The sequence below is a fragment of the Chiloscyllium plagiosum genome, unplaced genomic scaffold (assembly GCF_037043375.1).
Source record: "Chiloscyllium plagiosum isolate Xiang-an unplaced genomic scaffold, Cpla_swu_hap1 HiC_scaffold_4, whole genome shotgun sequence".
NCBI classification, from domain to species: Eukaryota; Metazoa; Chordata; class Chondrichthyes; order Orectolobiformes; family Hemiscylliidae; genus Chiloscyllium; species Chiloscyllium plagiosum.
The window spans coordinates 52,497,732-52,752,324 of record NW_028270142.1 but is presented as its reverse complement, the minus strand read 5'-3'; the positions used below and the strand labels follow the sequence as shown (position 1 = coordinate 52,752,324).

Sequence of the window (254,593 nt, the reverse complement as noted above, 5' to 3'; positions counted from 1 at the left end):
CAAAGGTAACATTTATTGTCCATTCCTAATTGTCTTCATGGAGATAGTGGTCAGCTGCCTCCTTAAACTGCTGTAATCCATGTGCAAATTATTCATTTCTATATGTCATTAATGTGATCTGTCACTTCGCCTGAGCCTAAATAATTTTCAGGTCCTGCAGTAAGCTTTTGTGACCTTATTGGCGACGTTATTGTAGAGATGCCTTACTGCTTCCCTCCCTGTTAGGAAGGAGTCAAGATAGTTAATGCAATTGCTGTTTCTTACAATTAATCTATATAGTGTGTCTTTGCTCAATGTCATACACTGCAAAAAGGTCACAATGATGCTGGGATAGAATTTTTCTCTTCGTGTTTCATTTCAGAAATTAAGGCCTGAAGAACGTTGTGGCACCCTATTTAAAATTCCAAAAAATAATTTGGAGGATGTTTAGGCAGTTTTAAGTTTTATTCTTTGTGCATGTCATGTACTGCACACAGGTAAACCGATTCAAACCATATATAAATAAATAATAACGTCACTGAAGGCATATTTGGAGTCATTGTGGAAATTTACTGTCACAAAGAAAACTAGCGTAATTATGAATGAAGGTTATTCATTTGGCTGAATATGAATAAAAGATGAGGTGAGATTAAGGTAAAAGATTTTCTCATTATTATGGGGCTGGATACCTTTAATAAAGTGTTTAACCAATGATGGCTGAGAAGCACTATAACTGGAATATTCTGAAGCAAATAATATAATGGCCCCTCATTTTGATGCAACAAAGAATGGAATTGCACTGAGAGTTGCAATTTGGTGCTAGTTTAGAAATCACCCTTGGGAACGATTTAGTAGGAAGCCCAAAGAATAATGAATTTCAGGTCAATCTTTTGAGTAATGGCAAAAAAAGGGCCCATGGCAGGAGCCTGTGATAAGGACAGAAAGAAATATTTGCTATTGAGAGGAAGTTCTTTTCCTAAGATGGCAGGGGTGGTTCACTAGATTTCACTGAGATCCAGGTCACCACAATGAAATTCACAGTCCCAGAGTTAGGAATTTAGATGGTACCATTTCTGCAGTTACCATCAACCATTTAAATGCCTCCCTTTCCAGTCAAAGTGCAGTACTTGTGGGAAAGTTAGTCAAATCCAGATAGCATGTAGGATGCAGGAAACAGGACATGGAAAAGTTCCAGGTCACAGCTATGTACCAGGTCAAAGTCATGGTCAATTGAAAGTTGGATCAGGAGTTTGGAAGTCATCAAAAGTATATACATCAGATTTGGAGATAGTAGTTGATGCTACTGAGCAGGAAGAACAGAGTTTTTAGATTAGATTCCCTACAGTGTGGAAACAGGCCCTTCGGCCCAACCAGTCCACACCGACCCTCCGAAGAGTAACCCACCCAGACACACTTCCCTCTGACTAATGCACCTGGCACTATGGGCAATTTAGCATGGCCAATTCATCTGACCTGCACATCTTTGGACTGTGGGAGGAACTGGAGCACCCGGAGGAAACCCACACAGACACGGGGAGAATGTGCAAACTCCACACAGACAGTCGCCCAAGGCTGGAATCGAACCTGGGACCCTGCTGCTGTGAGGCAGCAATGCTAACCACTGAGCCACCATGCCATCCATGAGTTATAGCACCAAAAATAGTATGGAGCCAAATGATCCCCTACTTCTGCTCCAACATCTTATGGTCACATGGAAGATGAAAGTAAGAGGGCTGAAAATGTAATTTGAGTGCCTGCAGCAGAAATTAATGTTAACTACTTTCATCATTTACAGCTGCAGCAGTATCTGTAATTTCAGAAAGAAAGTCTCTAAGTCCCAACACAAAACTGATGGGTAATGTACTAGTCATTCTAATAACATTATTCTGTTATTAAGTGAAGTTAGGGTTAGAGTGAAATACGAAGTTGGCTTCAGAATATATGATTGTTGGTCCGAGTTATCATAAGGATCAGTAATGGTATGTCTGATATTGGGAAAGTGATCAGAAAGCACAAAGTGGACCCTGAACAGGGAGGACCAAATGACAAAAGTAGGCATCACAAGGTCTAAAGCAAGATAAAGGACAACTTTTAGCCAATGTCTTAGGAAGACTAGGCCAGTCCCACCATCCAACTGAACAAAGCGTTGGACCAGTATGAAATGTTATCATTTGGGATACCTACCTCTCCCATGGTGTTCTGGAGCATTGTGGATCAGGCTGTAAGTGAGAGAGGCATAATCTGCTTGTTGTATGACATTGTAATTAGCAAATAGTAAGGCAGAGAGAGAAAGTACATTGCAAACTTGAGCAAAGTACCAGATCAACTTCAAGAGAATAGCATCCAAGGTAAAAGCATAACAGCTGCTTCCAGGTGTCAAATGTAACACCTGGTAAAAAGATGGTGTGACGGTACCTAATATCTACTCACTGCAGGAAAATATTGAGGGGATTTTGAAAGCACAGAGAACAAACAAGTACATTGAACATTCAAAGGGTTGGTAATGTATGATTCTCAGTTTATCCTCAATTTCGCTAACAGATCTGTTCCTGTGTATCACTGTTCAGAGATTAAATAGAATGGGAGTTGTCAGAAAAACAAATTTGAAGACGTGAAGAAAATACTAATGAATGGTGTCGTTTTGACCTACTGAAATCCCAAGAAACAGTGAGTTTTGGCTTGTGATCCCTCATCACAGGGAGTAGGGGTGATGCTATCTCACAAAATGGATGGCAATGAGAAGGCTCATAGTCTTCACAAACTTTAACAAAGTCAGAACAAAAGTTCAAAAGTGGCAATAACGGTCACATGTGGGTTACAAAGTTGCAACAAATCCCTGGAAGATAGGAAGTTCACTTCGTTAACTAAAGCCCTTGCAGTGCTGAAGAAGAGTTACTGGACCTAAAACTCTGCCTTCTCTCCAAAGGTGCTGCAGGACCTGTTGCATTTCTCCATTAATTTCTGTTTTTGTTTTGCCTTACAATCATATTAGGATCAAAGGAGGAAGTACCATCCCTTACAGCAGCATGGCTTCAGAAATTTTATTTTCAATTGAAACATAAGAAATAGGAATAGAGTAAGTCATTTGGCCCCTCAACTCTACCACTGATTAAGATTATGGCTGATCTGCCCCAGAACTGATCTCCTCTTTCATGCCAGTTCCTAACAGTCCTCAATTTCATGATATTTCAAAAATCTATCTCTCTCTGAATATTTGTAGTGATCGAACCTCCACAACTCTCTGAAATAGACAATTGCAAACCTCTGGGAGAAGAAATTCTTGCTCATCTAGGTTTTAAATGGGGGGGTACCATTTATGTCTGCGAGTTTGCTATTTTCCCACTAGTGGAAACACCTAAAACTATACCCTATCAAGCTGCCTCAGAATCTGTTACATTTCAATAAGATTACACCTCATTCTTGTAAATGTTAATGAATAAAGGTAGGTAAAAACAATGACTGCAGATGCTGGAAACCAGATTCTGGATTAGTGGTGCTGGAAGAGCACAGCAGTTCAGGCAGCATCCGAGGAGCAGTAAAATCGACGTTTCGGGCAAAAGCCCTTCATCAGGAATAAAGGCAGAGAGCCTGAAGGGTGGAGAGATAAATGAGAGGAGGGTGGGGGTGGGGAGAAAGTAGCATAGAGTGACAATAGGTGAATGGGGGAGGCGATGAAGGTGATAGGTCAGGGAGGAGGGTGGAGTGGATAGGTGTAAACGAAGATAGGCAGGTAGGACAAGTCATGGGGAGAGTGCTGAGCTGGAAGTTTGGAACTAGGGTGAGGTGGGGGAAGGGGAAATGAGGAAACTGTTGAAGTCCACATTGATGCCCTGGGGTTGAAGTGTTCCGAGGTGGAAGATGAGACATTCTTTCTCCAGGCGTCTGGTGGTGAGGGAGCGGCAGTGAAGGAGGCCCAGGACCTCCATGTCCTCGGCAGAGTGCGAGGGAGAGTTGAAATGTTGGGCCACAGGGCGGTGTGGTTGATTGGTGCGGGTGTCCCGGAGATGTTCCCTAAAGTGCTCTGCTAGGAGGCGTCCAGTCTCCCCAATATAGAGGAGACCGCATCTGGAGCAACGGATACAATAAATGATATTAGTGGATGTGCAGGTAAACCTTTGATGGATGTGGAAGGCTCCTTTAGGGCCTTAGATGGAGATGAGGGAGGAGGTGTGGGTGCAGGTTTTGCAATTCCTGCGGTGATAGGGGAAGGTGCCAGAATGGGAGGGTGGGTTGTAGGGGGGCGTGGACCTGACCAGGTAGTCACGGAGGGAACGGTCTTTGAGGAAGGCGGAAAGGGGTGGGGAGGGAAATATATCCCTGGTGGTGGGGTCTGTTTGGAGGTGGCGGCAAATGTCGGCGGATGATTTGGTTTATGCGAAGGTTTGTAGGGTGGAAGGTGAGCACCAGGGGTATTCTGTCCTTGTTACGGTTGGAGGGGTGGGGTCTGAGGGCGGAGTTGCAGGATGTGGACGAGATGCGTTGGAGGGCATCTTTAACCACGTGGGAAGGGAAATTGCGGTTTCTAAAGAAGGAGGTCATCTGATGTGTTCTGTGGTGGAACTGCTCCTCCTGGGAGCAGATACGGCGGAGGTGGAGATGTTGGGAATACGGGATGGCATTTTTGCAAGAGATAGGGTGGGAAGAGGTGTAATCCAGGTAGCTGTGGGAGTCGGTGGGTTTGTAAAAAATGTCAGTGTCAAGTCGGTCGTCACTAATGGAGATGGAGGTGTCCAGGAAGGGGAGGGAGGTGTCAGAGATGGTCCAGTAAATTTTAGGTCAGGGTGGAATGTGTTGATGAAATTGATGAATTGCTCAACCTCCTCGCGGGAGCACGAGGTGGCGCCAATGCAGTCATCAATGTAGCGGAGGAAGAGGTGGGGAGTGGTGCTGGTGTAATTACGGAAGATCGACTGTTCTACGTAGCCAACAAAGAGACAGGCATAGCTGGGGCCCATACGTGTGCCCATGGCTACCCCTTTGGTCTGGAGGAAGTGGGAGGATTCGAAGGAGAAATTGTTAAGGGTGAGGACCAGTTCGAGGAGAAAGTGAGGTCTGCAGACGCTGGAGATCAAAGCTGAAACTTTATTGCTGGAACAGCACAGCAGGTCAGGCAGCATCTAGGGAACAGAAGATTCGACGTTTCGGGCACATGCCCTTCTTCAGGAATGAGCAGAGAGTGTTCAGCAGGAGAAGATAAAAGGTAGGGAGGAGGGACTTGGAGGAGGGGCGTTGGAAATGTGATAGGTGGAAAGAGGTCAAGGTGAGGGTGATAGGTCGGAGTAGGGTGGAGGCGGAGAGGTCAAGAAGAAGACTGCAGGTCAGGAAGGCGGTGCCGGGCTGGAGGGATTCGGCTGAGACAAGGTGGGGGGAGGGGGGATGAAGAAACTAGTGAAGTCCAAGTTCATCCCCTGTGGTTGGAGGGTTCCCAGTCGGAAGATAAGACGCTCCTCCTCCGACCGTCGCGTTGTTGTGGTTTGGCGGTGGATGAGTCCAATGACCTGCATATCCTCGGTGGAGTGGGAGGGGGAGTTGAAATGCTGTGCTACAGGGTGATTGGGTTGGTTCGTCCGGGTGGCCCAGAGGTGCTCTCTGAATCGCTCCGCAAGTAGGCGGCCTGTCTCCCCAATATAGAGGAGGCCACACCGGCTGCAGCGGATGCAGTAGATAATGTGGGTGGAGGTGCAGGTGAATCTGTGGCGGATATGGAAGTTTCCTTTGGGGCCTTGGAGAGAAGTGAGGGGGGAGGTGTGGGCGCAAGTGTTGCACCTCCTGCGGTTGCAAGGGAAGGTGCCGGGAGTGGAGGTTGAGTTGGTGGGGGGTATGGATCTGACAAGGGAGTCGCGGAGGGAGTGGTCTCTACGGAAAGCTGATAGAGGAGGGGAGGGAAATATATCCTTGGTGGTGGGGTCCGTTTGGAGGTGGCGGAAGTGACGGCGGATGATGCGCTGTACATGGAGATTGGTGGGGTGGTAGGTGAGGACCAGTGGGGTTCTGTCCTGGTGGCGGTTGGAGGGGCGGGGCTCAAGGGCGGAGGAGCGGGAAGTGGAGGAGATGCGGTGGAGGGCATCGTCGATCACGTCGGGGGGGAAATTGCGGTCCTTGAAGAAGGAGGCCGTCTGTGTTGTGCGTATTTTGAACTGGTCCTCCTGGGAGCAGATGCGGCGGAGACGAAGGAATTGGGAGAATGGGATGGCGTTTTTACAGGGGGCGGGGTGGGAGGAGGTGTAGTCCAGGTAGCTGTGGGAGTCGGTCGGTTTGTAGTAGATGTCCGTGTTGATTCGGTCGTCTGAGATAGAAACAGAAAGGTCTAGGAAGGGGAGGGAGGAGTCCGAGACTGTCCAGGTGAATTTGAGGTCGGGGTGGAAGGTGTTAGTGTAGTGGATGAACTGTTCAACCTCCTCGTGGGAGCACGAGGTAGCGCCGATACAGTCATCAATGTAGCGGAGGAAAAGATGGGGGGTGGGGCCAGTGTAGTTGCGGAAGATGGATTGTTCCACATACCCTACTAAGAGGCAGGCATAGCTGGGGCCCATGCGGGTGCCCATGGCTACTCCTTTTGTTTGGAGAAAGTGGGAGGATTGGAAAGAAAAGTTGTTCAGGGTGAGGACCAGTTCGGTCAGTCGAAGGAGGGTGTCGGTGGAAGGGTACTGGGTGGTACGGCGGGAAAGGAAGAAGCGGAGTGCTTTGAGTCCTTCGTGATGGGGGATGGAGGTGTACAGGGACTGGATGTCCATGGTGAAGATGAGGCGTTGGGGACCGGGGAAGCGGAAATCCTGGAGGAGGTGGAGGGCGTGGGTGGTGTCACGAACGTAGGTGGGGAGTCTGGGAGATGATGGTTTGGTGATTGGGGGTGGGGTCATGGTCGAGGGGGCGGTCGGAAGAGGTGTCCTCGAGTTGGCGTTTGGCTTCAGCGGTGTAGAGGTCAGTGCGCCAGACTACCACTGCGCCCCCTTTATCCGCTGGCTTGATGGTGAGGTTGGGATTGGAGCAGAGGGATTGGAGGGCTGCTCATTGTGAGGGTGAGAGGTTGGAATGGGGGAGGGAGGTAGACAGGTTGAGGCTGTTAATGTCCCAGCGGCAGTTGGACATGAAGAGGTCGAGGGCAGGTAATAGGCCAGCGCGGGGTGTCCAGGTGGATGCAGTGTATTGGAGGTGGGCCAAGGGGTCCTCGGAAGGTGGGCGGGAGTCCTGATTGTGAAAGTAAGCTCGGAGGCAGAGGCGGCAGAAGAAGTGTTCAACGTCACGGCGTGTATTAAATTCATTGATGCGTGGACGGAGGGGGATGAAAGTGAGTCCTTTGCTGAGGACTGATCGTTCGTCCTCAGTGAGGGGGAGGTCTGGAGGGATGGTGAAAACTCGGCAGGGCTGGGAACTGGGATCTGGTGTGGGTGTGGAGCTGGGAGTGGGGGTAGAGCCAGTAACCGGAGTGGGTGTGATGGTGGGGGGAATGGGGGTGGAGTCATGAGCAGGGGTGGTGTTCCCTTCAGGGTTTTGAGGGCCAGGAATGGTGACAGTGGGATCTGTGGGGAGGCGTGTCAGCAGAATGCAGGTGAGTGGCGTTGGTGGGGGCAGAAGTGGTGGCCAACACGGCAGTAGGGGTGGCGGAAGTCACTGAGCGTGTGACATCAGCGATGATGTGAGGGGGCGGAAGTGATGTCACATGTGATGCATGAGGAATTGTGAGGGGCAGAAGTGGCTGTGGGAGTGGCCATGATGGGGGCAGAAGTGACATCATCAATCAGCGTGGGGGTGGCAGCTGCACCAGCTGCATGGCTAATGGCGTCTGAGCAGTTCCAGAGGCCGGGGGAATCTTCTGGAATGTTTGCGGAGCGCTGGTTATGGAGGTGGGTAGATAAAAGTTTAGTGTACTTACAGTTTTTGCTGTTTGAGATGGAGTTGAAATACTGTTTGTTGAGAGTATGAATTCTCCTAAGGATGTAGTACAGGAGGGGTCCTTTGCAATTCTGAGAGAGTGTGGCCCTCAGCTAAGGCAGGGAAGACTGTAGAGAGGTTAGGTGCCGGCGCATTGCTGCAAGCGTGGAGCAGAGGATCTTGAAGGAGAACCGTTGCTGGTGTTTTTGAACCTGTAGTCTATACTGTTTGTCCTGTTCCGGTCCGAACTCTGCTGGTTTAACGGTGGTCCGGAGTCCGTGTGGGATGAGTTGGTTGCGGAGGCAGGCACTGAGGAAGCAAATGTGGCTGTGGTAGCGAGTCTGTTTCAGGACATGGTTGAAGAGCTTCAGGGCAGAGGAAATGACCTGGGAGTTGCAGTGGGAGAGGGACTCCCTGAGATTCTTGTAGAGAGAGGAGGAAAACTTCTTCAAGGCAGGCATCCTTGCAAGAGGATTCGCAGTAGGGTTAAAATCAACGAGGTAAAAACGAGTTCAGGCAGCATCCGAGGAGCAGTAAAATCGACGTTGCGGGCAAAAGCCCTTCATCAGGAATAAAGGCAGAGAGCCTGAAGGGTGGAGAGATAAGCTAGAGGAGGGCGGGGATGGGGAGAAAGTAGCATAGAGTACAATAGGTGAATGGGGGAGGGGATGAAGGTGCTAGGTCAGGGAGGAGGGTGGAGTGGATAGGTGGAAAAGAAGATAAGCAGGTCAGCTTTATTAATGCTCCTTCATCCCAGGAATCAATTGAGTGAATCTCTTTTGTCCTGTCTCCAATGTCAGTATATAATGTTGTAAAATACAAAGACCAAACCTGTGCACAGTACTCCAGGTGCTGCCTCACCAAAACCTTGTACTGCACATTTGTTTAAAGATTTCCCTATTTTTAACCGAACAAAACCAGAAACAGTTCTGAGGAATGTTCACTCGACCCAAAATGTTAACTCTGATTTCTTTCCACAGATTCTGTCAGACCTGCTGAGCTTTTCTAGCAATTTCTGTTTTTGTTCCCTATTTTTAAACTCCAATACTTTAGCAATAAAAGCCAAAACTCCATTTACCTTTTTTGAATCCTTCGTGCACCTACATGTTCACATTTTGTGTTTCATGCACAAGAACACCCAGATCTTGGCATTTTTCCCTATTTAAATAATAATCTGCCTTTTGATTCTTTATACTAAAGTCCATGACCTCACACTTTCATATGTTAAACTCCATCTGACAGCTTTTTGCCCTCTCACTCAAACAATTTATAGTTTAATCAACAATGTGAACTCCCTATCTTGCAGCTTCATTATGTCTTCACAACATGCCTTCCCACCCATTTTTGTATCCTCAACAAATTTGGATGCATTGGGCTTTGTCTCCTCCTCTGCTCTTTGTGGCACTCCACAAGTAATGACTTTTCCAACCAGAAAAATACACTTTAATTCACAATTCTTTGTTTTGTGAGTGTTAACTAAACCTCTAATGTATTACCTTCAATACCATGTACTCCTATCTTGTGGAATAACCAGTTGCTGTATATGCCTCCTTATCAATTGCCTTCTGGAAATCCACGACCTATGTGTAAAAGTGAGCATGATGAAATATCTGCTCAAATGTCTGCCACTGGTCATCCACTGACTTCCTCCTTACTCTATTTTCTCAGCTTGCATTGGGCAACTCTTTCTTCACGCTTCTGTAACTATCTTTATTTACGTTGAGGACATTGATTTGAGACCTGAATTGTTCTCCCTCAAACTGAACTCGAAATTTCACCACGTTGTGATTGCCACCCACTAGAGGAGCCTTATCTATGTGATTTCTTACTAATCATATTTCATTAAACATTAACAGACTAAAATAACCTGTTTCTGGGTAGGTTCTGCAATGCACTGCTCTAAGAAATAATCCCTGATCCTCTCTGCAAATTCACCTTCCATGTTGCCATTGCACAATGGACTTGCCCAATTGATGTGCAGATTAAAATCACCCATGACAATTGTAGCAACTTTCTTACACACCTCCATTATTTCCCAATTTATACTTCATCCTAAGGCGAGGCAATTCTTTGGGGGTCTATAGTCGACTCCCATTGTGACTTTATTTGCTTGTTATTCCTTATTTCCACCCAAACTAATTCCACATCATGAGCTACTGTGCCTATTTCACCATTCACCACTGAACTAATACCTTCCTTTACGAACAAAGCTACCTTGCTTCCATTTCCTTTTTTTGCATACTCTTCTGGAACCTCATTTACCCTTGAATAATGAATTCCCAGTTTTGGTCATATTATGTTGTGGAGAAAGTGTACAGAACCACCAGGAGATGCAGAGAGTTCTTCAAGAAGTAGGCCTTTTATTTGCAAACAAAAAACCATACACTGAGAAAGCTGATTCTCAAATGTCCACGAACCTCGGGGTCCGTGGATTTTTATATTTTTTTTTTATTATGTTTTTGTTGGACAGCATGTCCAACTATATTAATCAAAGTACCTCACTCTAGCTACACAATAAACCAGTGATATTAGTTCCCATTATCTCTTTAGTTGTACATTCTACTTGATGTTATTCTAATGTCAGGGTTAGACATTTATTGCTAACTGTGCTACAGTGATCTTCAATTGCAGACTAACCTGTCATGATAGACATTTAGCTATTCCATCTGTTACAATAGTCTCCTGTCTCAAGCTGACTCGACTAACTATTAATTAGATATTTTAATGTTATGTCCCAGATATTTATTGTCCCAATCCTGTCATAATAACGCTTAACAGAGAAACTTGCTTTATTACTTGTGTTATCTCATCTCGCCATAGTGACCTTTCAGCCTTAACCTTACTCTGCTAATTGGTGTAAGAATGTTCCACTATGGTTCTCCCATCCTGCCCCTGCCTTCCACAAAACACAGGTTGCTCGTGGTCTTCATGCTTTAACCCTTTCATGCTTTTTATTTTCCATAATTGCATCTATGTCTCCACAATAACTATCAAATCATTTATTTCTAACTCATCTATCTTGTTACAAATTCAGATAAAAAGTCTTAAACTTTGACTTCTTTTACCATTATTACCTTACTCTGGTTCTAATTTCTGCTGAACTCTTCTCTGTATATTTTTTACCTATCCCAGTCACACTTTGATTATCCGTCGCCTTTTCATTATCCAGCACCTCTGCTCTCTTGCTTATTTTTGATTTTTTAAAGTAACTTGCACTTGAACACTCCTCTCCATTATTTACTTTAAAGGCCTTTCTTAAAGGCCCCATTTATATGATTTACTGGAATGCTGGTCCCAGCAGGTTAAAATGAAGCTCACTCCCATGGTACAGCTCTCTCTTTTCCCAGTATTGATGCCAATCCCTGATAAATCGGAATTCATTTCTCCCACACCAATCTTTGAGCCAAGTATTTACCTTTCTAATCATAATTACACTATGCCAATTTTCAGTGGCTCAGGTAGAAATCTCGAGATTATTATCTTTGTGGTTTATAATTTAGCCCTGAGCTGCTCATATTCCCTCAGCTGAAACTCTTTCCTAGTCCTAACTGTGTTGTTGCTCCCTATATGGATGACAATTGGATTGTTTAACTCTCACTCCAAGTTTCTCCCAGCCCAGAAGAGATGGCATCAATGCAGACAGCTTCAGGACTGTGTTGCAAAGAACAATACCTACTCCCCTTTCTATGCCATCCCCAATTAAAATCACATTTCTCTTTTCTCTCCCTCATCTAAATGGTGCTCTGCCCCACAAGTTATACAGTCATAGTTGTACAGCACAGAAACATAACACTTTGTTCCAACTCATCTATGCTGACCAGATATCCTAAATTAATGTAGTCCCATTTGCCAGCATTTGGCCCATATTCCTCTAAACCCTTCCTATTCATATACCCTCCCCAGATATCTTTTAAATATTGCAATTGTACTTCTGGCACTTCTTCTGGCAGCTCGTTCCATACACAGATCGCACTCCAGGTGAAAAAGTTGCCCCTCAGGTCCCTTTTAAATCTTTCCCCTCTTACCTTAGCCTATGCCCTCCAGTTTTGGACTACTCTATCCTGGAAAAAAGACCTTGGCAATTCACCCTATTCATGCCCCTCATAATTTTACAAACTTCTATAAGGTCACCCCTCAGCCTCTGATGCTCCAGGGAAAATAGCCCCAACATATTCAGCCTCTCGTTATAGTTCAAGACCCTCCAACCCCAGCAACATCCTTGTAAATTTTTTCTGCACCCTTTCAAATTTCACAACATCTTTCCTATAGCAGAGAGACCAGAATTAAAAGTGGCCTAACCAATATCCTGTACAACTGCCAACATGGCATCCCAACTCCTATGCACGATGCATTGACCAATAAAGGCAAGCATGCCAAATGCCTTCTTCATTACCCCAACTACCTGCAATTCCACCTTCAAGGAACTATGAACCTGCACTCCAACGTTTCTTTGTTTGGCAACACTGCCCAGACCCTACCAAGTTCTGTAGTCAGTTCGTTCCTTAAACCTCCTTAAACCTGTGTGCTCATTGATACTGACAGCAAGAACCTCATACATATTGGACAAGGACATTAGCTGAGGATCCACCAGAGCTAAATTCTGGATCTTCATATTAGTCTCATTTACAGTCACACCCTCCAGTTCCCAACCAAGAACTAAAATTAACAGAACTAACTTAAGGGAGAGTGCCTGCCTCCTGAAACACAGCAAGCAAGTATCTCTCCCCCTCCCTGATGTAGTGTTCACAGCTTGGACTTCAGCTCAGTTCCGAGTTGAAGTTTGTCAAGCAGCAAACATTTGCTGCTACGTTTGCTGGTCACTATGGTTTGTACCAGCATTAACCAGAACCCAAATGCTACAGCTGCAACACATCACCTGCCCAGTCACTTCTGTTCTATTTATTTCATTAATTTGGATGTTAAATATTTTCAAAGTGCATTTTATAACTGTACTCTTCAGCTATAATAATATCTCCTCATTTAAACAACTTAGACAATCAAAAGAGACATGGAGGAAATACTCATCAATCACTTACCTGTTTTCCTGCAACATCATCCTTTTCTCCTTCTGTTTCACCCCCTCAGCTTTTCAACATCTGTTTCTCACCTCTGATTCCCTTCCTCTCCTACTCCCCCTCTCTTTGTTCCCATCTCTTTCTCAGTTTCTGATTCCACCCTGTTTCTCCCCCTCTGTTTCTTCCCCTCTGATTTCCACCCTCTCTTTCTCCCCCTCTGAGACTGAGAAAGGGAGTGTGAGAAACACAGAGGGAGAAAAAGGGGAATGGAATCAGAGACTGAGAAAAATGTTGGGTTGAGAAATGGGGTGGGGTGAGAAATGGGTTGGGGAGAAAGTGGGGGTGGGGGGTGGGGAGATATGGGTGGAGAGAAATGGCAGGGGGGACCCAGCCAGGATGAGAAATGGTGGTAGAGAAACCAGAGGCATTTTGGAGGGGGACAAACAGGGAGATTGGTTGTCAGGGCCAATTTCTCTGCTGTTCCTGGAATACAGGTTAAATGTGAGGCAACTTGCCCAGTAATAATATGTAAATAAACAACCCACAACCTGTTTATGGGTTCTTCTATAAAATTAATGCTAGAGGCACTACATAAATATAAAGTTGTTACTGATGACTGTCTATCCCTTGTATCTTCCTGTGTTAAACAAAGAAGTGAATGGATTGGGTTTAGGTTTAAGACTTTTAAAATGATAATCTCTCAACTCATCCTAACTCACCCAATGTTTAGAGATTAAAATTAACCTGTTGCCCGATTATTTTAAACTCATGGCCAAGAAACTCATTGGTGCCGTGCCTATTTTACAGCAGAATAACAGACACCAAAGTGCCCCATAGTCTTCAAGTGATTTTCCAGCATACATTCCATGATTTACATTGCAATTAGATTTGTAATTCTGTAGATCTGGCAAAGATTAAACAGAAGTTTGATTTCCTTTTTTGGCCCTCAATTTCTTTAGACCATCATTTCAAATCTGATACTGTTCAGAACTACAGCTCACTTTTCGCAACAACTCCAAATTTTCGCAACAATTTGGAACATTAACAAATTCTTTAATTGTTTTGAGAAATCCCATCGTTATTTATTTTTGTTAATGGCTTTGTTTATCCTCCCCAATATACATGACTCCTTGCAGTTCTATGGCCTTCAGTATCTTAGTTAAATGGCACTTATACAAGGTTGAACCTTAAAAATGTAAGTGTCCATGTGTCAATCACAGTGAAGGTGCAATGTCTGATGATTCTATAATAGAAAGATTAATACAGATTCAGAGCTGCCTTCACAAGGGAAATGGATAAATACCTGTGCATCTCAACTTTTCAAGATAATTAGCAAGGTGCCTGTACAGACAACATCCTGAAAATTAAAATGACAATTGTTGTGGTTGATTTGAATTACTTGACCTTTTCAAAGGGGAGAAAAGTTTTCGCCATCTTCTGACTCTTCTTGTTAATCTCCAGCTCAATTTTCCTAAGTTGCAGAAAAGTTTATAATACTCATCAAATACGCTTTTGGTTAATATCTTATAAAACTTATGAATTTTCTGCTTCAATCATACTTTCAATGTTACATGTGTACAAAAGTATCTGTAAGTTGCCTGAAAGGCACCTTTGATATTCTTAATGGCAATGTCTGGAAACTATTTAGTCAGAAGTCACATGACACCAGGTTATGGTCCAACAGGTTTGTTTGAAATCACAATCTTTTGGAGAGCTGCTCCTTTATCAGGCGAAGTCTTTACCTGATGAAGGAGTAATGCTCCTTCTGACTTAGTCCACACCAGTCCAACACTGGCACCTCCATATCATGGAAACCATCTAAGTTAGGGTATAAAGGAATATGAACCGTGTGCAGTCAGAAGGAATTTGTTTAGAATAGAACCATGGTTGGTGCAGACATGGTGGGCCGAAGGGCCTGTGCCTGTCCTGTACTTATTGATGTTCTATATACACCTATATAGAGGTCAGCTTTTGGTTTTGAAGGCTTTTAGTTAACATAAACACACAGTCAGGTTGAACTGAGTGAGGTCCCAAGCAATTAAGCCTTAAAGCCTCTAAGTGAATTTCACGAGGAGATCTGTGTGTATATATAAGGGAATCCTTTATGGCGTTGTAAAATTGTTTCAAAAGAACTCACATTATTTAAGAAAAGCACTGAGATAAAGATGTCACATCTCCCCATTTGTGTGGAATAATTTGAAAAATGAAAGACGAATGAAGCCGAGCCAGTGCATATGTCATTCTGCTTCATTTAAATGTAGGAGAATATAGTAGAGCTACTTTTACACAAGTCCAGTCTGTATTATAATCAGTTAGCAAGAGCAGAAGTTTTTTGTGTTTATTAAAGGAAGCCTTGGGCTGATGATGGTTTTAGTTTGGAGGCAGTCTTTTTGTGTTTGTTTGGTTTAACACAACAGATTTAAAAAAGGGTACTTTCGCAAGTCTTTTTTTGGGGGAAGTTGGTGGGCAGTCAATAGATTGCTAGTTATTAAAGATAGATTTTATTCCTTAGCATATATCTGTTCGGACAATGCAACAAAGTATTCTATTAAGTGGAGCCTCAGCTTTCTAACTCAGTTGTCACAGCACAGAAACAGATAAATGAATAGTTTTAATTATAGCCTTGCTGCAAATCTGCAATAGTGAGTAGAGTGGGTTCTTTATTGATTACATGTTTTATTCAGATATGTCTCTGAAGTCATAAGTATTAAGTTAGCCTGGAGCAGTGTTTTGTAGAGGAATAAGACGGTGCTATTTTCTGGGTTTGTAGATTGGAAGATGCAAAAATGGCCTTGAGCAGTGATAGGCTCTTCTTGTTGGATGTGGGAGTTCAGGGAGAGTTTACATGTTACTGAGGATTATATCTGTAATAAATGCCGTTGGTTGAGAATCCTATCAGATCGAATGGATCAGTTAGAGGCAATGAGGAATTTACAAGAGCAAGGGGCGTATTGGATGGCAGTTATAGGAAGGGAGAAAAGCTGCAGATATAGTCACATAAATGGTAACTCCAGGAAAGGTAAGAGAGGTAGGCAGGTTGTGCAGGAGTCTTCTGTGGCTATCCCCATTTCAAACAAGTATGCTGCTTTGGAAAATATAAGGGGTGATGAATTCTCAGGGGAACGTAGCATGAAAAGCCAAGTTTCTGGTACCGGGAATGGACCTAATGTAATGAGGAGTACGTCAGGTTCCAAGCAACCAATTGTGTTAGGGGACTCTCTGCTCAGAGGCACCGACGGACGTTTCTGTAGTCAGCAGCAAAAAATCAAAATGGTGTGTTGCCTCCCTAGTGCCAGGGTCAAGAATGTCTCAGAGAGGGTGCAGAATGTTCTCAAAAGGGAGAGGGAGCAGCAGAACCAATGACATAGGAAGGGAAAAGGATGAGATTCCAAAGGGAGAATATAGAAAATTAGGCAGAAATTTGAAAAGGAGGTCCTCTAGGGTAGTAATATCTGGATTACTTCTAGTCCTACGAGCTAGAGAGGGTAGGAATAGGAGGAAAGAGCAGATGAATGCATGGCTGAGGAGCTGGTGTATGGGAGAAGGATTCACATTTTTGGACTATTGGGAGCTCTTCTGGGGTAGTTGTGACCTATATAAGAAGGATGGATTGCACCTGAATTGGAAGGGGACTAATATATTGGCAGGGAAATTTGCTAGAGCTGCGCAGGAGGATTTAAACTAGCAAGGTGGGGGAAGGGAGATAGTGAGGAAAGAGATCAATCTGAGACTGAGTTAAAAATCACATAACACCAGGTTATAGTCCAACAGGTTTAATTGGAAGCACTAGCTTTCGGAGTGCTGCTTCTTCATCAGGTGGTTGTGGAGTACACAATTGTAAGACACAAAATCTATAGCAAAAGTTTACAGTGTGATGCAACTGAAATTATACATTGAAAAATACCTTGACTGTTTGCTAAGTCTCTCATCTGTTAGAATGACCATGGTAGTTTCGCTTTCATATGTAAATCACAAAACCTTTTTAAAAAGTTACATTCTCAGGTTAACTGTAACAATTGCTGTCAGCCCAGATAAGATGTTGAAGGTGTTAGCCCCCTGTGTTCTGTTGTCTGTGCCATAATGTTTAGACTGATTCTAATCTAAAAAGTGAGTTAACAGAGTCTTACATGGATTCATGCAGTTTTTGAGCGAAGTACAATGTAACTCTGCAAGTACAAATTCACCCCACAAATGCATATGTGTATGTGTGCATGTGGGTTTGTGTGTGTGGGTGTCTGTGTGTGTGAGAGTGTAAAGAGGTCAAAGTCTGTGACAGGGTTCATGTGTGAGTGTGGGAGTGTGTGTGAGAGTGTCTGTGTGTGTGTCTGTATATAGGTGTGTCTGCCTGTGTAAAGGAGTGCCTGTGTGTGTGTGTATATAGTGCAATGGTGGTCACTTGTAATGTGACATGAACCCAAGGTCCCGGTTGAGGCCCTCCCTATGGGTACCGAACTTAGCTATCAGCCTCTACTCGGCCACTTTTCTCTGCTGCATGTCCCGAAGTCCGCCTTGGAGGTTGGTCACCCGAAGGTCCGAGGTCGAATGTCCTGGACCACTGAAGTGTTCCCCAACTGGGAAGGAACACTCCTGTCTGTTGATTGTTGTGTGGTGCCCATTCATCCAGTGCCATAGCCTCTGCTCAGTTTCACCAATGTACCATGCCTTATGGCATCCTTCCCTGCAGCGTATGAGATAGACAACGTTGGCTGAGTTGCACGAGTACCTGCCACGTACATAGTGGAAGATGTCCCCACGCACAAAGATGGTGTCCATGTCCACACTCTGACACGTCTTGTAGTGCCTACCATGACAGGGTTGTGTGGAATTGTCCTGAAAGCCGGGCAGTTTGCTACAAACAATGATCTGTTTGAGGTTTGGCAGTTGTTTAAAGGTGAGCAGTGGAGGTGTGGGGAAGGTCTTTGCAAGGTGCTCATCCTCATTGATAATGTGTTCCAGGTTGTGAAGAACATGGCGTAGTTTTTCAGCTCCTGGGAAGTACTGGACAACAAAGGGTACCCTGTCAGTGGCAGCTCGTGTCTGTCTCCTGAGGAGGTCATTACGGTTCCTCGCTGTGGCACGTCAGAACTGGCAGTTGATGAGTTGAGCATCGTACCCTGTTCTTATGAGGGCATCCCTGAGTACTTCCAGATACCTGTCACATTCCTCCTGATCTGAACAGATCCGTTGTATGTGTTGGGCTTGTCCTTAGGGAATGGCTGTTTTAATATGTTTTGAGTGGAAGCTGGAGAAGTGTAGCATTGTGAGGTTGTCTGTGGGTTTGCGGTAGAGTGTGGTGCTGAGGTGTCCATCCTTGATGGCGATGCATGTGTCCAAGAATGAGACAGATAGTCGAGAGTAGTCCATGGTGAGTTTGATGGTGGGATGAAACTTGTTGATATCACTGTGTAGTTTTATCAGTGACTCCTCACCATGGGTCCAGAGGAAGAAAATGTTGTCAATGTACCTGGTGTATAATGTTGGTTGGAGGTCCTGCACAAAGAAGAAGTCTTGTTCAAACCTATGCATGAAGATGTTGGCATATTTGGGTGCAGATTTGGTCTCCATGGCTGTTCCATGTGTCTGGATGAAGAACTGGTTGTCAAAGGTGAAGAGGATAAAGCAGATAAGCTGTAGGACGGTGTTCGGAGATTGGCAGTTGTTGGTGTTGAGTACTTGAGGCTGTTACCGCGATGCCATCATTGTGGGGGATGCTGGTGTAGCGTGCTGAAACGTCCATTGTGACAAGGAATGTTCCCGGTTTGACTAGTCCGTGGGTGCTGAGTTTCCGTAAGAAATCTGTAGTGTTGTGACAGAAGCTGGGGATCCCCTGTACAATGAATTTCAAGATGCCTTCAACATAGCCGAAGAGATCCTCACACAGGGTCCCATTGCCTGGTACGATAGGATGTTCTGTTGTATTGGCTTTGTGTATCTTTAGAAGGCAGTAGAAGTCGCCGGCGCAAGAAGTACATGGGATGAGGGCGCGTAGGGAACTCTGAAGGACTGGATCCAAAGTCCTGATCAATGTGGTTAGTTCACGGGTGTGTTCTTTGGTCGGATCAGCTGGTAGTTGTCTACAGTGTTCCTGGTTGTTCAGTTGTCAGTACACTTCCTTGCAGTAATCTGTTCTCTTCTGAATGATGATGGCTCCTCCTTTATCTGCTGGTTTGATGACAATGTTGTGATTGGTTTTGAGAGCATGGATGGTGTTGCGTTGTGAACGGATGATGTTTTGCTCTACCTTGTAGGTACGGCTGATGAACCTGGCATTTATATATTCCCTGACGGTTTGAGCATACATGTCAAGCACAGGGCTGCGGCCCTCAGGTGGGGTCCAAACTGACTCCTTCTTTAGTTGCACCTCTACAGATCCCTGTAATGACTGTTCCAGTTCATCAATGGGCTCGTTGGGATCACTGTTGGCACCTTGAAAGAATTCCTGGAGTCTCGTTCATCTGATGAACTCCTCTGTGTCTGCTGCAAGAACCAAGCGGTCCATTTTGGTTGTGGGGCAGAAATTGAGACCCCTGCTCAGGACTTCAATCTCTTCTGGTTGAAGGGTGTGGTCCGATAAGTTGATCATCGACCTCCCCGCAGTGACAATGTTATCCACTGTGGCCAGGGTGGGCTTTGTGACTACTGGTGACAGATGAGAGACTTAACAAACAATTCAGGTATTTTTCAATGTATAATGTCAGTTACATCAGACTGTAAACTTTTGCTACAAATTCTGTGTCTTGCAATTATGTACTCCAGAACCACCTGATGAAGGAGCGGCGCTCTGAAAGCTAGTGCTTCCAATTAAACCTGTTGGACTATAACCTGGTGTTGTGTGATTTTAAACTTTGTACACTCCAGTCCAACACCGGCATCTCCAAATCAATCTGAGACTGATACAGTTGAAGAAAGAAGCGAGTCAAGCAGTCAGGGCAGGCAGGGACAAAGCAGAGAACAAGGTAGGACTGATAAACAGCATTCAATTCAATGCAAGAGGCCAAACAGGGAAGGCAGGTGAACTAAGGGCACAGTTAGGAACATGGGACTGGGATATCATAGCAATTACAGAAACATGGCTCAGGGATAGACAGGACTGGCAGCTTAATGTTCCAGGATACAAATGCTACAGGAAGGACAGAAAGGGAGGCAAGAGAGGTGGGGGAGTGGCATTTTTGATAAGGGATAGCATTATAGCTGTACTTAGGGAGGATATTCCTAGAAATACATCCACGGAAGTTATTTGTGTAGACTTCAGAAATGAGAAAGGGATGATCACTTTATTGGGATTACATTATAGATCCCTGAATAGTCAGTGGGAAATTGAGAAACAAATCTGTAAGGAGTTTTCAATTAACTGTAAGAATAATACGGTGGTTATGGTAGGGGATTTTAACTTTCCAAACCTAGACTGGGACTGCCATAGTTTTAAGTGTTTAAATGAAGAGGAATTTGTTATTTGTACAAGAAAATTTTCTGGTTCAGTATTTGGATGTGCCTACTAGAGAAGGTGCAAAACCTGACCTACTCTTGGGAATAAGGCAGGGCAGGTGACTGAGGTGTCAGTGGGGGAGCACTTTGGGGCCAGCGACCATAATTCTATTCGTTTTAAAATAGTGATGGAAAAAGGTTAGATCAGATCTAAAAATTGAAGTTCTAAGTTGGAGGAAGGCTAATTTTGACGGTATTAGGCAAGAACTTTCAAAAGCTGATTAGGGCAGATGTTCACAGGTAAAGGGAAGGCTGGAAAATGGGAAGCCTTCAGAACTGAGATAATGAGATTCCAGAGACAGTATATTCCTGTGAGGGTAAAAGGAAAGGCTGGTAGGTATAGGGAATGCTGGATAACTGGAGAAATTGATGGATTGTTTAAGAAAAAGAAGGAAGCATATGTCCGGTATAGACAAGATAGATCAAGTGAATCCTTAGAAGAGTATAAGGGCAGTAGGAGTATACTGAAGAGGGAAATCAGGAGGGCAAAAAGGGGACATGAGATAGCTTTGGCAAATAGGGTTAAGGAGAATCCAAAGGGTTTTTACAAATACATTAAGAACAAAAGGGTAACTAGGGAGAGAGTAGGGCCCCTCAAAGATCAGCAAGACAGCCTTTGTGTGAGCTGCAGGAGATGGGGGAGATACTAATTGAGTATTTTGCATCAGTATTTACTGTGGAGAAGGACAGGGAAGATATAAAATGTAGAGAAAAAGATGGTGACATCTTGAAAAATATCCACATACAGCGGAGGAAGTGCTGGATGTCTTGAAATGCAAAAAGGTGAATAAATCACTAGGACCTGATCAGGTGTACCCCCAGAACTCTTTGGGAAGGTAGGGAAATGATTGTTGGGCCCCTTGCTGAGATATGTGTATCATCGATAGTCACAGGTGTGGTGCCGGAAGACTGTACATTGGATAACGTGGTGCCACTATTTAACATAGATGGTAAGGAAAAGCCAGGGAACTATAGACCAGTGAGCTTGACATCAGTGATGGGCAAATTGTTGGAGGGAATCCTGAGGGACAGGATTTACACGTATTTGGAAAGGCAAGGACTAATTTGGGCTAGTCAACATGGCTTTGTGGATGGGAAATCATGTCACACGAACTTGATTGAGTTTTTTGAAGAAGTAACAAAGCGGATTGATGACAGCAGAGTGGTGGAGATCTATATGGACTTCAGTAAGGCATTTGACAAGGTTCCTCATGGGAGACTGGTTAGCAAGGTTAGATCTCATGGAATACAGGGAAAACTAGCCATTTGGATACAAAACTGGCTCGAAGGTACAAGACAGAGGGTAATGGTGGAGGGTTGTTTTTCAGACTGGAGGCATGTGACCAGTGGAGTGCCACAAGGATCGGTGCTGGGTCCACTACTTTTCGTCATTTACATAAATGATTTGGATGTGAACATAGGAGATATAGTTAGTAAGTTTACAGATGACACCAAAATTGGAGGTGTAGTGGACAGCGAAGAGGGTTACCTCAGATTACAATGGGATCTTGATCAGACGTGCCAATGGGCTGAGGAGTGGCAGATGGAGTTTAATTTAGATAAATGTGAGGTGCTGCATTTTGGGAAAGCAAATCTTAGCACAACGTATACACTTAATGGTAAGGTCCTAGAGAGTGTTGCTGAACAAAGAGATGTTGGAGTGCAGGTTCATAGCTCCTTGAAAGTGGAGTCGCAGGTTGATAGGATAGTGAAGAATGTGTTTGGTATGCTTTCCTTTATTGGTCAGAGTAGTGAGTATAGGAGTTGAGAGGTCATGTTGCGGCTGTACAGGACGTTAGTTAGGCCACTTTTGAAATATTGCGTGCAATTCTGGTCTCCTTCCTGTTGGAAGGATGTTGTGAAACTTGAAATGGTTCGGAAAAGATTTTCAAGGATATTGCCAGGGTTGGAGGATTTGAGCTATGGGGAGTGACTGAACAGGCTGGAGCTGTTTTCCCTGGAGCGTCTGAGGCTGAGGGGTGACCTTATGGAGGTTTATAAAATCATGAGGGGCATGGATAGGATAAATAGACAAAGTCTTTTTCATGGGGTGGGGGAGTCCAGAACTAGAGGGAATAGGTTCAGGGTGAGAGGGGAAAGATATAAAAGAGACCTAAGGGGCAACTTTTTCATGGAGAGGGTGGTGAGTATATGGAATGAGCTGCCTGAGGAAGTAGTGGAGGCTGGTACAGTTGCAACATTTAAAAGGCATCTGGATGGGTATATGAATAGGAAGGGCTTGGAGGATATGGGCCGGGTGCTGGCAGGTAGGACTAGATGAGTTAGCATGGATGAGTTGGATAGAAGGGTCTGTTTCCATGCTGTAGATCTCTATCACTCTGTGACAGCTCATGTCTAAGACAAAAATTCTAATAATCCAGGGGCTGCGTCTTTCAAGAATGAGAAAGCAACAAAATTGTAATATATTTGTTGGCATACCTTTCATTGTCATTCTCATCTGGTGTCCATACTCCAGAATAGGCACTAAGTAGTAAATGAAAACTGGTTTTTTACCCTTCTAACCGAAGATACTTGACGCTAAGTTTGGTGACCTAACTAAATCAACATGAACCACAATCAAACCTGCGCTGTCTGATCAATACGGTATAGCATTTACACATTAAGCTACATACTGGATAGTCTTGAAAGGCAAAAGCTTCACAGTAAAATGCAAATGCTTGAGATCTTGAGTAATCTGATTTCTTAGTCCTGTAACATGTAATATCTAATAGCAGAATCTTTTGATTTTGACATGTAATTTCTACAATGAGGCATACATTGAAGGTACTGTTATGAAGTTATGGGAGTACTTTAAGAGAATTAAAAGCAGCAGAACTACCGGACACAGCACCAAGTGTTCTCAATAAGGTAACAATGTAACACTTGGTCGAACAACTCAATAAGCTTGTTGCCTGGTGACAAAAACAAATTCAAATTCAGCCAATCAGTTTAAATTATACCCTGAAAAATACCAAACTCCAATCCAGTTTGAATTGAGTATATTGACAACCACAAGCCTGACCACCCTGGCCGACCCATTGTCCCTCATCACCTCAGGAGATCTCCCACCCACAGCTTCCAATCTCATAGTCCGGGAACCCCGCACTGCCCGGTTCTACCTCCTTCCCAAGATCCACAAGCCTGACCACCCTGGCCGACCCATTGTCTCAGCATGCTCCTGCCCCACTGAACTTATCTCTACCTACCTCGACACTGTCCTATCCCCCCAGTCCAGGAACTCCCCACATACGTTCAAGACACCACCCACGCCCTCCACCTCCTCCAAGACTTCCGTTTCCCCGGCCCCCAACGCCTCATCTTCACCATGGATATCCAATCCCTCTACACCTCCATCCGCCATGACCAGGGCCTCCAAGCCCTCCGTTTTTTCCTCTCCAGACATCCCCAACAGTACCCTTCCACTGACACTCTCATTCGTTTGGCCGAACTGGTCCTCACCCTTAACAATTTCTCCTTTGAATCCTCCCACTTCCTCCAGACCAAAGGGGTAGCCATGGGCACACGTATGGGCCCCAGCTATGTTGGCTACGTAGAACAGTTGATCTTCCGTAATTACACCGGCACCACTCCCCACCTCTTCTTCCGCTACATTGATGACTGCATTGGCGCCACCTCGTGCTCCCGCGAGGAGGTTGAGCAATTCATCAACTTCACCAACACATTCCACCCTGACCTAAAATTTACCTGGACCATCTCTGACACCTCCCTCCCCTTCCTGGACGTCTCCATCTCCATTAGTGACGACCGACTTGACACTGACATTTTTTACAAACCCACCGACTCCCACAGCTACCTGGATTACACCTCTTCCCACCCTATCTCTTGCAAAAATGCCATCCCGTATTCCCAATTCCTCCGCCTCCGCCGTATCTGCTCCCAGGAGGATCAGTTCCACCACAGAACACACCAGATGGCCTCCTTCTTTAGAGACCGCAATTTCCCTTCCCACACGGTTAAAGATGCCCTCCAACGCATCTCGTCCACATCCCGCACCTCCGCCCTCAGACCCCACCTCTCCAACCGTAACAAGGACAGAACGCCCCTGGTGCTCACCTTCCACCCTACAAACCTCCGCATAAACCAAATCATCCGTCGACATTTCCGCCACCTCCAAAAAGACCCTACCACCCTCCCCACCCCTTTCCGCCTTCCGCAAAGACCGTTCCCTCCGTGACTACCTGGTCAGGTCCACGCCCCCCTACGACCCACCCTCACATCCTGGCACTTTCCGCAGCCACCGCAAGAACTGTAAAACCTGTGCCCACACCTCCTCCCTCACCTCTATCCAAGGCCCTAAAGGAGCCTTCCATATCCATCAAAATTTTACCTGCACATCCACTAATATCATTTATTGTATCCGTTGCTCCCGATGCGGTCTCCTCTACATTAGGGAGACTGGGCGCATCCTAGCAGAGCGCTTTAGGGAACATCTCCGAGATACCCGCACCAATCAACCAAACCGCCCCGTGGCCCAACATTTCAACTCCCCCTCCCACTCTGCCGAGGACATGGAGGTCCTGGGCTTCCTTCACCGCCGCTCCCTCACCACCAGACGCCTGGAGGAAGAATGCCTCATCTTCCGCCTCGGAACACTTCAACCCCAGGGCATCAATGTGGACTTCAACAGCTTCCTCATTTCCCCTTCCCCCACCTCATCCTAGTTTCAAACTTCCAGTCCCCTTGACTTGTCCGGACTTGTCCGACCTGCCTATCTCCTTTTCCACCTATCCACTCCACCCTCTCCTCCCTGACCTATCACCTTCATCTCCTCCCCCACTCACACATTATACTCTATGCTACTCTCTTCCCTCCCCTAGCTTATCTCTCCACGCTTCAGGCTCTCTGCCTTTATTCCTGATGAAGGGCTTTTGCCCGAAATGTCGATTTTGCTGAAGCTCCTCGATGCTGCCTGAACTGCTGTGCTCTTCCAGCACCATTGATCCAGAATCTGGTTTCCAGCATCTGCAGTCATTGTTTTTAACCTTAAAAGCCAATGACACAATCCGATGCTTTGGGGTGTATAAGAGCAGGAAAAAATTGAACAGTTGGGAGGAAAAATGCCAATCCCAGCGGGTAAAAGACTGCCTGAAAAATAGCCCTCCTAAAAGTACCTTTATCATTCAGTAACCTGGGAAGCAGAATCCCTAAGAAGAAGAAAATAAGACACAGGGAGATACAAATAGAAGAACCAAAAGCTGCTTGGTTTTGAGATGAGAAGTTTTGTTTTGTAAATCTTTATTGGGAGTTTTATTGGGCTAGTATTATACAAGGGAAGGTAAAAGATAGGTTAGAGTAAATACTTGTACCTAGTGGTTAGTTAATTATCCTCTGTTATAATTTTAGAAATAAAGTTGTTAATTTTTACTTTAAATAGTTCTTGCTCTCTTGAATTTTTACAGATTACTGAACGAAATAACTTTTTTCTGTTTTGCTGGTTTTAAATTAATCATGTCGTAATAGTACATGCAGTCAGATAAGTCCCAAAAAAAACAGACTTGATTTGAGTGAAGTGTCATCCAGCCCACTTTATATTTTGGATTCTTCACCTTAATCAAACCTTCTCTCTAGCACCAAATCTGTCTTTAAACCACACATTGGAATGCATGAATAGCCAAATAGGGAAGTACGTCTATATGTACTGCAGTTCTTGTTCCTTTTCTGGCTTTCCCAGTAGGTCATTTTTGTGTTGGTTATGATGCAAAGAGGTTGATGCAGTGTCAAGGAGTCTTGACCAGGTTGTCACTAAGGACCCAGGTCCTCTGGTAAGTATTGGTAAATAGAATTGCACTTTAAACGCTATTACCAATTGACCTTCTGTTACAATCATGACCCGAGTTAACTCGCAGAAACATTATCTGCTGGAGACAAACACCAAATTTCCATACCAACAAAAGCTTGCATTAATATGGTACCTTTAATACGGTAAAGCACAAATCATCGGAACATTATCAGTCAAAATTTGACACTGACACACATGATGATAGATGGGAACAGTTGCTTGGTCATAGAGAGAGGAAATAAGAATTGACCTAAAGGAGGAAACATAGTAGATTTATAAACACTTGGGGAAAGAATTTCCGAGCTTATGGTCTTGGCCAAAATGCTGGAGCAATTCACTTGGTGGAGCACAAGAGGTTAGAATTAGAAAGTGTAGATGTCTCAGAGTGTTCTGGGGCTTGAGGAGATTATAAAGAGGCCATGAAAGGATTATCACATTGTCATTCATGGTTACCATAGCAAACAAGATGAAAAGCAAATTATAAACAAAACTAGTCTGGTTCTGCAAAACCCTTGCAGCACATTTTAAAGTCCGACTCCTGTTTAGAGTTTTGATTTGCTTTAAATTTCCTTTTTATTTGCTTTCAAATAAAATGCTCAAGGTTGAAAAAGAGATTGAGTTTCAGCTGTACTCCAGTGCCAGGAAACCAATCTATTCACTGCAATAATAAAATAGAAATGTGCATATTTTACATAGAATTTACAGCATTGAAACAGGCCACTCATCCTAACAGGTTTATACCAATATTTATGGTCTTCCCCCAAGTCTTCTCACCACTTCATCACATGGTTTCCACCCTCTTTGTCAAACTCTGTTTAAGACAGATGCTGCAACCTGTAAAGGACACAAAGCTGAAAATGGAGGCAATGCTCAGTGGGTCAGTTGCAGATAAGATGGGAACAGGGCAAGTTAATGTTTCAGGTGGACCACATCAAACATTAACTCGTCTGTATTCTTCTCCATTGCTGACTAACTTTGCGTCTTTGTAGACTTCTGTTTTTCTTTTACTTCAAGTTTCTGTTCTTTGCTGTTTTTTAAAAGAAATGTTTTTTATTACTGAAAAGGATACATTACAGGGAGAAAGCAGGGGAATAGCATGGAGTAAAATACACATTTGGAGAGCAGGTGCAGACATTTTGGACTAAATGATATCTCTCGCCGTGCTGTCATTGTTTCTATGGTTAAACAGTATGAAGACATATGGAATTGTTGGATCATTGAAGTTGAGATGCAGGTCAGTCATAACCTTATTGGAAGGGTTCGTCGAGTTCCAATGTTCCTAAAGCTAGCAAGTGGATTGCTTTTTACAATCATCAGATCTTCTCCACATACTGGAACATGTTGAGTGGTGACAAGATAAAGTTGGCAAGTTGTAGGTATTGTGCTGTAAAGTGAAGACATCCAGGCAGAATTATTATCGAAAGCTGATGAATATTTTTCTAAAACTTTGATGCCAGCTCTGATGAAGAGTTCGTATTAACCCAGCTTCTTTTCTTCAGAAGGTATTGGTGTTACTGTGCACCACCAACATTTCTGAATCTATGTTTTATTGATTTCCAAGCCTTTGCCAGGTTCTATTTGTCTCCATTTTCAGTTGGAAGTGCACATCATGCCAAGTGGTCATTAGTAACCCTCAACTTTAAGAAGAGACATCTTGACAATTCAAAGTGAAAAAAATGAGTAAAATTTGAGACAAGACTTGAAACCCTGCAATGTTTGGAATTTAAAATTGCTGTAGTTCCAGAGTAGAATGTACACATGAAATACTTAGACAGAATTTGGCTTCCTTTCAAATTGTCCAGAGGGCAGTTAAGAATCAAAAAGTGTGGCGCTGGAAAAGCACAGCCCTTCAGGCAGTATCCGAGGAACAGGAGAGTCGATGTTTCGGGCATAAGCCCTTCATCAGGAACGTGGGGTGGGGGAAAGGGGGCTACGAAATAATATGAGTGAGGTGGGACTGGGGTAAGAAAGCTGGGAAGGCGATGGGTAGGTGCAGTTTGGGAGGAAGGCACGAGGTCAGATAGGTGGAGCGGATAGGTGGGAAGGAAGCTGGGCAGGTAGCACAGTACAAGATCTGGATCAGTGGTGCTGGAAGAGCTCAGCAATTCAGGCAGCATCCGAGGACAGGCAAAATCGACGTTTCGGGCAAAAGCCCTTCATCAGGAATAAAGGCAGAGAGCCTGAAGCATGGAGAGATAAGCTAGAGGAGGGTGGGGGTGGGAGAGAGTGGCATAGAGTACAATAGGTCAGTGGGGAAGGAGATGAAGGTGATAGGTCAGGGAGGAGAGGGTGGAGTGGATAGGTGGAAAAGGAGCTGGGCAGGTCGGACAAGTCCGGACAGGTCAGGGGATCGAGTTTCTGGAGGTTAGAAGCTAGGATGAGGTGGGGGAAGGGGAAATGAGGAAACTGTTAAAATCCACATTGATGCCCTGGGGTTGAAGTGTTCCGAGGCGGAAGATGAGGCGTTCTTCCTCCAGGCGTCTGGTGGTGAGGGAGCGGCGGTGGAGGAGGCCCAGCACCTCCATATCCTCGGCAGAGTGGGAGGGGGAGTTGAAATGTTGAGCCACTGGGCGATGTGGTTGATTGGTGCGGGTGTCTCGGAGATGTTCCCTAAAGCGCTCTGCTAGGAGGCGTCCAGTCTCCCCAATGTAGAGGAGACCGCATCGGGAGCAACGGATACAATAGATGATATTAGTGGATGTGCAAGTAAAACTTTGATGGATGTGGAAAGCTCCTTTGGGGCCTTGGATGGAGGTGAGGGAGGAGGTGTGGGCGCAGGTTTTACAGTTCCTGCGGTGGCAGGGGAAAGTGCCAGGATGGGAGGGTGGGTCGTAGGGGGGCGTGGACCTGACCAGGTAGTCACGGAGGGAACGGTCTTTGCGGAAGGCGGAGAGGGGTGGGGAGGGAAATATATCCCTGGTGGTGGGGTCTGTTTGGAGGTGGCGGAAATGTCGGCGGATGATTTGGTTTATGCGAAGGTTGGTAGGGTGGAAGGTGAGCACCAGGGGCGTTCTGTCCTTGTTGCGGTTGGAAGGGTTGGGTCTGAGGGCGGAGGTGCGGGATGTGGATGAGATGCGTTGGAGGGAACCTACCAACCTTCGCATAAACCAAATCATCCGCCGACATTTCCGCCACCTCCAAACAGACCCCACCACCAGGGATATATTTCCCTCCCCACCCCTCTCCGCCTTCCGCAAAGACCGTTCCCTCCGTGACTACCTGGTCAGGTCCACGCCCCCCTACGACCCACCCTCCCATCCTGGCACTTTCCCCTGCCACCGCAGGAACTGTAAAACCTGCGCCCACACCTCCTCCCTCACCTCCATCCAAGGCCCCAAAGGAGCTTTCCACATCCATCAAAGTTTTACTTGCACATCCACTAATATCATCTATTGTATCCGTTGCTCCCGATGCGGTCTCCTCTACATTGGGGAGACTGGACGCCTCCTAGCAGAGCGCTTTAGGGAACATCTCCGAGACACCCGCACCAATCAACCACATCGCCCAGTGGCTCAACATTTCAACTCCCCCTCCCACTCTGCCGAGGATATGGAGGTGCTGGGCCTCCTCCACCGCCGCTCCCTCACCACCAGACGCCTGGAGGAAGAACGCCTCATCTTCCGCCTCGGAACACTTCAACCCCAGGGCATCAATGTGGATTTTAACAGTTTCCTCATTTCCCCTTCCCCCACCTCATCCTAGCTTCTAACCTCCAGAAACTCGATCCCCTGACCTGTCCGGACTTGTCCGACCTGCCCAGCTCCTTTTCCACCTATCCACTCCACCCTCTCCTCCCTGACCTATCACCTTCATCTCCTTCCCCACTGACCTATTGTACTCTATGCCACTCTCTCCCACCCCCACCCTCCTCTAGCTTATCTCTCCATGCTTCAGGCTCTCTGCCTTTATTCCTGATGAAGGGCTTTTGCCCGAAACGTCGATTTTGCCTGTCCTCGGATGCTGCCTGAATTGCTGTGCTCTTCCAGCACCACTGATCCAGATCTGGTTTCCAGCATCTGCAGTCATTGTTTTTACCCAGCACAGTACAAGATGGCAGTGCCGAGTTGGAGGATTGGATCTAGGATGAAGTGGAGGGAGGGGAGATCAGGAAACTGGTGAAGTCGACGTTGATGCCATGTGGTTGGAGGGTCCTAAGGCAGAAGATGAGGATTTCTTCCTCCAGGCACTGGGTGGCCAGGATATGGCAGTGGAGGAAGCCCAGGACTTGCATGTCCTTGGCGGAGTGGTAGGGGGATTTGAAGTGGTCAGCCACAGGGTGGTGGGGTTGTTCGTTGCATGTGTCCCAGAGATGTTCTCTGAAATATTCTGTGAGTTGGTGTCCTGTCTCCCCAACATAGAGAACATCACATCGAGAGCAACGGACACAGCAAATGAGGAGTTTGGAAGTGCAGGAAAATCTCTGCTAGATGTGGAAGGATCCTTTGGGGCCTTGGATGGAGGTGAGGGGGGAACGTGTGGGCGCAGGTCTTACACCTCATGCAGTGGCAGAGAAAGTGCCGGGAGTGGAGGGTGAGTTGGTGGAGAGCAGTTAAAAGTCAACTACATTGCTGTGGGTTTGGAGCCAGTGTAGGCCAGAACAGGTAGGATAGCAGATTTCCTTCACTAAAAAACATTAGCTTTGACAATCAACATGAGTACGTGGTCACATTGGGCTAGTATTCTTTTTAAATTCCAGATTTTTATTGAATCCAAATTTTACAACTGCCATGCTGTGATTCAAACCCAAGTCCACAGAATATTAGCCTGAGACTCTGGATTACTAGTGCAGTGACATTGCCATTAAACTAATGCCTCTTCCCCCACCCCTCACCCAAGTGGCAGGGATACATGTTTATGAATGCACTCATTCCCTAAGAAATGTATGAATATAAGTAACAGAATAATAGAGACAGAGCTTGCTATTCCAGATATTACAACAATTGTGCTCTAATCAAACTTGATGAAGCTTAATTCTATTTTTAAAAAGGGTCACACACCCTTGAATGCACATTGGCTGCACGATTCCTTGCATTACAATAGTGATGACTCTTCGAAGGTGCTATTAGCCGCAAAGTGCTTTGGGACATCCTGAGGTTATTCAAGGGATAATGTGAATTAAAACCTGTTCATCAGTATCAATGTGACAAGTAGTTGAGGCGTTGACTATTCATATTCTTCATTTGAATTACCATCATTGACGGGAGTGATTAGAAAATTCTTGATGCAGTTTTGCTGTAAGGGAAATTTTCTGTACGTGCCTTTCTGCAGGTTCAGCTTTCTTTCACAGATCTGTTTGCATATGGTTCACTCGAGCCATTTCCATTTGTCTTTATAATGGGGCCAGAAACAGGAAAGGGTGAAGAAGATAAAGGAGTCACACACAATAGTGTTGATTTGGATTGGGTCGGGTTACGTTGTGACAGGGACTGCAAGAAAACGTCGGGCAGCATGGGCCCTCCCCTAATTGCTCTAGAGTTATCTTCTTGCAGCATCAAAAGTGAATCCTATGTTGCTGCTGTAGACACCTGTTTACACAAAGTGCCGTTTCCTTATTCATATTTGTAATGTGGCTTGGCACTGGCAAGTGTAGCATTTATTCCCCTTCCTAATTGCCCCTGAGAAGGCAATTGTGCGCCACCTTCTTGGACCGCTGCATTTCATCTGGTACAGGGAGATGCCATCAGGGAGAGGGTTCCAGGAATTTTGACCCAGCGACGTCAAAGGAGCACCCAGACAGTGGTGCGTGGCTTACGGGAGAGCTCACAGATCACTCTCCAGTCTAATCCAGCAGCTCAATAATTCCACTTGGAAGACAAAACATTCCAGTTCCCTGAGATTTGCTGCTCAGTTCCTTAGCCTGGTAGCCATCCTTATATCTTACTTCCAACTCAACATTGCCTTCAAGCATTGCCAACTGTCTTCCTACTCATATTTTCACTGCTGTTGCAGCAGATTTCCACCCAACTTAATTTTATCTGATTCCCTCTGCTCATGGCTGAACTGACATGACCTGCAATTTACAGAAGAATCGATGCCATCATTCTATGGTAGGCAGAATTTCTGTCCTGCCTCAACTCCAGTGGCGCCACCAGTACTTCAGACTGATCATTTTATTTAATTTTAATGCAAAATCTGTCTTGTTTCTGATATTATTTTCTTTATATGATCTCAACATGTGTGTCGAGGAAACTGGATTACAAGCTGTCATTTAAAACATATTCTAGGTAGAACATGGTCACAAACAAGCAAAAAACAATTTGCAAACAATAAAATACAAAATGTTGCAAAAACAGAGATCAACAAGTGTTTGAAAAGAGAAGGAAATTGATTAATAATTTTGGTGCAGTTCACTCATTGGATTTACCAGAATACTGTCACGTAGCTAAAGCTTTGACCTCATTACAATCATTTCTCCTGCATATTGGAACTAACTACTTTGACCAACCAATTATATTGCCTTTAAAGGATATTTGACTGGAAATGCCTCTCAGGTGGCAGGGCAAAATGGGTGATATTGGGTCAGCTGCACGCTAAACAAAGCATAGTCCATTCTTTCGACATAATAGGATTAAATTCTAGGCATCATATCTATTAAACAGCTTATTTGCTCCTGTCTGTTTTCACCACTGTTTGTGATGTATTTCTACCACTTTATTTTCAATATAGAGGAACCTCGAATATCCAAACAACATCGGCGGGCACTATTTCGTTCAGATAATTGATTATTTGGATAATCGATTTTAGCTTGAACAGGAGGAGCCATACTGATCTAGTACTGCATTCGACTGGAGAATTTGCTTATATCTATAATTTTAATCAGTCTGCCATTTAAACAAACTAATCTTTGCAGGATGCAAATTACAGGTTAAAATGAGAGGAACTAAACCCTCACCATGAAATCCCAGCATTAAACAAGGTCCCGAACAGCTTCCATGATCACAAGACCATTTCCAGGATCAGTTTCTGGGAACTCAGTCTCGCAATAGAAAAACAGAACCACCGCCTCACGCATGTGTTTACGTTCTCGGCCATTTTATTTTTAAATGAACGGCCCCGTAAAGTGACTTTTGCAAATGGCTGTGTCACAACCCTTACCTCAAAAATATCCAGTCACTGATGTTTGAGGTGCTTGTGTTTCTTTGTTTTTGCCAGCATTTTCACACCTTCTTCAGTACAGTACACTTACCTCTTGATCAGGACCTTGAAATCTTCTTCAAATAATCCAATATTTGGATAATTGAGATTTGGATAATCAAGATTCATCTGTACATTCCTTCTATTTTCAGAGTTTTGGAATGACACAGCATGTAAAGAGGCCATTTGGCCTGTTTTGCCTCAGCCTGTTCTCTGACAGCATTATTCATAGTCTAATTTCCTTACTGCTTTCCCATAATTCTGTGATCCTTTTCGTTTCATTCATAGGATGTGGGTGTCACTGGCTAGATGATGAGCATTTATAGGAGAAAGTGAAGACTGCAGATGCTGGACATCAGAGTTGAGAGTGTGGTGCTGGAAAAGCACAGCAGGTCAGGCAGCATCCAAGGGGCAGGGGAATCGATGTTTTGGGCAAAAGCCCTTCATCAGGAATAAGGCTTATGAGCCAAGGGGGTGGAGAGATAAATGGGAGTGGGGTGAATGCCTCATCTTCCGCCTTGGGACCCTTCAACCACATGGGATCAGTGGATTTCACCAGTTTCCTCATTTCCCCTGCCCCCATCTTATCCCAGATCCAATCCTCCAAATTGGCACCGCCCACATGACCTGTCCCACATGTCAATCTTCCTTCCTACCTATCTGCTCCACCCTCCTCTCTGACCTATCACCATTGCCCCTACCTCCATCCACCAATCGCACTCTTAGCTACCTTCACCCCCCAGCCCCACCTCCCTCCCATTTATCTCACCACCTGCTTGGCTCACAAGCCTCATTCCTGATGAAGGGCTTTTTTATGAAACGTCAATTCTCCTACTCCACAGATGCTGCCTGATCTGCTGTGCTTTTCCAGCACCACACTCCCGACACTAGCATTTATAGCCCACTTCTTCTTGTCCTTGAGAAGGTATTGCTGAGCTGTCTACTTAAACTACCACAGTCCGGGGGATCTAAGATGGTGGCAATCTGAGAAGATCACACTGCAGAGCTTTGCATCACAGCAGAAGCAGGACTGTCCTTTAATCCGCCCAACCCAGATCATCGGGATTTCTTGGGACTCTGGAAAGATTGTGGAGTCCTAAGAAACATCCAAAAATTAACTTATCTTTATTTTCAGCCATCCAGAGATGTCGAAAAAAGGAGGAGGAGCATCTGAGGCCGGGTCTGCAGTTCAGCCTGCAGCAGCCTCGGAGCCAATTACTCTCCAGGATCTAGTGAATTAGCTCTCGAAGACTTGTGAGATGCTGGGGAAGCAAATTGAAGAAAAGTTGGCTCCAATCTCTCTCATGCTGCAGAAGCATGAGCAGCAGCTGGGAGACCTGGAGAAGAGGACGGATGAGGTGGAGCACAGGGTCACAGTGGTGGAAGTTGATGCCAGTTCATCCAAGGATGAGATCCAAGCCCTGAAGATGCAGGTCCGTAATTTGCGTGACCAAGTGGATGATCTTGAAAACAGGGGCAGGAGAAAAAACATTCGGATCATTGGTCTGCCTGAGGGTAAGGAAGGTGACCAGCCTGTGGAATTTGTTGAGGATTGGATTCTGAAATTCCTTGACTTGGAGGCTGGCATGAGAGGATTAAAGATAGAGAGGGCTTACCCTGGGTCGAAGCACGGAGGTCGGGTCTAGGTCAACGTCCTCGTCCTCTCCTGGTGCGGTTCCATCATTACCGGGATAAGGAGAGAGTCACGGAGGCTTTCAGAGTCCAAGGGAAGGATCCGAAGGCCCTAATTTACGAGGGCTCTAAGATCATGTTTTTTCAGGACTTTTCAGCGGCGGTGATCCAGAAATGAAAATCTTACGACGGTGTCAAGAGGAGATTGAGGGAGCTTGGGATTCAGTATTCTCTGAGATATCGAGCAGTGCTCTGGATCACCTTAGATGGATCCTTGAATCTTTTTGACACATCGAAGAAGGCAAGAGACTTTGTGGACAAACTAATCTAATTTGAACAATTGTAGTATGTATAAATAGTGTTGTTTGAGTATGTGTTTATCACTTTGTAAAAGAAATGGAGGGAATCCAGTTGGAGCTTTATTTTTCCTTATTTTTTCCCTCTATTGATAATAATTTGGTTTAAACTATGTCTGGCAGTGGTTAAGATGTACATTTTCAATTTCTAAGTTAAAATATACCAAGGGTTGCGTGGGGTATTTATTTCCCCCTCTTTTTATATATATAAAAGAACGTTTTTTATTCATATCGAAATTCTATGGGGTGTTTATTCTTTTCTGCTTGCATTTGCGGTGCGGCTCTAGCTGGGAGAAGTGAAGGTGGTTGGGGTGGTTAGCTGCCTATTTATGGGCAGTTTAGGATGGGTACTTGCCCCCTCTGGGCAGAGGGTGAGTTCCCCCACTCAGTGCTGTTGGCGTTTTATCTGTTGGTCTGTTTTTTTGGTTTTTGTTGTTTTTTATTTTTAATAATTTTGTAGGTTTGTTAAATGTAGTGGTTTTATTTTATGTAGTTTTTATATTTGGTGGATCATGTGACATTAAGGCTCAGCAGTTTGTGGTTCGGGTTCCTCCTCTTTGGAATTTAAATGTAATTGCAGAAAATTATGGCCAATGATTTGATTAAATGGTGCTGAAAATGTGTTGCTGGAAAAGCGCAGCAGGTCAGGCAGCATCTAGGGAACAGGAGAATCGACGTTTCGGGCATAAGCCCTTCCTGAAGAAGGGCTTATGCCCGAAACGTCGATTCTCCTGTTCCCTGGATGCTGCCTGACCTGCTGCGCTTTTCCAGCAACACATTTTCAGCTCTGATCTCCAGCATCTGCAGACCTCACTTTCTCCTCCTGATTAAATGGTGTACCTGGAATATCAAGGGAAGTCACTCACCAATTAAAAGGAAGAAGGTACTCTTGAGTCTTAGAAAGGAGAAGGTGGATATTGCTTTGTTACAGGAAACACATTTGGATGACAAGGAGCATCTGAAATTATAGCAGAATGGCTTTGACCGAGTTTATTTTTCAGAATTTAATACCAGAAGTAGGGGAGTGGCCATATTGGTTAGGAAGTATCTCCCATTTAAATTGTTGGAATGTGTTAAAGACACATCTGGGAGGTTTGTAATTCTTAAAGCCTTGATGAATGGGGAAGAATACGGTGTTTTAAATGTTTATTGTCCCCCAGCTCATCCCCCTAAATTTTTGGTAGATGCTTTTTCTAAATTGATAAGTCTCGAATCCCGGCACACCATTATAGGGGGAGATTTTAACTGCCTCATGGATCCCACAATAGACAGGTTGCCCAAACATCCCTCAACACCCTCTGTACAAACTAAACAGTTAGTGGGTCTGTGTGTGGAGTTAGGGTTGGTGGAACATCTGGAGACGTCTCCACCCTACAGGTAGGGATTTCACATTTTTCTCCAATTCGCACGATGTCACACCAGGATTGATTTTTTTTTTCTGACTCCTGCGGTAACCCTGGATCTGGTGGCATCTTGTACGATTGGTAATATTACCATCTCTGATCATGATCCATTGTACCTTATGGTTAAGACTAAGGACGTTACAGTGGATTCAAGGTACTGGCGAATGGATCCCTTTATTCTCAAGGATAGTAAGTTTGTGAAGCATTTCTCTAGGGAATTTCGGGATTTCCTCGACATCAACATAGGCTTGGTTGATAGCTCATCCGTTCTCTGGGAAACTGCCAAAGCCTATGCTGGAGGGTTAGTTATTTCATATTCCGCCAGTAGGAAGGGGTAGAAGGATGAGCAGCAACACCTCCTTAAAGCATGGTTGAAGGCAGCCGAGAAGGCTTTCTTTGACAGACCCTCATTGGTCAAACTACAGAGATTACAGCACTGCGGTCTGCACTAAATTCCGTGCTCACGCAGACGGTAAAGAAGGAGCTGGCTTTTGCAAAGCAAAGGTTATACGAGCATGGTGACAAGCCAGGCAAATACTTAGCATACCTTGCCAGAAAGAGGAGTGGCTCTCAAACAATTACAGTGATTAGGGAGGGCTCTGGGAACCTAACGTGATTCTAAAAAGATTAATGTGGCGTTCCAGAGATTTTACTTGAGATTATACCAATCTGAGAATTGTGAGGAGGGGCAGGCCAAAATGGAATCCTTTTTTAGAGATCTGAAGCTCCCGGGTGTGACACCTGAACAACAGTCCTTTCTCAATGCCCCATTATCAGAGCAAGAAGTGCAGGAAGTTGAGAGGCAGCTTCAGAGTGGAAAGACGCCCAGTCCTGATGGACTTCCCAGTGAAATCTAGAAGGAATTTATAAGTATACTGTCAGGCCTGATGCTGAATATGTTTAATGACTCATACATTCATGATTGTCTCCCACCATCTCTGAGAGAGGCCAATATTTCACTTATCCTTAAAAAAGGGAAGGACCCAGAAGACTGTGCTTCATACAGGCCCACCTCGCTCCTAAATATGGACTTTAAAATCCTCTCTAAGGCTGGAGACTGTGCTACCTTCTATTATTAAAGAGGATCAGACGGGCTTTATAAAGGATTGTAGATCCTCCAATAATGTTTAACGTAATTCAAGGACTGGTGATTTCTTTAGATGCAGAGAAGGCATTTGACCGAGTTGAGTGGCCGTAGCTTTTCTATACTCTAGAGCGGTTTGGTTTGGGCGAAGTCTTCATAAGAGGGGTAAAGGTTCTCTACAGTTTACCTCTCGCGGCAGTCATTACCAACAGGATACGATCAAGCAATTTTAACATTTTTAGGGGCAACCAGCAGAGCTGTCCCCTTTCACCACTGTTTTTCATGTTGGTGATTGAACCATTGGCGGTAGCCATTCGTGGGGATGGCTCAGCTCCAGAAGTGGGATCAGAAGTGAGATCAATGTATCAGCTCCAGAAGTGGGATCAAACTTACATAAGATTTCATTGTATGTGGACGTTGTCCTAATTTTTTTTGACAAATCCAGCAATTTCAGTGCCTCGCCTGATACAATGCATTCGTGCGTTTGGTGCTTTTTCAGGGTATAAGATTAATTTTGCAAAATCAGAGGCTATGATAATGGATGGCTTTATGAAGGAGCTAGTTCTTGAGGGTGACTATAGATTCCCATTTAGGTGGTCACAGAGGGTTTTGTGTATTTGGGCATATTCATCACTCCAGTTCTGGATTGGCTGTTTAAAGCCAATTTTATTCAATTATTTGGAAAAATTAAACAAGATCTTCAAAGATGGGAGGCACTTCCAGGCTCACGGTAGGGTCAAACAGTGCTTAATAAGATGAATATTCTCCCTCATTTGCTAAACCCTATACGGATGCTCACATTTTCAGTAAACAAACACTTAGGAGACTGAACAGCTGGTTCAGTTCCTTTATTTGGCATTATAAGCCGCCCCTCATTAAATTAACCAAACTGCAGTTGCCTCACAGATTGTGGGTGGGAATCCTTCCAGACATTAGAAATTACCAATTAAGTTCACTTTTGATCTACGTGAGTGATTGGGTTTGTGGGGATCCTCTTTCAATATGGCTATATCGAAGCCTCCTAGGCAAGGTGCCCCCTTACCAGTTTGCTGTTTTTGGACAAGATGAGGACAGTTAGGGAATATTGCCATAACCCAATAGTCATCAATACTGTTAAAGCATGGAGGGCAATTTGGCAGAGGGAAGGCAATATTGGCAAAACATCTTTATTTACACCTTTAGTGGATATGCCGGGTTTTCAACTGGGGATGATAGATTCAGGATTTAAACATTGGGCAGCTAGGGGTGTGCCTTGCATGGGCGATTTTTTTGAGGGAGACGTAATGATGTCCTTCGACCTGTTAGTACGGAAGTACGAGTTATCTAATAGAGACCTCTTTTGTTTTTTTCAAGTTAGAGATTTTATTTTTTAAAAAAACTACACTTTTGAATGATCCCTGCAAATCTGATATAGAGAGGGGGATGCCAAGGGCTAAGAGTACACTCTCTGTCAGTACTTTATATCATCAATTGGGGGGTGCCGCCTCAGATGAGTCTGAGCGACTCTGCAAGATGTGGGAAAGAGAGCTGGGTATTGAAGTTTCCTCAGAGGCATGGGAGGATATTTGGGAGAATTCACGGAAGATATCAATTTGCAATTGGACCCATGCTTTACAGTTGAAGATTCTCCATAGGGTCCACTTGGCTCCAGAGCATTTGTCAAAATTTAAGCCAGAGGTATCTTCAGCATGTCCGAAGTGCAAGGTCTGTACGGGCACTCTTACCCATTTACTTTGGTCTTGCAATAGGTTTCAAACATATTGGAGCGCTGTGGCGGGTGCAATGGAGAGGATTTTGGGTGTAAGGGTGGAGAAGGCTCCTATCTCTCTCCTTTTGGGCCTATCCACTGTATTTCCTGCGGACGTGAATAAGAAACAATCTTTTCAATATTCTCATGATCTATGCAAGAATGAATATCTTGCTAGGTTGGATATCCAAAAAAACCCCAGGCCTTTCGGGTTGGCAGAAGATCGTTATGGAGCATATTTCCCTGGATTTTCTCACAAATATGGTACACCACAAAACTGAGAATTTTTAGAAGACATGGCAGCCCTTTTTGGAATACCTTGACACAGATTTATCTGCCACACTAACAAGGGCTTTTTTATAGCCGTAACAATTGTGTTTCACGAGTCCAATATCCAAGGAGGATAAACTGTGAATGTGTGAGCATTTTGTTTGACTGGGCTGAGTTATTACTATTTATTTGTTTGTTGTTGGTTATTTATTTATTTAGTTAGTTAAATAGTTTAGGTTTTTTTTTAATTTTATATTTTTCTATATATGTTTCTACATTTGTACAGGAGGATGGGTTGGGGATTTTGTTTATTTTTATTTGGGTTTATTTTTGTACTGTTTTGAATTGCATTGTTTTGTACTTGTTACAGTGTTAAAAAAATCTATTTTTTCTCAATAAAAATATATTATAAAAAAAACTACCACAGTCCAACTGGTATAAGCACTCCCACAGTGCTGTCAGGAAAGGAGTTGCAGAATTTTGAACCAGTAACAGTGAAGGAATGATGATATAATTCCATTTCAGGATGATGCGGAACTTGGACACATGCAGGTTATGGTCTTTCCATTTATTTGGTTCCCTTGTCCTTCTAAGTGGCAGAGGTTACAGATTTGGAACAAACTGTTGAAGGAACCAAGGTGAGTTACTGCAGTGCACCTGTGGATGCGATATACTGCTGCTAATGTGCGTTAGCGGTGAACGGAATACCAATCAAGTGGGCTGCTTTGTCCTCGATAGTGTCAAGCTTCTTGAGTGTTGTTGGAGCTGCACTTATCCAGGCATGTGAAGAGTATTCCACGATGATTTGTGTCTTTTAATGGTGGACAGATTTTGAGAAGCCAGCCAGGGAACTATAGACCAGTGAGCCTGACGTCGGTGGTGGGCAAGTTGTTGGAAGGAATTCTGAGGGACAGGATGTACATGTATTTGGAAAGGCAAGGACTGATTAGGGATAGTCAACATGGCTTTGTGTGTGGGAAATCATGTCTCACAAACTTGATTGAGTTTTTTGAAGAAGTAACAAAGAGGAATGATGAGGGCAGAGTGGTAGATATGATCTATATGGGCTTCAGTAAGGCGTTTGACAAGGTTCCCCATGGGAGACTGGTTAGCAAGATTAGATCTCATGAATTACGGGGTGAACTCGCCATTTAGATACAGAACTGGCTCAAAGGTAGAAGACAGAGAGAGAGGTGGTGGAGGGTTGTTTTTCAGACTGGAGGCCTATGACCAGTGGAGTGCCACAAGGATCGGTGCTGGGTCCACTATTTTTCAACACTTTTATATAAATGATTTTGATGTGAGCATAAGAGGTATAGTTAATAAGTTTGCAGATGACACCAAAATTGGAGGTATAGTGGACAGCGAAGAAGGTTACCTCAGATTACAACAGGATCTTGATTAGATGGAGAAAGTGAGGTCTGCAGATGCTGGAGATCAAAGATGAAACTTTATTGCTGGAACAGCACAGCAGGTCAGGCAGCATCCAGGGAACAGGAGATTCGACGTTTCGGGCACAGGCCCTTCTTCAGGAATCTTGATTAGATGGGCCAATGGGCTGAGAAGTGGCCGATGGAGTTTAATTTAGATAAATATGAGGTGCTGCATTTTGGGAGAGCAAATCTTAGCAGGACTTATACACTAAATGGTAAGGTCCTCAGGAATGTTGCTGAACAAAGAGACCTTGGAGTGCAGGTTCATAGCTCCTTGAAAGTGGAGTCACAGGTAGATAGGATAGTGAAGAAGGCGCTTGGTATGCTTTCCTTTATTGGTCAGAGTATTGAGTACAGGAGTTGGGAGGTCATGTTGTGGCTGTACAGGACATTGCTTAGGCTACTGTTGGAATATTACGTGCAATTCTGGTCTCCTTCCTATCGGAAAGATGTTGTGAAACTTGAAAGGGTTCAGAAAAGGTTGACAAGGATGTTGCCAGGGTTGGAGGAGTTGAGCTATAGGGAGAGGTTGAATAGACTAAGGCTGTTTTCCCTGGAGCATCAGAGGCTGAGGGGTGACCTTATAGAGGTTTATAAAATCATGAGGGACATGGATAGGATAAATAGAAAAAGATATTTTCCCTGGGGTGGGGGAGTCCAGAACTAGAGGGCATAGGTTTAGGGTGAGAGGGGAAAGATATAAAAGAGACCTAAGGGGTAAGTTTTTCACGCAAAGCTGGTACATGTGAGCTGCCAGAGTAAGTGGTGGAGGCTAGTTACAATTACATAATTGAAAAGGCATTTGGATGGGTATATGAATAGGAAGGGTTTGGACAGATATGCATCAGGTGCTGGCAGGTATAATTCATGAGATCTAATCTTGCTAACCAGTCTCCCATGGGGAACCTTGTCAAACGCCTTACTGAAGCCCATATAGATCATATCTACCACTCTGCCCTCATCATTCCTCTTTGTTACTTCTTCAAAAAACTCAATCAAGTTTGTGAGACATGATTTCCCACACACATAGCCATGTTGACTGGTCGGCATGGACGGATTGGACCGAAGGGTCTGTTTCCGTGCTGTACATGTCAATGACTCTAAGTCAGGAGATGAATTACTTGCTGCAGGATTCTCAACCACCGACCTGAAAATTATTGTTGAATCTGCTGCTGCTACACTTTCATGCACCTTTTTCCAACTCACTGGAAAAGAATCTCCTCATTTTGGCTTTTTGCCAATTGTTTAAATTTTGTATTCCCTATTCTAGACCTTCCTGTCAGTGGAATAAGTTTCTCTCTGCCTATTCTAACACATAATTTTCAACTCCCCTGTTAAATCTCCCTCTCCTCAATAAGGAGAATTAAATTTCTCTATTTTCACAATGTAACTAAAACCCCTCACCACTGACATTATTCTAATAAACCTTCCTTTCATGTTCTCCTTGGGCTGATGTCATTTCCAATTATAGTTTAAAACAAAGTAATATTTCTTTCTGTGATACAGCCTTCAGCCAACACACGACGTAACCTGGAATTTTTATTTCAAACCTCTTTGCCTTATTCGCTCTGTCCCATTATGCATAAGCATCATCAATATGTAGCTTCATTGACTGTGCCTTCAACAATTTTCCTTATCTTCTCATTCCTGCTTTGTGGATCCTACTGTATAATAAGTTCAATCTTTTATGTGCAGCATCACCCAACTCAGCCTCAGCTTATTTGTTCTTGCTGCATTCAATCATGCCCTTTTTTTTAACCCACTTACATGATTGTACTTCCATTCAGCTTCCTATTTTTCACCATTGACCATGGTTGAGCAAGGCCTCAATTTTAAAATTCAAGCCTTGTTTTCATATTCCTTCATGGTTCCACAACTTCCAGTGTCTGCAGCCTCTTCCTATCCTCCCATCTGCAATCCTCCAATTCTCACTTTCCCAGTTTTATTTATTGCACCAGTAGTCATTGTGCTCTCAACTACTCCTGCGCTGAGCTCTGGAGTTCCCTCTCGGAACCTCTGTACCTCTTTTTCTTCCTTTAACAGAGGCTGAGACTTTAATCACTTATCCTAACACAGGGCTTACCCTGCGAACAGTTTTCAAAACTAGTGATTGCTGCTGTGAGTAGATATGCAGTAATTGGCGTACTAGAGCCGAATGTTGGCTGATTTATATATAATGGAACAAAGTGATATCGTGGGAGTATTCTGCAGATGCTTTGGTGAGCTTGGATGCTGAACATAGATGGTAGGTAGTTAATGAGGCATGTTTGATGTGGCAAGAAAACTCACTACGTCTCACAGCAGAAATCCCTCCACAAACCTGACGCACCATGGAATTAGTCAAAAAAATCAAGATTTAGCCCTGGATGCCACAACTATCATTGTCTCATTTAGGAAAAAAAAAGTCATGTCCAGATTAAAACAGCACTGGAGAGAAGAACAAGACTTGATTAGTATTTGACTGAATGCCATTTGGTTGTAATGTTAAAACACAATCAAATTTAGCATTTAGTAAAACATAATTTAGCATTTAGTTAAATTGGAATGAAAGGTGTGTGAAATTCTCATACTTAAACTAAAAACACCTGGAAGTACAATTACTCTGTCCATACAGCCTTGAGGTTTAACTTGTTGTGAACTCTGTAATTTGATCATACTCTATACCTGCATTTTGTGTGACCTGGGTTTCAGTGTGTACTAAACATTCTGCATTATTTTTAGACCTTAAAAGTAAAAATTGCAGTGCTGGTAACACTGCCTCGTTTCTATAGGGTTTTAACTTTTACATTCACCACCACTTTATAGTTATTTTAATCCAGATGCTTTGTCATTCCCCAGTCCTGGAGGGAATTACCAGCTGGAATAGCATAACAATTTACACTTTGCTGGAAGCTAATGTGACACAGTTAACATGTACTCTACTCACACTACAATATAAACCAAGGAGATTTAATGTGGTGTCTAACAGAACATGTTGACTTTATAACTAGCTATTTACCTTAACTGCAGTATTTATAATTATCAGGAGAACCAGGTATCAGCACTAAACATACACTCCTTAAGTGTAATGGAGCAGTGAAACTGACAGAAAGCACTGGAATTTAAGTGGGCAGAAGTAGAGACAGACCATTAATATGTGCGATCAGTTTCACAACACTCCAGGGTGGAGTAGTTCATACCAATTGGAGAGATTTGAGTTCGTGAGTCGAGATTATCACATGCATGCCATTTTAGCACATGCCAAAAACATTTTGGTTTAATTTTTTTCCTATGGTGCAATACATTATATACTCAGAGTAATAAGTATTGTAATTCATCTGGCAAAGATATGATGTGAAGAGTTACTCACAGATCATTATCACATGATGGAAAATTCCTTTAGGATCAGTTCAGATGCCAGGATTCACGTTGTAAATTCAGATTTCAAGAAACTCAAAGTAAGATCATCACTAAAACATGCTTGTGCAAATGATGTTTCTCTTTCCCCAGTACTTTTAACGTGATATTCTTTCCTACTCTCACTATAATCATTGTGGTTAAAGTTACATAGGACTTGACATGCCAGCCTCTTGCCACACTAGTTAGACTGCATTGGTGAGAACAGACAGGCACTTTGCTGAGACTTTCACATAGATTGTTGCACTGCTTCTATTCAAATTCGGTGTGAAAGATATGCTTCGCAATAGCTTATAATCTTAGCAGAGCTTTAGATCCTGCACTAAAATCATTGGCCTTGAAAAGATACGATTCTAATAATGTGAGCATTAGGCAGATTTTGCAGAACTTCCATTGATATGAATTGGTATTTGAAGGGAAGCAGTAATGAGTGTAAAGTTAATATGATTAGATTCCCTACAGTGTGGAAACAGGCCCTTCAGCCCAACAAGTCCACACCGACCCTCCGAAGAGTAACCCACCCAGACCCACTTCCCTCTGACTAATGCACCTATCACTATGGGCAATTTAGCATAGCTGATTCACCTGACCTGCACATCTTTGGACTGTGGGTGGAAACCCAAGCACCTGGAGGAAACCCACGCAGACACTGGGAGAATGTGCAAACTCCACAGTCGCCTGAGGCTGGAATTGAACCTGGGACCCTGGTGCTATGAGGCAGCAGTGCTAACCACTGAGCCACCATGCTGCCCCTTTATGACCAAGAGATTAAAAGGGTGAGAAGTTCATGGTGAAGTATTTATTTTTGTGTGTATTTACACAGAATAATTTCAAGGCCACTGTGTAATTCTAATCTACATCGTCACATGTTTGCGTTGCTGTTTAAAGTGTCTGGAAAGTATTGCAGTGTCACCAGGTTATGGATTGGTTGGCTTGTTTGTGCAACCAAATGTTTGCTCAAAGCACAGAGATGAAAATACCTAAACATCCACAAAGAACTGCAAGTGCCAGCAAGTCACAGTAATCCTATGATGATTCTTCTTTTCCGCTCCCAAAGTATTTTCTATTAAAAACTAATTTGTTGATTAGGGTTTGCTAGTATAAACTGTGGCCTGGCTCAATGTTGACAATACTGGGGGTGCCAATCTCCACAAATTAAAGATAAAGAATACATCTTATTTTAGTTACTTTTGTCCACACCCTTTTTTCTATCATTGGCTGCTGGTCAGTGAAGATGACCAAAACCAAATCTTTGCCAATCCTGTGCTCTAACTGGGAGTGCATATGAGGCCCAAGTTATCATCATATTTTTCCAAACATTTCAGGATTTATGGAATTATAGGGCTGACCTTTTGGCATCCTCTGTGGTGGAGAATTAGACATGTGTGGGAGCTAAATATACTTCTGCCCACCAGTGTGCTAGTCCCAGGATGCATCCCATTTCCAGGCTATTTTTACAGACACTAGATTAGGTGTCAGCAGGGCTTTTCATCTACACAAGACAGGTAGCCAACAGGCTCATTAGAAACCTAACTGAGGCCAATTCAAGGAGGTTGATTTGGAATTTTCCAGTCAACCTCCAGGTTCCTGAAACCAAGGGGGGGGGGGGGGGCAGTTTAGGAGTGGTGACCTTCAACGGTAAACCAGGAGCCACTAATCCAGGAAGGCCCTCGTACTCTGATGGGATTCAAGAGCAGCTCAGGCTTCCCAATAGAGGGGATCTCTTCCCTCCCAACACCATCTGACTCCCCCCTCCACGTTCCCCTCACACCCAGAAATGTGCGCTGGCTACAAACGCCATTTTCTCATCAAAGTTTCAGAGGTTAGAGCAACAGCAAGAAAAAGAAAACTGCTCATTCTTGAATTGTCCTCTCTCTTAATCACTTTCTATTGTATCTTGTTGCTGCTTTCGAGATAGTAGACAACTGATTGGCCTTCCAGCTTCGACAGCCCATTCACCAGCATTAATTAGATGGAGAATATGTTTGTGTGCCAATGAAGAAAGTGCCCTTTCAAATTGACTCCTCTGCACCCCCACCATCAGTTCTCAAGCTTTCTCCATCACTCTACAATCTTTTCCATTTCAAGTACATGTCTAATTCCATTTTAAAAGTTACTATTGAATCTACTTGCACCAGCATCCAAGGCAGTGTATCCTAGGGTGTAACAAGTTGTACGATAAAAAGAAAGTCCTTATTTATGGAATTATAGGACTGAACTTTTGGCATCCTTGATTTTCTTGGCAGTTCTCAAATCTGTGGCTACTGACCCTCCCAGCAGTAAAAGCATTTTGTCCTTAGTTACTCTACCAATCCACTCAAATTTTAGAATACTTCTATTAGCTTTCTCCTTAATGTTCACTGTTCTAAGCAGAACAATATTAACTTGCCAAGACTTTATTACCAAACTGAAACCCCTGGTACATTAATTCATTTCTTCTATGGCCTCTTGAAGGATGTGACATCCTTTTCAAAATGTGGTGCCTGCAATTAGACAAAATATACTGAGGCTGGGGTGTAAGATGTAATTTGTAAAAGTATAGAATAACTTCTGTGCTTTTGTCTTCTCTGCCAACTGAATTTTAGACATTAGGCTAAAACATTAGATGCCTGAGCTGGTGCTGCAACACTGTCGATAATAAGTTCTTTCCATGGAGTTTTCATGAAGAGGTTTACACAAGGATTTTATGATGTTTTCAGTTAGCAATTGATATGGAAGGGAAACATTTGTAGTTCCACTTTCACCTATGCATTGAATATTGAATTCCATTATATATTCCTACGTGTCCCAGTCTCCTGAGGAGACCAAAAGATATAGGAGACGTGTAGGCCGTTCAGTCCATCAAGTCTGCTTCACCGTTCAATTACATCATGGTTGATTTAATAATTCTCAATCCCACTTTCCTGGCTTTTCCCCATGACCCTTGATTCCCTTACTGATTAAAAATGTGTCCATCTCAGCCTAGGATATAGTTAATGAGTCAAAAAGTGTGGCACTGGAAAAGCCCAGCAGGTCAGGCAGCTTCCAAGGAACAGGAGAATCGATGTTTCAGGTTTAAGCCCTTCATCAGGAATGTGGGGTGGGGACGAAGAGGGCTGAGAGGTAAATAGGAGGTGGGGGGTTGGCTGGGGGCAAAATAGCTTGGAAGGCGATAGGTGGGGGGGGGGGGGTGGTGATAGTGATGGGTCAGAGAGGAGGGTGGAGTGGATAGGTGGGAAGGAAGATGGACGGGTAGGACAGTTCAAGAGGGTGATGCCGAGTTAGAGGGTTGGATCTGGGATAAGGTGAAAAAAGGAAGACAGGAAACTGGTGAAATTGACATTGATGCCATGTGGTTAGAGGGTCCCAAGGTGGAGGAGGCGTTCTTCCTCCAGATGTCAGATGACTAGGACTTGGAGGTAGTGGAGGTCCAGAACTTCCATGTCCTTGGCTGAGTGGGAGGGGGAGTTAAAGTGGTTGGCCACAGAGTAGTGGGGTTGTTTGGTGTGTGTGTCCCAAAGACACTCCCTGAAATGTTCCATGAGTTGGCATCCAGTCTCCCCAAGAGGATGCCACAATCGACAGCAACGGATACAGTAGATGAGGTGCTTGGATGTGCAAGAAAATCTCTGCCAGTGTGGAAGGATCCATTGGGGCCTGGGATGGAGGTGAGGGGGAATGTGTGGGCGCAGGTTTTACATTCTTGCCATGGCAAGGGGGGTGCCGGAGTGGAGGGTGGATTGGTCTGGTGCGTAGATCTAACGAGGGAGTTGTGAAGGGAATGGTCTCTGCGGAATGCTGGTAGGGGTGGGGAGGGAAATATATCTCTGGTGGTGAGGTCTGACTGTAGACGGAGGAAATGGTGGAGGATGATGCGCTGTATCCAGAGATTGGTGGGGTGAGAGGTGTCGACAGGGGGCGTTCTATCCTTGTTGCGGTTGGAGGGATAAGGTTCAAAGGCAGAGGTGTGGAAAGTGGAGGAGATGCGCTGGAGGGCATCATTGACCATGTGAAAGGGGTAAATGAGACATGACTTTATTGAAACACATAAGATTCTGAAGGGATTTAACAGTGTAGATGTGAAAAGATTGTTTCTTTGGTCCTTGAAATAGGAGGCCACCTGTGATGTTCTGGAGTGGATTTGCTCCGCCTGGGAGCAGATACGGTGAATGCAGAGGAATTGGGAATAAGTGATAGCAGTTTTACAGGAGGTGGGGTGTGAGTAGGTGTAGTCCAGGGAGCTGAGGGAGTCAATGGGTTTGAAGTAGATGTCCGTGTTGAGTCAGTCACCGGAGATGGAGACAGAGAGGTCCAGGAAGGGGAGGGAGGTGTCTGAGATGATCCAGGTGAACTTGAGGTCAGGGTGGAAGGAGTTCATGAAGTTGATGAACAGTTCAACTCCTCATGGGAGCATGAGGTGGTGCCGATACAGTCATCAATGTAACGGAGGAAATGGTTGGGAATGGTGCCAGTGTAACTACGAAAGTTGGACTGTTCCACGTATCTGACGAAGAGGCAGGCATAGCTAGGGCCTATGCTGGTGCCCATGGTTACCCCTTTGGTCTAAAGAAAGTGGGAGGATTTGAAGTAGAAGTTCTTGAGGTGAGGACCAATCAAATGAGTGTGATGGTGGAGGGGTAGTAGTTGGGTTGGCAGGAGAGGAAGATATGGAGGGCTTGGACGCCTTCACCATGGTTGATGGACATATATAGGGACTGGAAACAAAAGTCACGGAGGAGGTGGAGGGTGTGGGTTGTGTCCCAAATGTATGTGGGAAGTTCCTGGACCAAGGGGTCAGGATGGTGTCAAGGTATAGGGAGATATTTTTGGTGGGGCAGAAGCAGATGGAAACAATGGGTCAACCCAATCTCCACAGCCCTCTGTAGTAAAGATACACCATCCTCTAAGAAAATAAGTTTCCCATTTTTGTCTTAAATAGGTAAGCCCTTGCTCTCAGATTATGCCCTCTGGTCTTAGACTCTCCCACAAGGGGAAACAATCTTTTCACATCTACACTGTTCAGTCCCTTCAGAATCTTTTATGTTTCAATAAAGTCACCTCTCATTTTCTGAACCCCAATGAGTAAAGATCGAATCTACTCAAAGTCTCCTCATAAGGTTGTTCCGTTGGGATCAGGCGAGTGAACCTTCTCTGGACTAACTCCAATGCCAATATATATTTCCTTAATATGGGGATCAAAACTCTTCATTTATTGCAGGTGTGGTCTAACTAGTGCCTTGTATAATTTTAGTTTTAACAAGACTTCTCAATTGTTATACTGCATTTTCTTTGACGTAAAGACCAACATTCCATTCCGATTTTTAATAACACTGAACTTGTACACTACTTTTTGTGCTTTATCCACGAGGACTCCCAAATCCCTCTGTGCTGTAGCTTTCCTCAGTCTTTCTCCATTTGCATAATATTCAGCTCCTCTATTCTTCCTTCTAAAGTGTATAACCTCACATTTTGCCAAAACATATTCGATCTGTCAAGATGTTTTTACCAATTCACCAACCTGTCTATATCTCTCTGCAAACTCATTGCGTGATCTTCACCACTTGTCTTGCCACCTACTTTTGTGTCATCCACAAACCTGGCTATAGTGCTTCCACATCCTTCTCCTTTATCCCTTCCTTTGCATTTGTTAACTCTTTTGTTAAGCTGATTTGTCCTTTATGTGGAGGTTATGTCCAAAATGCAACAATTGAATAAGCAGCCTGAATGAAGACACATGATATTTACCATGACTTGTCACCACATGGTCTACATCTAAGTTGCCATTTCCCAGATGTTGGAAGTAATAATGGGCACAGTCTTCTGTTGTGTTCCCTGTGATTCACCATTCATAGGGTTCTTCAAAAATTTGAGAGGCTTGATGAAGGGAGATGGTCAGTTACCACAGATTTGATAATTGCCAAGAAAGTCAAGGGACTATAAGGAGACATATTTGTCACATAGCAAGTTAGTACAGCCTGATATACAACACTCTTAAGAACAGAGTTGGATGACAAATCTCAGTGGATGAGGAAAACTTTTCAAACACCATGTTAAGATATTAAAGAGCATCTCAATCCAAGATCAAGTATCAAATAGGAGAAAGTAAGGACTGCAGATGCTGGAGATCAGAGTCAAGAGTGTATTGCTGGAAAAGCACAGCAGATCAGGCAGCATCTGAGGAGCTGAAGAATCAATGTTTTGGGCATAAGCCCTTCATCAGGAATGAGGTTTATGGGCCGGAAGTCTGAGAGATAAATAGGAGGGTGTGGGGCAGAGGGGAACGTAGCTCAGAATGTGAAAGGTAGATTAAAGTTAGGGGGAAGGGTGATATGTTAGAGGTACAAACAGACACCATCACTAGGGATATATTTCCCTCCCCACCCCTATCTGTGTTTCGGAGAGACCATTCCCTCAGCGACTCCCTTGTCATGTTCACGTCCAACATCAGCCCACACCCCTTGCACGGCACCTTCCTCTGCCAACACAAGAAGTGCAAAATCTGTGCCCAAACTTCCCCCCTCACCTCCGTCCAACACCCCAAAGGATCCTTCCACATCCAACAGAAATTTACCTGTACTTCAACACACGTCATCTACTGTACGCGTTGCACCCGATGTGGTCTCCTCTACATCGGGGAGACAGGAAGCCGTCTTGCAGATCATTTCAGAGAATACCTCTGGGACACGCACACCAACTAACCCCACTGTCCCGCGGCCGAACACTTTAACTCTCTCTCCCACTCCACCAAGGACACGCACGTCCTGGGCCTCTTCCATCACCAAACCCTAATCACCTGACGTCTGGAGGAAGAACACCTCATCTTCCACCTTGGGACACTGCAACCTCATGGGATCAATATGGATTTCACCAGTTTCCTCATTACCCCTCCCCTAATCTTATCGCAGTCCCAAGCCTTTAACTTGGCACCGCCATCTTGACCTATCCATCTTGCTTCCTACCTAACTGCTCCACCCTCCTCTCCGACCTATCACCGGCTTCCCCCCTCCACTCATCTACTTATCACATCCTCAGTTAACTTCCCCCAAACACACCTCCCCCCCAATTTATCTCTCAGCCCCTGGCCCACAAGCCTCATTCCTGCTGAAGGGCTTATGCCCAAAACGATGAGTTTTCAGCTCCTTGAATGCTGCCTGACCTGCTGTGATTTTCCAGCACCACATTCTTGACTCAAGTATCAAACAATCCTGTTCCCCTATTCTGTGGAATGGGAATAAGATATTTTAGTGCAAGATGCACTATGAGTTTAGGTTCAAGACAGACTGGTTTGAGAGAAGACAAAGCCAAGTATTCTCTTCAGGCTGAGACTTCAAAGTAAAACTACTTATTGTACAATCATAAAGGGGGTCCACAATTCACAAATGTCTTACTTATAAATGCTTGTACTTATAAACGCTTGTACTTATGTGATCCCACACGGGTGTAACTTTAAAGATCCAACGTGTGAAATTTTCCTGCACTTACAAACAACTGTTTTATATTATCCTGCACTATGTTCCAACTTGGGTACAAATCGACTTGCAAACATAAAAGAAATCTGCTCACAACCTAGGGACTATCTGTACTTCACACTGCTATGCAAATTAACCATAGATATACCAGGCTCTGATCTTATAGTAACATTAGGTGAGGACTAATTTATCTTGTTCATATCCATTTGCTCACACGTGTCTTCCAGACAGGGTGTTGTAGACAAGTGTAGTTTAGTGTAATATATTAGTGCAGACTAGGCTGTTCCAACACCACCCACTTTGTACTATTTATGCTCAGTTGTATGCAGCTCTCTGACATTATCATAAGGTTGCTGCAGGGTCCTTACACAGCAAGGAACAGTAATTTTCCTTGGAAAGGTTATTCACTAAATAAAATATATTTTTTCTGTGATCACAGATGTTTATCTTTGTCAAACATCAACTGCAGCCATCTTTCAAATTCATCTTGTCGATTGCTACTGATTCCAATGTTGTGGAAAACAGTAAACCTTTTACTACAACAGAGGAAGGATCAAAATTTGCCTGTTGCTTAGAAGCCAGAACACAAGTTCTCTATCCTGCTAAATGGCATAGAAAAAATGAGAAGCTCCTCAATTGATCATAAACTAAGATTTAGAATAAATTCCTATTTGTAATGTTATGCTTTGGGTCCTAGAAAAGGTGTAGTCCTTGTATGAAAATCAGAACTTTAACAGGGTCAAGCATTTTCAGTTCAATTGAAAAGAATATTTTTCAGTTATTTAGTGAAGTAATTCACTGTGATGGATTGAAGTTGTATAAACACACCTTAAAAATCAATTCTATGCATGTAAAATCAGTCCTGTCAAGTAAGTAGAGGCTGTACTCTTAGCATTTGGATGATGTGTTAGACTGGGGTGGACAAAGTCAGAGGTCACACGACACCAGGTCTAGTCCAACAGGTTTATTTGAAATCACAAGCTTTTTGAGCGCTGCTCCTTCATCAGGTAAACTGGAGGCACAGAATTTATAGGCAAAGAGGTAATTGCAAGATAATTCCAGGTAGTTTGCAGAATAAATTTGTCTCTAGCACCATCTTATTTTTGATCTATTATAATTATCTCTCAACCTTAATTAATTAGATCATAGGTCATTCCTTCACTTGCTATTCAGCTGTTGATACTTTACTCACACCATCTGACACTTTTGATCATCAGTAAAGACTTGTTATTCAGCCTGTCGACACTCCACTCACACCAGTTTTACCATATTCTGACACTCCTAATTACCTGGAATTATCTCTACGCTTATAAATTCTGAGCCTGTGCACTTTCCTCCATTTCACCTGACAAAGGAGTAGCATTCTGAAAGTTTGTGATTTCAAATAAACCTTTTGCACTAAAACCCGGTGCCATGTGAATTCTGCATTTAGATAACCAAAATCTGTAAAAGTTGAGCTTTTAAAGAGGTAACTGTTAAAACTACGCAATAGGGTTGATTGCCATCCCATTGTGAATTAGTATGCAGATATAAGATAGGCTTCACTTGTAATTCATTACAAAAAAAGCAGACACATTGGAGGTGATGAGTCATTTTTCAGAAAGTAGTCATGCCCATGTTAGGACCAACCAATACTATTACCATGTGAGCTCATACAACGACACTCTCGAATATAAAGGAAATCACCTCAAGGTCCAAAGTGTTGCAATCCAAAACTTTTTGTGGGTCCTATGATCCTGTTCTTGTGAAGCCGGCCGCGTATATACGTGCATGTTTGCAAAGTAATGTATAGCAACTTCACATTTGTAATTTGTCTAGACACAACTCAGCAGCAGTTTCAAAATTGTGCTCCCCACCCTCAGGCTATATATCTTTAACATTACTTTAGTCACTGAGTGGTATGAGTGGGAAGTTTTGCTTTCCAATATTTTTGGATTTATTTTACCCCTGTATCTTCCAAGCATGCTCAGCAAAATGGAATTCCAGCTTACAAGAAACTATGGTGTTAGACTCCATCAGACGGCCACATAAATCAGTAAAGAGGGGCATCTATAGGTCCTTTGAACATTGCTATCCTGGGACACCCAATTGAAAACATAAGATTGCCTGAACAGCGAAGAAACACAAAGATCCTCCAAACCTGCTTTAACCTTTCCCCAAGATACCTCAGCAGGATCCAGTAAGCTTCTGTTGATGGATGAGTTGTTGATGAGACTGATAGAGAATCTCTTGTGGTTGAAAATAAAGCATTCAAGCCTGATTGTAGAAAAAAAAGGGAAATTGTCAAGAATTCCTGGCATGCAAGCCAGATAATCCACCCATAACAAAATAGAGTTTGCTTTATCTTTCATTGGTTTCAGGAAAGAACAATTTAATTTCTAATATACCAAGTTTGTTCCTGACAACAAGCAGAAAGTCTGGCCTAAGAATACCAAATAAAGTGAATTTATAAACATCCCAGTTGTTGGGGGTCAACTTCATGTAGCATCTCCGTTCTACCACTGTAAATTTGACAGAAGTTATTTTTTACCTGTTTAAGTGGGGTTTGTCCATTACCCCGACCTAAGTTACAGCAATGGAGCAGTACATTTCTTTGAACCATTTTCTTCAGTGACCATTGGAAAGCTTTTTGATTGGGAGGCACACATTTTGACACATTATTATTTTGCTTCTATGGACAAATGCTTCCTTCCATTGAGAAGCAAGTTTATTGTTCATTCAGGCAATGTGGGCATCGTTGGCTGAGCCAACAGTTATTGCCCATCTCTATTGGTCCTTGACAAGATGGTAGTGAGCTGTCTACTTGAACCACCGTAGTCCATTTGGTGTAGGTACACCGTCAATGCCATTGCATAGGGAGTTCCAGGATTTTGACCCAAACCCAGTGAAGGGGTGGCGATATATTTTCAAACCAAGATGGTGAGTGGCTGGGAAAGGAACTTACAGATGATAGTGCTCCCATATATTGGCTGTCCTTGTCCTTTCAGATGGAACTGCTCACGGTTTTGGAAGGTGCTGCCGAAGGAATATTGGTAAATTGCTGCTGTGCAATCTGTACATGGGTACACACTGCTGCTACTGAGAGAGAGTGAGTGTTTGAAGCTGTGGCATCAATCAAGTGAGCTGCTTTGTCCTGGATAGTGTCAAGCTTCTTGAGTGCTGTTGGAGCAAGTAGAGACAATTTCATGACACTTCTAAGTGTGTCTTGTTCTCCCGCTCCTTGGGTGCTGTCTGACCTGCTGTACTTTTCCCGCACCACACTCTCGACTCTGATCTCCAGCATCTGCAGTCCTCACTTTCTCTTTTATGGCAGAAATGGGTGAGATTGATGAAGGGATGACCAATAAGTTCTTCTAATTTGCCCTTATCCAGAAAACACTTATATTCCAATGAATGGTAAACATCCAGTGTTAAATTAACGTACAAGATTTAAGCAATGCACATTTCAACTTAAGGTGATTTGTACACCATGTAGTCTGTAGAGGGAACATTCCTCGGTAAGGTGCTGCATTGGTTTTGTCTCTCTACAAGTGCACATGGGGTTGCAGTAAGGTGTCGATGCTGCAGGTTGGCCTGAACATATTTAGCAATGACACCATGGTTGATCAAAGCCTGCCATTCAACAGATAGGATTTGTCACAAGAGAATTGTTAGTGACTTCCCATGCTTCCCACTCCAAATGATGTCTGCTTGATAGACCTTGCTCAGAAAGGTTGCTTTCTATGGCGTGCTCTAACGGAAATCAGGCTGTTGGTGGATTGAACATAGAATAGGTTATTAATTGTAGCACAGATGAGTTCAACCAGCTTGTGGGTTTTTATCAGTCAGCAAAAGTGTGGGGAAGTGATGTTTTTGACGTCAGGAAGCCATTGGAAAGATGTTGAGCATTGGGTTCCAGTTATGGCGCACCTTGATGCTTTCAATGGTATGTTGAAATGATGAGTGCGTGTAGTGAACCTATGTCAGACAGGTGTATGGTACTCTGCTGTGGAGTGTGCTAGAGCAAGTGCCAAAGTCCAGAATGCTGTGGCAGTAGTACCCCACAGAGATGCAGCAAATTGGTTTGTAAGTTCTTGTTTTTGACCTTTCCTGTTTTCTTCAGATGTTCCCAGAAGGACAAAGTCCCATGTAGAGTTACTTCCAAAAATGTGGGATTGGACTCATGCTATGTCGGGTTGGTTTGCAATTCACCTTTGGTACTGATGTTAGGGAAGTGGATATAGTTTGAGAGGGTTTCATTGTGAGACACTATAGGCTATAGGGGACCATCAAGGTTGTAATTCCTTCATTGAGGTTCTGATACTCTGGTCCACTGTGCAGAAAAATGGAACTTGTGTTGCAACAGATATCATCAGCATAGATAAACTTGCAAGCCATGGTTAGTGACAGGTCATTTGAAAATATATTGAACAGAATTTGCACTAACACTGAGCCCCCTGATAATTTATTGACCTGTCTTCTCTGTGCATGTCTCCCTGTCCAGGATAGACTCTGAATCATCTGTTGTGAAGAAATGTAGAAATGTTTCAACAGCTGTCCCATCTCAGATTGGACTCACTCTGGACAGCTTTAGGAGCAGTATAATATCACAGTTTATCTCAGGTACAGTACTACTGGACCTCATAGCTGCCTGTTTCAGGTTCTTTTGGAATCCACTTTTAACGAAGGTGGTGAATGCCAGAACTTGATCACCCCTAGGGAAACCAGGTTGGTCAGCATTCAGGATGGTCTCTACTTTTGGAGCTATGTATTTCACGATAAGATGCAGAAAGCACTTGAAGGCAGCAGGTAATAGTGAAATGGTCAATAACTGGTTGCCGGTGCAGGATCTTTTCCAGCTATTAGAACTCCAAAGATTTTTCCCATATGCCACACTTTCAGGAACGAGTCTTGTCGAGAACTGAGTCAGTCAGGTATGAGCATGGGGACCAATTGTTGGTGACCAGGAAGTTTAGTGCTATGTTGTCGTATCTCACTGATTTACCACATCTCAAGCCCCATGACATTTTCTCCAGTTCTATGACTTTGAAGGGATAGGGACTGCTACGCCTGACATGGTGCTGGCATTGTTTTTCAGTTTATTTCAGATGATGCATTGCATTTTCATTTCCAATGGTGTCCTCACAATGTGGAACAGATGACTAGCAACTTGATTCAGAGTGACTGATGGGCAATTTCCTAGATGTGAATATTGGATTGTTCCAAAATAGCCCATCAGGCTCCAAACCTTCTGACTAGAACAAGTGAATCACATCTTTTAATTTCCTCTCATCCTGCACAGTGGGCAGCATTAAGATTTCTGGATGAGGTGTCTGCTACATTAAAGTCCCCTGATAATTAATTTTCCTTTTGGAATGTTGTGCACTCTATATAAAGGCATGGGGATGGAACTCAGAAGGGATGGCAAGTGCAAGGAACTTTAAGTGCCATGACAAAAGCATTGAGATCATTCATTCGTAGGAAATAGGCATGGGTACATTGATGAGATCCAAGGTCTTGCTATATTTTTGCCAACTTGCTACAAAAGATCCATCACACCACCCTTGAACTTTTAGTGACTGGAAGGCAAAGGCCAAAGTGGATTACCAATGGCCTACACTGACTGTTTTGGTTGAGCATGACCACCAAAGGAATTGACTGAGCACACGTGAGTATTTCCTATCCCCTGTAGCTAAATGAAATGTTGCCTGTTGCTTGGGTTGAATATCAGAGTGTGGTTGCTTCTGAAGGTCTATTCTAGGAGCTTTTCACCATCACTGCCTGTCAGTGATGGTGCCTGTTGAAGTCTCCCAGGTGGCTGGGTATGGCAGAACTTGCTGTTTCCGGCTGGCATTTGTAGGTTTGTGCACATTTGCAATGTGGAAACTGCCAACCTCAACTGCAGCATTGAACGTGGTTCTGCTAAAATGGTATACCTCAACAGTTTGTTCAATCAGCAGCTAGATGGAGCTGTGGTCTGACTATATGTACTTCTTGCAACTCTTCCATGTGCCATAGATTTGGGAGAACAGATAATCTGTTTTCTTCGGTGCTGCATTCACACCAACAGAGACTCTGCTTATCATGGTGTGTTTGCAGCCTTTTCCTGTACTGAATCCATGAAGAATGCATGTGACAATGCTAACAATATAATTCCAAAGGAATCTGTACCTGATGCAAACAAGTTGATCTCAGCAATTGAATGACCAGGAAAATTCTCTCAGCTTTTGAATAATATGAAGATATTTGAATATCTGTGAGTATTTTGTTTTGTTGGGTGAGAGTTAGTAGGGGGACTAGATATTGGTTAGAGTCCTGGTTAGTTGTTGGATGGATGAGTGGTTTGAAATGCAGAAAGATGCCAGCAGTACAGGTTCAATTCCAACACCACCTAAAGTCACTAGTGATTGTAAAAAGGTCAGCAGCTCAACTCATAGAATATGAGTTCTCTGTTTAGGGCTGTTAATCTGATCCAATCAGAGAACCCTGGCTGACAGCTAAGAACAGGAGGCTCCATTCACTGTGAGAGCTGGCTGCAAGGAAGCCAGACCAGTGTCAAGGACTCTGTAAATAAAGGTTGACTTTGTGACGGGAAACTTGCCTCTGTGGAATTACTTCAGTCACCATGAAGGTCCTGCCTTCTCTACTTTGCCTCTCACCTGAGGTGTGGTGACCATCAAGTTAAATCACCACCAGTCATCTCTCTCTCTCTGTAATGAGAGATCAGTCCTGTGGTCCTTTTGGGATTTTTTTTAAATTAGATCCTGACAGTGTGCAAACAGAAACAGGCCTTTCGGCCCAACAAGTCCACACCAACTATCCGAAGAGTAACCTACCCAGCTCCATTTCCCAGCCCTATATTTACTGCTGACCAATGCACCTAACCGACACATCCCTATGGACAATCTGGCATAGCCAATTCACTTAACCTGAGGGAGGAAACCAGAGCACTTGGAGGAAACCCATGAAGACACGGGGAGAATGTGCAAACCCCATACAGATAGTCGCCCCAGGCTGGAATCGAACCCAGGTCACTTGCGCTGTGAGATAGCAGTGCTAACCACTGAGCCACCATGCCACCCTTTGAAGACTCCACCTTTACAGATTCAGTTCTTTTATCTAACTTCCTAACTTAAAATATTAATTTCTTCCTGCGTTGAGAAAGGTTCAATGTTAGTGACAAATAGACCCCCTTAAGGAGAATCCAAAGGGTTTTTACAAATACATTAAGGACAAAAGGGTAACTAGGGAGAGAATACGGCCTCTCAAAGATCAGCAAGGTGGCCTTTGTGTGGAGCCGCAGGTGATGGGGGAGATACTAAGCAAGTATTTTGCATCAGTGTTTACTGTGGAGAAGGACAAGGAAGATGTAGAATGTAGGGAAATAGATGGTGACATCTTGAAAACTGTCCATATTACAGAGGAGGAATTGCTGGATGTCTTAAAACGCATAAAAATGGATAAATCCCCAAGATCTGATCAAGTATACTCTAGATCTCTGTGGAAAGCTAGTGGAGTGATTGCTGAGATATTTGCATCATTGAGAGTCACAGGTGAGATGCCAGAAGACTGGAGGTTGGCAAACGTGGTGCCATTATTTAAGAAAGTTGGTAAGGACAAGCCAGGGAACTATAGACCGGTGAGCCTGATATCAGTGGTGGGCAAGTTGTTGGAAGGAATCCTGAGGGACAGGATGTACACGTATTTGGAAAGGCAACATGGCTTTGTGCGTGGGGCATCATGTCTCGTGAACTTGATTGATTTTTTTGAACAAGTAACAAAGAGGATTGATGACGGCAGATGATCTATATGGATTTCAGTAAGACTTTCAACAAGGGTCCCCATGGGAAATTGATTAGCAAGGTTAGGTCTCATGGAATATAGGGAGAACTAGTCATTTGGATACAGAACTGGCTTGAAGGTAGAAGACAGAGGGTGATGGTGGAGGGTTGTTTTTCAGACTGGAGGCCTGTGACCAGTGGAGTGCCACAAGGATCAATGCTGGATCCACTACTTTTCATCATTTATATAAAGGGTTTGGATGTGAGCATAAGAGGTATAGTTAGTAAGTTTGCAGATGACACCAAAATTGGAGGTGTAGTGGACAGCGAAGAAGATTACCTCAGATTACAACAGGATCTTGACCAGATGGGCCAATGGGCTGAGAAGTGGCAGACGGAGTTTAATTTAGATAAATATGTGGTGCTGCATTTTGGGAGAGCAAATCTTAGCAGGACTTATACACTTAATGGTAAGGTCATAGGGAGTGTTGCTGAACAAAGAAACCTTGGAGTTCAGGTTCATAGCTCCTTCAAAGTGGAGTCGCGGGTAGATAGGATAGTGAAGAAGGTGTTTGGTATGCTTTCCTTTATTGGTCAGAGTATTGAGTATAGGAGTTGGGAGGTCATATTGTAGCTGTATAGGACATTGGTTAGGCCTCTTTTGGAATATTGCATGTGATTCTGGTCTCCTTCCTATCAGAAAGATGTTGTGAAACTTGAAAGGGTTCAAAAAAGATTTACAAGGATGTTGCCAGGGTTGGAGGATTTGAGCTATAGGGAGAGGTTGAAGAGGCTGAGTTGTTTTCCCGGGAGTGTCAGAGGCTGAGGGGTGACCTTATAGAGGTTTATGAAATCATGAGGGACATGGACAGGAAAAATAGATAAAGTCTTTTTCCTGAGGTGGGGCAGTCCAGAACTAGAGGGCATAGGTTTAAGGTAAGAAGGGAAAGATATAAAAGAGACCTGAGGGGAAACGTTTTCAAACAGAGGGTGGTGCCTGTATGGAATGAGCTGCCAGAGAAATTAGTGGAGGCTGGTACAATTGCAACATTTAAAAGGCATGTGGATGGGTATATGAATAGGAAGGGGTTGGAGGAATATGGGCCGGATGCTGGCAGGTGGGACTAGGTTAGGTTGGGATATCTGGTCAGCATGAATAAGTTGGACCGAAGGGTTGTTTCCATGCTGTACATCTCTATGACTAACAAAAATGACAAAAGAATGCTGCATTTTTCAAAAATCAGTAGCTTTTACAGAGGAGGAATGTCTCCTAAATCACAGTGGGCAAAACGTTGTCGGGAAGTAAAAGGGAATAAAATTAGAGGAAAATCCTTTTAAATTAAGTTTAATCAAATTAAGTTTAAGAAACATTTCTCACAAAGGATAGTAGAAATTTTAAGTCTCTTTTGCAGGCAGCAATTGATGCTCAACTGATTATTAGTTTTAACTCAGAGATTGATACTTTTTTTGTTCACCAAAGGTATTGAGGATATATAGCTCACACCATCAGTCTTGATCTAATGAATGACCATTTAAGGTCAAGCGACTAAATGGCTTACTTTCATTTCCATGTTCTTAATTCTTATCTTTCTATGTAGATCAGCCAACAATTGTAGACAAAGAAGCAAAATTAAACTTTCTATGAATTTTGCTTATTTTCTGCAGATACTGCCAGGCCTTGAGTGATTCTAGCATTTGGTGTTTTTATATCAGGTTTCCAGATCTGCACTTCTTATTTTTGTTTCAGGATATAACTGAAACAACTGTTGTAAGGATATGCTGATAATAAATTTGTTCTAGATTAAGCCTTATTCGTTGTTCTTACTTGATGCTAAGCGCACAATTATTTTTGGACATGGTATTTTCAATATTAATTTAATGCAAGCTGATGCTTGCTTCTCTAAGGATGATTGCCCACAATACTGACTATAGTCCCAACATTCCTTCTCTCAACCAGTGTCCATATAAAATATTCCAAGTGGCCACAGACCAGATAGAAAGTAAAGCTTTTCTACTCAACGTAAACAATGTGCCTTAAGAAAGCATATTTTATGTGTCAGCATTAATCTCTGAATCTTGGCTAATTCTAAACTGCTGGAAGATAAATCTTTGAAACCTGGTAAAATGCTTCTTTCTAGAATTTGTCTTTTCTAAAAGTCAGGTTGAGAGTCTCAGGAGTGAAATCACCAAATCCATGCCAAATGTTGAACAATTTTGTGCTGTGAGTTTTACCCAGTAATATTTGACTCATCACAGCCAAAAGCATTTTATGTGTGGTGCTTCCAGGTGGCAGAAAGGCAGACATTGCTCATTCTACAGTTTCATTTGAAACTGAGTCTTAGATACAAAAAAGGATATATTAAATCAGTTTGAAACACAATATTTTCTCCTCACATTGTATAACTCCCTGTAATTCCCTGTTTTCTCACTCCCTCCTAATTTGAAAAGTGGAATTACATTTAATACCATCCAATCAAAATCAGATAAAGTGAATAGCCAAGGTCTTTCTCCCAGGGTAGAGGAGTCCAAAACTAGAGGGCATAGATTTAAGATGACAGGGGAAAGATATAAAAGGGGGGAACTTTTTCACACAGAGAATGATGCGTATATGGAATGAACTGCCAGAGGAAATGGTGGAGTCTGGTACAATTACAATATTTAAAAGGCATCTGGATGGATACCTGAATAGGGAGAGTTTTGAGGGATATGGGCCAAATGCTGGCAAATGGGACTAGAATAATTTAGGATATCTGGTCAGCACAGATGAGTTGGACCGAAGGGTCTGTTTCCGTGCTGTATAATGTTATGACTCTATGACTGTTCTAGAATTTAAGGAACTTTGAAAATCATAATCAATGCATCTACTATCTCTGAAGCAGCTTCTTTTAAAACCTAAGATGTACGGTATCAAGTCATGATTATTTGTCAGATTTTAGTCTCTCAAGATTGTCCAATAAATTTTCTCTGACGACATTAATTCCCTGAAGTTCCTGACCCATTTTGGATTCTTAGTTCACCTCTGTTTCTGGTATGTAATTTATGTCTGAAGATAGACACAAAAATATTTGTTTGATGCCTCTGCCATTTCCTTATTCTCTGTAATAATCCTTCCTTTCTTTGCTTCTATGAGAGCAAAACCTACTTCAACTACTCTTCTCTTTACAAATATTTGTAACAGATCTTACAGTCTGTTTGTATATTCCTGCCCTGTTTACTCACATTTGACTTTTTCTTCTTTATATCAAATTTTTGGATAGCATTTTCAAAAACACTCCCACTTCTGAGGAATACTATTATTCTTTGCCATGTTATAGTCATAGCAGTATTACAGTGCAAGCGGCCTTTTGGCCTATCATCTTTGTACCAGTTCTTTAAATGAGCATCATTACCTAATGCCAATCTTCCACTTTTCCTTATTCATTATTGCTGTCTAAATAATCATCCAATGCTCTCTTGAATGCATCAATTGAACCTGCCTCCACCACACATCCAGGCATTATAAACCTATCCTTTTAATGTAACACTTGTTTCATCTTCTTTAGTAAGCCAGAGATGGATCTTGATGAACATTTGTTTTTCAATTGAAATGCATTTTTATTGAGCATTTTACACATTGAATTCAGTATTAAACTATCGTTTAATATGAGGTCCTAGAATTATTCTTCAATCTATGATACATTGGCTCTGCAAATATTTATGGAATCCTATTGGCTGGGATCTTACTGTACTCATCCCTCTGAAATCAGTGAGGTCAGGCGAAGTGGCCGGAGGAGGCAGCTTTTCGTGGTTTGGAGCTCAGTTGTTGCATATGGCCAATGGGAATGTCAGGAACACCAGCGGATTTGTTTCTGTGGGAGGGAGGAGTGGGGAGTGCAAGACTGCTTCTCCCAAGAAGGCAAGCATCTCTGACCTTTATCAAGAAACCACTTCAAGATTAAAAATTTGTAGCAGCTGATATTTCAGGGTCCAAGCTCTAATCCTTGTTGTGACAAAGCTGTGACTTTAAGAGGTGCGTTTTGTCCTGGTTTCTTTTAGAGTGAGATTAGGGGACCGGTGTGCTGAGCAGTCTATGAGAAGATAAACAACTTGTGAGGCCTTTTTTTTAAAAGTTGGAACAAGAGAAGCAGCCTGAATGGGAGTGATCAAGCACCCAGAGATCAAAGATTTTTAGTTATCTTTCAGCAGTTGCTGTTGTGGGCTAGAAGAGGTGGAAGATATTTTTTCCTCTATCAATTACAGCTAAAAGCTGAGTATTCTCTTCCGGAGCTGCTAGATTGCCTGTGAGATGACCTTTGTTTTCTGAATTTGCCTTTTTGCCAAAGGGTTTGTCTATGGAATGTTACAATATTGAAACAGTTAATTAGTAATAGTTACTGTATTTATTATTCTAAGTTTTCCAATAGAGTTACATTATTCTAAGTTTTTCTTTCTTTTGTTGTATTTTAACCATAGTGTTTGAGTAAATCGTGTTTTGCTTACATCAAGTAGGTTGACCAGTCAAACTGCATCTGGAACACCGCATCTTACACTTGCCTTTTAAAAAGAAAAGGTTAGGATGTAGGCTACCTTCTTACAATATTTCGAGGGGGTCTGATCTTGTCCATAACACTGCCTAATCTCAAGGTGGGGCCTGTACCAGTTGTGTTGGTGAGTTTGCCTGCACAGACCTGGTGCTGAGCTGTTTTGCAACTTTGGGCTCACATCCAGAAACTCCTGCCTCAAGGAGGCCCCATCGCTCCAGCAAGACCTTCTTAGAAACTTTGCCAACAACTAACCAGCTACAAAATTGCTTTTCAGTGAACTTCCTTTCTTTTCAGACACACTTCTCTCAAAGGGTCATGAATCTGAGGAATTCACCGCCCCAAAGTTTGGTAGATGCTGTGACACTGAGTACATTTAAGGTGGAAAAAGCATGATGATACTGTGCCTTTATGAGATATTATCTGTCCTGTTTCTCTTGCAGAGGGGTGTTGTCGCAGTGGTGCTGAAATGTCTCCTTCAAACAGACAGTGAGTTCTCCCTGAGTATTTTTTAAAAGAATGGATGGGGTTAGGCTCACACAGACCCAAAAGGACTTTAGTGTTGCTTTCAGTTAGTTGGTAGTTTTTGCTGACTGTTGGAACATAGAACATAGATCATTACAGCGCAGTACAGGCCCTAAAGCCCTCGATGGTGTATGTTACAATCTGAAGCCCATCTAACCCACACTATTCCATTCTTGTCCATGTGCTTATCCAATGATCATTTTATTGCCCTTAAAGTTGGCAATTCTACTACCGTTGCAGGTAGTGCTTTCCATGCCCCTACTACTCTCGGAATAAACGACCTCTGACATTTGTCCTATATCTATCACCCCTCAATTTAAAGCTATGTCCCCTCGTGCTAGCCATTGCCATGCGAGGAAAAAGGCTCTCATTGTCCAACCTATCTAACCCTCTGATTATCTTATGTATCTCAATTAAGTCACCTCTCAACCTTCTTCTCTCAAATGAAAACAGCGTCCTCAAGTCCTTCCTGATGAAGGGCTTTTGACTGAAACGTCGATTTTCCTGCTCCTCGGATGCTGCCTGACCTGCTGTGCTTTTCCAGCACCACTCTAATCTTGTCAAAGATCTCTCTGCTCATCTACACTACCAAGAATCTTACCATTAGTCCAGTACTCTGCGTCCTGTTACTCCTTTCAGAGTGAATCATCTCACACTTTTTCACATTAAACTCCATTTGCCACCTCTCAGCCCAGCTTTGCAACTTACCTATGTCTCTCTGTTACCTACAACATTCTTCATCATTATCCACAACTGTAATGACCTTCGTGTCATCCACAAATTTATTAACCCATCCTTTATGCCCTCATCCAGGTCATTTATAAAAATGACAAACAACAGTGGACCCAAAATAGATCCTTGCGGTACCCACGAATAACTGAACTCCAGGATGAAATTTTCCCATCAACCACCGCCCTCTGTCTTCTTTCAACTCGCCAATTTCTGATCCAAATCGCTAAATCACCCTCAATCCCATGCCTCCATATTTTGTGCAATTTTCTCCAACTGTGGGGAACTATACTGATCAAATGCTATACTGAAATCCACATATACCATATCAAGTGCTTTACCCTCATCCACCTGTTTGGTCACCTTCTCAAAGAACTCCATAACGTTTGTAAGGCATGACCTACCATTCACAAAACCACGCTGGCTATCCCTAATCAACTTATTCCTCTCTAGATGATTATATATCCAATCTCTTATAGCCTGCACTTTACCTGCAACTGAAATAAGGCTCACAGGTCTATAATTTCCAGAGTTGTCACTACTCCCCTTCTTGAACAAGGGAACAACATTTGCTATCCTCCACTCTTCTGGAAGTACTCCTGGGGCTGAAAGCTTTAGTTTTCTGCTGCTAGAGTGGAATCTTAGACAGAGGGGCTTCCTCTTAAAAAATCAAAAGGGTCAATCTGTTTCTTTCAATGCTTCTTTCCAATAGACTGAAGAAAGATCCAGCACGTGAGAATAATAGCTATGCTGCTGAACTGCCTTTGCCAAGGGTGTGTTAATGAGATGTTGCCTATATTAGAACAATTAATGATTAGTGGTTAAATAATACATTATCTTGGTTAGTATTTCAATGGTGTAAAATTATGCCAATTCTTCTTTTTGTTGTATTTTAACTGTGTTATAAGAATAAAGTGTATTTGACTAAAGATTAATGGTAGACCAATTAAACCATATCTGGAACACAGTGACTTACACTTGCCTTTTTAAAAACATAAAGATTAGGATCTAGGCTATCCCCATAAAATACTTTGGGGGTCTGATCTGGTCCATAACTACTAATTGATTTTTATTTAACAATAGATTGAATGGTTATGGAGAGCGGGCAGCAAGTGAAGTTGCGGCCGAGCTGAGATCAGCAATGATTATATTGAATGGTGGAGCAGGCTCAAGGGGCTGAATTGCCTAAACCTGCTCCAAGTTCTTATGTTCTTCCATTGACATTGCAGTGGGAATTTTCAAGTGGAACATGCAAGGAATTCTGCTCCCAATATTGTTCTATTTTGAACAGACTGACCTTACTCCGAAGAGCCAGTAACTGGGGTGTTTTCATTTCAGTTTCTCTATTCAGCAAATTGAAACAACCAAGGCTCGTGCAGAACCCTTCAGTGTGACAAATTCTGTTTAAAAGCTAATATTAATTGTGTTAACGTGGAACTTTTCATGCAACTCAGTGCTGTCAGGCAGCAAATGATAAGTGGAAATAAGCCACATTGGCCCAGCTAGGAAAGATTCTGGGGCAACCCATGGGAGAAAGTCTTGTGCAATTCACAATAGCCACCTGAAAATCAATATAGGCAACACTTGGAGAATGGGTAATTTTGTTTCCTGGTCATGGGCATGACTTGGGGACACTTGAGAAAAGAAATCTAAAATGAAAATGTAAAATGGAAATAAATATGCAATATAATCTTTTTCTTAAAGAATAACTTTGTTTGCACTTTCTTGATAAAATGTATATAGTTCTAAAGATTGTACTGCAAGAATTTTGACAATCCAATGAATTACTGGAATTCTTACAAAGCTAAGTTGATAATTGACACATCCTTACTTCTGACCTAAATTGTGGCAGTTTAATATTTTCTGAAATCAAAATGTACTAGTGAATTTAAAGTACTCTACTGTGTAAAAGTGTGTCAACATGAAATAATTAATCTTATACGTAATTGTTTTCATATAACGATGTGTACATGCAGCTGCACTTTGTTCAGCTGTTAGATATGATGTAAGTGTCTTCTTTTCATTATTGCCAGCAATTGAACTTAATGAAACAATAATACATGGATTAATTGTGCTTCACACCTCATTCTAATATGCTTAGCATTCTGCAGCAGAGTGGTGAAAGTGGAAAAAACTATTTCTATGGGTTTGCATGCTGTTTCGCAGTGTTGTAGTAAGGATAAAATGTCATGAGCCTGTCTGCAACCAAGAGTGGCCATACATTACTTACAGAAAAATAGGCAATATTAATGAAGAAATTATAAAGAAGTTGCATAGAAACACTAATACTTACAAGTTCCCCTTCAAACCATACATCATCCTGACTTGGAAACTACATCAATGTTCCTTTGCTGTTGCCAGTCAAATTTATGGAAATCCTTCCCAAATAGTACTGTGGGTGAATCTAGCTGTCATGGACTACAGTGATTCAAGAACGTGGCTCACCACTACTTTCTTCAGGGCAATTGGGGATGGGCAATAGCTACCACTTAGTCAGTGATGCCAAAGTCCCATGAAAACATTTTTCAAAATTACAACATTGTTGTAGAAATTATAAGAAGTCATAAAACATGAGAAAATAAAATCTGTGTTCATCAACCAAGATCAAAATTGCTCAGTTTTAAAGCATTAAGTGCTGTTGCGCAGGACTCTACATGTTTGTAGTCACAGTGTAGTCCTACCACAACCACTTCATTTTCCATTAATGTCTCTTCTCCACTAATGTCCCCAATTCCAGCTGTCCCAGTGCAATCACTCACTTTTCTTAAACTGCTTTTTCTCCTGTGCTAGTGAGTCACTCTTGTTCCCCTACTATTTCTCAACAACTGTCTGTGTCTCAGCAACATTAGCTCCCTCCCATTTATCTCTCAGCCCTGACCCACAAGCCTCATTCTTGATGAAGGGCTTATGCCTGAAACGTCAATTCTCCTGCTCCTTGAATGCTGCCTGGCCTGCTGTGCTTTTCCAGCACCACACTCTCGACTCTGATCTCCAGCATCTGCAGATCTCACTTTCTCCTAGTTGATTTCAACCTTACTGCAAAGCCTCTTCCAAGGATGCCTACCTTGAAGAAGTTCTCTTCCTCTCTCCACAAAGATCTCAGTGAGTCCCTCTCTCATTGTACCCCCCAAGCCCTCTCCTCTGCCCTGAAGCTCTTCAGCCATGTCCTCAAGCAGACTCGCTACCACCACCACATCTCCTTCCTCAGCACCTGCGTACAGAACCGTCTGATCCCACATGGACTCCAGACCACAATCAGCCCAACCCAGTGCTGAACAGGATACCCTGTAGACACTACAAATCCGACCCCTATCAGCGTTCCGAAAAGACCATTCCCTCCGCGACTACCTCATCAGGTCCACACCCCCCACCAGTCCACTCCCCACTCCTGGCACCTTTCTCTGCCACCACTGGAACTGCAAAACCTGTGCCCACACCACTCCCCTCACCTCTGTCCAAGGCCCCAAGGGATCCTTTCACATCCGTCAGAAACCTGTACCTCTACCAATGTCATCTACTGCATCCATTGCACCCGATGTGGTCTCTGCTACATCGGGGAGACAGGATGCCTTCTTTCAGATTGTTTCAGAGAACATCTCTGGGATGCCCACACCCAACAACCCCACCGCCCTGTGGCTGTACACTTCAACTCCACCTCCCACTCTGTCAAGGACATACAGGTCCTGGGCCTCCTCCACCACCAAACCGTTACCACCCGATGCCTGGAGGAGGAACGCCTCATTTTTAAAAAAAATTTAACCCCCACACTACCACCTAAGTGCGGTAGTGCTTATTTTTTTCCCCAGCACCCATGGTGTGTGTGTGCAGGTGTGAGACACAGTGAAAGACACAAAGTGCACGAATCTTTATTCAATTCCACCACCAGGAAGATAGGAAAACACCCGGGTGGCCAGTGACAAACACTGCCCTTCACATCAAAGGGCAGTGCTGTGTGATCAAACCAGTGAAGGGGAGGGTAGGGACTAAATCAAAATAGAGTTGGAGGGAGAAATAATGCACTCCACTCCCTGCGGCGCCCGCCTCTCCCTGAACAACTCCAGAGTGTTGGTGGACACCGCGTGCTCCTTCTCCAAGGACACCTGGGCTCTAACGTAACCGCGGAAGAGGGGCAGGCAGTCGGCCCTAACCACCCCCTCCACGGCCCGCTGCCTCGACCTGTTAATGGCCAGTTTGGCCAGGCCCAGGAGCAGACCCACGAGGAGGTCTTCAGACCTGCCCTCCTTCCTCCGTACCGGGTGCCCGAAGTTCAGGAGCGTGGGACTGAAGTGCAACCAAAAGCAGAGGAGGAGGTTTTTCAGGAAATCAAAAAGGGAGTGCAAACGCCCACACCCAATATACTTGTGGTCCACGGACTCCACAGCGCCACAGAACAAGCAGTTGGGCTGGTAGCGGAACACCTCATATTCTGCCTTGGGAGCCTGCAACCACATGGGATAAATATGGATTTCAACAGCTTCCTCATTTCCCCTCTGCACACATTATCCCAGTCCCAAGCCTCCAACTCGGCTCTGCCCTCTAGACCTGTCCATCACTCCCCCCTGACCTATCACCTTCTCCCTCACCTTCATCCACCTATCGCTTTCTCAGCTACCTTTCCCCAAACCCCACCCCCTCCCATTTATGTCTCAGTCCCTGCCCACTAGCCTCATTCCTGATGGAAGGCTTATGCTTGAAATGTTGATTCTCTTGTTCCTTTGATGTTGCCTGATCTGCTGTGCTTTTCCAGCACTAGACTCTTGAGTCTGTAATGGATATAAGCCTAGCCTGACCAACCTTCCCTCATAAGACAATCACCCATTCCAGGTATAGTCTGGTAAATCTTACAGTAGCTGGGCTAACAGTGAGATTTAATAGATTTTCAAAATTATGAAGTGTTTGAGTAAAGTTAAACAACAGCTTATTGGTATTGGGTGGGTTATTAATAACCTAAATGGGCAGATTGCAGGATCCATTCAAAACATTTTAACTGAAAGAAGGCATCTGGGACAGTGCAGCTCTTGGTCAAACTTGGTATGTTTTGTGCTCATGTCATGCAGTGAGTCTTGAGCCTAGATTTTTAGATTCAAAAGGCTGGAGGGCTACTAATTGAACCAGGTTTTGTTTTAGTTTTGTGCAGATGGTGAAACAGAAATTGTTAGAGAAGCTCAGCAGGTCTGGTAGCACCTGTAGAGAGAAATCAGTGACCCTTCCTCAGAATTGATGAACTTGAATTTAGTTTAAGTTGGTATATTAATTAATTTTAAGTACGCTCAACTTGTGGAAGAATCAAGACAAAAGTGAGTGTGCCAACAGGCGAAATATTAAGATAATGCCGTGACAAACTTAACAGGGTTTTTTCAAACCGTTGTGTTGCCTTCTCAATCTGACTGGTTTCAGTGGCACTAGACTGCTTTTCCAGACTGAATCACTAGGTGGCGAGCACAAAACGGGAATGTCCATCCGAAACCACAGCCTGAACAAAAACCAAGTGTGAAACGGGGTGATCGATTAATTTTATTTAAAATGAAACAAAGTGAAGAGTCACGTCGGACTCGAACCATTAACTGCTCTTCTCTCTACAGATGCTACCAGATCTGCTGAGTTATCTCAGCACTTTCTGTTTTTACTTCAAATTTCCAGCATCCGCAATATTTACTGTTCTTTGACCAGTTTTACTGAATGGACAATGTCGTTTTCTATTTTAGAAATAGTAATTTCAGCTTTTGATCGTGCGCTCCGGTCATGTCAATAGAAATCACCAACATGAAAACGAAAATGTTGCCCGTGTTGGAAAGCTGAATTACAGATTAAAAAAGCAAGTGTTGGGCAGAGTTAATCAAAAATGACTTTTCTTCACATACTATTTTCATTTTTGAGTTTGCCCAACGCTTTTATATCGTAGCCAGTTCAATTTCAGATTTTTGATTTAGTCAAATAATTTGTGGGCTGACCGTGCTGAATTGGAATGCTGGAGAATCTCGATAGGTCTGGCAGCATCTGTGGAAAGGGACAGGCCCTGCTGAGTTTTTCCAGCACTCTTTTTATAATACATAATATAAACTTTTATGTATTAATTTAATCAAAACTGTTTTAATCCAGAATTGTATGACGACACATGCAGAGGCACGCAATCGTTTAATAAACTGAATCGTATAAAACGCTGGTGATGTATCGCTCGATGTGCAATAAATTGATACATCTCTAGTATGTTTGTATCAAGTCCAAGGGCATCGAACAACTTCAGAGCTGAACGATGACAGGGAAAAATACGCGTATTACCTGTTTCTGCAAAAGTCGGTTCACCGGCCAGTGGATTCGAGAGAGAAAATAAAACCCAAAATTTCACCCCCGCCCCCTGCAGACATAAACACTGCTCGACTGAACATTTCCGGTTAAACACTGTCCCATTATCAAGGAGCAAGGAATGCAGCAGATAACCGCTAGAACAACATTGAGTTAATAGCCAACTCGGAAAGCTGCGCCCTGGTTCGAATATTTGATTTGAAACGGATGTAATGACTCCCAAAGACAATATAACTCCGCGTCTAAAGCATCTTAAACGCATGTATCCGAAATTTTAGAATTAAAATAGAGTGGTTCATGAACTTCGAGGGAGAAAACAAAACTTCAGCGCCGTAGCGGAGTTCTTTTAGCTCTGTCACAAAGAGCAAGGGGGACAAAAACGATTCAAGCAACGAATCTAAACATTTATTTTCCCTTGGAAATGTGCCACCGCCACATGCATACACAGAGCAGCCAGACTGATGAATGGGGAGGAGTGGAGAGTGCAGCAAAAATCCCCGCCTCCGCTGTGCGCAAATGGAACGTTGTGTCGGTCGTCTGGGTTGTCAATCAGGTGATGTAACAAAGGGTTTGGAGTGTTACCTGCTGTGAGGTTCCAATCGTTCATTCACAAGATTTGAGGAGCAGGGACCGTGTGTAAGAGAGCGCGCGCCGTACACGAGCTCACTGGAGAGCTACAACCTTGGAGCTCGTGTCTATTTATTTATTATATATGTAAACCATATTTATATTCAATACAAAAGCTTTGTTTTTGTTTCTGCCCCTGTATCAAAGTTTTGCATTCTATCGGTTCACTATGCGCTGGACAATGGGAGCATTTTCAATGGAGCAGGGAGTGGGATTGCTGTGGAGTGGCTGCTTGCTGCTGGAGTGGCTGGCGGTGGCGGGAGCGGCGGGCAGTCTGCTGCTGGACACTGGCGACATGCACTCGAGCTTCGTACACCGGCGCCTGAAGCAGCACGAGAAGAGGGACATGCAGCGGGAGATCCTCTCCATCCTGGGGCTGCCCCATCGGCCACGGCCGCATTCACACGGCAAGCAGGACTCGGCGCCGCTCTTCATGCTCGACCTGTACAACGCCATGTCCAGTGGCGGCAGCGGCGGCGAAGAGGAGGAGGAAGAGGAGGACGGCGAGGGCTTCTCGCACCGCTACAGAGCCGTGTTCACTACGCAGAGCCCGCCGCTGGCCAGCTTGCAGGACAGCACCTTCCTCAACCAGGCCGACATGGTCATGAGCTTTGTGAACTTGGGTAAGGCGAAACTTTCTTTAACCCCGCATACTCGTAGTAAAGGTCATTTTGCAATTGTCTCCCTCCCTTATCACCCTTTCTTGTGGTAAATGCAATGATTAAGGGTGTAGGGCTGCATTCTTTCTCTTCCTCTCCCCCCCTTCCTTAAAATGGGGGTGGGGGGTGCAGGAGAAAGATTGATTTATTTCACCTTTTCTTCCCCATCTCTCTCTCTCTCTCCTTCTCTCTCTTTCTCCCCCTTTCTCCCCCCCCCCCCCCCAAATCAGCAACCAAGTGCGCCCCAGTGCCAGGCACTTAAACCTCTGGGACTGTATATACCCGAAGCAATATAGCAAACGTGCCCCCCACGAACACACTCACGCCTAGCACTTGTATTATACGCGCGCAGTAGTTAAAGACGGGTTTCCAAGAGTTTAGTTGTTAGCCTTGGGAGTTCAGTTGCCCATCCTGTTAATCGGTTTTGGGAATTAAGTGAATGCAATTACAAGACCGCATCTAACATATTATCAAGTGATTTTCGCGTTTTCTTTTTTTTAAAAAAACGCATATATATGAAACCTACTACTTTCATGATTTAAAAAAAAATAATTTTGAGCTTGTTTGGTCAGAAAAACGCCTATTCTGTATCACTAAGCGTTGTACTGAAAACTTGGGATGGGGTCATTAAAATCTTATTGTAATTTTTGCAGCAAGTTCAGAAGATTTTTTTATCCTTCTCAGTGCTGTGCACCTGTCGCCCGTGTATATTTCAGGCAAAAAGTGCAATTCTCTTTTTTTAAAGTAAGTGTTGGAATTCGTTCATTGGATTTAAACCGATGGCACATAATGCAACAATGTTAAATCCCCATAGTGTTGCATATCTGCACCTGCGATATTTTAAGGGCTGGTGCGTTTCTTTGAAGGTACAGTACTGTGTAATTACCTGTAAACATGTTAACCCAGTGTCCAGCCCGGGGATATTGTTAATTCCCTCTTCTCCTGCTCTAATATGAACCTCCCTCTGACTTGCACTTATTCTTTTCTTTAACACAAGCGACTGGAAATAATTTAGTCAGGAGTTTTCAAACCAAATATTGACAGCAGATTCTTCTGAGTCGAATGTTTATTTTCCATAAATCTTTGGCTAACGAATGGGTCCGCAGTCGAGCCAGTCACTGGATTCCGAGGAGGAGAAGTTTTTTTTTGAAAGGAGCCTTTTTCATTATGGTGGAGCTAATAATCTGCGTGTTAAAACAGGTTCCTGTGAGGTTGGTAGTATTTATTTGCGGTCAAAACATCCCTTGCTCAAGAAAGTTAAAGTATTTGCGGTTTGAAGAAAAGGTAGAAGACCTGTTAGTTGCAGAAGCCAAAATAATAGCCTTATATTTTAGCCATTGCAAGTGAATTCCAGTAGCCGGCTGATTTGAATGGGCAGGGAAGGTTCGTTGCTAATTAAGGACACTATTCTATTCGATCCTTAACCCCACTCGGACCCCAAGAGTCTGAAAATTGAGTCAAATTGATGCGATGAATACATATGTGTAACTGATTTTATCGCAGCTTTACAGTTGGAAAGTCTTGCATTGTTGTTCCACTTATGAAGGACATAGGATTTGCCCGTCATTGTAGTTAAGAAAAAAATTATTGCATTTCCATAAAGCCTTTATCACCACGAGGCATCTTGGGGCACTCACCAGCCAATTAAATTCATTTTTGAGCTGTAGTCACTGTTCACTGTAGGTAACATGGTGCCCAATTTGCCCAGAGCAAGCGCACACAAGCAGTCAGGTGGTAATGACCAGGGTAACCTGTATTGTGAAATAAATATTAGTCAAGTTATTTGGGACAACTTCAAGACTCTTGAAATGTGGGATCTTTTACAGTTACCCAAGAGGGTGGATAGGGAGTCAATTTTAAAGTCTGATTTGAAAGCCTATTAGATGCCATTTGGATTTTGTGGCTCCCCTGCTATGGTGCAACATTTAAGTAGTACTTGCTGCCTTTTAATTACCCTGAAACGTATGTATGATGCAAGGCTGTAGAAAGCCAACATCAAATTGGTCATAAAAAAACCCTGGTATTTTTGAAGAAGTATGGGCAGGGAGAAAGTGAGGACTGCAGATGCTGGAGATCAGAGCTGAAAAAGGTGTTGCTGGAAAAGCGCAGCAGGTCAGGCAGCATCAAAGGAGCAGGAGAATCGACATTTTGGGCATAAGCCCTTCAGGTATGGGCACCCAATTTACTGAAGGAAACCGGTTAAGATCTCTTGTTACAGCTAGGGATGGTACAAATGAATCTTTTCCATTCAAACCAGCACTAAATGCATTTTTGTCAAGCAATGGGTATCCTGTGTAAAGTTAATAGTGGACTGGGGGTGTTGAAGCTATCTCCCTTGTGCAGGTTTATCCTCACTTTTTGTTCCAATTGGCTGGAATTAAGTTGTTGAGTTTCGTTCATGTGTTGTACAAATGGGATCCTCGCAGCCTTTTTTAATACATCAACATTAAATGTTAACACCTGGGAGATTTAAGATGTTGGGGACAGTTACAAAGTAATATTAGACCCCTGGGCTCCTAAATTAAGGGTGTGAAACATGACCAAGCAATTTGTGTTGGAGCAGGAAGCATTATGTTTTTAATGTACATTCTTCTCTTATTTATAATTCTGACATTTCAGGGGACAGGAAATTCATTATCTTAACCAATAGAGTTAGTATCTTGTGTTGGCAGTTTTTAGCAATTGATTTAATGCGAATGACTGGGAATGCTAAAGTAAATAAAACTTGACATTTAATGTTTCATATCTAGCTGTTGAAGGGAAGTCTGATTTTACTACCATTCATAAAGAGTGGCAATACAGTTTGTTCGATACAAATATTCCCGGCATGAGCACAGCAGTGTAATGGTCAGAAGCCCAAGTTTGTTGGGTATGTGAGTTAGTTGTGCTTTAAGAAGGAGTTTGAGCTCTGTATGTGGGAAGGAGCAGGGCAGGGATCTTTAGGATTAGAAATTATTTTCAATTTTGTAGTGCTTCTCAACCATCACCAGATGTCTCAAAGTGATTTACAGCCAAAGGAGTACTTTTGAAGTTTAGCCAGTCATTGTAATGGAAATGATGTGACAAAGGATCTGCACACACAGGTTCTCACAAACAGTAAATCAGATATTCTGGCCAGGGCACCCAAGATAATCTGGTCTGTTCTATTTCAAAGCAGCGCCATGGGAATCTTCTATATTTATCTGAGCTGGTAGATGGGACGTTGGTTCTGCACTCCCTCAGTATTATACAAGAGTGCCTGCTGAGATATTTTTGTATTTAGCCTTTTTTATAAGCAACCTGTTCAAAGATGTTATTACATATATCTGGAGCATGCTTCTTGTTCAGGGCTAGAGACGTGACAACTGTACTACAAGAGGGGTCCCAGCTGAGATATTTTACTTAATTCCTGGGGTAGGATTTGATTGTGACTAAGCTAACACAATTGAGGAAAACCATGATAGTTGAATGCTTTATCAAAGATGCAATAGAGTTCAGTACTCATAGGGATGGCCTCAACTGGGATCTTGGATTCATGTCACACTACACCATTGCACTACGCACAGAGACACTCCTATGTGCGCACAGACTTTTATACCCTTTTATATACATATACGCACACACACACACACACACAAGTTTGTGGGGTGAATTTGTACTTGCAGAGTTACATTGTACTTTGCTCAAAAACTGAATGAATCCATGTAAGATTCTGTCGATTCATCTTTTAGATTAGAATCAGTCTAAATATTATGGCGCACACAGCAGCACACAGGGCTGACACCAATTGTTAAAGTCCACTTGAGAATGTAACTTTTTCACTGTGATTTACACGTGAAAGAAGTGAAACTATCTTGGTCATTCTAACAGATGAGAGACTTAACAAACAATCAAGGTATTTTTCAATGTATAATTTCAGTTACATCGCACTGTAAACTTTTGCTATAAATTCTGTGTCTTACAATCATGTACTCAACAACCACCTGATGGAGCAGTGCTCCGAAAGCTAGTGCTTCCAATTAAACCTGTTGGACTATAACCTGGTGTTTGATTTTTTTTAGCAATAGAGTGGGTTAGGGAGATACAGAGGAGTTTCAGAGAAAAGAGGTCTGAAGAGAAAAAAAACTTGCATTTGCATAGCACGTTTCACATACCAAAGGGCTTTAGAACCAATACAATCACTGTTATAATGTTGGAAGGTTACACAGAAAGGGATACTGAGATTGTAAGGGATTCTTCACTGGAGGGCAGTATAGATCAGTGAGGTAAAGGGGATCATTAGGTAATGTGTTTGAGGACTGGATGTGAAGAGTAAAATCTTAGGTGATTTGAATTTTTAGAAGGAACCGAGCCTAAAAAGCTAACCAGGGTAGTGTAGGAAATGCCAATTGTATAGACATTAGAGTTTTAGCAGTGGGAGAATTATACAACCTGTAAAGTGTGGTAACAGGCTATTTGGCCCAACAAGTCCACACTGACCTTCTGAAGAGTATCCCACCCAGATCCATTCCTCTACTGTATTACTCTAAGTTTCCCATGACTAATGCACCTAAACTACACATCCCTGAACACTAAGGTGAATTGGCTATGCTAAATTCCCAAACTTCACATCTTTGGACTGTGGGGAAAAAAACGGAGCACTCTGAAGAAGCAGATACAGGGAGAATGTACAAACTCCACATAGGTGGTTGCCCGAGGCTGGAATCGAACCCAGGTCCCTGGCGTTGTAAGGCAGCAATGCTAACCACTAAGCCAGTGTGCCGCCGCCCAATGTAACATCTAATTTAGCAGCAGCCCATTCGGACTGAGGTTGGATGCGGGTGGGGTTAAAAGGTCTTGGTGGATGAAATGGGATATTTCAAGTGTGGTCCTAACTGGAACAGAATGGTTGCATATCCTCTGTTCAATCTGTGCAAGTGACTTGGATAATTAAAGAATGGATGGAAAAGATGAAGAGTCTTTAATGGGATTAGAAAGCAGCGTTTAGGGTGCTAAAATCTTAGGTGATTTAGTATCATCCACTATTAGCACTGACATAATCTAAGAAAGCATTGGAGAGGTTGACACTCGTGGAAGTTGACCCCATGTTACAAAAGAAAAACTATTGAAATGGACCACCGAGTTAGTATGATTGATCTTCTCAATGCTTTCTGGGTGAATGATCAGGATGTTGAGTTTAGACCTGGAGGAGGAACTTTATGGATGTTGAACCATCTATCAGATGTCCGGTCTTAGTGAACAATAATTCCATTCTCTTGGATTGGAAGGACAAAACTATCATCTGTGATTTCCACCACAAGCTGTTTGCCATCATCTGAATCCCACTCACCAGCACTGTTTAGATGGTAGATGAAGATTCAACCACACAAGTTGAGGATCTGACTCAATATTATTTAGCACAAAGACAACTTCTATTTGCATCTCCATTATTAAACTATCTCTACCCAATCTTCAGCCCATTGAAACATACCTTTATCACTTCGTGTGTAATTTCATCTATTGCTTTCCTTGCTAGCTTCCCCACTTAAACTTCAACTTATCCAAAACTCTGCAGAACTTCCTCTTGCTAATTACCCCACCCTGTAGTGATTCACATTTGCCTTCCGTTGGCTCAACAGTTCAAATAAAAAATTAAAATCATATATGGCTTTGGCCTTCCCTATCCTTGTAGTATATGTCAATCTCTCAGACCGTACTCTGAATTCAGCGCAATCTCTAACTCTATCATTGAGTCTATTATCTCCACTTCACCATTAATAGTTGAAGTTAAGCACTCTCTCTCTCTCTCTCTCTCTCTCTCTCTCTTTTTCTTCTCTCTCTTTCAGACCTTCTTTAAAACCTGAGGCATTTTTTGAACTGTATTTAATAAAGACATTTAAGTTGATAAGAGAGGGAGATGGCCATCGTTGTACTTTGTGTTACCTGAACATAATACATGCCAACAAATTTTAAGCTACCTTATCAGTTGATATCACCCTGAAGTTAGCAGTTTTAATTTTAACACAGTGATGGTTTATTTTTCCTACTCTTAAAAATTAATGGGCAAATTTTTAAAATTAGTTTTGGAGTCACAGATGAGAAGGTGTTTCAAGGCTGTGAAATGAGAATAGTGTTTTAAGGCTGATGAGATGCAGAAAGGGTCGATTATGAATCTAATTACAATTGATTGTTGCTTTGGGTTTTAAAACTATTTGAAACTGAGAAATGTGGAGTTCAGTTATGTACATTTTAAAAGTAGGTGTTGCCCAGTTAAGCTGTACAGAGATGCAAATCGCAGCACTGACCTCCAATCAGCCTTGGTTGCTATGCAACATGGCTATTTTACATTGAATCCAAATTTAACCTTCATGTACAGGATTGTAGTTACAAAGTGTTTGTAGGTGTGTCCAACAATTTTCACTTTTTTTCTGAAAGACCTACTTTTAAGGCAAGGTTTTAAGAGTGTTGAAATTCGATATTTAAAAGCAAATTGCATTTAAATAGTGTTTTTTGTGTACTCAACATTGTGAAGTAATTCATGCAATTAGTACTTTAAAACAGAAAAACAAAATATTCCAGATGGCTGGAATGAAAACAGAAATGCTGGAAATGCTCAGCATGCCTGGCAGTATCTGTGGAGAGATAAAACATAGTTGCTGTTTGAGGTTGATCTTTTAGTGAATTTAATAGTATTGACTGTTTATGGAGGGATTCCACAAGTCCATTTTCGGACCAGTCTGCATTAAAGGGCAATATTGGTCAGAGATTCAGATGTGTATAGCCTTATTCCTGAATCCACGAAGCACAAGAGCATGACACCCTACCAGGATCAGGTTTGTTCCTTGGTTAAAGAGTGGACAATATCCTATTTCTCGTTGTTTGGAATACTCCAGGTAAATGTATAAATAACTACTTGACTGAAGAAACAAAGGTAGAATTTGGACTTGCTGAGAAGAGTTGTGTGTTTTGTCATTGAGCAGTTTCTCAGATATAAATGTGGCACTGAACATAGCTTGCAGGACATTCCTGAGTTTGAGAAATACTGGTTGCCTTTTTATGCCCCAGAGGCAAGTTCTATTGGATTTATCAGCACTAAACACTTGATCATTGCTTTTGCTGTGGGGTTTTGTTTTGTTCCTTTGGAATTCCATCTGTGTCGCAGAAATGCTTGATTGGTGCATTGTGTGTATGTGTGGGGGGGGGGTGGCAGTTGGTGGGGGGTTGGGGAGAGTCAGTGTAAAAGGGAGAGGAAGAAGAGGAAGCAATTTAAAATAAAAGCTGTTGTCGAGTGCTTTGAAAAGCACTGGCCTTTTTCGCAGCAATGGAATATGTTTGGCCTGAAAGAGTTTGATCTCCACAAAGTGCAGCCTTGACTGTCATCTGTCATCAAGTATGATAGGAAGCAGCCATTTACTGGAAAACTGATGGATGGGTATGCGTCACACTTTTGTTCATTTTAAAAGAGATTTTCATTAATGCAGCATGTTTCATGACAGCTGGATGTCTCTGAGCACTTTACAAACATTGAAATAATTTTTAGTGCGGTCACCTGGAGGAAATGTGGCAGTCAAGATGTGCACAGCAAGCTCCTAAAAAAAACCTGAAGCTTTGACTAAGTTAACTCCCCTTTCCTCCTTTGAAACAATGTCTTGGGATCTTTACAGCCATCTGTGTAATTTAACATTTTGCCCAAAGCACCTCTGACAATGCTACTCTCCCTCAGTACTGCACCGGGCCCAAGCCCTTAAGTGAGACTTTTATCTATACCCCCAAGGTTCCAGGTTTGAAAGTGCTGTTAACAGAGCCACAGGCCAGCTGTTACATAGACTATTGTTGCAGTTGGCTATTGATGTGCCATATATCCCTTAAAGTACTTTTTACCTTTCCGGGGAACAACAGAAACACATCAGTACATAGTCACTGAGAATTTTAGCAGTGTTCTTTAACCAAGTATTATGGAAATCTGGACTACAATTATGATTAGATTAGATTAGGTTCCCTAGAGTGTGGAAACTGGCCCTTTGGCCCAACAAGTCCACACCAACCCTCCAAAGAGTAACTCACTTCCCTCTGACTAATGCACCTAACACTAGGTAATTTAGCATGGCCAATCCACCTGACCTGCACATCTTTGGACTGTGGGAGGAAACCGGCGCACCCGGAGGAAACCCACGCAGACACAGGGACAATGTGCAAACTCCACACAGACAGTCGTTCGAGGCTGGAATCGAACCTGGGTCCCTGGCGCTGAGACTGCAGTGCTAACCACTGTGACGCTCTTCACTTTATATTTTATAAGATAGCAGGGGACTGAGGGATTTTGGGTTTAAATACATTTTAGCTGAAAATGTGTTGCTGGAAAAGCGCAGGAGGTCAGGCAGCATCCAAGGAACAGGAGAATTGACGTTTTGGGCATAAGCCCTTCTTCAGGAAGAAGGGCTTATGCCCGAAACGTCAATTCTCCTGTTCCTTGGATGCTGCCTGACCTCCTGCGTTTTTCCAGCAAACATTTTCAGCTCTGATCTCCAGCATCTGCAGTCCTCACTTTCTCCTTTGAATACATTTTACCCTGGGGAAAGTCACCATATGGAATGGTGTGGCTCAACATCCTTCACTTGATGCACTGTACTGCACACCACTGAATCAACTCCCTTCAATTTATTGTTTCTTTTTTTTAAGAATCCCTACAGTGTGGAAACAGGCCCTTTGGCCCAACAGGTCCACACTGACCCTCTCTCCCACCCAAACCCATTACTCTACTCTATATTTACCCCTGACTAATGCACCTAATTTACACATCCCTGAACGCTATGGGTAATTTAGCATGGCCAATTCACCGAGCCTGCACAGCTTTGGATTGTGGGAGGAAACCAGAGCACCCGGAGGAAACCCACACAGACATGGTGAGAATCTGCAAACTCCACACAATTCTAGCCCGAGGCTAGAATTGAACCCGGGTCCCTGGCGCTGTGAGGCAGCAGTGCTATCCGTGCTGCCCCTTCCATTGTAGATGATAAGAGAATTTGGTCATTTTTGAATTTGGGATGGTGCTTTTTGAGAGTAACTCCCCTCTTATCCTATTGAATAACGTATCAGTTTAGCAAATTAGCCTTATGATTTGATACTCTGAATATTGAATAGTGTGAAATTTCCTTACAACCGAAGTACAGCCTACCTGCAGGTACAACCAGCATGTATATCAGTAACACTGACTGTGGGTGGTCTGCACTCCTGGGTCCAACAATTCAAATTGCTGGTCTGTACATGCATGTTCAGTGGGCTTGATGTCATGGGTACATGGAATTACTGCACTGATATGAATTGTGCACAAGCACCTTCACTTGTTTTACTGGATGTTTGGTGCATAATAATCGAAGTAGCCCTTTCTAAGAACCAACGTTGCTAGCATTGAACAAAACTTTGCTATGACAGTCAGTGGCATTTAAATTCAATGAATCAAATCTCTGGAATTGAAAGCATGTTGTAGTAGCCTAATGTCCCTTTTGTTTCTTGACCATTCTACACCCCTGATCAAAAGTTGTTGTGGGGTTAATTTGTGCACCAGTGTACTTGAATCATTATTTAGGTGCAGTGTAACTGTTTATTTCTCTGAATTGAAAATATAATAATTCAACTATAGTATGTTGCAGAGGGAAAGCTTGCCAAGTACATATTTTGGAATTGAAGACTAAGCAGCCTTCTGGCAACAATTGAAGGTCAAACAAGGTAATAACAAGAGGAAGAGGAAAAATGGGTTGTGTTCATAATACTGCAATGTGGACTGAGGGAAGCTTGAAGGAATCTAGAGAAGAAGCAAAGTGATGCCAGTAGCCCCATAATGCTACCGTGAAGAGACACAAAAGATGATTGTGTTTCAAGAAAAACAAATTTGCATAGCCCAGTGAATAAAAGATTGGCTATTGGCCCTCCTAGAGTTTAATATCCCCTCACATTTGACATAATTAATCGTTGTTTTGCAAGACACGTGAACCTGCTTATGGAAATTCCATAGGCAAACAAATGTTAGTAAAACTTTTTTCGCCATTGCAGGCAAGCAATGATCATTAGACTTGGTGAAATCACCAAATTTTAGAAGTGAAGGGGATGGTGAGGAATTAAATACATTCAGTTTGCTTCACGGTTGTTGTGCGTGACCAGATCTGACCTTTGTTCCCCTCTCTCTAATGCGGTGGTTCTCAAAATGTAGTCCACACTGGAGTTGGTCCAAAATGCATAGCAGTGATGCACAATGAGACCGTCAAAGTCATGCAAGAGAGTAGGCCAGAGCCTTAATCCTCACTACTTATGGGATGTCACCGCAACCAAACTGGCTTCCAACCGCATGGTCTAAGTCACTTAAAAGCATGAACTCCATTGATATAGTCTTAAAGTCAAGAATTTGTTCCTACTGATTTTGTTTGAATAGATGCAAAGTAATATCAGTTTGTTATAATTTCAGTTATGTTGAATGAACGTTAGTGTGCAAGATAAGGTTTTAAACGTGAATGCCTGTATTTTCTCCCCAAAACTTCAATGCAGTAAGTTTGTCAGCTTTTTCTATTAAGCATATCATGCTAAATATTGGAAAAGCATCAATATTTCTAGTTTCCATAAGTTCCCATTAATTCAAATGAGTTTCTTTTTATGGTGATAAGGGAGAGTGAGTTTGGTAGGGATGTGTGTGGTCTGCTGCATCTTTTGTGCTGGCAATAAGTGGTCCTCAGACAAGGTTTGAAAGCTGCTGCATTGAGGGGTCTAAGTGATTGGGTTGTATTAAATATTTTTGCTTCCACAGGCATTGCATAACTTCACTCCATTATATGCATTTTATATATTGTATTATTCTTGCCCTTGGGCTTTATCTTGCCAATCCACAAGTAATTGTGGTGCTGAGCTGTTATCTCATATCATTTTGTGTTGCTTTTTATGCTTCCCATTGTGTAACCAGTATCGTATTTCCTTTAGATACGTTATTTAACTGCTTTCTATTGGCTGCTTAACTGGTTTATGTAATAAGGAGACTTTGCTTAACATGTTGCCGAATATTTCAAGTTAACAATGTTTTTATCTACACTATAAGCATGTTTGCTTTAGACAAAAATGCCAGAGCATTTAGTTGAATAATTTCACAACTTTGCCCTAGAAGGGTTTTAAGTAAGCATTTAATATTTCAATTAGGTTATTATTAGAACTTAAAGAAAATGGTTTTGCTTTGCATGGGTGTTGGTGAAATATTGTAAAGTTTTTGTTCTTTTGAGGCTGTAAGTATTTTGTCCTTTGCATGTGGCTGGAGTCACTAATGGAATACAGTAATGCAACTTTCTCAACTGTGAATAATTCTTCATACAAATGTGGATATCTTGCAAATTCTTTCTCTTGCAGCTGCCTACTTTGAATTTAGCTGTTTTTTTTAAAAGAAAAGAGATTCCAGAACAGTTGTTTTTTAACTTACTGTGTGCAAAATAACCAGCATGTCAAACCAACTTTAATGTCCCCAGTTTTATTCCGAGGAGAAAGTGAGGACTGCGGATGCTGGAGATCAGAGTCGAGAGTGTGGTGCGGGAAAAGCACAGCAGGTCAAGCAGCTTCCAAAGAGCAGGAGAATCGACATTTCGGGCAGAAACCCTGATGAAGTGCTTATGCCTGAAATGTTGATTCTCCTGCTCTTTGCCTGACTGGCTATGCTTTTCCAGCACCACACTCTCGACTCCAGTTTTATTCCCATTCGTTCCACAAGAATTTAACTGTTGGCTGGAGCCTGATTGGTCAGTGATCAGGCTTTGAGTTCTCATGGTCTACTGCCACTCACTATCTGGGTTCTCAATTGGGCATGGTACCAGATGGCTACGGGCATGTGTAAACCGCAATCCAGGTATGAATCAATACCTTCAGGAAAGTGGAGTGAAAACTTTGTGGGGGGAAATGTTGGAGTCTTTCCCATTAGTATATCACTTTATGTAAACTGTTAGCAAATCTCTGCTGCATCCTTGCAATCCAAAACAGGAAAAGTTGAATAAATAATTTGACCTTTTTTTTAATAAAAGGAACGCAGTCTTTGAACTGTGTCTGATAAATAAGTGTGAATTATTCTGTTTGGATTAGGTCCTGACACTTGTGTATGTACGGATGCAAGCGAGAATAATCAAAGGCCTGAAAGAGGAAATCTTAACTGTCTGACCTGGACCATCAAATATTGGAGTTTTGTAGCAAAAAAACTGCAGCTTTGTTAGTTGGTCAGCTTTTTTTTAAAATGGGTTAGAGCAATCTCTGGAAAAGTGCCAACTGAGGGAATTGTATTGTATACGGCGTCTTTGAGAAGTCCAGTATTTATTATCTATCCCTAATTGCCCTTGAGAAGAAGTCCATATTTAAGGTGATGATTGGGGTGCTGATCAGTCCAGCTGCCCCCACCCCGGATGGTGAGGAATGTTTTGTGTTGTTGGAGCTGCACTCATCCAGCCGAATGGAAAGTATTCCATCAGACTCCTGACTTGTGCCTTCCAGATGGTGGCCATGCGTAAGGAAGTTAGGGAGTGAGCTATTCACTGCAGGATTCCTAGCCTCAAACTCTTTTAGCCACAGTATTTATAAGTTCCTTTCAGTTTCTGGTCAATGGTAACCAACAGGATGTTAATACTGGAAGAATCAGTGCTGGTAATGCTATGGAATGTTACTTGCTACTTGCACAACCTTGATTGTTTAATGATCCTCTCTCTCGTTTCAAATATCTATTGCTTAGCACCTACAGCGTGAATGTTAAATACCGTACTACTTACCAAGCCGAAACTGAATGTTGTTCATATTGATGTGCTGCATCCATTCTACTCATCTTTTTGATTTGGTAATATTCTATGGTGCTGTAATTTCTTTAAAATGCCAATGGTGGAGCTCCAACAATCTGTGTGGTGGTCAGCTCGGCAAATTATACCATTCAGTTTCCCCCTCTCAGCTTCTCCTGAATGTGCACTCTGCACTTCATGGGATGATCAATAAACAAATACAGAATCGTTTGTAAGATGCGATGCTGCATCACTCTTAAAATTGCAGATCAAGTCAATTCCATCTGGGTGCAGACTTTTCAGTGTTGATTTAATTGTCATGCATGAGTCTGTTCTGCCACATGGGTGTGGTGGTCAGCTCGGCAAATTGTGACCGTACCACGATCTGTGCATACTAATATTTCTGCCACTGTTGGAGCCTATGTATTTACCAGATAGCAGATTTTGGGACACTGAAATGAGTTTGACAGTAACTGCAGTGCCAAGAAGCAATGCACAGAACGAGTAATCGTTATACAGTACACTTGTAGACCATGGAGCACCAATAACTGAGGTACATGATTCAGGTTTGTGTCATGTGTTGACACTAGTTGCATTTGCTTTCCTGCATTTTCAGTACATGAAACCGTTATAAAAGTTCTTGGTCTCTTTATATTGTTAATATGGTGCTTGAGATTTGGAATATAGGAAACAATATTGAAAGCTTGGTCCGCTTCTGAAATTTGTCTTTTGCTTGAACTCTGGACTTCATTGTGTTTGTGCACCTTGTTAACAGCATCATTGCTGCCAGTGTTGTGGTGTTGTACCATCTTGTTGGTAATCTTTGTCACATTCTGGGTTTTGGCTTGACCTTTGGGAAATTTCCCATAATCCCTTGGTACCATACAATGGGTTTGGGGGTGAGGGCAGTTAGCTCAGTTGGCTGGACTGCTGGTTTGGATTGCAGTGTGATGCCAACAGCATGGTAAGAGATAACATTCTTTCCTCACCTGTCCTGTCAAGACCCCTTAGGATTTTCGGTTTCAATCAAGTCACCGCTTAATCTTAAACTGCAGTGAATGTAGGCCTAACCTGTCCAATCTTTCCTCATAAGGCAACCCACCCATTACAGGTATTAGCATATGTGAGGTCACTTACTATGATACAGTGATAATATCATCAACTTGTCTGTTAAAAGCATACTTGCTGTTAGACACAACAGGAATTACTGGTTAAGCTGTTCCTTTTTTTGGTATTAGTTTGGGTGAAATATGACTGCTTTTTAACAACTTGGCGAAACAGCCTGTTGCAGTACCGAAGGAATGCAGCATTTTGTTCTATATTCCCTTATCTTCTCCACCCAATTCTGGAAACTTTTTGGAATACAACAGTTCCAAGTTTCTACCAATTTCATACTGTTTTAAGTTACTTTTGCTCTTCCTGGCGTATTCCTAATTTTAAGGCAATGCCCCCGTTATTCTCACTTTGTCACCAGGAAGGTTGTCCATTTCCAACACTTAATCATCTTTTGTCTTTTGCACAATATTGTGTACAATTCTGGTCTCCTATCTATAGGAAGGATGTAGAGAAACTTGAAACAGTTCAGAAAAGATTAACAAGGATGTTGCCAGGGTTGGAGGGTTTGAGATATAGGGAGAGGCTGAATAGGCAGGAGTTGTTTTCCCTGGAGCATCGGAGGCTGAGGGGTGACTTTAGAGGTTTATAAAACCATTTTGGGGGGCCTGGGGAGGGTAAATGAACAAGGTTTCTTCCTTGAGGTGGGTGTGTCCAGAACTAGAGGGCATAGGTTTCGGGTGAGAGGGGAAAGATTTAAAAGGGACCTAAGGGGCAACTTTTTCACGCAAGGGGTGGTACGTGTATGGAATGAGCTGCCAGAGGAAGTGGTGGAGGCTGGTACAATTACAGCATTTAAAAAGCATCTGAATGCATATATGAATAGGAAGGATTTAGAGGGATACGGGCTAAGTGCTGACAAATGGGATTAGATTAATTTAGGATACCTGGCCAGCATGGACAAGTTGGACTGTAGGATCTGTTTCTGTGTTGTACATCGCTGACCCTGTTCTATTCGATTGTTATAAGCAATGTAGACAAAATAAAATCTCAAAATCCTCAGTACAGACCCCTATGCAAAATATTACCCTGTCCTCTTCCAAATACTTCCAGCTGCTAACAAACTGGTTTATTCTGTTTCTTTTATCTCTCTGAACACATTTTGATATGATCAGCATTTATAGTGTTATTGCAAATGGGACTTCACAATTGTATTGTGAGTTGCGTATATTCTTTGGTATAGAGTTTCCTTTTGTGTTGTTGCAGAAGTGGCAGCAGCTGCTGTGATGTGAATGCCACACTGTGAACCCCAGATTTTATTTTAGAGTGAACAGCTGATTCTTTTTGTCATGGTTCAGGTGATCTGTTCCATCATTGGAAGAAAAATAAGAATGATGGCAGGGTGCATTACTTTCCAGTTGTACATTGAGCATCAGTGGCTCACAGTTACATGACCAATGCTTGCTGAATTGTAGGCTCGTCATTATTAAAGTGAAGCTTGTAACAGGAGAAGTTGGCTTGCCTGCTCTTTGCCACCTTGCCCAAGATGATTTGTTTCATTTTCCACTAATCTGAGTGGCAAGGATTGGGATTTCTTTGCTCAATTTAATAATTCTTTTAATCCACAAAATCTCTCAATGCTTTTATTGGAGGCTGAGGGGGTGACCTTATGGAGGTTTTGAAAAAAAAAAATCAGGGTGAATAGCCAAGATCATCATCCCAGGGAAAGGGAATCCAAATTAAAGGGCAGAGATTTAAGATAGGAGGAGAAAGATTTAAAAAAAAAAACCTGAGGGGCAACTTTATTATGCAGAGGGTCGTATGTGTATGGAATGAACTACAAGAGGAAGTAGTGGATATGGATACAATTCAAACATTTGAGACATCTGGATGGATACGTGAATAGGAAGGGTTTAGAGAGATATGAGCCAAATACTGGCAAATGGAATTAGATCAATTTATCTTAGAATGGACAAGTTGGACCAAAGGGTCTATTTCCATACTGTATTACTCTGACTCTATATATGCAATTCCTGTCATTGTCTGGCAATTTTCACTGGAAGCTTTTGTTAGGTGATGATTCTTTGAGTCTGGTAACTAACAGAAGTTACTTTGACTTAGCGGACAATTTTTTTTAAAGTACTGTATACATTTACGTGAGTATTGTTTGGCGTCTTTGTAATAATGAATATGTAATTAGTTGTCAGAATGACTGCACAAGCACATTTTTGAGAGTGACCATGTATTTGTCAATCTCAATCTCCAATGAATAAAGACCACAAAAATTAAGGATTAGTTGTTGAGCTTGCATGTTGAAACAGTAACTATGGCAGAGAAACTGCAGCAATGGTGATTTTGCCAACGAATACCATCCTTTGAACCATTAGTCATGCTTACTCCCTTACCCTGTGACAATTCTGTGCTTTCTTTTCCACTGGAAGAATAATCAACTGACAACTTGTAATATGCCTTTCAAAGGTGTTTTTGAAAAGGGTCAAAAGTGCTGTGCAGTAATGATTTAAACAAAATTTGACACTGAGCTATTGAGGGATATTGGACCAGGTGATGAACTGTTATTTTTGGACATCGGTTAGCAAAAGTGTCACTGGGAGTTTAGGGGACTAGCTAATGGGTAGAGTGAAACTCTTTATGGTGTGATGTCACGCTGACCTGGAAATGCTTGAAGTATGCAATTAAACTTTTGAGGTCTCTGGGTGGAATAGATGGGGAAGAATGTCCACAGTTGTAGAAAGATTATGAACAAGAAGGCACAAATTTAGGGTAATTGGCCAAAGGGACAAGAGATATAAAGTTTTTTCCACTGAGTGTTGAAGGTCCGAATAGCATTGCTATTGACAGGCTCAGTCAAGGAGCTCTAGGGAATTGGGTCCTTATCTGAAAAGCAAGAATATGTGGGACGATGGAGGGATGACATCATTTGGAGAGCCAGCCGAGCTGCGATGGGTTCAACGATTTTTGTGGTAACAATTCCCTGTGAACCAACGATCAGGAGCAAGTACCTAGAGGTCTGCTTTTGATCTTCCAGGTTAATTCACTGAAAGGAAGAGCACCTGTTTGGGTTTTAAGAAGATGTAGATGGGCACATTAATGTAGTTGTTCATAATCACAATCCAAACTACAAAAAAAAAACAAGTTTTGTTGACGGCGGGGGCGGGAAGTAGTTGGAGGCAAGAAACTGGCATTCTGTTCCAGCCAGATATTAATCTCGCTGTAAAACATGGTTGAGTAGTGGCAGAAGTGGAAGAGATCAAAATTGGCCTGGTCTGTGTTTCTTGCTGCAGTTTTCAACATGAGAAATGCTTATTAATGTATTTGAACTGAAGTTCAATTCAAATGGGTGACTGATCTTTGATGTTAAATGCTGCTGTTTGGGAATTTGAAATTCTCTATGGAACAGACATGAGCTGCAGGCTTTCTGAAGGTTCATAACTGTTTTGACACTTATTGAGGGGCAGCAGGGGCAAAGACTCTCCACACTCAGCCTGTTCCTCCAGCAACCCATTCATGTCCCTTTGCCCCTGTTGCTATTCCCTTTACCATAAAGAGCATAAGATGTAGGAGCAGAAGTAGCCCATTCAAACCATTCAATTTGCATTGTCATTCAATAGACCAGGGCTCACCAGGCCTTGAGTGGTCAGTCTCTGGACTGCTGGGGTTGTGCCCAAATGTGAGAACTTGCTGCAAGTGTTTCCTTCCCAATCACTGATCCTGTTGTTCAAGGCAGCTGGCTGGGAAACAAAGCATCAATCTATTGATTTTTTTTTTCCACCATTTTCACTTACTCTAACTCTGATTTACCCTCCCTTGCTGATTTATGATCTCTTTCCTTTTTGCTTTGGAAATAAATCCTTTCATTTTTCATAACCGCAGGATGTTTCAGACTCTTTACAGCCCATGAGTCACTTTTGAAAAGTATGGTGACAATTCCAGTGCAAACAATGTGGTGACAACCTTAAACACAGCAATACATGGCTTGGAAAGGGTGGACGCTAGGAAATTGTTTCCATTAGGCGAGGAGACTAGGACGCGTGGACACAGTCTTAGAATTAGAGGGAGTAAATTCAGAACAGAAATGTGGAGACATTTCTTCAGCCAGAGTGTGGTGGGCCTGTGGAATTCATTGCCGCAGAGTGCAGTGGAGGCTGGGACGCTAAATGTTTTCAAGGCCGAGATTGATAAATTCTTGATGTCACAAGGAATTAAGGGCTACGGGGAGAATGCGGGTAAGTGGAGTTGAAATGCCCATCAGCCATGATTGAATGGCGGAGTGGACTCGATGGGCCGAATGGCCTTTCCTCCACTCCCTATGCCTTATGATCTTAAGGTTCCACAGAACAGCAGTAAACCTTTTTTTTTTGAAGAATCACTGGACCTGAAACGTTAACTGTTTTCACTTCACGGATGTTTCCCAACTTCCTACTTTTCTCCAGCAATTTCTGCTCTTTTTTTGTTTAATTTTTTTTCAGTTGTGGTTCCCCTGAGTCTCAAAGTTCCATGTTTAAGTATGACTCCCAGGCTTTGAGCACAGAAGTCCTACTGACATATCCAGTGCACTGCTGAAGGAAGGATGCACTGTTAGAGATGCCACGTATTGGGCAAAATGAGGCTTGATCGGGTGCATGTAAAAGTTGTCAGGACTTGATTAGGAGCAAAGTTCTGATGATTTTGCCCCACTCCTCTACAAGTCATTGCTAAATGTATTAAAAAATCCCAAGCTCCTTCAAACACAAGCATTTCTGAACAGAATGAGAGATGGTTGATAAATCCTCCTGATTGTTCACAACTCCAGATAAAATTTGAATGAAGCAAAGTCCTTCTGAAGCAAGACTAGCTTCTTACCAAGTTGGTAAGAACTGGACTTTCTGATTTTGGTGGTTTGAGATATGCCAGAGTTTAGACATGCCCCAAAAAGGAGTCAGAATTTCTGTTGCAAGTTTTCATGACTTCAGCATACACCTATAATTAAGGTGCAAAAATCCCAGGAAATTAATAGGCGAGTATCTTACACCATTGTGTATAATTTGATGGGACTTTCCTGCTGCATAACAAAGACACTTGAAAGCAGTTTGAACAAATAATGATAAGTGCTGCTCCTTCATTAACAATGAGTTGGTCTTGTTAAAACGATGTATAATCACTACAGCTATTTAAACCATTGCAAAATGGCACTGGTGGGCCCAGCATGTTTGTTGCAATCAAGTGCATTGGTTTTGCTTTTAATTAAGAAATAATACTTAAGATAAGTTGACAGTAAGACAATTACCAATATATGTTTCTGACTGTTTAGGGTTAATTGTGCCAGCTGTGGTAGCAATACAGCCTGTGTCAGAAGTGTGTTCAAGCTTCACTATGATTTGAGGAAAGAAATCAAGGCTGATGATTCAAAGTAGAGCTGACTGAGTGTAATGGCATTGAAGACCATCTTTCAGATCAGACATGAATCTCTTCTGGGTCAAGTAGTAGGACCAGATCTATGCAAAACATCTCGTGACACTATTGGAAAGACCAGTGGGGGTTTAACCCAGATGTTCTCTGTTTATTCCTAATGTCCTGGACAGCATTTACACCTCCGTTAACAGCATGAAATGACCTGTTATCGCTTTGCTCTTTGTGGGAGTTGGTTGTGTGCAAGTTAGATGTTACGTCTTCTACATTACAAAGTGATTGCATTTCGGAAGTATATAAAAATAGAAACAAATACTGGAAATGCTTAATGCTCGGATCGAGCAGCATCTGTGGAGATAAACATTTAACATTTCTAATCAGCAACCCTTGATGTCTAATTCTCAGAGTTCTGATGGGTTATCAAACTGAAGCATTAATACTCTGTCTCTCCATACAAACTTCCTCACCATCTGACTATTTCCAGCAGTTACTGTTTTCTTTTAGATTTGTAGTATTTTTTCCTTTAAAAGAACAGCATTGGCTGTAAATGGCTTTGGATGGCTGGTGCATATGAAAAGGGCCTTCTAAGTCCAGGTTTCTCTATAATCCTGGAAGATCTGGCTTAACAAATCTGTCCTCTTCAAGGTTCTAAGGTGTTCTGACTTTCCTTCCAAGTCCATTTAACAATATAAAATCATGTGGGACTCATTTCGACATCACTGTTTCAGCACGGTTTCCTTATACAGTGGATCCTAAGGCTAAGGCCAGCTGATTGTATAGACATTACACTGTCAACTCCACTGTCCAAGATCTATTCAAAGAAGACAATGGGGAAACTTTGGGTGTTAGATGTGGCTGATCCATTGGACAGTTGGAGTACGATTTTGCAGTGTTGGTTGGGCTGGGATATCCTGAATTGTACCAGCTGCTGGGCTGTTGCCTGTTGATTCATTCTAATGTTTAATTTTTCACAAGAGGAGAACCACGTAGTATGGGACTGGATTCACTGTGTAGACTTGTCTTGATAAATGCAGTGTGTTCTCGAAGGTAATATACTGAAGCAATTTTTAAATGTTTTTACAATAATCTTTACTTTGTTTATTGAATTCAGTTCACAACTGCCATGATGGAATTTGAAATCGCAATCTCTCCATTGCTCAACCACTAAAAGTATTAGGCAGCTGTACCTATTTATATCTGTCTCTTCTGTTTCTTATTCATGATTGGGCTTCCATTCACAAATTTTTTCCAGCTCTCTTTTTTGGGTTGCTTTTTGATAGTTTTGCATTTACAGTAGAACATTGTTGCCTAGTCTTTTGGGAGTTGTACTTTGAAAGGAAGCAATGTGATGGGATTTGTGACTGGTTTTCGTATGAAATATGTCATGCCTATAATGACTTTAAAACCTTGGATATAGTGAGTTGGGTAGTTCTGAATAGTGTGTGCATATTTAGAAAGCTGTTTAGTCCAGGAAAGCCCAAAATGAATTGGCTCAAGCTGCCAAGTACCCCTTTTTTAAATTTTCCATATTTTTGTTACTTTTTTTAACATAAACATTTACAAGGTCTTAACATCCACAGGAAGGGGGAAGCCTCGAACAGAGGTATGTTTACTGAATATGGTCTTGTCATACTTTCTGACAGGCTGAAAGAGGCCAGTTATATTGCACAATTAAATCTGGTGCAAAGTAGTTTTAACATTACATTTGATGTCAACCAGATTACATTCTGGCAAGCTATGAAAGGCCATTTTGAGAATACATGTACTACAGCAATTGATGCAAAGCAAACTGTTATTAGTTTTTGGTCGCATGCTCATTCAAAACATCCAATTTTTAGCCACTTTATGTTGACAATATAACACACTTTTTGTGAATAGTTCTAGGATATTTTGCTAGGTTAAAGATGCTATATGAATCCATGTTTTTATTGGCAAAAAAACCAATAGATGCATCAGCTACTGAGCAACATCAAATTTAACTTTTTTGACTGTTGGAAAGCCTTGTCTAGCTATAGAGGTAAGAGGCACCAGGTACCAATCTTGAAAAAGATATCCATATGTACCAGAAAAGACACACATATATCATCAATGCTGGAAATCTGGGGGAAAAAAACCCAGAAGAAGCTGGAAATACTTAGCCATTGGGAAATGCCTGTGGAGAAAAGGAAAGGTCACTGGATGTTTCAGACCACAGCTCAGGAACTAGAATGTATTGAAAATGAGCAATATTTTAAAAGGAAGGCTTTAAGGGAGAAAAGTGGTAAAGCAAAAAGACAAATCATGAGAGAGGAAATGTGATGACTTGTGAAATGCTTGGATGGTGAATGTAAAATGATCAGATGAAAGAGGTACACTCATCTCTCGTCCTTAACCTATTGAACAGTCATAGCCCTGTCTGCTCAAGGGAATCAGATCACTCCAGTTGGATTCTATGATGCCAACTGATGGTCAGTGTTTACCTTTGACCAGTCTCAGTGCTGTCAAATAGCCTGGGAATAGACATACTCTGGTAACCACACACGCTCATCCAATACCACCATCACATGAAGCTGCTGCAGTGAAGCTCAATGTGAGTTCAGTCAACAGTGCCTAGTCTTCCTACTGGACAGACCCTGGGTTGAAATGTTTTCAACAACATCAAACCTTAACTGGCAGCTCCAGTGTTGTCTTTGAGAGTGGTTATTGGCAATGTGGCATGGGTTTATTGGTGTTCCCAAAAATGTGGCAACTGTGCAGGTTTGTACTTGAGGTGAGGGTCTTTTCCCATGAGACCACTCGCAGTGAATGCCACAACAACCATGGTGTTCACCTGTTTGCCACCTTCCAGATTCTGGGATCCACTGCAGTTAGTTCCACATTGACTTTTCTAGGTTTCCCTTTGCCATAGTGATTTATACTAAAGGAGAGGCCATTTGTTCCATCAGATCTATGCTGCCTCTTCACGGAGCAATCCTGTCCGAATACCTATCAGCTAATAAGCTACTTTGTCTCCTCCGTGCAATTTTCTTAATATGCCTTTTTGCCTTTTCCTGATATAGTCCTTGCTATTTAATTGTCTTCTGTTCTGGACCCATGCATAACTCAAGTCATTTTCTCTCTCTATTGCTTGAACCTTCATGGGTTTTTTTTTTCCAAACGTGGTTCATCTGTAATATCTCCCAATGCTAAGGAAATATCTTTCAGGTCCAAGACATTGTCAGAGTTCTGTTTTCCATTGGTCTTGTCTGACCTGCTGAGTACTTGGAGCATTCTTCTTTTGTTTCCACATTTAACAACAACGTTAAACAGCTGTAAAGTGCAGGCTATATCACAGTGCTGCTGTGCTGATCAGTTCAATGACATAACTGCTTCAAATTGAACCTGCAAAAAACTGATTCAAATTGATATATTTCTGCATTGTTCACTTCAAAGCAGCTGCATTCCAATTATAAAATAATTGGAACACACAGGAGGCCACTTGTTCCATTATTCTGGTCGTCTTCCAATCGGAAGGATGTTATGAAACTTTGAAAGGGTTCGGAAAAGGATGGTGCCAGGTTTGGAGGATTTGAGCTATAGGAAGAGGTTGAATAGAGTGGGGCTGTTTTCCCTGGAGAATCAGAGGCTGAGCGTTGACCTTTTAAAGGTTTATAAAATCATGAAGGGCATGGATAGGATAAATAGTCTTTTCCCTGGGATGGGTAAGTCCAGAACTAGAGGGCATCGGTTTAGGTTGAGAGGGAAAGATATAAAAGGGACCAAAGGGGCAACCTTTTCACACAGAGGGTGGTACGTGTATTGAACGACCTACCAGAGGAAGCTGTGGAAGCTAATACAATTACAACATTAAACAGCATCTAGATGGGTATATGAATAGCGAGGGAGATGGGTCAAGTGCTGGCAAATAGGACTAGATTAGGTTAGGGTATCTGTTCGGCATGGACGAGTTGGACCAAAGGGTTTGTTTCTGTGCTGTACATCTGACTCCATATCTCTGCTGGTTCTCTACAAAAGCAAATCTGATAGTCGTTTTTCCCTCTTTCCCCAAAACCCTGCAATTTTATTTTCCCTGGCTGTTGCTTCTCCAATTTCCTTTTTGAAAGCCACAATTGAATCTGCCTCCATTACAGTCTCAGGCAGTGTGCTTGAATTCCTAACCACTCGCCAGACTTGCCAAATCGGTGCCTGAGGTTTCTGACCCTCGCACCACAGGTACATGGTCCCCCGATATCTACTCCATCCACACCCCTCAGGATTTCGCACACCTCGGCCAAAACTCCTTAATGTTCTCGGGTCTAAGCAGCCACAGCATTTCCAATTTTTAAAAACTATTTATTCGTAGAATGTGGGCACCACTGGCTGGACCATCCATAGTTGCCCTTGAGAAGGTGGTAGTGAGCTGTAGTTCATGTGCTGTAGGTATAGCTATAATGCTGTCAGCAAATGAGTTTCAGGATTTAAGACTCTGCAACATCGAAGAAATGGCAAAACACTTCATGTGACTTGGAAGGGCAGTTCCAGCTGTTGTGTTCCTACATATCTGGTGTCGATGTCCTTCTAGATGGTCATGGGTTTGGAAGGTCCTCTCTAAGGAGCCTTAATTAATTTCTGCAGTGGATCTTGTAGATGAGTAAATGGTGGAACGAGTTTGTCTGTGGATGTGGTGCCAAGTGCGGGTGCTTGGTCTTGGATGGTGTCAAGCTTGTGTTGTTGGAGCTGCTGGATGAGTGAGGAGTATTCCATCATGCTCCTGACTTGTGCCTTTATTGATGGTGGACCAGCTTTGAGAAGTCAGGAGGTGAGTAACTAACTGCAGTATTCCAAACATTTGACCTTCTCTTGTAGTATGGCTGGTCCAGTTCACTTTCTGATCAATGCCATCGAATGCCAAGAGACAATGATTAAATGCTCTCTTGTTGGAAAATGGTTGTTGCCCAGCACTTGTGTGGTGTGAATGTTAATTGCCACTTGTCATCCCAAATATGAATTATGTCTATGCCTTGCTGCATTTGCACATGCATCACTTCCTCTGGCAGTTCATTCCACACGTTAACCACTCTGTTAAAAGGTCGCCCCTCTGTCCTTTTTAATACTTTCTTCTCTCACCTTAAAAATACACCCCTTAGTTTTGCCCATCCTTGGGAAAACACCCTTGCTATTCACCTTGCCTATTTCCCTCATGATTTTATAAACCTCTAAGTTCAACCCTCAACCTCTTAGCTCTAGTGAAAAAAAGTTCCAGCATATTTTTTATAACTCACTGTCCATTCTTGGTAACATCCAGGTAAATCTTTTCTGAGGCTTCTTTGTATGCACAACACCCTCTACATGAAAAAGTTGCTACTCCGGTCCCTTTTTAAATCTTTCCCCTCCCACCTTGAAACTATGCTGTCTAATTTTAGACTCCCCTACTCTGGGGAAAAGACCTCAGCTATTCATCCTATCCATGCCCCTCATGACCTTAAGCTTCTATAAGGTCACCTTTCAGCTTCCTATGCTCCAGGGGAAAAAGTTCCTTCTTCCAAGAACTCCAATGAATTAGTTGCACATGGTTATCTTTTGACAAAACTATGTTGGTTCTGCCTGATGATCTTGAACTTTCGGGAGGGTTGAGAGGAAGTGTGGTTTTTTTTAAAACAGTATTTTGTCCAAAGTATTAAATTTCTGTTCCCTACAGTCTTAATTGATAGCAAATATCAGCAAAAGATGGTCCTAAGAGTCAGGCAGGGGCCTAGTACAGAAAAGCTAATGCTTCGATATCTGTGGAGTATTGGATCTGAAAGAAGATTTCAGACAGAGCAAGCCCTCCAACTTGTATTATTTGTCCACATTGCAGTTGCTCCTGGCACTTATTGTATCAGATGTCTCTACCAGCATGTAGCATATGGGAAACGTTGGAGTAGTTTGCTGCAATTGTATCTCCTCTGTCTGTGCTGTATCCAGGGCCTGTCTAACTGGTGGTACAGGGCAGTCTACTGATCAGTTTAAACAGAAGAAGCAGTCATCTTCATTTGCAAAGTGAGTTTATTGTGAAATTGCAATGAGTACAACTCATTTAGTCAGGCACATTTGCAAAGGACTTGGAGCTGTACAGAATATGTATTTCCTGTGAAGACCAGGTAGAAATCCCTGTCTGCACCTAAGTATCCACTGAGTGGAATTAATGCCATTTCAAGATGAACTCTTCCAGAAACACCACCCTATATAATACGAGCAAAATAGGAAATGGAAAACCTTCCTCCTGAAAAGAAAGAACGAACAGGAATGTTCTGCCAAACCACAAGAGGAAGCTGCTGGCCCTACAAGACTAGGCCAAACACTCTTTATTTTGACCCCAGTTTGCATGTACGTGGTGGTGGGCCTCTTGTGAGTACAGTTTGCTGGCCTCTAACATGTCCTGTCTACTGTTGGCCAGCTAGTTGATGTTTTCCACTCATTGGTGCAGAGCGAACCTAGACTCTGAACCATCTAATAATGGACATGCTTTTCCAGTTAGATCCATCACCTGTCTATCTTATCGTGGCCTCCCTTATCACTTCCTTAACGTCAGTAAGGAGTTAAGGTAATTTTTTTTTAAAGAACATCCCCAAGTGTGTGGAGAACATGAAACCTACAACTATGGAAAATAGTTGAGGTGTGTGGCAGCAACACATTTAAGGGAACTCCAAGTAAGCTCAGGGGGAAAGGGAATATGCTGATGAACTTTGGGAGCATGGAGACTTGTGTAGAGCATAATGACTGACCTGTTTCTGTGTTGATAATTTTTTAAATGTGTGTATTACCTGGTCATTTACTTCATCATTGTCTATGGAACTATTGTATATTCCCAGTGTACCATAATGTTTATGACCATATTGCCTGTGTGGCAGTTTGAGGTCCTTGGACATTACAATGCATTTGATATGTGTGATTTCGTCTTCATTTAGTTCCTAGGTTAATCCATAAAATGGGGCAGTGAGAATAGAATTCAATCTTGACTATTTTGTTGGAAATTTGTTGCATCATTGTTGTGGCTGGAGGAAGCATTTTAACCATCTTCTAAATTAAAAGACCTCAAAGCTCATTGTTTGTAGCTGAAGGCAGCCCACAAACTTCGAGTCAGTTGTTACATGCCACTTGATGATGTTGTCTCTCCTCTTCAAATAGTGGTGTGTTTAATACTGGACTAGAAATGGACAGATGGCACAGCCTGGCTGGTACAGGTGGCTGTGAATCTGGATTGAATTAGTTTATTCAACTGGAGCAGCATTGTGCTAGATTGCTACCATGTTATTATCTGACACCTCGGGTGCACTTTCTCCAGCAGCAGCCCTTGTCTGAACCTCTAATGTCTTCAGCCTGCTTAACCAAGCTAGTTGTGTCTGCTTGATTCTGTTCTCAGCTAGTGTTCCCACGTTCCTGTAGGCCTAGCATTCTGATGAAGTTAGCCACTGTGTGGAGCTCTTTGAGGATTCATTTGGTTCATCATGGCTGAGTAATGCAAATACGAACGTAAACCTTTCTTTAACATGTTGGGCCTGAGGCCTAGCAGGCCTGTTGGCTGAATGGAAATCTCTTCCCACCTGAAATTTGTGTTCCAAGTAAATTGGCGAGTGGCCAGGCAGATGCCAATATTGACTGTGTTTGCCTGTTTTCAATTAGCAATGGTTCCAGTGTCTGGACAATTAATGTGGCGACAAATAAGTAGTAATGCCTCAATTTAAAAGTGTCCAATTTGTCAAAGTGGGAAGTCCTGTTACACACGTTAGTTATGGTTGTTGAAGGTAGTCAGGTGGAAAAATCGTTGCAGACCATAATGTGAATTCGAAGTAAAGTAGGTAACACACTGAAAGATGGTGTGGATTGACGCTTCCAGCCATTTAGGGTTCCAGTATAATTAGGAGAAAGTGAGGACTGCAGATGCTGGAGATCCAGAGCTTAAAAATGTGTTGCTGGAAAAGTGCAGCAGGTCAGGCAGCGTCCAAGGAACAGGAGAATCGACATTTTGGGCATAAGCCCTTCCAGTATAATTAGTCCAATGTTACTCCAAATACAAAATGTTGCGGAGGAGTAATTCAAAATATCACCTCTACCTTAGCATGTTTTGCCTTATTATGTATTTTTAGAACTTATATATTTTCTATTTAATACTATAATATGAAATAGTGAAGTAAGGAAGCTGTGAATTGGAGAGATTGCCTGGATGAACATCAACTCCTGTGTTAATGTGTCCCAAATCGCCAGCACAATGCATGACTAAATGCAAAAGTGACACAAATCTGGCGAGCTTTGTGGAGATCCATCCAGCATTAAAGTTTTGGCTGTGGAGATGATCTTTGATTTTTCAGGCTTTACAGGAATGAATAACAGCTGGTGTTATTGAAAATAAATTTTTTTGAGTGAGTGAGATCATTATTTAAAGTCACAAAATAAATAGATGTGTATTGTGTGTTGGGGAATGGCAGGGGTGGGGGGAGGGGGTGAGCTCCCTGTGTTCAAGTTCAGTTGACCAGATAGATTTGTGTAGGAATGTAATTTGGCTTCAACTCAATGCAAGGGCCTGAAGAATGAGTCAATTTATATTTTTGTTCTTTTGTAGCATATGCACCTGCATCTGTTCATTTTGAAATCATCCAGTGCTGGGTCCCAAATCTGGGGGGTCACTAGAAGCATTTTTTTTTTTAGTTCCTTGTGGACAGTGTAAATTAGTCTAATATGCTGTCAGGAATATTAGATAATTAATCAGTTAGAGTTGCTGCAGTTCCTGGTGATCTAACTAACCATGTGAGTATTGAAAAACGTTGAATTTTTAAAAATAAATGTTCTAAAAATGTTTAATTAAAGCCGACAGAGCAAAACAAAAGACATGGTTGCAGGGCAGAGAAATATCTGGAGTTTTGTTGGAATTGTTAGAATCCCCAGTGTCAAACTGTCAAAAAGATAATCAGAGGGTTAGATAAGGTGGACAGGGAGAGCCTTTTTCCAAGTATGGGAACAGCAAACACGAGGGGACACAACTTTAAAGTGAGGAGAGATAGGTATAAGACAGATGTCAGAGGTAGTTTCTTTACTCAGAGTAGTAAGGATATGGAATGCTTTGCCTGCAACGGTAGTAGATTCGCCAAGTTTAAGTGCATTTAAGTTGGACAGGCATATGGACGTACATGGAATAGTGTAGGTGGGATGGGCTTCAGATTAGTATGACAGGGAGGCGCAACATCGAGGGCCGAAGGGCCTGTACTGCACTGGTATGTTCTATGTTCTATTACATTTACAACATTTAAAGGCATTTGGGTGGGTATATGAATAGGAAGAGTTTGGAGGGATATGGGCCAGGTACTGGCAGGTGGGACTAGATTGGGTTGGGATATCTGGTCGGCATGGACGGGTTGGACTGAAGGGTTTGTTTCCATGCTGTACGTCTCTAGGACTCTATGACTAAGTAGTGACTTTAAAATGTTATGTAAAAGCCCATTTAAATTTTATATCACTTGCTAAAGTAACAGCTTAGTGTATTCCTTTACCAGAAAGCTAAAGCAAGAATTAAGGGGTGGTGAAGGAGTAGCTGAACACCATTTAGTCTACTGACGCACAGTCAAGTCTGCTGAGCGCTGAAGAGTCTTAATGACTGGCAAAGTGAAAGGCACATACCCTTGGGAGTGTTTGTTGAAGTTCAGTCCTTGAAAAGTGTGCAAACTTAAAAATTCTTCCAACAGCTGCAAAGCATACTAACCTGTTTCTGATGCGTGTCCTGATATTTTTTTTCTCTCTGTTACTAATCCCTGCTACAGAGGGGAGGCTGTCCAGTCTATTTTTATGTTTGAGACTTGCAATGCATTTTTATAGTCACTATCGTTTGAAGCAACCATCTCACTAACTTCATTGAATACAATGAAGCTGTTGTCCTGAATTATTTTAGTGTAATTTTAAAAAAAAACTAGAAAAATAGGAATGACTCCCATTTGTATGACACTTCTTGCATTCCTCGGATATCTCAAAGCACTTTTCAGGTGACTAAGTATTTTTGAAGTGTAGTTTCCACTAGTTTAGAAACAGAGAAAACTAGGAGCAGGAGTGTAGACCATTTGGCCCTTAGAGTAGCTCAACCCTTCAATATGATCATAGCTGATCCTCTACCCTGACACCATAAGCCTGCGCTCTCTCCATACTTGTTGACCCCTTTTAATCTCTAGAAGTCTATCTTTTCCATTATTAAATATGTTCAGTGACTTATCCTCCACAGACTTTTTGTAGGAGTCAATTCCACAGGTTCACTGCTGTCTGAGAAAAAGAAATCTATCCTTATCAGTCCAAAATGGCATACTGTGAATTCTGAGACCCTGACCCCTTGTTCTGCACTCCCTGGCTAAGGAAATGTCATCCCTGCATCCAGTCTGATCAGCCCTGTCTGAATTTTATGTTTCAATGTGGTCCCCTTATTCATCTAAACTCTAACATATTCAGGCCCAAATGTTCCAATCTCACTGCCTACAACGAGTCTTCCATTTCAGGAATCAGTTTAGTAAACCTTTTACCTCTCTGTCCCTTTATTCATTTCTGTTTCCTATCTGTTAACCAATTTTCAATCCAGGCCAGTATATTACCACCAGTCCCATGTGCTTTGATTTGTACACACTAACCTGTTATCTGGGTCTTAATTTTTATAGATGCACCATAGAAAGCATCCTATCCAGATGTGTCTCAGCTTGGTTTGGCAACTGCTTTGCCCAAGACCACAAGAAATTACAGCGATGTGAATGCAGCCCATTCTGTCATGAAAATCAGTCTCCCTTCCATTGACTCTGTCTACACTTCCTGCTGTCTCATGAAAGCAGCCAACATCAACAAAGACCCCTCCCGCCCCGGTTATACTCTCTTCCACCCGCTTTCCTCAGTCAGAAGATACAAAAGTTTGAAAACACATACCAAGAGATTGAAGGACAGCTTCCCAGCTGTTATCAGACTTGTGAATGGACCTCTCATATATTAGAGTTGATCTTGCTAGCTGTAACGCTATATTCTATTACCCTATATACAGGGTAGGCATGATTTGTCTGGAAAACACAAAGCAATAATTTCCACTGTGTATGTGACAAAATAAATCCAATCAAAAAAGCTTTCTGAAAATCCAAACATACCTCATCCTCTCGTTCTCACTCATTTACTACCTATATCCTCAAACATTCATTTGGTTTGTCAAACACTTTCACTTTCATAAATCTAGTTTTCTCCACTTGTTTTGATGTAATGTGGTTTAATTTTCCACCTTCCAATCAACTGGGACTGGTCTAGATGCTGCTGAAAGAATGTATCCGTTCTTTCTATGGACATCTATTTTAGTATCCTGGGATGTAGATTATCAAGTCCTGGGGATTTATCAGATTTTGGTTCCATTAATTTCTCTAACACGTTTTTCTTTACTAATCATCTTCACTTCGTCCTTCTCATTACACTCTCACTTCCTAGTATTTCTATGAAGACTTGAATTAAAGTAGTTATTTAATTGCCATTTCTTGTGTTTTCCATTGCAATTCTCTCACTTAAACTATGAGCAGCTTACATTTGTCTTCACTAAGCATTTCCTTTATATGTGTATACTCTTATAGTCTGCTCTTGTGTTCCTTCCAAGTTTACTTTCGTACTCTATTTTACTTTTCCCATGTACCTTGGTGAATTCGAAACTGCTCTCAGTCCTCAGGGTTGCTACTTTTTTCCAGAAACCTTATATTATTTTTTTTTGTGTCGAGCATTAACCTTATTTTCCTTTGATAGCCATAGTGGGCCCACTTTTCCTGTTGTTTTGTGAAAAAAATGTATAACTGTTGCAATGCGTTCCTTATCCACTGCCATGATGTTTAATAATGTTAAACATGCAGCCAACTCACCCTTCATACTTGTGCAGTTTCCTTTGCTTGGATTTAGGATCCTTGTTTTGGATTGAACTACTTCACTTCCTATCCCATTGAAGAATTCTATTATGTTATAGTCACTTTTTCCTGAATCTAATAAATGTGGCAGGCAAGATACAAGCAGCCAACTCCCACAAATAACAGTGTGATAATGTCATTAGGTTCTTTTCCAGAGGTTTCACACACGAGATGCAATTCGCGCATACCAACTTGTGCAAACAGTTGGTTTGGATTTTCAGTTTTTTAAAGCCTGTACAAGCTAGGTGACCCCCTTTGACCCTTTTCGCAGGTGTGCGAAACCGAGTCAGAGGCCCCGAACAAAGAAAACACATTCCCTTCTTCAGGTCAGTTGGTCATGCTCACAGATACTCTGGTCACTCCTTCACAGTCACATGTCACTCGAGACAACATCCAGCCACTCCCTCTCAGTCACGTTACCCCAGGTACAATGGTAGGATGAGATCATCCTCCGAAATAATGCAAATGTAAATGCCCTAATCCTGGGGAATTGTTATGCAAACAACTTCCTGACTCAGTGAATCCCCTAGATCAGGGGTGAGCAATTAATTCTTCCAAGGGGCTACATGAGAAACCTGAGTTGTGCAGGAGGGCTGAACCAACAATATGTTGAACATAAGTCTGCTCAGTATTAATTTTCTCCCATTGTAAAAGGTACTAAATTATATAGTTTTGCACTGAAACTTATAATCAAAAGAATAAGGATATTCTGTTACAATAAAGATATGAAATTGTGGAGTAGGTGAAATATAGAAGAAATAAACAGTAAAAACAATTTCAGTATTTCATTTTATTTTAACATGTTAATCTCAAACCAGTAATGAAAAGTTGTTTCATTATTCAGTATTACAAACAACAAACCACTCTATACAAAAAGCAATGTGTTTTTAATGTTTTTCAGTTCATTTCACTTGTTTAGTGAGAAAACTCTAGTCTGTTTTAGGCTTGAATAAGTGCACTCAAATCTGGTTGAATGTCTGAGGTGGATATGCGAAGGACAGCTGAGAGGTGATCATCAGTGATAGAGGATCTGTATTTGGATTTGTTGAACTTCACTGAGAATGTCTGTTTGCAAATATAGGTAGATCCAAAGAGGACTAGAATCTTCTGAGCATGCCTCCTCGTGTGGAAAGTTCTCCTCTTTGAGGGAAGAGTAAAAATCAAGCAGTGATACTGACCTAAAGTACTCTGGCCAGAAGTGTGTCAGACTGCAGGTCAATGAGTTCAAGCTGAACATCACTAGGTGCATTCTCCATATTGCATGTAAATGGGGGAAAAAAGCATGTGCATTTCATTCCCAACCGTTTTAAAGTCTTGAAATTGCCTTTAAAATTCACCATGCAGTGCTTCTAACATAGAACCTGTGGAAGTGATCAGCTGAAGGTGCAGCTTCCTTCAGTGTTGGCAAGTGGGTGAGAATGTTGTCCTCCATTTGGCTTGAGAGAAGCTGCAACTTTCTCATAAAAGCTTTCACCAAGTTGTACATTTCATGCACAAAAAGGCCCTTGCACTGCAGTTTCACATTTAGTTCATTCATAAGTGCAGTCACTTCAACAGCAAAACCAAGGTCTGCAATCCAGTCTGCATCTGAAAGCTGTGGAGTGCCATTCCCTTTCTTCACACACAAATCTCGATTCTCTTCTCTCAGGTCCCATACACTTTTCAGCACTTTGCCCAGGCTGAGCCACCTGACAGCTGTGTGGTAGCCTATGTTCAATCTCAGTTTCCTCCAAAAGTGCAACAAACTGCCTGTGATTCAAAGCTCTTGCCCAGATGAAGTTAACTATTTTAGTTACAACATCAACCACATGGTTAGTTTTTAATACTGACTTACACAACACTTCCTGATGTATAATACAATGCAAAAATACCAATTTCTGTTCAGGTTGAATTTCTGTCACTTTATCCTGCATTCTCGTTAAGAGTCCGACATGTTTTCTGTTCGATTTGGACGACCATCCATTGTCACACCTGCCAGCTTGTCCCATTTTAGTCCCAACATGTCCAAACATGCATTTACCTCCATGAACAAATCATTACCAGTTGTTTCTTTCATTGACTGCATGGCTGCCTGCTCCTCCATGATTTTAAAGTCTGTAGTTATCCCACGTACGAAGATGAGTAGCTGGGCTGTGTCACGTACGTCGCAGCTCTCATCCAAAGCCAAGGAAAAACCATCAAAGTTGACCACTCTGTGCTGTAGCGGAAGCTCCAGATTTCTCATGATATCCCCAATCCTTCTCATTAGTGTGTCGGGACAGGGGCACATTCTCAACTGCCTCCTTTTTCTCCGGGCATATTAGTTCTGCAGAGTCCAACAAGCACTCCTTAATAAACTCTCCATCAGAAAATGGGTTTACTGTTTCTGGTGATTTTGTGGATATGACATAACTTGTCTTGGCATGAGCTGACATTTTGAGAGCGAGCCAGCAAGCCTCACTTTTAGGTGTTCATGCACGCTCATACATGCACATGTGCATCCATATGTAAATAAAAAAGCATCCTTTTCAAAACACAAGCAACACAGTTGTATTGTGTGCATGCCATAAATATTTTTTTCATTTATGTTCTAATTTAAGATTGACCTCATGCAGGCCAGACAGGAACGACCAAAGGGCCGGATGTGGCCCGCGGGCCGTAAAATGCCCAGGTCTGCCCTAGACATTAAGTGTGACATGCCTAGCTTCAGGGGATGGCTATGAAAGCATTTCTGAATGGAAGAGATTGAATGATAGTCTGATTTGATAATAGTAGGGGAGTAGTAGCAAATGATTGTCTAAATGTTTAGGAGGTGTCTGCATTCCTACATGAATGCTGTCCCTACCCATTTCCAGAATGTTCAGTTGGTGCAGTGTAACCCTTTAATGTTACGTTAATGTCCAGAGAGATATTCCAGTTTAATCTTTTAACATTACAATGTTATACCTCACTGGAGTTGTGTCCTTTGAATCAAGCTATGATATTGCTTAAGTTTTCACAATGCTAAAACATTTTTCAAAAGTACACTGAATTCCTCACTTGTCCTTCATACCCAGGTTGATATAAAGCAGGTCTCTGATGCTTAATAAAAAATTACTAATTATTACAAATAAATAGACTCCGTAGCCACAGATAAGCAATTATAAACCATCGACATGTGTCCCTACTCGATAAAACTCTAATTGTCCACTACATATACAGACACAAAACAAAATCAATGGTGCTATGAGCGGCAGGTACTACTGTGAGCACAGTTCAGTGCACCCTGTGTGCAGGGATTCCTGAGATGCTTTTGTTGATGAGAATGCTATCTCTTGGTCTCCTTTTGTCAGAGGGGACAGGATGACGGGTTCACTCTTGTAAAATATCTCTCACTTAAGGTCCCAGCTTGCAGCAATTGGAAAGGGGAAACAAATTGGCTGTCTTCAGGTTTGAGATGTTTTTCACTGCAGAGCAAAAACAGCTCCTCTCCTTCCAGGTTTTTGGGAATTAAATAAAGACCCCAATCTATTCAGTTACCTGGGTGCCAATCATACAGTTATTAGCAGGCAGTGAAGGCCTTTGTCATTGGTCTGTGGACTAATGACCAGTTATCAATCCGCTATCTACTGCCAGCCAAAGTTCCATTCGTATACATCCCTTGGTTCCAGCTTATCTGCAAATTAGGCTTCTGCAATTGTTTGAACAAGGAGCTATGTAACAATACCTAGAGTTAATTACTTGATTTTATAAAGTGCAGCAATCCTTGGTTTCTAAAACCATCTGTTTTCCATTTCAGTCCAGGGTGTAAAACAGAAAAATAAAATAATGGATTGAATAGCCTCTTTTTGTGATGATGATTGAGGGTTAAATATTGGCCTGACGTCCGGGAGAACTCCCTTACTTTTCTTCAAAATAGTCCATCCCTTCCCTGAGCAGGTAGATGGGGTTCTCAGTTTAATAGTTCCACCAAGTGGTGGCACATCTAACAGTACAACTTTCAGCACTGCATTGGAGAGTCAACCTTCCTTTACACTTAAGCCATGGATTAGGACTTGAACAGAGAACCTCGCATCTCAGGAGAAAGTGCTTCCAACTGAGTTACTGTCTCACCTAAAATGGAAAACACTTGAAAATGTAGATATTCATATTTTCCTATTCCATCTCTTGAGTTGAAATGGGTTTCTTGCAACTTAGATACCTTGTTCAACCTGAGACAGAGCTTCAAATCTAACATCCTCTCAATCACAATGATCCCTTCTTTCTCCTGGAGGAGCATCTGCCTCTTCCACTACCCGAGTTGTAATGTTATTCCTTAAGTATATTCACTGTTTCTGCACTGTTAGAAGCAATGTATAACTTTAAGTTGAAATAATTTTTTTTGTGTTCGGGGGAGACATGGTTTTAGTTTCATTTTTAAAGTTGTTCTTATGGGCTTAATGCCAGGAGGTTTGGAGGCTCTTTTTATAATGAGGTGCTACAACTGTCAAGTTATGTGATTGAGGTGGGGGGAGTTGGTGATTTAGTGCATTTTTAAGAAAAGGATAGAACAAATTGTGCTGTTGCCTATCTAGAAGGGGTTCAGGGAGAGATTGACTGATGAGAGTTTTTCTATCAGTGTGTGAGTATGCCAGGAGTGGTGGTAGTACCATTAACACTCGAGTGAAAGAAATTCAGGAGGAAATTTAATTTAGGGACCTTGTACGCTTTGCTTTGAAGTTAAAGTAATAGTGAATTTAGTTTGCAGTTTGCTTTTGATGTTGCATGGAAAAATACCAGCTGAAGGAAAGACTTTTAGTGAAGGTACAGAAACTTTTCAGAAGGAAGCCAGGTGTAGCAGTGCCAGCTTAGTGAGAAGTTTCAGTGAGGAGACAGTGATAAACCTTCACTGGGGTTCACTGTCTGGGTTGATTTCTGCGTAAAAGAAAAATGGTGTTTGAATACTTTTGCTTGTGTTTGTACTGAAATCTTTCCAACTTTCTTTGCCCAGTGTAATCAGTGTACTGATTTTGTTTTCTTAGTCATAGAAATGTACAGCATGGAAACAGGCCCTTTGGTCCAACCCATACATGCCAACCAGATATCCCAACTCAAAACTAGTCCCACCTGCCAGCACCCATCCCACATCCCTCCAAATCCTTCCTATTCATGTACCCATCCAAAGCCTTTTAAATGATGCAATTGTACCAGCCTCTGCCACTTCCTCTATGCTAGCATAGTTGTAATTTCTATAACTGACCTCCATAGTTAAAAAGCAAACATTGTTAGGTTCTCTCAGGCCAGTTTTCACACTGGTATAAGATTTGTTCAGTTAAGAGCTGGAATCCATTTTAGATGGAGTACTCCAATCCGCTTGCTCGCCATTTTGTCTCTGGCTGTCAATGGCTCAAGTTTAAAGTTCTTGTTTTTGCCTTCAGTTCCATTCATGACTTATCCCAACCTGCTCTGTAGTAGTCAGCAAGATATTTCTCCTTGTCTTGCACCCAACTTTTATTTGCTCACTTCTTTTAACTAACATTCTGCCAGGTTTTGGCTCTGTTACTCCAAGCTAATGCCACAATTTAGAGTATGCTAGCACTTGAGTCCAATACTGAGAAAGCATTGCAAAATTGGGAGGTGCTATCTTTTCATGTGCTGTGTCAAGTGGACATGCAGTTCAAAGAAAACCACAACGCATCCATTTATCCCTCAATCGTCTTGTAAAATGGTTGAGCTGGCCACTTCATTAGTGTTCGTTAGTGACCTTGCCATGTATAAATTGGTTGCCACATTACCTCGTGTTACATTATGAAGTTCTGAGCTTTTGAATGGTGCTACATAAATCCAATTTCCTTCCCCACGTCTCTTCGTCCATCCCATTGTCTCATGACTCGCACCGAATCTTTCAGTCAGAAGGCCTACTCCGAAATTATTACCTTGAATGAATCTATTTGTCTCTCCTTTTTAAGATGCTCCTCAAAATCCATTACTTTAACTGAGAAGTCAGCTCCACCTCCCCAGATTTCTCTGTTCCCAGTTGAACATCTGTTTTGCATATACCAATCTGTAAAGTGTCTTTGTTGACACTTGCATCAGTGAGATTTTTGTCTGACAGAATAATTAGCATAATGTCTCTAGATGAACCCGAGCACATTTATGAAGCGTGTGTCAGTAAATTTGCGTAACGTCACTGAATGTATTATCAGTCAGCTGTAGGAGTGTTTTAGACTTCATATCCGGGAGTGAGAAGGCATCAGAACTGTAGTCAATCATCCTGCTGTTAACAAAATTTAAATAATAAGTGTTAGTAATTGTCACTGCAGCAGATGGTGGTACTGGTTCCCTGACTGTTTTGTTCTCCAACTAAATTTTAAAGGCAAACCTTTTAAAACAGGAGGTCGTTTATCCCCTCAAGCTGTTCTATCAATGAATGGATGCTCCCTTTTTCTGCATACTAAAAGTTATGTTAAATAGGGGGAAATGCAACAGCAAAAATTTTAGCTGTCTGTACTCACTTTTTCTGAAGGAACAGGTTAATGTGAGATTGTAGTGGTTAACATTAATGATGCTTTCTGCTTCTCAGTGTAGTCAGGGAGGTGGTGGTTCCATTCAGCTGCATGGGAGTTTGTTCATGTGGTGAATTTCCGGATCTGTCCGACTCAGTTTGGTGTCCTGATAAGAGGCAGAACTGAAGAACCAGTGATGCCCACTGTAATTCCAACCTTTCTTGCCACCATTTCCCTGTGGCTCCCGAGCCTATTTATAATCCTGTCATACCTAATCGATGACAAATGATCACAGGTCATTAATCAACAATGCCTTATGTTCGAGAGATTAAGGGAGAGTGACCTATCATTGATGTCAAGGATGTGTTTGAGCAAGTGTAGAACCAAGGAGCTCTAACAAAACTCGCGTCACTGGATTGGTGGGGTGGTGGGAGCATATTCTCTCCACTGTTTGGAGTCGTAGGAAAATGGCTATGGTTGTTGGACCTTGGTTATCTCAGCTCCAAGGGATTTCAGCAAGTGTTCCTCAGCATAATGCCCGAGGCCCAACCATCTTTGCTGCTCCATCAATGACTATCCCTCCATTACAAGGTCAGAACTGGAAATGTTCACTGCACAATGTGCAGCACCATTCTCGACTCCCCATACTGAAGTATTCTGTACCCATGTGTAGTAAGACCAGAGCAACACTTAAGCTTGGGCTAATAAGTGGTAAGTAACATTCATGCCATAAAAGTGTCAGGTAACGACACTCTCCAACAGGAGAGAATCTATTCCTTGTCATTTAACATTCAGTGGGACTACCATTATTGAATCATCTACTATGATCAACCAGGGGGTCAGCGTAGATGAAAAATTGAACTGAGCTGCCCCTATAAATACCGTGGCTACAAGAGCAGGTCAGAATCTAGGAATCCTGCAGTGAGTAATTTATCTGGCAACTCTAGTAGGCACTGCTTTGCAACATTCCAAAGAATGTCATATCTGACTCTAATCATTTAAAGTATTTCTCTCTCAATGTATGCTGCCAGACCTGCTGAGTATCTCCTGCACTGAAAACAACAAAGTTTGGAGATCACAGAGGATCAGGCAGCATCATGGAGAAGAGAGCAAGGTAACACCTTGAGTCTAGATGACTCTTCATCCTAGCTGATGTGATGTGTGGAGGGGGCAGCATTTATGCTAGAGTTTTGGGAGGGGGGGGTGGGGTTGTTGGGATGTAGAGTGTCAGGGTAGAAAAGATGTGATAGTTCAGATTAAGTGATTGTAATTATCTCTGATACTTTGTTTTTATTTCCAGAATCTGCAGTATTTTAATTTTGTAAAAAAAAATTACTCCGGTGGCTCAGTGGTTAGCACTGCTGCCTCACGGCATCATGAACTTGGGTTCGATTCCAGCCTCGGGTGACTCTCTGTGTGGAATTTGTACATTCTTCCTGTGTCTGCGTGGGTTTCCTCTGGGTGCTCCGGTTTCCTCCCACAGTCTAAAGATGTGCAGGTTAGACGAATTGGCCATGCTAAATTGCCCATAGTGTTCAGGGGTGTGTGGGTTAGGTGGATTAGTCGAGGTGAAATTTAGAGCAATTGGGTAAGGGAATGGGTCTAGGTGGGTTACTGTTTGGAGGATCAGTGTGGACTTGATGGGCCAAATAGCCTGTTTCCACACTGTCGGGATTCTATGATGATGATGATTAACTCTTGCTGCCGCTGCCACCACAACACCACCCCCCACCCCAAAAAAAGTGTTTTGCCAAACCTAGAGTCTCTGGCTCATAATCAATACAGGAAGCCAGGGCACACACCAATCTGAGGAATGAGAGAAAAATCTTCATTGTTATTTCAATTGCATTTTCGAACTTTGAAGTTGCATATGACTTTGCAAAATTGTAAACGTGCTGTCTGCTTCAAATTGATTGAGCTTTTTTTAAAAAATTCTACAACTGCATAAACATTGTAGAAATGGTTACATCTTCTTCTCTCTAACCCCCACCCCCTGCAACCAACTGCCCTTAACCCCGAGGCACATTTATCATGTGCTTGGGATAGACATTATATAACCAATAGCTCAGATGAGCTCCCACTCCCAATAAAGTTATCCTGTAAACATTTTCCAGAAAGCTTTTAATTTGCATTCTACCTTATCTTGGAGCTTTGAAGGGTGCATGTGATAGTAAAATTAGCCAGAAGCCAGCACACAATGTATGCTTTTTTGTCCTACTGTTTAGCCTAATAAGAAAGTGACCACCCCCATTTCTAAAGTCTCATGAATTTGCTTCCAGCAGTCTGACACTGTTGTAGTGATATTCATAAAGTCACTTCAAAGTTTGCACTTGCTTTCAAAACCTTTTAGTGAGTTGGTGTTAAAAGCCCAATGTAATACTAGTCTTAAAAAAATTACATCTCATCCTTTTCAAACCTTTTTGCTAAGTTTAAAACTAGGCTGTAAAAAGTAAACTGCTCCCAAGCACTCTGGGCTTCAAATACATTTCAGCTGAGACTGAGGTGGTTCCAGTGTGGAATTAGCCCATATGTTGCCCAGATTGGGCTTTCAAATCTTAACATTCTTTTTTTTTTGGGTTAATTGACAAACCAAACTGAACGACATAATTACGTGAATTAATAAATTGAATTTGAGTTACTCAATTGTCTGGTCTATATATTTTTCCTAAATCATCTTTCATTATGTTTTACAAATCTAGTCATTTTCAGTATTTTAACAGTTGGCCTTTGTTTGAGCTTTATCTTTATATTTTTGCTTTTATTTATCTAGAGATAAAATGGTTTTTCACTTAAATTAGATCTTGGCTGCGTGCTAGTTGCAGAGATTTTGATGATGGGTTTGTTTTTCATTTTATAACTATTTTTCATGCAACCAACAATGTAATTTAGTGTTTATGCTTTTTCACCCAGTGCACTCGTAACTTATGTGAAGTTTGAGCATTGAACCATATGAAAGAAGGAAATGGAAGTAGGATACTACAAAGGCTGGAAAGTTAATGCAAAAATCTGGAAATACTAAGGACAGACAGCATCTGTGGAGACACAATTAACGTGGTCAATGATATTGCATTAAATTTTATTTTTGTTCACGATGTAAGGCTCATGACAGTATGGAAAGATCATTGTACAATGTTAACTCTTTTTGCTGTCTCTGCAGATACCTGAATATTTTCTGCATTTTCTATGTTTAAAATTTACAACATTCATACTTTATTTGCTTTTAGAAGTAACATTGATTAAATCTATTTTCTACCAAACGCAATCTGTTTTTATTGCAATGTTTTTAATGAGTTGTCTGTGACCCTTATTTCACATTGAGCATTAACTGATTTTAGCAATTTTGATTTTACACCGAGAGAGTGAGAGAGAGGGATGATCCAAAGAGCTTTGCAACCTGTGAAATATATTTTGAGGTATTGTCACTTGTAATTGAGGGAATACAATAACGAATTTGCACATAACAAGGTCCTGTGAGCAATAATGAGATAAATAACAAGATCTGTTTTTTAGCATTGTTTTAGTAGTAAATGTTGGTCAGAATGCTGGAAAGAACTCCATTGTTATTCTTCCAGCACTGTGGGACTGTTTACATCCACTTGAGCAGGAACCTAGGGTCTCTGCTTAAATTACATTGTTGGTCAATGGCACCTCTGACAGTGCAGCACTCTGTTTTTGTAATGTGGGAATGTTATGTTAGATTTTGTGCCAAATTTGCAACTTTTTTGACTTGAAGACATTGGTACCAGTTGAGCCATAGCTGGTACCACGTGGAGGATGAGGAAGGCATTGAGACTTGGGGGCAGTTGTGGAGAAGTGGTAGTGTCCCTATCTCTAAGCCTGGAGATCCAGGCTCAAGCCCCATCTGCTCCAACATCTCTGAGCAAGTTGATTACAAAGTATCAAGGCATTGAGACTGTGACTTTCCCAGGAAATCCCTTTTGCCTAGGTACCAGTTTGGATTCTGGCTCCTGATTTTATGTTGTACACATTCCGAAAAAAAACACCGTTTTTCTCCTGCATTGTAATTAAAGTGCATTTGCACCTTTTAAAATTCCTGAAACATTTATTGTTGGTGGGCTCTCTGGCTGAAGACTGGGAAAGTGCACCAATGATAAGATATCTTATCCAGCACACCTGATTATGAGTGATAATATTGTAAAGCTATTTCTTTAATTGGAAAGAATAGAAAGGTACACTTTTTTTTATCAGACTAGAGTTCAGATAAGGAAGTGAAACAAGTTAATGTGGTATTTATTTTAAGTAAATATATAGAAGATTAAATGAACTTCAGATTGTGATGGCAATTTTAAAAATCTCTAATTTCTGTCTTAAATGGCCTGACATCCTGACAGAATTTGCCTGGATTGTAATATTCTTGTCCATCAATCAATTTAGCATCCATTTGTAATATTTCCTCTTTATTTAATACATCTGAATGTTCAGAGCAAACATCTTTTAAGGTACTCTATTAAAATGTCTTCTAAAAATGCATTTTAACTGCCTTTACTCTATTTCTCATGAACCAACAGGAGCAAAAATACTTGAGGCACAGAAAAGTAGTTATTTGGCCCACAGCTTCCATGGCTAACCCATGGACAATCTTATCCCATCTTCAGCTCTGATCAGTCACCTAGTTGATTAGTAGTCCTTTAAACATCTATTAATTTTTTTTTTTAAATGCCACGTGAGTTTGCTTGCTGTATTATCATTTGAGGCAGTAACCTACCAGACCACTTCCACCCTCTGGAGTGAGAAATACAACTCCCAATTCCTCTTCCAATTTGAAGTCTAATCTCCCTAATTATTGATCTTTCAGCTAAAACTGTAAATTAGAATGTGTACTATTCCTATCATAGTCCCAATAATTCCTTATGTCTTTATTAATTATCTTCTTAGCCACCTCTAGTCCAAAGAAAACAGCCTCAGACTCTCAATTCCTTATAATTGTAGGCAACATCCTTGTACATCCACTCTGTACCATATTGAGTGAAATCACATCTTTCCCACTGTGCAGTGACCAGAACTGGGGCAGTACTGTAGTTGCAATCTAACTGGTGTTTTATGCATAATCTTCCCTGATCTGAGTGGACTGATCCAAGTGATCCAAGTTCCCAAACTAAACTAGTCACACCTGCCTGCATTTGGCCCATATCCCTCCAAACCTTTCTTATTCATGTACAGTACTATCTAAATGTCTTTTAAATTTGTTACTGTATCTGTATCCTCCACTTTTCTGGCAGTTCATTCCACACACACACCACTTTTTTTTAAAGAAAGTTATCCCTTGCCCTTTTTAAATCTGTCTTCTCTCTCCTTAAATGTGCCCCCTAGTTTTGAACTCCTCCCACTCTAAAAAAAGACCCTTGTCATTCACCTTATCGATGCTCCTCATGATTTTACAAACCTCTAAGGTCACCCCTCAACCTCATACGCTCCAGTGAAAAAAGAAGTCCCAGCCTTTCCAGTCTATTTTTATATCTCAAACCCTCCCTTCCTGGCAACATTCCAGTAAGTCTTTTCTGAATCCTCTCCAATTCAATAATATCGTTCCTATAACAGGGCGACCAGACCTGCACAGTACTCCAAAAGAGAAATCACCAATGTCCTGTACAACCTCAACAATTGAGTTAGTGCAAAAGTAATGCAGCTTTTGAACATTCATTCTTAGGATCTGAACATGGATGATAACATTGGCATTTGGTGCCAGTCCCTTTATTGCCATTGGGATATTGATGAGCCACAGAATTGAATGGCTGCAGTCTGTATAATGTAGGTATACTTATGGTGCTGATTGTGAGGGACTTTGGTCCAGTGACAGTGAAGGAAAAGTACTGCCCCAAATCAGGATATGGAGGGGAGTGATGGTATTCCCATGTATCTGATATCCTTGTCCTTCTAGATGGTGGATATATCTGGTTTTGAAACAAACTGAGCAGATTGCTGGAGTGCCCTTGTAGATTGTATACACCACTACCACTATGTATCATGAATGGAGTTAATAAATGTTTAACCTAGATGTGGTATTGATCCAAAGAAACTGTTGACTTAGATGATGTCAAGCAGCTTGAGTATTGGAGCTGCACTCATCCAGTCAAGTGGGGAGTATTCCATCATACTCCTGACTTGTGCCTTCTGGATGGTGGACAGGCTTTGGAGAGTCAGGAGCTGAGTTAGTGCAGTCACAGTATTCCAGTTCTGTTTCTAGTCATGAGAGAGCTTTCTCTTGATTCCAGTTTTACTAAGGCTCCTTTGTACCATACTCTGTCAAATGCCACAATAACGTCAAGGGCATTCCTCTCCACTCACGTGTTGAATTCAGTACTTTTCTCCTTGTTTGGGCAAACTATATGTTGAGTTTAGCAGCCAGTGATTCTGGATAAAGCTGAACTGAGCGTCAAGTAGATTGTTAATGTGCAAGTGCTATTTGTGTCATAGTTGATGACACTATCCATCAGTTTGACAGTTGAGTTTAGCCTGATAGGCTGAGAATTGAACTAGAATAGATTGTGTCCTTTGTTGAAAGCATGTATCTGGACAATATTTGACATTGTCAGATAGGTGTCAGCTTTTAACTATGCTGCAAAGACTTCACTAGGGGCCCTGTATAGTTTGAATCACCTTTTTTCCTTCACTCATACAACTGGAATGTTGTCAGAGCCCATGGTCTTTGCTGTGTTCAGTGCCTTCAGTTTCATGATATCAGGATTGATAACAAAGATTGGTCCCCTGTCATCTTGATAATAGTAAAGTGAGTCCTGATGTTACCTTTGTTTTAACTCGTTTGCTGTTGATGGCCCAGAGCCTTCTGTGGCTGCTTGACTTTAAGCAGCTGGACTTGTTCTGCATGTGGCCCATTGAGCACAAGCAGTGCCACACCATATGATGGGGAGCATGTTCTCTGTGTAAAGATGGGATTTTTACCCTCTCAAGTACATTATAATGGTCACTCCTACCATTACAATGATGGACAGTTGCATCCGAAGATGCTTTTTGTCTATCACTGAATATTACTCACACTTGAGTGTTTATTTGTCATCCACTCAAATCACGCAATGTTTTTGGCCTTATTCAATTTTTTTTCCAAGTAAACCCATGGTTTACTCAGTGTGTGGCGCTGACTGAAATTGAGTGTCGGAACGTCATGTTTTGAGTGCCTGTGCCCCAGAGAAGTTTAGATTGGAAATGTGAATTAGAAGACAGCCCACCAAATTTAACTCTGGAAAATGGTCTTTATAAAACTAGATTTGCACATTCCTGTAAGTGCTTGTAGATAAAGTTTTCACTATCTTATGGGAGAACCAGAATTATTCTGCTGTGTCTTTCTCACATTGTAACAAATGTTTTTTTTCGTAGTCGGACTCCTCTCAAAGCGAGACGTGAATGAAAATCCATTAGTTCGTTGGTTAAGTTCGGTTTCGAGGAAGCTTTCTTGAATTGTTTTTAGAACTGTACTTTTAGTCATCCCTTTAATTTTATAGCTTTGTTTCCATTTCCCTTTAGTATTATCTCAGGACATTTTAATGTTAAAGGTGTGATATGAATACAAGTTCTTGGAACTTTTGTTGAGAGCATTGCACTTTGTTTTTCCTCAAAGCCAAACTAACCACGTGAAATAAAGAGGCATGATAAGATGAACAAGTATTTTATATAATTCTGCACTCTGTGCATAGACTGTCCTATGACCTCCCATGTGTGTGTCTTTTTATTGTTTTCTGTCAGCTCATGCACATTTTGACTGTTAAATCACTTGTTGTCAAGCCACCAAGGCAGTAACAATCTGAAGGAAGAGTTTTGCAACAAGGACTTGACGATTCTGGTAAAGTAACAAAAGGGCAAGGATAAAGAGAAATTTAATTCTGAGCGTGAGAAGTTTCTTCCTTTTTGCTGTGCTCAGTGACATAATGAAGGCTGTGTGCTTGTCATCCATTAACTGATGCAGCTGCTGCTATACGGATGACGTGAGTGTTGCTAAATGACTTTTCTGTGCCAGCACAGGAACGTTATCAGAGTTTATCTCTACCATACTTGAGGTTAAGTGCTATCGCATCATGAATTTAGATTTGAAGAAATAAAAATGACTTTGTTTGATATTGGGAGTTTGGGATATTGGGATATTGGCCTTTCTTGGGAGTTTGGTATGCAAATATGGTACTGTGAAATGCTGACAGTTTTTGAATTTCCAATTTCTTAAGTTTGTGACTTTTTCTTCCTCCTTTCTGCAGTTGAACATGAAAAGGGCTTTGCTCTCTACCAACCACATCACCAAGAGTACAAATTTAACCTGTCCCAAATTCCAGAAGGAGAGGCTGTCACTGCAGCAGAATTTCGGATTTACAAGGAGTGGGTGAGAAGGCATTTCGAAAATGAAACATTTCAGATCAGCATCTACCAGGTGCTCCATGAGAATATCAACAGGTGAGAGCAGACTTGGACAGTAACATACTCTCCTCTCCTCCCCACCCCACACCCCAAAGTTTTTGAATTGGGCACGTTCTAATATCCTGCAACTTTCCCAAATGTGTGTTGGCCTGGTCTAACTCGGACCTTAGCTTTCTATCATTGCTTTTAATGGCTGGTCCCCAGGACAATGGTTTCCTGCTTATTTTGTTCATGAGCTTCTCTCTGTTGAGATGATGCAGGGTTTAAGACTATCAATCCACTGCAATCTGAAAATCTACTTAAAAAGTAATTCCTGTCCGAAGTGTAAAACCTGTTTGAACTTTTCTGTCTTAACTTGTGAAGCCATATGTCACATTCCTCCAAGTGTTTGTTTTGCATTACATTATCAATTGTTGCCTTGTACAATGGATTCCAGGTAAGAGCACACTGCTCCAATATATCAGTTAAGTCTTGTATTGTTTGTAAGGTTTGTTCTATTCCAAGCAATGATGGGCGTTTTCAGAGTCTAAACTCTTAATATGGTGCTGCCAGGGGGCCTAGAATTGGGTGCGTGCAATTTGAAAGCAAGCAGGATCTTCCAGGAACATGTCTCCGTGTTCTCAAACAAGTAATAATTACAGTTGACAGGCAGGCCTGTATATTCTGGCCAAAGGAAGCAGTTCTTAATTGCTCATGAAATTAAGGTTTTATAATTTTATTAATAGTTTTGTTTTAAAGGTTGACTTCATTCCTTTGGACGAGCAGTTTTAAATTTCAAATAACAGTTAATCCAAAAGGATAACTTTCAAGAAACGGTTATGATTTGTAAGCATGAAAGGTGTGGCTTGATGTAATTTAGTGCAATTTGTTTTGACTGTGCAGAGCTCTGGAAATGCTGTGCCAGAAAATGTTTTGTTTTTGCAAAGTTGTAGGTTTGCTTTATTCTAATGAAAGAATGCAGTTCAGAATCACTTTTATGGATGTCCTGGATTTTGTAATATGTTTTTAACAATCTGTTTCAGAGAGGTGAGTGCGCAAAAAAAAATCATTGCCAGTGTGTGGTAAGAGATGTAAAGCACAATCAACTCAGCACAATTTTCTTGAGGTTACCCAAAAAATCCTGTGGCTGAGAAAACTGAAATATGTGCAAGTACATGATGTCAGAAAAGGGAATTGGAATCCTTTTATTACTGTATAACATGAACAGCAAGGGTCTTTTCCCGAGAGTGAAGGAATTCAAAACTAGGCAGCATATTTTTAAGGTGTGAGGAGAAAGATTTAAAAAAGGACATGAGGGGCAACTATTTGTTTTACACACTGGTTCGTGTGTGGAATGAATTGCCTGAGGAAGTGATGGGTCCAGGTACAGTTACAACATTCAAAAAGCATTTGGTGGATAATTACGTGAATAGGAAAGGTTTGGAGGGATAAGGGCCAAACACAGGCAAGTGGGGCAAGTTTGGTTGGGGAACATGGTCCTCGTGGGCTAGTTGGACCGAAAGGTGTGTTTTGGTGCTGTTTGACTGAGTAACCTGTGTGTATCTCTTACACGCTGACAGATCTGTCATGAGTTTCTCTTTATTTCTCCTTGCAGTAATTAAAATTTCTAATAAAGTTTTAGACCAATTTCAAAACTATTCAAAAACATGACTGCAATTTTAACAATGAATAACTTATCCCTGTTTTTGCTAAATGTTTGCAATGAAGGCTAAAGGCTTACCCAGTAGCCTGGACTAGGGCATGTTCCATTTGCTCAAAGCTCTATCTTAATTTTCTAGATCAATGCATGGTGCATGAATGATTTTTTTTTTAAACAATTTCTTTTGTTAAAACCTTACAGCAATTTAAAAAGAAATTCGTAACATATGGTTGACCAGGCAATTTATCCGATCTTGCCATTCAACTGAGGGACTTTCTTAGTGAAAGATTGAAGGACCTGAAATTCCAGTGAACATGTGGGAGGGGTATGAAGTTGAGTGGTGGTTGGTGGAGGCAAGTGAAGGAAAGGTTTGAGTTTATGGATCTCTGAAAGATTCTCCTGCAATTCTTTAGAAGGAAAAGGTCCCTCTGTCTTTTGATCGAGAACTGTGCACTGGTAAGGAAGCAAAAGTAACTTTGAAGATAACAGTAAACAGTCAGAAAATGTTTTTGATGCATGACTATATTTCTCTTTTGAGACCAGTTTACTTCTATGTGATGACGATTGTTGGAAACAAAGAGTGCTATACATTAATTAAGTCTCAAACAAAGCTTTAAAACAAGTAAGTGCCTCCTTTAGAAGTGCAGTCAATAAAACTGGTCCAAGCTCAAATCTGCACATCAAATTACTTCAGTTCTGTGTGCTACAATATGCAATGATTAATAGCATTCAATCTATACTGCATCACAGTCCAGTTGTGCTTTTGTGAAATATTTTATTGTTTTTTCTGAATTAGACTGCTGAACGGTTTGAAAAGCGTAGCGGTACAATGACTTCCAGTTTTGTTTTATTTTTTATCTTCAGGTTACTCAAAGGCAAATTTAACTTTGACCTTTTTAGTAAACTGTAAATGTGAGGTTATCAGGGTTTGATTGTTCGGAAATCGCAGCAATCAGGCTGTGTTTCTTGTAAAGGAATAGCCTAAATAACACATGATTGCATACATAATTACAGATTGGGCAGCTTCAGAGATTTTCCAGCTGACCGTTGTCCGAATTTGGAGCACAGTTTTGCTGTACAGTTCTCTGCATAGCAGCTTAGTCACTCGGGTTGCTGCTGGGTATTCTGTTAACATATGTACCTAATAGGCATGGATATAATGCATCCACTCTGAAGATATTTTCAAAGGTTATGAATAATCTAATTTCGTGCTTAGTTGGAGAGAAACAAATAGACGTCCTGTAGGTTGCCAAACACACACAATGGGTGGCATTGTCTAAGCATTAAATCATGTGTTCTTTCTCTCTTCCACTAGCAAAACTGTATTTCCCTCCTGTGAAATGCAGGAGCACCAGTGTTTTGATGAGAAAATCACTAAGTGAAGGGGATGTCCAAACAAAGTGTGATTTACTCTGTTAAATCCTCTAAAGAGTGGTGTTGAATAGCTGTGTTCAGATGGTTTAGTTTAATTTCTCCTCCTCATCTGGTGGGAGGAATGACAAGGTGATCAAAAGTGTATTCTGGAAAGAATCCTGAAAAATCCTTTCATTTTAAACTCTGTGTTATAAAGTGCATGCTGGAGGTGATTTAGAAAAAATCCAAAATCCACAGGACCCAAACTGAAATGGAAAAGCTTCAAAGTAGCTTGCATTGAAAACCAAATGAAGGTTTTGCAGAGTGAAGTGTTGCATCACGTGCACCTGACCAGTCTGTTATACACCTAGGTAATTATAGGTTTAAAAGGCACTCTGTGGGTCATGGGAAAAGTGGTCTTTCATGTCAGATTGCAAATACATTTGTACCCTGTGGTTTGGTTAGTGCTCCTGGGCACAGACATGTTAAGTTTCTAGTCTCTGCACAATAAACATGCTTAAAATCTCAATTGATTCTGGATGAAAAGAGGCCATTCAGCCGGTTATATGCAGGTTAGCTCTGTGCAATACCATTCCAAACTTAATTTTATTGCCTGGTTCTCTTTCGCTTTTAGCTTTTGTTTCTTAGTCTGCTTTGAGTATTTAATGCAATGAGTGTGTCAAAGTTTCTCATTGTCATGTAACCCACTGAATAAAGAAACTTAATTTAACCGTGTTTTTCTCTTTGTTTTTATATTGATGCTTCTTTATCATTGACTCTGATTAAGGGTGTCAAAACTGTTTGTACTTTTAAAATGCTTGTTAATTTCAGCATCAGAAGTTCCAGCTTTGGTAGCTTGAAATATTGAATATGTTTTCTTCATTAATTTTAACATAGCCTTATTGGGCCAGTTGGCATACCTCTGTGTCACTAAGACTCTGGCTGTTTGGACTGAGTGTGCATGTTTATAATTTGGCTGTTGTATTAGTCTATGTGTTAAGGAAGATTCTAGTTTTTTAGTGTTTTCTGTGTGTCAAGTCAGCCAAATACCCCAAGGCAATAGCAGGGTCATTGCAATTCAATTCAGTGTAGTTTAGTGTTGGATTTGCCCCAGCATCTTCCAGGAAACCTGAATTCCCCCAAATATGGCCTCTTGTACATCATTACTATTGTTACTCCACCTTTGACTCTGTTTAAACTGTTTAAGCCTTAGTCCCTGGAATTCACTCCCCTAGACCTGTTCATTGTGTAAGGGCTTCAGGATCCTGGAGTGATCTTGGATGTCCCAGGCAGACCATCCTGCGTCGGCCAAGGCAGTGGAAATGACAAAGGCTCTGCAAAGCCATCCTTAGCATCACTATCATCTAGGGACTAGTGTAACAGGCAGACGCAGTCAGACGCTCAGGCGTATCATAGCAGCTGCTTCATTGATGAACTTGTATTGGCTGTGAAGTTAGACTGGGGATATTAACAGATGACTACACAATGTTCAGTACCATTTGTGAATCCTCAGGTCCAAAAGCAATCCATTTCGCAGGACTGAGATTCTGGGTAATCCAAGATGGAGAATAGGAAAAAATTCTGACTGTAACAGGCTGCTCCTTTGAGGTATTCTAAGTGTTGGAGGTGATTTCCTCGAATTCTAGGAGCAGCAATTACTGTTTTATATGCTTTTAGATTACTTGCAGTGTGGAATCGGGCCCTTCGGCCCAACAAATCCACACTGACCCGCCGAAGCGCAACCCACCCAGACCCATTCCCCTACATTTACCTCTTTACCTAACACTACGGGCAATTTAGCATGGCCAGTTCACCTAACCTGCACATTTTTGGACTGTGGGAGGGAACCGGAGCACCCGGAGGAAACCCACACAGACACTGGGGAATGTGCAAACTCCACACACAGTCGCCAGAGGCGGGAATTGAACCCGGGTCTCTGGTGCTGTGAGGCAGCAGTGCTAACCACTGTTCCACCGTGCCACCCACTGTCCCACCGTGCCGCTGCAGCATTGTTTGGGAACTTTTGAGAAAAAAAAACCAAGGAGGAAGCACATGGTGAGGTCAGTGCAGGAGAGAGAGAGTAACTCTAACTACTCCCTAAACATGCAGTGAATCTGCGCAGTTACTGCCTTAGCTGTTTGAATTCATGTACCACTGGACATTGGAGCACATCTGGGAAAATTAACAGTGACATTCACAACTGATCTTAGAGGAACCTGGGAGAGGTCACAGCACAGAAACAGATAAGTGAATATTTTTAAGTGTGGCCTTACAGTAAGTCTGCAGTAGTGAGTAGAGTGGATTCTTTCTTGATAATACGTTTTATTGAGATGTCTCTTGATTAAACTTAAAAATATAAGCCATAAATATTAAGTTGGCCTGGAGAAGTGTTTTGTAGAGGAATAGGACGGTGCTATTTTCTGGGTCTGTAGATTGAAAGAAGCAAAAATGTTCTTTAGTAGAGTGTTATGCTCTTGTTGGATGTGGGAGTTTAGGGAGAGTTTACGTGTTACTGAGGATTATATCTGTAACAAATGCCGTTGCTTGTGAATCAAACTGATCGAATGGATGGGTTGGAGAGACAGAGGCAATGAGGAATTTACAAGAGCAAGGGGATGTGTTGGATGGCAGTTATAAGAAGGGGGGAAAGTTGCAGATACAGTCACATAGATGGGTTAACTCTAGGAAAGGTAAGTGAGGTAGGTAGATAGTGCAGGATCTTACGTGGCTATCTCCATTTCAACGATCATGCTGTTTTGGAAAATGTAGGGGTGATCGATTCTCAGGGGAATGTAGCACGAACAACCAATTGTCTGGTATTGAGACTGGCTCTAATGTAATGAGAGGTACACCGGGTTCCAAGAGATCAGTTGTGTTGGGGGTTTCTAGCCTGAGGCACAGATGGACGTTTCTGTGACCAGCAGTGAAAAATCAGAATGGTATGTTGCCTCCCTGGTGCCAGAATCAAAGATGTCTCAGAGAGGGTGCAGAATGTTCCGAAGAAGGAGAGGGACCAGCAGGAGGTCATTGTACACATTGGAACCAATGACATAGGAAGGGATGAGATTCTGAATGGAGGTTATAGAGTTAGGAGAGAAGTTAGAAAGGAGGTCCACAAGGGTAGTAATATCTGGATTATTTCTGGTGCTGCGAGCTGGTAAGGGTAGGAAGAGGAGGATAGAGAAGATGGATGAGGAGCTGGTGTATGGGAGAAGGATTCAAAGTTTGGATCATTGGAATCTCTTCTGTGGTAGAAGTGACTTTAGCATTTTTGATAAGGGATAGCATTACAGCTGTACTGGGGGAGGATATTCCTGGAAATACATCCAGGGAAGTTATTTGGGTGGGACTGAGAAATAAGAAAGGGATGATCACCTTATTGGGATTGTATTATTGACCTCATAATAATCAGTGAGATTGAGAAACAAATTTGTAAGGAGATTTCAGTTATCTGTAAGAATAATAGGTTGGTTATGGTAGGGGATTTTAACTTTCCAAACATAGACTGGGACTGCCATAGTGTTAAGGGTTTAGATGGAGAGGAATTTGTTAAGTGCGTACAAGAAAATTTTCTGATTCAATATTTGAATGTGCCGACTAGAGAAGGTGCAAAACGTGACCTACTCATGGGAAATAAGGCAGGACAGGTGACTGAAGTATCAGTGGGGGAGCACTTTGGGGCCAGCGACCATAATTCTATTCGTTTTAAAATAGTGATGGAAAAGGATAGACCTAAAAGTTGAAGTTCTAAATTGGAGCAAGGCAAATTTTGACGGTATTAGGTAAGAACTTTTGAAAGCTAATTGGGTGCAGGTGTTCGTAGGTAAACAGACGAGTGGAAAATGGGAAGCTTTCTGAAAAGAAATAACAAGAATCCGGAGAAAGTATATTCCTGTTAGGGTGAAAGGAAAGGCTGGTAAGTATAGGGAATGCTGGGTGATTAAAGAAATTGAGGGTTTGGGTAAGAAAAAGAAGGAAGTATATGTCAGGTATAGACAGGATAGATCGAGTGAATCCTTAGAGTATAAAGGCAGTACGAGTATATTTAAGAGGGAAATCAGGAGGGCAAAAAGGGGACATGAGAGAGCTTTGGCAAATAGGGTTAAGGAGAATCCAGCAGGCTTTCGCATTCATTAAGGGCAAAAGGGTAACTAGGGAGAGAATAGGGCCCCTCAAAGATCAGCAAGGCTACCTTTGTGTGGAGCCGCAGGAGATTAAGGGGATATAAATGAGTATTTTGCATCAGTGTTTACTATGGAAAAGAACAAAGAAGTTATAGAATGTGGAGAAATAGATGGTGACATTTTGAAAAATGTTCACATTACAGAGGGCAAAGTGCTGGATGTCTTGAAATGTATAAAAGTGGATAAATCACCTGGTCAAGTGTACCCTAGAACTCTGTGGGAAGCTAGGGAAGTGATTGCTCAGCCGCCTACTGAGATATTTGTATCATCGATAGTCACAAGTGAGGTGCCAGAAGACTGGAGGTTGGCTCACGTGGTGCCACTATTTAAGGAAAGTGGTAAGGACAAGCCAGGGAACTATAGACCGGTGAGCCTGACATTAGTGGTTTGCAAGTTGTTGAAGGGAATCCTGAGGGACAGAATTTACATGTACTTAGAAAGGCAAGGACTGAATAGGGACTGTCAGTATGGCTTTATGCATGGGAAATCATGTCTCATGAACTTGATTGAGTTTTTTGAAGAAGTAACAAGATTGATGAGGGCACAGCGGTGGATGTGATCTATATGGACTTCAGTAAGGTGTTTGACAATGTTCCCCAAGGGAGACTGGTTAGCAAGGTTAGATCTCATGGAATACAGAGAGAGCTAGCCATTTGGATACAGAATTGGCTTGAAGGTAGAAAACAGAGGGTGGTGGTGGAGGGTTGTTTTTCAGACTGGAGACCTGTGACCAGTGGAGTGCCACAAGGATTGATGCTGGGTCCTCTATTTTTCATCGTATTTATAAATGATTTGAAGGTGAGCATAAGAGGTATGGTTAGTAAGTTTGCAGATGACACCAAAATTGGAGGTGTGAACAGCGAAGAAGTGGATACCTCCGATTACAACAGGATCTTGATCCGATGGGCCAGTGGGCTAAGAAGTGGCGGATGGAGTTTAATTTAGATAAATTCGAGGTGCTGCATTTTGGAAAAGTAAACCTTAACCGGACTTGAACACTTAATGGCAAGGTCCCAGGGAGTGTTGCTGAACAAAGAGACCTTGGAGTGCAGGTTCATAGCTCCTTGAAAGTCAAGTCACCGGTAGATAGGATAGTGAAGAAGGCTTTTTGGTAAGCTTTCCTTTATTGGTCAGAGTTTTGAGTGCAGGAGTTGGGAGGTCATGTTGCAGCTGTACAGGACATTGGTTAGACCACTGTTGGAATATTGTGTGCATTTCTGGTCTCCTTCCTATTGGAAAGATGTTGTGAAACTTGAAAGGGTTCAGAAAAGATTTACAAGGATGTTGCCAGGGTTGGAGGATTTGAACTATAGGGAGTGCTTGAATAGGCTGGGGCTGGTTTCCCTGGAGTGTCAGGCTGAGGGGTGGCCTTTAGAGGTTTATAAAATCATGAGGGGCATGGATAGGATAAATATACAACGTCTTTTCCCTGGGGTCGATGTGTCCAGAACTAGAGGGCATAGGTTGAGGGTGAGAGGGGAAAGATATAAATGAGACCTAAGGGGCAATGTTTTCACACAGAGGGTGGTGCGTGTATGGAATGAGCTGCCAGAGGATGTGGTGGAGGCTGATACAATTGCAACGTTGAAAAGGCATTTGGATAGGTATATGAATAGGAAGGGTATGGGCTGGGTGCTGGCAGGTGGGACTAGATTGGGTTGGCTTATCTGGTCGGCCAACCAGATAAGTTAGACTGAAGGGTCTGTTTCCGTGGTGTACACATCTATGACGCTGTGTCCAAATGCAGCAAGAACTGCGTAATATACAGGCTGGGATGACAAGTAATAAGCAACATTCACACACAATATTGGCTGACAATTACTACCACCGGTATGAAAGAATCTAACCCCCTCCCCATGAGAATTAATTACATCAACATCATTGCTGAATTGCCCATAATCAGATTTATGGTGGTGGATGGAGGTATTACAAGCCATGTGCAAATTCTGGCTTCAACCGGTCAGAAAATAGGGACTCTTTGAGTAACTCTTACTCCTTCCACTCGACCTGACCCCAGGGCACAAGTCAGTGGTGTGATGGAATACTCTCTCCGCTTGCCTGGATCGGTGCAGCTTAAACAAGACCAGAGAGGCATGATTCCATCCAGGCCAGCCTCCAGTTCTGTAGCATTCTGTGGCCTTTTTCCATTTAAATAATAATCAGCTACACTCTTCTTCACACCAGAAAGCATTACTGCACATTTTCTGGCATTCTACTCTAAATGCCAAGTTTTTGCCCACTCCCTTAATCTATGTCTCTCCCTCTGTGGATTCATCCTTATCATCTTCACCCGCAGGTTTCTCTTTAAGTCGCACACCAACCTGATTTGGAATTATATCATTGTTCAACTTTACTGTTGATGGATTAAAACCCTGGAGCTCCCTCTTTGACAGCACTGTGGGTGGCCCTCCACCCCAGGACTAGCTGTTCAAGAAGGGTATGGGGAGAAGGTAGCAAAGAGAATGGAGGTGGGGATGGAGGTGATGGACTGTCATCAGGTTATTACCTTACAAGTAAACTTCTCCAATAAAAGTATAAGCAGTAACTGTGTTATCCAAATTTAGTTGGCTGCTTACTGCTTTGATTTCCCTCGGGGGATGCATCAGAGCGAATAGCGTACTCTATTGATTCAAAACATTTTCAGTCATCACCACTGGCTGTTGCACAAACTGGAGGCTGTATCTGAGTGAAATGAAGATGGTGTCATCATTGGGTTCAGCTCAGTTATGTAAAATATCAAAAGGTTGTAATATTTTCCGGTAATCCAAAGTCTGTACATATAAGAGTAACTATATATTGTGTACCGGAACACCTCCGGTGAAATGATCTGATCGTGGTGTTGTGACCATGTAATTATTTTATGTATTTTGTGAAGAATGTCATTTTATCGTCTTAATATGGTCATGGGACCTTACAGAACAATTTTGTTTATATGATAGAGTCAACAAGTCTTGACCGATTGATGGGGTATCTGAGCATTTGTATCGCAAAGGGAGACGGAAATGTTTTGGTCTCTGTCTGTGTCTCTAATTTTCAAGCAAGCCAAGCCTGAACTTAGATTTTAAAATATCCTTTATCTATTCTTATAAATACAAAGATTAGAAGTATTTTTAACAAATAACTCAACCACTTTCCTGTCACTAACTTAAAGCAGGAGTTTTGCAAAATGATAGCCATGATCCTGTTTAGGACTAAATCTTAGCTGCTAGTTATTTTTAATTTGGAGCACAAGTTATAAATTATACCAATTTTCATGTTAATGAACCAGTATGTGGCCACACCCAATATGGTCATGGACTGAACTTGGGAAGTTAGTGCACAAACATTGCATAACTTAATGCTCGCTCTGCTTCATTGTTGAATATTACATATCTATGGTTAAAATTCTACCAACTTAAAATTAGTCATACAATTTTAAAACTGAGATAATGGGAGCTATAAGGCCAGCAAGTACTAAATGGCTATGATATTTGTGTCTCATCTGACCTAGTAATATCAGATATTGTGATGAAGCATGAACCTTCTGGAGAAAGTCTGAGGGAAAGCAGTTCTCCCAGTTATCAAATATATGGGAGGGACCTATCTATGGAATTGTCAACAGGAAACCAATCCGGACAAGGTTAATTATTTCCATGGTGTAAGCGAAGAGAATGGGGATGGCCAGCTCATTTCTCCAATTCCTTCCACACCCAGCCCAATGAGAGACCCTCTGTCTACTGACGCATCATCTCTGGTGCAACCTCGACTGTTTACGGTTGAGTGGTCAGTTGTTTGGTAACTGACCACACCTTGCCTCTCACTTTAAAAAAAAAATACAAGAGGCCTCTGTAACTATGGTGCACTTAAGGACAGTGTTTCGTAACTGGCTGCTCAGTTCTACCAGGGTTTTTCAGACTCTCCATTGCCAGTCCTGAGGCTACAGAATGACTGACTAAAATCAGTATGATGTCAACCGAAGACCATTACCACTTTTGACCTTTTCATTTATTTATCTACTTTCTGGTTTGTATCTTTCCAATCTTATCATGTCAACAACGTTTTTTTTAAACTGGGTCTGTAATATACTAAAATGTTCCACAGAACCACATGAGACATTAGGACAGATGACCACTCATTTGGTCAAAAAGCTAGGTTTTCAGTAAGTCTTTAGTGAGGTTAAGAGACAGAATGCTGTACGAAGACTTTCCAGATCTTCAGCCTAGATATCTGAATCTGTAATCTCCAATAGTGGAGCAATTTAACAGTCTCTTAGAGGAGAGAAGAAATTTAGACCAACTGGGAGAAAAAAATGATAGCATATTACTTTCCTGAAAGGCAGTCCAGCAAAATTTCATCAAGTAATTAATTGCAATCAGTCATTATAGCTGTCCTTCAACTATTTCCTTTACCTTGAGATGTTCTTGAACTTTCAGGAACTCTCCCAATTGTTTCCTAGGGATGCCTCCACCCTCCGTGTATCATTTTCTATCCAACTTAACTATCCTCTTCACTTCAGTACTATTTCAAAGTCTATCTACTAACATTCCTTAATCAACTCCCTCATTTCTGAGAAATCATGGCGTTAATTAACAATACCTTCCCTGATGTCTACCTGTCTCGTCTCCCTGATTTTACAATGGAACTTGATTTTCAAGAACTGTATCTAGGAAATCGATTTTTCTGGGATTCACCCTGACCTGTTGAAAATTTAAAAAAAACTTGCAATTTTAGTTTATTTCACAACATTTTTATTTTAGAGTTAACAGATTCCAATCAGCATGTTGAGTAATAAGAGATTTAATATTGATATTGCCTTTTGTATCCCTTTATAATTTGTGCGCACACTGTCTCACCTTGAATCCCTGATCTGAGCACATGGAATAGGTACGTTTGTGCTAATTGCTTGATTCAGCCACACCCAGGTTTAAAGACTTCCTGCAGTCAGTAAGTTCCCCTAAGAACAACTATTTTCTCTGTAATCAAGCCTCCACCTTTTTTCTGTTTTTGAAAGCAGATTTTAAAAAGCTGCAGTAATGCCTACTGGCTGTGAGGCCCTTTGGCGGATTCCCAAAGACAGGATAACTCTTCTTCGTGGTGCGTTTGGAAATGAATGTACTAAATTCGTTTTGTGACTTGAGCAGGTGGCCTCCGAACCCAGCTCCGATCTTAAATCCAAGTCTTTTTTTTAAAAAGGTGTCCCTGGCAAGAACAGCATTTATTGCACATCACTCTAATTGCTCTGTATTTTGACAAGGTGATGGTTGGTAACATTTTTGAACCACTGCAGTGCCATGGTGAAGATTGCTTTGAGTTTGTAACCACCAAATAGAACCCTTTACCATTTGGGGCAGCAATCAAAAGTTGAGCGTATGATCAACTGGCATTATGTACATGTCAAAGTGGGTAAAGAAGCCACATGTCCATTCCTGAAACCTGGGTTTTTTTTCCCCTACCAATCTAGTAGTTCCGTAGTTGGCATTAAGGATTCTAACCTCGTTATCAACTGACTTTAAGTTTGCTAGTGGGAACGATTGGGTTCAAACTCCTATCACTACATCATTATTTCTGGTCTCTGGGGCATTAGTTCATTAAGAGAATAGGTATGCTGCCATTCCAGGGGCTATGTGCAAGGCCTTGGGCTTCCATCTTCTGAACATGCCCCCGAATGTATGAACACCTATGAATTTGTAGTTGGCCAAGTCCTTTTCACAAATGAATAGAACTTCTGGACAGAGATAAAGGAGTAAATTTGAACTGGTGGACTGTATGGTGGCAGCTCAATGTGGTAGGGGGTTGGTGGAAGAGTGGTGGGGAGTAGGGGCTGTGGTCATTGCAACAGTGAAGGATTAACCACCACAATATCCTGAATGGGAAGGTCTGTGAGAGATCAAATGGGATTACTCATGGGAAGGAGATAGTGATCGGTCCATTCATGATGACACCTCCACCCCGATTCTACAAATTGTGAAAGTTTGTGCTTGAAATCCAGCAAGCACTTGGGAGAAATTCCTGAACTACACTGGGTTGGAGTGCCTGTCCTTTCTGATTTTGTACTGAAAGCTAAATCTGTTTCCTTTGATAAACTAGAAAAAAAGGTTTCAATCACATGAATGACTCCATTGACATTATAATATAGGTGAGACTTTTTTTGTGTTTTTTATTAACTTAGTTTGTACCTTAAGGCACTTTGGTAACGGATGTTTTCATTTTACTTTCTACATGAAAAGTATGTGGGGTTTTCTTTTAGAATTGTGACTGTAACCTGATACAAAGTCTGGTTTGTGAAATTAAAAATTGCTGTCTTCTGTCTTCTTGCAGTGATACGGATCTGCTCTTGTTAGATACTCGGACTGTTTGGGCCTCTGAAGAAGGCTGGCAGGTTTTTGACATTACAGCGACAAGCAATCTGTGGGTGATGAGCCCACAGCACAACCTTGGGCTCCAACTTCACGTGCAGAGCATTGATGGTGAGTAGACACGAACAGTTCTGATGCTTAGTAAATCAGGGTCAACTTCTACATGTCGCCTGTTTTCTTTTAAATGTAAGCACGACAGTGAAATCTTCAATGATTGCACAAAATAATATGAATTATCTTGTTAGTGGAGAACTTGAATATTACTGATAAGTGAGTGATGTTGCTAACACTTTCAACTTGCACTCATCAGGCCAATCGTAAGAGTGTCAAATTTCAGATGATCACGATTTATACCGTTGAAGAAAATGGTACTGAATGTTTATTTGAAAAATGTTTTGATGAACTGAAGTGTTGCCGTGGAGAAAGCAGCAAGGAACTGTGGACTTTGTTACAATTCAAAAAGACCCGAGGCTTGAAAATACAAAAGAACGTCAATCATCTGAACATCGATTATCTGAATTTTGGATTATCCAAACAAAATTGCAAGATCCCGATGCTTGGCTAAACTGTTATCCAGCATTCGATTGTCCAAACAAAATACTCTTCGCCCGTGTCATTCGGATAATTGAGGTTCCTCTGTATTCCTTTTGTTTGCAGACACTGGGTACCTCTGTTTGATTGCATACCACTTCTAGCAAGTAGAAATGAGCCATGTTAAGAGGGCAATTGTTGGGCGCTTGGAGATCCTATAGTTCCACTGTTTCTTCCTCCATGGAAATGTCTCAGCCAATTAAAGTCAACTTCCAAACCAATCAACAATTTCTACTGTAGTATATATTGTTGGGATTACCTGAAATGCGGCATTCTTGGATTTGACATGGTGATTAAAATGAAAAACGCTGGTGTCTTGTCTCTCTCCAGAAATATTCAAATAATATTTACTGAAGTTGTGGCTGTGAGAATCCAATTTTTTGCCCAGCTTTTCTTTACTACATTAATTGCTAAGACTTCATGCGAATGCAAAGTTGGGAAACTTTATTCCTTTTGAATTAACTTACATCAAATCTACCTGTTTTGAGACACATCTAGCAATTTTCTATCACCATCACGGTCTCTCAATTCCCATTTGTAATTACATTGTGTTTGCTATTTGATTTCTTTTTGGATGGTTGTGGAGTCACAAAATTGCTTAGCGAACCGTAAAATGGGCTCAAGTCCATGCATCGCCAAGGAATTGGAAGGGCGTATGTACAGGCCCTTCTGCTCAACAAGTCCACACTGACCCTCTGAAGAGTAACCTACCCAGACTCATTTCCCCCTGACTAACGTCCCTAACACGGTGGGCAGTTTACCATGGCAATTCATCTGACCTGCACATCTTTTGGAATGTGGGAGGAAACCAGAGCACCCAGAGGAAACCCACGCAGACCCTGGGCAAACTCCACTCACAGTCACCCAAGGTGGGAATTGAACCCGGGTCCCTGGTGCTGTGAGGTAGCAGTGCTAACCAGTGAGCTGCCGTGCTGCCCACTACTGCCTTATATGATAGCTTCAGTTTATCTTTCTCCCACCCCCATCTGAATGCAGAGAGCTGCAGAAGAGAGATTTTCTCTTGACAATATAGTATTTCTAACATGTGCAATTCTTCTATTTTTAGTTAACTTTATAACTTTGCACCTTACAAGTTTAATCAAATTGATTGATGTACAAACAAAAAAAGAAGGTTTGAAGCAGTCTTCTACCTGGCCCTGGATCAGTTTTAAACACAACCTGCTATGGGATGTTATTACACCTGAAGCAGGCAGGACTTGAACCTGCGCCTCTTGTTTTAGAGGTGAGGATTGTGCCACGAGGGCCCTTGGGTCAATTTTATGGTCCTATCCTAAAGAGGGAATGGGGCTAAAATCAGGACAGAATTGGCCTTTATCTTTCACAACTAAGTCAGTGTGAGTGGCAGTCTTTAGCCAGTGAATTCTGATCAGCGAAATAGTGTACACAGTAGTAAATGTTAAGGTGGGGTTACAATTTCTGATTCTGATCAACTTAGTGGTTCAAGTCAAACTGATGAGTAACATTAATGAAACCAATTGTTGTGCACTCCACCCCAAGCACTCCATTATACAGGTCTGGATTAAACAACGACGTAATGATCTGACTCAAGGCTGATCCATGGCTGATTTCTCCACACTTTGCAGTTTTGACCTTCACCTTTCAGCTGCCGATAGGCGCCATTCAATTTCAATGAGTCATATGGCTAACGAAGGGAATACATTCCCTCCCCCCCTTCTACTTAAAGGAAACACGAGTCTTCTTCTCAAATGATCCTCTGACTCTAAGCAGCCCTAGTCCCTTGAGCTTCTAGCTGTTTCACTATCGCCATTAAACATTTGCTGGTTCTACCACTGGTCATGGCTTGTAAACCTTACCTAGGCTTGCAGGGGTGGGGATGAGTGAACATACAGATATTATCACTCACTGAGGTCACGACTGACCATGCCACCCCGTGAGCAATGAGGTAAAGACCACGATTTGTAATCTGAGATGTGTGCGTTCCATTGTGAATGGTGCCTTGTTTCCTCTCTCGCTTAAACAAAAGCAGAAGGGACTGTAAAATCCCAGCAGGTCTGAATGCATCTGTGACGAGAAATCAGAAGTTAACGTTTTGGGTCCAACGAATTTTCTTTCAAACTCTTCTCTTTAAGTGTACTCACAAGTAGATGTCTGAGGTAGGGTGACATTGTCAGAAAACTTAACGGTGTGCAAGGTGTTGATCCTAAGGTTATCATCTTTAAAGAGTTCCTGATCCAGTTTCTAATCTCTGCCCAGCAGAGATCCATAGAACTAAAACATAACTTATTTCCACCCAGCTGGTAGACAGAGAAACGGAATATTTTATGGTTCCAGGTAACTAGTTACCAAAGCATACTGCCCTTTGGCTCAGTCCCTTAAAATATTTTGGAATGTTGATAGCTATGTCTCAGGAATATATTAGTAACATACCCACAGAAGACTGGCCCAAAGGAGCACATGTTCAGCAAAGTGCAGTCTGAGCTGTTTCAACCACTTCTTGTTTGGCCAACTCAGGTTTGTGGTTGATCTATGGAAATGTCCCAAATGATGCCCCTCTCTGGAAATCCTCTCCATGGGATCCAGGTTCCAGCCTGTTTCAGAACCTGGTCTCCACGCAAAGGAGGAATGCTTACCACATGTTCACATGCAAGTGCCAAATGTGTGGCCAGATTGAAACTTGCAGCCAAATTTCTGAGTCTGGCACCAAGTTTTTCAAGCTAGGGAAAGCTATTGGCACAACAGTTCAGTTCTTCTCTCAGCGTAACCGGTGTAAGTAAATAAGTGTTTCTGAGTCTTCACTGATGGAATGGTGGTTAGATGACGACTCAGTGCCAGACCAAAGTGGTTGGTACTTGCTGTGGTTGAACTGACCTCTCCAACCTCTCCCAAGATTAGGAGCCACACCTTGTAAACAGATGAATAATGCTTGCCTTTACATAAAGGGAGCTTTGCAAACTACCCAAATTGGGACCATTTTCAGGGTGAGGCCTCATATGAATTTGATTGATTGAGCTGTGGGCCGCTTGTTGAGTTTGGGAAACTTTGTGATCAAGCCAGCAGATTGGGCCAGCTGGTCCCAAAACATCTATTCTCTTTTTTTTTAAAAAAAGCAAGGGCAGAATTAATTCTCAAAGACAAACTGTCTGTTTCTCATAAGAAGACAGGAAAATGGTGGTGGTTGTTGGTGGAAGTCAGTCATCTTCGCTCCAGAACACCTTTGCAGAGATTCCATGGGGTAATGCCCTAGGCCCAACCATTTTCACCTGTTTCATCAATGACCTTCCCTCCATCATAAGGTCAGGTGTTGTGCAATCATCAACCATGCCTATGTTTAGCAGCATCCATGATTCCTCAGCCCACTGAAGCAGTCCATGTTCAAATGTAACAAGATCTGGACAATATCCAGGCTTGGGCTGATGGTGGCAAGTAAATTTGTGCCACTCAAATGCCAGGCTATGACCATCTCCAATAAGAGATCATAGAATCACTGCTGTTTGACATTCAATAGTGTTACCATCTCTGAATCTCCACTATCAACATCCTAGGGGTTACTATTGACCAGAAACAGTGGCTACAAGAGAATTTCAGATGCTAGGAATGCCGTGGTGAGTAACTCACCTGACTCCACAAAGTCTATCATCTGCAAAGTATGAGTTAGGAGTGTGATGGAATACTCCCCATTTGCCTGGGCAGGTGCAGCGCCTCCAACACTGGAAGAAGCTTGACAACATTCAGGAAGAAGTAGCCTGCTTGATTGGCGCAGCATCCACTCCCGGCACCACCGAAGCTCAACAACAGCAGTGTCAATAATCGACCAGATACACTGCAGAAATTTGCCCAATATCCCTAGACACCACCTTCCAAACACATGACCACTTTCCACCTAGAAGGACAAGGGCTGCAATTACATGGGAACACCACCTTCAAGTTCCCCTCCAAGCCACTTACTATCGTGACTTGGAAAAATATCACCGTTCTTTCAATGTCACTGGATCAAAGTCTTGAAATTCCCTCAGTAAGGGCATTGGGGCCAACCTACAGCATGTGGACTGCTGTGGTTTTGGAAGGCAGTTCACCACCACCTTCTGAAGGGCAACTAAAGATGGCAATTAATGTTAGCCCAGCCAGTGATACCAGTGAGTGAATTGAAATAAGTGTCCTGTGATGCTTCAGAAAGTTTAACTCCACTTTCGCCCCTTGCTGCCAGACCTGTTGGAGTTTCTCCAGCAATATTTGTTTATCTTAGGTCTACACCATCTGGATTTCTTTCTCATTTTTAGTGGTGTGTGTTCTAGCCATTTTTCCATGTAAATTGTGGCCCACCACCTATATTTGGCATCGGACATTCTGATTTTGTGTTTGATTACCTGCTGGCAGTGTTAGGCCCCCCATTAAGCTAATCTTTTACATGTTTAAAGATGAATAACAGGCACCAGGCAATTGAAATGTTCTTCCTGGACACTGTCCACAGCAAGACTTGTAAAACCAACTTATTTCTGCTGTACAATGATTCTCTCCTGTCTAGGCATCTGCAGCAACTGTTGAAATGCAGTGGCTTTACACAAATAACTAATTTTAAAAAAGCTAATCTGTATATTTGTTTGTTTTGGCTGAAAGAAATATTGGTCCAGCTGCTAAGAGATTTCTCCTCTTGAAACCGTGCAGGGGGATCTGATACTCATCTGAGCAAGCAGTTTTTATTGCATCTGAAGAAGTGTTGCTTTTTAATACAGTGCTCCCTCTGTACTGGTACAGAGGTTCCATTCCCATCCTTCCAACTGAGATACAAATGCTGCCAATCGACCTAAATTGACACTGTCAATTGGGGTTAAAAGGGGTGCTGGACCCTTTTCATTACAGCACAATCCTTTTTGACGATTTCAAATGTGGAGGTCAGATTTACAATCACGCTATTGTTGGAGGCTAGATTCTTTGGCACAAAAGAGGAAAACTAGAGAGCAAAACAAGAGTGCGACAACAAGTTGCAGCATAAAAGTTGATGGTTCAGCTAACTTGGTCTCTCGCAATCTTTTCCCCCACCTAGTTCAGCGTGAGCCACTTATTTCTTCGCACTATCTTACTCCCACCATAACTCTTATTATTCCCCTCTCTCTGCCTCTGACTTGGTTCCCAGTCTAGTTTCCAATTTAACCCCATGTTAACAGTTGTAAATTAATATGCCAGCAAAAATAAGCAGATATAAAGCCATCCAGTAACAACTGTATATTGCCACTAAATGTTGTGTTGTTGATCGACTTATGCAATCTATAACTATGAAAATCTGTGAAGTATCTTGCAAAAAATAGTTTTTGAATGTGCACTCTCAGGCTTCGTTCAATCTCTCCATAATCCGTGGTGATAGAAGATTGTGAAGCTCCTTTTTACACAGGTGCACGCACAAACTTGTACAGAGACACACACACTTGTCGTGACCCTTCGTCCTCTCCAACACTACCCCTGTCACGCATGGCTTCCAACACCCTCACCTGCCACCACCACATAGCTTCCAACACCCTCATCCACCAACACCACATCGCTTTCAACACCGCCACCCTCTTTTTTTTTTCCCCCCCCCCCCCCCCACCACAACATAGCTTCCAACACCCCCACCCACCACATAGATTCCAACACCCCCATCAGCTTCACATGCTTACACATATATAGACGCACACAGGTGTACATGAACCTTCAACACGCCTTCCAAAATGTCTGCGTGCACAGATGTGTGTGCCCAGACACTGATGTGCAGGTGCACCTCTTTCAGCACCCGTACCTTCTCCATTCGTGGGATATTTCCATGTACCTCTGTTTCTCCTATACTGGACTGTATCTATTCAACCTCTTCTCGCAACAAGCCTGTACACTAATATCTATAATCATCTTGTATAGTCTGACAAGGATGTCAAGGCCAAATTGGGCTTGTGAATGGGTGATGTCACATGTTAATTAAGATACATGGATGCAATCTGGATGTGTTCCTATATGGGAGAGCCAGTACTCTGTGCATTTGAGTTTTGTGATGTGTAATTTCAACTAATATTCTGACTGGAATGACATATATTAGGAGTTTGTCTAACCAGCCTTTAGCCTCCGGTATTAACCAAAATCCCACTGTGGTCTTGTTGTCTCACACTTCATGCCCATTTAGAACCTGCCACTGAAAATGTTTTCTGTAGTTAAAGATCACTTTGATCTCAACATCTATCCACTTATTGCTTGGTTGAGTATGTCCAGTGGATCTGGGGCTACTCCATTACTTCTGAACTGAGCAGCTGCCTCTTCACATTCCCCAACTCCTGGGAAGATGGGGAGCTTTTGACTCCAGATGTGATCTGTGACTCCATCCAGGGTTGTGACCAACAGTTTGGGAACCATTGATCTGACTTCATCTTGAACAAAATGATGATGGCTTCAACTTCCATGGTAATGGTCAGGACAGAATTTCATGTACTAAGCTTCCTCCTAACAGAGAAGATTTTAAATGGAAAGGAGAAGCAGAGACCTGAGTGTGATGCATTCAATAAATGTAGCAGTACAGATACGTAACAGCAACAATTTATATTTGTGTATCACCTTAGTGTAATAAATCATTGTAGGATGTTGTGCAGGCACATTGCAACACAAAGTATGACTGAGTCCCATAAGATATTTAGTCCTGACCATAAGTGGTGTTAGAGAGTTTTTAAAAAGCTTCATAAATGAAGTAAGTTAAGTTAGAGGGTTGGAAAGAGGTAGAACAGATGTTCCATGGCTGAAGTTTGAGGCAGATAAATGCACGACCAGTAGTGGAATGAATGCCTTTACAAAACAAAACTGGAATATTTTGATGTGCAGCATGAGGTAAAACATACAAGAGCAAAGACCAACGCTCAACTTGTACAACACCCTGAGTGATCAGAATAGTGTGGCATTATAGTTAGGCTATAAAGTTTATGCTGTAGTTTCTATGCCTCTTAGCTTTTAAATCACATCCTTAGTCTACTTCGAGGTGATGAGCCAAGTAATGTTTTATTTCTCATTGAAGTGGCAACCATACACTGGAGACATTCTTCTGACCTCCATCTGTTTGGAGAGGTGACTGTGTTATTGCTGACTATTCTAACTTCGTTGTTGACCTATGCTTCTAATTTACCTACAGAGGATTTCTTCCTCTGTTTCCTTCACATTATAGGTTGCTGAGAATGTAATCCCTATGTTCTTTTCTAGATGTGTGTGTTCCCAAGAGACTCTATTGGCACTTAGCAAAACATCTCTCCTTGACTTTTAGTTGCCATGGGGGCAGTTGGATGAACCAATCTTGACTGTTCACAGTGTTGTATTTGACTTGGATTGGGTTACCAACCATTGACAGCTGGTGGTTGGGGCATAGCAGTGCCACCTGTCCTTGCAGAGCTGAATTGAAGAGCATGTCCAATTCCAGTGGTAGAGGACAGACCACTGGTTAGTTGTAACAAGAAGAGGCACTTGTCTTGCAGTTTATTTGCATGATGACAATAGGTAAAAGTTACACTTGACAAGTTAGATGTGGTTACTTATTACTAAGAGTCAGATGAAATGTCTGTCTGCATTGAAATCTCCTGATTGTCTAAGACTGAGACATCAGATTGGGTGATGATTCATGCAGCATCTTTGCATGAACTCTTTTTCAGAGCAATAACAGATTAGATTTCCTCCAGTATGGAAACAGGCCCTTCGGCCCAACAAGTCCACACCAACCCTGGAAGAGCAACCCACCCAGACCCATTCCCCTACATTCACCCTTGACTAATACACCTAACGCTATGGGCAATTTAGCATAGCCAATTCACCTAACCTGCAATCTTTGGACTGTGGGAGGAAACCAGAGCACCCAGAGGAAACCCACACAGACACTGGGAGAATGTGCAAACTCCACACAGTTGCCCAAGGTGGGAATTGAGCCTGGATCCCTGGTGCTGAGAGGCAGCAGTGCTAACCACTGAGCCACCCTGCCACCTCGTCAGGGTCTATGGTAATGTCTTTGCTGATTCTACTGGGTATCTGATCATCAACTTCACAGTGGCTTCTCTTGCCATCCGGATACCATTTGGTCTTAAATATGCGAACATGAAATTTGTACAAATGTGTGGAGCTCTCTTTGAGAATTTGGGTGTTTGATTTTCTTCAGAAGGTATTTACAGATAATTTCATCGGGATATGGTATTTGTCCTATTTGGTATGTGTCTGTTGTCTACCTCATTATCAAGCTGTTAGGCTCAAGTATTTTCAGCATTGCTTCTAGTTTATGTAGAAAATCACTTAATCGGATACTAATACTGTGAATTGAAGCTACTTGTCCATGATTTCTGACATGGGAATTTGGCAGTTGTGGAATTCGATCACCAAAATATCAGTTAAAATTCAGTGTACTACAAACAGAAATAAGAACAAAAAATGTGGACACACTCAGTCTGTGAGGCAATATCTATAGGGAGAAACCTGGTTAATGTTTCAGGTCAATGACCTTTTCATCGAAACTGAAGGTAGAAATCTAACTATTTTTAAGTGAGTGAAAATGAGAGATGGAGATATGGAAGGAGCAAGTATGAAGAACATTGGGGCAGAAACCCGGAGAGATTAAATAACAAGGTTACACAGTGCAACAGCAAAAAGCAGGGAAACAGCACTTATCTTATCAGGAGTTCTGAGAATGCTTTCTACATTCTGTGGTTAACAACTTGGTATTTGGAAAATAGTTCTTTCTGGGCACAGTGCCACAGAATGTCTGCTGATGTCTGTGCACTCATTATATTTAAAACTCTATGTATATGAAATATGTTTTGACATGTGGAGATTGGAATGATTAATGTGAGAACATCCAGGAAGCTGAAATCTCAATTAATGTTTTACTACTTGGCCTCTAGTGCCTTAATTTTTTTGTTTTAAGCTAGAGGGAGTGAGGTCTGGAGAGTGACGTGGATGTTCCTTTGCCTGTTTCAGGCTAAGTAGCTCACTAACCACTTTGACAATGTATGGAACCTGTGCCAGTGCGGCTGTTTCCTGAAACATCGGTCTAACACACCTGGCTGCATGCCAAGCATAGAACTACTGGCCCTCATCTAAGAGGAAGGACTGGGAGACGCACTAAGTCAGCTGTTCCTTTTCGATAGTCTTGGTGGACCCATGCTCGCTTTAGTTGTCTGCCATTCTAGTGCTATCATGTGATGCTTTTTATGCAAGCAACTTACATAATGTGCAACCAGCACATGGAAAATCTGTTTGATGCATATGGTGAAATTCATGAAACTCAAATTTTCCATGCTGTGTTTCATGCTCCATGCCCAATCACCTTGGTCTCAAAGATTCATCCTGCAACAACTTCGTTGCACTAAGAAACAAACAAATTAATCTATATATTGCAATTGGAATGACCATTCATGTTATAGAAGCATCACTGGACTAGTGTCTGTCCATAACTTGTAAGGAAACTAGTGGAATATCCCAAAATTAGCAAATGAATTTGCTGAATATGTTTCAATTCCAAAATCAATGTTGAATTCAGTCTAGTTAAAAAGATGACTTCTGTTTCTCAATGGGATCAATTCAAACAGCAATTGTTTGGAGCAGGGACAGTAAAATGAGCTCAGCATGTAGCAAAGGAATACTTTAGAAATGGTGTATTGATTGCAACTGCTAATATTTATTGATTTGATTTTCAGACCTATGCTCTTAACAACATTGTCAGGGCTACAACAATTTCTAAAAGTATTTATTCATGGAATGGGATTGTCATTGGCTAGGCCAGCATTTAATTCCCACCTATAATTGCCCTTGAAGGTGGTGATGAAGTGTCCCCTTAAACCATTGTCGTCCACAGAGAGAGGTTCACTCATGTTGAGGACAGAATTACAGGTTTTGACCGAGTGACGTTGAAGGGAAGGGGATATAGTTCCAAGTAAGGAAGGTACGTGGCTTGGAGAACAACCTGTGCCTGTAGTTCTTGACCTCTTGAGGTGAAAGAGGATGTGGGTCTCAAAGGTGCTGTTGAATGATCATGGGTGAGTCACTGCAGTGCATCTTGTAGATTTTGCACACTGCTGCCACTGTGTGTCACTGTTGGGGCAAGTGAATGTTGAGGAGCTTGATGGAGTACCAATAAAGTGTCCTGAATGGTGTCAAGCTTGGTGATTATTGTTGGAGCTGCACACGTCCAGGAAAGTGAACCTGGTGAACAGTGATGCTGTTTGTGACTTCCTACATGTCTGACTGTGTAACATATTCCACAAAGTAGAATTCTTGAGAGAGAGCTGTCCTGAAGTGTATTTATGACACTAACTATGTAAAAGATATCCAGGATCTACTAGAGCAATAGGGTCAATGGGGGGGAGCGGGAAGAAGAGGAGGAAGTCCCTGGTTGGAGTCATCCCTGGCATGTAGGAAGATAGTTGTTTGTTGGAGGTTAGTCATCTCTGCCCCAGGACATCTTAGCAGGAGTTTCTCAGGAGGGTCCTTGTCCCAACCACCTCCGGTACTCCACCATTAACCTTGTTTTCGTTGTAAGAGCAGGAATGGGGATGTTTGCCGATCATTGCACAATGTTCAACACTGCAAATCTTGCAATACTGGAGCAGCTTATGTACAAACGCAGCAAGATGTAGACGGTGTTCAGACTTTCACTGACGGTGGTAAGCAACATTCACGCAAGTGCTGCACCACGCCTAGGTTGTGGTTGAATGCCAATGGCCCCTAGTGCCTTGTGGATGCCGAGGTTTAAATTGCCGGATCAGTTTGATTCCTATCCCATTCAGTATGGTGGTAGTGCCACGCAACACAATGGAGGATGTTCTCAGTGTGAAAATGGTATTTCATCTGCTCAGGAACTGCTTTTGAGCATATCAAAAGCTTCAGTGCTGCATTGACCAGAGGTTTGTCTCATTGTATAAAATTGTATTTTTTTATGAAAGATTTTGGAAGTAAAATCATTTGGAACAGTAAAGGTGAGCATTTCAGCACTATCCATAAAATAACCTTTCTGCCAAAATGAAGGTGTTGCTCTTGCTATGTAATGTTGGTTGGTAGCATAATGCTAATACCCAGAAATGTTGGTATGACACTTGATTCCAAACGTGAGTTTTTTTTAGTTTTGTGTTGGTAAAATGAGGGATATCTATTGGGAAAGACTGGTCAGTTTGCAAGTCTTCTGGAGAAAGGAAGCTTGAGTGTCCTAATGGAGGACTCTGTAGAGGAGGAAATAAAAGAATATATGTTGAGAGAATGATTACACTTGTGGATGAGACTAGAGATAGAGCTGATAAATGTCTGTTAATTGTCAGTATGAAAGTCCGGAGAGTGGTTGCAATATGAGACTCACTACCGCAGGGAGTAGTTAATGGGAAACAAAATTAGGGAGAAGGGGACAGAAGCTTTTGTCTGGTGAGTTAAAATGGAGGAGGATCATAGGGAGAGTATTTGTTAAGAATAGCCTGTTTGTGTGCACTGAATTCTATGAAAATACATGTTTGGTATTGCTTATAAGTTTCTTCTGTGCCCATTTTTGTAAATGATTTTTTTTTTTTGTCCATCTTTGAATGGTGTTGCCTTGCAATTGCAAGAAATGCATTCCCTTGAAGTTGTGTGAAAAACATTTGTTAAGCCAGCAATCAATTTTAGTTCTGCTCTTTGCGTGGAGATGGCATGATGGTATTGTTACTGGGCTAGTAACCACAGACTTGGAGACCTGGGCTCAGATCCCACCACAGCAGATGGTGGCATTTGAATTCATTAAAATCTGACTGCTACTGTCATAAAATCACATTTAGTTAACCGGTGTGCTTTAGGGAAAGCAATCTGCTGTCCTATTTGATATGGTCTGCAGACCCACAGCAATGTTGACTCGTAAGTAAAACAAAGAATTGCGGATGCTGGAGATCTGAAAGAGACGTTGCTGGCAAGAATGGCAGCACAAGGATTGAACAATGGTCATGTCAGCAAGTCTGAGCATTTATGGGGAGAAAGCAGAGTTAACGTTTAGAGTCTACTGACTCTTGAGAACACTCAACACCAGACTCATGACATTAACTCTTGCTTTTCCCACGGATGTTGCTAGACCTGCTGAGTTTTGCCAGCAATTTCAGATGCTGACACTTAACAGCCCTCTGAAATGGCCCATCAAGCCACTCAGTTGTATCAACTGTTAAGCCATCTCAAAGCAAAGGAATGAAGCCAGATGAAATTTCTGGCATTGATTTTGGGCACTGGAACTAACCATGGTAAACTCATTCTTATCAATCCTTACTCCTTGCCAACATCTCTGTGCCAGTGCCATAATTGGTACATTGTCTGGAAGGTATGATACTGTGAGTATGACCATGTCCCAGACAACACCATACTATGCCAGAAGTGGAGGCACAGAGGTATTCAGTTGTGAGAGTGTTGCCTTGGGAGGCCTCAATATTGACTCTGGACTCCATGAAGTCTCAAGTCAAACATGGGCAAGGAAACTACCTACTGATTTACCATATACTACCCACTCCGCACTCAGTGGCTGAATCAGTGTACTTCTATGTGGAACTTGGAGAAGGCACTGATGGTGGCAAGGGTGGAGAAGGTACTCTGGGGGACTTCACAGTCCATCACTAGAAATGAGTAGTTCATATCACTATTGTTCGTGTATCAAAGTATGTAGCTGCTAGACTGAAAATGTGGTAAAGTGTGAAGGAACTAGCAAGAGGCAAAATATCAACTGAATTTGTTCTCTCGAATCTGCCTGTCAGCGATGTATCTGTCTGTGACAGTGTCCGTATAAGTGATCATTGTACAATTCTGCTGATGAAATTATGTCTTCACTTTGAGGATGCAATCTGTGGTGTTGCGTGGCATGACTGCCATGCTAAATGTGCCAGATTTGAACTGCTCCAGCAACTCTAGACTGGGCATCATGAGGTGCCATCAGCAGGAGTAACATTATTTTCGAGCACAAAATGCAACCACTTTTTCCAGGGCATACCCCTCTTTACCAACCCACATCAAGCCAGAGGATTAACCGAAGTTCAATGAGGGCTCCAGGAGGGCATGTCAGGAGTACCACCTGGCATACCTATAAATGAGATGTCAAGCTGGTAATGCAGGACTACTTGTGTGCCTGACAGCAAAAGCAGCAAGTGATAGACGTAGGTAAGAAATTCCACAACCACCAAATCAGATCTGCCATATCCAGTTGTGAATGATGGCAGACAATTACACAACTTTCTGGAGGAGGTGTCTCCACAAATAACCCCATTTGCGGCAATGGGGAAGCCTAGCACAGTGCAAATGACAAAGCTGAAGCATTTGGAACGGAATCCCCCATTTTCTCAGCATCCTGGAGGTTATCATGGACCAGGTAGACCTTGTCTATCCTTAAGTAATGCAGCTAAGGATAGACAAGTCTCCTGGCCCTGATGGAATGCATCCCAACGTACTGAAAGAGATGATGGGAGAAAAGCAAGTACGCCTTTGGTAATTTTCCAAAATTCACTGGACTCTGGGGCAGTTCCAGCCGATCTGAAAACAAATGTGACGCCACTGTTTGAAAAAGGAGGTAGACAAATGATGAGATCCGTAAGCTTCACCTCTGTAGTAGGGAAGATGCCTGAGTCTATTATCAAGGAAGAAGTAGCAAGTCATCTAGATAGAAATTGTCCTGTTGAGCAGATGCAGCATAGGTTCATGAATGGCAGGTCATGCTTAACTAAGCTTCTAGAATTCTGTGAAGACATTGTGCACAGTGGACAATAGGGACCCAGTAGATGTGGTGTACCTAGATTTCCAAAAGCCTAAGATAAAGATGCATGGCATTATGGGTAAAGTATTAGCATGAGTAGAGGATTGGTTGACTAACAGGACAAAAAGAGTGGGGATAAATGAGTACTATTCTGGTTGGCAATCAGTGACCAGTGGGTGTGCTTTATTCACTGCAATTATTCACAATTTACATCAATGATTTGGAGTTGGGGGCCACCTGTAGTGTGTCAAAGTTTGCAGATAACATAAAGATGAGTGGCTGAGCAAAGTGTGCAGAGGACTGTGAAACTCTGCAGAGGATCATAGATACTTTGAGTGGGCAAAAATCTAGCAGATGGAGTACGATGTTAATAAATGTGAAGTCATCTATTTTGGTAGGTGTAACAGCAAGAAAGACTATTACTTGAATGGTAAAAAGTTGCAGTGTGCTGCTATGCTGAGGGACCTCAGTGTCCATGTGCATGAATCACTGAGGGTTGGTCTGCAGGTACAGCAGGTTATTAGGAAGACAAATAGAATTTTGTCCTTCATTGCTAAAGGGATTGAGTTTAAAAGCAAGGAGGTTATGCTGCAGCTGTATAGAGTGCTGGTGAGGCCACACCTGGAGTACTGCATGCTGTTTTGGCCTCCTTACTTGAGAAAGGATGTATTGACTCTGAAGGGGGTGCAGAGGAGGCTCACTAGGTTGAGGGGGTTAACCAGTGAGGAGAGACTGAGTAGACTGGGACTATATTCATTCGAATTTAGAAGAAAGAGGAGGGATCCTATAGAAAAAATATAAAATTAGAAAGGAATAGATAAAATAGACATAACGATGTTTCCACTGGTGTGTGAAACTAGGACAAGAGGGCATAGCCTCAAAATTAGAGGGTGCAGATTTAGAATTGAATTGATAAGGAAGGTCTTCACCCAGAGGGTTGTGAATCTGAAATTCCCTGCCCACTGAAGTAGTTGACTCTACTTAAGTAAATGTTTTTAAAGCTAAAATAGCTTTTTTTTTGAACAATGAATGAATTAAGGGGTATGGTGAGAGTGCGGGTAAGTGGAGCTGAGTCCATGAAAAGATCAGCCATGATCTTATTGAATGGTGGAGCAGGCTCAAAGGGCCAGATAGCCGACGACTCCTAGTTCTTATGTTATGAAATTGAACTTCAGTATGAGTGCTGCAGCTACCGCAGGATGTCAGAGACAAGGAACCCTGCAGTGAATAGCTCCCATCCTGATTCATCATTTACAAGGTCAGGAGTGTGATAGAATACCCCCCACTTGTCTGGATGAATACAGCTCCAATAACACTCATCCAGAACAAAGCAACCTGCTTTATTGGCACATCATCCACAAACCTCCATTCTCTCCATCACCGAAACTCAGTACTAGCAGTGTGGACCATCTACAAAAAGGCACTGCAGAAATTCACCAAGGGTCCTTAGACAGCACCTTCCTGTCCCATGGCCACAAACATCGAGAAGGACGACAACAGCAGATAGAGGGGAACGGTACCATTTACCAGTTGTCCTGCACTTACCATGCTGGTTTAAAACTATATTGCTGTTCTTTTGCTGCAGCTGGGTTGTGGAACACCCTCACGATCTGCATTGTAGACGTACCCACGTCAAAAGGGACAACCGTTCCAAAAGGAAGCTCACCACCATCTCTGGGGAATCTAATACTTGGGCATTACTATGACCTCAACCCATAATTGTTTTCGGCAAGTTGATATTTATATTGCAGCATCTGTGGAGTTCAGTAACTCCAAAAATTCTGCAGAATGTGTTAAAGTTCCACCTCATAGCTGCCTTCATGTCTTGCACTGATGTGAGCAAATTGAGAGGTTGATCTTTTTCTCTGGAAGCAGCCTCCATTAATTCAGAAATACAAATAAAATAAATAAATACCAAAACAAACCAAGGGGAAACCTCTGACCAGTCACATTCTGGGCATCCCGTTTCTCTGACATTTGACCAATCGGATAAAGTATTCTTCACAGAAATGTGTAATGTTAGAAAATGCATCAGTTTGTTTCTTTGGGATTCATTGAAAATGCTTGGTGCAGTTTTATGAATAACCTTTTTTTCATTTTTCACTACTTGCAATCTTTGTGTATCATCAGGTAGAAAATGCTGGTGTATGAAACTGCAAGTTCAGTGCTATTAACAGCTGCAATTGGATCACTGGCATAATTTTATCCAGAATTTGTAGTTCTGAGAAACAACTAGCAAATATCTTTCGTGACATTCCAAAAGCTTTACAGCCAATTAAGTGCTTTGTAGTGAAGTCACTGAGTGCAATTTAGAGCTACGGAATTGTTTCAGTGGTGATGTTTAGCATGTTGGAATAGCACCCCCACCCTCATCTTGACATATACTGTTCTGGGAACTTTGGTATCCACCTGAGAAAACCAAGGAGACCAGGCTTTCATAGGGCCCTCAGACTGTGCAGCGGTCCCAGAGTGATGTGATTTGAGTATGATTTGACCTGTACAAAGATCTAAGACCTAGAAACTTTGCAGTGTAACCTTGGGCTACTGAATGTATTTTCTGATATTTTATGAGAAAAGACTTCACTATATTCCTTTGTGTCCACACATAAGATGTTCTCATTGTGTTTATTTCACCCTCTCTTTACTCTTGCTTTGTGTCTCATGCTCTCTGTTCCTCTGGACATTTGCTATCAAACGTCAGCTGACCAGATGGGGGAAGCATGCATAACTTTTCACCGAAAAGTGGTGTTTGTTGAAATGGGCTTTTGGATATGTTTGAGAATTCTTTTCTCAGTAAAATCCAGTTGGTTATTAAACAGCTAAATGGGTTATTCCTAGATTATAAAGCAGTGTCTCAAATACGTTATGACTCCAGGTGCTGTTTTTATTGGACAAGTATGATCCCAGACTGAAACCTGGCTTGGTCTCTGTTTTAGTTTTAACAAAGTGTTCTTTCGCTGAAACACAAACTGTCAATGATGCCGATTTCAGGTTTCGTAATAAAGTTGAAATTTATTATGCAACAGAATTGAAGAATAATCTGGAATAAACCCAACTATTTACTGTAACACAAATTTAAAATTTTCAGAATGTGGTAAAATACAATTGCTACTTTTCTGTAGCAAAAACAGAATTGCTTGAGGAACTTAGCAGGTCTGGCAGTACCTGTGTCCATATAACTCAAAACATTAACTGTTTTTCTCTCCAAAGATGCTGATAAATGATTATGACTTGAGAAATATTTACAAATTAATTATTAGGCCCCTCGTGCCACTAGTTCAAAATCCAAACTCTTAACATAAATGACAATTAAAATATATGCATGTTAAGTGTCTTGCGTTACAAATCTGTCCCTGGGGCCTAATTGGTGAAGAGATAATTGTCTGATTCTACAATCTGAGCAATCGGAAACAGTCTGCAATGATATTAGAGTTTGAAAAGATCAAAGCATTTTAATGTAAATAATTACATTTATAGAAGGAGATTTCTCACATCACTGAGATCACATGTTAGAACACAAGCAAAGATGTGAATTAGTCCATGGTGCAATGTGTTAGTCAGATTTGTTTAAAGGGAGTTAAATGTTTTCCTTGTTTTTTTTGCCACATCATCTATGTCTAGACATAGTTTCTTTTATTATTTTAAAAGAACTTTATTGGAATTAACCTGTCAGTATTTCATGTGGAACTCCAGAATTCCAAAAGTGTAATTGTTTTGCTTTTGAGTTAAATACCTAATTTTATTCTTCTGGGCCAAATGAGGAAACAGCTATGTTGGAAAAGCCATGTCAGTCAGGCTCCTGGGTAGAAGGGAGTTTTCCATAAATAGTTATTCCATCATTCAATTTGTGTCCAACTGTGAGCCCTGCCTATGCCCTGCCCTGAAAAATGGGTCTGACCAGTTTATTTTTTTTTAATTTGGGCTGGATGGATAATAGTGAATTTTGTTTGATTGCTGTCAGATGTATCCAGATTTATTCTTTAATTCCATGGTATGGGGCAGCATTGCATTGTACAGCAGAGTTTCATGATTGGAAACTCATCACCAAAACAAACTATTAATGTTTTCTCTTTGGAGTCATAGATTCACAGAGCACAGAAGCTGTCCCATTGGTCCAACCAGTCCTTGCTGAACATAATCCCAAGTTAAACTAGTCCCAGCTACCTGCTCCTGGTCCATATCCCTTCAAAGGTTTCCTATTCAACTATATATCTAAGTGTCTGTTAAACGTAGGTTTGACTATTTAAGAAAAAGTCTTTTGTGAAAACACATATCTGCAGCTGTTTAAGATGTAGCGACAGCCATCATTTCAAAGCAACTAAAGGCAAGCAAATAACATGGTTTTGTGGGCATCTCAAATCCCAATTAGTGAAACAAAAACTCAGCAACTCTTGGTTAAAAGTCAGATTCTGCTGACAATATTTGGTAGGTAAATTGTAGGAGTTTCCAGTTGCATGCATTTCAAAGTAAAGAGCTGAATCTGAAAGGCACCACCACCAGCAATGTTAATCTCATTCCTAGGTTAACCGTGTAACTTAGTCCACTAACCTCCCTCAGACTGCAATTCCTTTCCTTTATTATGTTATTTACAACTTCAACTTCTGAGCATCCATGTAATGCAGTAACTTGAATTTATTCAGCACTTGCAGCAGAGGAAGCAATATAATGTGCTTCCCAGGAGCATTATCAAATACACTCTCATATATTTCTATGTTGCTGAATGTCAAAGATGAGAAGCAATAGGCCTTCTGCCCTGTAAGGGTCCTCTCTCATTCAGCTCCTCCTTGGAATATCTGCCTTGATACAGTTAGCATTCACAAATCAATCTGCCTGACTCTTCAATGTGCTTCACACACTGAGTGAGGAACCTTGGGATCATCTCCAATGCTAAATGGCCTAGTACCCTTCTCCTGAGTCTGTGACCCCTGATTCTAGATTTCTCAGCCAGGGAAACATTCTCCCACTTCCTTTCTTGCTAATACCTTTCAACATTTCTATGAAACTACCTATCAATAGGCATTGTTTACTGTAGTATTTTCCCAAATGACTGCTCGGTTGGTACCTTGTGCTATTTGCCAGTTTTATGATTCTGGCTGAGGGGTTGTTTTGAGGTGGTTTGCTGCCACAAGTGCCCTCTTTGTGTTTGTTTTGTTTTGGGCCTAATTAATGATTAGTTGTAGAGGAAATTCCTGCTGGAAAGTACCTTCAGAAGAGGCAGTGTTCTTAAAATATCAACATGTACTGCATAATTGTAATAAATACAACTACGTTTGGTCAGACATAATCGCTAGGGCCTTGGGGAGTTAGTACGGTTACACCTGCTCCCTCCAAAATGTCAAGTAGAACTCTTGTCTCCACCCACAGACTGCGACACCAATAAAATGGGCCAGCCAATGCCACATGACCATTATCCCCTTCACAACCATTTCATTATCAACACCTCTCCTCTCTCCAAGCTTGTTCCCTATCATTGATACATTACACAATAATGTATACAACAATGACAGTTACCACAACTCCAGCTCCCTAGAAGTCTCTGACTTCACAAACCCAGGCAGTTTAGGTGTTCCACACTCTTCTGGGAACACACTTTTAAGCATTACTAAAGCATGACTGGAAGTTAACATTTTATCTTGCATTCATTAAAACAAAGTCACAAGAAACAGACATCACAAAATGGACACTTTTTTTAAAACAGCATTGGAAAAGGGGCTGATTGATTGGTTAGCTGTCAGTTTTAATTCTCTGACCAGGCAAGTAGATTCTGATTGGTCAGGGTGTTGTTATAGGGATGCAGCAGAATTTCTGTCTCCACGACTACCTTTCTTTATGGAAAATATACAATGTCTGTGCATTTGACTTTTGTCCACAAGTGTCCTGAGTAGTTGAGCATGTAACTTCCAGCACGTTCAACTGCATCATCCTTCAAGCCAAGCAGGTGATCTTAATTTCATTTTAGAAATGGTGTCTCATTCTTATGTCCTAGATCTGATGAGTGCAAAGTGAAAAGCTTTAGGTTCTACACAAACAAAAACAGAAATTGCTGGAAACATTTAGCAGGTTTGGCAGCACATCTGTGGAGAGAAATCGGACTTAACCTATCGGATCGAGTGACCCTTCCTCAAACTGATACCACTTCCATGGAGTCATGTGCAGCGTATTGGTCTGGATACCCTTGGGTGTCATGCTGTAAAGCAAACCCTGCTATCTCTGGAGTCATGCCAAATGGTATTTTTTTTTTACATGTTCCTGAATTTCCTTGACTTTTTCAGATCAAGGCTTTGTGTGTGGACCAGGTTTCTGTACTAAGTCATTAATTACAGTCACTAGTACACAGACCAATCGACTTTGTATTCTCAACAAAAGCTACATCAGTACACTCCCTGACTCCAGATTGGCTGGCTGCAATCCAAACTCCAATTCTGCTTGTTCAAGCACTTGCCCAAAATGCGACAACTTCAGGTTACCTACTTTCAAAACTGCAGCCACTCTTACAAACACTGGCTTTTTTCAAAGCAGTTCTTTCACATTTCAGTTCCCAGTTTTTAAAATGATGTAGTACTTGCATAATATCACTTTAAGTTCTTTCAGTTTATGCGCTTGTATTCTGCCATGGTATTTCAACTTGATTGTAAAGCTTGCTGGACTCTGTACCACAGCAAATTGCAGTATATCCTTCTTTTTCCAGACGTTTTAACAATTCATGCAGCATTACAAAAATGCAAACCTTACGTTACTGGCTGGTCTGTGCTAATTTTACTGCTTTCAAGCAGTACTCTCTGCACTCCTTGCTGGATGTCTCTGTCTTTTAAGGGTAGCCACCTGATTGTTCAAAGTGTAGGCAATGATTACATGATTGGTAAGGCCTCAAATTGTTTTTCTAGCCTTTTCACTCTTCATTGCAACTATGGTTTGTGAAACCTTTGATCTGGCAGCAGTACTGTTTGTGAGAGGTGCAAACTTACTTTTATGCTCCCTTGCCTCACCTCTCTGATCTTTACACAATACTTTTCCTTACCATTTTGGGATCTCTAGCAATACCTCCTGGAATGTTCAGTTGCCCCTTACTGAGCTTCGTACACTAAGGCCTCTGAATTTTCTAAGTATAGCTAACTTTTTGATTTTAGTTAAAAATCACGCAACACCAGGTTATAGTCCGACAGGTTTAATTGGGAGCATTAGCTTTTGGAGCGCTGCTCCTTCATAAGGTCACAACCACCTGATGAAGGAGCGGCGCTCCGAATGCTAGTGCTTCCAATTAAACCTGTTGGACTATAACCTGGTGTTGTGAATTTTACACCCCTGTCTAACACCAGCATCTCCAAATCATTCTTTTTCTTTGGCCCTTTTCTTGCCCAAGTGCCACGAAAGAGGTGCTGTTCTTAGCTCGCAAGAAAAATAATTGCTTGTAGCAGTAAATACAAGTATGTTTGGTGAGATATAATAACCAAGACCTCTGGGAGATGGACATTTTGAATAAGATGTGATTGTGCCAGATGAGAATTCAATTGCAAAACAGCTCGCAAGTGATTAGTGTTAGATAGTTCTCCACATCCAGAAGAATGTTTATGGGGACAGGTGCATTCAAGCAGCGATCTTGCGCTTGAAGCGTTTATACGATTTTAGAACAGAGCAGGTACTGAAATTTATAGCAGGAAGGCGATGCTCTTTCTAAAACCGTACTGAACTTAAGTGTGATTCAATCACTGGTGTTTGTTCAGCAGGTTCCTGGAAGGTCAATTGGGGCTATTCAAAGTAATTGTGGATTATAGCCAGCAAGTAATAGAAATGTTTCAAGTGGACTTTTTGTCGTCACCATGCTGTATCTCTACATTGTCTTTGGAATGTTTTAATTGTGACTTGGAGCATAAAACTAGCACATGTACTTAAGAATGCAAATGCAGATTGTGGAAATGTTTTGAATAAATACATTTGTTTTTACTTCAAATTTCATGTTCTTGCAGGACAAGGTATCAACCCCAAAATGGCAGGTCTGATTGGGCAACATGGACCTCATGACAAGCAGCCCTTTATGGTGGCTTTCTTCAAAGTCAGTGAGGTGCACATTCGGACAACACGATCAGTTACAAGCAAGCGCAGGCACCATGGCCGCACCAAATCTACATCCGTTCAAGAGTCGCCCAGAGCAGCAAGTTTAACTGGTAAATAAGACCAGCCAGCATTAAAATTTTCATTCATTGATTTTCTGCCTGTTCAGGGTAAAAAGAAGTGTTCTAATAACAAATATAAATGAAAAGAACTGCAGATGCTGTAAGTCAGAAACAAAAATGGCAGTTTCTGGCAAGGCTCAGCAAGTCTGGCAGCATCTGTGGAGAGACATCTGTTAATGTTTCAGATCTAGTGACCCTTCCTCAGAACCATTCTAAGGAATGGTCACTGGACCCAAAATGTTGACTGATTTCTGTCCACAGGTGCTGTCAGACCTGCTGAGTTTTTCCAGAAATTGTTGTCACAAAAGTTATTCTTAAAACAAGAACAAGTTCTAAGTGAATAGAAGTGTTGTTGTTAAAGTGTATGGTCTGACCTTCCAAAAGACATTGATGAATTTCTTCCAGTTCTTTCTCAATCAAAGGGCATCTTGTGCTCTAGGCTTCTGGCTGTTGGGAATTGAATTCAGAGTACAAACTGAGTCCTTCAGCAGCTGGGTTGGAGACAAAATAAAGTGAAGTGTACAATATAATTCACTTTCATTTGTATAAGATCCCCTCAGCATAATGCTACTGAATGTAAATGTTCCTAATAACTTCTATTAAGTGTGTTTTAAATGTGGTTTATCTTTTCTGTTAAAACCTGTGCCACAACTCCCTCAAACACCATTCTATTCATGTATTTCATTTTGTCTTCCAAATTGATTTTGATTCTGTACTGATTGATATATTCTGTGTAAGCAGGTTCTGGTGCCAGTAATCCTGGGTATTTATAAATAGGAACTAAAGAGAAAAGCAATTGGTGATATATCATTCAAATGAAAGTAAGGTGAAGGTAGTAGATGCAGTTATTTAGGATGTTTTTCTCACTGTCCATGATCCACTTTCTCCGGGTGAATAATGTGTCAGTCATATTTCTAAATGTTCTCATTTTCCACCCACGCCCAACAGCAACAAAATCCGTACACACTTATTTCAACGTGTTCTTTTGTTTTTGCAATACATTGGTTGTAGAACAATAACTTTCTTCAGATATTATTCATAAAGAAAACACTTTTGTTTTCTTTATACATCTGTCCTTGCCAGCGAGAACTGTGAAGAGATTTGTACTTTGGTGCCATTGTTCATTTGAACAATCACTTTAAAAATAGCAAATATGCTCAATACTTTATACTGGGGTCGTGCCCACAATTTCCATACAGAGCTTAGGATTTCCCTGGCACTTGGGAAGAAGGGACTTGTACGTACTTGCCATTGTTACTGTGACACAGGAGACCATTCAGTCCAGTTACCTGCAGTCTATTCCATTTGCCCATCATATCCCTATTGCACTGCAAGTTTACTCCCTTCAAGTGACTGTCAAGTTTTCTTTTGAAAATATTCTTCATCTTTGCTTCCGTTACCCTTGCAGGCATCAAGTTCCAGATCATCACTACTTGCTGTACACAAGAAAAAAAGCTGTTACTCAAATTACCTTGTATCTCTTACACAGAACCTATTAAATCTGTGAGAGTCCTTATACCATCAGCTAACAAACCGCTTTCCTTTACCTACCTTATCTAAACACAATCTTGTACATTTCTTCCAGATCTCACCTCCCTCTCCTTTGCTCCAAGGAGAGAGCTTCCAGTTTCGCCGAAACTACGCTTGTTACTAAACTGCCTTGTCCCTTGAGCTATTCTGTAAAAATGAATGGTTTTTATAAAGCCTACTCAAAATTAATCAGTGTCATGACTCCGCTGGGAATAGTGTGCAAATAGACCAATTATTTCACAAGCTGTGACAAATGTCAAACCACCGTGATGATTGATTTTCCTGATGACTACTATTCAAAACGGAAGTAATTCATGCCAGTTTTGCACCATTAAATTAACTATTGTAAACAAGTTTCTTCTTTAACACATGACGAATAAATTATTGATTTATTATTATGCAACTTTTGCTATACCACCTCAAGACCCAAACATGCACGCATTCATTCATGGTTAAGGCAGACAAAACAGGTTGTTTGGGGAAAATATAGTCAAGGAGAAACCAATTCTGTAAATCAAATTTCAGACTGCATGGGGATAGGGGATGAGTTTCTCACAGTTTAGCAATGATGTCTCAATATTGTCCATGCAGTAATGATTTGATCTATGATCCAGCAGCTGTTTGGGTGTACCTAAGGTGTTGCATTGGAATCTTTTCTGTCAAATCTCTAGGTTTCTTAGCCTGGTTTTCACTCGGAAGAGAGGGGAGGGAGGGAGACAGTGCGGAGGTATCTGAGTGCACTGCCTCGCAAGTCTGTGAAAGTGCACTTTAAAAGCAAATCCAAAAGGCTGTAGTAAGAGTTTTGTTTTGATTCAGAGTTCTGGTGCCATATTCAAAGTATCCACTTCACTACTCTGAAAAGTAACAAACTTAGATAGCTAACCTGTCTGCCACACAACTTCACTTGACCTTCAAGTTGTATAAAAACTTTCTAGTACTTGCAGCAATGTAGCAACTTCCCTTTACCAGTTTACAGTCCAGGAAATGTGATCCCTTACTGCAATTAGTATTCAAACCAATTGAAAAAGTAAAGCCAATTCACTATTGCACGCCAAAGTACAACCTATTTACTGCAATAAACAGGAAGTAAGGGAACAGTTCAATTGTCCAGTTTGTTGATGAACAGTGCAATCATAAAAGAATGGCAGAAAAATGAGCTACCGTAAATGGCCCAACGTATATCAATCATTCCTGAGGTGCTGCATTTTGGGAAAGCAAATCTTAGCAGGATGTATACACTTAATGGTAAGGTCCTAGGGAGTGTTGCTGAACAAAGAGACCTTGGAATGCAGGTTCATAGCTCCTTGAAAGTGGAGTCGCAGGTAGATAGGATAGTGAAGAAGGCGTTTGGTATGCTTTCCTTTATTAGTCAGAGTATTGAGTACAGGAGTTGGGAGGTCATGTTGCAGCTGTACAGGACATTGGTTCGGCCACTGTTGGAATATTGTGTGCAATTCTGGTCTCCTTCCTATCGGAAAGATGTTGTGAAACTTGAAAGGGTTCAGAAAAGATTTACAAGGATTTTGCCAGAGTTGGAGGATTTGAGCTATAGGGAGAGGCTGAACAGGCTGGGGCTGTTTTTGCTGGAGCGTCGGAGGCTGATGGGTGACCTTATAGAGGTTTACAAAATTGAGGGGTATGGATAGGATAAATAGACAAAGTCTTTTCCCTGGCGTCGGGCAGTCTGGGAGTCCAGAACTAGAGGGCATAGATTTAGGGTGAGAGGGGAAAGATACAAAAGAGACCTAAGGGGCAACCTTTTCACGCAGAGGGTAGTATGTGTATGGAATGAGCTGCCAAAGGATGTGGTGGAGGCTGGTACAATTGCAACATTTAAGAGGCATTTGGATGGGTATATGAATAGGAAGGGTTTGGAGGGATATGGGCAGAGTGCTGGCAGGTGGGACTAGATTGGGTTGGGATATCTGATTGGCATGGACAGGTTGGACCGAAGGGTCTGTTTCCATGCTGTACATCTCTATGACTCTAAGTAAGCTGCAAACCCTAATCCTAATCTGTGACTGCAATCAAACTTTTATCCAATGTTGTGTAACTGGGTGCACTATAAAGATTTATGTCTTATCAGGATACAGCACTGAGAATCAATCTCTGTTTTTTTCCCATAAAATGTCCCCATTTACCTGACTTTTAAATCACAGGGTTGACAAAGCACCGATGATTTTTGTACTTGGAATTTGAATTGCTATCTATTACAAATATCTAGATTCCAAAGATCGTGACCCCAGTCCTACAAAACAATATGCTGATCTCATTAGAGAGAGGTGAGTGGTGGTGATTTAACCTGAGGGTCACCATGCCTCCAGGTGAGGGGAGAGGTTGAGAAGGAGAGTCCTTCATGGTAACCTCAGTCAGTGCGGGAATTGAACCCACACTGCTAGCATCATGCTGCATCGCAAACTGGCCATCCAGTCAACTGAGCTAACCAAACCCAAAATAGATTGTAGCTACAGATAGGCAATCATGTACAGTCAGCGTGTTATTTCACTATTTAAACTTTAACCCACTTACAATATTTCCCTTCTACACACAGACGGGCACAATAAATACATGGGTGTTGTGGGCGTAGAGACTGGAAAAGTAGTTCAATGCTTGCTGTCCACAGAGTTTACTGAAGCGACCCTTTTGTTCATCAAAGTTATTTTTTGATCTATCTTCGCCAGATACTTTCACTTGTTTGCAGAAGGCACCATGTGACTGGTTCATGTTTATAATGATCTTTGACCTGTTCACTAACAGTCGCATCTTTCGACAACTGATGTGGGGAAATAACTTGGCTAACTTGCATAGTTTCCAAAGCAAGGTGATGCCTCAAAGCAGACACCAGTAAAAAGGCAAAAATATTTCCTCATATAATGAAGTTCCAGTTTCCCCATACTGCAATGCCTTTGAGAAAGTGAGGGCTGCAGATGCTGGAGATCAGAGCTGAAAATGTATTGCTGGAAAAGCGCAGCAGGTCAGGCAGCATCCAAGGAAAAGGAGAATCGACATTTCGGGCATAAGCCCTTCTTCAGGAATGAGGAAAGTGTATCCAGCAGGCTAAGATAAAAGGTAGGGAGGACGGACTTGGGGGAGGGGCTTTGGAAATGCGATAGGTGGAGGGAGGTCAAGATGAGGGTGATAGGCCGGAGTGGGGTGGGGGCGGAGACGTCAGGAAGATGATTGCAGGTTAGGAAGGCGGTGCTGAGTTCGAGGGATTTGACTGAGACAAGGTGGGTGGAGGGTAAATGAGGAAACTGGAGAAGTCTGAGTTCATCCCTTGTGGTTGGAGGGTTCCTAGGCAGAAGATGAGGCGCTCTTCCTCCAACCGTCGTGTTGCCATGGTATGGCGATGGAGGAATCCAAGGACCTGCATGTCCTTGGTGGAGTGGGAGGGGGAGTTGAAGTGTTGAGCTACGGGGTGGTTGGTTCCTGGTGTCCCAGAGGTGTTCTCTGAAACGTTCCGCAAGTAGGTGGCCTGTCTCCTCAGTTTTGAGGAGGCCACATCGGGTGCAGCTGATGCAATAGATGATGTGTGTGGAGGTGCAGGTGAATTTGTGGTGGATATGGAAGTGTCCCTTGGGGCCTTGGAGGGAAGGAAGGGGGGAGGTGTGGGCGCAAGTTTTGCATTTCTTGCGGTTGCAGGGGAAGGTGCCGGAGTGGAGGTTGGGTTGGTGGGGGGTGTGGACCTGACGAGGGAGTCACAGAGGGAGTGGTCTTTTCGGAACGCTGATAGGGGAGGGGAGGGAAATATATCACTGGGGTCCGTTTGGAGGTGGCGGAAATGACGGCGGATGATACGTTGTACATGGAGGTTGGTGGGGTGGTAGGTGAGGACCAGTGAGGTTCTGTCCTGGTGGTGGTTGGAGGGGCGGGGCTCAAGGGCAGAGGAGCGGGAAGTGGAAGAGATGCGGTGGAGGGCATCGTCGACTACGTCTGGTGGGAAATTGCGGTCCTTGAAGAAGGAGGCCATCTGGGTTGTACGGTTTTGGAACTGGTCCTCCTGGGAGCAGATGCGGCGGAGACAAAGGAATTGGGAATATGGGATGGCGTTTTTACCGGGGGCAGGGTTGGAGGAGGTGTAGTCTAGGTAGCTGTGGGAGTCGGTCGGTTTATAGTAGATGTCCGTGTCGATTCGGTCACCCGAGATAGAAATGGAAAGGTCTAGGAAGGGGAGGGAGGAGTCTGAGACGGTCCAGGTGAATTTGAGGTCGGGGTGGAAGGTGTTGGTAAAGTGGATGAACTGTTCAACCTCCTCGTGCAATGTCTTTATGCATGTATCTCCTCCTTTACAGAACAGGGGTCATGTTACTTCCCAGTGGCTGGTTTTAGTGCACCTTCAGGATTTGATTTACAGTTTGCTGTTGTTGATCAGACATTCTCAACATATGGTAGTTCAACAATTTGAGATGCTTGCATTACACATAAGGGGAAGATGGTAGTGTAGTGGTGATGCCATTGGACTAGTAATTCAGAATCCTACACTAATGCTGTAGAGACATGGGTTTAAATCTCACCATTGTAAATTCACTTAAATTGAAAGCTACTCTTGGTGTGGATGATTGTGGCAACTGATGGCAGTTTCATAGAAAATTATCTGGTTCACAAAGTCTCTTGCTTTCAGTGTTTTTGTAGACTCTGGCTCCAAATCTTCTTGAAATTTAAAAATGCAGAACACAGTAGATGAGATTCATTTTATGTTGTAGCTATATATTGATTCTTTGAGTGACTGTTTATTTGAACACTGGAGACTGTTAAAGAGGTGGTAATCCAAGAACAGTTTAAAGATATTCCCGTGAGAGGGAAAGCAATGGCAGCCAAAGCAATAGATCCCAGGCTAATAAAGACATAATTGTTAAAAATGAGACAGAAAAGGGCAGCTTAGGACAATGCTAGCATTCATAATACAATAGAGAATCCATTTGAATTTAGAAGGTATGGGGAAATCTTAAAAAAAGAATTAGAAACCTGCTAATATTTAAAGGGTAGCTACATATAATTTATAAACCATGGAGAGTGGATTAAGCCTGTCAGCCTGATATCAGTGATTGAGGAAATGTTGAGCGGGTAATGCAGGAGTTGGGTTGGGGAAGAATTTCAGTTGGCATTTAGGAAACCATCGGCAGGTCAACACAGATTTGTCAATCGCAATTGACTAACTTTATCAAGTATTGATGAAATGATGGAGAAGGTAGAGTGGTAGATATGTGTGAAAAAAGTGTGTTTATGCCACATAATAGACTTGCTTACAAAATTGAAAGCTATTAAAGTACATAAGAACATAAAAGTTCTGAACAGCAGTAGGCAATTTAGTCCCTGAGCTTGCTCTGCCACCTAATACGATCATAGCTGATCTCCTCTCATCCTCAACTCCATTTTCCTGCCTGCTCCTCATCAACCTTCAATCTGTTTGTTACTAATTAAGTATCTGCCTATCTCCTCTTTAAATTTGCTCAAATATCCCAGCATCCAACCGGAACTACACAAACAGTACGCAGACTGTAGTTGAACCAAGACTCACTGCAGGTCTAAATAGTTTTTCTATTTTTCAGTGTTTTCCTTTACAAATTAAACTGAAGCACTTATTTTGCTGGGTTTTTAATAGTTCATTCATGGGATGAGGGCTTTATTTATTGCCCATCCCTAATTACCCAGAAGGCAGTTAAGAGTCAATATTGCTGTGGGTCTGGAGTTACATGTAGGCCAGGTAAAGATGGTAGTTTCCTTCCCTAAAGGACATTAGTGAACCAGATGGGATTTCTTGACAACTGACGTTGGATTCCTGGTCATCATTAGACTCTAAATTCCAAGTGTTTTTTTTTTAATTTGAATTCAAATTCCGCCATCTGTCATGGCAGTGCCAAACCTCAGTCTGTAGAACATTAGCTGGGTGACTGGATTAGCAATTCGGTGATAATACTACTAGGCCATTGTCTCCCCTGTTATGGTCTTATTGACCTGTGTCACAACTTGTGATTTGCATATTTGTGTTCGCAGATCCCTTTTATATCCCTACCACGTTTAGATTTGTATTTCCCAATATGTGATTTCTTAAAATTGTATTTATCTGTGAACTTCAATTCCTAATTATTTGCTCATTCTGTAAGCTTATTCATCTCACCTTCTGTATTGACTGTCTGCCACATTTTTTGTCATTTGCAAATTTAGAAATTGGATTTTTCATTCCAAAGTCGAAGCTGTTAACTTAAACCATAAACTGAACTGATCTTGGTGGAACTCCATACTTCCCACCAGTCTTGTTGAATAACTACTCCAAGCTTTCGATCTTGAAGTCAACTTCCGATCTATTCAGTCACTCTTTCCATAACTCCATGTTCTCTTTGTTGATTAATTTATGGTGTGGGACCTTATGGAAATCAAGATTTTTACATTTCACTGCATTAACCTTGACAATTCTCTTTGTTATATATTCAAAAACTTCCTTGTGGTTGCTTCAACTTTCTCCATTGAAATTATTGTTATTATATTTTGGATTATAGGTATTCTTCTATTTTCTCCTTTAATTAAAAAAATCCACAACCTTCCTGCTAACAATGTCAGGTTGATTTGTCTAAAATTCCATGGTCATGTTCTATCTTCCTCCTTAAATATAGTTATAACTTTAACTTTCTGCCAGTCCCCATCTTCAACAAATTATTGAACATAACTTATGAATTAATTTGATTGTAGTGAGGGACAATTGTTGTCTGCTTCGCTGTCCTATCCTTGCCCACCACAGTCCTGTGACAAACCAAACTTCGGTGGCTGGAGTAGATCTGGGTTGTGTTGTGTCTCATTGAGCTTTGGACATTCTCCTGCACAGTGCTGATCTGCCTTCAAGACCATCAGATTAAATTAGCTTTATCTTGCCATTGCTGCGGGGTCAGTTTTCATGTGGCCAGGATATCATGGAGGATCAGAAACTTGATGGCTACCCTCCTGCTTTGGCCTGCCTAAGTAATTGGGAGTGCGCAAGAAGCCAAAACTGGAGGAGCACTGGTTAGCAAAAAGAGTCAAGGGATGTCATACATTGTGACCTGAAGAATGAAGAGAGGCAATAGAGTAACTGAGGGACTGTTGCCAGTGACTGGACAGGAACCAGAGGACATGTATTTCAGGAAACTGGCTAAAAAAAGTCTGTGGTGATCTGAGAAAATAATATTTTTTAACAATTATTATTTCCTGCAATGTAGTGTCTAAAAGGGTGGTGGACAGTTTCAATTGTGACACAATTTTTTTTAAAAAAGGATAAAATGTTGAAGGGGAAGAATTTATAGGCTTACAGAAGGAAAAGAAATACCAAAACAAGGATTACGTGGCTGGCCCTGCACAAGAGGCAGTAAAGACAACCATGGGTTGCATGGGCTCCTCAGGTGATGTATCATTCTGCAATTGTAGCTATTCATTTGCAGTAACTGAGAAATCTGCTGAGCAGCACCAGTGCACCAAAGCAAGAGGAAAATTATCCTCTTCGCAAACTTCATTGTCATTGGTCTGGTTTCAAACATTGTTTCCATTGATCTTTGAATGCTCTCATTGAACTTGTGCCATATTGGAGATTTATTATCTTATGTATGGGGTAATATTCAGTTTCAACAAATTATACCAAGACGTTTTGGACAGGTGGAATTGGGCTAATCTTGCACCTTCCCAAAGTGTTTTGTTCAAATTAATTACATTTTTGAGAGATTTTTGCCAGAAACGTGGTTTCTTACGCTGCTTTTTCTAAAGTCAAACAAAGAACTCATTGAACAGATATCTCTCTTACAGGCAAAATGTAGAACTAAAGATTTGAGTAAAACCAGATGTTTCATTTGATGAAACCTTTAGCAATCCCTATCTCTGTAAAATATGTTACCATAAGGACTGTGGAACATTTATGTTCATTTCAATTGGCTCAGTCAAGCAGTAGAGTAAAACCCTTGTCATTCTCATTATTTTCTGGGAATCAATTCTTAACACAGGCCTACATGCATAAATTTCAAAATGTTGACATGTTATAAGCACAATGTTTTAAATAAGGTTGGCATACGGTACAAAGGTGAAGCAGCTGTCAATGGTCTACCTTGTCTGTATTGGAAAATGGAGAATAAAGTCTAAGGCCATGTAGAGAATGGGTGCTGTAACTTCCTATAAGCAGAAAAATTCAAAGCTTGTCTTTAATCGAATTCACACAACAGTGAAGAGGCAGTTTAGTTCATCATTCCCAACATGACATACAAATTCTTGTTTCTTTTAAACTTTAGCTGAAATTGTGTCCATGCCCATGCACTGTTGAAGATGAGAGAAAATCTTTGCTAATGCAAGAGATAATCTACTAAATTTATTTCAGTTAAAGCTCATTAATATGTAAACATATAAACAACTATAGGACTATTCCAGTGCACTTCTGGCTAATCTCCCACATTTTAAATTCCATTATTTTGAGGGTTGATCTACACCTTGCCTATTTCTTAACTGACGGCAAATCTCACTCCCCTCTCAGGCTTGTGTTTGCCGATGTATATTGGATCATCATCATCATCATCATCATCAACGAAAATTCACCTCCTCATTTTCTTGGCTTTGTCATTCCCTCTATAATCTCCTTGAGCCTTAAGACTCTTAGAAATCAGTTCTCCTCCACTTCTGGCTTCTGGTGCAATCCCAATTACAATTGCTTATCCCTTCAGTTGTCTAGACACCAGGCTGCGCAGATTCATGCGGGCGGAGGCAAGTTTGGGCCTAGTACAAGATCTATCGGCATCTTCAGCATTGCAGAGGTGGGCTCAAAGAGGGCACATACCAGCAGAAGAGTTGAGTTTGGGCCAGTGCGGTACCTGTTAGTATTGGTGGTGTCTGTTTTAGCCAGGTCCAGCAGAGGCAAGATGGCGCCGAAGAATGACAACCTTTGGCTCGGAGGCAAAGGGGACTTGTGCCTGGCCACCAGGCACGTGGCTAAGCACTTAACAACAAAGCCTGTAAATTTCAACACACCTTCTTTTCTCTTCTACCTTATTATATTCTATGTTTGGGTTTATTTTCTGTTTTCAGATGGCCCTGGAGAGTGGTGACACTGTACAACAGTTTTCACTGTATTTTGTAACAAAATACACATGACAGTAAATAAATCAAAATTCCATCACTTAAACCTTTTCCATTTGTTCCCCCTTGATTTGTTGCTACAAAATGCCCCTTAAAACCTTTCTTTTTGTGGTGTTCTGTGTAATACTTTGTTCCATAAAGCTCCTGTGAACTAGTGAGAAGGTTTCGTTATGTTAAAGTTGCTATCTAAACATAACTTCTCGTTGTGGTAAGCCTTTGCGCTGGTACCATTTTTGTAAACTTGACTTCTGGGAGGAAAGTAAACCATAAGAATTGTTCATTTAAAAGAAGTGTAGTGATTGTGTTAAGTGGTACCATTAGTAGTCCCTCTTGACATGACACTTTGAGGTATGTGTCAAATTAAAGAGAATGGTGTTCCTTAACACGTGCTTTTGGCCATTTTGTAAATTGTGGTCTTGTCGTTCGGCTGTAAACTCTCATGGCTGAAAATTGTTTGCGTTAGCAGGTTGGAAATTCCACTTAATGTTAAAATGAAGTAAAACTCATGGGACTGCACTGACAGCTGCCTGAATCATAAAAAAACAACCTGTCATTGGCTGCATTCAATCCGAATTCTTGCTGCCTGTTAGTTGCCGTAATGAATCGGGCAAGTAACTAACATCACTGACCATTCCCACTTTGAAGAATTCAGTCAGCCCCAAATGGTGAAAACACTTGTTTTATTTTCTACTTGGGTGGGGGCCAGAGACAAAAAAACACAAGCGAGGGCAAGTCATTAGTCATAAGGCTGAGCCCATGGTTAAGCTTGGTTGTGATCTGCCCTGTTCTTTTCCCAACAGGCAAAGCAGAAAAATGTGGGCATTGTTGTATGTCTGAAGATCTGTGCGAAAGACTTTGGTCTGAATATTGAGTTGAAGGAAATGCTCTGTCAAAAAAAAAGTTGCTATCACCTTAATCTGAAACCCAAGCCCCTGATGGGTTTGAGAGGATATTTAAAACCACCTGTCCCTATCCATTATTGCCTAATTGTAACACAGCCGTACTTAGTTTTAACAAGGTTGCGAGCCTGATGCAGACATCTTGGTGGAAGGGTTAATGCCTTTGTAGGTTGATGAGCTATCACTTAACATTTTTTTTTAAATACCTTGAGCTTGGTTGTAGTTGTTTGAGGGAGTTTCATTCATTAGCTTGTTAGAAGCAGATCCGGCCATTTAACATGTGGCGTAAAATTTTATGAGCAGGAAGTAGCATTTACTGTCAGTGGAATCTTAAAGCAGACAGCTTCTTGTTTAGCTTAATGAGGCAACCAGTGGTGTGTGTGGAAATGCAAGACTAAGTAATATATTATCGATTAATGATATGATGGTGAGTACATCTGTAGCGATCCTAATTAAAGTTTCATTAGTATTTGTGGAAAAGACAAAACAATCTGTTACAAAGATCATGATTATTGTTTGTATGTACAAAAGCCTTAATGGGAATATCCCTGTAGGCACCAAAATCCTTTTATTTGGTTGTCCACATTAAATGACTATTGTCTAATGTCTACATTGCTGCTTGGGCTTGTATAAAAGGATCACTTAATGAGCAGTGAGCCCATTTGTAGTAATGAGTACAGACAAGTTAGCAGGGGAAAGAATTGAAAGTGACGCTCAGAGTATGTAGTATAAGTTAGATTGTGCACCTTATTTGTTTCAGAAGTATTATTGAGGAAATTTGTTCTAGTGTACTGCTTGTTAAATTAACTATAAATATAAATTGCTTGCTTTAGAATATGAATAGAATAGTAGAGTTTGATTATCCTTGGATTTTACCATGCCAGCTGTGCACATACAGGTAATTCTCCTATAATGCGGTAGTTGTGTTCCCTTGCAACACTATTATAGAAGATCGGGCGATATAAATAATGGGGCCTAAGGGGAAAAACAGGGTTCGGGGTAAATCACCAAAAAATCAGTAAAATCGAAACAAAAGTAGTAGTTAGCGAAACAATAGGTGAAAGTGAGGACTGCAGATGCTGGAGATCAGTCAAGATCAGAGTGGTGCTGGAAAAGCACAACAGGTCAGGCAGCATCCGAGGAGCAGGAGAATTGACGTTTTGGGCAAAAGCCCTTCATCAAGATTGAGGCAGGGAGCCTTCAGGGTGGAGAGATAAATGAGAGGGGGATGGGGCTGGGAAGAAGTTGGCTCAGAGTATAGTAGGTGGATGGAGGTGGGAATGAAGGTGATAAGTCAGAGGAGGGTGGAGCAGATAGATGGGAAGAAAGGTTAGCAGGTAAGACAGGTCATGAGGATGGTGCTGAGCTGGTAGGTTGGAACTGGGGTAAGGTGGGGGGAGGGGAAATGAGGAAACCGGTGAACTGATCATGTGATGTTGACATGGAAGTCCAGTCCTCCTCTAGGTTCTCACCCAGTTTGAAATAAAGGTCCTTCTAAATGTAGACTACAATTCCCAGCTTTAAGCTAAGTTTTTCCAGGCTTAGAGGTGATTGCATTGCTGTTCAGTTAATGCTGGGGTCAGGAATCACGTGATAGCAAACAGGAGGTTGCTTTTATAAAAAAAAGTGTCCGCAATTCACAAATCACGATACAACCAAATTGTGTTTAATAAAAATATGTTATAGCAGAGCTACCTGTATGATGAGGGCCAATGCTAGCAGCATCTTTTGTTCAGCTTGACTTTCCAGTGGAGGTGCTAACTTGTAAAAGATTACATTTGGTGAATCCCGTTCATACTCGGTCTACCTGAGCTCCATCACATCTTTTCTTATCTACATCTACCATTGTACCCCTCTATTCCCTTTTCTCTCATATGCTTACCTTATTTTCCCTGGAATGCACATATATTAGTTGTTTCAGCTCCTCCCTGAGGTAATGAATTCCACCTTCTCACTACCTTGTTGGGCAGAGGCTTCTCCCAATTGATTTCTCTGTATTCGCTCTCATGGGCTCACTGGGATAGTGTGCAGGAAACTGAGCCCACTATTACTAGAGTTACCACAAACATGGAAAGATTTAATCGAACTATCCAACGTCGCCAATTTACCTGACTTATGAACCCAGGTTAAAAGCACTCATCAGGTTTCTGTGCTTAATAAGAAGATAGCTATGTGTTGCAAGGTGACTTGTTTTTAACTGATAGCAGAAGCATCCATGACTAATTTATAACACTGTAACTTTAAACTCTACTTCTAAAGAAAAATCCCATACACCTACAAACAGGTTAGACAAGATACCAATATTACAGACTCGGAAGGAGCTTTTTTTCTAAAAAAAACGTCAGTGAGGCACAGTTCGGATACCAGTCCACATTGTAGCTTTGTTGATGTATTTTCCTTAGTTCCCTTTTGGATTTGGACACAGTTTGTTGAAAGGTTTACCCTTTCAACGTCTCTGAAAGTGTTTTTTTTCTTTCTTTTAAGAGAGAATTTGCAGAGACAGAGAAGAGCTAGCAGCTTGGTTTTCTTTACTTCTCCACTCAGAAAAGAGGGAGAAGCTTTTCTCTTTCTGCTGTGCAAAACTACCATCTTATGCAGAAACTGTTACTATGTGGAGTGCTCTTGAACACACGAACACATGTACATTCTGATTAGGGGTGGAATAACAATTAAAACTCTGTAACTGGGTAAAACTGCTATGAACGCATCTATGGAGCTATGGTGTCAAGCATCCTCCCACATCACTTAAATAAGGCAACATTGCCGATACAAGAGATCTGGTAATTTTTTATAAAATCTGCAACATCATCTTCCCTTGGTTTAAATTAGCAGATTTTCCCATTTTAAGGCCACAGTTCAAACAAAAGTGATCTTTACACAATTCTACCAAAGCCTTTAATATTAAAGACCTCTATTACATCGACCCTTAGTCTTTCTTGCAAGAAAGGAAAGGCCCAGCCTGGAATTCCTCTGTTGATATGTACATCCATGTGTTTCTGGTTTAAACCTTGTAACTATTTGCAGCAGCTTTAGTGTCTCAATATCCTTAGAGTACTGGGTGCAGTTCCAGTCACCATATTTGAAATGCAGTTTGGCCATGTTCAATGCAGGGTTTATCATGGCATCTTTCAAGTCTATCCCTCTAGACTGTGTTTGGTTTGCTTAAAAGAACCATCCATTTCAAATTGTTATAATGCCAAGTAGTGATGAATTACCAAAGTTGAAAAATGTAGTGCTGGAAAAACAGGCCAGGCAGCATGCGAGGAGCCAGCGAATCGACGTTTCGGGCATAAGCCCTTCTTCAGGAATGAGGCTGGTGTGCCAAGCGGGCTGAGATAAAAGATAGGGGGGAGAGAATTTGGGGGAGGGGCGCTAGGAATACGATAGGTGGAAGGAGGTGATGGTGAGGGTGATAGGCCGGAGAGGGGATGGGGGCGGAGAGGTCGGAAAGAAGATTGCAGGTCAAGAGGGCGGTGCTGATTCCGAGGGTTGGGACCGAGATAAGGTGGGGGGAGGGGAAATGAGGAAGCTGGAGAAATCTACATTCATCCTGTGTGGTTGGAGGGTTCCGAGGCGGAAGATGAGGCGCTCTTCCTCCAGGCGTTGTGTAGCCAGGGTCTAGCGATGGAGGAGGCCAAGGACCTGCGTGTCATTGGCGGAGTGGGAGGGGAAGTTAAAGTGTTCAGCCATGGGGCGGTTGGGTTGGTTGGTGCGGGTGTCCAAGATATATTCCCTGAAACGTTCCACAAGTAGGCGGCCTGTCTCCCTAATGTAGAGGAGACCATATCGGGTGCAGCGGATACAGTAAATGATGTGTGTGGAGGTGCAGGATATAGAAGGATACATTGGGGCCTAGGGGGGAGGTGTGGGCGCAAGTTTTGCACTTATTGCGGATGCAGGGGAAGGTGCCGGGAGTGGAGATTGGGTTGGTGGGGGTGTGGACTTGATGGGGTAGTGGTGTCTCCTGAACACTGATAGGGGTGGGGAGGGAAATGTATCCCTGGTGGTGGGGTCTGTCTGGAGGTGGCGGAAATGACGGAGGATGATACGATGTATCCGGAGGTTGGTGGGGTGGAAGGTGAGGACCAGTGGGATTCTGTCCTGGTGGCGATCGGAGGGGCGGGGTTCAAGGGCGGAGGAGCGGGAAGTGGAGGGGATGCGGTGGAGAGCGTCGTCGACCACGTCGGAGGGGAAATTGCGGTCTTTGAAGAAAGAGGCCATTTGGGTTGTTCGGTAGTGGAATTGGTCCTCCTGGGAGCACATGCAGCGGAGAAAGAGGAATTGGGAATATGGGATGGCGTTTTTACAGGGGGCAGGTTTGGAGGAGGTGTAATCTAGGTAGCTGTGGGAGTTGGTCGGTTTGTAGTAAATGCCTGTGTTGAGTCGGTTGCCCGAAATAGAAATGGAGAGGTCTAGGAAGGGGAGGGAGGAGTCTGAGACGGTCCAGGTCAGCTGGGAAGATGTTAGTAAAGTGGATGAACTGTTCAACCTCCTCATGGGAGCATGAGGTAGCGCCAATACAGTCATCGATGTAGCGGAGGAAAAGTTGGGGGGTTGTGCCAGTGTAGCTGCGGAAGATGGACTGTTCCACGTATCCAAAGAAGAGGCAGGCATAGCTGGGGCCCATGCGGGTGACCATGGCTACTCCTTTGGTTTGGAGGAAGTGGGAGGATTGGAAGGAGTTGTTGTTAAGAGTGAGGACCAGTTCAGTCAGTCGAAGGAGGGTGTCAGTGGAAGGGTACTGGTTGGGTTGGCAGGAGAGGAAGAAGCGGAGGGCTTTGAGGCCTTCGTGATGGGGGATGGAAGTGTATAGGGACTGGATGTCCATCGTGAAGATAAAGTGGTGGGCGCCGGGGAAGCGAAAATCATTGAGGAGGTGGAAGCCGTGGGTAGTGTCCCGAACATAGGTGAGGAGTTCTTGGACTAACGGGGACAGTGTCAAGGTATGCAGAGATGAGTTCGGTGGGGCAGGAGCAGGCTGATTCAATGGGTCAGCCGGGGCAGTCGGGTTTGTGGATTTTGGGCAGGAGGTAGAAACGGGCGGTGTGGGGTTGTGGGACTATGAGGTTAGAGGTGGTGGATGGGAGATCCCCTGAGGTGATGAGGTTATGGATAGTCTGGGAGATGATAGTTTGGTGGTGGGAGGTGGGGTCATGGTCGAGGGGCAGTAGGAGGAGGTGTCCGCGAACTGGCGTTTAGCCTTAGCGGTGTAAAGGTCGATGCGCCAAACTACCACTGCGCCTCACTTGTCTGCCGGTTTGATGGTGAGGTTGGGGTTGGAGTGGAGGGCTGCATTTTGGTCTTTGTGTTCTGACCATTAGAATTATCTGCAAATATTACTGTGTTCAGCTTTTCTCTGTCGGTATCTGTCTGTGTCAGCCTGCTATGACTGTCTGTCTTTTTCTCTGACCACAGCCCATCCCCACACACACACACACATCTAGCTTCCCCGTCTAGGCCCTGATCACTATACATTGTTTGCCCTCATCAAGCATTTGTAGGTTGTATGTGAATCGGAAAAGGACTTTAGCTTATGTAGAGGTTGCACTTCAGGAGATAGCAAAGCAATTTGGAGTCAACTGAACCATTCTAGAAGTATAGTCATTACTGCTATGTGGGCAATAGCCAATATGTGAGAAGTGAACCCCTGCAACCAGCAAAGAGATACTGACCAGATTATCGGTTGCAGTGATGGTGCTCGAGGGAAGCTCTTGGTCCCCAAGACACTGGGAAGCACATCTCTACTGTTTTTCATATCAGTGCTTCGGGATCTTTTACATCCAAATGAAAGAGCAGGAAGACATTAGATTAAATTAGATTACTTAGTGTGGAAACAGGCCCTTCAGCCCAACAAGCCCACACCGACCTGTCGAAGAGCAACCCACCCAGACCCATTCCCCTACATTTACCCCTTCACCTAACACTACGGGCAATTTAGCACGGCCAATTCACCTAACCTGCACATTTTTGGACTGTGGGAGGAAACTGGACCACCCGGAGGAAACCCACGCGGACATGGGGAGAATGTGCAAACTCCACACCGTCAGTAGTTTTAACCCCCTGTCTGAGATGCAGCATCTGTGACAGTGAGGCTGTCCCTCTGCATTATTCCAGAATGTCTGAGACCTCCATCTCTGACACAAATCTGACCACCTGATCCTCACCTGACACTATTACGTTATGCAGTTGTACACAGGAAGTTACACTTTTCACAAATGTAATTTAACTGCAATGCAATAAGATCCCTCTACTCTTGATTTGTCTTTGATTCTGTGCAGGTGAATCCTGCATCAGTTTTTGTCTGTTCTGTTAGTCATCACTATTTTTTTAAAAAAAACAAGGCCTTCTCTAAGAATGAGATTTAATATAAAAGACTACCTGCGGGCTCTTTGCTTGAAACATAACCACTAAAGCCGAGAGCTTCCAGATAACAAAGGAAAAGCCACAACTATGATTCAGACTCTTCTTCCTGCTTTGCAAGTGCGCACTGTTCTTGTATAAAGCCATTGCTTTCGAGAAGCCAGATCCAGCCGCATGACTTCATCCAGTGCCCAGATGTTTGTAGTCTTTTTTTTGATGTGACTCACTGTGCTCCAAGTTAATTCCCTAAATTATCTTGGAATGATACCACCAATGTACAGTATGCTCATTCTGAAGAAAATGTGGTGCTTTCTATCATGGCGTATGTACAGAGGCCAGGTGGATTACGTTTTCCTCTTTCTGGAAGCAGCTGAAAGTTTGACTTAGTATTAGCTGCATTGCTGTTGTTATTTCCCACTTGCACTGCTGGTTTTCAACATTCTATTGTCTCATCTTCAGTTTCCTGCCTCTTGCCAATGGTTAGACAGTGTTGTGCCAGCTGCTTGTGCTCTGGGCAATTGCATTTTCATACAGTCTTCCAATCCACAGTGTGGAGGCAGACTATTCAGCCATTGAGTCCACATGAACCCTCTGAACAGCTCCTCGTTCAGACCCATCCCCCTTCCTTATAACCCACATTTCCCATGGCTAATCCACCTAGCCTGTACATCCCTAGACGCAATGACCAATTTAGCATGGCCAATCCACCTAACCTGCGCGTCTTTTGGTTTGTAGATTTGACTGCTGTCTACAGATACACTGTGAGGTCCCAATCTTTTCTGAGGGAATTGTCCACAATTCAGCTTCATCAGGGGGAAGCCCGATATGACAGGTCTCTTGGTGTCTGCTTTCTGAGCCATCATTGATTTGCTCGGACCTTTTTCACAATTCCAGACTTCACTGCACTGAAAGGGGTACTGTCTACCATTAACACCTGAAGCTGTGGTGAGGTACTAGTGTGCTAGTTGGTGTGCATTACCTGCTGCATGGAGGTGGAAGTGACAGCTGAGAACACGGGCATCAGTCAGATTTATTCACTGGACTATATGGCTGGCAATGGCTCTGAAGTGCTCCTGCAGTCACTGAGAAAGCTGCTGGTTACCAATGTACTGAGTATCTCTAGCGTTTATCACTGCGTAATGTGGCTGCTACTGGAAAATGTTTCAAATCCTCTCCTTGGTTATTGATGCAGCAAGGGTACATCAACAGAGACTGGCCTCCACCCTCACCTCCAAGTTTCATTTCATCTCTTGTCAAAGAGCTGCTCCTGCATAAACAAGAGGAAAATCTCACTGCGTTCAAACCAGATCTCTACATTTTCCCTCTTAGGTTTTATGTCAATAGGCCTTGTGTATTTAGCCATTGCCTTTTTCCGCTGCCCACCCAGAACATGTGCTGAAGATCATTGCAAAGTTAAGTAGTGGTATAAAATGTTTCAATTTAGTCACTCGTTTGTGTAGTAAGATCACTTAAATAAACAGGGAGGGTCTTTAAAAAAACGATGAACTCTGAGCTACTTCAACTTAGTGACTTCAGTGGCAGTTAATTATGTTGGAGCATTCAATAATTTGGCAGCTTCAGGCTTGTCAAACAATTCCACAGAGTGTTAACCTCAGTAAATGTTTGTCTGTTCTCCAAGAGGAAATGCAAGATAACCTTAGCAGGCTCAGCAGGAAAGGGAGCCTCAACAAGCACGCCAGTGTGGAGGGTTCCTCCTAGCCCTTCCTACACAGCTGCACTTACTTAACAAAGTTCCAGCTGTCATAAAATTCAGGGCATAAAGGGTTTTCCAACGACGTAATAGAGGCCAGCATCAAGGGGCGAGGAAGCACCTTGACACACAGGCATGTCCAACGCACTATTTCCAAAGAGCTTTGGAAATAAAACAGCAAAACTTTTGTAATTCTTCTTAACCCTACAAATCCCAATTCCTTTTGTAGTTTGCAATTGCAAGGCTATATTTTTAAACTCCTGTCAGCAGCCATTTCTATCTATGCTGTGACGCAGTCCATTGGGTGCGAGTGTTAACCTTCGATTACTTTTCATAACCGTGTGAGTATGTTTGCATCTCTGTCCCTTTCTAGTTAATCACAGGAATATAAATGATTCATGTAACGTTTTGAATGTTGCAGGACAGTGCAAACACGACGAGCAAATCATCCCTGAGCTGAAATGTGTGCCATGCACCTTCCATTGCAGATGTGATCCGTATTGTGTGTCAAAGGGGGAAAGAGTCTGGAACTTTTATTCTTATTTGTGGAAAAGTAACATTAGGCAATGTAGGCTTAAGCAGAGTCTCAACACTCTTATTATTTTGTTGGTCCTGTCATAAAGGCAGCGGTGAATTTTCTGTTCCACCTGTAGCAAAGGTGGTTTTTAGAATTCTTCATTTCTTCTCCCTCTTCAAAGCAATGGTGTGTTTCCCTAAACCCCATTCATTAAGTCCATTTTAAAAATGACCCACAGTAAATCACTCTGGGTGAAAACTAAGTAGGTTTTATTAATGCATTCAAATCCCAGGGGAATAGTTCACAAGCCGCACACAGACAGCACCCATCCCCCCGGCCTTTGCCACAACAGTTAATTGTGCACAGGAGTTCAGTTGCAGTTATTAGTGCAAGCGCAACAGGTGTAAACTGGGAATTGGGTATCTTTGCAGGTGGAATGTAAGACACTTTCCCAAACATGGGCTTTGGAGGCAGAATAAGATTCAAGGTAGGCGCTGGCCAAGCATGGTGCTGCTTATCATGTGTTTTCTCCTGGTACCACCAGCAGACTGACTAAAGGTGTCAACACTGTCTAATTAAAGGTGTTAAAAACCCAGCTCTGCAGCTGAAATTTTGATGAACCACTTTTGTTAAAATGGTGGGATCCATGGGAGGGAAAGTTTGGAGAAGTTCAGACAGTTTTCTCCCAGAAGAGGAGGTTTGGTAGAATCTAGAGTTATTGATGTCAAAATGAGATATCATAGTGAGAACTCTTTTGTCCTTGGGGGTCACCAAACCATCAGTTCAAGGGGCAATTTGGGACAAACATCAAATGTTGGCTTTGCCATATCTCACAACCTTTGAACAGTAAACATGGGCTTGAAACTGAAACTGAAAGTGAAAAACCATACTTAGCATGCGTCCTGAAAGATTTCACTAGTGAAGATTCTAGAATCCTATCACTTTTTATGAGAGGTCCTAAACTTAAATTCTGTGACTTGTAAGCAGCTTTAGAACGGTGTTAAGTGAAACTAGCAATGAAACCTACAACTGCTGATGGTGCTCATGAAGTCCCTCTGAACTGTTATAAAGTTGGTTTGTTACCAGGACTGTCTGTTGATCAGTGCAAATAATCAATTAGTACAAAATGTAGTTTGCTTTTTCTTAAATAATCATTAAAGTGAACATCAGAGGCTGAGGGGTGATCTAATAGAGGTTAATAAAATCATGAAGGGTGTGAGTAGGGTGAGTAGCCAAGGTCTTTTACCCAGTATAGGAGAATCCAAAACTAGCGAGCATTGATTAAAGGTGAAGGGAAAGACTTAAAAGGGAACTAAGGGGCAACATTTTCAAGCTGAGGGTGGTGTGTGTATAGAATGAACTGACTGAGGTGGGGGCTGGTACAATTACAACATTTAAAAGGTATTTGGATGGGTATATAAATGGAAAAGTTTAAAGGGATATGGATCCAAATGTTGTCATGTTGGACTAGATTAATTTAAGATATCTAGTCAACATGGATGAGTTGGACTGAAGGGTCTGTTTCTGTGCTGTGCATCTCTATGAAAACCAGCTTAATGTGAAAAGGAAGACCAGACTGTGTTTTTGAGGAAGTGATGCCCGAATGGGGCATTTGAAAAGCTAGTGCTAAAAGTGTACTTAAACTTTTAATAAAATAGCACCTTAAAGGGGGTAAAGAAACCTTTGTTAGTTGCAGACCAGGCAAAACCTTTTGAAGCTGCAGGTTTGAAATAGGATGGAGAATGGTATAAACCAGGAAACAAGATTTACTATTTCTGACCTATGTAACTGATTTTGAACCTGAGTTGGATGTTTGTCCAATTCACAAATGATGCTGTACTAAATGGTTGGTGTGTAATGTACAATAGTCTTGAGAATGAGAGACTGAACAGTTTAGGAAGAATTCGAGCACTGATGCCAGATATGGACAGACAGTTATGAAATTCATTTGCGGATCATTCTGGGGAGGTGGTCTAAGCGTTACAACAGATATAACAAAAAGTCTTGGCCAGAGAAATTGGAGTCCATAAGACCATAAGACATAGGAGTGGAAGTAAGGCCATTCGACCCATCGAGTCCACTCCGCCATTCAATCATGGCTGATGGGCATTTCAACACCACTTACCTGCATTCTCCCCGTAGCCCTTAATTCCTTGTGACATCAAAAATTTATCAATCTCTGCCTTGAAAACATTTAGCGTCCCGGCCTCTACTGCACTCTGCGGCAATGTATTTCACAGGCTCACCACTCTCTGGCTGAAGAAATGTCTCCACGTTTCTGTTCTGAATTTACCCCCTCTAATTCTAAGGCTGTGTGCACGGGTCCTAGTCTCCTCGCCTAACGGAAACAATTTCCTAGCGTCCACCCTTTCCAAGCCATGTATTATCTTGTCAAATTAGACCTGATGCTAACTCCATAGAGTCTTCAGATAAATGGTTAACAGAAAAGCGATTTGGCATGTTAAGTAAAACTACTTTTTTTTTTAAGTCGAAGGCCAGTTTCATGAAGCTATGTTGTTTTTTTTTGTGTGGAAGATTCTTCTCTAATACTATTGCTCAGAAAAGTTAAATTTTGGAAATTATGCTGAATGGGACCACAGTGATGAACCACACTGTCAGGAGACTTGGTTGTGGGGGACAGTGCGAGAAGTTCTGAATCCAGCTTTGAAAGAAAACTAATAGGTGACCTTAATAGAACCAGGCGAAACATTGAATCAAGTGGAACGCTGGAAATCCCAGTTGCCTAGACCTGTAACACCATGGCTACTGGCCAGTGGATTTCCAAGTAGAATTGTGGAGGTCAAAACTTGGGTCATTTGAGGGGCAATTGTTTGCTGAGAGAATGGATTTCCCCTTAGAAACAAAATGGCTCATCCTTCATCTGCACTTAACTTTGACTATTAAGTAAAGCACTTAACTTTATTTCTTCTGACAGAATACAACACCAGTGATCAGCGACAAGCTTGCAAAAAGCATGAACTGTATGTGAGTTTTCGGGACTTGGGATGGCAGGTAAGAACAAACACTTTTTTTTTCTTCCTTTGTATGTCATTTATGATTTTATTATCCAAGCTGGAAGCCCCCATGTCTAATAAGCTTGAACTCAGGAAAGCTGCTCAAGTCAATGCACACATATATTCAGGGAGTCGAGTGGTTTGTTTTAATGTATTATTCTGTATTTTAGTATCCATTTGTTTGCATTTTTAAATCTCTTGCATGTAATACATATTACAGAGCAAAAATGCATGTAAAACCAAAAAAACTAGTTAGCTTAAACAGTCATTGAAGAAACACTGATCATAAAGTTTACTGATTTTTATGCTTTAGGACATAATGGAGTCAGAGGTAAAACATTCAAAAGATAGTTGTGACCTGTTGAGCCTGGTCCATCATATAAGTGCAGTCATGGCTGACCTTTTACCTCCATTCCACCCTCTTGCTTTATTTGTGATCTTGTTTAATTCCCTTAGTGCTTAAAACATATTGATCTCTATCTAGAATGGGTTCATCAACCGAGCATGGACAACTCTGATAATGCGCGGTTCTTGAGTGAAGACATTTCTGCTGCTCCTCTGTCCTAATATATTGACCTCTTATTCCGAGGCTGCCCACCCGGTCCTAAATTCTCCAGTCAGATGAAACCAGCTCTCATCATGTGCTCTGTCAAATCCCTTCAGAGCTTTGTTTCAATGAGATTGTGTCTTTTTTTTTAAACATTGTAGGAAATGTAGTTCCTGTCTTCAAGAAACCACTCGTTGAAAGACAGCTCACGCATTTACCTTTCACAAACTCAGATTGCCAGTACTTTTGCAATGAAATCACTGTGATGTGGTAATCCAAGATGGAGGGCAGGAAAAGTTTCTGACTGTAACAGGCTGCTCCTTTTGTTTTTGAAATATTTTAAGTGTTGGAAGGGATTTACTCAAATTCCAGGGGCAGCAATTACTGTTTTATATGCTGTTGCATTGTTTTGGAACTTTGGAGAAAAAAAAGTAAAAAAAACTGCAGTTTTAAAAGGGAAAGATACAGACAAAGGCAGCACATGGTGAGGTCAGTGCAGGGGAGAGAGAGAAAGAGAGAGAGAGAGAGAGAGAGAGAGTGAAGAAACCCACAGTGCTAACTGACACAGCAATGTATTGCTGGACATTGGACTGTGAATTGGAAAATTAACGAACAGTGAAATTCACAACTAATTTTGGTGGAACCTATTTGGGAGAGGTCACAGCACAGAAACAATAAGTGAATATTTTTGTGTGGCCTTACAGTAAGTCGCCAGTAGTGAGTAGAGTGGCTTCTCTCTTGATTCAATGTTTTATTGAGCTATGTCTCGATTAAACTTAATAATATAAGCCATAAATATTAAGTTAGCCTGGAGCAGTGTTTTGTTGGGGAATAAGACAGTGCTATCTTGGTCTGTAGATTGAATGAAGCAAAAATGGTCTTTAGGAGAGTGATATGCTCTTGTTGTATGTGGGAGTTTAGGGAGAGTTTACGTGTTACTGAGGATTATATCTGCAATAAATGGCGTTGGTTGCGAATTCTATTCGATCGAATGGATCGGTTCGAGAGACAGTGGCAATGAGGAATTTACAAGAACAAGGGGATGTGATAGATGGCAGTTATAGGAAGGGAGAAAAGTTGCAGATACAGTCTCATAGATGTGTTAACTCCAGGAAAAGTAAGAGAGGTAGGCTGGTAGTGCAGGAGTCTTCTGTAGCTATCTCCATTTCAAACAAGTATGCTGTAGGGGGTGATACATTCCCTGAGAAACCATCACGAACACCCAAGCTTCTGGTATCGAGACTGACTCTAATGCAATGAGAGGTACGTCTGGTTTCAAGTTGTGTTAGGGAACTGTCTAGTCAGAGACTCAAACAGGCATTTCTGTGGCCAGCAGCGAAAAATAAGAATGGTGTGTTGTCTCACTGGTGCCAGGATCAAGGATGTCTCAGAGAGCGTGTAGAATGTTGTCAAGGGGGAGAGGGATCATAAGGAGGTCATTGTACACATTGGAGCCAATGACATAGGAAGGGAAAAGGATGAGATTCTGAAGGGAGAATATAGTGGGTTAGGCAGGAATTTAAAAAGGAGGTCCTCGAGGCTGGGTACTATCTGGATTACTCCTGGTACTGTAAGCTAGTGAGGATAGGAATAGGAGGAAAGAACAGATGAATGCACGGCTGAGGAGCTGGTGTATGGGAGAAGGATTCACGTTTTTAGATTATTGGAATCTCTTCTGGGGTAGAAGTGACCTGTACAAGACTGATGGATTGCACCCGAATCGGAAGGGGACTAACATACTGGCAGGGAGATTTGCTAGAGCTGCTCAGGAGGATTTAAACTATTATGGTGGGGGGTGGGACACAGGGAGATAGTGGGGAACGAAATCAATCTGAGACTGGTACGGTTGAGAAAAGAAGAGAGTAAAATAGTCAGGGCAGGCAGGGACAAAGAAGAGAACAAGGTAGGACTGATAAATTTAGCATCCAAGGAGCAGGAGAATCGACGTTTCAGGCATGAGCCCTCCTTCGGGCTCATGCCCCAAACATCGACTCTCCTGCTCCTTGGATGCTGTCTGACCTGCTGCGCTTTTCCAGCAACACATTTTCAGCTCTGATCTCCAGCATCTGCAGTCCTCACTTGCTCCTAGGACTGATAAATTAAACTGCATTAATTTCAATGCAAGTGGCCTAACAGGGAAGGTAGATGAACTCAAGGCATGTTTAGGAACATGGGACTGGGATATCATAGCAATTACAGAAACATGGCTGAAGGATGGGCAGGACTGGCAGCTTAATGTTCCAGGATACAAATGATACAGGAAAGATAGAAAGGGAGGCAAGAGAGGAGGGAGAGTGGCATTATTGATAAGGGATAGCAATACAGCTGTACTGAGAGGGGAGATTCCCGGAAATACACCCAGGGAAGTTATCTAGGTTGCACTGAGAAATAAGAAAGGGATGATCACCTTATTGGGATTGTATTGTAGACCCCCTAATAGTCAGAGGGAAATAGAGGAACAAATTTGTAAGACGATCTCCGTCATCTAAAAGAATAATGGGGTGGTTATAGTAGGGGACTTTAACATTCCAAATGTAGACTGGGACTACAAGTGTTAAGGGTTTAGATAGAGAGGAATTTAAATGTGTGCAAGAAAATTTTCTTACTCCAATACGTGGATGTGCCTACCAGAGAAGGTGCAAAACTTGACCTACTCTTGGGAAATAAGACGGCAGGTGACTGAGGTGTCAGTGGGGGAGCACTTTGGGGCCAGCGACCATAATTCTATTACTTTTGAAATACTGATGGAAAAGGATCGACCAGATCTAAAAGTTGAAGTTCTAAATTAGAGAAAGGCAAATTATGACAGTATTAGGCAAGAACTCTCAAAGTTGACTGGGGGCAGATATTCGCAGGTAAAGGGACGGCTGGAAAATGGGAAGCCTTCAGATAACAAGAGATAACGAGAGTCCAGAGACAGTATATTCCTCATAGGGTGAAAGGAAATGCTGCTGGATGTAGAGAATGCTGAATGACTAAAGAAATTGAGGGTTTGGTTAAAAAAAAGAAGGAAACATATGTCAGGTATAGACAACATAGATTGAATTAATCCTTAGAAGAGTATAAAGGCAGTAGGTGTATACTTCAGTGGGAAATCGAAAGGGCAAAAAGGGGACATGCGATAGCTTTAGCAAATAGGGTATAGGAGAATCCAAAGGGTTTTTACAAATACATAAAGGACAAAAGGGTAACAAGGGAGAGAATAGGACGACTCAAAGTTCAGCAAGGCAGCCTTTGTGTGTAACGGCAGGGAATGGAGGAGATACTAAACGAGTATTTTGCATCAGTGTTTACTGTGGGGAAAAAGACATGGAGAATATAGAATGTAGGGAAATAAATCTTGAAAAATGTCCATATTACAGAGGAGGAAGTGCTTGATGTCTTGAAACAGATAAAAGTGGATAAATCCCCAGGACCTTTCAGGTGTACCCTAGAACTCTGTGGGAAGCTAGGAAAGTGATTGCTGGGCCCCTTGCTCTGAGATATTTGTATCATCGATAGTCACAGGTGAGGTTCTGGAAGACTGGCTAACGTGATGTCACTGTTTAAGAAGAGTGGTAAGGACAAACCAGGGAACTGTAGACCAGTGAGCCTGACCTCGGTGGTGGGCAAGTTGTTGGAGAGAATCCTGAGGGACAGGATGTACATGTATTTGGAAAGGCAAGGACTGATTAGGGAGAGTCAGCATGGCTCAATGCATGGGAAATCATGTCCCACAAACTTGATTGAGCTTTTTGAAGAAGTAACAAAGAGGATTGATGAGGGCAGAGTGCTGAATGTGATCTGTACAGATTTCATGAAGGTGTTTGACAAGTTTCCTCATAGGAGACTGGTTAGCAAGGTTAGATCTCATGGAATACAGGGAGAACTAGCAATCTGAATACGATCTGGCTCAAAGGTAGAAGTCAGAGGGTGGTGGTGGAGAGCTGCTTTTCTGACTGGAGGCCTGTGACCAGTGGAGGGCCACAAGGATCAGTGCTGGGTCCACTACTTTTTGTCATTTATGTAAATTGTTTGAATGTGAGCATAAGAGGTGTAGTTAGTAAATTTGCAGATTACCCCAAAATTGGAAGTGTAGTGGACAGCGAAGAAGGTTACCTTAGATCACGAGGATTTTGATCAGATGGGCCAATGGGCTGAGAAGTGGCAGATGGAGTTTAATTTAGATAAATGTGAGGTGTTGCATTTTTAGGAAAGCAAATCTTAGCAGGAGAGGACTTGTACACTTAATGGTAAGGTCTTAGGGAGTGTTGCTGAACAAAGAGACCTTGGAGTGCAGGTTCACAGTTCCTTGAAAGTGGAGTTGCAGGTAGATAGGATAGTGAAGAAGGCATTTGGTATGCTTTCCTTTATTGGTCAGAGTATTGAGTACAGGAGTTGGGAGGTCATGTGGCTGTACAGGATATTGGTTAGGCCACTTTTGGAATATTGCGTGCAATTCTGGTCTCCTTGCTATCCTCCTCGTTGTCTACTTATGTCCTCATTGTCTACAGGAGTAGTGCCAGAAGATTGGAGGCTAGCAAATGTGGTTCCCTTGTTCAAGAAGGGGAGTAGGGATAACCCTAGTAACTATAGGCCGGTGAGTCTCACTTCTGTTATGGGCAAAATCTTAGAGAGAATTGTAAGGGATAGGATTTATGAACATCTGGATAGGAATAATGTGATCAAGGATAGTCAGCATGGTTTTGTGAAGGGCAGGTCGTGCCTCACAAACCTTATTGAATTCTTTGAGAAGGTGACTAAGGAGGTGGACGAGGGGAAAGCAGTAGATGTGGTATATATGGATTTTAGTAAGGCGTTTGATAAGGTTCCCCATGGTAGACTACTGCAAAAATACGGAGGTATGGCATTGAGGGTGAGTTGGAGGTTTGGATTAGGAGTTGGCTGGCTGGAAGAAGACCGAGGGTAGTAGTTGATGGCAAAGGTTCATCTTGGAGTGCCGTCACTAGCGGTGTTCCGCAAGGATCTGTTTTGGGACCATTGCTGTTTGTCATTTTTATAAATGACCTGGAGGAGGGGTTAGAAGGTTGGGTGAGCAAGTTTGCGGATGATACGAAAGTCGGAGGAGTTGTAGACAGTGAGGAAGGATGCGGCAGGTTACAGCGGGATATAGATAAGCTGCAGAACTGGGCAGAAAGGTGGCAAATGGAGTTCAATGTAGCTAAGTGTGAGGTGATTCACTTTGGTAAGAGTAATAAAAAGATGGGGTACTGGGCTAACGGTCGGATACTTGGTAGTGTGGATGAGCAGAGGGATCTTGGTGTCCATGTACACAAATCTTTGAAAGTTGCCACCCAGGTAAATAGTGCGGTGAAGAAGGCATATGGCGTACTGGCTTTTATTGGTAGAGGAATTGAGTTCCGGAGTACTGAGGTCATGTTGCAGTTGTATAAGACTCTGGTGCGGCCGCATCTGGTGTATTGTGTGCAGTTTTGGTCGCCATACTATAGGAAGGATGTGGAGGCACTGGAACGGGTGCAGAGGAGGTTTACCAGGATGTCGCCTGGTATGGTAGAAAGATCGTATGAGCAAAGGCTGAGGCACTTGGGGTTGTTTTCATTGGAGAAAAGAAGGTTTAGGGGTGACTTGATAGAGGTGTACAAGATGATTAGGGGTTTAGATAGGGTCGACAGTAAGAATCTTTTTCCACGTATGGAGTCAGCTATTACAAGGGGGCATAGCTTTAAATTAAGGGGGGGTAGGTATAGGACAGATGTTAGGGGTAGGTTCTTTACTCAGCGAGTCGTGAGTTCATGGAATGCCCTGCCAGTAGCAGTGGTGGACTCTCCCTCATTATGGGCATTTAAGCGGGCATTGGATAGGCATATGGAGGATAGTGGGCTAGTGTAGGTTAGGTGGGCTTGGATCGGCGTAACATCGAGGGCCGAAGGACCTGTACTGCGCTGTATTCTTCTATGTTCTATGTTCTAAAAGGATGTTGTGAAACTTGAAAGGGTTCAGAAAAGATTTACAAAGATGTGGCCAGGGTTGGAGGATTTGAACTGTAGGGCAAGGTTGGATAGGCTTGGTCTGTTATTCCTGGAGGGTCAGAGGCTGAGGGGTGACCTTCTAGAGGTTTATAAAATCATGAGGGGCATGGATAGGATAAATAGACAAAGTCTTTTCCCTGGGATTGGGGCGAGTCCAGAACTAGAGGACATAGGTTTAGGGTGAGAGGGGAAAGATATAAAAGAGATCAAAGGGGCAAATTTTTCATGCAGAGGGTGGCAAGTGTATGGAACCTGCTGCCAGAGGAAGTACAAGGCTGGTACAATTGCAGCATTTAAAAGACATCTGGATGGGTATATGAATAGGAAGAGTTTAGAGGGATGTGGGCCAGGTGCTGGCAGGTGGGACAAGATTGGGTTGGGATATCTGGTCGGCATGGACAGGTTGGACCGAAGGGTCTGTTTCCATGCTGTACATCTCTCTGACTGTATGTGGGAAATAGTAAACAGTTTGTTCACAGCAAGCACTAAACAGTACTGTGGTGATAATCAGTTAATGTGTTTCAGCAAATGTTGGTTATGGGATGACTATTAGTCAGGACAGTGGGAGAGCTCCCCTGCTCTTGTCAGACCGTAGTATTCCAGCTGGAAGTTGTTTCCATTGTAATTAACCTTCATTGAGATTTCTCTGCTGACTGCAAACTTGGATCATATCAAATTGTTCCAGTTGTAATTATTGGCCATGAAACATAGCCTCAGTTTTTCTCAAGGTGTCTCAAAGACGTGAAAATGTTGGGATTCTTTGAGCAGTGCTATAAAAATGTGCATAGTTTCACCTCCTGGGTAACGGGGCAATGCAGAATTTTGAGAACAAGCCCATTTTCTTCGTTAGTGTCAGTTTTTGGTTTTATTTTTCATTTGAGAGCTTATTTGTGGCAAGCCATTTGTTTTGAATCTTACTGTGTCCTCATCTTTAGTGTTTTCTCTAATTGTTTATTTGCTCTATTTCCCCCGACATTAGTTAAAGAAAGATTGCCAGTATCCTCTAACCAGTCGTAATGCTTATGTGCATACTACTTAGGTTACTGGGTAGGGTGAGTAATGCTGCACCGAATTAGGAAAAAACATCGACAAAGGTTCCTGCTTTCAATTATAATCCATCAATTTAATTGAGACACAAGACTATGATGGGTTTCGACAAAGGAAAGAAGCTCCCATTTGCATATTGTACAAGGTCTGGGAGAGACTCTAGTTTAAGGTTTTGGACTAGGAGGTAGGTGAGGAAGAACTTTTCAACGCAGCAACTAGCAATGATTGGGAAGCTGCTGCTTAAAAGATGACTGCAAAGTTTTGAAAAACAAATTGAACGCTCGCTAAAGGAAACTGATCTAGGAGGAGGGGGGCACAGACTGAGTGACCGGATTGCTCTGGAGAACACAGGCATTTGAGCTGAATCCTTCTGTGTGGTTCTATTATTCTAATTACTATTGAAAGGCACTTCTGTGGGCACATTCCCAGATCTTGATGTGTTGCTGTTGAGGAGAATAACTACCAGCATTGATTTGTGATGAATTGTCACTTGTAGCTGAGGATAGTTTGCATGAATGGAATCAGATCTCAGCCAAGGGCTGACATCTTGACGATGTGAAACCTGACATGGGCTAAACGTTTATTAATACACCAGCAATGTGTAGTACCTTCTACAATCTGTGCTTTTATACTTAGCAGCATGTATCTATAACATAAATACTTGTCATTTAATGTTCAGAATATTTCATTTGATTCTAAAAGCTTTTACCTAGACACATTATCTATTCCACTGACCAGCAAGGAGACAAGACCCTATTCTACCAGTAACCTGAAAATCATGGACTTTTGAGATGGTTCAATTAATGTTGTATCAATGGTTACAGAGCCAGTTTATTAAAGTTCTACAAGCTCCCTCAAGCGACTGAATATGCAGGGCCAGACGGCAGCCATTTTGATTTCTGCTCCCTGCTGAGTTAGCTGGGATTGTAATTGGAGAGAGAGAGTTGGTCTCTTAAGTCCCGTACTAAGGATGGGAATTTCAGAATCAACTAGGCTTCCTGCTACCGAATGCTGTTCAGTGACCTCTGCTGGAAAGTGTGTAAGTGTGGTCACTGGATGAGATTAGGAACTTGGCTGTGAGGCAACTTTGGGCAATAGCCAGTTGACAGTCAGTGTCTTTAGCTCATACATGAATGATTTAGAGAATAGTTCCTGACTCCAGTGGAGCTATTCCTCACAGGAGTTTATGCCTTCGTCAGGGCAGAAAAGTAATAGTGGGGAGGGAGAGTGTAATGTTTTGTTTCAGGAAGCAAAAAGAAATTATGATCTCAGTCCAGGAACCCATTGTTTTTCACTTGTTCTGAACAACCAAAAATTACAAGTGATCCTTAATTCTCTCAAATCTCATTATGACTTGTAAAAAAATGCATATTTTCATAGAAGAATCATAGAATCCCTACATTTGAGAAAACAGGCCCTTTGGCCAAACAAATCCATACCGGCCCTCCGAGGGGTAACCCACCCAGATCTATTCCATGACTCTCTTGCTCTACATTTACCCCTGACTAATGCACTTTATCTACACATCCCTGAACACTACGGGCAAATTAGCATGGCCAATTCACCTAAGCTGCACATCTTTGGATTGTGGGAGGCAACCGAAGCACCCAGAAGAAACGCACGCAAACACCAGGAGAATGTGCAAACTCTGCACATAGTCGCCCAAGGATGGAGTCAAACCTGGTTCCCTGGTGCTGTGAGGCAGCAGTGTTAACCACTGAGCCACTGTGCAGCCCATTTTCATGGTAAATTATAGCCAAAGCTGTTATAGCCCAACTAAGATAGTTGTGTTTTTTTTTAAAAGCCTGTCTGGTCCCCACGACCAGAAGGGTCAGGTCAGGGAATAGGAAATTACAAGCAGAGATTAGTGCATCTAAATAAGTTTATTTTTGTGCTGGTGCTTTTGCTCCTTTTATATTTAAATGGAAAATCAGTGATCAAGTGTGAAATTGGAATCATTGGGCTTCCAATCTGTTATTTGAGCATGAATTTTATATGTTAAGTGAAGGATTGTGATAAGGCCAAAGCTTGCACAGGTGAATGTATTTGAGTGAAGGCTTGAGATCTGTGGCATGCAGCCACCATTTTGATAGTGCAAGATGGTGATGTTTGAGTGCCAGCTCTGTGTTCAGATAAAGTGCATCAGCAGTCTTACCACCTGTGCATTTGAGGGGGTGATGGTCTAGTGCTATTATTACTAGACTGTTAATCCAGAGGGGAAAGTGAAAACTGCAGATGCTGGATTCCTGATGAGCTGATGCTCGAAACGTTGACTCTTCTCCTCGGATGCTGCCGAAACAGCTGAGAGTTTCCAGCACCACACTTTTTGACTGTTAATTCAGCGACCTAGTAATGTTTTGGGGCCCCTCTGGGCAATTAGGGATAGCAATAAATGTTGGTTTGGCTAGTGATGCCCATTTCCTGTGAATGAAAATTTGCATATCTCAGTATTTCGCGTGAATACATCACTTAATTACTCAATGGTCTGAAGGAGGTTTGATCCTCACTTGAAAATCTGGAGAGTTCTTCTGAGAGCTCTGAGAAAGTTGCTTAAACTTGCAACAAGGTTTGTGTATAAATGGCTGCTATCATTAGTTTCAGGCTTGGCAATTATTTCCAATGGGTAAGGAAGACACTACAGTGATTTGTCCCAGCTCCTGCAATCCCTCAACCTGGAGAAATGCAACAAAATGCTGTTCAAATGAAGTCCCAGATACAAACGTCGATTTTACTGCTCTTCGGATGCTGCCTGAATTGCTGTGCTCTTCCAGCACCACTAATCCAGAATCTGGTCTCCAGCATCTGCAGTCATTGTTTTTACATATTTTAACCCCAGCCTATCTACTTGTGCGCAAACCCAAGATCAAGTTCCTTTACGATTAAGTTTGATTTTCAAAGAGCCAGAAGTTGTAGAAAAGCAAGAGAACAAGCCAATAAGTATAACTGAATCGAACAGAAAGCTGATAAAAGTTTAAAGATGTCAACTTAGCTACAATAGTAAGAGACTGCTTTGGGGCATCTAACAGTACTTCTGAAACAAGTGGTTGCAGCTATGAATAATTAATTCTTTGGATGTCTTGTGAGATTGTGGTTCTTCCATTTTAACAGACCTTGATGATAACCAACATGGTGGTATTCTTAAATCCTGTGCTTGATCATCTTAAGGGCAGTTGGTTCCTTTCTTTCCCTCTTTGCTGCCCTGAGTTTTCCCACTCATTAACAGATGTCCTACTTTCCCTCTCCTAAGTTAAATACCCAATATTTATTGTGGTTATCTCAAAGCCCTCCAAATGCCAATAAAACAGGGTACGAAGGTTGACTAACTTCCTATCAGCTAGTTGTCAGTTGATGGTGAAAATGCCCTTGCAGTGTACGAATTGAAGTTGTATGGTTTTGTTTAGGAATAAGTTGAGCTTGTTGCTGCAAGAACCTGACGGTTGCAAAAGACTGATGGTTAACAGCAGAAAACTGTTCGGGGATAAGGCCAGAATGTATTTAATTAGAACCTGAATTAATTATAAAGCTTGTAGTCAGGCTGATCTTTTGATGTCTTGGTCACCCACCTCACAACTGGATGTTATGGTCCCATCAGCTCTCAATTCTAGGGAGATCTGTTGTATAATTGCTTACTTTTTTTATTTTAAATAAGGTTAGTCTTTGGACAGAGCCTCACCGCGCTCAAATCTGGCTCTTTCACAGTAGACACAAAATAACATGGTAAAAACAAGGACTGCAGATGCTGGAAACCAGAGTCTAGATTAGAGTGGTGCTGGAAAAGCACAGCAGGTCAGGCAGCATCTGAGGAGCAGGAAAATCGACGTTTTGGGCAAAAGCACTTCATCTATTCCTGATGAAGGGCTTTTGCCCAAAACGTCAATTTTCCTGCTCCTCGGACACAAAATAAAATGGGTTAAATCGTGGGTTGTTGTATTTCACACAATAATGAGCTCAAATTACCCTCCTCTCTCAATGACAGGAATTCTGTGCTCACTGCACACACTGGTAATCTCTCCCAGAAGAAAAGGGTGACTCACTATAACTAACCTTTTCCCCAAAGTGTCAATCATGGCAGTGGGCTGGACTTGTGCCTCTGGATCACAAATTTTCAGTTTCATATACAATGTCAGGGTTTGAGAAATCCAGGCTGCCTCTGCAGTGCAGGGGGAGCGCACTACACTCTTGGAGATTTCCTCTTTTGGATGAGATGCCAAACTGAGGCTTGGCCTAGTTGCTCAGTGGATGTATTAGATTCCATGACACTGTTTTGAGAGAGGAGTTGCGCAAACTGACATCACAGCTAATATTTAGCCATCAATCAATGTTGAGAAGATTATCTACTCGTTATTGCATTTGGTCTTTTTTTGGGAGCTGCTGTTTCATACATTTCGATGGTGATGGTACTTCAAAACATGAAATGTGCCATATAAATAGTTTCTTTCCCACCATCTCTATCTGCTTTGAACAAAATTATATGACAATTTAATCTCTTAATCTTGAAAAATTGAACGTATCCCTATGTTTCTCTTAAGTAACATAGCCCCCACTCTTCTCAGCCTATCTTAATACTTAATGGCATCAATGATTTATGAAACCAGTGTAAGTTATTGGGGGATTATGAGATATCACTGGCTTGGACAGTATTTATCGTCCATCCTTAATTATTCTGGAAAAGGATGACGGTGAGCTGCTGCCTTGAACCACTGCAGTATTTGGGCACAGGGACACTTACAGTTCTGTTAGGAAAAGAGTTCTGTTATTTTGACTAGACTGCAATAAAGGAACAGCTATAGAGTTGCAAATCAGGACAATGTGTAGCTTGGGAAGCTTAGAGGGAACTTACAGCCAATGATGTTACCCATGCATCTGCAATTTTGGTTCTTCTAGATGTCATGGGTCTTGAAGTACTGTTGAAGCCTTGGTGAGTAATGCAATGTATCTTTTAGACACCTAAAATGTCTGCCACTGTGTGGCGGTGGGGAGGGAGGTAGAGTGTGAATTTGGAAAGGTGATGAATGGTGTGCCCATCATATGGGCTACTTTTCCTGGATGATAAACTTCTTGAGTGTTGGACCTATGGTCATCCAGACAAGTGGGGAGTATTCCATCACACTCCTGACTTGGTGGACAGGTTTTTGGGGAGTCAGGGGAATTATTTTGTGCAGAATCCCTTGCCTCTCACCTGCTCTTGTAGCCACAGTATTTATGTGGCTAGTCCAGTTCAGTTTCTGGTCAATGATAATCCCTAGGATGTTGATAGTGGAGGATTTGGTGGAAAGATTGTAATGTTGTTGAAAGTCAAGGGGGGGGAGGAGGAGGGAATGATCAGAATCTCTCTTGTTGAGGATGGTCATTCCCCAACACTTGTCTGGTGCAAATATTATTTGCTGCTTGTAATCTCAGGCTTGGTATTGTCCAGATCCTGCTGCATTTGGATGTGGACTGCTTTAGCATCTGAGGACTTCTGAATGGTGCAGAACATTTCACAGTCATCAGTGGACATCCCCACTTCTGACCTTTTTTTGAAGCAGCTGAAGATTTAGATTTATTGTCACGTGTATAAAAATGCAGTGAGAAGTGTTTTTTCACCTGTTATATGCAAAGTGTCACCACACGCCTGTGCCATCTTGAAACATCTGAATATAATGCAAGATTTTACTGCAGTGGAGTTCATCTTTCTCTCTCCTTCGTGTTCCTCCTCCTCTGTTCCTCTGGTTGCTGTTTGACATCGGTGGGAGTCTCTCAAACAGGCTCTGGGGGTCTCGGTCACAGGCCTCCACAACACCACTCCCCCGACTGCCACGTTCAAGCTGAGCTGCGGACCTGGGGATGCGCGGGGTCCCTACCTCCTGTTCCCCATCTGAAGCTTCTCCAGCTGCTGCCCCCAGTTCGCTGCCCAGCCCTTGCGCCAACTCTTCTGCTCCTTCAGGCCTAGCTGCGAGCCTGGAGTCTCAGCTCAGCCTGCGAGCCCAGGCCGGGGGAGTCAGCTTGGGACCTGCTTGCCGCGTGACCTCAGGCAGGGCTGGAGCCATGTATGGTTCATCCTGGCATTACGGCCACTGGAGGCAGCATCCTTCACCCACTGCTCTCCAGGCTTTACAGGAAAGAAAGTAAAGAAAAAGAGCAAACGTTTAATATTTAAGAAAAAAGGTGGGAAAGAGAAAGAGGAAGAAAGCAGATGGGATTGTATGGGGCTCAGGCTCTGCTACTTTGCTGCCATCTTGGATTAAACTTTGCTGAAGGTTGCTGTAGCAGTCATGTCCGACTGTCACTGAATTAGTCAGAGGTTCTACATTGGATACAGAAAGGAAGCCCCATACCAACTATTGTCATCCTGCTCCCGCCAATTCCATCTGTGACAAACCAGCATAATGGTTCACAGCATAATGATAGTGGGTTGGGCCTAGAACACTACCCTGAGGAACTCTGCAGAGATGCCCTGGAGCTGTGGTGACTGACCTTCAACAACCATCGCAATGAGGATAGATAGGAAGAGATAACCAACGAGATACAAAAAAAATTAAGTTAAATCTGAAAATGAGAAAATCAGAGTAATATGATAATTAGTTCAAATGTGTGCGATAAGTGTACAATGAGCAGATTTTAATGGCCCTGTATGAAAGATGAGTTTGGAGATGGGAGGGACTGCTTGACTGGAGTGCAAAGGTGTGGAATGGAGATTCCACTACCTTCTCTGCAACGCTTCCTCACCCTCTTCCCCGCTATACCCTCCAATCAAGTTTTGGAAGGGAGGGGTAAATGGTGACCGTGGTTGAGCCCATTAGTCACGAGGCAAGGTACCCAACATCGGGGGGGATGGCATGGGAGAGCAATAGCAGTACTTGCAGTTGGCATCACCCCTCCCCTGTACAGTGACTGCATGGGTTGAAGCGTTGTCAGCCTCTGGCATTCACGGGATTTTCACCCTGTCTGGGAACTAATTGGATAGGAGGCCCCAATGGTGGCAAGGTACTGATTCGCAATACCAGTCTTGGGCGCCCTGAACATGTTTGCAGGCCTCCTATAGTTTTCCAGCACTGGATTTAAATCCCATCCAGTGGTTGGGCGAGAAACTACTACAAGAATAATAAAAGTGAATCAGGAATTCTAGTAGATTCGGTACTAACCACAGATAGATATTACTGAGTAGCAATGAGAAAATGACATGGATCCATATACAACCATGAGCATGCACGTGTACACATGCAGACAGACAGGAGTAATTCTACTGATCACCTGATCTGTTCCCTGAATGTTTCTCTTTGATTCACCGTTGAGACGTGGGCATCACTGGCAGGCCAGCATTTATTGCCTGTCCTAGTTACCCTTGTGGGGAAGTGATGGTGAGCTGCCTCCTTTAACAGCTGTAGCCTACAAACCCCTTGGGTCAGGAATTCCATGATTTTGACCCAGTGACGATGAAGGTGGTGTATTCAAAGTTTGCGAGAAGATTTGTAGCTCGGGTGCTCGTTGTTGTGGTTCTGTTCGCCGAGCTGGGAATTTGTGTTGCAGACGTTTCGTCCCCTGTCTAGGTGACATCCTCAGTGTTTGGGAGCCTCCTGTGAAGCGCATCTGTGATGTTTCCTCCAGCAGTTTGTCTCTGCCGCTTCCAGTTGTCAGTTCCAGCTGTCCGCTGCAGTGGCTGGTATATTGGGTACAGGTCGATGTGTTTGTTGATTTAGTGGTGTATAGCTTGGAGGGGAATTTGCAGTGGAATGTTAACATGGATCTGCTGCTTTTGACCTTCAAGATAGAAGTGGTCAGAGGTTTGGAAGGTGCAATCTGAGAATCTTACTGCTGCAACTGAGCGGCAGTGGAATGTGTAGATTCTTGTCGATGTGGTGCCAATCAAACCTTGGCTGCTTTGTCTAGGATGGTGTTCAGCATCTTGAGTGTTATTGGGTTTGCATCCATCCAGGCAAGCAGGGAGTATTCCATCGCACTCCTGATTTGTGCCTTGTAAGTGGTGGACAGGCTTTGGAGAGTGAGGTGGTGTGTTACTTGCTGCAATATTCCTAGCCTCTGACCTGCTCTAGTAGCCATTGCTTATTAGTGAGTCAATCTCAACTCCTAAAATGTTTATAATGGGAGGTTTAGTGATATAATGTCAAGAGGCGTGGTTAGATCATCCCTTATTGCAGATAGTCATTGCTTGGTATTGTGTGGCGCAAATGTTACTTGCCACTCCTCAGCTCCAGTCTGGATATTGTCCAGGTTTTGTTGCATTTGAGCGTAGACTGTTTCAGTATCTGAGGAGTAACAAATGGTACCAAACAATGTGCAATCATTGGCAAACATCCTAACTTCTGATTTTATGAAGAAGGGAAAATCATAGTCATCAAGTTATACAGCACGGAAACAGCCCCTTCAGTCCAACTTGTCCACACCAACCACTCATCCCAATTTGACCACCTACCATTTGTCAGCATTTGGCCCATATCCCTTCACGTACCTATCCAAATGCCTTTTAAAATGTTGTAATTGTACCTGTCTTCACCACTTCCTCTGGCAGCTTGTTCCATACACTGTGTGAATAAGTTACTCCTCAATTCCTTTTTAAATCTTTGTCCCCTCACCTTACACCTATGCCTCCAAGGAAAAAAGATCCTGGCTATCCACTCTATCCATGCCCGTCATGATTTTATAAACCTCTATAAGGTCACCCCTCAGTCTGTGATGCGCCAGGAATAAAAGCCCCAGTCTCCTCAGCCTCTCTGTATAGATCAAAACCTCCAATCCCAGAACATTCTTGTAAATCGTGGGGTGGCACGGTGGCTCGATGGTTAGCATTGCTGCCTCAGCGCCAGGGACCCGGGTTCCATTCCAACCTCTGGCACCTATCTGTGTGGAGTTTGCACATTCTCCCTGTGTCGTGTGTGCATTTTTTCCGGGTGCTCCAGTTTTCTCCCACAGTCCAAAGATGTGCAGGTTAGGTCAGTTGGCCAATCTAAATTGCCCATAGGGATGTGTAGGTTAGGTGCATTAGTCATGGGCAAATATAGGATAGGAGAATGGGTCTGCGTGGGTTGCTCTTCGGAGCGTCAGTGTGGACTTGTTGGGCTGAAGGGCCTATTTCCACACTGTAGGGATTTTAATTCTAATTCTAATTCTAATCCTTTTTGAACTTTCTCAAAGTTTAATATCATCTTTTCTGTAGAATGGTGACCAGAATTGTATGCAGTGACCTAAACGTGATCTCTCCAATAGGTCATTTGAAGCAATTGAAGGTGTTTGGGCCTCGGACACTACTTGTGTTGAGTGCTCTGAGAAGTTGAAGGTTATCTGTTTGAGCTGAAAGTTCTTAGAATGTAGGTGGTAACATTTTCTCAATTAGTCATCCTCACCCATTAGTCAGATGGTTCCATGCTCTAATCTATCTGTTGTTGATATTGAATAACAGAGAAAGGGGAGTATCATTTACAAATGCCAAAGCATCAGAGGCTGAAGGGTGAGATTGGCTTGCTGTCCTTGTTGTTTTACACTCTAACCCAAATATATCAACAGTTATTCAGAATTATCTGTTGCCCTGGCCTCCTTATTCTTGACGCACCATGGGCTAATTTGAAATGTGTCATCAGTTGGTTCATTATTGTTGTAAAGGTGCTGTGCAAAATAAAGTTATCTCTGCCTGCATGACAGCGCACTTCAAAGCAATGTGGTAAGGAATGGTTAATGACATTATTCCTGAAATAGCTCATCAGACTTCAGTGAAACAATTTGAGATGTCTAGTTCTCACTGAAACTGCTATATCCAATTAGCAGTATCTCACCTCGCACTTGTAGTTTTGCTGATGGCTCTAATACATTGTTCTTTAACTGCCTCCATCCCCACTGCAGCCAAATAACATTGCCCAGAGTTCTCTAGGTTACTGTATGTGTGCCACAGCTCTGTGTTTGTTCCTGAGCTCTGTGGAAGGGAATGTCCTTTGTTCCATTCTACACCCACATTGAGTTAACTGATCTTAAAGAGAAAGGACATGGAACTATATTAGGGAAGGAGGGTATAGAAGAAAACCAGGTCATTTCTGTGTCTGCATGCTATTTAATGATTGTTGTGTAGGTAGAAGTGGTTCATCTTTGATGGTTTCCAGGAAGAATCAGTCTGCTCAGGACTGAAGAAGTGTCCAAAATGATACCTCTTTGATTGTACTTTTAAATTGAGGGCCTTTTAATGTCTGGATGTTATGTGATTATTAACAATTACTTTGTACTGTACAAAATGCAGCAAGCAACTTCTGAAATTTCAAATCTAATGTTGATCTTACTTTTTGTGTACTTCATAACTGTATTGCTTGCTCTGTTCAATCACCGTGGTCTTTATAATCTGTCTGTAATGCATGCAAAACATTTCGCTGTATCTCGCTGCATGTGACAATAATAAATCAAAATAAGTATTCTCACTTGACTGACCAACAGTCTGCCTTTGTTTTTAAAAAAACATTGTTTTTAAGTCTTATCACTTGGATATTAAAGGCTGCTGTGTCCATTTGCCATCCAAAACACTCTTTAAACGATGAAATGTTTTTAATATAGTAAAGCACTCTTTATTCACTCCTAGGATATCAAACATAGAGTAGCTCTCTGATTTAAATCATTTCGCTCATAGCTCCTTGCCCATTGCCGTTATAGAGTCATAGAGATGTACAGCACGGAAACAGACCTTTTGGTCCAACTTGACCATGCCGACCAGATATCCTAAACTAATCTAGTCCCATTTGCCAGCACTTGGTCCATATCCCTCCAAAAGCTTCCTATTTGTGTACCGATCCAGATGTTGTAAATATTGTCATTGTACCAGCCTTCTCCACTTCCTCTGGCAGCGCATTCAATACATGCACCACCCTTTGCTTGAGATGTATGCCCAGTGTTTCGTGATTGAATCTTAGATTGTCCCTGAGTTCAATTGCTGTCCCTGAGTTTAATTTAGAAACACATCTCCTTTTTCATTTTGTGGCTTGATTTGTTTTCATCAGTTATTTCTTTCATTGCTTAATGTTGGGCTTTTATCCTGAAGTTGCAATTGAAGAAATAATGTCCAAAACAAAAATCTCAGGGGACCAATGGAGACTTTTTTCATGTCAGTTCAACTTTTACTGACACTGTTCGAATCAGGTATGGGGTGGATGTGGGAGGTTACCCATGAATAGTGATTTCTGAAGTGGCTATGCCAAGGTATTCACAGAATCACAGCATATTACAACCATTCGGTCTGTTGTTTGTGTTAGCTCTTTGGAAGAGATACCCAGCTAGTCCCTTCTCAGTCTCCTGTCATTTCCCTGTAGTTTTGCAGCGTTCATTCCCTTAAATATTTATCAATTTCTCTTTAGAGAATTACTATGGGATCTGTTACCACTGTCCCTTCAGACAGTGCATTCTAGATCAGCATAATTTACTATGTTTTAAAAAAAACATTTTCAGCAATTTTTTCCAGCAGCTGACTCGTACAAAACCCCATCCCTGGTATAATGAGAGAAAACTCTCTCTAATTCAATGACTTTCTTAAAAACAAAACCTTTTTTTTTTAAAAAACTGGCATCAGTTGCATTTCAAAATGAAATTGCATCCCCTCAGGCGCTGGATTTTGGAGAGTACGCAGGTTTTAAAAACCTCCGAACTTTGACAGTGCAAGGCTGTAAATGGCATTAGGAAGGGGGCCTGACCTGTGCTTGGCAGTTTTTCCCATTGGCTGGCACCATAAGTATTTACAGAACTCTCCAATGCAGTGCTAATAAGAAGGATGCTTCGATCATGTCTCCAACTCGCATTCTCCTCACTCCTGATTTAGAGTAATTTTTAAGCGCAGAACCCATGCAGTTAGGGCTTGACTCACTTTATTGTTTGTTGCTTTCTTTCCTTCTGTATCTCCTTCCCTTTAATGTGTCACTGTGACCATTAAACTGGCTTATTTTTAAAGCATCATCAGAACCACATTCTTTATGCCTAAATTATGTGTAGAAATGTCATTCTGTTACCAAATGCTCACTCATAGAGGGAGCAATTAATTGAAAGATGGTCTCCTCATGCTTCCAATGAATTGTATAGCAAGCATTATTTTAAATGATGCACAATGAATTGATTTAGGTTCCTGAAGGTCTGGTAAAATATTCTTGGTAGAATTTATTTGTATAAGCTGTTTTCAGATGGAAACAGCAGAAAATAGCCAACTAGAGATGACGATGTGACAGAGCACTTAGCCAGTGGAGAAGAAATACATTGTTATAGTCGACTGATGGAAAATAATTTACTATTAAAATAATAACCTGTTAATATTACAATTCAATTCCTGTTTTCAAAGGACTGGATAATAGCACCTGAAGGTTATGCAGCATATTACTGTGATGGCGAGTGCTCATTTCCTCTTAATGCACATATGAATGCAACAAACCATGCGATCGTACAAACACTGGTGAGTAATGCTCTGGCTACCATTTAGTTCTGTTGCAGCACCTGCCACTGGATACATGGTTGACACGGGATGGGGGTGGAGGGGGTGGAAAAGAGGGAAAGAGAGTCGCTGTCACCTCATGGCCATGTTGGAGCTGACACCACATATGAAGGATTTTGTGTTTAAAGTTGACAATTTTCTTTCACCATTGACACAAAAGTTCGTTCATTGGCGTCAACTGAGGCCTGAGATGTTTCAGTCCAGCCAGTGCACACTCCCTTCACACTTTAGCATGAAGACAAACCCAGGTGGGATAATTACCCATGCTGCTGCTACCTTTCCATTTCCTTGCAGCTCCATATGGATTTCTACTTTGAGAAATGGCCCCTCTACACCTCAGGTTTCCACTTGCAAATTATGGACCCAGGACGTATTATTCTGAATTCTCCTGCTCGGGGCTCTGCTCCCCGCTGTGTCCACTAAGGAATTTATTTTTTAATCGGATAAAATCCAGAATCAACCCACTACCCTGTGAGCCAGTCTCCTAGAAGTACAAAGGGGTTCCAAAGTGAGACAAGGAAACAAGTTTCCCAGCTTCCCTGGGGAAGTTATTGAAGGCACGAGAGCCACATGCAAGTTTTGTCCAATCGAGTGTATGATTGCATGCTGTCAACTTGCATTTCAATGAAATGCAAAAGGAAATTGAGCAGGTCATTGGTCTTCCCTTTAGCGAATATTTTGAGATTCTCATTTTGTTACTTTCTCACCACAGACTCAAGTGCCTATGGTTTTGCATGGTTGGGAATTTTGAGGAGCAGCTTTTTTTTTTTAAATTTGTTGCCAGGATGTGGATGTTGCTGGTTGAGCCGGCATTTATTGGCCATCCCAATTGTCCTGTAGGTGGTAATGAGCTGCTACCTTGAATGACAGTGGTCCATGTGGTTTTGGAGGACATTGTAGGATTTTGACCCAGCAACAACTGAAGGAACGACTATGTATTTCCAAGTCAGGTTGGTTTGCAACTTGATGGTGCAGCGGAAAGGGCCTGGATGAATTTCTTTCATGCGTTTTGCAGAAAAAAATCCAGGGTTGTACACTTAAAATGAAAGGCAAATCAACCTTGGAATCGTAAGCAACTGAATCTGAGTGAAATTGAGGTATCAAAAAAAAAAAGCAGCTGCAGCTTACATTTCTATAGAAACCCTCATTAAATATCATGTCCCAATGCACTTCAGTGTCATAATGACATTGAACCACAGTAGCTGTCAGGTCAAAGGTCTCTTAAGAAAAAAAAAAGAGAATGCCAGAGCTTGGGTCTAAGCAGCTGAAAAAGTAGCCAGAATTGCTTGCCAAAAGACTGGCATTAGATAAGCACAGATATCACTAAAGGTTCAGAAACAGGGGGAGATCATTAAGGAATTGGAAAACAAGAATGAGAATCCTAACAAGATAGGCAAACTGGAAACCATTGCAAATCAACTACATCAGGGTGAGTAGTTCTTGGAGCAAGCTAGGAAAGGAACTGCAGAGTTTTGGATTCCTAAGATTTATCAAGAGTAGAATTTTGGAGGTAGGGAGCAGAATGTTTGAGCAGTCAGGTTTTAGGGGTGTTTAAGGCATGAATGAGGATTTCAGAAGCAGAACAGCTGAAAGATAGAGGAAACTATTAGAAGTAAAAATAAACAATCGATGAATAGAAATGGGGCTATAGTTTTTGATGTTTTGGTGATTAGTGAGATATGGATTGGTTAAAAAATCTAATATTTACTTTTCGAAAAGATGCCAGAAAGACAGGAAATATCAACTACAAAGTAAATGTTGAGAAATTTAATTGGTGGTTAGTACAGATGCACAATCCTCTATCCGAAATGCTCGGGACCAGCTGGTTTTCGGAATTCAGAATTTTCCGAATTTCAGAATAAGTGACTGGTGAATCAATTTTTAAAAAAATCTTACCAAAGGAGCAGATTCACCTGAGTAAATCGGGCCCTGAGACAGAATTGAGGCCTGCCAGTGCTGAGTCACGCTGCCCCCCCCATGTCGCAGCTGAGTGACACACATCAAGAGGGTGTCAACTTGGGTTACCTGCTTGAAAGCCAAACAAGTTTGTTAATGAGAAAAAACTTCACAAAAAAGCCTTCGGACGTGAGCTTTTCGGATTTCGGATAAAAGTTGTCTACCTGTACTGCAATAAAATGAGATTTCCCCTCTTATGAGAGAATACAAGCCATTTCAATGAACAGAATGACCTTACTAAATAAATTCTGGATTCCCTAGTCATCCTAATAGCTCTCCCAATCCATGGCCACAAACATAGTTTAGGGTTATCAGAAGTTATAATTTCCTACTAAAAAAATCAATCCCAACCCCTCTGTAAACCGATTAGCTGTATTTCTGGATTTGCTTCTAGTCATAGACTTTTACAGCACAGAAACAGAGCATTCAGTCCAATTCAGCCATGCCAACCACATATTCTAAATTAATCTAGTCCCATTTGACAGTATTTGATCCATATCCCTCTAAACCCTTCCTATTCATGTAATCATTGAGATGCATTTTAAATGTTGTAATTGTACCAGCCTCCACCAACACCTCTGGCAGCTCTTCCATACACGTACCGCCTTCTGTGTGAAGTGGCTGCCCCTTAGGTCCCTTTTCATATCTTTAGCTTCGCCTAAAACCTATGCCTTCTAGTTTTGGACTCCCTGAAAAACGACTTTGGCTATTCATGTCCCTCATGATTTTATGAACCTTTTATAAGGTCACCCCTTAACCTACGATGCACCAGGGAAAATAGTCCTGTATTTCTCAGGAAGTCTCTCTTCCTATCCTATGCCAAGCAGTGTCATTTGTTTGTCAAGTCAGTGCTTGTATCCAGTGATAACACTACTTGGTGAGCCTTTGTGGTTCTCAAAACAGGCACCTGAATTGCATCTGCAACAGTAGTTATAATTCCTTACAATTGTGGACTGACCTTTGACAGATGGCAAGATTCCTCCCAATGTCGAGTACGTTTTAAGAGTTTTTTTTTTACTTTCGCAGCCTAGATGCAGAATTTGCGACGATATTGAGAGTGAAACAATGCATTGAAAAGCACACATTAGCTGCTAGAGTTTGACAAAAGTAGATAAATATATTACAGGATGTATCTGACCACATACCTATCTGAACATTTTTGAATTTCTTTGACGATAGGTCCACCTCATGAACCCAGACTACATTCCCAAGCCCTGCTGTGCTCCCACTAAGCTGAATGCAATTTCAGTCCTCTTCTTTGATGACAGCTCAAACGTTATATTGAAAAAATACAGGAACATGGTGGTCAGAGCATGTGGCTGTCATTAAAAGGACAAGAAAGTTCATCTTGACCTGAAACTACTGGAGAGTAACTATATCCTGAGTGCATAGCGATATACATCCTGGAGCAATACCTCTGTAAATAATGTTTACAATTTTTTTAAAAAGTTTCTACTTAAAAAGGCTTTTGTAATATATTTTGTACAAAGTTTTCATAAGAAATGTAATTTATTTGTTTTGGGGTTTTTATGGTAACTGTGTTTTTAACTAGGGGCTGTAATGATGATGCTAGCAGCCACTGGCTTTTAAGATGGTAGAAGACCAGGTGCAGGGTTCAGGAGAAACTTCGGTTACAGTTTTACAGTTCTAAATTTGAGCATTATGAAAAGCTGCAAGACCACTTCATCACAGCCCCTGGTTTAGGCACACCATGCACATTACTTTTATGAAACGCACTCTGGACAATCATTTTTAAGAAATTTTTATTAGAAATTGCCAAGTAGTGTAAACTATTGACATAATCCCACATTTGTTTAATGATTCTTTTTATACAAAAATTTAAGTGCCAACCACACACACACTTACTGCTCCCCTGCCTCTCTTGAAGAACAATTCATTCTCCATACATACATGCTAACAATAAATGATGTTAAAGTCAAGTGGTTTTTTTTGTGCAGTTTGCTCACACAATATACAGTTTGGCATCTTGGGGCTACACTCACTATTATTTTCCAAGAATTACCTTGCCAATGGCAACCAGCTTGAATGATATCTGGCATGTTTGATGCATTCATTACATTTGAAATTCTTCAACTTAAAACTTAGCATAAAATGAAAAGTTAGCTCTCTCATTCACTTCTCTAGGGTCCAGTTCTTTAAAATAAATTCAATTAAAAGCAGTGTGTTTCTGGAGCTATTTACCACATAAATTAAAGCTCAAAAGGGGGATATAGCATAATACCATATTATGTGATAACTGCTACATTTACCCAGTTTTGTTCACAAGGCATTTAATTGCTGTTGCTTTTTGAGGGGAAAGACAATTACACAATCCCTACATGGATACTGCCCATACTCTTGTTTTCTTTACATCAGTATGTGTTGTCTCAGTCTTTCACACTCTACAAATGTTATCAATCACTCGTTATAAACTGGCTTGGCTTCCTTTTTACTAACTTGTGCAGATGAATGTGGCTTGAAGATGCACTGAGGTATTCTTGTTTAGTTTTCTCCCCACAGTACTGTAATTACTAACCAGGTACACTTGATAGCTTGTGATTGTCTGATAACAACACATGAATCACATCCACTTAAGTGTTAAAAGATGGCAGATAGGGGTGATAAACAAGCAAGATCTCACCACTCACTACCACATACTTAGAAGGCACCACTATATGATGAAAGCGAAGCCAACTTCTTCTTCTGGAAGGCTGGTAAGTTGGCAATAACCTTTATGGAATACGTTGATGACCATGACGAAGTTTACACATCAAAAAAACACATTTGTAAACAGTGACACGAGGTGGTGGCTGGACAAAAAAGACACTTGTTTTACAGTTCATCCCTGGCTTGCTGTAGGATGTAGTTGTGAAGAGCTTCCAAATCTCTCGCTCCATTGTATTCACTTAACTGCTGACCACCACGGAACAGCAGCAATGTTGGATAACCACGGACCTTAAAATAAAAACACACAGTTTTCTTTTTCCCTCTTATTCACCTACCCACAATAAGAGTGCCTGTTCCCAATACAAATACACCACTGGGAACCACTTGCACATGTGCAGTTGTATCTGTGACATCTGGTCAGCTCTCTTTTGCCTATTTAAATTTTTAACTCGATCCTTTTAAGGCCACAAACCCAACTAGAGGAGTAAAAAAATCTTCTAGTCAATCTATTTTCTGGGGAAGGAAATCTTGAAAGTTTGAATTCTTACCCTTTACTAAAGTGCACTGATTAAAAATAATACTAGATATCTAGTAGAGAGTTCCATTAGACTGGCTTCTGAGCTGAGAGAATACCAGGGGGTATCTTCATCAATTTTACCTTCCGCTCAACTGTTTACTCAGCCATGAGATTACTGGGCTGGCCTGGGGAGGAGGAAGTCAGGTGCTAGAGGTACAGAGTCCTGGTAGACTAGCAGTCTCATCCTCTGCAAATGGTGTATGTTTACACAAAAGGGTATTTCTAATCTACAATCTTACCACCTCCATATTAAATGTATCCCTTGTCTCATCGGTCAATTAAAAATTTGTAAACAGACTGATTTTTGTTCAATTGATGCACTAAGTGATAAGAATCCTGGGCTGTATGTGAAATTAAAATCAGAGACAATCTCTAAATGGGCTGAAAACCTTGAGTGGAAATTAAGCTATAGAGTGGTGGATGTATAAACCATGAATGTTAAACTCTATCCTATGCTTTAAAACAATAGGAAACTACTGGTGCCTACTGCCTGTACAATATTGTGTTTTTCTAACTGTCTATTTTCTCTACAAGTGGCATGCTTGATTTAGTTGTTGTCAGTTGTGATGATGCATTCAATGTTTGCTTCTCATCTTGTTCTGATCCTAAATTATTACTGCCTTATTACCTATTTCTATAAATGAGCCACTGCTATGCTGACTTGAGTGCGTATTCGATTTCCCTTCAAAATTTATTGTTGAATTTAATTGTATGGAATATAATGCTATTTCCCAATTTCTCAGCAGGACTGCAACGTCATATCCCTGATATGATCTAATCTGTGAAATTTAAGTATCTGGAATTAAAAACTACATCCCAGTACTTGTAACCTGGTGAGATGTGCCTTACCAATTTGTTGTCTTGCTTATAGCCATCGTACAATCACTTTTGCTTTTTCAACCTTTGACTTTCTTTCTAACCTGCTATGCCATTGAGAATTTTTTCCACTATATTTTTAGTTTTTAACCATTTCCCCACATCATAGATGACAACATCATTGTTGGGAACCACATTTGGAACATTAAGACTTTCACTATCTACAGAGGAACCTCGATTAGCTGAAGGACACAGGCGAGAGGAGTGTTTCGGATAACTGAATGGTGGATAACAGTTTAGCCAAGCATCGGGACCCTTTCAATCTTGCTGGATAATCCAAAATTTGGATAATCAAGGTTCCTCTGTAATCGGTGATATCCTAATCTAAGGTAAATTAGAATTTGATATTTTTTATTTCATACCCAAGTCCAAATCACTTGTATTTAACCATATTTAACAAGTTCATTAATCCTTGCTGTCTGTAGAAGAGAAGTTCAATGAAAGCTGAGTCATTGAACATATTTTAGTATTGAGTTAGACAGATTTTTGACCCACAAGTATTTAATTCAACTTAATGGAGGGCCTTAACACTCAATTTAAGGTGCTGGGGAAGAGGTAAGTGTTGTTAAGGCTTTAATTAGATTATCCATTTTCATCTTATGGCTCAGGAAAATAAATGGTTTAAAACCAGATCTATTACAAACCAGTCTTTTTGAAATAAAATAAGGAAACAAATCTTTGTGGAAGATAGGGCAGAAAACTAGGGCTGCCTTTCTCAAAAGGCAATTGATTCAAGATCAAAGGATGTTAGTGTTTGATTGCAGATCAGCCATGATCTCACTGGCATAACACACTCATGGGCCTAAATGTTGTTGTGTCATCATAGTCTTACAGACCATTTGGGCCGCTCTCTCATTACAGCGAAGTGACTGTTGGTGATTTAACCTGAGGGCCACCAGAGGGAGGAGGTTGAGTAGCAGTGCCCTTCATGGTAACCTCAAACGAGTGAAGGGAATAGAACCCATGCTGTTGGCGTCACACTGCTCTGTAAATCCACAATCCAGCCAACTGAGCTAAACCATTTCCCTGGGCCTAAATAGCTTCCTCCTGGCCCTACAGCTGTCTTAGATCAATCATAAAAAAGTTGTACAAACTGACACTGACATTATGGCATCTGCTGCCAAGAATGTAGTCTTTGTCTCAACTCCCAGTACATCTCAGATTATCTCTTGGTAGTTATGCTCATGAGCAAAGGAATCCTCGTTTACAACTTCAATCTAGGAACGTATACTGGAAATGGAGACCCTTTGTGATCAGAACCTGCCAACATCTATTGTCATGATTCACACAAATGCCACTTTGACTTGAGTGTGAGCAATGCTGCTGAAACTATATCCTGGCATGGTTGATACTTCAGAAAGAAAGCGAAAATGGTAACTACCCTCTTGATTATCTCTTTCACTAGTATCCTGCTCATTTCAAGCAGGCAAAATGATATTCAAGAGAAAGGAAAAGGTAGTGAATAATTTAAGGCCCCCAATTTAGTGTTGAATTAATAATATTCGCTTGACTACATAAAATGAAGCTGGTTCTCTTTTGCTTCATCAGATTTTATGGTAATTGTCAGATAGCATGGAGCACAGGCTGATGGAGGTATCACTACCCTTTATTTTGTAAGATGTTCTTATAGGATTTATGTTAAACAGAAGTTTCTGTGATCTTTTCTTTAAATATTAGAAACTGAGTAGTATAATATCCTGGAGAATTAACTGATATCCCAATGTTACCCAGAACTACTGCACTTTCATCAAAATAACTTTCTCCTGTTCACTTAAACAGTTTCCACCTTGAACACCAGCAATACAACACTAACAAATTAGCACAAAAGTAAGTGTCTCTATTGGCTTAATAAATATAGAACAAGACCTCCCCGACAGAGACAAAGCACTAAGACCGCTTGCAAACAAGTTATTTTTCAGGGATGTTTTGGGTTCTAGATGGATATATTCTAGTTTTTAAATGAAAGGAAAAGAAAGAAACGTTACAAGACAGGAAGCCCTCTCTGCACTAACTCTTCAATGGGCAATACAACATTCTCCTGCCTTTCCATTGTAACTACTCATTTTCTCTTTTTAGTTAAGGCTAATTCCTTTCTGAATGCATCAATTGGACTTGTTTCCAAGACTTGGCCAGTGCATTTCACACCCTACCCATTCACTGCATGAGAAAAGTCTTTGTCATTTTGCTTATTTTGTCATTTACTTTTAATATTCATGATCCATTCATGAGTAGGAACAGTGAATTCTGTATGGGCCCCTCATGATTTTTGAATGTGTCGATCAAATTTCCTCTACCTTCTCTAAGGAAAATAGTCCTAACTTCAATCTAATTTCACATCCAAGGCTCCTCACTCCTGGAACCAAAACTTTTACAAGGAGGAAGATGACAGGGAAGAGGGCTGTCATCTTACAATATTGTCCATGTAGTTTCAAACCAAAAAGCATTGATTCACTCCCTACTTCTGAGTAGCAATTAACAATTCAATGGCAGCCTGTACTAGACCTGATGTTTTATATGCAACAGACTATCAGTGAGCAGGTCTTACTGATGGATAGTCTTCATGGCACTGAACAGTATCCCCAACCAGTGTATGAAAGTTAGCCTTGACTAGCTTGTATTTTACAGCATTTGCTAATGTATCTCAAAATCAAATAAAGCTTATAATGTTTTCCAAAACTCTGATTTCAACATTGCTGCTTTGAACTACATGGAAAACTTTCCTTTCACATTTTTCCACCATTTACTAGTTTTCAACATCTCTGGGTAATAGTTTTGTACTCACCGAGAACTGATTGCAGAGGGAGCGCTGTTGAGTACAGTCCACTTCTGCGATTTTGATATCACTTAAACCAGGAAACTCCTGCTTGGCAAGTTCCTCCCAGGTCGGTGCCAAACTCTTACAATGGCCACACCTGTTGATACAATTAGTGTGTTGGGCTTATGGGTGCAGTACTTAGTGTTGAAGTATCAACCTTCTGCCAAGTGCTTAGCTTTTACTGTGAATTAGTGAGCAGGTTTGGAGGGCCCTGAAAGTATTGACACTGCTCCAAGGCACCTGCAACATCTTTTTTCCGAAAGAAAGAGTTCACCCACAGCAGAAGAGAAATCCTAACAAATGCAAAAACATTACTTAAAGGATCGTATTGAATTCTCTGATGGTCAAGATGCTGCATTGCACTCTGGAGAAGATATAACTGTCCGGCTGCTTGTGCAGAAAACTGCTTTATTCAGAGACTTTGTTGTCATTTGATCAACATTTTTTGTACATACTGATGCAAAAGTCTAATTTTTTTAAACTACTTTTAATTTTATGGGAGGACTATTACATGGATACTTTAAGGGCAGAAATTCATCCTACAGTCCAAAATACTGTATCATTAGCAGAAGCCTGCTTGATCTCTAAAATGAATAAAAGGGTAAGAAAAGCAAATTACAGTAATTTGATGGTGCACTGTCGTGCAGATGGCTTAAAGTTCAAAATCCCATCCTTATGACTGCATTCCATAAGTGCCACAGGGGAATGGGGCTCAGCTGAACTACACACAAGGGAAAATTGTCACTGGACTCTGACCGGATGTGTCTTAAACCTTTGTGCCAAATTGGTGAATTTTATGAAAAAAAAATTCATTACCTCACGGTAATAGTTATGTACAAGATAATACATTGCCTCACAAATGTTGATCTATTATCGATGAAGAACTAAGGTCAACTTCAATACGAGATGTGGAAAATTCCAGATTTTCTGGCCAAAATAGGGGGTCACCTTTTACTCGAGGGCACACAGTATTGGAGGGCCAAATTCTCGCTCAATATAATTGAGCATCACATTTATGAAATACATAGGCTGCTCAGAAGACTGATGCCAATGCCATTGAGATTAGCAGCAGCTGGTGTGCAATCATGGTCTCCCACACCTCTTACTTTCCCATAAGCACCATTTGTAATCACTATGAGGTAAACTGCAACAGTATGTGGGGCTTCTGCTGAGTGATTCTCAATCTAAGTTTCTCAAGTCTTGCAATTACACCGAAGCTAACAAATCAAGTCTGTGACTCTGCAGTTGTGGGGGACTGCAACATCTTTGTTTAATTCTACCCGTGAAGGCAAATATTGACAATATCCTGGTAGCTCAAGAGAATGGCACTCCACTAGTGTCTGAGGCATCAGTGCTCCCCCACTAATTACCAGTGAAAGGACATTAACTGGCTAGTCAGTCAGTGTTTGCAGGATATTGCTGGAGCTTCCAGCAGGATCTTCAGACTCTCTTCATGATTCTTCATAAGATGATCTATTTCAGCTCCAAGGATATAATTCAGTGCATGTGGAAGAGTTATTGGACCTTTTTCAAACGAGAGACTGAGGTCTGGCATCATTTCACTTGAAACCCAGAAAGTACCACTAAACAGCAAGCTTCTCTGTGTATTTTTGTCATGCACAGTGCATTTTTCTGCTGTCAGAGTACTTTTAGCTTAAATATGTGACTCCAATTTCCCATCTTGCTTTAACCTTTTTAACATCTGAACTAGTTATGTATCTTTTCATCAAAAGTCACTGGATTCAAAACGTTTGGCTCAGCTTTCTCCCCGTCGATGCCACCAGACCTGTTGAGTCTCACCAGCAATTTCTGTTTTTGTCCTGGTTATTTACAGGACCTAATAGAAAATTTTAGAACAAAAACTGTACCATTCTCTCCATGAGTCAGAGGAATGATAAAGAGAGAAACTTGCTGTGCCTAACAGCCTACATTCAAGAAATGATTTGGGATTTTTTAATATTGTTAATTATAAAGAAGAACAGATTGGTCAAAGTAACTATAAAAGGTAAGTGTAACATTATGTTCCCTCACTGTATGCCTAAAGTAACAGTCAGAAGTTTGGTTAAAAACTTTTCATTACACACTACTCTTTTCAGTTGACAAGTTTTATTAATCTTTGCAGCACATCTCATTGCCAGTGTACTACTGGTTCTCCTTTCTGTCACCCTCACAGTCCAACTTGCACACAGCTCCTGCCAATACATAACTGCCTGCCAAGGGAGTGCTCTCAACCATGCAGTGCTGGATTGACTGAGCAGTTCCAGGTGGAGATTTTCTGGCTCAAAGACAGAAGTGGATCCCACAGTGGGGAAAGGGGGGGGGGGGGGTCTATAATACGATCCCAATAAGATAGGCTGTACAGGATGTGAAGTTTAGAAGCATGAGGGGAGACTCAACTGAAATATCGGAGTGGTCTTCACAAGATGGACATGGGAAGGATGTCTCCTTTTGTGGTTAAGTGGCGGCACAGTGGCTAGCACTATTGCCTCACAGGGCCAAGGTCAGGCAACTGTCTGTGTGGAGTTTGTACATTCTCCTCGTGTCTGCATGGGTTTCCTCTCACAGTCCAAAGATGTGCAGCTGAGGTGAATTGGCCATGGTAAATTGCCCATAGTGTTAGGCGCATTAGTCAGAGGGAAATGGGTTACTCTTTAGAGGGGCGGTGTGGACTGGTTGGGCTGAAGGGCCTGTTTCCATGCTATAGGGAATCTAATCTAAACTAGGGGGACTGTTTTAAAATTGAGTGTTGACTTTGAGGACAGGTGAAATGTTTGTTTTCCCTGAGAACTGTATGCAACTTTGGAACAGTCTGCCTCAGAAGGTGGTGGAAGCGAGATCACGGAATATCTTTAAGGCAGCAGACAATTAATTCCCCACCAAACCAGAATCCAAGGTTACTGGGGGTAGATTGAAACAAACAGATCAGTGATGTTAGTGAATGCCAGAGCAGGCCTGAGTGTCCAAATGGTCTACCTTTGCCTTGAGTTCATATGTTCTTAGTCATCAAATCTCTTTCTCTTCATAAGGATGACGACAACACAAAAGGTAGGTATGAAAGCAAGTTAAAAAGGCAGAAGGAGGCTACAAAATGATATAGATAGGTTATATGAGTGGGCAAAGACCGGTCAAGTGAAGTATGTGGGGAAAATGTGAAATGGTCCATTTCAGCAGGAAGAATAATTAAGAAGCATACAAATTAAATCATGGAGAGGATGCAGGTCTCTGAAATACAGAATGCTAGCACACAAATCACAGTATGCAGATACAGCAATTAATTAGGAAATCTCGTAGAATGTTATTGTTTATTACAAGTGAATTTAATATAAAATTAGGGAGCAATGCTCCAATTTTACAGTGCATTGGTGAGAGCATATTTGGACCATTGTATGTAATATTGGTTTTCTCCATTTAAGGATGGATATAAATGCATTGGCAATGGTTCAGAAGGTTTACTAGACCAATACCTGGAATGGGGATGATCAGATTGGCTAGGCTTTTATCCACTAGATGTATAAGAATGATCTTGACAAGGTAGGAGAATCTAGAACTGAGCATCACGGTTTTAAAACAAATGGGGTTGCCCTTTCAAAACAGATTAGGAATCCCCCCCCCCCACACCCCCTTCTCTGCTTCACAGCAGATTGAGTGTCTTTGGAACTTTCTTCCTCAAAGGCTAATGGAAGTAGAGTGATTAACAGATTTTTAAGAAACATAGATAGATAGCCTTTCAACCTCATGTTTATCAAGAATCTATCAGAGGTAGGCAGGAATGGGGCAAACAAATCAACCAACATCTTATTTCATGGTGGAACAAACTCCGGGGCCCAGGAAGACTTACTGCTGCTCCTAAATTGCATGTTTGAAGGCTGAAGGTCTCCAGTTAAGAATTCAAACAAGTTCTTCTCAGCTGCTTGCCATTCCAAGCTGAGCCAATTTAGTTAGAATGCACAAAGAAAGGGTAGATTGTATAGTTTGAGCAGTGTTCCCCACCTTCAAGCCAGTTCTGTATCCAAATAGAACAAAGAACCAAGAACAGAACAAAGAACATTTACAGCCCAGGAAGAGGCCCTTCGGCCCGCCAAGCCTGAGCCGATCCAAATGTACGGTCTAATCCTGTCGGTCAATTCCTAAGCATCTGTATCCCTCTGCTCCCCACCTACTCATGCATTTGTCCAGACACATCTTAAATGAATTTACTGTGTCTGCTTCTACCACCTCTGCTGGCAACGCGTTCCAGATGCCCACCACCCTCTGTGTGAAGTACTTGCCACGTGTATCCCCCTTAAACTTTCCATCTCTCACCTTGAAAGCGTGACCTTGTTATTGAATCCTTCACCCTGGGAAAAAGCTTGTCTCGATCCACCCTGTCTATACCCTTCATGATTTTGTAAATCTCAATCAGGTCGCCCCCTCAATCTCCTTTTTTCTTAATGAAAATAAACCTAACCTACCCAAATCTTTCTTCATAGCTTGCAACTTCCAAACCAGGCAACATCCTCGTTAAGCTTCTCCGCACACTCTCCAAAGCGTCCACATCCTTTTGGTAATGTGGCAACCAGAACTGTACACAGTATTGTAAATGCAGCCGAACCAATGTCTTGTATGTTGGCTAGTTCTCCCTGCATTCCATGAGGTCTAACCTCTAGTCAAAACATACATTTCCTTGCTCAATAATGAAAACCAAGCACTAAAGATTATCAGTTGTTCACTTGGGATCTTCCTTTTAACCCTCTTCTGCTGTGGCAGGAAAATAAGCAGCAACTGGAAACCCTGGCATTAGAGAGAGTGTACTTCCTCAGCTTGGTTACACTTTCATCTTTGAGAAAACAATCCTTTACAAATGAGACATTTCCCAAGAGAGAAGCCACTGCCAGTGTAGCATCCCTCTCCCACGCTTCACAGAGCATTTTCATAACACCACACGTTCTCGTCAGACAATGGGACAGCATCAACAACATATAATTTTGGCTCCTTTTCACCTCCCACAGTGAAAAGGTATTCCCTACAGCTGCTATGAAACATAACAAGAGTGGGTCCTCGCCCACACACGGATTAGAGCTCTGAATAAACTTAACCTGTTTGATCCTTTTGACCCAACCTATGTTCCCTTCACTAATAACTGCTAAATGAACACATTACTTACCAGGGTGCAAAAAACTTCACAAATGTCAGCCCTGTGGCTATGGTCTGCTCAAAATCACTTTCAGTCAGGATGAGCACACTGTACTGCAATAAGTGGGGGAAATAAAAAGAACTAGTTAGTTTGAATGTAAAGTATAGACAGCATGACATTAAGGTTAAAGAAGATTTAAGTCTCTTCTGTTTCTTCCCATTAAAAGTCGGCAGTGGCATAACAGAGGCTGGACCCAGATGGTGGGTTGAGAAACCTTCACAATTCATCATTTTCATCCACAAAGTTAGCCTGTAGTTTCCCCTCCCACTGTGAAGCGAGATGGCTCATTTTTACATTATGTATGTAAAGTCTTTTTCACAGAAAAAAATCCCCAAAGGAATAAAATATTTACATAAATCTTTAAAAAGCACTTCCTGATATCTAGTCTTTGAAGTTGTTCCACCCAACCTTCATGCATCTTATTTCTCTAATGCAGTTTATTTACTGTTTTCACAAGATTGCTTCTAATTCTTGTCTATGGAAGAAATGCAAATCTATTAACTGCAGATATAGACCAGGCCAGTGATTTGAGCCAGAGATATCTTCGAACGAAGTTCAAAGCTTTTCCTTTGAAAAGCTATTGTCGCATGAACACAATAATTCAATACTTATTCATGAATACCATCAGTCAACCTAAATCTGCAAACTTTCTCCAACCAAAAATGAACCCAACCAGATTAACTAAAGATAGGTATCAACTTTGTTCTGAATCTAGATACAAATGCTTATACAGCTTAGTGAGCAACTTAGACTGATAAGACATTAAGTGACTGAATAGATCAGTACTGAAGAACTCAAATCCCCCAACTTCAGAGCAAAAACCAATTAAAAATACATTTCTATACCACAGAGTCAGATGTACAGCACAGAAACAGACCCTTCAGTCCAACTCGTCCACGCCGACCAGATATCCCAACCTAATCTAGTCCCATTTGCCTTGGCCCATATCGCTCTCAACCATTCGTACTCATATACCCATTCAGACGCCTTTAAAATGCTGTAACTGTACCAGCCTCCATCACTTCCTCTGGCAGCTCATTCCATACATGCACCACCCTCTGTGTGAAAATGTTGCCCCGTAGGACTCTTATATCTTTCCCCTCTCACCCTAAACCTATGCCCACTAGTTCTGGACTCCCCGACCCCAAGGAAAGGGCCTATTTACCCTATCCATAGCCCTCAATTTTGTAAACCTTTACAAGGTCACCCTTCAGCTTCCAAAGCTCCAGGGAAAACAGTCCCAGCCTGTTCAGCCTCTCCCTATAGCTCAAATCCTCCAACCCTGGCAACATCCTTGTAAATCTTTTCTGAACCCTTTCAAGTTTCACAACATCTTTCCAATAGGAAGGAGACCAGAATTGCACCCAATATTCCAACAGTGGCCTAACCAATGTCCTGTACAGCCGCAACATGACCTCCCAACTCCTGTACTCAATATTCTGACCAATAAAGGAACGCATACTAAACGTCTTCTTCACTATCCAGTCTACCTGTGACTCCACTTTCAAGGAACGATGAATCCGCGCTCCAAGGTCTCTTTGTTCAGCAGCACTCCCTAGGACCTGACGATTACGTGCTAAGTCCTGCTAAGATTTGCTTTCCCAAAATGCAGCACCTCGCATTTATCTGAATTAAACTCCATCTGCTACTTCTCAGCCCACTGGCCCATCTGATCAAGATCCTGTTGTAATCTAAGGTAACCTTCTTTGCTGTCCACTACACCTCCAATTTTGGGGTCATCTGCAAACTTAATAACAATACCTGTTATGCTCACATCCAAATCATTTATATAAATGACGAAAAGTAGTGGACCCAACACTGCTCCTTGTGGCACTCCACTGGTCACAGGCCTCCAGTCTGAAAGGCAACCCTCCTCCACCAACACCGTGTCTCCTACCTTCAAACCAGTTCTGTATCCGAATGGCTAGTTCTCCCTGTATTCCATGGGATCTAACCTTGCTAACCAGTCTCCCATATGGAATATTGTCGAACGCCTTACTTAAGTCCTTATAGATCATGTCCACTGCTTTGCCCTCATTAATTCTCTTTATTACTTCTTTAAAAATGTTAATCAAGTTTGTGAGACATGACATCCCAAGCACAAAGCCATGTTGACCATCCCGAATCAGTCCTTGCCTTTCCAAATACATGTACATCCTGTCCCTCAGGATTCACTCCAATAACGTGCCCACCACTGTGGTCAGGCTCACTGGTCTGTAGTTCCCTGGCTTGTCCTTACCCCCTTTCTTAAATAGTGGCACCACGTTAGAGAACCTCCAATCTTCTGGCACCTCACCTGTGACTATCTATGACACAAATATCTCAGCAAAGGGCCCAGCAATCATTTCCCTAGCTTCCCACAGTTCTAGGGTACACCTGATCAGGTCCTGGGGATTTAACTACTTTTATGCATTTCATGACATCCAGCATCTCCTCCTCCTCTGTAATATGGACATTTTTCAAGATGTCACTATCTCTTTCCCCAATTCTATAACTTCCATATCTTTCTCCAAGTTACCCTCTTGTCCTTAATGTACTTATAACAACCCCTTGGATTCTCCTTAACCCTATATGCCAAATCTAATGTCCTCTTTTTGCCCTCCTGATTTGACTCTTAAGTATACTTCTACTGCCTTTATACTCTAAAGATTCACCTGATCTCTCCTGTCTATACCTGACATATGCTTCCTTCTTTTCCTTAACCAAAAACTTCAACTTCTTTAGTCATCCAGCATTCCCTATACCTACTAGCCTTTCCTTTCACCATAACAGGAGTGTACTGTCTTTTGACTCTTGTTATCTCACTTCTGAAGGCTTCCCATTTTCCAGCAATCCCTTTACCTACGAACATCTGCCCACAATCAGCTTTTGAAAATTCTTGCCTGATACCATTAAAATTAACCTTCCTCCAATTTAGAACTTCAACTTTTAGATCTGGTCTAACCTTTTTCCATTACTAGTTTAAAAGTAATAGAATTATGGTCAATGGTCCCAAAGTGCTTCCCCACTGACACCTCAGTTACCTGGCCTGCTTTATTTCCCAACAGTAGGTACATCCACATATTAAATCAGAACATTTTCTTGTACACACTTAACACTATGGCAGTCCCAGTCCATATTTGGAAAGTTAAAATCCCCTAACATAACCACCATATTATTCTTAACAGGAACTGAGATCTCCTTACAAATTTGTTTCTCAATTTCCTGCTGACTGTGTTTTTTGGGGGGGCGGGGGTTCTATAATACAATCCCAATAAGATGATCATCCCTTTCTTATTTCTCAGTTCCACCCAAAGTAACTTCCCTGGATGTATTCCCAGGAATATCCTCCCCAAGCACAGCAGTAATGCTATCCCTTATCAAAAATTCCACTTCCCCACCACCTGAAACCATTTTAAATATCTTAAATACCAGTTCCTTCTCCTCCTCCTCCTCCTCCTCTTCAGATTGATCCTCTTCCTCAGAATCTTCATCAGTTTCCTGATCTTCTTCAGCAGGATCAGCTGCCTTTAACTGGGAATCAACGTATTCCTGTAAAGAGTCCAGATCCCTCTTTCCCTTGTATTGATCAACCTGAAAAGGTGACAATATGGAATTCATTTGAACTTTCAGAGAGAGATGTTACAGTTCAAAGCTACATTTCCCACTTTTCATAACAGTGTAGTACAAAGAGTAGAATATCCAAAAAGAGACGGTCACAGTCAAAAAGGAGCCCCACTTTTCCTCGTGCAATTCCTTTTCCTCTAGTTATTCTAAGCAAGCTGTCTGGACATCTTATGACATGCCTCTGGGCAGGTGGGTCTTGAATCTGGGCCTTCTGATCTAAAAGGTAGGGACACTACCACTGCTACAAGACTGTCCTTTCATCATTATACTCATTTGTGCCCACACCACACATTTTGATTCATAGTTCTTGCTGGAGTGAGGAACAGATTCCATCTAGAAGATTGAAATCTGTTCACATCACTGCAGACAGGTTTTCTCACGATGAATAGGCTTTGGCTACCAACTGTGCACACTATAAACCTGACTAATGACTAAATCCTCAAACCATCATAATTCCTACAGCTTAGCGAAATTCCACATTTATTCCAAGTACATGAAAAAAAAAGAGTACAATATTGGACCAATCAAGGAGGAGGAAGAGGATGAGAAATTCAGCAAACATGATTTAAAGTAAAAACAATACTAGCCTTTTCCCCATCCTTGAACCACAGGAGGGTTGGGTATCCACGTACTTGGTTCTGAGAGCACAGCTGCTGGTGAGTGGTGCAATCAACCTGGAATTAGATTGCAAGACATTTAGTATTAAAGGGAAAGGCTGCAGTCAGAACGTGAAAACATTTTCAGAATATTTGACATCTCAAAGCTAATTCTGATGATTTATTGCACACAAATTAGCCAGTCAGCTTCCTTTATTAAAACTTTCTTGAAATTTTGATATGCAAGTCATTTCAGCAAGAATATTTGAGTAGAAGAAGGTCAGGCAGTCTGTGGGCTGGACCAATGGCCTAGTTTATGGTTTCAAAATATATTGAAGCAACATTCTTAAGAGCACATATTGCAATCCTTTTCACCCAGTCACACTGCTCAATGCAGGAGCCAGTTATAGATTGTAAAGGGTGTCCCACTCTACCTCAGATCCAAGAAATTTCCTGAGAGGGCACTTGCCTCTCACCATTATCAATCCTGGCATGAAGCTGCAATCCTTGACTGTCCAGACCACTATGGTCTAGTGACAACCCTGGAAGAAGGTAAAAGCCCTTTAGCCTCATGTGCCTTTTCAGGACATTGAGAGAAAAGAGTCTCCAAAATAATTGGAGATATTAAATCACTTTGATTTTCACAATCAAATTTCTAGTAGAGCAAATGTTTTATTTTACGACCCTATGGGACCAGGATCAAATATTCCAGATAGTCAAGACGTCTGCATAATTAATGTAAAAGCACACACTAAGTAGTAGAAATGTAATGTCATAAAGATGTACAACGCGGAAACAGACCCTTCGGTCCAACCTGTCCATGCCAACCAGATATCCCAACCTAATCTAGTCCCACCTGTCCGCACCTGGCCCATATTCCTCCAAACCCTTCCTATTCATATACCCATCCAGATGCCTTTAAATGTTGCAATTGTACCAGCCTCTACCATTTCCTCTGGCAGCTCATTCCATACATGTACCACCAACTGCATAAAAATGTTGCCCCTTAGGTCTCTTATATACCTTTCCCCTCTCGCCCTAAACCTATGCCCTTTAGTTCTGGACTCCCCCAACCCAGGGAAAAGACCTTGTCTATTTACCCTATCTATGCCCCTCATCTTTTTTATAAACCTCTATCAGGTCACCCCCTCAGCCTCCAACGCAAACAGCTAAGGCAGTAACTGTGCAGAATCACTGCTGTGTCAGTTAACAGTGTGGGTTTCTTTCGCTCTCTCTCCTGCACTGACCTCACCATGTGCTTCCTTTGACTGTTCCACTCTTTTAAAAGTGCTGTTGTTTTGACTTTTTTTTTCCAAAAGTTCCAAAACAATGAAACAGCATATAAAAACAGTAATTGCTGTTCCTGGAATTCAAGGAAATCACCTCCAACACATAAAATACCTCAAAACAAAAAAAGAGCTGTTACAGCCAGAAACTTTTCCCATCCGCCATCTTGGATTAAATAATGCAGAGAGTTTACACATTACTGTTATACTTTATTTAAATAAAAATGAAACATTGCCTTAAATGAAAAACTCATGGGCAGAGCCTTCTCATCAGATCCTCAACTACTTGGACATCATAGTAGACCACGGTAGTTAGAGTAATTGACTCAAAATTTAGTCAACTGCTGTTATTTCATGTGGCTATTTGATTGAACAACAAGTATATTTACATTGAGGTAAACAGGTTACAAAAGCTATGATAACTGTATAGAATGATACAGTAACCTTTGCAGTGTTTGAGGTATATAATTTTTTTGGTTTATCAGGAATGCCAGTTTAGATTAGATTAGATTGCTTACAGCGTGGAAACAGGCCCTTCGGCCCAACAAGTCTACACCGACCCTCCGAAGAGCAACCCACCCAGACCCATTCCTGTACTTTTACCCATTTGCCTAACACTCTGGGCAATTTAGCGTGGCCAATTCACTTAACCTGCACATTTTTTGGACTGTGAAAGGCAACTGGAGCACCCGGAGGAAACCCACGCAGACACAAGGAGAATGTGCAAACTCCACACAGTTGCCAGAGGCGGGAATTGGTGCTATGAGGCAGAAGTGCTAACCACTGTGCAGCCCTCATAAAAGGTGTTGGTTAAAACAATGTTTTCTGTATACAGTTAGCACTGCTCTAACACTCTGGGCAACTAAATCACTGAACCGATTAACTAAATCACAGACAGTTCTGTTCTGAAAATGATGTGGAGGTGCCGGTGTTATACTGGGTAGAGTAGAGTAGATTTTTTGGCATTTCTACCATATACAACTGATACAGTAAAAACAAGACAGCGTTTCTCCAGACCAAAAGGTGCTACATGGATAGCACAAACTACACGATCATATAAAGGGCAGCATAAAGTGTGCAGAAAGTGCAAAACACACAAATTACAGTGTAATAAAAGAATGATAATTAATAGACGTTGTTCTAGCAGAAATTAGAGTTGTGCAAAGAATTTCAAATGAAACAAAAAAAAAGTCCAATCATAAAAAGTTAAGGAGCTTGATAGCTTGGGGGAAGAAACTGTCACACAGTCTGGCTGTGAGAGACAGAATGCTCTGGTATCTTCTGCCAGATGGCAGGAGGGAGAAGAGTTTGAGTGAGGGGTGTACCATTTCTTCCACAATGCTCTTAGCTTTTTGGATACAGCGTGTGGCGTAAATGTCTGTAATGGAGGGGAGAGAGACCTGAAATGATCTTCTCAGCGGTCCTCACTATTCGTTGTAGTGTCTTACAATCAGAGGCGGTGCAATTTTCAAACCAAGCAATGGTGCAGCTTTGTCCAATGAGATGGACAAAGTTAAAAATCATGCAACACCAGGTTATAGTCCAAAGGGTTTATTTGGAAGTACAAGCTTTCGAAGCCTTGCTCCATCATCAGGCAGCTAGCTGCTGGACTATAACCTGGCATTGTGTGATTTTTAGCTTCTAGAACAGGCATTGTGCTGAGTGCAAATCAAGATTCAGTAATCAATTACACCACCTTTTCAGCATTGCAGGATTTCGCCAACCACAATGGTATAACAAAGCTCTTATTAAATATTCCACAAATCAGTGGCAAGAGTTTAAAATAAAAAAGTCCCCTCTCAAATATTGTTGCAAGTCAGGGATTTCTTCCAATACTCACAGCTCCTGAGGTAAAGTTTGCAACCAGTATTGAACACAGCAGATCGTCATGGATATTTCTCTCCCTCATCCTATCTATTTCTAGATCTCAATAATTATGTTAAATGACATTCTAGTATTCAAAGAGGTGGAAAACAAACTGTCCCGGTAACACATGCTTACCAAGAGCCAAGCAGCTATGTCAAATCCTGGGGATCTACAGTATACAGAGTCACTCACTCCACTAATGAAGCAGGCTCTTTAAAACACTTCCAGCTCGAATATTTCCTGTTATCTTTGATGTTCTCACCTTGGCAATTTTCACATTATCGGAATGCTCAAACATTGTTGCCAGTTGTTCCCATGTTGGAGCCAGAGCTTTGCAGTGCCCACACCACGGAGCAAAGAATTTGATAAAATGAAAACCTGTTCAAAGATATTTTAAAAACCACAAGTTACAGAAATGTTTTTGAAAATAAAGGGAGGCTACACAGAAAAGTCTACACATTATTCCCAAAAATTCAGGAAAGGATGACTACTCTCAACAGACAAGTGCTACCAACATAGGCAATCTTACCAGAAATTAAATTTTCTCTTTATTTTCACCAGTTCCTTTGACAGATCATGCCTGAGCTGATGGCTGTCTGTCTGTCATCAGCATTTCTGTGCTAATTGACAGGTCAGAGGCTTCTTGATCCAAATACTTTCATGTAACTCAACAAAGTATAAGTGGAATTAGCCTGACTTTCACCAGATTCCATTGTATTAGACAGACAAACTTCACAGGAGGAATCATACATTCCCATACTCCTTCAAACCATCAGCACAATTCAATCAATCATGATTTTATCAAGTTTGTCAATGGATAATACTCTCAGGTGCAGTGGTTAGCTTTACAAAAGGTTATAAATGTAATAAGCAGTTTGATGTTACCATTAACTTAATGAAACTAATAACTGCAAACTCTCTTCCTGTGATGGCCCTACCATTGTTAAAAAGGAAAGCCACATTTTAAAATTATCACTACAGGTGCAAAAACAAAACAAAAAGCCACTTCCTTTAAAAAGAGGAACTAAAACTCCAGGCTTTACATTTGTAAAACACATGCCGTATTCATTTATTACAGTATTTTTATCATTATTGGGATGACAGCATTGCTGGAAAGTGTATCATTTGTTACCATCCATAACTGCCCTCGAAAGGTTAGTAGTGAGCTGCCTTCTTGAACCACTGCAGTCCATGTGGCACAGACACACCCACAGTGCTGTTAAGTTCTTTTTTTAGCTTTTCTGTGACCATTTTGATACAATTGAATGGCTTGCCTGGTAATTTCAATGTGGTTGACTCAAGACTACCCATTATCATGGGTCTGGACTCATGTCAGACCAGGTAAGGACAGCTGATTTCCTTCCCAAAAGGACATCTATGAAGCACATGGGTTTTTGCAGCAATGCAGTAGTTTCAAGATCATAGTCAATTGAGAAAATATTAAATCAATCAAATTTAAATTTTTCCCAAGGGCAAAAACAGGGTCAAGTAGGACTTCATCAGGACAAAACAGTTCTGAACACAAGTCATATTTGACTTGAAATGTTAACTGTACTTCTCTCTCCATAGGTGTTACATCTATTGAGCATTTTGTTTTTATTTCAAATTCATGCATCCACCTTGTTTTGCTTTTGTCCACGAGATGAAGTTTTCTATGGAATTCTAATACTGGTTAAAAGATCATGACTGAAGTTCCAGTACATACGGATCTAAAAACACCAAATAACCAACCAAATATTGAACCTGGGCTAAACATACCTTGTGCAGTGTGAAGCTTGAAGTTATCAGCTGAGAGTTCATACAAGCCCTGCCTGGCTTCTGGGGCTGTGGGAGGTTCCTGCTCAGATTCGCTTTGCTATCAAAAGGAAGTAACAAGATTTTTAAAAAAAGATTTAATTTCTCAGTTATAGAGGAAAAAAATAAGGATATTCCAAGTACATATTTACCAATAAGGATATTTCCCCAAAGGAAATACATCTTTGCCACATGGGACAACACATTCCTATAACTGGCCACATTACCTCCTTAATACTTTGATCAAAATACTTCTTCCCTTCCTGCAGAAAGACTGGTGGGTAGCCATCGCCATTCATTTTCATGTGCTGTACTTAATGGCCTCCAGCTACAGGAGATAATATCATACATCCCTTTTGTGAGGAGTAGCTCACTGAAGATTTAGTAGCAAACAGGCAAAAATGAAAACTTTATACAACAAAAAGGAACAAATCTGATTCTCAATAGCAGCAACTCATTGTCAAGACCAAAGCCCAGTGCAGCACCTCAAGCTTGGCCAAATTACAAATCCAGCTCCCACAAAACGCAGCAGACACCAATTCCTCAAGGGTGACAGGGTTGGGAAGCGAGAGAAAATGGATAGATCAGATCCAGAAATGTGACCTTAGTGAAAAAGAGGTCACTTTTAATGTTTATGTATCAATAAGTTCATTTCAGTGATTAGCAGAATACTCCTGGAAGGGTGGGGCAAACCGATTATGAACCTGTGTGCCTGAATGGCATTTGAGAGAGTCTGAATCTTTTGCCTTACATTGTGTCAATTAAGCCTTGGGTAAATGTCTCTCACTATAACTACATGATTCAAAATGTTGTCCACGAGCAATGAGCGCTTAAATGGATAAAAATCTATTATGATACAAGCCACCTTTTATAGTTGGTGTGTGACATAAAGCATTCTTACAATCCCAAGACCATGCCTTGCTAACATCCTAGTAAAAACGCTATAGCCTTGGGATTCCACAGGTGTTCCTCTTCAGGGCTTTCATACCTTTAAATATTTATGCTAGTGGTTACAAGTCCAAAGTCAAAGTCAATTACTTCAGCAGCAAATCCTCCAGCAGTTACCCCTTTTTAAAAATAGAACCCATGCAAATATTCAGCAAGTAGTACATTGGCGCAGGCTTCAAAGTGACCACAGCCCATCTCTTTCCAGCTTTGCTACACTGTGAACAAGTTTGGGCAACTGGCTGAAGGCATTTTAAAATAATAGAGGTTATAATTTCAGGTACCAAATCAAACGCTTCAAATATTAACCCTAGTCCTACTGTAAAACTCTCATATCTAAGGCAGAAAGGGGAATACAATCATCTCAGCTGACATATTTGTCAGTATTAAGAGCATACGGCACTCAGATTTTGCAGACATTAAATAATCACTCCTTTTGCCCCCTTAGAGTGCATAAAAAATCCCAGGGGTCTAGTGAAGAATTTATTTTGAAATCCATTACATCAACATAACTGGAAGAAGGGTCAGCTCTGAAGGAGGGTTGCTGGACTCAAATTGTTAACTCTGTTTTCTCTCCACAGAGGAGTTTCTCGAACAATTCTGTTTTTGTTTCAGAGCTTCAGCATCCACAGTTGCTTGTTTTATATAACTAGAAGAGGTTAGCTGGTTATTTTCACACTGCTGTTTGTTGGACGTGCTATACACAGATGGTTATCATATTTCCAACTGTATAAAAGTGACCAGCCTCCAAAATTATTTAATATTCTTCTTCTGATTTTGGGTACCGAGTCAAGCTGAACTATCTAAAGACATTATGTGGCCATGACAGATCAAAGGACATCACTTATCATTTTCCAAGTCACATGTACCATTGAAACTGAACCAGTGGCATCTGGTTCAGAATGTGTTCTTCTGTTCCATCCTATAATTTTCTAGCCTTTAAAACAATTGGGCAGAAAACCACAGGGTGGATTTCCACAGGATTGAAAATTTGAAAGAAGAGTTACAATAAGACACCTCTTTAAACATTGTATAGCTTTGGGAGGATTAATCTGCATTGCATGTAAAAAGACATCAGAAAACTTCCCATTACAACAGATGAAATTTTTAAAAAACCAATATTTGTTTCATGTATGACCAATGCAAATAACAAGGCCAATTTTGGCATTTCTTATAATGAAGATGGCAACTCTTGCTGGGGTACAGTTACAAACGGATATCAAATGAAAATTATGAGGATAAACTTGGCTTGCATTTTACAGAGCCCAACAGGGTGAGTTTGTATCTGACAGATGAAGGACTTCAATAGGAAATCCAGGACGAAAAGGCAGTATCTTAAAATTAGAGTTAGACCATCTCGGAGAAAACTCAGGGAGGAATTCTTTACGTTAGATGCAGTTAAAATCTGGAACTTGCCACCACCAAACTTTGTGGATGAAAGAACAATCAAATATTTCAAAACAGAGATGTATAGATTTTTATACGTTAAAACTATGAGAGATTAAATGGACAATCAATGGAGTGGAGGCATAGATTTGCAAAAATCTCTTCTGTTCCTATTTTCCAAACAGTATCTAACCCAAGCAGCTACTTATACCAAGTGCCTATACAGGGAATGCCAATAAGTTGTTCAACACTGGAGTCATCACTGATCTTACAAATACCTGTCCACACTAAATGTTTACAACCTTTCTATTCTACAATTTCTGAAGGCTATTTTAATACAGCAAAAACCAAAGTTGGGCACAACAACAGCCGTCAATGCAAAACTAAAACTCTGTTATTCAAATGCCGTCATTGCAATTCCTGTGTTCACTCAATATGACCTTAAAGGATAATTGATACATTTGCATTTTTCTCCCACAGCCATGCAAATGACCATCAGGACAATAGTCCCTTCCTATCTACTGCTCTTATGCAGCTTCTGAAAATAAGGAACCGATATCGAGACTTGACCAGCTACAGTATCAAATCACTACAATATTAGTAATCAGTCAAACTTCACTATGTACCCAGCAAACCTCCAATGTCAAGTTCAATCAAATACACAAAATCACACCAGCACAAAATATGGGGAAACCCTAATTAATTTACAATATTATTTTCTAAGTGCAAACTCGAGTTTATCCTTTTACAGATTTTTTTAATTAAAATAAAGAGCGTATGGCTATGGAAATGCATTTAATTGTGCAGGTCTGGATGGATGGGAAAAGTAGCAACTAAGCTGGACAAAAAAAGTGTCCCAAGTGTGAAGGGGATTTGAATAATAACTTCTAAACAACATAATTTGTACTTCAGAGTCCAGGCCACAGGAATCGACCTGAATAGAGTGTAATTTGTGAATAGAAACCTAATGCTTCTCTTTTTATTGTGAATTCTTATGGTCTATCCCGATGGCATCAATATCTCAATGATTTAATTCTCACGTGCATAATGGAAGAATCACAGTATTCACCATTTTCTTTAAAGCTGGTGGGAAAAAAAGAATAGGGAAAACAAGCTGAAGACATCCACATTTGTTCATTTGCGTGGATGCAAAAACCAATAGCTCTTTTTTTTTAAATCCTCTGCGGCATTATAAATTATGAATTATCTTTTTATATATTTTATAAAAAACAAATTCTCAAAGGACTCTGACAGCACAAGCATTTTCTGTTCTCCAAACATTCCGATTACCATTTTGAAAACACACACCATTTCTGGTGTGTTAATCTACTGGCATCCCCTTCTCCATGAAATGTTTGGAAGATTTTTTTTTTAAGTAGAAAGACTAAACAGGAGTCACAGTGGGGCATAAATAAACAACGAGACAGTTCAAATAAGATCGTGTAAGGTAGAAAAGAAGAAATCAAGTAGGAGAGAGAAACAGTTTTATTTTCTTCCTGTTCTTAGTTTATTGGAAATGTTATTCAGCTGATGCCAAATCACCACCAATCTCTGTCTAAATGATAACTTATAAATGAGGAGACTAGTATTATTCCAGCAAGACTAGTATTTGTTCTGGCTATTAGTATGGGGAAAATCTAATTAATATTTAAAGAAAACAGCATTACACACAATTTTCAGATTGGAATTGACTATATTTGTTGGAACCGAGATCGCAGCAGTTACATTAAACCACCAAATATTTTCCACATATTTACATGTATATAATTAAATAGTTTGAAGAGATTACAATAGAGTTATTCTGTGGTAGTGGCAAAACTAAAACTAAAAATACGACGATAGACAGTACAAAATCTTCTCTACATTGGCAAGACCAAACAGACTGGGTGACCATTGTACTGAATACCTCCGTTTGAACTGCAAGTGTAACCCTAAGTTTCAGCTGTCGTTTCAAATCTCGGTTATCCCCAGCCTGACCTTTCTGTCCTTGGCTTGCATTGAAGCTCCACACAAGCTCAAGCAGCCACACCTCCACTTTCAACTTTGGAACGCAACACTGAGTATAGCCATTTTAGATCATAACCTTTACACCATTTTGTTTCAAGTCCTTCTGTTGGTTTTGTTTTTCATGTCTCCTTCTTAATGCATTCAGATGGCTGCTATTCTTTCATTCATCCAGGCACACCTTTTGTTTCTAAACTTGTCCCATTAGCATTCTCTGACTTTTTCTGATATGCAATATTTTGTCGTTCAATCTGCTTTGCCCTCCACACTAACACAGCTGTTCTCTTTTGTTCTTCTTTCCACTCTCCTTTTTCACATACTCAAGAGTCCGTCAAATCTCTCATTTTCCTCAATTCTGATGCAAGGTCATAAACCCATAATGTTAAATCTCTCTCTCTGGCTATAGATATCGTGTGGCCATGATGACTTTTTTCTGTTCATAATTGAAAGTCTCTGCAGTATGCAAAAACCACCAATTCCAATATGTACCTCTTGGAATGTACATATGGAAGAAGGAGGCCTCTCAGCCCATCAGGCCTACACTACACATTGGTCTTTCACCACTGTAATGTCCATGTGCGTTTTTTCTTAATTTTTCAGGATAATCAATGCAAACTACTCTCACTCTAAATGAAGTATGAATAGAAAATGAATGAAAATGCCAGGCTGAGTTGCTTTTGCACATATTGTGTTTACAGATCAATGCAAACCTGCTGTGAATTTCATTTATAATTTTTATGCATTTCTCTGCAGAACCACCTAAGGAAGTTATTATTTATGGTGCAAAGAACAGCTTGCTTGGTGAAAGTAGGTTGTGAACACAGCTGGAAGTTTGTCAGTATACAAGTTTTACTTAAAAAAAAGCCATGCAACCGTTTGACTACAAATGACCAGGAACAAACATGAAACATAAATTGCTACTTAGATTTCTCAGCGACAGTCTTGGTTCTAAAACATTCCAGAGTTTGAGATTACAGTGACTTTCTAAGACTTACAGCAAGTTCAGCATTAAGGGTCTGAAGCATCCACGTCTCTAGTGACTGCAGGTCTCGGGGTCCCTGATATTTCACTGCTTCCTGGTCGGGTCTGAACAACTTCAGTCTAAAAAGGAAAATCAGAAAATAAGACTATTGGTCCACACAGCAATCAGATTATAGATCTAAAATTAGGCTCAAAATGCTGTATAATTAAAAATAAATTAACTTTTTTTCTGAAAGCATCTTGCTAGATTAGAAGGACAAAAAATATTTACAGTGATCAAGCAATTTTATTTTAAAGCATTGATGGGTGTGGTAGGCATGAATAAAGTTATGCTTTAGTTAGTTGGAGCTCACTATCATCATGAAAAAGCACCTTTTATTATATTTATTCATAAGATGGGTATAAGGTCCTGAGGGCAATTAACAGTCAACCATATTGTTGTGGGTCTACAGACCCATGTAGGCCAGACCAGGTGAAGGTGGCAGATTTATGACAATTGACAGCAGTTACATGGTCAGCGTTGGACTAGCTTTCAAATCCAGAAATTTTATTGAATTCAGGTTTCTACATCTGCCATGATGGGATTTGAACTCAAGCCCCCTGAACAGCAGCCTGGGGCTCTGGACTGCTAGTCCAATGACATCACCAAATCCCCACCCCCATAATGGAAATATTATTATTAAAATACACTTCCAAATTACGGTGAATGCCATCACCCCAAATTTACTGACAGTACAATGAATAAATACTTGTAGAAAACACTGCACTAATGTACTCAAGATCATATTTTAGGAGTTGGATCATTTGGTTTTATTATTTCTACAAATTTGGGTGTTGGGAACCAAATGCAGGAATAAAGATGTGTAATAATGGACTCCATAGTATCCAGCACTTACTGAATAGAATAAAACTCCCCAGAATGTCATACGAGATTGTTCCACCACCCCTTCAAATCAAAATCAAGCCCCCAAAATGAACAAATCTCATATCGCCAACATCTTCAGATAGTACTGATGATCGGCAATCACTTAAGGGTGACTCATCGTTTCCAGGCAAGCATGATGCTAAAAAAACATTTTAAGTGAAAAATCACTCTTTGAAAACACCCCACTTACGTAGGATATCCACGGACTCCTTGATCTGAACAGGTCTGTGTATCTTTGGTGCAGTCAACTTTAGCTACATTGGCTGGCGTGTTTTCCATGTTGTTATATTTGTCCCCTAGTTCATTCCATGTTGACTGAAGTCTCTGACAATGCCCACACCTGTTCAGAATAGACAGCATATTTAATTTTTTTTAAAAAGTGTACAGTGAATAGCATTAAAAATTGATTAGAATCCAGAACTTAAGTCAGAAGCTTCTCTAAATTATTATACCTTTTTTCTCATTCGCCACGAATATGAAGAAACAGAACTACAGAAAGAAATTTACGGAATTTCTTCATGGTTCAGCCTGACTGCATCAAGTATTCAGTCATTCCTGGAGACCCAAGGGGAATAAAAATTTTCCTGATGTGCGATATCTACAAAGATAGGAACCTCAGGAGATGACAGTGATAGGTCATTGACACAACAAGTCTGGCTGGAAATGGTTGTGTATGCAGTCATGGCATTTCCACATGTGCTAGGTGCTTTTTCTTATTCACTCAGGGAACGTGGGAATCAGTGGCTGTGCCAGCATTTATTTGCCATCCCTTTGTGAGAAGGTGCTGGTGAGCTGCTTTCTGTATTTGCTGCAGCCCATTTGGCATAGGGTACCATCACAATGCCACTAAGGAGGGAGCTCCAGGATTTTCACTCAGCGACACTGAAGGTACGGGTTTTTTTCTTATTTGCAAGTCTGGATGGTGAATGACTTGGAAAGGAACTTGTAGGTGGCAGAGTCCCATCTACCTGCTGCCCTTGTCCTTCTAGATGATAGTTGTGGATTCGGAAGGTGTTGTCTAAGAGTTTTAGGGAATCTCTGCCCTTGACATTTAATGGCATCATCATCACTGAAAGCTCATGGTCAACATCTTGGGATTAATATTGACAGAATGTAAATGAGATTAGCCATATAAATATCCCTGTGACTACAACAGCAGGTCAAAGGCTATGAATCCTGCAGTGAATAACTCACCTCCTAGTGAGTCAAGAAGCTTGGCACCATTCAGAACAAAGCAGCCTGCTTGATTGGCACCACATCCACAAACATTTACTCCCTCCATGCTCAATAGCATCAGTGTGCATCAGCTACAAAGATGCATCTTGCAAATGAGGACTCTCAGGGCCTCCTCTTCAAGCTGGTTGCTTAATTAGACTATGATCATTTATGACTGGATGTGGTAGAATTAGGAGCTTTGATCTAACCTATTAGTTATTCTATCACGTAGCTATGTTATTTCTACTGTTTGGCTGCATGTAGTCCTGTGCCATAGCTTCAACAGAGTGACAACTAATTTTATGTGCTGCTCTTGGCATGTTCTCCTGCACTCTTTATTGAATCAGGCTTGTTTCCTTGGCTGGATGAGAATAGTGAAGGATATGGGCTGAGCCATGAGGTTGAACTCAATTCTCTGCTGACAACCCGTATCATAAATACTACAACTGAGATGTTAGATCTGTCCTAATCTATCCCACTTAGCGTGGCAGTAATGCCACACAACTCAACAAGTCATTGTCATTCTGAATAAGGAAGTTGATCTCCACACAGACTGTCCACTAGTCACTCCTATCAATACCATCATTGCCATTTGCACCTGTGATAAGTAGACTGTTGGTTGCAAAGACAGATCTGCCGCTCATGTTGATTCTTTCTCTGCCTGCCACAGTCCTAATCCGGCAGATATGTCCTTTCAGACTCAGTAAGAGCAGTCAGAAGTGGTGCTATCAAGCCACTCTTTGCGATAGGAATTGAGTCAAATATGCACCTCAGTGTTTTCTCCAAGTAGTGTTCAACAGGGGTGAATACTGATTCGTCAGCTGAGGGAGGGTAGAAGACGGTAATCAGCAGGAGGTTTCGTCATCTAATAGCCGTAAGGTTTCATGTGCACTGATGTTGAGGTCTCCCATGTAACAGTCTTCCACTGTGGTCCAGCCTGAAGTAAATCTTCCCTATCAGCTCAACAGGGCATACCTAAAGGATGATGTTGGGGTTACAGCCATTCCATGGCAAAACCTCAACTCTGTCTGCAAACCTCATCTGTCAGAGATGCAAACCGTGCCTTGCCATCCCATGTGTCCCAGGTTAGTGCTCCAATATACTTTTCCATAATGATCAAGTATGTACTAATTTTAAGAGGGCTCTATCTTCCACAGACAATGACATCTTTCACAAAGACTTTAAAACCATCATTTTCACTTGTAAAAGGCTGAATAAAAACTCAGCCTACTTTTTTTAAACACATTTCAAATTTTTATTTTAATTCAAAATAAATCTTGAGAGTGATGTTAACGAGGCTGGCAATCCCTGGATCATTTACACTATTGCAAAGTTAAAATCCTCCCCACCCCTGAAGCAAGTCAAAAACTTTTAAACTACTAAAGATCCAATTAATCAGATGCACTGTATGCACTCAACCATATTCCTTTTCTCAAAAAGGTGCATAAACTGTCTGTAATTAAGAAGGATCTGGTTTGGCCAAAACCCAATGGAAATGTCAGATGGAATGCAGGGAGTAATACAGGTCAATCTTTGAGATTCAAATCTGCTGATTGTTATACAAGTAAAGAAAGTTGAAAAATCTAAAAGGAGGCAAAACATCATTACACAGCAGCTTAGAGGCTGGGGCCAATTTGGTTTTACTTCCTGATGTACAAAGAAAAATATATAAACTACAGATTCCAATCATAACTTACTAATGTTAATTATGTGGGTATGGAAAATTCCCACAGGGTCTCATTTATCTGTGCTAGCAACCAATAACAGATCATATCTCACGTTCATATAAAAAATATACAAGATCCTATTGCCCCAGTTAGCCCCTCAGTGTACTACCTGTCCCTGATAACACATTCAAACAAACAGGGCAGACCTTGATCTTTGCTTGTGCCCACTCTCCTAGACTCACCCTGTTCTCAGCATCTCACATTCAATTTGACCCAACTCTGCACCTTCACCTATCCCTATCCAGCCAGATTCAGCAGGCTGCCTAACTCAGTCAGAATGTTGAATATGCATTTTCCAACTCAAAAAAAATGAATAGTGCAACTTAAAACTTCAATGTTCCACATACACTGGGGGTCATATGCTGCATGATTAACATTTTAAATCATTAAAATTAACAGACATGAGTTACATCTCTGACATTAATCTTTCAAGAGAAATTATGTTTGTACACGTGGTTGAGAATTTCCATACATGTAGACATGCTGCGTTCACATTGTTCATAAGCCCCTAAAACTGAGCACTTGTACAATATGTCTGAAGTTATCAATATGCTCCCAACAATCTCTGTATTAGTTATAGACTTAAATTCAAACAGATCACCAGTCCTAGAGACAATGTATTCCCATTTTTACTATATTCACTGATCTGCTATTAACTGTATGTTCTTCTAAAGTAATGTAAATTCATACCATGGTGCAGTCGTCATGGTATAAATCTACTTCAGAAAGCTAGAGTTCATTTGAATTTCAAACTTGCAATTATTAGAAGTAGTCAGCCAGAAATTCACTAAAAAATTAATGTTATAGAAGGGCAGATACAGGAATATTAGAACGGAGGATGCCACATAGCCCTTCAAATTGTTCTCCACTTAACTAACTCCATATAGTTGTCTTTTCCCCAGTCCTCTTAATATTTGAGTAACAGCTATCTATCAATTTCAGTTTTTAAAGCTAAGAGTTGACCAAATATTAACTGCCATTTAGGAAAAGTTTACAGTTAATCTGCTCCTTTCAACCATTCAGAATTCTTCATAGGTAGACCGGATAGTGAAAAGGCATTTGGTATGCTTGCCTTTACTGGTCAAGTGACCTGAGTATCAGAGTTGGGAGATCATGTTGAGGCTGTACAGGACATTGATTAGGCCACTTTCGGAATGCTGCATTCAGTTCTGGTCTCCCTGCTAAAGTTGTGAAACTTGAAAAGGTTCAGAAAAGATTTACAAGGATGTTGCCAGGGTTGGAGGGTTTGAGGCCGAACAGGGTGGGGCTATTTTCCCTGGAGCATCGGAGGCTGAGAGGTGACCTTATAGAGGCTTATAAATCATGAAGGGCATGGATAGGGTAAATAGCCAAGGTCTTTTTCCAGGGTAGGGGAGTACAAAATTAGAGGGCATTGTTTTAAGCTGAGAGGGGAAAAGACTTAAAGGGTCCCAAGGGGCAACTTTTTCACACAGGGGGGTGGTGCATGTATGGAATGAGCTGCCAGAGGAAATGGAGGAGGCTGGTACAATTACAACATTTAAAAGGCATCTGGATGAGTACATAAAAAGGAAGGGATTAAAGGGATATGGCCCAAAAGCTGGCAAATGGGACTAGATTAATTTATGTGGTGCTGGAAAAGCACAGGAATGAGGGATGAAGGGCTTATGCCCGAAACATCAATTCTCCTGTTCCTCAGCTGCTGCCTGACTTGGCTGTGCTTTTCCAGCAACACACATTTTGACTCTGATCTCCAGCATCTACAGTCCTTACTTTCTTCGAGATTCATTTACGATATCTGGTCGGCATGGACAGTGGAAGAAAGGGTAGGTTTCTGTGCTGTAAATCTCTATGACTCTAAATGGAAGGTGAACGGATTTGCTGTGATAAATGTCAAGATTTTAAAATCAGATTTCACAGCATGAATTAAGTGAAAAAAACTACTTCAAAAAAATCACTCAACGTTTTTGTAAAATCAGTCATGTATCACTGTGCGTCTGGCATGGATGCAATTCAAATTAAACTGTGCCTGAAAAATTTATACATTTAAATGACTGATCAAAAATTGAGTCTACACCAAGTTTTCAAAGAGTCAGCAACCAATCTGACACAGGGCCGGTTGACATCAAAAGTTGGAGGGAAAGGAAGAAGTCGAGGTCTTGAGTTCATGAGGCACCTGTCTCAGTGTGAGGAGCTGCCCTCGCTAGATATCTCATTCATTCGTTCAGTCATTCAATGAAAACTCCAATAAGGAAGTACCAGGGAAAGGAAGTGCAGGGAACGTCAAAGTTCCATGGGGGGAGGGGAAACGGAGTAGCAAATCCCAGTTACGTTTGTAACTAAGCAAACACAGACTGTGTGCAGTGTAAAGGTTTATGATACCACCAGTTCCTTTTGCATTTGTTATCAAAAGCACCTCGCCCCAGTGAACAAACCGAGCATTAGTTTTTGTAAAACATTGTTACGTAATGTAATCTCCCATCCTTTGCTGCCACGTACACAGATCCCCCAAACAACGCGTTGGAACTACAATGGAACACAGGGTCAGATACTGACTGAAGTGAACACTCTATAAAGTAACACGTATATAGGTCTTAAACCACTCTCTCGCTTGCTTCCCACCCACTACACACATTTTTTTCCTGAGAGAACTGTGGCTGATCATTTTAAACTCCCACTCAACTTTCACTAACCCACCCAATGGAAAGTGTGTGACTTCCCTTTCGCCTAAAAAGTTTTGTTTCCTCAATTTCCATAAAAAAGCAACAATAAAAAAAATCCGATTACATACAATAAATGATTAACAAAATAACATTAAACTTCCACCTCCCATAGGCATCTGAATGCAATCAATAATGATCAAAAAAAAAAGCAAAATAGATGGCGAACTTTACCAAGGTGCAAAGAACATGATGAAGTGAGGAGCGGTCTGCACGGCATGGTTGAAGAGCTCGGCGGTGTAAAGGTGTTTGCTGTGCTCGTCCTCCTGCTCCTGTACAGAGAAGCGCAGGTTGCCCAGGAGCAGAGAGACCAGTAGGGGTATGGTGGACAGGTAACTGAATGAGGCCATCGCTCATTCAACCAACTGCACACACACACAAATAACAAATACAAATAAATCCGAATCCAGTAAATCAGCAGGCAGCGCCCCTGCCTCTCTCACTGGGAAAGCCTACGTGGTGTCACTCCACTACAGCAGCCGCAAACTGAACGAAATGCAGGCGGACTCCGCGGGGAAAGGCTGCCTGCTTTACCACAGCTTCACGCCAGTTCACAGGGTAAAGCAGCGTTAAAACACACACACATTTAGTCGCACCGCCTGAACTGTCAATCAAAGCCTCCTCGTTTCCAGTGGGTGGGTCACAGGATATTATGCAGTTTGCGTGTGGCTTTTCGTCACTAGTATACTGCTGGCAAGGTAATGGGCGATAAGCTGTAAGGAATGTGACGCTGCAACATTGAGGATGCGTTTGAATCAAACCTTGAATGCAAATATCGATGATCACAGCATAGAAAGAGCTCATTCAGCCCGTCGTGACTGTGCTAGCTCTCCGCAAGACTAACTCAACTGGTCTCCCTCTCCCGCCTTTCCCAACGTAGTAGTGTAATTTGTTTACTCATGGACTAATGATCCAAACTTATTTTGAAAGCAATGATTGGGCCTGTCTCCTGTGTAAGTAAGTTTTCCCCCGTTTGTCAAAGGTCTGAAATTGTCTGGTGCTAGGAAGGGAAATCTCTCGAAAAGCTCAGCAGGTCTAGCAGCATCTATGGAGAGAAATCAGAGTTATCAGATTTAACTTCCTCAGAACTGGGGAACGGTCACTTGACCCAAAACTTTAACTCTACTTTCTCTCCATAGATGCTGCTAGGACTGCTGAGCTTTTACAGAAATCTACGTTTTTGTTTCTGATTTACCACATCCACAGTTCTTTCAGCCTTCTTAATTACCCTGTCTACCTTCAACTCCAATTTCAAGGAACTATGAACCTATACCCCAAAGTCACTTTGTTTGGCAACACTCCATAGGGCCCTACCATTAAGTACATAAGTCCTGTCTTGATTTGCCTTACCAAAACGCAACATAGCTATAAGATAGTCACATTTGTCTAAATTAAACTCCATCTGCCATTTCTCAGCCCATTGGCCCATCTGATCAAAGTTCCATTATTCTCTGAGATAACTTTCTTCACTGTCCACTAGAATGTGGCACAGTGGCTCAGTGGTTGGCACTGCTGCCTCACAGCACCACGGTCCTGGGTTCGACCTGGTCACTTGGGTGGCTGTCTGTGTGGAGTTTGCACATTCTCCCCATGTCTGCGTGGGTTTCCTCCCATAATCCAAAGATGTGCAGTTTAGGTGAATTGGCCATGCTAAATTGCCCATAGTGTTCCGGGATGTGTAATTTAGGTGCATTAGTCAGAGGTAAATATAGGGTAGGGGAATGGGTTTGGGTGGGTTACTCATCGGAGGGTCAGTGTGAATCTGTTGGGCCGAAGGGCCTGTTTTTATAATGTAGGGATTCTAATTCAAATTTGCAAACTTACTGACCATTCTTCCTATATTCACATCCAAATTATTTATATAAATGACAAAAAGTTTGTGGATTCAGCACTGACCCTTGTGGCACACCACTGGTCACAGGCTAGAAAAAACACAATCCACCACTACCCAATGTCTCCTTCCTTCAAGCCAATTTATATCCAAATGGCTAGCTCTCCCTAGATTCCATGTGATTTAACTTTGCTAACCGGTCTGCCATGTGGTAACCTTGTCAAAGACCTTGCTGAAGTCCATATAGACAACATGCCTTGCTTTCATCAATACTTCGTCACTTCTTCAAAAAAATGTAATCGAGTTATTGTCGGACCTAAGCTGGAATATTATGTACAGTTGTAGGTACCACATTAAAGGAAAGATATGATCGTATTGGAGTGAGTGCAGAAGCAATTTACAAGTATGGTTGGTGGAATGAGAAACCCTGGGAATTAGCTCAGTTGTCTGAATGGGTAGGTTGCAGTACATGGATGCAATTCCACCACTGGCTGAGGTTACCACAAAGGACTTCTTCTCAACTTCTCCCCTCACTTGATGTGTGGTGACCCTCAGGTTAAACCATTGCCATTTGTCCCTTCAATGATAATGTAGGACTAATGTGATTTTACCCTGTGGTTAGGCTACACTATGCACTGTGTGGAAGTGCAGTGGAAGCAGATTCAATTGAGGTATTGGATGATTATTTGGAGAGAAATAGTTGCAAGGGTATGGACTAAAAAGCAGAAGATTGGCACTAGGTAACAATGCTCATTTGAGGAGCTGCTGAAGATAGGGTGAGCTAAGTGGCTTCTTTCTTCACTGTACCAATTCTGTGATTCTATCAATAGGCAGATGTCATGGTGGCCATAGCTATAAGGTAGTCACTAATAAAGAATACTGGGGAAACTGCCTATCCAGAATATGGTGAAAATATGGAACACCAGGGAACTTGGCACAAATTTCATAAATCACATTTTTTTAATAAAGTTTGTAATAATTTGTATACTGCCTTGCATAAGATCTTAAAGAGGTTTATGATTCGATTACTTACAGTGTGGAAACAGGCCCTTCAGCCCAACAAGTCCACATCGACCTGCCAAAGTGCAACCCACCCAACCCATTCCTCTACACCTAACACTATGGGCAATTTAGCATGGCCAATTCACCTAACCTGCACATTTTTTTGGACTGTGGGAGGAAACCGACACAGACACGGGGAGAATGTGCAAACTCCACATAGTCAGTCGCCTGAGGTCTCTGGCGCTGTGAGGCAGCAGTGCTAACCACTGTGCCACCGTGCCGCCCAAAACTGTGTTAACTAAGTATTCCTCAAACTGTTATAATGCGGGCAATGTGGCAGTTAATCTGCACACAGGAAGGTCCTACAAATGCACTGTAATAATCACCAGATAATCTTGTGTGATGTATGTTGAGAGGTATATACTGGCCAGGGCTCTGGGTGAAAATTTCTGTGCAATATCTCATCCAAAAGACAGCACAGATACTGTCTCTCAGTAATGAACCAGATTGACAGCCGAGATTTCTGTATTCAAGTTTTTCAAGTGGAACTCAAATCTGCAAACTGCTGACTCGGGGTGAGAGAGTGGAAGATGTTAAAGGTAGGTTTGGATCAGAAACAGGAAGGGTGAATGCAGCTCTTCATACCCCATTGCATTCATACAGGCCTTCTCCCATCATCATTCTTTCCCCTCGATCAGATTCTGCAGTAGAGAATGGATGGGGCATGGTGACACAATAGTTATTAAGTTATAGGACTGGTCAGCCAGAGGCCTAAACATGAGTTTAAAACTATATTGAAAAAGATGTGTAGTGATTGGAACAAGGATGGACAGGTGGATCTCGTATATGAGATTACTGATTGGAGCTGGTAAACTGGGCCAATCAGGGAGCCCTGACTGACAGAAATAAACAGGAGTTGTTCAGGGAGAAGTGGGCGCCACAGAGAGTGGAGTGCATTATTTCTCCCTCCAACTCTATTTTGATTTAGTCCCTACCCTCCCCTTCACTGTTTTGATCACACAGCACTGTCCCTTGCTGTGAAGGGCAGTGTTTGTCACTGGCCACCCGAGTGTTTTCCTATCTTCCTGGTGGTGGAATTTGAATAAAGATTGGTGCACTTTGTGTCTTTCACTGTGTCTCACACCTGCACACACACACCATGGGTGCTGGGGGAAAAAAATAAGCACTACCGCACTTAGGTGGTAGTGTGGGGGTAAAAAAAAGAAGAAAAAAAAAATAATAAATAGGGATTCACACAGCATTGCCCTTTGATGGGAAGGGCACTGCTTGTCACAGGCCACTTGGGTGTTTGCGCAAGGACTCTCCTTGAAGGTGACTATCCCTAGACCAGCTGCCCTACAGAGAGAGGAAGGAGAAGGAGAGACCAGCACTCCCACTGCTGGTCTCTGGGACCCCGCCCAGACTTGCCTCAGCTGTTGCTGCTTGGGGCCTACCTCACTGCTGCCTGGGACTTGCCTTGGGACCCTCCCAGGACCTCCACCACCACTGCTGCTGTTACTAGAGGCCCACAAGAAAAAAAAAATAAACAGGAGTTGTTCAGGGAGAAGTGGGCGCCACAGAGAGTGGAGTGCATTATTTCCCCCTCCAACACTATTTTGATTTAGTCCCTACCCTCCCCTTCACTGTTTTGATCACACAGCACTGCCCTTTGATGTGAAGGGCAGTGCTTGTCACTGGCCACCCGGGTGTTTTCCTATCTTCCTGGTGGTGGAAATTGAATAAAGATTGGTGCACTTTGTGTCTTTCACTGTGTCTCACACCTGCACACACACACCAGGGGTGCTGGGGATAAAATAAGCACTACCACACTTAGGTGGTAGTGTGGGGGCTAAAAAAGAAAGGGGGAAAAAAAAGGAAAAAAAATATAAACAGGAGAGCCCGGGTGTCCTTGGAGAAGGAGCACGCGGTGTCAAAAAAAAAGGAGTTGTTCAGGGAGAAGTGGGCACCACAGAGAGTGGAGTGCATTATTTCCCCCTCCAACTCTATTTTGATTTAGTCCCTACCCTCCCCCTCACTGTTTTGATCACACAGCACTGTCCCTTGATGTGAAGGGCAGTGCTTGTCACTGGCCACCCGGGTGTTTTCCTATCTTCCTGGTGGTGGAATTTGAATAAAGATTGGTGCACTTTGTGTCTTTCACTGTGTCTCACACCTGCGCACACACACACCATGGGTTCTGGGGATAAAATAAGCACTACCGCACTTAGGTGGTAGTGTGGGGGTTAAAATAGAAAAAAAAAGAAAAGAAAAAAAAGAAAGAAAAAAAAATAAACAGGAGTTGTTCAGGGATAAGTGGGCGCCACAGAGAGTGGAGTGCATTATTTCCCCCTCCAACTCTATTTTGATTTAGTCCCTACCCTCCCCCTCAATGTTTTGATCACACAGCATTGCCCTTTGATGTGAAGGGCAGTGTTTGTCACCGGCCACCCGGGTGTTTTCCTATCTTCCTGGTGGTGGAAATTGAATAAAGATTGGTGCACTTTGTGTCTTCCACTGTGTCTCACATCTGCACACACACACCATGGGTGCTGGGGATAAAATAAGCACTACCGCACTTAGGTGGTAGTGTGGGGGTTAAAATAAAAAAAAAATAAACAGGAGTTGTTCAGGGAGAAGTGGGCGCCACAGAGAGTGGAGTGCATTATTTCCCCCTCCAACTCTATTTTGATTTAGTCCCTACCCTCCTCTTCACTGTTTTGATCACACAGCACTGCCCTTTGATGTGAAGGGCAGTGTTTGTCACTGGCCACCCGGGTGTTTTCCTATCTTCCTGGTGGTGGAATTTGAATAAAAATTGGTGCACTTTGTGTCTTTCACTGTGTCTCACACCTGCACACACACATCATGGGTGCTGGGAAAAAATAAGCACTACTGCACTTAGGTGGTAGTGTGGGGAAAAAAAAAATGGGCGTTGTTCAGGGAGAGGTGGGCGCCGCAGGGAGTGGTGTGCATTATTTCTCCCTCCAACACTATTTTGATTTAGTCCCTACCCTCCCCTTCACTGTTTTGATCACACAGCACTGCCCTTTGATGTGAAGGGCAGTGTTTGTCACTGGCCACCCGGGTGTTTTCCTATCTTCCTGGTGGTGGAATTTGAATAAAGATTTGTGCACTTTGTGTCTTTCACTGTGTCTCACACCTGCACACACACACCATGGGTGCTGGGGAAAAAAATAAGCACTACCACACTTAGATAAAAAAATTTAAAAAAATAAACAGGAGTTGTTCAGGGAGAGGTGGGCGCCACAGGGAGTGGAGTGCATTATTTCCCCCTCCAACTCTATTTTGATTTAGTCCCTACCCTCCCCCTCAATGTTTTGATCACACAGCATTGCCCTTTGATGTGAAGGGCAGTGTTTGTCACCGGCCACCCGGGTGTTTTCCTATCTTCCTGGTGGTGGAATTTGAATAAAGATTTGTGCACTTTGTGTCTCTCACTGTGTCTCACACCTACAAAAAAGAAAAAAAAGGAAAAAAAACAGGAGTTGTTCAGGGAGAGGTGGGTGCCGCATGAAGTGGAGTGCATTATTTCCCCCTCCAACTCTATTTTGATTTAATCCCTGCCCTCCACTTCACTGTTTGATCACACAGCACTGCCCTTTGATGAGAAGGGCACTGCTTGTCACTGGCCACTCGGATGTTTCCTTTCTTCCTGGTGGTGGAAATCGAATAAAGATTCGTATACCTTGTGTCTCTCACTGTGTCTCACACCTGCACACACACAACATGGGTGCTGGGGAAAAAATAAGCACTATCGCAGTTAGGCGGTAGTGTGGGGGTTTAAAAAAAGACAAAAAAAAGAGAACGGGGTGTCAGATCTCCTATAAAAAAAAACATGAGTTTTCAGGGAGAGGTGGGCGCCGCAGGGAGTGGAGTGCATTATTTCCCACTCCAACTCTATTTTGATTTAATCCCTGCCCTCCCCCTCACTGTTTGATCACACAGCATTGCCCTTTGATGTGAAGGGCACTGCATGTCACTGGCCACTCGGGTGTTTCTTTTCTTCCTGGTGGTGGAAACTGAATAAAGATTCGTACACCTTGTGTCTGTGTCTCACACCTGCACACACACACACAAAATGGGTTAAAAAAAGAACAGGACTTTCAGACATCCTGTTCACCCTGAGATGGCTCACGTCAGTGCCAGGGTCAAGGCATGACATTACATTAGAGTTAGCTACAAAACTGAGAAAGAAGCAGGTTAGTGCTCACCTATGTGTAGTGGGAGTTGATGCAGATGGTAAAAAAAAATAAACAGGAGTTTTCAGGGAGAGGTGGGCGCCGCAGGGAGTGGAGTGCATTATTTCTCCCTCCAACTCTATTTTGATTTAATCCCTGCCCTCCCCCTCACTGTTTGATCACACAGCATTGCCCTTTGATGTGAAGGGCACTGCTTGTCACTGGCCACTCGGGTGTTTCCTTTCTTCCTGGTGGTGGAAACTGAATAAAGATTCGTGCACCTTGTGTCTCTCACTGTGTCTCACACCTGCACATACACAACATGGGTGCTGGGAAAAACATAAGCACTACCGCAGTTAGGCGGTAAGAGAAAAAAGAGAAAATAAATAAATAAATGAACAGGAGTTTCAGAGAATCTCCTTACTCTAAGGACTGGCTCAGAGTGAGCTGGTCAGAGTCCATGTACTGTGCTCATGCATATAAAAGATGATGGTGTTGCCATATATCTGCTGCCCTTGTCCTTTTCAATGGAAGTGATTGTGGGTTTAGAAGGTGTTGTCTATGGATCTTTGGTGGCTTTTTGCAATGCATCTTATAAATGGTACACACTGCTGCTACTGAGTATCAGTGGTGGAGGGAGTGAATGCTTGTGGATGTGGTGCCAGTGAAGTGGGTTACTTTGTCCTGGGTGGTGTCAAGCTTTTTGAGTATTGTTCGAGTGGCATTCATCCAGGCAAGTGGGGGATATTCCATCACACTCCTGACTTGTGCCTTGTAGATAGCGGACCTGCTTTGGGGAGTCAGGAAGTGAGTTACTGACTTTAGTATTCCTAGCCTCTGATCTATTCGTGTAGCCACTGTGTTTAAGTGACAAATCCAGTTGCGTTTCCGGTCAATAGTAACCCCAAGGATGTTGATAGTGGAGAATTCAGTGACAGTAACACTATTGAATGTCAAGGGGCAGTGATTAGATTATCTGTTATTGGAGATGGTCGTTGTCTGACATTTGTGTGGTGTAAAGGTTACTTGTCAGCCCAAGCCTGGATATTATCCAGATCTTGTTGCATTTGGACATGGACTGCTTCAGTATCTAAACATTGTGCTATCATCAATGAACATCCCCACTTCTCACCTTATGATAGAGGAAAGGTCATTGATGAAGCAGTTAAAGATGATTGGGCCTCGGATATACCCTGAGGAACTCCTGCAGAGATACCGTGGAGCTGAGATGACTGACTTTCAACAACCATTACCATCTTCCTACCTGCCAAGTATGCCTCCAACCAGCGGAGAATTGATACCCACTGATTCCAATTTTTCTAGGGCTTCTTCAGTAGCTGCAGAATTGCATTTAATCGCAGTATGCAACCTTATGGCCTGGCATATCACTCACTTCACAATAACCATCAAGCCTGTGGGCCACCCTTCATTGAATGAGAAGTGCACCAGGAACAACACTGTATACCCCCAAGAATGAGGTGCCAACATGGTGAAAACTACCATTTGGAACAATATGCATGCTAAACAGCAGAAGAAGCACATAGTAGAGGTAGGATTCAGATCAGACCTGAATGATCACACATAATTAAATAACTAACCCATTTCATAAAAATCCAAATTCTCTACTATGGAGTAACATGATATATCATTGCAAAGGCCAAGACTGAATTATTTGCCCTCAGCATTAGACAGAAGTGCTGAGTCAATGAGCCATCTTGGCCACCACTGAAATCATGAATAGCCAATTTCATTTATTTCATGTGGCATTAAGGAACAGTTAAAGGGCAAAGGCTAAGGGTTCCAATTTCCCCTCAAGTGTAATTCTGATGACTTGTGCTCTAGAATTATCTGTGCCTGTAGCCAAGCTAGGATAGGTGCGACAGTGACATTTACTCGACAATGTAGAAAATCCAGCACAAAAAGCAGACCAAATCTAATCTGGCTTATTACCCTTCCATTAACCTACTCCCAATCATCAACAAAGCATTTGAAAATGTCACAAACAGCAAAACTAAGTAGAAGTTACTCAGCAACAAGCTGTTTACTGATGTTCAGTATGGCTTCTGAATTGGTTGCTCATTTCCAGATATCATTACAATCTTGTTCCAAGAAGAAGAGGTGAATTCCAAAGGTGTGGTAAAAGTGATTGTCTTGGATGTTGTGGTTGTTGAAAGTCAAGCATCTCAACCATAGGACATCACACTGAAGTTCCTCAGGGTAGTGCCCTCAGCCTGACCACCATCAGCCACATTGTCAAGCATCTTTAGAAGTGGTCACCAAGAATTGCACAGTATTAATTTTGCAACTTTTGAAATGATGAAACAGTTTATATGCAGCCAGACCTGGGCAATATTTAGACACGAGTTAATCCTGGCAAGTCACTTAAGTACCTTGCAAGTGCCAGGCAATATCCATCTCCGAGAAGTGAGAGTCTAACCATCTTCTCAAAACATTTGATGGCATGTTTATTACAGAAACCTCAACATCAACATCATGGAGGTCAACATTGACTAGAAGCTTGACTTGATTACACAAATTTTATGACGACAAGTGTAAATCAGAGGCTGGGAAATCTGTGGTGAGCAACTCACCACCTAATTGTCCAAATCCTGTCCATCAGCTGCAAGGCACTTTTCAGGACTGTGATGGAACCCTACCCCCCTACTTATCTGCATGAGAGTAGCTCCAACAGCACTCAAGAAGCCTGACTCTATCCATGAAACAGCAACCTATTTGACTGACACTCCAACCGCTAGCTTAAAAATTAACCACCCCCACCACCAGTGCAATATGCCTACATGTGAAGCATCCACGAGAAACGTATCAAGGTTTTTTTGGAACTTACAAGATCATGACTTCCATCATCAAGAAGGACAAGGACAGAAGATCCATGAAAACTTCACCATCTGTAGTTCCCCCTAAAGTCATACACCATCCTGACTTGGAAATGCATCACTGTAACTTCACTGTCACAAAGTCAAAACCACATGGTTTGCAATGGCTCACCAATGTCACATCTTTTTAAATTCATTCTTGGGGTGTTAGTATCACTGGCAAAGATGGGCTTTATTGTTTATTCCTAATCACCCTTGAGAAAAAGTTGGTGAACTGCACTTATGAATTGCTACAGTCCATGTAGTGAAGGTACCTCCAATGTTTTTTTTCTGCAGGGGTTTGTGACATGTTAATGATTTGCTGGTGGTTTCAGAGAGCAGTTAAGACTCAACAACATTGATATGCATCTGGAGTTGCATTGAAGCTAGGACAGGTGAGAAAGGCAGATTTTCTCCCTTGGTGAACCAGATGATTCTACAACAATCCAGTAGTTATTATTAATGAGACTGGTATTATAAATAGAGTCTAGATTAGAGTGGTGCTTGAAAAGCACAGCAGGTCAGGCAGCATCCAAGGAGCAGGAAAATCGACGTTTTGGCCAAAAGCCCTTCATCAGGAATGAAGGCAGGGAGGATCCAGGGTGGAAAGATAAATGGGTGGGGGGTGGGGCTGGGGAGAAGATAGCAAAGAGTACAATGGTGAATGGGGGTGGGAATGAAGGTGATAGGTCAGAGAGAAGGGTGGAGTGGATAGGTGCGAAGGAAGATTGGCAGATAGGTCAGGTCATGAGGATGGTGTTGAGCTGTAAGGTTGGAACTGGGGTAAGGTGGGGGGGGGGGGGAGGGGAAATGAGGAAACTGGTGAAGTCCACATTGATGCCCTGGGTTTGAAATGTACCGAGGCAGAAGATGAGGTGTTCTTCCTCTAGGCATCAGGTGGTGAGGGAATGGCGGTGGAGGAGGCCCAAGAGCTGCGTGTCCTCGGCAGAGTGGGAGGGGGCGTTGAAATGTTGCGCCATGGGGTAGTGGGGTTGATTGGTGCAGATGTCCCGGAGATGTTCCCTCAAGCGCTCTCTGACCTATCACCTTCATCCCCATCCCCATCCACCCATTGTACTCTTTGCTACCTTCTCCCCAGCCCCACCCCCCTCTCATTTACCTCTCCACTCGGAGGCTCCCTGCCTTCATTCCAGATGAAGGGCTTTTACCCGAAATGTCGATTTTCCTGCTCCTCGGTTGCTGCCTGACCTGCTGTGCTTTTCCAGCACCACTCTAATCTAGACTCTGATTTCCAGCATCTGCAGTCCTCACTTTTGCCTGGTATTATAAATATATATTTATTAAATTCTCCCAACCACAATGTTGGAACTTGCAGTCTGGAGCATTCTTCCAGATCTTTGGATTATTATTCTGGCAACATTATCACTACGTTACCATTGGCTAATGCCCACAAGAGTGTATTAAAACAAACTAATGTTTATAATAGGCCCAGATTCTGCTCCTTGTCCTCCAACAGTTCGTCAATTCAAACAAAATTAGCAAAATTAAAGCAAATGAAGCTTATTGAGCGCAAGTAGGAAGGTAAAAGAGGAAGAGCTGATTTAAAACTGGAAGCTGTGCTTAATTTCAGAATGCTTCTGAGGTCATTAAGATCCAATCAACTCTGCAATCAGAGCTCTTTTCAGTCAGGCTTTGCGAGACTCGGTTCACAAGGTTTTACTATATGTTAGAGCAATGGGCTGGAGCTCTTGTGTTCAAATGTTATCGGATTTCGAAATTGCATCGAGGGAGGTAGAGATGTGGGAAAGTGTATTGAGAGAATTCCAGTGTTCAAGGCTTAGCAGCTGAAAGCCTTGTTGCCAACGGTGGAATGGTGATATTTGAGAATGTGCAAAAAGCCACAATTGGAGGAACACAGAAATCAAGGACAGAGGATTACATATGATGCATAATCGCAGAAATACGACATTTGTTCTAACCTGTCCATGTCAGTGTTTGAGCTCCACTTGAGTGCCCTCTCATCTTTCATCATTTGAATCATTATTGTAACCCTTTATTCCCTTCTCCTTCATATACCTGCTTAGTTTTCCTTTAAGGATTTGACTAGTCACTTCAAACAGTCTTTGTGCTGGCTCGTTCAAAACTGTTCTTTGGGTAAAGATGTTTCTTCTGAAATTCCTATTGAATTTCTTGGTGACTATAATATACTGATAGCCTCTAGTAATACTTTATTCCTCAAAGAGAACCATTCTCCTCTATTAAACAAATGTTGTCATAGTCTCACCAGGTTAAAAATAAACCTGTTGGACTATAACCTGGTGTCATGTGACTTTTAACTTTGTCTACCCCAGCCCAACACCGGCAACACCACAAGCTCACAGGGCTGCTCACTCATTACAGAGAGACAACTAGGTTTGGATTAACCTGAGGGTCACCATACCTTAGACATGGGTGAGGTTGAGAAAGAGGCTCCTTCATGGTAAACTCAGCCAATGTAGGATTGAGCTTAAAAATGTGTTGCTGAAAAAGCACAGCAGGTCAGGCAGCATCAAAGGAACAGGAGAATCAACGTTTCGGGCATAAGCCCTTCTTCAGGAATGGGGAGGGTATGCCAAGCAGGCTAAGATAAAAGGTAGGGAGGAGGGACTTGGGGGAGGGGTGTTGGGAATACGATAGGTCGAAGGAGGTGATGGTGAGGGTAATAGGCCGGAGAGAGGGTGGGGGCGGAGAGGTCGGGAAGAAGATTGCAGGTCAAGAAGGCGGTGCTGAGTCTGAGGGTTGGGACTGAGAAAAGGTGGGGGCAGGGGAAATGAGAAAGCTGGAGAAATCTGCATTCATCCCTTGTGGTTGGAGGGTTCCTAGGCAGAAGATGAGGCACTCTTCCTCCAGGCATCGTGTTGCCATGGTCTGGCGATGGAGGAGGCCAAGGACCTGGATGTCCTTGGCGGAGTGGGAGGGGGAGTTAAAGTGTTCAGCCACGGGGCGGTTGGGTTGGTTGGTGCGGGTGTCCCAGAGGTGTTCTCTGAAACGTTCCGCAAGTAGGCGGCCTGTCTCTCCAATGTATAGGAGGTCACATTGGGTGCAGCGGATGCAGTAAATGATGTGTGTGGAGGTGCAGGTGAATTTCTGATGGATATGGAAGGATCCCTTGGGGCCTTGGAGGGAAGTGAGGGGGGAGGTGTGGGCGCAAGCTTTGTATTTCTTGCGGTTACAGGGGAAGGTGCCGGGAGTGGAGATTGGGTTGGTGGGGAGTGTGGATCTGACGAGGGAGTCACGGAGGGAGTGGTATTTCCGGAACGCTGATAGGGGAGGGGAGAGAAATATATCCTTGGTGGTGGGGTATGTTTGGAGGTGGCAGAAATGACGAAGGATGATACGATGTATCTGGAGGTTGGTGGGATGGTAGGTGAGGACCAGTGGGGTTCTGTCCTGGTGGCGATTGGAGGGGTGGGGTTCAAGGGCAGAGGAGCGAGAAGTGGAGGAGATGCAGTGGAGAGCATCGTCAACCACGTCTGAGGGGAAATTGCGGTCTTTGAAGAAGGAGGCCATCTGGATTGTTTGGTATTGGAATTGGTCCTCCTGGGAGCAGATGTGGTGAAGACGAAGGAATTGGGAATATGGGAGGGCGTTTTTACAGGGGGCGGGGTGGGAGGAGGTGTAATCTAGGTAGCTGTGGGAGTCAGTCGGTTTATAGTAAACGTCCGTGTTGAGTTGGTCATCTGAGATAGAAATGTTGGCATCACTCTGCATCACAAACCAGCTGTACAGCCAACTGAGCTAACGATCTATCAAAACATTTCAGAATTTAATTGGCCTCAATTAGCTTAATTCTCAACCTTCGCTTTTCCAAGAGAAAAGAGATCCAGCCTGTCAATCCTTTCTTGATTTATATATGCTCACTCAGAGATTGATAACTTTTATAAATAGATTTGACTTCCAGTTACTAGCTGAAAGATTGATTCAGCAAGATTTCACATTTTTAAAATGTTTAATGTAATAAGTGATGAAAAGTACTGTTGATTATTTTTTAAATTTGGGGGAACATTCCTATTTAACACTTATCACCCATCACATTCTCCCCACAATGACAGACCTCTGAAGAAACAGGCCTCAGTTTCTCCCAGCTTCCAATTGGTTCTCGCGTCCCCTTTTGCCAAGTAATAACTTTAAGGAACTATCGCTGGTTCCTTAGTTTTCAGAGAGCTTCTTAAATCCACTACTAGCAGTAAATCCCATTCTGACAATTCTTCCTCCTGTGGTCATGCCATGACATATCTCCCAGAATCTGTAGATGACAACAAAAAGCTTCTCTTCAACTAAAGACCATCTCCATGCCACTGGCTGCCATTGTGCACAAAAAGTCAACAGCCTCTTCCCTCTGTTGATTACACAGAACCTCATCTGTCTCACTGGTCAATAACTTGCTGCAAAGATTGTAACCTGATTTCAAAAATGTCGTCCTCTACCCTCTTTCCCTGTAGCAACATTTTTAAAATGTTAAATGTAATAAGTGACTAAAAGTACTTTTGATTAGCACTGCTGCCTCACAGCGCCAGAGACCTGGGTTCAGTTCCTGTCTCAGGCAACTGTCTGTGTGGAGTTTGCACATTCTCCCCGTGTCTGCGTGGGTTTCCTCCGGGTGCTCCGGTTTCCTCCCACAGTTCAAAAATGTGCAGGTTAGGTGAATTGGCCGTGCTAAATTGCCTATAGTGTTAGGTGAAGGGGAGTGGTTTTGGGTGGGTTGCTCTTTGTAGGGTCGGTGTGGACTTGTTGGGCCGAAGGGCCTGTTTCCACACTGTAAGTAATCTAATCTAATCTAAACAAAAACACATTAATCGTGGATCCAGGTAGAATTGCTAATCAGTTATCCTTAATCCCAATGCACTTTCAGTTTTAAAGTCAATGGACAGTCATGGCATAATTGTTTACGATCTGGTAACTTCAACACCGTTCTGGGACTTTGGGTGTCTCAAAGTCTATTTATTATTCATGTTAAGTAATGACTGCTGCTGTTGACTCCAAGTGTGAATACCTTGCAGGTTATTTTTGGCAAAACAATCTGAGCCTACCATTAATGTCTATCAATCAAATAACCAAGTAATCAGAACAGCTAGCGAACACAACAATTTAATTTAACCAACATTTAAAGCTACAGTCCTGAATTATAATAAGCTTATAAATCTGATTATTGTAACACCATACATTTCTGACAACATTTTTGTAAGTTTCCTCCACACCCTCTCTCCAATAACTCTATATCTTTTTGATAACATGGCCGCAAAACTGATGCAAAATTCTAAAGTCTAATCAATGCAGATTTAACATTACTTTTCAATTCCACTCCACTAGAAATAACACCTAGGACTTGTAAACCTAGTGGATGTTGCTGAAATAGGATAGGGTGAGGCCATGGAGGTATTTCAAAACAAAGATGAGAATTTTAAAATTGTTTGGAATCTCGTTACAGCAGTTAATCTTTGAACCCTCCTTATTCATAAATAATTTCTGTTAGATTCTGAGCACAAGGTTATCATTAGAAACACCCTTGGCTAATTGCAGCTTCAGCAACTATACTTGTTTCATTGAGCCAGCAATACAAAATGTTATTTTAAAGCTCAGTGTTATTTATGGATTTTGAGTGCATATCATGATGTACCACTGCCCAAGAATTTAACAAAAAGCCTTTAGCCTCATTTGCACATGAGTAAGTGCACCACTCAACTGAGACTGCAGCTTGGCAGCCTTTTAGAGTAGGAGAGTTTGAAGGGCATGTCCCTGCAGTGCAGAATGAAACTGCAGATCATTTAGGTTCCTTAAGCTTCATAATCAAATCTACTTGCACAGGCACTGGGAGGGCATCCAAGGTCATCCAGTAAAGGCGGCCCATTTCCACTGCATGAAAACCATGAGAAGTTCTGTTTTGTCATCACATCTAATCTGCAAAGAAAAACACACTTAACTTTAAGCCAAAATTAACATAGCACCAAGTTCAGGGTGATTGAGCTCAATTTGTTGAAGCCATTTCATAATCCTTCCTCTGTTCCTGGCCTGGATTTTCCTCATTAGTGCCGGAAAAACATTAACATTGTTCCGTAACAAAAACAAAATTCGTTTTTGGAATTCGTTTTTAAACTGGCTGATGATTTTAAAGGTATCAAAGGATAATGGGGGGAAAGTGGGAATATGGTATTGAGGTACAGGATTAGCCATGATTACACAAAATGACAGCAGATCTGAAAGCTGAATGGTCTACTCCTGCACTTAGTTTCTTTGTTCCTATTTATACAAGAAGTAGACCTGTGATTTTCCTCAGTAAATCATCAGGGTGCCCGCAGAAATTGTTCCTGTGCTGCTTTTGAGCAACTGAAGCCATTTTGTGATTGTAATCAACTTTCTCAATGCAATGTCTGAAGCTGGTGTTCCTTCAGGAGACTGCAAGCATAATGCTTAACACTGATCAGTTAAGGTCTTTTTGTTCATTATCCAGCTGAGGAAGACCCACTGTAGGTTGCAGTGGACAGAGTTGACTCTCTCCCAATAAGATAAATGTTCTTTAGGTGGCAAGCCACAGTTCATTTATATTTTTTAAAATGTATTCATTTTGTGGGATGTGGGCAGCGCTGGCTGGCCAGCATTATTGCCCGTTCTGAGTTGCCTTTGAGAAGGTGGTGGTGAGCTGCCTTCTTGAACCACTGCAGTTCATCTGCTGTCAGTAGGGAGGCAATTCTAGGATTTTGACCCAGTGACAATGAAGGAACGGCAAAATATTTTCAAGACAGGATTGTGAGTGGCTTGGAGGGTAACTTGAAGATGGTGGTATTCCTATATATCTGCTGCCCTTGTCCTTCTAGATGGAAGTGGCCATGGGTTTGGAAGGTGCTGTCCGAGAATCTTTGGTGAACTTCTGCTGTTCATCTTGTAGATAGTATACACTGCTGCTACAGAATGTTGGTGGTAGAGGGAGTGTATGCTTATGGATGTTATGCCAGTCAAGCGGGCTGCTTTGTCCTAGATGGTGTCAAACTTCTTGAGTGTTATTGGGGCTGCACTCATCCAGGCAAGTGGAAAATATTCCATCACAGTCCTGATTGGTGCTTTGCAGATGTGGACAGGTTTTGGGGAGTCAGGAGGTGTGTCACTTGTTGCAGTAATCCTAGCCTCTGACCTGCTCTTGTTCTACTGTATTTATGTGGTGAATCTAGTTGAGTTTCTGGTCAATGATAACCCCCAGGATGTTAACAGTTGGGGATTCAGTGATGTGTGCGGCATCATTGAATGTCAAGGGGAGTGGTTAGATCGTCTCTTATTGGTGATGGCAACAGCTTGGCATTTGTGCGGCACGGATGTTACTTGCCACTTGTCAGCCCAAGCCTGGATGTTGTCCAGATCTTATTGCATTTGTGCATACACTGCTTCTGTATCTGAGGAGTCGCGAATGGTGCTGAACATTATGCAATCGTTGGTGAACATCCCCATTTCTGATCTTATGACAGAGGGGAGGTTATTGTTGAAGCAGGTGAAGATGGTTGGGCCTGGAACACTACCCTGAGGAACTCCTGCAGAGATATCATGGAATGGAAATGACTGACCTCAGTTTCTTCAAGAACCAATGGCTAACAGCAAAGAGAAGGTAGCTTGACCTCAATCTACACATGGCTGTCATGACCACCATCAGACATTCATCTCAGGTTAACCTTCTGGTTTGATTTGACTACTCTTCGAATTTTACATCAGTTTTGGTGGTTATGTTATCAAATGATAGAGAGTTACTGGAAAAAGTGTAGAGAAGACTGACAAAAATGATAACAGAAATGTATGGTTATACGATTATCGGGTTTATAAGCTTATTCTAATTTGGAGTAAGAAAGAAGCACTTGCAATTATATAGCACCTTTCATGATATCCCAAAGTACATTTCAGACTGCAAAGTGCTTCTGAAGTCTGGTCACTGTTGTAGTAAGTATGACAACCTTGGTGCACAGCATACTTGCACAACCAGCAATTAAATGACCAGATAATCTGTTTTAGGGGTGATAGTTGAGAAATAAATATCAACTTGGACACTGGCTAAAAAAATATACTCTTCAAAACAGTGCTGTAGATCTGCTGAGTCTCTGAAAGCTGGCACTTCTGACACTGCAGTACACCCTCAGTGCTGCCTTTAATTAGACGCTCAAAAGCTGGAAAAACATACACAAGATTCCGATTTTGAATCAAAAATCACTTCCAACAAAGTCACCAAGCACGTTTATCTTCCAACAGAGGCAGTAAGCAAGTTTATCAGATGAATTGCCTGTGAGAGGTCTTTACCATTGATAGAACTTGTTTGAGCATAGAGTCCAAATGTTGCTGTAAAAAAGAGGAGCATGTTGATTTCAGTCCAGGAACTTTGTTAGTTGGGCAGAAGAGCTAGATGCCATCCAGCAGCAGCGTTCAGTTTGATGCTAAAACTCAGCTGACTACTCAACTCAATCACCAACGGTCACCCTAGCACAAAATATAGCCTTAATCATCTTTGAACAGTGCATTTTAAGTGACATTCTTATTGAATAAATAACTAGCTGTAGTCCAGAAAGAACCAAAAGTGTGCCTCTCTCCGTTGGGAGGGGACAGTTGGCTGTGTATAGAGCAAGGTGGGTCACTTCACAAACAAGAGCAACACTGGAAGGTAGGCCTCCATAAGCCAACATAGTGATTGAACCTGTATGATTAAGGTCATTCTGCAACATACTCTAGCTATCTAGCCAACTGAGCTAACCAACCTCCAGCAAAGCCAGCCCATGGACAAAGCACATTGGGCAATATCATTTGGCAGACAGTTTCTCATGTGAACTGCTTTGCAGCTGATTCAACTCTGTTTTTTGCTCCGTGAGTGTGTCCAGGCTGCTGCAGCATTTTCTGTGGGTCATAGTGAGTTCATCGCAGCTATGCCTGTAAAAACAGTGCCCCTGAAATTAGCTTGTATAACAAGAGCTTGATGTTTTCTAATATCACAAACTGTGAATCAGTGGTCATTGCGGGGATAAGTTATGATATGGTTTAGACTAGAAAAATAAATAGAGAACTCTGTATAAGAGAACGAGATAATCCCTCAGTCAAGGTATTTTTTAGTTCTCAGTCACCAAGTTGTTGAATTCATCAGTAAGTCAACCTTGCATGGTTCATTTGGTAGTTGTATCATCAAATGTCATATCTGCTGGCTTAGCAAGTAAGTCTCAAACCCATAAAAGCTGACAGCTCAAGATCTGAGGCATTAGACTAAAACACAGTGGGACACAAGCATGCCCTGATTTATGGTGCAAATGTTTCCAACATTTTTACTACCTTGAGAAACAAAATAACTAAAATAGACAACCACTCAGTTTGCAGTGTGATGGATTCCAAAATCACTGATAAAAACATTGTCAGTGCAACATTTATTTTCAAGGAAAGGAATGACAGGTCCTCCCAGAACAGTTTGATTGTTGACACTTACCATAGTCCATTTTCCAACATTTTGGAGCCTGCAGTAATTTTGTCTTTTAAGTGAAAAGTATTTTTTATTGGAAGGCCTACAGCCATTGTAAATATGGAAATAAGTTCTCACTCCCTGATTGGACACACAATGGAACACCCGATTCCATCTCGTGCAGTGAAGATGGGCGACATGGTGGCACAGTGTTAGCACTGCTGCCTCACAGCGCTAGCGACCTGGGTTCAATTCCCACCTCAGGCTGAAGATTAAATGGTGCCTTTACTCCAGACACTAACCACATGATGTTGGCAATACAAATACCTTTATTAACTAAAGATGACATTGCACAATAAGTTTAAAGAAGGCACAGTTTTCCTATGTTGTCTTTGGTGGCACAGTGGTTAGCACTGCTGCCTCAGTGCCAGAGACTCAGGTTCAATTCCCACCTTGGGCCACTGACTGTGTGGAATTTGCACTTCTTCCCGTGTCTGCGTGGGTTTCCTACGGGTGCTCCGGTTTCCTCCCACAGTCCAAAGATGTGCAGGTTAGGTGAATTAGCCATGCTAAATTGCCCATAGTGTTAGGTGAAGGGGTAAATGTAGGGGAATGGGTCTGGTTGGGTTGCTCTTTGGAGGGTTGTTGCGGACTTGTTGGGCCGAAGGGCCTGTTTTCACACTGTAAGTAATCTAATCTATGTTGTAATCTAAACACATGCTAAGTAGTTGTACACAGAATTTACAGCATAGAAGAGGCCATTTGGCCCATTATGCCAGTCCCAGATTTAATAGATTTCTTTCCCAATAAAATGATACTTCACAGGTACAGTGAAATCTGTATAAGTGGACAATCCTAAGAATTGAACACTGGCAAAAAGTAGACACATATGAACCATTCAAAATGACTAAGTCATTGAAGTCATACTTCACAGAAACAGGCCCTTCAGCCCAACTTGTCCATACTGATGAGGTTTCCTAAATGAACTAGTCCCATTTGCCGGCATTTAGCTCATATCCCTCTAAATCATTTGTTTCCATATCTTGTCCAAATGTCTTTGAAGTATTGTAATTTTACTCCCCTCCACCACTTCCTCTGGCATGTTGTACCATGTATGCCCCATCCTCTATGTGAAAATGTTGTCCCTCAGGTCCCTTTTACACCTATGCCCTCTAGGTTTGGACTTCCAGACCCTGGGGAAAAGACCTCGGCTATTCACTCTATCTATGCCTATCATGATTTTCTAAATGTCTTTATGGTCACCCCTCAGTCTCCTAAGCTTGAGGGAAAAAAATGTCCCAGCTTATCCAGCCTCTCCTTATAATTCAAACCCTTCAATCTCTGTAACATTCTTGTAAATCGTTCTTGCACCCTTTCTGGTTTAATAACATCCTTCCTAGAGTAGGATGGCCAGAATTGTATACAGTACCCCAAACATGGTCTCACCTGTGTCTTGTACAGCTGTAACATGACATCCCAATTCTTAAACTCAATACTCTGACTGATAAAGCATTCCAAATGCCTTCTTCACCCCCTGTTTGCTTGTGACGCCACATTCAAGGATATCATAACAAACACAAGAAGCATATGAACAATCACAAAGTGCACCCAACTATTTAAAACACAGGGCACAGCCTAATACCACATTTTAAAATATTCAAAATGAGTGCTGTATCTGATATTGAGGATCATGACAGCAGATGCATTGTCACTGATATGCTTTTGTCCTAGCCATCATCATGGGTTTGAAACAGGCAGTCAATAAACACAATGAGACTTTGCAAATAAGGGCATCCACAAAAACAAGAACACGTCCTTCCATCCCTTACAGACAATCACAATTTAGCTAATTATTTCATGGAATTTCATAGAATCACTACAGTATGGAGACAGACCCTTCGGCCCTACAAGTCCACACCGACCCTCCGAAGAGAATTCCACCCAAATCCATTCCCTATTACTCTATGTTTACCCCTAATCCACACATCCCTGAGC

At 42.0% G+C, this 254,593-nt stretch overlaps 2 protein-coding genes across 2 annotated transcripts; one reads left to right on the top strand and one right to left on the bottom strand.

Moving 5' to 3' along the window:
* The first annotated feature begins 72,488 nt into the window (after positions 1-72,488).
* bmp6 (bone morphogenetic protein 6) lies at positions 72,489-206,942 on the top strand. Its single transcript, XM_043688583.2, has 7 exons — positions 72,489-73,141; positions 118,924-119,116; positions 132,554-132,702; positions 154,846-155,043; positions 178,086-178,162; positions 198,041-198,151; positions 201,326-206,942. The coding sequence occupies exons 1-7, from the start codon at positions 72,688-72,690 to the stop codon at positions 201,473-201,475; spliced, it is 1,332 nt and encodes a 443-aa protein (XP_043544518.2). The 5' UTR covers positions 72,489-72,687; the 3' UTR covers positions 201,476-206,942.
* On the bottom strand, positions 201,893-233,837 carry txndc5 (thioredoxin domain containing 5). The gene is made up of 10 exons (XM_043688584.2): positions 233,459-233,837; positions 227,834-227,983; positions 226,733-226,838; positions 221,367-221,463; positions 219,871-219,986; positions 216,448-216,534; positions 215,666-215,827; positions 212,225-212,307; positions 207,049-207,178; positions 201,893-203,101 (listed from the first exon to the last, which is right to left on the bottom strand). Exons 1-10 carry the CDS (start codon positions 233,632-233,634, stop codon positions 202,979-202,981), a joined length of 1,230 nt encoding a protein of 409 aa, XP_043544519.2. The 5' UTR covers positions 233,635-233,837; the 3' UTR covers positions 201,893-202,978.
* Positions 233,838-254,593: the final 20,756 nt, after the last annotated feature.

Coding starts and splice junctions, on each gene's coding strand:
- bmp6 (XM_043688583.2), top strand. CDS start 72,688: ATGCGCTGGACAATGGGAGCATTTTCAATGGAGCAGGGAGTGGGATTG. Junction 155,044..178,085: donor CAGAGCAGCAAGTTTAACTG/GTAAATAAGACC, acceptor TTCTTCTGACAG/AATACAACACCAGTGATCAG. Junction 198,152..201,325: donor ATGCGATCGTACAAACACTG/GTGAGTAATGCT, acceptor CTTTGACGATAG/GTCCACCTCATGAACCCAGA.
- txndc5 (XM_043688584.2), bottom strand. CDS start 233,634: ATGGCCTCATTCAGTTACCTGTCCACCATACCCCTACTGGTCTCTCTG. Junction 216,535..219,870: donor ATAATGTGAAAATTGCCAAG/GTGAGAACATCA, acceptor ATCTAATTCCAG/GTTGATTGCACCACTCACCA. Junction 212,308..215,665: donor AGGAGGAGGAGAAGGAACTG/GTATTTAAGATA, acceptor CACTTATTGCAG/TACAGTGTGCTCATCCTGAC.